The 288358-nt window shown below is 35.3% G+C and overlaps 1 non-coding gene across 1 annotated transcript; it reads left to right on the top strand.

Moving 5' to 3' along the window:
- The first annotated feature begins 129473 nt into the window (after positions 1 to 129473).
- On the top strand, positions 129474 to 129550 carry LOC138693542 (small nucleolar RNA SNORD55/SNORD39). The gene has a single exon (XR_011330371.1). It is a non-coding gene; the product is annotated as a small nucleolar RNA SNORD55/SNORD39 (small nucleolar RNA).
- Positions 129551 to 288358: the final 158808 nt, after the last annotated feature.

Below are 288358 nucleotides of genomic sequence, written 5' to 3'. Positions count from 1 at the left end.
AGTTTCAGAACATCCGTTCTGAATCTGAGTAAATTATGTTAAATTATGTTTGAACTGCCTATATTTAATAATACTGTACTTTACATTATTTATTTGTGGTTTAGGGCTATTGAATCACCGAAACTGCGCTGTTTCCGTAACTAGCATGTGGTAACAGGTATAAGAACTTATTTGTCAGTTCATATATCAAATAATAGTAATTTAAAATAAGAAGTGAAGAAACAAACTGCCAAAGCATCTCTAGTATCAGGATGAGTGAAAATTTTCATACGATGTAACGACAGTAGTAAGTGAAGTTCGTATCTACAAAACAGCAGTTCGACCAACGTTGGCATATGCATCAGAGACCAGGACAGATACAGAAAACTAAACGAAAAATATTAGTGAAAGGAAAAGTTTAAAGACTATTCAAGAAAATATATTATTATTTGCCAGATTAAACTATACAGAAATTAGAGCAAAGTAATATTTAAGATATTACTATTTTCGTTAGAGACAGAAGGAAATATTGGAAAACATCAGTAGAATGGAGGATAATCGATTAGTGAAAGAACTATAAAGAAAATAGGCCCTTAAATGATAAAAGAGGAAGAGAAAGACCATCTAAACAATGGGTGAAGAGTGGATATAGCCTACATTATCAGACGAAGTTTGAGCTGAGGAAAAAGCATAATGAACATTCTACAACAGAAAAAAGAAAAGAAGAGATAGTATAAAGGGGAGAGAGAAAGGACATACAGACGAACCAGCTCAAAAGGGAAATAATTCAAAATCCACAGTTTTGAGAAAACTGTAATTTTAACGGCATATGTATTACTGTGCTCCAACCACGAGAAAGTCTCTGCCGGATGAGACGAAGGGGAGTAATGTTGTGAATGAATGTTGATGTCATAAGATGTCATAAGGTCACACACGTAGGTACTCATATCTCTATTGGCTCGCTATCACAGCACAAACAATAACATTGATACAGACATGTTTATACTACCCTAGTTACAAAATTAGATCACTGTTAATATCCTAGTATTTTAATTTCTTCATACAGGAAATAACAAATGCAGGAGAGCGAATGGTTTTTATACAGACGTTATAACGATAATATTATATATCTACTTCGTCCAATAGATGACGCAATAGTAAGCACATTCCTTTCACTGTTGATCTCCTGGTTGGAGAACAGTATATGTCTTTCTCGTGTTAAATTTTACCGTACCTGGTTAACATGTTTCAGCCTGTTAACCAGGTACGGTAAAATTTAATACGAGAAAGACATATAATACCGTACATATTCCGTGTGATATAGTGTTAAAAGTTTTGTAATGAAGATGTATAGTGTAATTTTAAGTTTCATGTTGGTATGAAAAATGCAAGGATCATTGAAATTACTCCATATTTTGTTAATGATGTATCTTATATACTTTAAGTGCCAATTAGAATTATGTTAATTGGATTTTCCCTGCAATGTGAAACTTTAAACTGCAGTTATCTAAAAAAATTTGCATTTTGAGTTGTTTCTCTATTGATATATTCCTTCCTTCCTTCCTTCCTTCCTTCGATATATTTCTTCCAATGAAGGGAACTGAGTAGCAAACTTTACCAATTTAATGTGCGTAACATAATGTAAATATTTAACAAAAATTTGTAAATAGAGTTGATAAAAAGTCATAAATAGAATAACTAGTTCATACAATAACGTATAAATGACATCGTTAAATTTATAAATACAATTAAGCATTACAAAATGGAGAGTTAATATGATATAATATAATTATGTACCAGTAGTCTCATTACAAATAAGAACAACTTGGAAAGAATGTGTGACATAGCTAATTATGAAACTTAAGAATACAGACCAAACATAATTTTATTACCAAAAGATTTACCAGTGAATTTCTCTCCTCCGGAGCTTTGAGCCAATAAGTTTTCAATCCAATACCCAACGAGATTAGCAACTAACTACAACTCATTGATGACTACAATACAACTGGTACTTATTCAACAAGATCAACGAAAGAGAAGACTGTAAGAGGATATAAGGATTATGATTGGGGAACAATATCCAAGCCCCCTAAGATGAAGGATAAGACAAGGAATGGAATCGACGATATCTTAAGCGGAAAAAGCTAAAAATAAGATGTGTGTGGAACTCTGGGTGCAATAGTGTTTTGTGATTATAATATAGTACGACTAAATAAGATTATGTACCGGTACCACATTCCAAAATTTCTTCACATTAGTTTAGCGGCAGCTCTTACTAACTTTCAGTTTTTAGAAGAAATAGTGAATATCGCACAATACATAGATATTGGATAACATAACATGCATAAATTAAAGTGCTCATGAGATGTATACGATTACTAATTACATTACATTTTGTAATGTTTAATTGTATTTATAAATTTAGCGATGTCATTTATACTTTATTGTATGAACTAGTTATTTTATTTATGACTTTTTATCAAATCCATTTACAAATATTTTGTTAAATAGTTATATTATGTTAAGGTATTATGTTATATTTTACAGAAGCAGGTATAATAATACTCAGCAGTTTTAATCCCCACTAATTTAAAAGGATTGCCGCAGATGTTAATTACATGTTATACTACACCATATACCAGATTACATGATACGTAGTATGAAGCAGATTTACAACATGTAAATTTAAACTCTCTTTCGCTTAAGTTTATCGTGTGTTACACGACAACGTACAGCATCCACTATTATGTTGCTCAGCAGTTTCAATACAGGTAAATTTGTATTGGCTACTGTTTATGTTAACATGAGACCGTATATCAGCCACTATGATAATGCTCAGCAGTTTTAACGCATGTTAATTTGAACTGATTACTACCGACATTGATTACGTGTTATACTACCTACACAGATATTTAACATTTTAATACAGGGACATCATTTTATTTTTATTGCAGTTTTTATTGTACCTGAGTTTTTTAATGTACTTCGGTCCCACCGCTTCAACTAGTAAACTTCCACACGTCCTCCACACACAACCAAGGCCGCATATGCAGTTAAAGTCGTCTTACGGTCATAATAAACACTATTGAGTTAGTGAGTATAGCACGTTCCAGAAATATGTTCGTGTTTTCCAGTGACGAAAGAGCTTTCAATATGGAACCAAATTTTCGCACAGGTATTGTGGTCCGTTTGTCTACGTCGCATCCCGGTTTCCCCTACCCGCTTCTACTCGCCCCTCTGTAAAGGCTAGTGACTGGGCTGTCTTAGCTCTTTTCTGAAAACATTAATTTCTGTTAGGAATTGGACGTCTACGTAATATTACACAACTGTTTAAAATAACGTAAATAAAAGGATCTCGTTAAATAATTAACTGTCACGTGATTTCCCCCATTTCTATGACCCTGCGACATAACCACTTGGACAGACAGTAGATAGCATGTCTGAGTAATTTTATCTTTTCGGATCGGACAGAAGTGAAGATTGAATATGCAGTACGTAAGGTATTCTGTTATGGAGTAGGTACAGAATTATTTCAACATGAGTTAGGTACTAGTACGAAGAACGAATCTGGTAATTGGAATTAGGTACAATAGTTTATAGTGCGATAATATGCACAAAAGAACTGAAGCCTGTATCGAAATGAATGGTCACACATTTTCAAAAATGTGTTTAAATGTCCATATTATGATTATTTTTTACTTCAACTTCATTCTTTATATTGTACGCTAATGTGCTGTAGATAGTATATACACTGCATGGATGGCTCAGCCCCGTGAGTAAAAACACTTATTGTTAATATTGTACTGTGTTTTGATTAAACAAAAACCTAATGAAAATTATGAAACTCAAAATCGCGATATTTCCTAGTTTACGTAAATGGATGAACTACTTTTGTTCCCTTCTATACCTAGTAAAGTGATTTGTTTGTAATTTACGCCAGTGTCATCGAACTCCAGTCGTGGAAGGGGGTAGCAAACGGTGTTTCCGGTTCTCAACTGTTAATCCAAAGGAGGTTCGTAGATTTTAAAGACCTATAAAATCCATATCATTGCTTCGTCCAGAAGGAAAGTGAAGCTGTGGGTCACGTGTCGTCTAAAGAGCTCTCTCTCAAATAGAAGTATTCAGGCAAAATTAGTTGATCATTTCTAATAATATAGTGTACTACTGTACTAGCACTACAATAATATTGATATTCCTACAACATTTCTGACGGTGATGACGTTGACTTATATTCTATTCTGAACATCTGTGCAATTCAGTTTTACCTGTCTTAAAAAAAGTTTTTGTTACAGCTATGTATCAGCATTGATAATACATTCCATTTCCTGTTTGTGGTAGATTAAATTTGTCTACACTGTAATTTTATATATAATTGTAGCTCTAATTAATTTGTTCTTGTAATCATGACAGAGCAAACACATAACTGACTAACACAGCAATAACGATGTAAAATAGTGGTAAGCCCCAGTATGATATGAGAGGAGGGGAAAATAACGACGCTTTAAATTTCATTCTGAACAATGAATTTCACTTGATAGCAATTTTAGCAAGCTTATTGCTAATAACATTCCAAAGTTAGCATCAGATCTTTCAGCGTATTGGTGAAATGTAATCAAAAGTACCGATGTCGAGCTCTCCTACTAACACATGTAACGTTCTTTTTCACTTGCATAGTACAGATTTCTGTTTAGTTACACCGACACCAAAATTTTCAAAATCATAAAGTTCCGCTGCTTTAAAGTAGCTACAACTTTGGGTTAAAAAGTGAACTTCAGCGTAACCAGTGATGAATTAGTGTTGAATTCAGAGGGTGGGCCGGGATATGAGTAATTCTTCCTTTGCTGGAGCTCAATGTAACTTCTGTCTAGGGATTTCAGATGTATTCAAACTATTGTAATTTAATTTCAAACTATTTATGAAAAGAACTGTGTACATAAAGTCAAATATAAAAAAAATGTAACAGAAGTAATCCTATTCGTATTTCGCGGTTATTAAAATAAATGATATTATCTTAATCATTGATATAGAAACAACAAAACTACCTGACAAATTATTATTTTACAGACCTACAGGCAGAATAACAATAGGACAGCCAAGGAAAAAATAAATAGAAGACATTAGACAGATATTTCTGCGTAACTTTAGTGGACCAAATCGACCTATACCAAGTTGATAATGATTACGATGATGATGATGATGATGATGATGATGATGATGATGAAGATTATGATGGTGACCTTAATCGTTACCTCGTTAGGAGCTGCATGTACAATAGAACAAATTTTCCATTCCCTTAACTATAATTTGGGTTTTCTTACCCAGCTTTCCTCAACTTAATATTCGCTCCGGACTTGCTGCAAGTACTGTAGATAAGAATACAGTGTCTGTTGCTGATTCAACCAAATAATATAGACTGATGTTTCTTACAGTAATTAAAATTAAATTATTTAAGGAGGTTTTGTTAATAATTATTTGACGAAACATGTTTTGATGGAGATAAAATTTTATTGCAGTAATAGTTGACAGTGTTTACGAGCGAGCCCAGGTCCAAATCCCGTTGGGATAAGTTACCTGGTCGAAATTTTTTCCCATGTTTTCCACCAAGTAACTGAAGCTTAGTTGTTAGATAACTTTCGGCGTTGTCAGTCTCAGTTCGCCATCAATTAATTATTCACGTTTCATTGTCATCTTTACCAGAGCTCCGATTAAATTCACGGGGCAGTTACTATATTCGTACTAAAACACGACCTTTCGATGACAAAAATTTCATTCACATTATACGCTAACATTGAGTTTTTGAAAACAAATTAATGTCGAGAAGTGCTAAATTGAGATTTTATTATTCCAAAATAAGAGCTACAGTTACCTATGAGTGTGAAACATGGGTACTCAAGAATTTGTATAAAAAGCAAAATAAAATGACAAGGAAAATATTAATATTGTAAGATGTACTTACGAACCAATTAAAGATACGGATGATGCCTGAGGAATTTGTAGAAGTGACGAATTATACAAATTAATTAAAAGTAATAATATTATAAATTTTATTAAGCCTCAAAGACTTACATTGTTTGGAAATGTGCATAGAATGACAAACGAATGGTATGTTAAACAAATAATACTCTACAAAAACATCTCAACACTCAAACAAACAAACAAATACAACCACACAGGCGTATACAAACTCAAATGTAACACCTGCAACAACTTCTACATAGGACAGACAGGCAGATCATTTCAAACACATTACAAAGAACACATCACAGCCATAAAAAATTACAAAACACATCCACATATGTAGAACACGTCACAAATGCTAACCACACCTACAGAGACATTAACACATAGGCCTACATGGAAATTCTACACATCCAACCAAGAAGCCAGAAACTAAACACACTAGAACAATACGAAATATATAGAGACACAAAAATACATCCAAATGAAATTCTCAACACACAACTCAATTTCAGAACACACACACTCTTTGACTCCACATTACACTACACAAACACACCCCCACAGGAAACAAAACAAAAGGCGCCAAGACCAGCAACAACCAGTTCTGAAGAAGGCCCATAACAGGCCGAAACATGTTAACCAGGTACGATGGAATTTAACACGAGAAAGACATATAATACATATTCCGAAGTGATATAGTGTTAAAAGTTGTGTAATCAAGATGTATTAAAAAATGTATAAATGGAGACCAACTACAAGAACATAGGACAGACCGAGAAATATAAGTAAGCATGTTATTATAAAGGATTTAAAAGCAATCATAAATTCATCCAAGATAGAAAATACTGGAGGAAAGTTGTTGGGAATATCAAAACTTTGAATGCATGAAATTTTAACGTCTTAAAAGGGAGGAGGAGGAGGAGGAGGAGGAGGAGGAAGAAATATTCTCCACTTTTCATCACTATATCCGATAATTGTTACATTTTGAATGTGTGCAATTTTAGCTCCTAATGAAGAAGACATTTTCCTTCACTTTTCATCACTGCATTCAGTAATAATCGTTACATTTCTAATGTGGACGCATTAAAAGTATTTTCCTTTCCGTAACAAAGACGTAACCAGAGCAATGTGAGAAGTTTAATTTTGGTTTAATTTTTCTCTTAATGTAACTCGTGTCTAAGCACGCACAGCAAGCGCAGGTTCCAATTCTCCATTAAATTACAATGCAACGTGTGCTGCCCACCAAGAACGTTCTGTCTTGCAGTACAGTACAACATGTAAACTCGGTTCGTCACAAATGTCGCACCATCCGCTGTGTATCGTAGTGGAGTATGTCTACATGTTATACCAAGAGAGGGGGACATGGAAGTATACAGTGAAACACACACAGTGCCGTCGACGAACTCAAGTCACAACCTTGTCGATGTGTCATAAGCTGTCAATGAAACACATCGGTTATCGAACTCTTGTTTGAGCGTCTTTGCTATTATAGAGAGATATAGTATGGAATTTTTACCGCATACTGTGTACCGCAGATTAGTTATATAAAGTGATTTTAATAGACATCAACAAAAAATTATTACGATATCGAATTTGAGTGAAGTCTTACATTGTTACACAAATACAACATATGATTAATCTACCATATTTGAACATAAATTCAATATGGTAATATTAAATGAATAATACTAAATACAAATATTTACACACAGAATACGTCTTAATAAATTTTACAGAAGAAAGAGTTCGTCCAAAGGGCTGGATTCGGGAAGAGTACTTAAAACGCTCATTGCATTTCCGCGTTGAATAGCAATTTCTTCATGCCTAATTCAGCAGCAGATGCTGCGCGTCTGGAGGTATTCGGCAAGTGAGATGGAGCTAGAGTGTCAAAGCAAGTGGAGTCCCAAATTAAAGATTTTCCTCTAGACCATGGAATTAAGGTGAGACCATCGGGTCGTTTACCATCCGCGCGACTAATACCTGGTGGTTCCAAAAGAGACGGAATGCCACAAGAAGTCGGAGATCTTTTAATGTTATCATTGAGTGATGTATGTCTGGGAATGCGACCCTTACTCCTCGCACATCTGAGTGCATATAAAGTTATATAAAGTTGGTCTTCGAAGAGTATAATTTCTTCAAATCCCGATGGTGTTTTGAGCAGATCCTATAATAGAAAGTCCGTTTTCCTGCTGTCATTACGCACTTTTTTGGGGTTATTTGCGAGTTTATGTTCCTTATACCATTATCATGTAACTATTGTTTCACTAACCTGATATCACGATCTCAACTACTTCGAACAAGTACTATATTATCCAAGTGTTGTTTCTTCCACTAATATTTTACTTTAAAATCGATAAAAAATTAATCACAAATATCGTCAGAACTTAATTAAGGGAACCACGGAAATACTGGTTAGAATTTAATTTTGCCTACATTCCACCAGAGACACCTTCCACAAAGGTATGGTGTTGTACATTATAAGTAAATTCTAGAGTAAGTATTTAGTACAAATACTGGAGTTCTTGTTCTTGTTTCTATAGTTGTACTTTAACACTCCATGCAGTTTCATGATTGTGTTCCACAAATGTACTAGTATATGTAACTTGTAAATTGTCAAGTATTCTCTGCCAATGAAAGGAGACTAATACATACATGTACTAGTGCCATTTAAATCTATACTAATAATAAATATGTAGCCGAAATTTTTCGGGTAATTTTCGATTTTCCAAAAATAATTGATCCTAACATATATAATTAACTATCCTGAAACCGAAAATAGCTTTTTTGAAATTTTTGTTTGTATGTCTGTCTATCTGTGTGTATGTTTGTTACCTTTTCACGCGATAATGGCTGAACGGATTTCGATGAAAATTGGAATATAAATTAAGTTCGTTGTAACTTAGATTTTAGGCTATATGACATTCAAAATACATTATTTAAAAGGGGGGTTATAAGGGGGGCCTGAATTAAATAAATCGAAATATCTCGCTTATTATTGATTTTTGTGAAAAATATTACATAACAAAAGTTTCTTTAATAATTTGCGATACGTTTTATTCCTTGAAAAATGTTGATAGGACTGATATTTAATGAGATAAATGAGTTTTAAAATTAAAATAACTGCCATCTAAGGCCGTGTAATGAATTAAAAAACAAATGACTTCGTCTATAAGGGGCCTTGGACAGCAACAATCGAAAGCTATGAAAGATAGCCTACAGAGAATGTTTCTGTGTTTGTATGAAGTAATATCGGAAGCTAAATTAATCGATTTGTATAATTAATCATTATTTCACCATTGTAAAGTGTAGTTTCTCTAGATGGACATAATGCTATAATGTTATTATAGTAACTTCTGATATAATATAATATAATATAATATAATATAATATAATATAATATAATATAATATAATGTAATGTAATGTCAGAACCATAGTGGGCCAAGCGCCATTTACTGAATACGTAGAAAACAAGGGTTAAAATTAAGTTATTACCATAATTCAATGTAAACCTATAACAAGTAAAATAAAATATACACATTAAATCTAAATGATGTCAATCTTCATTAAACTATGGTTGCATGTAATAAAAATTAAGAAACATGTTAAAGGAATTGTCATTGCACCAAATGAGTGTCTCTGGACCAAAATGATCGCATTTTAATTATTTGGATGCAATTTAAATTAAGTAACATATTAAACGATATATCCTTCTATCAAACACGAATGTTCCTTGGATCAAATGTCCTATTTTAATTATGTAATTACTTTATATTTATTTCTGACTGGTGCAGAGGAGCGCACGGGTACGGCTAGTATATTTATATAATAATATTACCTAAGATATATTTTGTTAAATACATGGTATAGAATATCTTTTCTTCCTTCTACTTGCTTCAAAAGAAACAATAATTTCTTCTCTTTTGACACCATTTCAATTTATTTTGCAGTGTTTGGAATTTCGTAAGTATGCTGGGTGAAGATCGTTATTAGCGGCATCTGTTGACTAATATGCAGGGATCGCAGAAGAACATGATGATGATGATGATAATAATAATAATAATAATAATAATAATAATAATAATAATAGAAATAATAATACTCTTTCGTTTGCCGATGATCAAGTGATTTTCAGTAATTCAGAGGACGGTTTGCAAATAGCAACAAATAAGTTATTAAGAGTTATTAAAGATTATAATCTTAAAATATCCTTAACAAAAACTAAAGCAATGGGCTTTCTGAGGACTAGGCATCTAAGGACCAAAATAGTAACAGACGATAAAATAATTGAGCAGGTGAGTAGTTTTAATGGGTTGCAACGTATCCTATTGCGAAAATAACGATGTTAACAACAAAATAAATAAATTCCAGAGAATGTGCGGTACAATAAAAAGAACTTTATCCCGGAAAACACTAAAAGAAACCCAACTAAAATTCTATAAAGTAATGGCAGTCCCTGTTCTTATGTATGGCAGTGAAAGCTGGGCATTGACTAGATCAGAAAGAAGAAGTATAGAGGCTGCAGAGATGAGATTTCTGAGATCAGTGGCAGGATACACTCTATTGGACCAGAAAAGAAGCACAGACATAAGGACGGAACTGGGAATTTTCAACTTAAACGACAGATTAGCAAGATAAAAGAAAAACTGGAAAGAACATATATTAAGGATGAATGAAAACAGATTCCCTAAAAAAAAAAAAAAAAAATATTGAACTACAGACCGGAAGGAAGGAGGAATGTCGGAAGACCCCGCAGTAGATGGGAGGACACTTTCCAAGAGGAAGGAACAGGCCACCAGGCCTAAACCTTGAAGATGATGATGATGATGATAAAAATAATAATAATAAAGAAGTAATTTTTAATTACCAAAGAAGTAACCTAAAATGAATGACATTGAGGTGCTGGATGTGCTAGTTTATTCTGTTTCTTTGATGCTTCTCATCAATTGCAATATTTACTTCGCAGATGATACATCGAAGAATGATGCCATCAGTTTCGATAAATTGCATCTTGAATTCTTCTAAAAGTGCGTACAACTTATCCTTCTTAACCTTCGCCATGTTTCTGTTGTGGGGGAAAAAAAAAACGTATTTAATACGTTCTAGTTCGAACTGGTAAAACACTAACACGGCCAACAAGAGACTAAACAGATGATAGAATCTGTTAAATTAATGCTAGTACTAATTGAACATACAGTAGTTTAAACTAGGCTGCAGGCTGCGTGACGAGGGGCCTAGGTGGCCTAGACTGCAGACTGCGTGGTGAGGAGGCCTGAGTGGCTTGCACACGAACCCGGGTTGACTTGTTGCAGGAGGCAGGCTGTGTGATGAGTAGGCCTGAGTGACCTGCGTTTGGCCGATTCCCGACTGAAATTTGAGTCCGCCGGCTCTCGAGCGGGATCGCTGGCACGATTCACGTGCTCTCGTTTTTACACCACTCACGACTCACTGCACTGTTCACCAACTGTCCTCAGCTGATTCTCGTCTCCTTATAATATCGTCTCGATCATCCGGGGGAGCCATGTAGATATTCTCACCGAAAGTAAAGGGGAGCTACCAAATTGTTCTCCTCCAAACTCAGCGTCTTGACAAGCTGCGTAATTAGAGCAGACCGTCTGTCGCAACAATGCATGCTTCCAGATGTTCCTATTACGTTTGGCCGGCCGAAATCTGTTGATGGGCAGTCTTCTGCTGTATCAAGCTCGATTCTCAAAGAAGTATACATTACACATATAGAATCACCTCTCCCCATGCGACGGTATCGGGTTCGACTTTTACGGTCATGAAAAAGGAGATTTTACAACAGTTTTAATTTGATTTCACAGCTTCAGGTTTACTTTTAGGCCTATTCTATTTTGATATTTATTGGACTATTCTTGACTTCTGATTAAACGAGATTTTAAAAAAGCTGTTTAAGAAGAGGGAAAATATTTATTTTTCTGTCCAATCTTTCAAAAACGCAGGAGAAAGTGTTGAAGCATCACGAAGGGAGGAAAAGGTGGCGAAATGTAGTAATCTCATGAAAAGATGCAGAAAGGTGCAACACATTGTGTTTATTTCGCATCATTTCATGCCCCCAAATACATATCTTGACCTATATGAATGAAAACAGCTGCACTTTTGGAAAGGTGCTGCACCTTAAAATCTTTTCCTTAGTAATAACTATAGGCTACATTAGTCTAATTAATTCAATATATAAAATATCTACAAAAATTATAAATAAAAGATTAAGGATAATATCTTAATTATTATTGGAAGAAGAAGAAGAAGATGAAATTGGATTTCGTGTTGGAAAATCAACAATTGACAATCTGTTCATTATACAACAACTATTAGAGTTTAATTTTAAAATTCATGTTACTTTTATTGATTTTCAAAAATCATTCGGAAATATAGAAAGAAAGAAACTGTGGTCAATATGGAAGACTATGGTTACCCCAATTAAGAATAAGTAGAGGGAATTTTAAAAAAGAAAAATTGAGGATAAATGAAGGCGTCCTCAGACAAGGATGCTAAATGTGTTGTTTTTTTTCCACTATTTTTAATATTTATGTTAATTACTTTTTCCTAAAATGAAAACAATATTTTAATAGAGGAATAGAATTAAATCAACAAAGACAAATAAATAATATTTTATTGTGCACCGATGATTTAGTAATAATCAGGAAAACGAAGATGACTTACAAAGATCTTTACATCATTTGTGTCAAATATATAAACGGTACTGTTTTAAAATTTCCAAAGAAAAAGCAAAGATAATGGCTTTTTGAGGCAAAAATCAGATCAAATCAGATCCAAAAGAGTATTTGAAAATATGTCCTTGGAACAAGTATCTCATTTTAAATATTTGGCATGTGAAATACGTTTACACTCTGAAAGAGAGAGACTACATATAAAATTAGCAAAATTCCAAGCAATATATGGGACAATCCACAAAACGCTGAAAAATAAGACATGAGATGATACTAGAGTTTAATTTTACAAAGCAACGATTAAACCTATAGTAACGTACGGATCTGAGATATAGCTACAGGCAAGAAAAGTTAAAAATAAAATACAAGCATCAGAGATGAAGTTCTTAAGGAAAACAAAAGGATGCACTTAGTTAGACCACATAAATAACGATATAATAAGAGAAGAATTGAAAGTAAAGGCAATAGGCATAAAAATGAAAACATAACTCAATATAGATTTAAAGGCTGCAATATTTAGACAGGATGGATAACACAAGACTTCCAAAACAAGCCTACAATTACAATCCTTTGATTAAAAGACAAATAGGCAGACCATACAGAAGATGGAAGGATTACTGTGAAGTCGGAACAGACAATGATGTCAAAACCGTGGAGTGAAGTTGAAAAAGAAGATGATGACGATAATAATAATAATGATAATAATAATAATAATAATAATAATAATAATAATAATAGTTTCTCCATTAACGGATTTTTTAAGTATCGTTCAGAGAATTTAGACGATATGTAACTTATATAATTAGAACTTTCATCCTGCAGAGAGATTTCCGATTCACGGTTGGAAACCCAGTCGCCAGAAATCGTACCAAGGGGCAGTGTTCCCCCGCAGGGAGGTAAGCTCCCATGGGATTTATGTGCCAGAAGAAACGGTTGCTATGTTACATTATGCAACCACCTTACTAGAGATTGTTTTGTGTGTAGAGTCACTCTGCATTCCCAAGGGTGAAAGGTCAGCACGAAATCAGGGGTATACAATGAACAAAAGAGCTGAAGATTTTTCGTCTTACAAACAGACATTCAATATAGGATGATTTTAAAATGACTTATGGTAAACAATAGATCAGTCTGATCCTTGAAGAATAATTTTTATTTTAATTGTGTATTTAACTACGCTGTTAACTGCGTGGTTACCTAACATCTGTTATAATTGTGAAAAATTGTGATAAAGAAGTGAGCCAGAATATATTATAGTCCCGTCGCTCTAATTTTCGGCAGCCAATCGCGTTTCAGGTCGACTACATTTAAACGTGTGCGTCTTGTGAGTCGCTTATGAAGACGTTATTCATTTCTTAAGGCTCGATAAATACTTAATATAATCGCCCGCCATTTTGGCTCTTTCGCTGGCGTTCGCAGAAAGCACACGAAGACGTTTTTTGCCGCTCAATTATTTGCTGAATTACAGTGCATTTGATTTATTATCATAGGAGCTACGACATGATAATGTTTAACGGTGTGGCAAATAGATTCCTCGTATGGTAGCTCGGGAACGAAAGAACAAAATGGCGAACGATACTACCCTACCTAGACTTTATAGAGCCTTCACTTCCTAAGACGTAAGCAAAGAGGTGAAGTCACGCCGGAAATAACAGCGTCGCGACTATAGATCTGGGTTTATCTCATAGTTGCTTTAAAATAGGAAAAACTGGGAAAAAAATTTAACAACGTAATGGCCACAAAGCTGATTAAAACCCAGGCCCAGGCGAACCCTCTCTCTATCACGCAGTCATCTTAAGTTATGTTATTATTATTATTATTATTATTATTATTATTATTATTATTATTATTATTATCATCATCATTATCATCATCATCATCATCACCATCATTCCTTAATTTAACATTTAATTTTGTGACTATTTTAGTTGCTTCGCTTTCTAGGTCATGCGCTAAAGACTTCTGTCAAAGTATAATATGTTTTAGAACTGTGATCATAATTTTCATATTCTGAGAAATGTCCTTTCACGCACATGTCATACTTTGTCATTGTCACTACCGCTATTTACTTACTTACTTACAAGTGGCTTTTCATCAACCCAAAGGTTCATTGCCGCCCTCACATAAGCCCTCCATCGGCTCCTATCCTGTGCAAGATTAATCCAATCTCTATCATCATATCCCACCTCCCTCAAATCCATTTTAATATTATCCCCCCATCTACGTCTCGGCCTCCACAAGGTCTATTTGCCTCTAACTAACACTCCATATGCATGTCTGGATTCGCCCATACGTGCTACATGCACTGCCCATCTCAAACGTCTGGATTTAATGTTCCTAATTATGTCAGGTGAAGAATACAACGCGTGCAGTTCTGCGTTTTGCAGCTTTCTCCATTCCCCTGTAACTTCATCCCTCTTAACCCCAAATATTTTCCTAAGAACCTTATTCTCAAACACCCTTAATCTCCGTTCCTCTCTCAAAGTGAGAGTCCAAGTTTCACAACCACACAGAACAACCGGTAATATAACTGTTTTATAAATTCTAACTTTCAGATATTTTGACAGCCGACTAGATGACATAAGGTTCTCAACCGAATAATAAGAGGCATTTCCCATATTTATTCTGCGTTTAATTTCCTCCCGAGTGTCATTTATATTTGTTACTGTTGCTCCAAGATATTTTAATTTTTCCACCTCTTCGAAGGATAAATCTCCAATTTTTATATTTCCATTTCGTACAATATTCTAATCACGAGACATAATCATATACTTTGTCTTTTCGGGATTTACTTTAAAACCTATCGCTTTACCACTACCGCTATTGTGGAGAGTTAATTTTTAAAGAGGCTTTAATTTGTTACAATCCTGTATATTTATTCAGTTTTATTTTCTCATTATAGCCTATACTACCGAGTACAAAGCCAAAGATTTGTGATGCCGGAAAACGTGTTTCCGAATTTTTTTTACAAAGAACCAGTTCCTTATTTTTTGCATTCCTCATACAAATAAAATGATTATGGCTACATCTTTAACAATCACTCTGTAGCGGTTTGACAACCTAACATTCTAAATGTGCTAAGTGCCAAAAACAACTTTCTGTGATATTGATGAAAAACACAGTACGAAATGCATGTTGAGATATCTACAACACCGTCTTTTGGCGCACGAATGAGTCACCTACAGCTGAGCTACGATAAAGACAATTTAGTATGTTATTCTCACATGGATGATCGTGCCTTAGATTGAATAAAATGAAATTTGAAAAAATTCGCACTTAGCACACTTAGCATGTCAGGTCTTCATTTATCTATGCTGATAGCCATAATTATTTTGTTTAGCCTATATTCAAAATATACCAATAATTTTGTTGGTAATGCTAGCACTTGAAATAGGCATCTCCTTGCTTTAGCCCGCATTGAATTGGAAAAAAAGCATCAGATGGAAACTGGCCTATACGGACTCTGCTGTAAGTTGCACTGAGACACATTTTAATTAATCGAACTAGTGTCTTGGGAATACCAAATTCAATAAGAATATTATATAAAACTTCTCTCTTCACCGAGTCATATATATTTTTGAAATCTATGAATAACTGATGTATTGTACCCTTATACTCACATTTTATCTCCAATATCTGTCGAATATAAAAAATCTGATCAATAGTCGATCTATTACGCCTAAAACCGCACTGATGATCCCCAATAATTTCATCTACATATGGGGTTAATCTTCTCAAAAGAATATTGGGCAAAATTTTGTATGACGTCAACAAATTGATACTCCTCGAAAGTTACTACAGTTAGTCTTGTCCTCCTTAAAAATAGGTACAGTTATGGAATCCTTCAATGTTCTAGTACAATTTCCTTTTCCCAAATAGCAAGTACAAGTTTATAAATTTCGCCAGATAATGCACTTCCACTCTCTTGTATTATTTCTGCTAGAATTTGATCGATACCTGGAGACTTGTACTTTTTCAGATTTTCTATCGCAATAATAATAGACCCTAATAATAATAATAATAATAATAATAATAATAATAATAATAATAATAATAGTAATAATAATAATAATAATAGTTCATTTATTCATAGTTTTATGCCCAAGGGCAGGACTTTTAATGCAAATCCAGCATTCTCCATCTTTCTTAATTTCCGCCTTCCTCTTATGCTACGCATACGATCTATATATGAGCAGAAGTGGCGTGAGTCAAATATGGATAATGAGGGTTAAAGTGAAAATCTATAAAATAGAGCGCAAAGGAGCAATTAATATTCAATTTATTTAAACTATTAGTAGTCAATGGATAGCAAGAAGGACATATTAATTGCTACTTTGCCTATATCTTACAGAATTTTTACTTTAAACCTCATTACCCAATTTTGACTTACACCACTTTTCCTCTGAACGGCTCATATCTATAATAATAATAATAATAATAATAATAATAATATAGTTAATAATAATAATATAGTTAATAAAGTATTAAACAATATTTGGATATGAGATTGATACAGTTCCTTTCATGATATTCTAGTAACAGTTATTGCAGTGTTTTTGAACATGTACAACATCCTTCCGCTCATATATACACATATGGACTCGGCGAGAGCAAATCCGCCAACACTACGGCCGATTTGCATGTAGATTGAGAGCCGCGTCAATTGATTCGTTGTTAATGCGGGTTGCGTCCACAAGACTTCTTTATGCGAACTTTTGTCTAACAGTCAATAGCCATGATGTCACTCGCCCGACGTCACTACATTCCTATCAATTTAGAATAACAATTGTCTTTTAGAGTTAAGTACAGTGAAATATATGTTTTCTCTCTTGTGCTGTAAAGAGAAATAATTATACTAATATTTAAAAAGTCAATAACGATTATTTAAAGACTCTGTAACAATTGCAACGTCTAGCGTCAAAGGAGTTGGTGATGGCGAGATAGTATTTGATGAATGGATTCGGAGAATTTTCTATGGAATTATCTGTTATCCGCTTTACAATGAGGAAATTCTGAAAGAAACGAAATCAAATCACTAAAAGCACGATTCGAACCCATACACTAGCGTAACCTCGGAACACGAGCCCCGCTCGATGTCCTATGCTACGCCGGGTTGTGGGCACTTTTAGTCAATGAATAATTTATGTTAAGTAATTTTGAAGCAATTCCTTTCTCTAACACAGTGATAATTAGAAAGTTAATATTTGTAAATTGATTTCAGATAATCATGTGAAATTCTCACTGCTGATTATAAACAAACATAATATTCAGTTTACAGAGTTTTCAGTTAGTAACTTCCTACATCAATTCCTGACGTGGACTATGAAATAAATTTATCTTCCCTTCACAGGACTGAGTGTTTGTCCGTTGTTTTGTGGCTGCACTGTGATGTCTCTGCAGTTGTATAATTTGTGATTCAGTCAGCGCCTTACCCGCAGTGGCGTGTAAATGGGGAAAAAGGAGGAGGTTAAAACGACTAAGAAAGAAAGAAAAAATAATCCTGTTTTATTAAATAAAACTCACTTTGTCTACATTTATTGATAGCAAGGCCTAGTCCAAATCTACATATGAATTCCCGCAAAAAATATACAAATTGATAAACATACAATATATATATATATATATATATATATATATATATATATATATATATATATATAACACAGTTGTATGAACACTTTACAATGATGATAATTAAGATGGGTAAAATTCAGACATGTTTCGGAGGGTGCCCCTCCATCTTCAGTGACATTACCACGACGCTGGTACAGGTGTTCGACCGCGATGTATCCTTTAAGCCATGATACATCGCGGTCGAACACCTGTACCAGCGTCGTGGTAATGTCACAGAAGATGGAGGGGCACCCTCCGAAACATGTCTGAATTTTACCCATCTTAATTATCATCATTGTAAAGTGTTCATACAACTGTGTTTTATATAGGCTATTGTATGTTTATTATCTAATCCATGAACACTAATTTAATTGACCTTACATGTGTGAGTTAAATATACAAGTATTTTCAAAAAGTTGTCCGAAACTGTTCTTTACATAATTTCCCGAAAATAAATGCACTGCTTACTTCTGAGAAGTTCGTGGTGCTTCACAAATATTTGGAAAAATCTTGAAAGCGTGCTCATTCCCACAAACTTACAGTCACAAACAGCTGCGGTCATTATTACTGATTTTATGTTTGGTGTTCATAAAAATAAAAGATGTTGGTGCACATGATGCAGAGTAAAAACAGGTTCATCATGAATATGCCGAAAATATTAAAGTTAAATAATCGAGCTGGTTTTGGAATTGTCATAAGTAGACTTCTTGGAATTGCCACGATAATCGTAAGGTTTACTACGCACGCGGTATAGACTGTATGAGAAGGGGACGTGCGACGGATGGAGTATGCCTCTAATGTAAACACTGAGCATTATACTGCGGTTACAATAAAACCTGTATCCTGCATTCAAGAAATATACTTAATGAATGATCATTGAAGTAGGAAATGTCTAAACATGTAAATACACAATTATTTTATAGTGAGATATATTAACGCTTAAAATTTAATGTAATATACTCACATCATCCTTGAATATGTGCAGTGAAGAGTTACGTACATTTTGAGCGACTGCAAAGTGAACCTCCTCCGATGGTCACTCAAACAGTTTTTATATTGGGAAAATGTACGTTCAACATCACACGATGTAATAGGTGTATATTTGAAGAACGGAAAGTCACTACTTTTTAGTACAACAATTTCAGAAGTCTTGTCGTGACCTGATAGTACATCATTTATAATACGAAGTTGTAAATAGGCAGAATTTTTAGCAATAATGTTTCTCAACTTACATTTCACTTTTTCTGAAATTAGTGAATTGTTATTTTGGATAACGGTTTGTGATACTTTATACACTATATTAAGGGCTTCTGAGAGTTGTAGTTTGAACGATTCTAATAGGATGATGCTTTTGGACACGATTTTAAAATTATAATCAATGAACAGAATATATTCCAATAACTGTTCAGAAAACAATGATTTTACAGCTGCAACAGCGGAACTGTCTGTGCTATCCAATTCATCAATTACCTCCATTATTTTGCCGTAATATTCTGCATAATAATTAACAGCATTCAACCACGTTTTCCAACGAGTCAAGACTGGCTGCGGTGGTAAGGGTATTCCAGGGACAATTGTTTGGAACAGCAACACTGTCATTGTAGTATGTTTGATTGAATTCTTGTCTGCACTGAACAAATGTTAAGCTTTGACTATTCTAACCACAGTAATGCAAAAACAAGTGCTTACATAGGTATACATTAGCTGTAGCCGCTCTATCTATTGGTACCGGTCACATCTCTTAACATGAACTGCTTATACTACAAGACCGGGAGGTCGCTTAGCTCTTCTATACTACCGTGCATCGGCAACCTGATTGCATTATACGTGTGGCAATTCAACGAAGTCTAGTCATAAGAGTGACAACAGTCATTTTTAGTCTCAAATAGGCCTATTTAATTCCAATGGTAGGTCCACATATCTGCATAAAACATTAATCGCTAAATTATAGTACAAATAACACATCGATTAAGAGTGACTCACATTTTGTTAATATTGTAATTTTTACATTAGTATTAAGCACACATTTATACTCAGGGCCTTGGAGTAAAAACAGTAATTTATCCTAGACTTCGTTTTGGAGATGATTCACCGCGTTGAGAAAACATAAGTTTCTTACATTCCCGATTAATTTGTTTTTTTTTTAAGTCTGAATTTTGTATCTATATCTTTTGTGCTGAATTTTTGTTTTCTTGATAGCAATTGACCTTGAAATTAGTTAAATCTTTTGTCCAACTCTTACAGTCTTCATTCTGCATATCTTACAGGCATGGAGTACATTGTTAGTCCTCAATTATTGATAGTGTTTTTGGAACATTTCACATTTTGTTCAAAGTTTCACTAATTTTATTAAAAAGAAAAATTTAACAACTACTATAATCCTAAAATCCAGAGGATTAAGATCAGGTAATCGGTGAGGCCATGCTACTGGGCCTCCTCCACAATTCCATTGTTCGTTAAATTCTTGGGTTACAGCGTATTCCGAATCTCGCCGGACTGGTGGACATCAATGACGACACGCTGAAGCGGAATAAGAGCAAAACTGCTGGAACGGTTCAATGGCTATCATGGCGGCTGTACAAATTGTTATTGTGCTACGCTAGCAAGATTTTGCTAAATTTCCAAACTGTCATCCCGCTCAAAGAAAAGAGAACACAAACAATTTATTTCTTGAACCAGTAATAATATCTGGTCCGTTGACATGTTCGTTTATTAGCCATTAACATATTTTTTTACGTTGTGCTCATTACTAACAATACAGCAGAATACACCGTCATGACACAACGGTGCACGATGTCATTCGTCTGCTAATTCCCGCCCTATACAAGAACCAATCAGATTCACTGATGGCGGTTGATGTACACTGCCACCATCTCTGCAAGCTGATGGAACCGGTGCGACACCGGTGGAGCATCAGTGACGCCATCGCTGAAATTCGGAACACCGTGATCCCATCAGATTGCTCAGCGCTGAGATTCGGAATACGCCCTTAGCTATTGTCGCACAATGAGTAGAAAGTTGGTGGTACCCCGTAATACAAGAATCACATCCAAGTGCACTGTAGACGTAAACACAACCAGTAACGAAACGTTAGTGAGCTTAGCTTTCTCCACTGAATAATCTACACAAGTAAGAAGATGTTTTGGAAAATAGAATCTTAAATTTAGGACCCACATTCAGTAGAATGTTTACTTATATTGAGAAATTCTTCCCCTCATCAAAACATAGGAAACTTTGGCGATTGACGATAATAGACCAGAATACAAAAGTGACAACAGAGATTTGTTTCCGAATGTAATGTTCATGGGAACTATGTCTTTATCGTGCAATGTATTCAGGAACATACAACGTTCCGAAGCTGAGTATGTACTCCATTATCATGCAAGGTAAAGGAAGAGGAAAGGAGAATTTATCTGATGCATTCGTTACCAAGATTCTGACTTGGAACATTGCTCTTGCAAAGTCCCAATAGATAGGTTTATATTTTTTGCATTCCTTGATAATGGTTCTGATGCATAGTTCCAAAGCGCTTGATAATTACTAATCTATGATATGAATCAAGAATAAAAGAATGGGTATATTCAGAAACCCCACATGTCCAATTTTTTACGAAATTGAGTTAGCTGCAATTTTGTATTCTACACACAAAGACTCATCATTCTGAAGAGAGATACCACATCGTTCATCAAAACCTATGCTAGAATTCAGTTCAACTTCTTTCCAATATGAAGAGAAATCACACATGTGCTGGACTTCTGGGGTTTCTCAATATTTTAGATTCTTAGATTGGCAGCACATGCGTAATAAAAAGGAAACTGAAAAGGACAGATAGTGTTTATATTCTGAAGGAGCATGTACAGCTCATTATCCAATCTAGTTCAAAAAAATAACATTGAAGTTACATTTTCCAGAAGGAACTGAAATATTGGATTTTAAAGAATAGTGGTCTCACCATTTTCGCAAGAATACTCTGTCTCTGGAAAGTCAAGTGAGAGGAACCCAACGTTCCCAGAAACAACATCTTTCAATATCTGAATTCCATCAGTTTCATTACTCCAGTGAAAATCCCGGAGTTGTAAGAGCAAAAGTAAACATAGATTGAATAATGGAACATACTTTTGTATTATCAGAACTTTCATTGATTCCTCAGAGCCATAAAACCAGAACATAGAAGTTTGTCAATCAACAAGAAAAAGATGGATGATCTGAGAAAGTTTCACGGATTCCTTCCAGAAAACGAAGTTTTGAAGTTTACAGTTTGGCTTTACATGAAGATAATTGAATATTATATGATATTGATCAGTGAAGAATTTGCAATAACTACGCATTTGTTCTGAAAAAAGTGTAATTTTATTGTTCTATTCCAACGTTTAATGTTTGCGTACACATAAAAATGAAGGAATATTGTATTATATTGCGACCTGTGAAGGATTTCCAATCCTAAGTAAAAATTTGTTCCGAATAAACATTTAATTTCATTGTTCTGTTCTGAAGTTTACAGTATGACTACACATGAAAATATATTGATGATATGTGAAAGTCTTACAATAAGAAACCATTTGTTCTGAACAAAGATGTGATATTTTATTGCATTCTGATTATTATATATGTTCAAAATATTGAGAAAGAGCACATGTCCAACTGCTTTTATATATTTTTCTCGGAAAATAGATGTCGCATAGGGATGAAATGTACTGAAAATCTTAAGACTTATTGTACTTAACCACATTAGCATTGAGAATAATATTTTTAGCTTTGGTACAATCATTAATACAATATGGTATAATAAATTGGGGTGGAGTAGCATCATCTGTACTTAATCCATTAATTTTATTACACAGAAGATTAATTAAAATTTGTCTGGCCAAAAATATGGATTACCCAACAAATTTAATTTATACAGATGTTAATGTATTGCCTATTGAATAAATTTATAAATATAGTTTACTAACTTACTACCACAGAAATCAAATAAAACATAAATCTAATCGACATGAATATCGTACTTGAAGAAAAAAGTCTACTTTCCCATTAATTGTGCCTAAATGTCATACAAGTGCAGCTCTTAAACATGGTGCTAGCTTCGGCTCAAGACTTTATAATAAAATTACAGACCATTTTCCAAATCTGAAAATATTAAAATTGAAGCTTTTAAAAAAAAGAAATTTGTAAAATTATCCATGATATATAATATTAACAAATGTATTTTTTTTACCTTTTATTTCTGTCGACTATATTCATGTTTTTATTGAATATCACTGGCTTCTGTCTGATTATCAATTTATATTAAATGTGTATTTTTCTCTCTTTTTTTTCTCTTTATTTTTGCTCTTGTGCTATATTTATTGGTTTGAATTAAGTTACTTACTGTATTTAGTAAACTGTCCTTGTAAATTTTATGTTATATTATTGACTAAGACCACACCGTACACGAGCCTGGCTCTTACGGTAGTGGCTAGAAACATTTTGTTTTATAAATGTAATTTTTACTCCCTAGCTAGTTAAATAAATAAATAAATATTATTTTACGGGTTCAAAGTATTAAGTAAAAATAGCTGTGTGGTTTTTTTTGTCGTTCCTGAAAATTTTACTTTTATGGACAAGTGTGGTTTCTTAATATTTCCATTCAAATTTTAAAAAAATCTCTCATATCGATCACTTATTGGCTAGGTTTTCTTGTAAATTTATAGATATGAGTTCATACTCTCCTCCTGTAATGACATTGAAATAATTTTTATCTGAATTGCAAGTTTTTACACTTAATAGACTTTTTTTTTACGGAATTCTAGCGAACTTACGAGTAAATTCACTACCCACGACTCTCGTATCTATGTAGTAAGAAGGCTGAAACGCGTACAACAGACAAAGAGCTTAGCCTCGTGGAATCACATGAAGGACGGAGACTTGGATTTGAAAGCGAACCCTCATTCCTCTTGAAAAGTGGGAATGTCGACTTGGTGGGAGCGACGCACTCAGCTGATTCGTCATCGCTGATTGATGGACCCGGCATCCTACACGCGCCGCTCTCCGGCCAATTTCACGTGCCAATCGACTTCAGACGGAGCGTGGGGAAATCTTCCACGGTCGCCATCCAATTAAACTAAATTAACAGCGACAGGCAGTCCAGCTCTGGGCCGCCGCCTGGTTTTTCAACTATGATGGATTGCAGCTCATGCGCTCTTCTATGTGACAGAGGAGATAATTACATGGCTAATGTTTAAGTTTCATTTCCCTGAATAAAATATGGCACTGCGTTTAATTTATTTGCTTGTTTGCTTATTTGTTGTATGCTCTCTTCTATCTTGCAGTATCGAGGTTTGTAATACTTTCATGTGAACTACCCGACACGTGACGTATGGTCAGCACAGCTTCGGTTCTAATCCCCATTTTAGTTTGGTTAATAGGCTTTCTGCTCTACTCAGACTCTTCACCATTCGTGAAGGGGAAGATGCTACTGTCTGTCTTACTAACGTTCGACTAATTGACTTTGAACACAGTGAAAATTCTTATTATTGAAAATGTTTACCGGTAATCCATAGGCTATTTCGAAAATCTATACTAAGCGTTTGTATTTAATTTTTATTATTGTTTAAAATATTGTTATAGAAATTTTAATAACTTTGGAAGGTATATACATAAATATAGAACTAAAAATATGAATTCTCTGCGTTTGTCTGAACCTAAATGTGAAACCAATGCAGCTTTTTTTTTTATCATAGCATGAGTCAAGGTCTCAGATTATTAAACAAATTTTATTCCAATAATATTTCAACCACGAATCCTCTCCAAATTAATAAAAAATAAAAAAAATTGTATTGGATTTATAGTCTGGGTTTAAACATATTAAACACTATTTAATCTGTATTTGCTCTCAATTTTAATTTTATTTTTGTCTGTATTAGAATCCCCTCCTGAGCACGAGTTTTACTCATTCAGGAGTGGGCTAGTTTATCTTTCATTGTGTTTATTAATTTGTATTCATTTAAAACTTACTAGCAATAATAAATAAATAAATAAATAAAAATAAAATATCAACTCTCACATTAGAAAGCTACTGACAGCAGAAGATAAATGTTTCCTTAGTTGCTATTCTAAGCATACACAACGGGACAATCTGCACTGTGTCACTCCCCCCCCCCCGACTTCATAATACAAACTAACATACCTTAATTTAAGTAAGTTAATTATTAGTTGGAAATATTGTAAGAACGAGGCTTTCAGGGCTTCCCTTCACCCTCCCCCGGATCCCCTTTCCGACTTCTCCGAGTTTTTTTACAAAAATTTCGACACCAAAATATATTGAAACATGAAATTGTCAAACATCTGTGTCACTGTATTTTATATCCACTGATGTACTTTATTTAATATTTTATTTTCTTATGTGTACAACTTGGGTGGGGGGTGCAGGTATAAGAGGTAACAGCTACCGGTCTTTCTGACGGACTCAGGGCAAGTAGAAAGGGAAAGAAATGCCTTCGCATCCTCTCAACTTGTATGAAATGTCGTTTATATAAAAAAGACACAAGACATTGCAGTCACAACGGACAAACATCCATAGGTCTAACCTAAGCGTGATATGAACACCACTACAATGGCTGTCATTCAGTAACTTCATTACAAGTCGAGGGAAATTCCCATTTTTCGGGGATCTTTCACTATCTTTTCTGTAAAAGAAAAACAAAATACTTAACATATTCAATAAAATTAAATGCAAACAAAACGAAGACCATGGCTGTGGAAGAAAAACAAAGAAGATAAACATGCGAATACTAAATGAGGTAGTAGAACAAGTGGACAGCTTTAAATAGGCCTATTTCGGATGTACTGTAAGCAGCTGCTGCCAGAAAGTCAAAAGAAGGATAACAATGGCAAAGGAAGCCCTTAATAGAAAAAGAGCATCTTCTGCGGACCTCTGGAAAAAGAACTCTGGAAGAGACAGTCAAGTGCTTTGTGTGAAGTGTGACAATGTATGGGACAGGAACATGGACATTAAAACGAAACGAAGAGAAGCGACTAGAAGAATTTGTAAAGAATTATACGAGTTACTGTTATAAATAATAATAATTATTATTAGTATTATTATTATTGTGACAGCTGCGTCGGGATTCGAACGCATATCCGACAGGCAGACGAAACGTTGGTCGCTTAGGTGTGGCGGCGAGGGGAGCGCCTGGATGCTGAGAGGGTAGAGGGGCGGTGTACTACGGCGACGCGGCGAGGGGAGGTTTCGCGCGCATCTGCTGCTTGCCGAGAAGGGAAGGAAGCAAACTGCTACGTGCGGAGTGAAGGGAGGGACGGACCCTCCCGAACAGAATCATCCAGAAGTCCGTCGAGGTGGAAATAGCCAGAACTCGAACTTTCTCGTCTACGTCGCTGTGGGTATAATTACGCACGCGAGTGAACTTGGAACAGTCAGTCAGTAAGTCAGTGTTGTTAAAGTCAGTGGAGAGCAAGCCAGCCAGTCTTGGTAGCAATGAAGCCAGCTTCGAGACCGGAGTTCGACTTGAGTTGTGTCCGTAACTGTGAAGCAGGAAGACCTGAGTTCGAAGTTCAGTGGACTGTCTCTGAAGGTCTGGGGTTCGAGATACTGTGAACTCGAGTGACTGAGCTAGAAGAGCTTACTAGCCGAGGCAAACGAACTGAGAACTGACAGTTCTGATTTGTAAATAGTGCTTTGTGAACATTAGTTAAAATTAACAGTTCATTGTTGTTCTCAATAATCCAAGTAAATTGACATTGTCGTCTATGGAGTGCAGTAACGAATACTGTGTTACTGTGTGGAGAGCAAATCCCATTGTTGACGGGAGCAGAATTAAATTGTAGAAAGTGAAGAGTAATTGTTGAAATAATAAAATTACATTGTTGTTAAGTATAAAAGTTACACTACTACTACTACTACTTACAAATGGCTTTTAAAGAACCCGCAGGATCATTGTCGCCCTCACATAAGCCCGCCATCGGTCCTGTATGGATTCGTAACAAGCTGTTTTTTTTACAGTGGTGGATTGTTAGCTCTTCGTCCAATCTCCAAGCTGGAGGACCACCCCCTATCGGCTGTCCACTACTGCTTATTCAATATATTCGCAGCTACACTCCATATCTGGAGGCCGTCTCCTCTATCCGCTACCTGAGGACGCACCATGCCGTGGTGATAGGGACCCACAATACTACTACTACTACTACTACTACTGCTACTACCATTATTATTATTATTATTATTATTATTATTATTATTATTATTATTATTATTATTATTTGTTATCAGTAGAATGTTCCTTAAAAACTATACCGTGCTAATTTAATATGAAGTTTATGGGTTATTGCAGCAGGTTATAAAATAAATGTAGAAACAACCGAAGTTTGGGAGCTACGAATGCGTAACCTATTTGTTCCATGTGTTACGAACACATCGTGAAGAACTGGATCCAACTGAGAGGTTCTCCTTTTCTTGCATTTCCTGATCACCTGAACGTTGTATGTTTCTTGCATGTGTGATATGATGAGAAAACCAGAAAACCTTGCACCACATTGAAAATCATAAGCCTTGTTAAACTATACAAAGTCACAAATTTATTTTTACACATTAATCCATAATTATATGTTCTCTTAGTTTTAGGTTATTTTAATATTACTTGTGGTCAGTCTTATTGATCTTTATTTCTCAGAATAGATCCTAGTGATTCCTTCTCGGACACGTTGTAATAACAACATTGAAGTAAAGAGGTGATGTGTTCTTTTTCACTGAATCTATAAGTCACAATTGAAGTGTGATCCTTCACTACTCATTGGATCATACTTACGACGTAGTAACCGAATTTTACTGCTTTAGTCATGCCATCTGCTGACTTCTCAGCAAGTAGGCTATACCGGGTTTTTACATCCTAGAGTCTGAAGAGGTCCTCAAAATACTCCACCTGCCTCGTAACTCTGAACTTCTTCACGCAATAATATTAGTTATAGCCTTCACATCACCATGACAACGTGGTATGCGTATAGGCCTCCATATTCCTTACTGCGTGAGTGTGCGGTTTGATTTAAGGCGTCTAACAACCGCTGTTCGGTCATAACATGAATGTGATGTGAAGTATAGATACGTAGTATCTTCTGCAGACTCAGTATAGCTTTTTAAACCTAGATACTAGATATTTTGTATTTTATTTTTTAACTGTTACGGGCACAACTACAAATGTTTATTCGAATAGTTAACCTCGACCTCACTTTTAGCTTCGTGAGAAATATTTTATATTACCAACACGAGGTAAAAACCTACACGTGTGTACGAGAGTTGAATAAATTCCTGTGCAACATGCCAATAAGCCGAAATGTCGTGGACGACTGACGCGGGTTTCTATTTTAAGAGAGCGGTGTCGTATTTTCAGTACTGCTCGTCTCGGGATCGATTTCCGATTAGTCCCTATGTCTTTGATTTCGTATTCAGCGATATATCAGACCATTGTACGACCGCCTTCTTTAGAAATTAAATAGGATAGACGGGAACTAAAAATAGCTCGTGGTATTCTTACTTCATGTTCATTATTTAATATGAGTAGTGGTCAGCAAATTGAGGCCCGCGAGTACACCCGAAACAAGAGTAACAATTGGAAATAAAATTTATAGCAGTAGAACGTAAGACCAGAATGAAAAGAATAGGGAAGAATATAAAACAGGGAATAAAAGAAGAAAGAGGAACTACAAAGAATGTAACATGATGGAGAGAATTAAATTCAATACGAGAGAAGTTATGAAAAGAATGAATGAACGAAGTGCATTTATTGATACACAATTATACAAACTCATGTACACAAGATCCTTCGCACGAGCCCGTACGGCCATTCGTGCTATAACTATGCACAATTTTAAACTTCCAAGAAAACAAAAATAATACCACTAATAATAAAATAGTAAAACATTATTATTACTACTACCGTTATCATTAATTATCACAATTACAACTCATCTAACTACATACCAAATTTCACAAAAATAATAAAAATAAAATAAATGTAAGATATGAAAAAAAGAAAAACCACACACTGGAACATATATATATATATATATATATATATATATATATATATATATATTCACACTGCAATGGGTATACAGTATACAGGCAGTGGTAACTAATTACACTCAATAATGACAATAATACACTTATTAATTAAAAATATAATTAATAATAATAAAGGTAAAAAGGTAAAGGTATCCCCGTAACTTGCCATGAAGGCATTTGGGGGGCATGGAGGTAGACCCCATGCTTTCCATGACCTCGGCACTAGAATGAGGTGGTGTGGTCGGCACCACGCTCTGACCGCCTTTTACCCCCGGGAAGACCCGGTACTCAATTTTATAGGAGGCTGAGTGAACCTCGGGGCCGTTCTGAAAGTTTGGCAACGAGAAAAAATCCTGTCACCATCTGGGATCGAACCCCGGACCTTCCAGTCCGTAGCCAGCTGCTCTACCAACTGAGCTACCCGGCCGCCCATAATTAATAATAATACTAATAATTAATACTAACAATAATTAATAATAATAATATTAATAATAATAGTAATGATAATAACAATAACAGGGAGTATCCTAAATTAAATGAAGCACGATCACTTAAAATAACATTTAAAATAAATCTAATTTGTTTCTTAAACCTAAGTTCGAACTAAAACCCACGAGTGTGATATGTTCATATCTGCACAAGTACCTTTCAACATTACCCTCATTTCGCTGTCAACTCACTCACTGCACTGGAACTACGACACATTTCACTGATTCTATCCTGATTTCACTAACACTTCAAAAACATTTCACTGTTCAAATACTTTGCACTGCCACTATAAACAATAAAGCTTCACTGACAGGAACACGTTTCACTTACACAACACACTTCACTGACATAACATAATTCTTCACTGATACAACACTTCCATAACAAAATATCATTTACACCCTTTAAATACTGTGTATAATTACCGTCTATTTGTAAAGTCCTTAAGCCTATTTTTAAATACATTTTTGGTTGTTGGTAAAGCCTTTAGTAAGTCTGCAGGTAAAGCATTCCAGTCCCTGATAGGACGATTGAGAAAAGAAAACTTTCCAGTGTCCGTCCTGTCTTCTTTCCCTCAATTTATATGAGTGGTCGTTCCTTGAAGAGTAATTTGGCGGCTGTAACCCATTTTTTATTTCACTCCAGGCAGGCTCATTTCTGTATGTTTTGAACAGTGCGCATAATCGAATTCGCGTTCTCCTGTCCGTGAGTGTGTCCCATTTTAATGGTGAATATTTCCGACAACACTTGAGAGGCCGTTTTTGAATATTTTCGAGTGCCTAAATATGTTCTAATCTGTAAGGATCCCAACATGCAGCACCATATTCCATTACTGGACGTACTAGTCATTTATATGCAATCTCTTTGGATTTTATCAGAGCCTTTTCTTAGTACCCTCATCACAAAGTGTAACGCTCTCCATGCTTTTCCCGCTGTGTCTGTAACGTGTTCCCCCCAACCTAGATCGCTGCTAAATGTAATTCCGAGGTGTGTATATATATATATATATATATATATATATATATACATACACAATTAAATTCCTTATTAAAACTGCAATAAATAATCCAAACAATAAATATAAAGATAATACTTAAAAACATATACACGCAATAAAAAAACAAACAAATAGAAAAAAAAAACACACGATAAATACAAAAAGAACATTATCCCCTAATAACCTCATTCGCTCAGTGTTAATACTACTCATTACGACACTAATAAATAACTCTTCCTCTTATTTCCTCGGCCCCCTCCCCTCGGCCAGTTCCACCCTCAGCTGTACAACTTTTTACGATGAAAGAGTAATGGAACGGAGAAAAATTCTCTCCGGCGCCGGGATTTGAACCCGGCTTTTCAGCTCTACGTGCTGACGCTTCATCCACTAAGCCACACCGGATTCTGCATGGAAATATCATATGTACTTCAGTACATAATAATAATAATAATAATAATAATAATAATAATAATAATAATAATAATAATATATATATATATATGATATGCGTAAATCACTTCATGATTTAAGACGGCGCTTATTCTGTCGGATCCCGGCCAACTAGTCACTCATTACGAGTGCACCTCAGCACATGTGTGGACTTCGGTCCTAGGTTCATAGAGGAAACCCAAGAGTTGGAACTTAAAACTGAGACGATTCTTCCGACGCCGGGGTGGAATCCGGTGTGGCTTAGTGGATAAAGCGTCGGCACGTAGAGCTGAAAACCCGTGTTCAAATCCCGGCGCCGGAGAGAATTTTTCTCCGTTCCATTACTCTTTCATCGTATGATGACGCAGAATATCTGCATGGAAATATCATATGTACTTCAGTACATTATAATGATAATATATATGTACAACTTTTGCCATAAATTTTCCCACACTCTCACAGAATTTAGCGTTATTTAATAACAAAACAAACTGAAATCAAAGGCAAGGTACAGAAACGATATAAAATGAAAACAGAAAAAGGGCTAAGAAATGAAGAAAATGAAGGCTACAGGCCCAGAGAGTGAAGAAAACGGCAAGAGATAAAAATAATTAACAGATAGAAAAGGAAAATCAGAAAGTTAAGGAAGATATGAGAGAGAAATTTAGGAAAGAAAGCAAAATGTGACAGCGGAATTATGAAATCCCTTGAATTACATGCAACTTCTTTATTCTTTGTATGTAATTAAGTTTACAGGTTTTAGTCTTCTTTGTACCACAGTCTGTCACATACATTACAAATGTAACCAAATTTATTGTATTAAAATGTTTTGTTTTCTAGAGAAAATCAAAACTCAAGTGGGATTTAATTGACCTATTACACGATTAGAAGAAAGTATATAAAGATTAGAAGAAATAAAGTACTCTAATACAATAAGATATTAATTTACTTTTATTCTATTTCACTAATGTTAGCTTCATCAAAACGTTTGAACGGAGCCGCCGTTTTCAGTTGACTGTCTATACGGTAAACAAATGACGATCGAAAAGGATATTTTATAGTACCGTAAAGAATTTACAGTTTGAAATGTTGGTAAACAAAGAAACAAATGGTAGGGAGGTGATAAAACAGAAGGAAGTATATAAAGATTAGAAGAAATAAAGTACTCTAATACAATAAAATAGATAATAATTGACTTACTAAAATTCTATTTCACTAATATCACTTTCACCAAAACGTTTGAACGCAGCAGTCATTTTCAGTCAACTAGGCTATCTATGCGGGAAACAAATGACGATCGCAAATCATGTTTTGGAATTTGCAGTTTTAAATGTTGGCAAACAAAGAAACAAATGCTAGAGACCTGATAAAAACAAACAAATGCTAGGGAACCGATAAAAATAAACAAATGCTAGGGAAATGATAAAATTGTGCAGTAAGCATCCATGATGGTTGAAAGAAATTCTTTCGTGCCGTTTTATTGGTCAAAAATAGTATGACATAGTAAAAGTTTAATAGTCAAAATAATCAAATGCATTATATAAAATTATCGTTCTTTTTGCGTTTTTCTACATTCTCTAATATGTTCTTTTCCACTTCGACACGTTTTGATTTTACATATTTTACATTCTCATCAATTTTATTTTCATTATTACATTGTTTTATTCACTTAATAATAAGTACGCGTGTAGTACTCTACTTACGATTTTTTCACTTGCATAGCAAAGCAATAATAAATCTTGTAAAAGTTATCAATTTCAACTTTCAGTTGTAGATAGATAATGAACTGTTACCTATTTTATTATGTTGAGCATCCAATCAAAATAAATTAGGCACACCATTGAAATGCAATTTCTGGAGGGGGCACTACGACCCAGTACTGCGATGTTTCACGATCTACTGCTCTAACTCTCAACATAGACTCATTCTCATACCTACACCGACTGACTACACTAAGGTTCGCTGCGTACCCAGGTTTCGAGTAGGCAACCCCACCCCCTTCCATGCATCGTTAGCCGGCTCTCGGGGAATGTTACGGAATGGTGACAAAGTGGAGAAATGTTGAAGGAATTATGTAGATGCCCAACATGGGAGAAGCGAGTGAATCCAGAGAAAAACCCTAACTGTGGCCTTATCCGCCATAAGTGTCATATATTTTTCAATTAAAAATCCCAAGTTTGATTCGAATCCGGACTTCCTAAGTGACAGGCTGAAGTTGTGACCACTTAGCACCGAAGGTGTTTGGAAACACTATTCCTAATAAATTATTAGCTATTAAACTTTGATATAAAATATCAACATCAATTTCCTCAATATAAAGTACATTAATAAATATACTTTTTAATGTATTAATTAATTTATTTATTCATTCATTCATTCATTCATTCATTCACTCACTCACTCACTCACTTATTTATTTATTTACTTACTTATTTACTTATCTACTTATTTAGTTATTTATTTACTTCCTTACTTAGTTACTTACTTAATTACTTAGTTACTTACTTATTTATTTACTTACTTAGTTACTTATTTACTTATTTATTTATTTACTTACTTACTTACTTATTTACGTATTTATTTACTTATTTATTTATTTACTTACTTACTTTACTTACGTACTTACTTATTTATTTACTTATTTATTTATTTATTTATGTATTTATTTATTTAGTTATTTACTTATGTATTTATTTATTTATTTAGTTATTTATTTAGTTATTTATTTATTTATTTAGTTATTTCTTTACTTACTTACTTATTTACTTATTTACTTATTCACTTATTTATTTACTTATTTACTTATTTAGTTATTTATTTATTTATTTATTTATTTATTTATTTATTTACTTACTTCCTTATTTACTTACTTATTTACTTACTTAGTTAATTATTTACTTATTTATTTATTTATTTACTTAGTTACTTATTTACTTATTTATTTATTTATTTATTTACTTATTTATTTAATTATTTACTTATTTACTTACTTACTTTACTTACTTATTTACCTACTTACTTTACTTACTTAGTTACTTATTTATTTACTTACTTATTTATTTATTTATTTATTTATTTATTTATTTAATCTGACAGGATCAAAGCCATAAGGTCTTCTCTTCCATCCTATCATATAGCATACATAAATTCAAAAAATACAAACACTGACAAAAATATAGTAGTACAATACAATACAATACTTTTACGGAATATCATTGGCATAATGTAGTCTACTGTACATATAATTAGATTTCAATTTTCTGAAATTAAATTTTCTTTATAATAAGCATGATTATTTAGATTATTATCTCTTTGTTTCTGTTATCCATGTATAGTGAGAATAGCAAGTTAACATTTATTGAAACTGCTCATATTTGTAAATATTTTTTTTTTCTGCACGAATGCAGTGGGAGTGGAAGCGAATGAAAAATGATACAATGCAAGTTAATCAAATATTCTGTCGAATATGATACGGGTTATTCTATATAAATAATATATTTTTTATTATTCTGTTCGTGAAATGGAGTTAATAAATAGCTGCAAGGTTTCACATACACAATGGAGACCTCTTGTAGTATATTATTACCTGTGATAATACCGAACATAATTTTTGTAGCATTATAATACTCAGTACATTGAAAAGTATAAGCAAAATGTTGCTGTGTGAATGGAAATACACGTTTTAAATAATTTTCTGTGAATATGCATACGAAGAATTAGTAATTCAAACAAATTTTACTATTAATTATTGCACAGTTAATTTCCAGTCCATTCTCAGAGGTACTGTATGGAATCTCCGTTGCACGTGTTCTGTATGTATGCCTAGATGTTGATATCGATAACTTTGACAATAATGAAGCGCTCTCCAATAGTTTTGTGCCGTAGTGCGAAGGAAACGAATGTTTTCAGACTCAAAATTATGAAAACAGTCCGTGAGATACACAACAGTTGGTAGCGCGATGCGTCAAACGTCAGATGCAATCAGAGAGGGGAAGGAAAAATGATAAAGTTGGCAACGAGTGTTTGTTGCTGATTGTAATTTCCTGACTGTCACTGCGTGTCCTGCAGACGCTCCGCTCGTTGCCGTGCTGCGTCGTCAACTGGACGATAATTTGTTTCAGCCAACACTGCTGACTATTTTGAGTATTTGCTTACAATCGCGATAACGATTCTGCTGTGAACAAGCAGTTTTAATGAACGTGTGATGGAAATTTTATATGGAAGTTTAGATGCATCACAATACAAGGTAACAAAACTGATTTTAAGAAAATTGTGAAGAAATATTTATAAAAATTAATTCAAAGAAATTCCAAGTTTATTTATTTATTTATTTATTTATTTATTTATTTATTTATTTATTTATTTATTTATTTATTTGCATCCACTTTTATAAAAATTAGTATCAGTTTTAGTTATGATATATGATATGGTATGATATGATATGATATGATATGATATGATATGATATGATATGATATGATATGATATGATATATATGTGATGTGATATATGATATGATATATGATATGATGTGATATGATATGATATGATATGATATGATATGATATGATATGATATGATATGATATGATATGATATGATATGATATGATATTTATTTATCAGCCAACTTTACCATAATTCATAGTTATGGTGGGCCATCACATTTCTACTTTTCGATCTACCATCCCTTTAATACATACCATACTTTTATATTAATATATTCATTTGCCAAGTATTTCCTGATTACTTCTATTCTTTCGTTTTAAATGAATTGCTATCTATTCTTCCCTATCTATCCTATTCTATTCTCTCTTTCGTACCTAGACTGTCTCCTTTCCATTTATCGCTTATTCCCTTCCTTAATAATTTATATTATTTATTTATGTATTTATTTATTTATTTACTTATTTATTTATTTATTTATTTATTTATTTATTTCATTCTCTATTCCCAAATCTACCTGCTCTTAATCATTATTTTCCAGCTATTTTCTCCGAAATTATTTGTTTACATTTCCATTTTCTCTATTTTATAACACATCACTTACTATTTCCCTACTATTTTTCCAGCTATTTATTTACGTATTTAACTTTCTCTCTTAACTTCACTCTTAAATTTCCTCTTTTATTACCTCTTTCCATAAATTTATTTCTATAATACTCCTATAGTTATAGTACCCCTGATACTACTCCGAACCCACAACATTGAAAAATATGAAATATCTAATTTACTTACTTACACTTCCAAATTCTCTCTTTCACTTCACATTTGTTCAGATGTTCTTTCACTTTAATTTTCTTCTACTCATTATTTGTATGTCTATCTTACTATACACTCACACTATCTTCTTACACTTAACACTTTCTTCTCTGTTTCTATTCTATCACTTTTTCTACCCCTGACTTTCTTGCACTCACTCTTTAGCACTCTTCTTCCCTGCCAGTTCTATCCTCCTCACTATTCTGTCCTCCATTTCGCCATTTAATAACCTCTCAAAAGAGTTTTAGAAAAACGAATTAAGGTGGAGATACTAGAAATAATTTCAAGGAATTCAGATCCAATAGTAGGCATGATAGTGATTAGATAATTTAAAATGGCGGCTATTATGGAAATTTTATTGTTTTTATTTTTTTATTTTATTGGGTTATTTTATGACTCTTTATCAACATCTAGGTTATTTAGCGTCTGAATGATATGAAGGTGATAATGCCGCTGAAATGAGTCCGGGGTCCAACACCGAAAGTTACCCAGCATTTGCTCGTATTAGGTTGAGAGAAAACCCCGGAAAAAACCTCAACCAGATAACTTGCCCCGACCGGGCACCTGGGCCACCTGGTTTCGCGGCCAGACGCGCTGACCGTTACTCCACAGGTGTGGAAGAAATGTTGTTGTGCGGAGATCGGAAAATAATATGGAATAAATTATGAGGAGGGCTTTAGAAGGGATTGGAAAGATATTTTAATGAGGATTTTAACATATTTCAAAATACTGATATTTTAAAATGATCATTCATCCGATTGTGTTGGAAATTGTGCAGGAAATTTGAAGTCCTCAGAGACATTTTTCGAGATATTTTAAGGAAGTTATGATGGGTTTCTGCTAGCAATTGGCCGAAACACAATTTCTCGAACTCGGTACTTTGTTTAGTAGGTTATTTTACGACGCTTTGTCAACATATTAGGTTATTTAGCGTCTGAATGAGATAATAATGCCGGTGAGATAAGTCCGGGCTCCAGCACCGAAAGTTACCCAGCATTCGCTCATATTGGGTTGAGGAAAAACCCCGGAAAAAAACCTCAACCAGGTAACTTGCCCCGTCCGGGAATCGGGCCACAACTCGATACTACCAACATTATTTGTTTGAGAATAACTTTATTAGAGTTTTCTTTGCCCTCTCAGTTAGTCCCTTATTTGGAGTGACAGAAGTTCTGTAACAATAGCGGTTGCAATTTATTTTCGACTCCGGTTCATCTACGCTTAATAATACCCTAGATCATATAATTATGTAACAGATAGGTCGGCCTTATAGGCTTTGACGTTAACAACTTTTGTCAGGTTTACTACGCTGCCTTATAGTTTTTACATAAGGAGTCACGTCATAATTCCCATTTGAATTGCATTAGCGACTGTACTGCCATCTCGTGTTCGTTTACGGCGGACGGGTGGCGATCCTGGCGGTTGTTCTCTTCAAAGTGCTGCCGATTGTAACATAGCGATGAGTTATCTGTTACATATATGATCTAAGATAATACTTTACTAATATATTGGTCATGTTGCATAATAAAATTATTAAGGAGCAGAAAAATAGTTCCTTATCTTAAAAAAAGTTAATTTTGCTGTCATTATATTAATTTTAGTTAGACATCCGAGTTAATTCATATGTATTACACCTACGAAACGAATCCTGGTGGGCGGTGGCAATACTAAACCATTCTCATTCTTGGTAAATAAAAAATTTCAGTAGTCCTGGCCGTGAGGTTGGGAAATGCACCAGAAGCGGAACAGAAAAAGAACTTCTAAGGAAATTAACATATTTTTGTTTAGTCAACTGTCCGAAGGCAGGTCTGAATCTCACAAGTGATGTCAACAAGGCACCACATATGTAGCAACTAAGCCAGGAGATAATGTGGTAGGGTGGCCAGTTCCTTCCCCCCTCCCATTGTATACATCGCCGACTAGCTACATATTACACTAATCAGACTTCAGATGTATACAAACATATTCCAAATATTCTATACTTACGCTTACCTGTACCAATAATATAATACTCGTCTCTACTCAAACCATTGTTTTATACTATTTTGACGACGGGTGACGAAATGTATCGCGTGGAATTTTCGCCCTTGTGATATGAAGTCTGCAATGACTAAACATCCATGTGACGAAAAGTCTATGACCAAAAGTCCGTGGTACGTTTTGACTGTAAGTCCGGTAATCTTATAATGGACTATTATAGGTAAGAAAAAATGCTTTATATTAACAAGGGTATATTAGTGTTCAGTGTATAATTTGAAGCATAGGTAATTATTGTCAAATGGCTTTTTATTGTACGAATTAGAGCAAGTACCTGAGAATCATAAATGTAATAGGACCGCCAGTACCTAGTTTCATAGAGCTATGTTTATATTTTTATAACAATAAATAGCGTATTATATTATTAAAGCATTCGTAACAAGAATTAGTCACGTAAATGGAAAGAAAATATAATATAGGTTCTACCAAAGAATTGAAAATAGTTCATATTTTGCGTAAAAATATAAAGAGCAATGTCATTGCTAAACTTCGGATTTTATGTAAAAACCTATTTTAATCCTTAAAAGATAAGTTTATAATAACTTACAAATACACGTTTCATATAAATCTATGCCTAAAATTTGTATTTTAATAGCACCTAAAATACATATTTTGACGACAAAACCTATTTTGACGTATTAAGTATGTTTTAAAATTTGTATTTTAAATTCCAAATGTGTTCCTGATTCTTTGGAAATAAAGTACGGGATGAAATGGAGCAAGTTCTGCACAGAAATGTAGGACTAAAGGACCTGCGTACTGCTTCCCTAGTAGGGAAGAACACGGATTTACAATGCAACATTCCTGTCCAACTAGTCTCAAAATTGAAATATGTCCCTGTTACTTCAGTAGGCATGGAGCGTTCATTTTCAGCATACAGATTTGTGTTGAGTGATAGACGGCATTCCTTTATAATTGAAAATTTTGAAAAAAGTGTTAGTAATATATTGTGAAGCTAATTATGGACATTAACGGACAAGGCTTGGTAAAAATTGATTATATTTGACTTGTTTGTGTGCTGAATTTATGTCTAAAACTTATTTTTCACATTTAATTGTTTAATTTATGTATAACTAGTTAGATATTTGTTGTTCTTATACCTACTTTTAGTAGTAGTGGTGGTAACGATGTATAAGCATTTAAAATTATTAAATTCTAGAAGTGAATTCCTGATGATTTGGAATATGTTTTTAAAGAAAACATTTTTTGTTAGAGCCTATTTCCAATTCTTTAGAGACTATTTCCTACACTTTTAAGCCTATTTTAAGCACCTAAAATTACATTTTAACGACCTAAAAATCCGTACCCTAGTCGTTGAAAACCAGAAGCATCAAGATTGCGTCACAGCTAGTGCACATGCCATGTCCCGAATGAAAATTTTATATCAAACAATTTGTCGAACTCGTGACTATGGACACATCACGTAGTTGGAGGCACCCTGTGCAACGAGACCCAATCAATGCAACACTAATCGAGTTGGTACACAGTCAGGTTCGCTCGCGTGACCCCAGCACAAATCAGATACACGAGGCGCTGATGTTTCAGTGTAGTAGCCAGCTTTCTTATGTCTGACGCACATGCTTGTCACTCAGAAAGGGGTTTTGCTGTAGACTATTTTCAGTGCTGTAATATGTAGACAAGCTATGAGCTATAGACTTCGCGTGAGACGAAGAAGAAAGTGTCTATTTGTTGGCCTAAATTCAGTAAGAACAGCTTTATACTTTTATTTTGTGAGAAAAGGATTTCTCTTGTTTTGAATTCTGATATTATTTCATTCGAATAAATCGGTTTTGTTATTGGAACATCATTTTAAAGATGAATGGAAACTCAGCAATAAAAGTTGGCAACTGTTCTTATATCCAGAATTTTAGTTTATTAACAACTGAGCCAGATAGAATAAACGCCATTCATTACTTCTTTTTATTTATATCACAGAACACGCCAACATTTATTGATAGATGAGTTCTCGGTACTTTCCTTTATTTGCATTCTGCTGTACTGGAGTTGTTAGACACTATATGTAGAACTGTGATTTTATTTTCAGCCCTTGACATATAAATTTCTTATGTCATAAATTTGTTAGGCAAGTGATCGAAAAATGTTGCTATACTTACTGTTAGCTTTGTCTGCGCTGTATGCATAGGTTGTGCAGTACATTTTGAAGAGGACTAAATGAAATACCTAATGCCAATTTATTTATTATTTGTCATGTGTTTGTCTCTTATGTACGTATTTATTTTAAATTTCATTTTGTCTCTTACACTAGGTACTCAGTACAGGCACTACAGACAGATGGTCGCATTCAAAGCACTTTCTGTACTCCCTACGTCGCACAGTGTGCAATGACGCAGATCTAGCTGGACAAAATTAATAACTTCTCTGCATTCCAACGGATTGTTATGAAACTTTGTACAGACGTTATGAATAGCATATATTTTTATGTGCAACTCTGACTACGTTTGTGTACGAGGAACTATCTCTTTATAAATGGTGGTTTTAGATTAAATTATAGCTTGAATGCTATATAACATATTTTTATGAAACACTGTGCAGTAGTTACAGGTAGAATAGGTTTTTTGTGTATAAACTGTATTTGCGGTTCCATAAGAGGAAGTAACTTCTGATTACATCTGTATGCTACCTGTAGGCCTAATTGTTGTACATAGTTTCATAGAAAATAAAAATATATTATATAGGAGAGCAGTTATTAATTTCACTATAAAGGGACAGTTCCTCTTATAAAATATAATCACACTTTGTAGACAAAAATATATTCCACTTGTAACCTCTGTATAAAGTTTCATAAAAATCTCTTAGATAGGAGAGAAGTTATTAATTTCGTATAAATGCACCCGCTATAAAGGGATAGTTTTTCTTGTGCAAACGTAATCAGAGTTTGTACACAAAACATGTGTGCCACCTGTAAGGCATATACAAAGTTTCATAACAATCCGTTAGAATGGAGGGAAGTTATTAATTTTGTCCATCTAGTGACATGCGTTCTGATTCACTGTACGTTTATTAAGGTTAGATAATATGTGTCCAATGCATCTTTAATCTGATGTTCAATGTCATATGAATAACTCTGGGGGCCTAAAACACTCGCACAATGATTAAAATCTTCCTTATTCCATGATTCCTTTCTGCTGTTAAGCCAAACATGGTACAGTTACCATATGCCCAACCACTGAAAAAAAACATTAATTACTGATAAATGCGCAAGAATGCGCAAACTTCAAAACAAGGATCCAACACTCTAAATGATTCTGTATTAAATATTAAAAGAATTGTTGTAACCGGACGTGACCGACTATACTAAAACTCACATTATAGTTGGAGAACTTTAAAAAATATTTTTTCAATTGTAATATTTAAACCCTATTGTAAGAAGAAAAATAATTTAAAAACCTGTAATTGAAGTTACATTATTAAGAACGTACCTACCTGAAGAGATTCCATGTCTCACAACACAACAAATCACTCGCAATTGGCTCTTTTTCACCCACATAGTAAGCCTCCCTTTCTCCGTCTGAACAGGAGCGAGAAATGTTAGAAAGAAGTCATTGTTTATACCCTTCTAAATCTAACTTGCCGCTGATAAAACAGTAAAACCTATCCCTCAAAACATTCTCCAAATGTTAAAGAACATGAATTCATATTCACCTATGTCTAACTAAACAAGTCGAAATTTGATTTTTGTCCACCTAGATTGGGAAAATTGCACACTGCGTCGGGTAATTGTCCTCATTCTTGAGAGGAAGGGCGAACTCTAACGCTACGTTCATTTGAATGAACGATTACTCTGACTACAGGATAGGTACAATTTCACCTATACCAGATCATTGTGCTAAGGTTCACTGAGTACCCATATTTCATGCAGGCAACCCTACATGTCACTCGGCCAGGCCATTCCGCAATTCGCCATCCGGTGTTCGTAGAAGCACATCATCATTATTGCATTGGAATTTAGAGCAGTTGTAATGGCTATGTACAGCAGTGGCAAAAAAAAAACCGGACCGATCCTTGTAGCTGATTTCACAGCCTTGTTCACTCCAGAGCACGATAGACTGGTAACTAAGACTTTCGTGGTTCCAATCCTGCCTGGGGAGGTAACATTTTTTTGTTCCTTATTCAAATTTATTCTCAATACTTTTCGATTGCAGCGATATTTTACTACTTAATTAACTTATTATTCCCAGAACATAAATTTTACGAGCAATCGAAAAGTTTTTAGCACACAAAAATCCGTTTCCTATTTATTACTATTTATTTGATACTATTTATTCCTACTTTAGCGGTTTCCCACTATATTAATTAAATCAGTTGTCTCTTATTGTTAAATAATTTCCCTTAGGGTTTTTCAGTGACTCACAGTATTTCTTCCAAAATATAAATTTGACATATCTGGTTTTAGACTTGACTCATGATCATATTCTGTTCGTTTTCTGTGAGCACTAACTTGTCGTTATTAGCACCAACTCTATGAATGTGGCTTATAGTTATCGCTAATACCAAGAAGCGTAGATCACTTAATTGGTCAGAGTGTCCAGAGTGCATCGCAGGAAATGGGTTACATTAACTCTTAATGGATGATGACAATGGTGATGTTTTGGAATGTGATAGGAAAACCTGAGCTGTTTGTATTTCGGTCTTCTTCAACACAAGTTATAAATTCAGGATGGATTATACTCTGTTTTATCAGATATTAACCTCAAAGACACTGTTATCATTTCACTGGATCTATAATAATTTTGTTTCACTAGTTTCTGCTCTACGTTTTAGTGAGCTAAATAATAGTTGTTTAACCTTCCTTTGATTTCTATTATCGTATTAGTGTCGGTGCCAGCAGTAGTTGTCGTTGCTCGTTGTACCGTGAAATAGATGACGATGAATCTGCTGCAATCCCGCCTTGAAGTCGGATCTGCCAGCTCCTGTTTGAACCGCACACTGCATCACTCGATCTTTGTGACGTAACAATGCAACATGGCAGCGGCAGCGTCTCCGTTGTTTACGTCGATTGAGCTGTGTCTTCATAGAGATGTGGGTCACGTGATCTCCGGTTGTCATGGTGATCAGTAACTGTCTGATAGACCTGGAGTCGTGTAATGAGTGAATGCAATCGATACCTGTGCGGTCCCTCAACACGTGGTGAAGGGTGCCGACCCTCTCAAGCTCATCAAGTGTGTCACAGTCCCCCGGTCTCATACCCGGGAAAATTGACAAATTTATGCTAAAATCGTATTCAGTATAAATAGCTATTTGTTTGGAAACAAAGTTTGTCAAAGGGAAAGGTGATATTTTAACGGAATTTATAGGCCTACAGGTTTTTCTTTTATTTTTTAGGGTTTGAGAAGTAAACTTCGACACACATTGGTCGTGAGTATTGACGATCGACTATTTAAACATAGTTATTTATGGTACTTGTGAGGTAAGTGCATCTTTATTGCGCGAGTGGAAAGATTTAAACACGAGGCGTCAGCCGAGTAGGTCATGATGTAGGAGGCCATGATTAGTAAAGAATGGTATCTAAGGCGTTGGATAAATAACAAATTATAATTAATTATATAATTTTAATATATATATATTTTTTTTCATTTTAAACGTGTATTTTCGTATTTTTGAAGTTTCAGGGATTATTTAGAAGTGTTCACGGGACTAATGTGATTAAAGTAATTTCACATTTTACTTCTGTAAACTTAAGAGGAATATTAAAACTTAATTAATTATCGTGTCTGTTCAGCTCAGTTGCTTAACGCGTGTTGTTTTAAAATCCTATAAATCCAACTTCGCAGGTTCAAGTCTCCTCGCATCCCAAAAGATAAATTATTGCAAAATTTTAAAAAGATACATATTAGATATGGATGTAATGCACAAATTACGACGTAGTAGATAGAGAAAAGAGAAGGAGATTGAGTGTATGTATATTTAAGAAATGGTAATAAAGAAGTAGAGGTAATGACATCTAGTAACTAATATATTAACTTCTTGAGTAATAGTTGAATGGAAAAGTATACGTGTGTGCCCGGGTACAAGGAAAATGCTAATGAACTGTGAGATAAAGTTCAAACTGTGAGGGAAAGTCTTTATCTCACTAGTGAAATAAAGTAATGTTGAATAAAAGCCTACTTTACAAACGCAAAAGTATTTAGTAAAGGCACGTTTTTCGTTATGGTCATGGATAAAATATATTATTAGTTTTTAAAATTATATCAGGTTTGTCTACCCAACATTTGTCTCGTTTTCAATGGTTGGAATAGCCGAACAGTTGACGTTTTATATAGCATTCGTAATAATCTCTGTTAAAATTTCCGTATTTGCACATTTTTTCATTTCATTGTACATAGAAAATTAACGATGTTAGAAGTTCAAATACCAAGGAAAAAATTAACATCATATCAAAGAACGAATGCATAACCCTTAAATTGACAAAGCTTCATTTCTCACACTAGTTTATTAAACCTTGTCGGACCGTAAAGAAAACAACTATCGCAATATCCATATTTTATATGTTGTACAATATTATAGTATTGCGAAATTTTAATTTTCCTACCAATTTTTTTCTATTGTTCTATTAAAATTATAGCATATAGCCTATTAACCTGTTGTATCCTCTAGGATACTTTATCATACGTAGGAGAGACTGGAATAATGAAGTAGGCTAACAAAAATGTACAAACATTGTTGAGATTGTCGGAGATAATCCATCTAATGAAAAGAGGAACCCTGGAAGTTCTCACAAACGGTAGTACTACCTGCTATCTGCGTGAACATTTTGATAAGGTAAACAAGAAGAATGTACTGTTTTATACTGTGTACAGTTTCGAAACAAAAAAGAAAAACATGTGAGCACAATATATAGACGACACAGAGCGAGTCGAGCTTATGGGACCGGCACTCCTGCTCTATCCCGACACTTCAGTCAGACAAGGAGATCGCCAGCTGTTTTTAACAGTAGTTTGTAGTCCGTCAAGTGATATTCCGCGTATTATTTATTTAAGGAAATGGATAGAATCATACCTGAATTTCAGAGGAGTTGCTCAAAATGTCCTCCATTATTTTCTGTATACTCTCGGTGCAGCGATGCGCGAGAGTATACATTTTTGTATGCGTTATTCCAACGCAAGGCTTGATAAACTGGGATACAAATAAATAATACAATAATTTACATCAGATAGCACAGTGAGAATCTTTTGGTACGCAAGTCTACCGCTTACCTGCTTGAATCCATCTCAACCGTCGGCATGTCCCTCAGAGAAACTCATGGTGCTACGGCATTTCACCGGCTTTTCCTTACATTCCCCTCCATATTGTAACGGCGAGTGTCTTGAACCGTGGGCAGATCAGTCGTGAGTCACACTTCATTCATGGCAGTACAGTAGTGTGTTGTGTTTGTTGTGCAATGGTTGGATATTCTCTGTGTCAACGAACATACATTTTGAAGAAGTACATAAAACGCAAGAAATCGTGCGGCAAATTCACACGTAAATTTCCTAAAAGTCCGTAGTAAAGTAAGTTAGCGTATGCACCTAATCCTCACACACTAAAAGAAGACATTCGAACAGAAATCAGGTCTATTAGTCGAGAGGAACTGACGCGTGTAAATGATAGTTTCTTGAGAAGATGTAGGTCGTGCATCACACGAAATGGGTAAAACTTTTAGTACCTTCTGTGAGAAGATTGAGTACTGAATTAATTAATAGATGTATTTATTTAATGTTTAGTGCGCCATAACTTTATAGTAGGAAGGTATAGGAAGTGTTGTGGCTACGAGCATATTCCGAATCTCAGCGCTGAACAATCTGATGGCATCACGATGTTCAGAATTTCAGCGATGACGTCACTGATGCTCCACCGGTGTCGCACCGGTTCCATCAGCTTGCAGAGGTGGTGGCAGTATCCATCAGCTGCCATCAGTGAATCTGATTGGTTCTTGTATAGGGCGGGAATTAGCAGACGAATGACATCGTGCACTGTTGTGTTATGGCGGTGTGTTCTGCTGTATTTTTTGTAATGTGCACAACGTAAAAAAATATGTTAATGACTTATGAACGACTTACTACTACTGGTTCAAGAAATAATTGGTTTATGCTCTCTTTTCTTTGAGCGAGATGACAGTATGTAAATTGCGCAAAATCTTACTAGCGTAGCACAATAATAACTTGAACAGCCGCCATTATGACCATTGAACCTTCCAGCAGTTTTGCTCCTATTTCGCTGTAGCGTGACGTCATTGATGTCCACCGGTCCGGTGAGATTCAGAATACGCTGTACAGTGGACTCTCCTAAGTTCGACAGAAGAGAATTGAAAGTTCTGTTCAATAAGGGTAGTGGGTGTGGCAGGTGAAATGAATACAAATTCTTATTGGTTATCCATCAACGAATACAGTACTGTACTTGCATTTCCTGCCCGCCCCGAGACTTGTGTATGCGCTTCTAGTACCAAGTGGGTTTCGACAGTTCCGTCTCACAAACGGCACAATTCTCAAATAGAAAAAGAAGAGTTCATTAATTTAAAATCAGTGATTAAATATGGATACCCTAATCAATAAAATATTATATTTTCCTTCAACAAAAGTATCACTACAAGACACAGAACCATTTCCCATTCAAATGGCAAACACATTTCTTAGCGCCCGTATAAGGGCGTGTCTAATTCTCCTACGTAAGCAGTCGAACTATAGGATGTCGAACTTAAAGAGCTTCCACTGTGCTTGAGTTCACGGAACTACATGCGATGAGGTAGCACCGATAAGCCATCGACTTTCGAACCGACAGTTTTAAAAGATTCTCACTATGGATGCAGTTCACTACCTAACATCCAGTAGACGCGTAGCCTATACGTTGAAAGCAGTCGATTGAAGATCTCTAGTCCGCTTATTGAATGTATTTCTGCTAAGGATAAATTATAAAAAAAATAAACGATCTCTGTGTAAACAAGCACACAATCTGAATTTGTGAATGATTGTATAAGCAGTGGGAACGTTTGACTTTATTACGTAAAACTATTCGCAAACTTTCCAAAGGATAGAATTAACTGACATTATTTCTTGCTCTCTAAAAGTGTTCAAAGCCAGCTGTTCCTCTTCAGAATGCTTAACAAAGGAAATAATAGTAACATATCGACCTTATTAATCATTGCATGTATTAAGTTCCGCAACAAAGACAAGTCTATGTAAAGTCAGAAGATAAGTTGCATGTAAACATTTTAGCATTGATATTCAGCGAATATGATCAGGTTCTTTCTTCTGGTGCCACTAATCACTGGGGCGTGGGAATTGTAACAAAGGGTTTAAAAATTATTTGAAATCAATACTATGAAATTATTCAACATATCCAATACAGACATCCATACTAGGGATATCACTATAACTTGTTAACTAGAGTTCTGCAATATGAATCTTGAAGCTGTTTGGTTTGGTACACCACTGGTTCAAAAAGAGAAATTCTGCAATGAGTACTAGGGGCTTACTACTGTTACTACCACCACCACCACTACTGGGGGTGAGCGGTAGTTTCATGATTAAGGCATTGCGTTGCAAATTCAAAGATCGGTTCCCTGAGTGGTAAAGCTGGCAAGTGGCCTTTAGGCTATGAGCTCACATGAATGTTAAAATTAGTCCCAAGAGCTCTTTCAAGGATGCGATTATCATTGTGTACCTTTTAAATGATAATTTTCCCATTCTTCCTCGTTCATTTATTATTTAGTTTCCTGTGGTTTTCCTAAAGTGCTAAAACAAAATAAATTTCAATATAAGACTTAAAAGAAGTGGATCACGGATGTATATCTCTCCCCCACTTAAACTGAGGCATTTTCCAAATTAATTCCACTCCCTCAGTCTCAATTTTCCTTGCAAGGACGTATTCGTGTATCTTTTAAACGTTTGTCTTCTCATTTTCTCTTTATGTAGGCTTAATTTATGTATTTATTCATTTATTTGTTAATTTTAATTGATTGTTTATTTGATTATTTGTTAATTGATTTGCTCCTTTGTTTACTAATTTATTTATTTGCTTTGTTTTTCGTTCCTTTTTAATTAATTAACTAATTCATTTATTAATTCAATCATTCTACGCGGTCCGTCTAGCCCCATTATCTATCTTAATTTTGGATGAGTACATTTTCACTCTCGCAGTTCAGAATCCAGGACGGATTCTTGCACTTAGACTTGCTTTGGTCCATTGTGCATCCTACACTATGCGATGATTTCAATGTTCCACAAGTGGCTTACGTGGCTTTCATGAATTCGATGCTGATAGGTAGACCATCCTCGTCCCAGCCCTGAAAAAACCAGGCCCATCCCCAGACGGGTGGCCTTAAAAGCCTCAGGACCAGAGTCCCAAATCCTTCCTACATTAGCATAGGGAACCCGTACTACCCCCAAGATTTCACCCCTGCCTACTTTTAACTCTTTTAGGTGATAGATAAAATCAGGATAAGATAAAGTGTGTTGGGGGAATGATATAGGGAAACAGGAGTACCCCGATATAATTCTCTGCAATGTGTACTTTGACCACTAAAAATTCAGTCATTATCTCACCGGAGATCGAATTCGAGCCCCGCTAGATGAGCCACAGATCCAGCAACTGTGTACCCTGTTACGCAAGTCGAGGAAGACCAGTGAGCTCTATACTAAACTGGAGGCACTACCGCAATGCTCTTTCCTGTCTGAAAGCGTGACTATAGACGCCTTGTTGTGAGGGTATTGCTCTCTCTTTCCAACTAATGTGTTTCAATCAGTCTTTCGTGAGGTTCATGTTGCACATGCGCAGTAAGCAATAATATACTGTTATTGTGTACGATAACATTCACTGCAAAAGAGACAAGGACAACACTGTGTTAGAAAGAGATAGCAGTACGCTTAGGCTCATACGGCGTATTCCGAATCTCACCGGTCCGGTGGCATCGATGACGTCACGTTGCAACGAAAATAAGGAACAAAACTGCTGGAAGAATCGATGCTGTCATGGCGACTGTGTAAGTGGTTATCTGTGCTACGCTAGCAAAATTTTGCGAAATTTCCGTACTGCCATCTCGTTCAAAGAAAAGAGAGCATAAACAACTTATTTCTTGAACCGGTAGTAATAACTGGTCCGTTGACATGTTCGCTCATAAGCCATTAATATATTGTTTTCACGTTGTGCTCATTACAAACAATACAGAGAACTAAAGCAGAACACACCGCCATGACACAACAGTGCACGATGTCATTCGTCTGCTAATTCCCGCCCTATACAAGAACCAATCAGATTCACTGATGGAGACTGCCACCACCTCCACAAGTTGATGGCACCGGTGCGACACCGGTGGAGCATCAATGACGTCATCGGTGGAATTCGGAACACCGTGATGCCATCGGATTGCTCACCGGTGAGATTCGGAATACGCTCTTAGCATTCGCGTCACACTTTTAAAGCATTGAGTTGTGCCTCCAGTTTAGTATAGAGCAGTGATGTCAATTGATGCCCATAGGAGCAAGCGGGCTCTTTAGAGCCCAGGAGAGCCTGAGCGCTTTTCAGCGGAAAGGAAAGAGACAGACGAAAGAGGTAGTATATGCCGCGTGGTCGAGCTATATACAGGGATGGCCAGCACTGATTCAGTGGATAAGGGGAAGAGAATTAATTAAAACTGTATGCATGTTAATTTTTAGATTTGTCTGAGAAGTATAAGTGCATTATAAGAATGTAAGTTTTAATTTTAATGTTCATTTTTCACAAGTTTGCTTTTTTTATTCAAAAGAAATATTTTCTCAATTTTTTTTTACAGAAAAGTGAAATTTTCAGATATGTTTGTTAGTAGCCTTACAGGTACTAAAACAATGTTTTCGTAAATCTAATATACCATAAATACGTATTACTGAAGATATTGTATTACAAATTTTGTAAATATAGGCATGGAAAATGTTTGTAAGGAAATTAATTAACAAAGCAAATACTGTTACATCACAAACAAAAGATATGTGCCTATATGTTAGTAAAACGTCGGATCTATAGCTTCAGCAGATTTCGAGATAATTTAATATTCTGATAACAGAAAGTTGCACGCCCATATCACCTAAAAGCATAATTCGATAAGATATTATGTAATATTAGTTACAGTTAAAACATATACCTAGACAACTCTGCTGTGTACTGTAATATTGTTTTGATTACTTTTATAAGGCTAAAGATACCATCAATATCAATTTCAACTTATCATGTCATATTCAGTGTATTTCTTTGGGATAACTCTTTACGAATTATGTGTTTAATTCACTTAGTGCAGTGTAGTTGTAGTTATTATGGAATTTGTGTGAATAGTCCTTCTTTACTCTTTATTATGTTATTAACGTTTAAAACACAACTGCAATATTAGGCTAAGAAATAGGTGTTAGTACTTTTGTTTTACAGACAATATAGAAAATAACAAACAGAAAGAAGCCATATAAAAATAACGACATAAAATTTCACGTTCCGTTTGAAGTTTGTGCACCACTGTTTTCTTAATCGAACAGGCTGCTTATTCCTCCTAGCATACCTAGCGCTTAATTCCCGCGTACGACGTCAAGGTCAGAAAAATGCACTTGCTTTGACATCACTGGTATAGAGCTCACTGAGGAAGACTAATGGCGAGTTTTTCTATCTTACGCAGGTGTACTCTTTGCTTATCGACGGACGGATCTTTCTCAAGAGACTTGTTAATACGGGGAAGGTTACGATATGAGTCTAAGAACGTGTCCAATTGGCCTTTTAACATCTGGTGACCCTCAGAAAACTGTATGTTAATTAAAGAGTGTGATCACAAAATGCATTCAGTCCATTTTGTTTTATTCACCGGTCTACGGATTGAGCGAATTTTCAAGTGACATGCATATTAACACAAACTTTTATACAATTCTAGCGTTGTTTTGAAAGAAAATAAGCTTAAAATATAAAGATAGAGGTCTGAAAAGAATCATGTAGGATATATGTATAAATCATAAAAATGACCAAATGGACTGAGCGAGCTTCAATTTATTTCTATGATCTATTCAGGGGTTATATTTAAACTCGTCTCAGTCCTTTCTCCTATGATTGTACGTAGAATGAATTAACTATGTTATGGATACAGAATATTTTCTCCTTTTTCCTCCGCTGCACTTAACATACACTTGTATTATACCTCCTGTATACAATAGACTGTGCTTTGGAGCTTGTCTGATTTTCCTATATCACAAACATGTCTTTGGCATATAAAAGCGCTCGGAGGTAAGTATCTTGATGTAGCAGTAATCCATAGTATATTATGCTTACCCACTACCTGAGAGCAACGAAGATATTTTGTTTACTATTTATGTAGTTGGTCAACAAAATGTTAAGCGCTGATAGTCTGATAATCCGGTTTGTGTAGCCTACGTCATTTAACATATTTTTAGCAGCAGTTGCTCTCTCAGTCCACATATCGTCTAGAAGTTTTGTGATAATTTCTCTGTTCATGTCACCTTCAACTTCTTCCTTCGTCAGCTTGAAACATTTGTCTTGCTCCTTATCTGGTACAGATGAGCGGGTCTAAGAACGAACTTGCACAGCGAGATAATGCTGACGCTCTTACATGTCAAGAAACCGTTCGCTTCCTTTATTTCCTTTGTCTGTTTATATATGTACTTATTTCTTTCTTTTTAAATATTGTCATTTATTTTTGGTTTCGTTTCTCCCGTTTTCTTATTGTTTATTCTTTAACATTTCTGTCTGTTTATTTCTTTTCTTAATTTATTACTCTTTCTTCACTTTGTCATTTTCTTTCTTCTTTCCTTCCTTCCTCGTCTCTCAATTTGCTTATTCTTTGTTTTTGTCGCTTTCTTTTCTTTTTAATTTGCTGCGCTTTCTCACTTGCCTTCCCTTTGTGTCTTGGCACAGATATTCATGCTGTTCTTTTCTCTTTGTTCGCAGGTGAGTGCCAAGAATGAGTGCGGGCGTTGCTCTTAACTCCTGGTGAGAGATTCATAATTTACTATTCGCATATCTTGTGTGACTAGTCCTCTTATTTATATTCCACGCTTGGAATGCTTGACCGTTTTCAGTTCTACTGTCATATATTTATGCAGCCTTCTTCGCAAAGAAAGACAAGTTAAGTTAAATTAACAAGATTAGAAACAAAAATGTTTGTTTAATGTGAACGATTAACATGAAGTCCTAAATTATTCGTAGGAGGCGGATGTTCACATTAGGACGATGCCTATTAATATAGAAATCTTTTCTATGCTAGTATCAACGTAAAAAATAATTTCCTATATTGCATTTTTTGCATTTATTGACGTTTTTGAACTAATAGTTCATTTTTATATCTTTTCGGCATTTTTTGGTCATTTTTAATACTTTGAAGAACATTTAGATCATTTGGAATGCATTTTACTTCCTTCGTTACCGATAGGTTTGTTAAATCTTTTTTCTAAGCAAATAGATAAGTAGTATTATCTATTGAATAAGTGAATAACAGTGAATTATTTTTATAGTTTGGAACAAACTCTAAAGTTCATCCCTCATACCACTGAAAGCTTCACTTCACACAGCAGAAGTAATATCAAATGCTTGACAACAGCTTAGTTTGAGTGAGGGCTTTGATCACTACTGTTCTTTTGTTGTTACGAGTGTGTCTTTAGAATTTACGTTTGGAAGGGGGAAACTTTCATCGTGTACTGAACAGTATGTTGTGTACCCAACATAGTTCGGAAGGGATGTCTACTTTAATAGACAGTATTTTAACACAAAGATTGCAAGAATGCACGCTATGCCCACAATTTGTTTTATCATTCATACTCCCTCATCTGGGAGATCTGGTAACAAAAGTGAAGCGCGGGAGGAGGAGACGGAGAAAGAAGGCACTGACATGGACCACCCCTGATTGAAACACATTGTAAATCTCATTAAAATCTATAGTTTTCGCTTAAAACATTCATTTTGTTGCATGCCCTTTTTCTTTATCTTAGCGAAATTCCAGGAAGTTCCCTCCTCTCTCCGAGATTTCTAGGGGAGTCATTGAAACAAGGTGACTAATTTTTAAGAAACTGTGGTGTGAGTACTTTGAATTATATTTAAATGTCATTTTCTTTTATGTTTACGTAACTTTTCCATTAGTTTAAGGGCATTTTATGATCATTTTAAGTAGATTTTTAGGTCATCATCATCTGCTCCCTAATTATTACACTCTTCAAAGAAGTCTGAAAGTTGCAAAATTAATTAATTCTTTATCATTCTGGGCTATGTAAAAACAAGCCAGCGCATACTATCATATTCGTACCAATCATGTTGAGAAAGTTATTAACTATGCAGCCTTCATGTATGGAACAAAATCAGCATAATTAAAATACGATACTAATTACACTGATTGGGAGTTTCATTAGACTTCCAGATATTCTGGAACACTCCGCGTTCATGTTTAGTTGCGTTTGCACCGCATGAGAATGTCAGATTAATTTTGTTAGATCCGCTTTTACCGCATGAGACAATATGGCTCATTTTGTTTAGTTTGTTTATGGCGCTTGAGACAGTAAAGCTGATTCTGTTGGTTATATTTTTATCGCTTGAGACTATTTAGTTGCGATTGTACGGGATGAGATAATATGATTCTGTTTAGTTGCATTTGTGATGCATAAGATAATACTGATTCCATTTAATTGCGTTTGTACCGTATGCGACAATGAGGTTATTCTGTTTAGTTGCGTTCCTATTATTATTATTATTATTATTATTATTATTATTATTATTATTATTATTATTATTATTATTATGTTTTGTTTGTTTTTCTATTCATTGTAGGACCGAGATGACAATCTCATGACCTTTCACCTATGTGTAATAGTGTAACCATGGCTGTTCTTAAGGCTTTCTATACTCCCGTAAGACCAGAAGAAAGAAGGAACTTAAATACAAATATTGTGGGTGAACTTAATTACGTTGAAATATTAAATGTGTATTGAAAATTTCTCAGTATGAAACACTTATAATAGATCGTACGATCTCCTTAGGCTGAAGATTCTCTTCTTGTGTGGTGGAAGAGCACTGTTACGTGTAAGTGCAATTTTACTTTAGTGTACACTAATGTAGGTCGCTCTAGTCAAATTTTGGACTACTTGCATTACTGATGGAAGGTTTAAGTCCTCGTGTATCTGGACATTACTAACAGAGTAGTCACCACTGCATACATTGTCTCAGAAGGAATGTAAAATATTTCAGGATAATGTAGTTTGGGTTAATATACATCAATTTAACCCTTTACCGCATTCTGGGACAGATATGGCACATACCAGTTTTATATTCATATAATTTATAATATAAACATATAATATTTCAAACTGTATACTGGGACAGATATGGCACACGGTCAAGAATTGGATTTGACCATATGTGACATCAGTTGCGAAAGAAAGAGCTACTTAAGTTATTTGAATATTGAACCGGTGCGTGCAAGACTGTTCCATGTGGTAAGGGTTTAACTTGATATACCTATGTTCGAAATGTAACGGTTCGAAAGTTATTAATCGACGAACTTTTAAATAGAAAGAGGTATTATAGGCGTATTTCAATGTTTTAGAACTTTATGTGTGATACATTATTGAAAATGCTGTATCTCGTGTTGTTCCAATAAGTTTATTTCATAATTAAGTACAAACTAAGTAAGAAAATAAAATAATTACACAATAAAAATTACTAAGGTTTCCCTTCTTATGGATTCCATGACCTATAAGTTCATAACAGGTACCGATACCGGTTACCTTTCCGATCTCAATGAAACATTTTGTAGGTTGCCAGTTTCAGATAACATCCGGTAAACACGGGAAAACGCACAGCTAGATGGAACCCTTCGATTGGAAAATCGTGGTCTGTATTCCTCAAAAGCAGTCAATGCATTGCCTTAACAAAATCCATAAATAGAAAGCATGTCTGCATATTAACTATGCGAATACACGGATTAAAAATCAAATGAACGTGCACTCTGTTCTGTGTGTTAAGCTGGCGTTGCGATGCTCAGATGCTGCCAGTGCTAAAGATCAGGCGTAACACATCAAGTATAGTTTATAGAAGCGTAAGACATATCAGTATTTCTCTCCTTAATTACTCCCCAACCGTTAAACTTCAAACATATATGTATATATATATATATATATATAATATCAGGTTAAATCGATTAAGGTTAACCCAAACTACATTGTTCTGGGTATTTCACATTCCTCCCGAGACATTGTGTTCAATACGAGCCACCTTATTTTGTAGAATCTGAAGTTTCCTCATATTGGTTTTAGCGGAAAATCTCCAAGTTGGAATTGCATATAACAGATGTAGTCGTATAATCATTTTGTGCAGAGTAAATTTTTACTGGAGACTAAGAAAGTTGATTTTAACAGAGAATATACATAGTTGAACCATAGCTGCAGTTGCCTTGTCAGCGACATACATGTGGTGTCTCCATGTTAGCTTACAATAAAAAATAAGGCCTAATTATTTCACATTCCTGAATGTAAAATGTTATGATACAAGAATTGTGTACATTGCGTTGGTTTGCTTTGTGTGGAGAAGGTTATAGCACTAGAATTTTCAGAGTTGATAGTAATGCGTAACTTTTTAAAACATTTTTATATCACAGTAACGTATTTCTAAAGTTTACAAATTGCACAGTATACAGTAGATTCCTGTTTATTATTATATAGCATAGCAAGTTCTTATCATCTGCAAATAAGGCAAGAGAACAGAAAGGCAATTTGGGAATATCTTTTTGTATATAGGTTTTTATAATATGGGTCCAAGAACTGATTCTTTAGGTATTCCTGCTGTGATGTGTCTGGTAGTTGAGGAAAGAACAACTAGAAATGATCTGCTTACTAAGTAATTATGAAGAATTTTTAACATAAAACGTAAGGTATTGAGTTTTAATTGCGTTTGTTTCACATGAGATAATAATATGAGTTCTCTTTACTTTCATTTTATCGCATGAGACAAAATTATTATGTTTAGTTGCTTTTGCATCGCATGAGGCGATTATGATTGTTTAGTTGCGCTTGTATTGCGTAAGATAATACAGTAGAACCCCGATTATCCGTCACCCTATTAACCGATTGGAGGATTATCCGACTCTCTCTCTCTCTCTCTCGCTTTTCTTTTTTGCTACAGAAATATTATATTAGCACGTTATTTTTCCTAGAAAGAGTTATTACAAGACTTTATTTACCCTTACGTAATATGGTCTACTGCTTGAGTTGTCGTTCTGTATAACTTCCATATAAAATGTCTTCCAGGGCTATCAAAAAAATCGAGTTGTGCTAAGTATAAAAAGTGCAAATACTGTAACTTATAAGTTAGTGATTTGGGGAATGAGAAACTGTGGCTCATCTCTGAATACGAGATTGAAGTCATAACTGTGTACAGTTTAATAAAAATCAGGATAAAAGTGTATATATAAAATATTAAATCTACAATATGAGGCCTCCACTATTGTCTTCTTTCCACAGACAACAATTTCAAATACGTTTTCTTGATTAAAACCTTGTTGTTAACAACCAGACTTAAATCAGTGACCTTCACTACCTAGTGTATTGAAAACAAGACCATAGAGGAAATTACGAAAATATGAGCATTATTCACCAAATTTACGAAAATCTTTTATGCTAGGATTATCCGATTTGACATCTGATTTTTTCAATTAAACGTTCAGCCCACCCCCTTCATTACCACGGATAATGCTTATTCTGTTTAGTTGCGTTTGTATTGCATGAGATAATAAGACTGATTCCTTTGAGTTGAATTTTTATCTAATGCGACAGTAAGACTGATAGTGTTTAGTTGAGTTTTCACCGCATGCCAGAGTAAGCTTAATTCTATTTAGTGACGTTCGTATCTTATTAGTTACGACAAAGGAAAGTTCATTCTGTTTTAATTGCGTTTGTTTCACATGAGACAATATTTTGAATTCTCTTTAGTTGCATTGTACCGCATGAGACAAAATGATAATGTTTAGTTGCCTTCGCATTCTGTTTAGTTACGTTTGTATTGCGTAAGATATTAAGGCTGATTCTGTTTAGTTGCATTTGTATCTCTTGGGATAATATGATTCAGTTTATTTGCGTCTGTGTTGCATAACATGATAAGGCGAATTCTATTTACTTCCATTTTTACAGAATGCGACAATGAGACTGATATGCTTATTCTGTTTAATTGCGTTTGTATCATTTAGTTTTTTTTTCTACATCATAACAAAGTAAAGTGATTTTATTTAGTTGCATTAATTTGTACTACATGGAACAGTAAGTTTGACTTCTTCAGTTCCGTTTGTATTGTGTATTAAAATAAGTTTGTTTCTGTTCAATTGCGTGTGTACCATATGGGATAAGGCTGATTCTATTTAGTTGCCTTTGTACCACTTGCGATGAGGGTAATTCTGTTTAGTTGCTTTTGTACACATGAGAAAATAAGATTAATTCTACTTAGTTGCATTTGTATCACTACAAACAAGAGAGATAATTCTGTTTAGTTGCGTTTTTACGACGTGAGACAATCAAATTAATAATGTTGAGTTACGTTTGTACCAAATGAGACTGTATTCTAATTATGTTTAGTTTTGTTTGCACCACATGATATAATGAAACTAATCCTGTCTTTTTGCGTTTGTACGACGTGAGATAATAAGGCTAATTATGTTTAGTTTTGTTTGCACCACATGATATAATGAAACTAATCCTGTCTTTTTGCGTTTGTACGACGTGAGATAATAAGGCTAATTATGTTTAGTTTTACTTTGACTACGTCATAAAATAAGACTAATTGTTTAGTTGCGTGTACTAAGAGTAATTTTTGCATAGTTGTGTTTGTACTAAATGAGACATTATGGCTAATTATGTTTAGTTTCGTTTGTGCTACATGATACGGTGAGGCTAATTCTATTTAGTTGCGTTTACACAACGTGAGCTAATCAGGCTAATTATGTTTAGCTTTATTTTTACTACGTCAGACAACAAGGCTAATTGTTTAGTTGGGTTTGTACTGGGAAGCACAATAAGGCTGATTCTATATGGTTGTGCTTGTACCATGTGAGACAATGATGCTAATTCTGTTTAGTTGCGTAATTATCACGCAACAAAGACGCCAATTCTGTTAATTGTTTCTGTACCATACGAGACAATAAAGCTACTTCTGTTAATTACTTTTGTACCATATGAGATTCTCTTCATGTTCCATTTCGTACTTTGGTACCGACATATCCAATGCGTTGTAGAAGAATTTGACCAACACTAGATAGGCATGCATTGCGGTCTTCCCTGATAGTGTGGTCAGCACGGCACAGAGCTCCCTTGAGACAACACAGGACAGTCCTGTCGTAAGAAAACAAATGTCTTCCATTGCTTACTCCGGGAATCTAACGAGTGGCCGCTTGATTGGGAAGTGCATACGCTATACATAGAATCGTATGAGTTAATAAGGTTACTTCTGATTAATTCTTTTTGCACCAAATGACACAATAGGATTGATTATTTTATAACATTGTACTGTATTTCGACAAACTTTGTGTTATAGTGGAGGAAAGCCATGAGAATGCTTCCAATAATAATAATAATAATAATAATAATAATAATAATAATAATATGTATTTATTCTGGCGAAGCTAAGACCATCAGGCCTTCTCTTCCACTTAGTCAGAAACAAAGGAAGCTGATACAGTTTTACAAACTAATATGTAAAGAACACCAATAAAATAATTACATAGTCATAGAAGCACAAGTTGAGTAAAATAATGCAAACATACAAAATAATAATTACAAAATAATATAAGGCTAGAAGTTACATTCAATGAATATGCAAGCGGTAAGTGAACCAATATTACAAATTACAAGAATAACAAATTCAAATGTAAATTATAACAATAAACACTGAGGAAAATTACATATATATATATATATATATATATGCATACATGCACACAAAGGAGAACTGGTGACGTCTTTAAACAATTTACTTTTAAATTGCAATATCGTTCCTGTGGGAGCTGGGTAGGGAGTTCCAGAAACAAATTGCTGATATTGTGAAAGAGGAAGAATAGTGAGCTGTTTTATGGCAAGCCATTGACAATAAAGAGTCATGTTTACAGAACGAGTACCCAGGCTGTGATAAGAGAATAAGAAATTAAAACGCACCGAGAGAAAGTTAGGCGAAGAAGTATTGATGATGCGATATAGGAAAATTAGTGAATGGATATATCTTCGGTCCTGTAATCTTACCCATTAGAGCATTCCTTTTCCTGCAACCGTTGACGCTATACTTGTTTTCTCGGAACAAGTTTCAGCCTGCAGAAACTTCGCACGTAGTGGACAGCATTTATTAAGTGTCCAAGTGACGCGCAGTGAAAAATTAACAACCCTCTCAACACACAATTCGAAGTGAGACGCGTCCTCTCAGACTATGACAGATAACGCGTTCTTTGTAAGGAATTTCAGAAGATGTGATTTTGCGACTTGGTCGACGGCGACACGTACCAACTTAAGGATTTCAACTCCAATTTAATCCGCCCGCCTTGAATAGGGGTTGATTATACGTGTCGGGCCGGAGTCAACTTCGATTACACTAATTTAGACGAACGCGACGCCATTCACTCGGAGGGAGGCCCGGGCAAAAATCGACCGCAACACTGTCGTCAACTATTTCCCTGCATCAGCTTCCAACACCAGAACTTTCTCTATACTGTTACGTAGAGAAAATGTAGTCAGCTTCTCTCTGGGAGGATGTGAGTGGTCAGATCTACGATGCGGACATTTTTACACCAGATTCTCGTTTCATAGTAAGCCGTTAGCCGAATGGCTAGAGCAGTGGTCGGCAAATTGTCGGTCGCAATCTATGGGTAACTCGCATGTGTATCAGAGGTACTCTGCTATTTTCTCATAATTCACAACACCAACGTCATACACTGCTCATAATAATTAGGGGGACACTAGTAATTATGTGTTTAATTTATTGTCTTTGAAGTAGTCGCGCTGAAAATTGCACGGTATACAGGGTGGAAGTGAAATAACCTTGGAGATTCAAAGAGACGATAAGGGTACACGTCAGTGAATAGAAAACCTATATTACGTTTTGTGATTTAAATGCACGGTTAATTAGAAAATTAAGTTTGAAGTTTCAGCAGTCCAGCAACATCGTCGTTAAAACACTCTACTCGTATGCAGATGTAAGAGGTCAACGAATTCAGTGAATCTCCGTACGTAAGCTGCCAAGATGTTGCCACGTGTTCGCTTCGTTCAGTGGTTTGAATTTAGAGGTTCTTTCAATTAATTTACACGAAAACCGTGCACGCTATTGACATATGCCAGAGGAATAAAATGTTAATTTCCGTTATTAGATTTCCTATCGATATGGACAAAATCACGATCCTACTCTCAATAGTTAACGAATAAGTGATTGTTAAACATTTGGGGGGGGGGGGACATTTTTTTTTTCTGAAAAATCTATGAATATTCCACCAATATGATGATATAGTTTTTTTGTTACATGCAACATGAGCTATTCGCTCTGGAAATCTGCAAGGCTATTCCATTTCCACTCTGTAAATAAATTTAACCTTAGAATTTATGTACACATGAGCGCTTGAAAAAGTCTTGACCGAAATTCAGAGAAATAACTGAAATAACAAATATTGAGAAGATAATGAGAAACTTTCCATTGATCAGTTTTCTGACATTGCTATGGCAACAAATGGTGACTGTTGCCTTCGTTATCCGAGCTAATGACAAAATGAGGCATTTAAGTTACTTGAAAGTGTGTGTGCCACCAAGGGCTATCTTTGCGACAAGTAAGTAGAAAGTTTGGTGTTACTCCATCTATGATGTGCAAGCTTTGGAAAAGATACTGAGAGATAGGACAGTGTTGTAGGAGAGCTGCAAAGCGTAAACGTAAAACCAATCATCTATAAAACAGATTCATTGCTACTTCTGCTCTACGAGTCGTACAAGTACCAAAGAACATACTGAATGACCTCTACATGGTTTCTGGAGTCCATATTTCAGATCAAGAAACAGATTACGGGAACACAACATAAGATCAACGAGACCAGTTTGAAAACCACATTTGACAAAGCAACATAAGGTAGCAAGGCGTATGTTTGCTCTGTACCATTAAGTTTGAAATATCAACCAGTGACAGCATATGCTATTCTCTGACGACTCCTGGTTTTGTCGTACCCGTTGTAATGGTCATTTACGAACAAACAAGAGAAAGAAGTTCTGTAGCAGTTATTCAGAAAGTTGACAAATATTGTGGCGATTCTATAATGGTTTGGACGAGCATCATGTACAACAATCTTACATACCTTTTATTTTGTTCTTCAGCGTTTAAATGCTGTCCGGTATATTGAGAATATTCTAGAAACCCATGTAGGTAGTGCCTGCTGGTATAGTGGTCGTCCTGGATTCCTGCTTGTCCATGATAATGCTAGGGCACATATTGTGGCTGAGGCTAAGAACTTCCTGAGGATGAACGAAATTGAGGTTATGGACTGCCCGCAGCCATTTCTGATCTAAACCCAATTGAACACCTTTGGGTCTGTTGGACAGGAAAGTCAGAGAAGGAATTAGACAACCACAAATCCTGTATGAACTTGCAGATGCTCTAATGGAAGAATGGGAGAATATTCCCGAATATGAAGAATTCATTCGGATTATGCCAAAAAGATGCCAAGTTGTGAACAAAGGAGGCCATACACGATACTGTTTGATCTTCAGACTTGATAAATTATACCAAAAATCTGTTTATTTGGGTGAATTTTGTTGTAAATTTAATTATTGGCATTAAAATGCATTAATCATTTGTTTTTATTTATGTGGTGTTAAAAAGATTCTTAAATGCCATTTTTCTCAATTTTCTTATCTTTGGTCTTGTTAAGTACAAAATTATGTAAGACATTTAAACTGTTCCACTAATTGTTTTGAGCATTGCATTACTGCATCACGTCGTCTATGCAAGACGTCATCTTCATGAACTCCTACAAAGGGGTAGGACTCCTTTTATACGAGATAGAATGAACGCCACTACCCCTATGAAAGTGACGGAGAATAACAATCCTTTTACGCCTACGTTTATCGAATCCGGAGTGTCCTGGTCATTAACATGTAGAGGTCCATGAAATTTTATTGTGACCACGCTGTGAAACTGATCAGTTCCGAATAGACCGTGTATAAATTTATTGTAGGTTCTAATGTAGTAGCCAGAGAGTTGATTTAGTACTACTAAACCTATTTAGACCACGCCTAGGTTTACTAACTACGTTACAAAATTTACAAGAGCGATAATTAGACTTTCGTAATTGTTACATCGCCTATTTAGAGAGTTAGGCTTGCTTAAACCACAATAACTCTTAGAGTGGACGTCTAGCGTATGCTTCCCACACCATAGCTTCCTCTTGAATAGAAAGCCAAACTGGTAGTTATCACTGGCGTGTTATGCTTCCAACATGTCTCTATTCAAACAGCTAAAAGAGAACAGAAAAACTAAAATTCCGAAAAGAATGCAAAGGAGCAATTCTATTGTTGCCCGGGCGGAGAATAATTATACAGGTTGTGTTATAAATATGTTAACGGACCCTTGGGTCATTTAGTGGAACTGAAAAGAATTATCTTGTGTGGATATTCATAAACAGCACGAATTAGGTCCTCGGGACGGATTCTAAAAGCTTTGATTAATTTTTAAATTGTTCTGTTCTGCGTAGGTCTGCCAAAGTTTCGTTCTCCAATAGGTTTATAAGCATACAGAATGTTTCGTAACTTACGGGACTTCATCGGTGGACAGGAGAGAGAAAAACAATGCAAGAAGGTCATGTAAACATTTGCCCAATTTGATGTCGGTTCCAAGTTATAGTTATATTTGTACCTACGTCAGTAATGTGTAGCTACTTATCGTTCCAGGAAGTGCTCAAAATGTCGCCTAGAGTCCGAATGCAAGACTGCAGTCGTCCTAATGTAGACTGTATTATTCTTTTAAAAAATACCAGATGTTTGTCAGATAAGTTGACAGCCGTATTGAATGCGCTGACGAAGTATTTCAATGTTGGGAATGGATTGTATATAAACAATTGTTATTAAGTGGCCCCACAAATGTCTAATTGATTTAGGTGTGCATAACGCGAAGGCCAACTTTAATACACCTAGTAAACAAGTCGAAATGTAGCGCGTATGCACAGTTCATTTGACTTTAACTCAGCAACAAAGAGACATTAGACAAATGTGAAGGTCTTTATGATATTTTAAATTGTTTTGTCTCTCTTGTCCATCAATGAAGTAGGTTCCACAAGTGAGGAAACATTCTGTATATTTGTAATACCGGGACTGTCCGGCTATTACACATATATACACTTAGGTCTACTTGAACACTGCATAACTTTGAATGAACACGTGATAGCTAAGGGGAAGGAGGAAAATCATGCCTTACCCCTCCACCCTGATTGTGTGCTAAAGGGTTGAGGTGGAACTTAAACTGAGAGGATTTAATCCGACGTCGGGATGGGAATCCGGTGTGGCTTAGTGGATAGAGCGTCAGCACTTAGAGTTGAAAACTCGGGTTCAAATTCCGGTGCCGGAGAGAATTTTTCTCTGTTCCACTCATCCATCATCATATGATGACGCAGAATTTCTGCACGGAAATATCATATGTACTTTGGTAATAATACAGGTTTTACTAGTTTAAACTGGTTTTCACAGATTTCTGGTTTTAACGTTAACATATACATTTTTATTGCAAAACAAGAAAATTTCCAATATTCTTATCTGGAAAGGAAATATTTCTTATCTTTCTCTTAATAGAAGTGTGTACTTCACTCAAAAAGAGCGTAGCCTAATTATTTACAAAATTGGTGCACGAACTAGTCGCCGTTAGCTATTCTGCCGTCTGGTGTGTTGCGAGTGTTTAGAAATCAAACTACAGTAGTCGGCACAGAACGGACAGATATTTGTAGCCCATCCTTGAGGTGCCCGCTGCGAGCACGAGTGGTTCTCCAGGCAGCAGCTAATCCTTGTTTTACGACCGTCATAAAGAACGAAAAACCGCAAAGTCGATTCCAGACGCAGTCAACAAAATTCCAACCAACTCGTGTTCTGGTCTCTACGATTTTCTATTATTTCTCGGAGTTATTGTTCCCCGCTGCAGTCAATACGAGGCTTTTAAAACATGGCAGCGTCTTGTGGAAAAGAGAGAAAAATGATTTTTATGTCCTTGGTTTACTACACGGTTATTCTCTGTGTCGGTGAAGTGAAATACTGTGTTACTTTGTATCGGAGTGCAACTAGACGCCGTGCTTTGAATGAGACGTTATTTTCTAAGACCAACCAGTTCGTTTCTCGGCAAGGAATGCAGCAGCGACTTCAGTATGTGCAATTGTATGTTCCCCCCTTCGATGTTTTAATATCTGACTACTGTAGGAAGGATTGGGACAGTCTTCCGTATAGGCTTTGGCTAAAGCCCTCAGTTTAGCGTTGCATGGAAATCACGGTTATGAATTTCAATACAATTTCGGTCATGGATTTTACCCGTTGTTAACATGAATTAGAGCAGTGGCTCCCAACATTTTGAGTGCCGTGGATCCCTTAAAGTTATAATTTCGTTTTGGTGAACCCCTAAAATGTTTTGTTTAAATTAGGTTGGTAATCATTTTCTACACGCAAATCTTGCTTTCAGGTATAGTTCCCTGTGAAGTTCAATTGAATAATTTCAAGGAAGAAATTGTTCCGGGGCCGGGTATAGAACCGGGGACATTTGGCTGAGCGCGCCAACGCTCTACCGACTAAGTTATCCAGGAACTGTACCAGACACCGGCTCAATTTTTCCCTTTATATCCACATACCTTAAGTGGCCTTGACAGGCCGTCAAAGAACCAACATTGAGTGCACACAAACTCTGTGTGACTTGAATTATGATTTTCTGTTAACGAACGGTGGCGTATATTATGCAAATCTGGCTTTCAAATAGGCCTATAACTTCCTGTGAAGCTGATTTGAACAATTTTTCTCGTGAAATTGTTCTACTTCTTCCTTTTTAAGGGCACTTTACCTGTAGGATAGCGTACATTTTTAAGTAGTTCAACTTGTTGTACGCCAACATTGAAGGTATGTTTGACTGGACCATTGATAAATGGGTAGTATATATTAAAAGGATGGTGGATCGAAAAACAGAAATGTAAAGGTTCACCATAACTATGAATTGTAAATAAATAAATAAATACGAATATCAATATTAAACAAAATGAATATATAAAGCAATTGAATAATAATATAATAATAATAATAATAATAATAATATTAATAAGAGCAAAATATAGTTGTGTTCAGTTACATGTAATTCTAAGAATTAAAAAATTACAATTCAGTGTTAAAGAAGACAATTTGGATCGAAGGAATGATTAATATAATGAAGGAAAACTGATATATTACAAATAAATCTTCTACAAAAGTAATATTTGAAAAAACATCATATTCTACAGATGGAAAGCAGTTTTTCTGAAAATCGGCTTTTGAAAGTTGTCAATGTTTGACACCTCTTTACACTATGTACAATAAAATACGCTATTTTCACAATTTACAGTATCATAAAGAATGAAGGCTTACATTGATCAAACATTATTTACAATATTGTACACAATTTATAAAATAATTAGGCTATAGTATCATAAAATAAAATATATTTTTTTTAAAGTACACAAAACTGTACATAATCTTAATAGTTAAATAATGTTTGATCAATGTTTATTATGTGAATAATAAATGTAGCGTATTATAGTGTACATCGTGCAAATGATTTAAATTGTAAATTAGTGTATTTTTTAAAGTGCTCCACGTCTTATTGCGTCCCACTTTACGAAACAACAATCGCTTGAGCCATCAGTCAAGTATTTCGCTTGCTACATGCAAGTGCGTCGTCCAGTTAAGAACTCCAGTAATATTTAACCTTTTAGCCTCCTGGGAAGAAGTACGATCCCTACTAACAAGTAATAACTGTAGAAGTGTTCATGCAACAGTTACAAATTATTTTATAACACATTTATCACAGTGATAAAGAATAACATGTTAACGCTTAATTAAGTATAATTATATTATAAAGAAGGTGAAGAATTGACTTCATATGAAGGGAGGATAGACGATATTTCTTGCATTTTAATATCAATTGAACGAAAAGAGATTGTGTGATTATTGTTTGAATTTAATTTTTTCCATTGAGAGATATGATATGAAATCATATCGTGTTTTATTAAGTGAATAACAATTTGTACACTCTGGCCTTTTTGTTCTATTAAAAGACTAACTTGACGAGCAAGAAATAAACAATTCAGTATATGGAAAAATAATTTAAGAGCCAGGATGAGAATAAAAACATACATGCAGAAATAGGCCTATATGTAGGCTTATGTAAGAGCGCGGGAGAAATACACCAATTTGCGAGATTATAGACTGTTCCAAAAGAGAAATAGGCCTATTAAGATCGACAATTATGAATTAAAAATTCGTAATTATTCCTCTATCGGCGTAACTTCCATAACATCGATCGCTATAGAGATAGGCAACTTGTTCCACACCATCAAAGGAATGGTGTTTGATGTAGTATATTAATAAGTATATTACAGACACTATCCGCACAAGGAATCGACGCAAAATATATCCGCGTACTAAACAAAATATACAGCCAGAGTTCAGCAAAGGTTAAAACAGAAGAAGAGGGTGAACCATTTAGTCTGGAAAGGGGAGTTCGCTAGGGCGATTCAAAATCTCCTAAACATTTCAGTTGTGTAATGGAGGACATATTCTTTGAAATGAATTGGAACAAGAAGTATGGAATCAACTTAAACGGGAGCCGACTAGCACATCTGAAATTTGCCGACGACGTGGTTCTCTTCGCCATATCACCAGGAGACAGCTGTATGCACACAGCAAAACCGCAGGCATCTCAATAAAAAAACTCAAAACACAGTTAACTTCAAACGATCCAGAAACTCCAGTAGGCCTATCACTAGATGGAACAGTCCTCCCATCGTAAAGGACTATTATAATAAAATGTTTCAAGTCAATCTATAAGATTTATCTATTTTGTAAATGTTTATTTGCTATAACATTGTATATAAAATATTAACGTTTTCGCCTTTTCGGCATCATCAGGTATTGTTAAGTAACACGTAATCTAAACCTTAATCAAATTAAACATGTACATTGTAATATGCACGACAAATAAATTTTCATGACTTTATGTAGTATGTCTTATAAGTAAAAAGGTTTATGCAGGAAAAGATTTCCAGGAAATATAAATTTGGAAAGTCGATATGATTGCAGATACATATAACTCATGTTACAAAAAGACATATGAAATGATTAAAATGACAAGTATGTTATATTATATGTTGCATTACATTATTAAAAAAATACGAATATCAGCAATAATTAAATATTGGTGAAAAAGACTTGTTGAATTTGTTATTAATTACCGTGGAATTATAAGTAGAATGGTGATGTGATATCAATACATTATTAAAAGGACAATTTATAAAATCTATAATAGGTAATTAATAAAATAAACATTTGCAAAATAGATAAATCTTATAGATTGAACTTGAAACATTTTATTATATTAAATTACCGTATTTGCTCGCGTAATTTGCGCACTTTTTAACCTATTTTGGCTGTTAGAAAAATTAGAGTGCGTAAAATACGCGAATGTTTTTAATTAGACTCCTTGATCTGGGTTTTATTCAAGTATATAGTAAACTAATTAAGAATAAGTACTTTTCTCACCTAAGACTACTGGTAATCTTGACTTATAAATAGTTAAATTGGGTATATGACAATCATAATGAATGCAAAGTACACACCAGACATAGCATTCTCAATAGGTAGTCTTTAATTGAGCACATTGTACGAGTTTATAGGTCTATAGGTGGTTGATCGTTGGATTCTTCATGTTGTGGTGACAACTGCACGATATCTGTTAAACAGTAAAGCTTGTCACAGTCACTGCCCTTAGGGGTAATTTACAAGGACAAGCATCAGTGCCGAAGAACGTTATTTAGGGTTTCTTTGTGAAGCAGGTAGTTGAGTTGGTACTGGTCAATTAACAATACCGTGGAATGCAAATATTGGCAATGGAATTTATGGAAGGAATATTCATACTACACTAAAAAAATTGTACGTGAAATGTGTGCGGAAAATACACGGAGCAAAATTGAAGTTCAAAGTAATCCTTTAAAATTTAGGGTGCGTAAAATACGCGGTGGCGCAAAGTACGCGAGCAGATACGGTAGATTTATCTGAAGACAAAATGAATTGTAAAATAGTAAAGGACTATACTTACCTAGCGCTACAAATGTCCTTCAAGGACAGAATAGAGAACGAACTAAAAAGAAGAATGCCTCTAACTTGGAAATTATTCTTAGACAAAACACTAAGCAGGAGATTCAAATTTGAAGCACTGGTAATTTGTGTATCCCTGTATTACTCTATGGTCATTAAACCAGAAACCCAATCCAAAAATGTCAACGAAAGACACAACGCAAGATCCTAAGTATATCTCCAAGAGATAAAATATCGAATATTACGCTGCACGAATTATCGTCAACAACGGACATCACATAGCTAGCCATCAGAACAAAATGGAAATGAGGAGGCCAGACTGAGAGACGACAGATGGACTTATAAGGGACCCCGTGCAGGCAAACGGCTTCAGAGCAGGCCTAGGGGCAAATGGACGGACTTTTTCAAGGAGCGAGCAGGCCAAAAGTGGTCGCGAATAGCAAGAGGAAGAGATGAATGGGAAAACCTCGAAAGTCAACTGAGCAGTGTGGGAAAACAAAACAATACAATCACACATTACCATGAACTAAAAATTATTAGCAAAATGAAGTTCAATACATAGTTGATCAAATAAAACTTCTAACTCGGATTATCTCACCGAGTTAGGAAAGTTATAGCTTTCCTTCTATCAGGAGGCTTTGCCCTTCACGGGACACAGTAGGCTATCTTTATCATTATCTTCACAACTTTATAACTTACGCAGTTTATTGTCTGTAGCAATTTACTTACCTTGGTCTGTCAACTTTTTCTCGGAAGTCCAACTTTATCTTTATCTTCATTTAATGGTAGTCATACTGTAGTTTGTAGCAAAATAAATAGACATGTAGCACTTATTTTACATAAGAATTTTCAATTTTTGGAAACAAAATCTAAGAAAACAGGTCTCAGCATTAATATTTGGAAAGTGCAGACAAAAAGTACACCTGCTTAGAAGGAACTGTGTTCGTTTCAAATTTTAATTTCAAATTGATGTTGGTTTGTTAAGCTCAAGGACGCAAGCGGTAAGATCTTCACTTCACCACCGGCTAGAAATAAATCAGTTCGCTAATATATCCCCCAAGAAAGAAATCCACAGGTGACAAGACTGGAAACCTTGCAGGCCAGGAAAGGAGTGCTCCACTTCTGCTCCACCTTCTGCCAGATATTACGTCCAGTTGTTAAGCACCACTAGCAAAGTGAACAACAGTCTCATCCTATTGAAATCACATAACTTCACGTACTACCTGAAATGATACTTTGTCTAGCAATTCAGAGAGCACTTCTTTTAAGGATATCTAATAATTTTGTCTTGGTCACATTGGGCAGTAGTGTGTTAAAGAAATTGTCTATCTGTACAGCGATCAATGTTATGGAACTTATTCTTAGTGCAATAATATTATGCATTTCACCTCACAAGTTTAAAGCATTTTTTTCCTCACCTAATATGGCACGGTCACCCTCTTGGTCTGGTGCTTTACGACGCCGCGCTGGCTCAACCAAGAGGTTTCAGGTACAATTTCGATTATGGCAAGAGATTGGTTCTTTATTAGGAATGTTACTTGTTATGTATAGCCTGGGTGTTTGTGTTGTCCTTAAATAGGTATAAGCGTTAGGAGGGAACTGGCACACACTACCAAAAATCCGCTGTGAATATTCCCTTATACGATCACTAGGGGTCGTTCGCGACTCGATGGATTTAAATCCGTCCTATGGCACGCATCTTCCAATATGTAACGACATTCACAAGGACTTACGTATTTATTTATATTTTGTTTTATAATTTTGTTCTGTTCTGAAATATATTATACGTTCCTCGCGGTTTAAATTTTTGAGAAATATACTATAAAACAAGTAATAATGAAGCGCATTGCGCCTTAATTTTCTTAATAAAATCTTTAAGGAGCCTCTCTGTTCAAATTGCTTCGTCTATCCTATCCTAGGAGGGAATATTAAAAAATTAATCATATTTTAAAAAGTTCGTACTGGAAACTTATACTGTTTTATACTTGGAACAATTTCTTTAATATTATATTATTATTATTATTATTATTATTATTATTATTATTATTATTATTATTATTATTATTATGTCATAGTGCGTTGTCTATCCTACCCTAGGAGGGAATATCACAAAATTAATCCTATTTTAAGAACTTCGTACTGGAAACTTAAGTTACACTGTTTTATAGTTGAAACAATTTTTAATATATTATTATTATTATTATTATTATTATTATTATTATTATTATTATTATTATTATTATTATTATTATGCCCTTTTATCATTTATTGCACAACATACTTTCTTTCCTTAAATATGGAACTATGTGCGTAAATTATATTAGTCTACTAGGCCTACTTGGTTCTTAACGAAGCTGTATCAACTACTGAGTTATTTAGCGTCGATGAAATTGGTAATAACGAGATGGTATTTGGCGAGATGAGGCCGAGGATTCGCTATAGATTACCTGATATTCACCTTATGGTTGGGGAAAATCTCTGAAAAAAACCAACCGGGTAAAGCAGCCCAAGCAGAAATCGAACCCGCGCCCGAGCACAACTCCGGATCACGAGGCTAAAGCGCTACCACCTGATCTGCGCCGATGGCTTGGGTTCTTAAATGTACCCCGAAGAAAATTTATAAAAATTACGTATGAAATGTAGAAAGATTACAAAACTCCCTAAGTAAACGTAATTAAAAAAAACACATAAATATAGGCTAAGATAATGTGTATTTCATGAAGAATAACAAAGAGAAGTAAAGCGAGAAGGATGCTGATGATGACGACGATGACGAAAAAGGGGTGTTTCAGAAGAGTTACTCTTGAATCGCTTTCTGGTTTTCCTCCTTGACTGTTTAGCAATTTCCTGGCTACGCATTGAAAACAGGCGTGAAGCGAGCAGCCATTCGAAAGAATTATTCACTTTATATTGCGACCTGCGTCTCTTAACAGAATTATCATATAAATAGCAAGTTGCGAGTGTATAAATATCGTTTGGCTGGGTGCGCCGTGATTTCTCTCTCAAAATACAGATCACGAGGCAACGGAGAGAGCGAAAAAAAAGTTGCATATATACATTCAGCGGCTCATAACTCATTCCGGTCCATCCTTCAAGTTCTTATCTCTTGTAAATCTTTTCTTCCTCGAGTAGCGAACAAAACGAAAGAGAGAGACGTCGGATCGATGACTGTCTTGGGAAGCAGAGGACAGACAGCGGTTAACATCTCTCACGCTCCACGAAGTACAGAGAAAGTAAGAAAGTACGGTGATGGTTTCGAGATTTTGATAGGAACACATTCTCAACGTTTCTGACACTGACGACGTTGTTTTCCACACGTCATCTCTCTGACTTTTCGTTTACAAAGATTTCGTGCGCATTCGGTATTTACCGTGAGCATAGTGCACATGAAACGTAAAAAAGTTACTGTACAATATTTCAAAACATTTAAAACACTACAATCAAATATAATACGTTAAGCAACTTCCTCGAGAGATGCCTTAATATTAAAGTAGAAAATTGGCTGATGGTGTAATAAATAATTCTGTACGTGAATAGAGGTTTCATGTATCTGTGCACTAAAAAATAATATTTTGAGATGTTTTCAATCTTCCTGCCCGTCCACACCTGTGGAGTAACGGTTAGCGCGTCTGGCCGCGAAACCAGGTGGCCCGAGTTCGATTCCCTGTCGGGAGAAGTTATCTGGTTGAGGTTTTTTCCTGGGTTTTCCCTCAACCCAATATAAGCAAATGCTGGGTAACTTTCGGTGCTGGACCCCGGACTCATTTCACTGGCATTGTCACCTTAATCTCATTCAGACGCTAAATAACCTAAGATATTGGTAAAGCGTCGCAAAATGACCTACTGAAATAAAATTCTTCCTGCCTACATGTCTGTTCACCAGCCCGCTTTCCTTCCGTTACATACAAACCTTTCCCTTAAACCACGTATTACACGGATTTTATTTGTATTATGAGGCAGACAATATATTCATCAGGGATAGATAGATGCACATAAATTACAGAGTATATGAAATATGCCGGCCCAGAACAGTGAGTGTTAGAGGGTATTCCACAAGAAAATGAAATGCTGTTATGCGGAGATATTTCAGGAAATGCATACAGATCAAATAAGATAAATTATTGTAACGAGGAATCTGGTGGCTAGCATGTAATGCTAAGGATTCCCTATAACTTTTCCTAAATCCATATTCCTAACTCTCTTTATTCCTAACAGCCTTTTTACGATGTACAAACGGGCAACTAATGTAGACATTATAAACTCAGCATACATTGTTTTCACATAGGTTTCTATCATACTTCTTATCTCTATAGGCCTACCCTGCTCTGCTATACGCCTCGATTTTATGTTTGCTCTGTTCTGCTACTAGTTATTTAAATTAAGTGTTGTTAATTTTAGTTGGTTATAATTCGCCATTTACGAGTAATTAAAATTTCATTCATATTGTATTTTAAATACAGTTAGCTCGTAATTTCTATTTAATTCAAAATTATTTTGCATTGCTGTTTACTTAGCTTGTGATCTGTGATCTATTTTACAAATTCATTTATATTATATTAATTTTATTTAGCTTTCGATTTGCTGTTTACTTTAGAAATGTACTTTTATTGTTTTTCGTAAATTTTATTTAGACTGTTATTTGCTATTTAAAGCATTCAATTAAACTTTTGTTGTTAATTTTACTTAGTTTGAAATTTGCTATTAATTTGTGCCTATTGTATTTTGTTTGAAATAGTATATTATTATATAATATTGTTATTGTATTTCAGTCGGGGATTGTAGAAACAGCACATGTCACTATGTGCGGTGTGTTGACATGTGCTGTTTCTGCAATCCCCTATTCATTTATATTCCATTGTCCAAACACTTTACCTGTGTAATGGAAAATAAACTACTACTACTGCTGCTGCTGCTGCTGCGCAAACAGTGGTCAAGAAAAGCAAGGGACAGATCTCAGTGGAAATATTTAGGAATGTTACAGTGTATAGTGTTATTAGGTTACAATGACGACTATTGCTATATAGTATACATTAGTTTTAAAGGTATGCAGACCGACAAAGTGAAATCTCGCCTGGAATGGCTCACCAGGCGGGTAATAGCGAGCCACCCCTTTTATAGAAGGCCTTTGCCCTTCACGGGACATAATGGCTAAACTCATTCATTCGAATTCATTCACTGCTGCTGCTGCTACTACTACTACTACTGCTACTTCTACTACTACTACTACTACTGCTACTACTACTACTACTGCTACTACTACTACTTCTACTGCTACTGCTACCACTACTACTTCTACTGCTACTACTACTACTACTACTTCTGCTGCTGTTGCTACTACTACTGCTGCTACTATTGCTACTATTACTGCTACTTCTACTGCTACTACTACTACTACTACTACTTCTACTGCTGCTGCTACTACTACTACTACTACTACTACTTCTACTGCTACTGCTACTATTTCTCCTTCTACTGCTACTACTACTACTACTACTACTACTGCTACTACTACTACTACTACTACTTCTATTGCTACTACTACTACTTCTACTGCTGCTACTACTGCTACTACTACTACTTCTACTGCTACTACTGCTACTTCTACTGCTACTACTGCCCTACTACTGCTACTGCTACTACTACTACTGCTACTGCTACTACTACTACTACTACTACTACTACTACTACTACTACTACTACTACTACTAGTACTACTACACATGAAATATCCTAAATGTTTTTTCTAAATCCCACATTTCCTAAATGTCAAGTTTTCCTAAAACATAATTTTCATAGCAGTCTAAAGGAAATAAATACGAATAGTAGTGTAGTACAACAGAAATTTATTAAAACATAGAATTCAATCCAAATTGTTTCGACATCTAAATGTTGATATTGTAGTACAATGGTTCGCACATAATCAAGTTTCCTGTTGTCATCTTTATACAAGTATCTTTAATATTGTTCAGCGATGGAGCGCAGACGATTTTGCAGTCACCCACTTCCTCTTAAGTCTTATTCGAACAATCTAAATGCAAAGTCTGCTAGTATGACCTCTGCATCACCTTGCTCTTCAGTTCGTCTGTAGCGGAGTAAAGATTCGGGTGGTGTTTGCCTACAACTGTCTGAAAACGGTTGTGCCAGTCCTCACATTGTTCGTTCTATGTTAGTTTTGTAATGTTGCCTCGTACTGGTTCCACAGAGGAACAGGATATCGTGGTGCTACGGCTCGTCTATGACCTTTTGCTCTGATGCCATTAATGTATGTACGGTCAAAGTAATCATAAATGTCTAGCATTTCTTCCTGCACGTTATCTCGCATGTCTTCAAAGGTTTCAGGTACATGATCGGGCCGCACAAATGCTAAAGCAACCAACATACAGTATTACTCGCGACCTTCCATATTGTAGGTTTAAAGGAAGAATTAACATTAGGAATTAAAAAAATAGGAAAATGAATTTAGGGAAAATGAACGTCAGGAATTTTCAATTTTAAGAAAATAGTTTTAGGAAAACTTAACGGAAACGAATAATAAGAGGATAAGTCATCTTGCCTAATAGTCGCATTTTGGCTCAAGAGCCAGCGCGCTGCTCTTCCATCCAGAAAAAAGTTTGGATCCTTTAGTGGAATTTGGACAAAGCAGAAGTTGCTTAGGATTTTTCTCGGGATATTTCTGTTATCGTCTATCATTCGATAACCACTCTCTAGCCCTCCCTCACTTCATCTTTCACCTGTAATAGTAAAAATAGACTGGCATGAAGTCTTCGGGGGAGTATAGGTTTCCAATGCTTATACAGAGTGTTAAAAAAAAGTATCCAATATGTTAGAAGGTGCTAGTATGCATCAAAACAAGAAAATAATGTCTAATAAACAGGGTCCTACAACACATACTTTCTGAGATCTGAACACTTGTTCATGGGAGGTGCTCAATGTGACGTCCATTCATGGCAATTCTTTGAGGTAGAAACAAAGGTCCTTTCAAATTAAACTTTTGAGGTAGCAAATTCAATTCTTTAAGGTAGAAGCATAGGACCTAGCAAATTTAACTCTTGAGGTAACCGTTTAAATAGCCACCCGCATTGTTCAGGCCTTAGCGCGTTTTTCCTACTGATCTGGAGTTGCTCTCTTGCGTAAGTTCGATTTTTTTAAATTTAAATTTTATTGGGTTATTTTACGACGCTGTATCAACATCTAGGTTATTTAGCTTCTGAATGATATGAAAGTGATAATGCCGGTGAAATGAGTCCGGGGTCCAGCACCGAAAGTTACCCAGCATTTGCTCGTATTGGGTTGAGGGAAAACCCCGGAAAAAACCTCAAGCAGGTAACTTGCCCCGACCGGGATTCGAACCTGGTTTGGCGGCCAGACGCGCTGACCGTTACTCCACAGGTGTGGACCGTAAGTTCGATTCGAGCTTGGACTAATGACCTGGCTTTTTTCGAGTATTTCCCAATCTGTAAGACAAATGTTAGGTAATAACATGGTGAATCTCGGCCTCATATTATCATCAAATACTATTTCACTGTCACCAATTCCATCGACGTTAAATAATCTTGTAGTTAATGTAGTGTCGTTAAATAACCAACCGAAAAAAAAAACAAATTTAACCACTTAAGATAGCAAAATAGATCCTTACAAAAATAAACTCCTGAGATAATAAACTTAACTCAGTAGATAGTAGAATAGGCTAGGTCCTTACAATTCTTGAAGTACATAACAAATTTAACTCCATAGATAACGAAATAGATCGCTACAAATTAAACTTCTGCTACTCCATGAGGTAGAAATAGGCCTATAGATCCTCGTGAGTGTTCTATTTACATGCAGATATGCCCTAAATGTTTCTTCAGTCCATTGCATTGTGTAATCTTCCCTATGAGGCTACACGGAGTCCATACCGTACACATATTGCAGACCAAGAAATCTTGTGAGATCCTAGAGCGTTATAGTGGCCTAGTGATTACAAGCTTGCCACTTGACCGAAGTTTGCGATTTCATTCTCTGTCAAGAACAATTGAATTTAAGTGTGGTAAACAATCACTGATTGTGGTAAACAATAGTCTAGCAATGCTTCTTTAGGGGACTAATTGAAACAAAGATGTCCGTATACTGGGTTTACGGTGCGTAAAATAACCCTGTCCTACAATGAGAGAACTCAAGACAAAATATTGAGGCCATTTCTTGCTCACGTAAAATTCCTGAGGTAGTACAGTCGGAGTGCCACAAATGAGCGTGGATTTGTCCCTGGCTCCACCTGTAATCCATATATCCGTCACTAGTGGAGTCGCTAAGAATACTACCACAACATACCATCTCCAAGAGATTACTGACTGTGAAACAAGCGGGCCCGGGTTCAAATCCTGGTGAGACAAGTTACCTGGTTGAGGGATTTTCCGGGGTTCTACCTCATCCCAATAACAGGAAATGCTGGGTAACTTTCGGCGTTGGACCCTGGATTCATTTCGCTGGCATTATCACCTTCATCTCATTCAGATGCTAGGTAACCACAGTAGTTGATAGAGTGCCGTAAAACAACCGATTAAACATCTCCAAGATGTTGTCTATATGTATAAGGATGTTCTGCATAGCATGTAATCTGGAAAATGCCTAGAGTTGATAGGTGGTCAACTAATTTACATGTTTATTGCACTGAGCCTCACGGATTGAAACTTTTCCGAGGGCAATGGAAGGGAAGTAAAGCTCGGTGTCCAACGTCATAGATTTTTTGAAAGTAAAATAATTCAGTCTCTGAATGAGAAGGTACTAGGCAAAATGTACAGGTATTTCCTCGCTCACATCGAACTTCAGCTGTAACACAATGATCGGCATGAGTGTGCATGCATTTTCTCCATCCTTAATGAACAGTGCTATCATTTTACGAGCAACCTTCACATCAATCCGCCACCGGTCGACTTCCGTCTCTCCCGACCGCAGCGTGGGAAGCCAGTTCTACAAAACATCCCAGCTTCTGAGATTTGTACCGGAACGTGTGTGTGAGACTGTTGCTTGTGTATTAGGTAATCGATTGGAAAATGAAGTATACGGTTGAACAGTGAATTTATTTGATAGAACGCTACGTGAAAAAGGATAACAGCTATAGAAGATGTTCGGATATTTGCTCGCAAATATCGAACTCTAGCATTCCTACAAAATCTTACGTTTCGAAGTTGATGATTACGGTAGTAATGGAACACGCTCTCCGTCGTTGCAAGCAAGACACGCAGGAAAGTGTACGCCGGGGTTCCGCTATGATCTAGTTTCCTCTTAAAATGAAAGCACTGTATAACGTATAGATGAGCTTAACCCATACCATACTTAGAAGTTCATGTCGACGCCTAAAGTAAACTAGAGAAGATATGCGTATAAATCAAGAAACCCAGACTAAAATTCAGTTGATAGGTAACGAAATACTTGCGTCATTGGCAGGTTTTCTCCAGGTAACAGGGACTTCCCTTCCTTTGATAAAGTAACTGTTTAGTCAGTAAAATATATAACGAGGAAGTACTTGCGAATTGCAATACAGCGTTTGCGTCTCCCTGGATATCGCATCATCACAGCCCGCCAGTCAAAGCTATCCTATCTCTCAGTGAACCCATGCAGAAGCGACAAGATGGCGCCTGTGGTTAATGCCCCTTGAATGACTTTTGAACCGATGGAAAGGATTACTTGCATCACGTTTGAGTACGATAGTGCAGATAGAGCATAGTGCTACATAAAAATCCGACTATTTATTATTATAGCTACTTGCGTCTGATGAAGATGAGATTAAGTTTGTTCGTCGTTGGACACGTAGCATTTTGGGCTCAGCTTCGACGCTGCGTTTAATTCATGGCCATATGTTCGAATATATCTGAGACATGCACGTTTGTTTCTTGTAATATTGGTGATCTGTGTTGTCTTCGATTAAGACTTGGCGTCGTGAAAACTCAACGTCACGAGAGCGCAATTATGTATTTATCCTATGAAAATATCTCAAGTGTCTATTTAGGCCTAGTATCGATTTTAGAATAGGTCTATACAGTTCAAAACACTGATAGAGGGAATAGTTAGGATAGCTAAACTAGATGGATAAAATAGATGAATTTACTAAATCGACTATCGAATTGGGTGGATCGATGCATTGAATTTTATGGATGAATTAGGTGGCTCAGATAGATGGGTGGATTGGGTGAGTTTGATGACTCAATAGACGAACGGATGGATTAAAAAATTAGGTTTAAGCACACTTAAATGCATTGACCTGGGCCGGGATCGAACCTACAATCTCGAGCACAGAAGACCAGCACTCTACTGACTGTGCCACCCAGGTCGACTGGATGGATTAAATCGGCGAATTGGGTGCTATTCATAGACATTTCGCTAGCCCGCGCTACAAGCGTGCTAAACTAGCCCCAGCTATCGACTGGTTACTTGTACAGGATTTGTATAGGATTCATAGCATATATCGCTAACACTGGTTTATGAATACGAAAGACGTTAGTTCGCCGATCCCGAATCCACCGGAATCCCGCGCTAAGAATGTCTATGAATACGGCTCTTATTGATTAGATGGATGAATCGTAAAGTTTAGATGGGTGATTTGTGGAATAGGTTAATGGATTGTGTATGAGTTAGGTAAATGTATCGTGAATGACTTAGGTAGATAGATTGTGAATATATTACGTTAATGGATTTTAGGCTATATAGATCAGATGAACGAATAGTATAGAATAGATCGGCGGATCGTATAGGTTAGATGGATGAAATGTATACAGATAATTGAATGGATTGTTATGCATTAGGTGGATGGATTGTGTATGTATTCGGTGGATTCACTGTGTGTAGATGAGGTGGTGGATGGATTGTGTATGGATTAAGTGAATGGATGGTGCATAGATTAGGTAGATGGATGTATCACATAGATTTAATGGATAATGTATAGATTAGGTAGTTGAATTGTGTGTGGATTGGGTGATTGGATTCTGTGTGAAATAGGTGGATGGACTGTAAATGCATTGTGATGGATTAGGTGAATGAATTGAGTATGGGTTAAGTGAATTTATTTTGTACGGGTTAGGTTAATAGGTTGTGTATGGATTAGGTGAATGGATTTTATGTATTACATGGATGGGATGATGAATATATATATTAGATGGAAGTGTGGATATATGGATCGATTTATTTGGTGAGTGGTATTGATATATGTTCTTCATGATTGTATGTCTGTATCGATAGATTTGATGAATAGAATTAATGCATAGATGTGTGAATCGACAAGTTTGAATGGATGAGCAAATTAATTGGAGTACATGGATTTGACGGATGGATGGATGGATTTATTGTATAGGTGAGTGAGTGAGTGAGTGAGTGAGTGAGTGAGTGAGTGAGTGAGTGAGTGGATCAGTGAATGGTGAGAGTTGATCATCCGATAGATGAATGAATAAATGGGCCGATAGAAAGATAGCTGAATAGGTAGATCGATGGGTGGTGGATGAATCGATTGGTCGATGGGCGGGTGTATGGGTAGATGGTTGAATCGATAAATGTTGGAGGGAATGGAGAAGTGGATGCACAGATTATTGAATCTTTGAATAGATGGGTGAATGGATGGTAACTCGAATGGGTGAATGGTTAAGTGAACGGATTATTTATTCTACCGTATGAGTTGTCGGAATCAATTAGTTGAAGCAAATACGACGTTCACATCAAATGCAACTATGATCCACGGCCAGCGCGCTGTTCGAACTCTGGGGTATTATATCCGTCACATTTAATGGCGCACAAACAACACTGACACTCGATTTTAATGTAATCATGTGGTGTGAAATTGAACTGTAACCGCGGCTTTTAATAAAACAAACCACTAGACTGCTGACTCAAATTACATGCAAACATATAGTGGTAGTGATTATTATTGTAATTATTATAGATAATTATAAGCTATTCAGGCTTTATACCGATGAGTGTACAATGTTGTTTCAGTAATGTGTCTTAAAAATTATTTCGCTTTTATGGATTGAAGAGCTATCCGGAAAAAGGGTGTAACATCAGATTCTTGAAATATGTGATGTAAGTGGAAAAAGTAATTTTAAATCATGTATTTATAAGAATAAAATTATTGCAATCTAGGGCTAAATAAACTTGTATCCTTGTTTATTCAAATGGTTGTGATAGTAAATATAGATGTAATGAAATATACCGCTGAAATTATTTTTCTTTCTCTTGAAACATGAATTACAGTTTTGTTAGTTACAGCCTTATTCCGGGGAGATACTTAATTATAGAATTTTTGTATTTGTAAACTATCTTTTATATAATATACATTGACTACATGGGTCCAATGCCTTCCTCATGTAATAATGTAATAATGTTTTATTTTCGCTGGCAGAGTTAAGGCCATAAGGCCTTCTCTTCCACTCAATCAGCCTTAATCAATACAATACATATTTAAATTACAAATATTTACACTACACTTAAAAGGTTCTCCAGCAATATTCTTCAGTTAAGTTTTAACGACTAGTAGACTACATATTTATTCAAATTTAGATAAACCTATAAGGTAAAGTAGTAACTTAATTTATGAGCTAATTTAATTAAATTAATTATAATTAATTAGAGATTTTAGATAGCTAGTAAAATGATGAAAATTAATTTAAGATAAATTTACTAGAACTATGTTACAGGGAGAAACAAATATATTTATAAATCTAAAATATATTTCTATAATGAGAATATTAATGTAATTGCCATTAGAGGTTTTGTAAATCTATTTACAGAAATTAATGATAATAATAGGAATGGACAGATGTTAGTTTCATTATATGTAATAAATATTAATCAGCAATTAATTTGTTAAGTAAGAATTTATGTAATTTTTACCTAAATGAAGTTATTGTCCAACAACCCCTTACATCACTCGGTAGCGAGTTCCAATTTCTAGCAACTGAAACTGTATAAGATGAAGAATATCATGCACTCCACCAGATCGTTGACCTATCTATCTCTGTCTATATTTATTATTATTACTATTGTTGTTATTAGTAGAAGGACTAGTAATAGTAATAGTAGTAGTAGGAATAGTTTTTTCTCAACACAAAGGTAATCCAGGACAGAACATGGTCTGCAAAAACTTCCGTCAAAATCAACACTACGAGAATTGGCACGGAAGCTGTGAACGACAGGATCCCTTCCCGTGATCTCGACAAACATTGGCCACCGATGCGATGCAAGAGGGATGTGTGTGCTAGACTGGAACAGTCATCTACAAAATCCATGCGGCGACTGTCACTGGAGACAAGGATCCTCCTAATCAACATGTCGGAGGACAACAAAGAAAACAAAGCTTTCGCCATACGCAGTTACATCGGCACACCAGCTGCTGGAACCAGATAAGGAAGAAAGGACTCGATGCTGCTGTCCGTGGAGTCAGGAGGTGGTACACGATACGTCTGGAATACTCGAAATCACATGGTTTACAAATGAAGTGTCGTTCCGTTTTTTGTTTACGTAAACAACTTTAAAATTCCTGGACTTGAGCTATCAAAAGTATTCTTAAAGCACTCTCGTTTTTCACGAAAGACTGGAAATATGTGTTTCGCACATAGTGGAGATCCAGTCCCATTTTCATTATGCAAACATTGGATATCTCATTGATTATCAATGAAAAGAAGAATCATACTATAAAATTTAGTGATTAGTAGAATTGAATTAAATTTCTAAAGTAATCAATTTAAATATACTGTACTTCTAAACTCACTTGAGAAGTAAAACTACTTGATTTGTATTTTAAGACATTACCAACAAATGATTTTCGCATGCTATTATAGGAATCTGTTTTTCACGATACCAATTACACATATTCTAAAATTCCAATAGAATAAAACCAAAAAATTTCCACTGCATGTTTCCTTAAAAATGACTTGTAACAGTGAAATATTTAACATGAGTAAGTCATATAATATTAACATAGCTAACATCAGGGAGATGTTTGAGCAAACATTGCAACAATACATTTAATATATTAATAACAAAACCATATAGTCCTAGGTAAACAATATGTATATGAAATGTTCACATACTACTACATACTGAAGACTGCATATTTTTGGACGATTAATACTTCCCACTCCGCTCGGCTCGGCTTCGCTGTAGCAACAAAAGAATCTACCTGCAATCCCCCCCCCCCCGCACCGATGGCAAGAATACCTCAGGTCCTAGTGCTAAACTCGTAGGAGGAAGACAGTACAACACGATTAGAGCCTATGGCAGGGATACAGAACTGACAGAGAGAGGGATGGAAACATAGGAAACAGCATTGGTTCCCCTTCCACAATCTACGGGCGTTGAGTAACATCTTCGTGATTCGTCCACAACCGTGTGGCTGATCACAATAAATTGGTGCTCAAGAACAAAATGACGAAAGTATTTCCGACCACAAAATTGTAACACTGAACTTAACCAACAATTTCGGGTTAAATACATTACATATGTAATGGTATGTAAAGGAGACAATACGTTTAAATGTAAGAAAGGTGATTTGGAAATATTGTGTTGGTGCATACGTTCGTAGTGTTTTTCGTTGCTATGGTAGCTGTGTAACTATAGTACTATTAAACTAATGGAAGTACAGAAAAACGTTACGAACCTTTGCGTCAATCCAATACTTAAATGCACAATTTCTCATTTAAATTCAATTGGTTAATAGTACATTATGCAACGAGCCTATAATGAAGGTAATTAAGAAGCGAGTATGGATATTTATGAAACGAGCGCAAGCGAGTTTCATAATTTTCATACGAGCTTCTTAATTACCATTATAGGCGAGTTTCTTACGACTTTTTATGCTCGACCATATTTCTAACTTGATATTATTAATTTTCTTTGTATCTGACCTTGACCAATGTCCCGTATGTTGTGAGATGTTGGCAGACGCGAAAGTATTGATTTTTACCGAGGAACAGATGTTCACATTGACCTTGCTAGGCCATAAGAACCTACAGAGATAACATTGAAATTAAATTAGACATTGAAAAACGAGATGACAAATTGAATTTATTTGAATATTATTTACAATTAACGCTAATTATTATAGTAACAGAACATAACCTTCTGCGACAGTATTGGATTTCCAGCCTCCGTGACTTTTCGCTAATTCTCTTTCGATTGCATATCCGAGAATAATCGATACTTGCGGTTTTATAACGGTAGAAAGCTGACCTGTCATTGGCTGAACAGATGTAACCTGAGTCGTCATTGGCTGAAAGACCTGACCTTTAATGAGTAGATGTACTTTAATGAGGTCCATTAAAGGTCTGCTACCAGGTGTATAATTACTACATTTCGGCATGGTCGAGCATAAAATAAACTGATGATACTAAATTTTTAACAAAACCTATTGTTGTTGTAGTCTTAGCAAATTAAGGACACTTTAGTCATGATACTAATACTTAAGTACTATATTTCAAAATATATTGCTATAAACTCACAGATTAAATACCTTAGGCCTATCCTTTTTATTGATATTTAGGCCTGTATAATACAATTGTATCTAAAAATTAAAGAATTAAAGTACATAACGTAGTTCAAATGAAATTGACTATATTGAGCTTGTAATAAAAACTAAAACAAACCTAATTTCTCATGGGAATATAAAGGAAAATCATTCCTGTAATTAATTTAGCTTTAACTACAACTTGCGCCAGATCTTTGCATTCTTTTTTTGTTTACTAGTTTCGTTATATTGAGTTATGCTGTCTGAGGAGGAAAATCAGGTATGCATCTGTCAATTTAGAGCAATCGTGCTCTTATTGAAGTTCATTTTCGATAATGTTTGCCCACATAAATCTACATATTTAGGACCAAATATAGAACTCATACGCGCTTTGTGGTTGTTTTGAATACAAGTATTCATTTTTCCATTGCTCAAAAACAGGTATTTTCCGAACGACATTGTGTTGAATTCCACCACTAGACAATGAATACAAGCCCGCTCTACCTTATCATGTGAATGACCCGTGGTATTGAGAGAAGGGATGAGTGACGTAATCCGGTTTCTGACACATGCCACAACTTACTGACGCTCCCTGGTCTATGGCGATTATTAGGTTTTCTTTTTTCAATTTCCAAGAGTCTGTGACCATTAAGATCGTCCGACATTACAAGTCCGAGCAATTTTTACTCATGTTGAATTTAAAGATATTTTCACTGCTGAGATCCAGTGCTGAAGTATGTCTAATGCAGAAAGACATAGACGTAGCTCAGGCGATAGACGCGTTTGCTTGCAGAGCTGGATCTGCTCTCGAGCGGGGATTCGGCTGGTTGCTTGGTTGGGTTTCTCCCGAGATTTTTCCGAGCTTTAACGCGAATGTCAGGTAACTCATGGCGAATCCTCTGCCTCAACCTGCCAAGTGTTATCTCGCTATCATCAATTCCATTGATACCAAATAACCTAGTATTTGACATATGGTCATTAACTTAAAGTAGGCCTACTAAAAATACAGAAAAAGGCGTATTTTATCAGGATTTTTTCCCAAATTATTGGACGGATTTTGTACAGTCAATTTATTTCGTAATGAAGTAAATAAAATAGTTTATTATAAATTTTTACAAGATTTAATGGATCTGTATCTAAAATCCAAGACAGAAAATGCCAATATTGGTGTCCAGGATATTATCCCTTGTGATTTTTTTATTACAGAAACTGGAAAGTGAAGTTAATTCCAATATTATTGTACGACGAATAATTTTGCACAATATGCTGAAATGAAGAAAGAAAAATCAAATTAGCAGAAGAGATTTTTAAGAAGTATTGCTGGATATATTCTGTTAGGCAAGAAGATAAATGAAGATAACAGAACGAAATTCGACGTTTTCAACTTAATAGAAAAAAATACACCAATATAGAAATAATCGGGAAGAACACGTAGAACGAATGAAGGATTACCACATCCTAAAATAATTATTATTATTGATCTATAGAATGAATGGCTTAAGAAATGTTGATAGACCAAGAAAGAGATGGTTAGAACACTTCTAATTCATGACACCGGAACAGACCTAAAGGATGATGATGATGATGATGATGATGATGATGATTGATGATTATGATAATAATGATAAATGGAGTGATGTGATTTGTGTCGAAGGTAAAACGGTTTTCTAGGATAAATTATTGTTATATGCAAAATTATTTCTACTTTCCGTTACGATTTTAATTCAGTTTTTAAATTTTAGAGACATGTGACTGCAGAAGTGGTGGATAGACTTGAAAATAGGAAAATAGGAGCCCTGAGGCAAGAAAAGTTAAGGATTAAAAGAAAAAAAAGACTTCACAGTGAAGGAACAAAGCACAGTGTGCTGCACTGAGGAGGCAAATAATGGTTGTGTTGAATAAACGCTTTGTTAAAAGAACACGGTTCAATTTCGAACAAGACAGTACATTGGAAGAACACTTGAAGTTTGATTCAATCGGTTTTGGACTGAGAAAATTTATATATGAATTTTTTGATCTAAGGCAATCCCAAAGCTATAGAATAGACTTCGTAGGAGTACAAGAGGTTAGGTTAGATGGGAATGGCATATCACAAATAGGCGATTACTTATTGTATTATGGGGAAGGAAACGATAATCACCAATTAGGAATAGGATTCTTTGTACATAAAAGAATAAAATCAGCAGTAAAAAAGGTCGAATTTATCAGTGACAGGTTATCGTATTTAGTACTTAAGGGTAGATGGTGCGATATCGTAGTTATAAATGCTCACGCCCCTACAGAAGAGAAAGACGACCATATAAAGGATAGCTTCTATGAGGAACTGGAACACACTTTTAATCAGTTACCTAGATATCACATGAAAGTTTTATTGGGGGATTTCAATGCTAAAATAGGACGGGAGGATATTTTTAAACCAACAATTGGAAAAGAGAGCCTACACGTAAGTAGTAATGACAATGGAGTTAGGTTAGTCAACTTTGCCACATCAAAAATTCAATTGTCAAGAGTACAATATTCCCCCATAACGATATACATAAATATAAATTGAACGGGTTACATCAGCTCTTGTCTATGCGGATGACGTGAATATGTTAGGAAAAAATCCAAAAACAATTAGGAAAAACGCGGGAATTCTAGTTGAAGCAAGTAAAGCGATAGGGTTGGAAGTGAATCCCGAAAATACTAAATATATGATTATGTCTCGTGACCAGAATATTGTACGAAATGGAACTATAAAAATTGGAGATTTATTCTTCGAAGAGGTGGAAAAATTCAAATATCTTGGAGCAACAGTGACAAATATAAATGACACTCAGGACGAAATTAAACGCAGACTAAATATGGGAAATGCCTGTTATTATTCGGTTGAGGAGCTTTTGTCATCTAGTCTTCTGTCAAAAAGTCTGAAAGTTAGAATTTATAAAACAGTTATATTACCGGCTGTTCTGTATGGTTGTGAAGCTTGGACTCTCACTTTGAGAGAGGAACAGAGATTAAGGGTGTTTGAGAATAAGGTTCATAGAAAAATATTTGGGGCTAAGAGGGATGAAGTTACAGGAGAATGGAGAAAGTTGCACAACGCCGAGCTGCACGCATTGTATACTTCACCTGACATAATTAGGAACATTAAATCCAGACGTTTGAGATGGGCAGGGCATGTAGCACGTATGGGCGAATCCAGAAATGCATATAGAGTGTTAGTTGGGAGGCCGGAGGGAAAAAGACCTTTGGGGAGGCCGAGACTTAGATGGGAAGATAATATTAAAATGGATTTGAGGGAGGTGGGATATGATGGTAGAGCCTGGATTAATCTTGCTCAGGATAGGGACCAATGGCGGGCTTATGTGAGGGCGGCAATGAACCTCCGGGTTCCTTAAAAGCCAGTAAGTAAGTAAGTAAGGCAATCCCAATTAATGTGTAAAGTATAGTCTAGCTAATAAATGAGACTTTATAAATAAAATTGGGCTTTATGTATCCGTTTTGCCCTAAATGAAATCAGTTTCACATAATATATTTTAAGAAATGGCTAGTAACATTATTATCAGATTGAGGTCAGAAATATGCTGGTTCGACACTGAAACAGTAGTTTATCGACAAAATGAAACGCCTCGTAGACATGTGTCTGGTACAAGACGACTGTCACTTCATTATATCATGTGATATGACGGTAACTCTCCTGTAACTGGAATCAGTTTCCATTCATTCGCGAGGTTTGTGCGGCGACAGTTACATGTGCTGCTAATCATACAGTTAGTATCCTTCAGCGAAATGTTCTGATTGTTTCGATACATAGGCTACTATAAACGGCAGTGAGATCGGTCCTACATGGATCACTCGATATTACAATATCGACATTCCTCGTGGTTCTCACGAAGACTGGTGTCCTATGTACGCAAAAAATTGTTTCTAGATTACTGACATTTTTGATCGTCGATTCGATAGCTCTCGCATGTTTATATGACAATATATTTTCTTCTTCATGCTGACTTTGCTTCTTTTCATCTCAATCCTTTCTCTTTTATTCACTTATTATTATTATTATTATTATTATTATTATTATTATTATTATTATTATTATTATTATTAGCCTATATCTTATTTAATAATTATAATTTACCGTTAATGATTAGGGAAAATACGGGAATTTTACTTGAAGCAAGTAAAGAAATAGGTTTGGAAGTAAATCCCGAAAAGACAAAATATATGATTATGTCTCGTGACGAGAATATTGTACGAAATGGAAATATAAAAATTGGAAATCTATCCTTTGAAGAGGTGGAAAAATTCAAATACCTGGGAGCAACAGTAACAAATATAAATGATACTCGGGAGGAAATTACACACAGAATAAATATGGGAAATGTCTGTTATTATTCGGTTCAGAAGCTTTATCATTCAGTCTGTCAAAAAATCTGAAAGTAAGATTTTATAAAACAGTTATATTACCGGTTGTTGTTTATGGTTGTGAAACTTGGACTCTCACTTTGAGAGAGGAACATAGGTTAAGGGTGTTTGAGAATAAGGTGCTTAGGAAAATATTTGGGGCTAAGAGGTATGAAGTTTCAGGAAAATGGAGAAAGTTACACAACATAGAACTGCACGCATTGTATTCTTCACCTGACAAAATTAGGAACATTAAATCCAGAAGTCTGAGGTGCGCAGGGCATGTAGGACGTATGGGCGAATCCAGAAATGCATATAGAGTGTTAGTTGGGAGGCCGGAGGGAGAAAGACTTTTGGGGAGGCCGAGACGTAGATGGGAAGATAATATTAAAATGAATTTGAGGGAGGTGGGATATGATGATAGAGAATGGATTAATCTTGCTCAGGATAGGGACCAATGACGGGCTTATGTGAGGGCGGCAATGAACCTCCGGGTTCCTTAAATCCAGTAAGTAATTTACCGTTAATATAATTATAATTTCTCTTCACAAACCCGCTGTTTAACTTATTTGGCGTTCGTTCAGGTCTCTTTCTTATATAACTTGGTAACTTAGGCCTATATTTTTCCAGAATTCAGAATCATAATTTCTTACCTCTATTTAGCTAAGAAACTTGTACATATTGATTACTGTACATATGCGACAGTGATAACTTATTTTCCCTCTATAGTCTCGAAATTTTACTGGCCATTAAAATTATTGTACCGCCCGTTAACCAATAGGCTACAAGAAGCACAATTTCTCCACATTCCTTAGCAGGAAAAGTAGAAACTATATCATTGTAGTTTCTGATTAAGCAACAATGATAACTATTCTTAGTCTATAGTCCCGAAATTTTAAAACGGATGACATTGTGCCGCGCGTTAATCAGTAGTGCTGTTTACCTGGATACCTGCCTCAGTTTCCCACAATATTCATTGACCTCAAAAAAATCATAACAATTGATTGACAGCTAATATAGTATCATTCGCCTGCACTCAACGTTCCCTTGCAGGCAGGCAGTTTCATTGCACGTAACTCCAAACAGTTCTAGTAGTGACTCGAAAGGACTGTTTTGGTACGCCGACCTGCGCCAGACTGGGCTGCTTTCAGAGGCATGTTAAATATCAACCAAGTTTCATCCAAACCTGACAGGAAACATGCAGATATAGACAAACTACTGAAAACTTAATTTTTCGTTTAACACCACTGCGAACGTTCTATCGCTTCAGATTCTCGAGTTACACTTCAGCTCCGCGACCCGCCAATTTATGCCTGAACTTCCTCCTGTTGCGTATTGCTACATGACGTCACCCGCACCAACTCGAGGTCACGTTGGATACAGTTATCCTTCATTTGTCGATCGCTTTACTCCAATGGAATATGTCGTGTAGTTTAGAAATTACAGGCGCAATAAAACTAGCCTGAAAATGTGTTAGTCGACTTTCTGGGATGGTATCCTAGTATAGGATCGAACTTATAGACGTATTCACGTCAATAATAATAATAATAATAATAATAATAATAATAATAATAATAATAATAATAATAATAATAATATCACTCACTACGCCCCAATGTCAGGAAAACAAATGGCTACGTAACGTGATTGCTTCCTAATTAATAATGTTTAATATGATGCAAACAACGAAATCCTTTCTTGCTGGCCGTCACCTTGGCGACCATTACTGTCGGCATTTGTCACTGCCAGAACGAGACTAATTCCATGTCCGCAAGGACTGACTGACTGACTTGAACATGCGTTTAAAATGCATGTCATGAATGCTGAGTTGAAAGGTTTTCCAGGTTGAAATATGCATATTTATTATTTTGTACAACAGTTTGGTTTTAAATGAACTTGTACGTTATTCGACTTAATACAGTTACATGTACACTTAGTGTTGGTTCGGACCTCAGGGTCAAAAGTTCGATTCCGAACACACTCGGAAATATCTCACGTTCTATCCACTGTTGGTACCAGTTTGAGAGATCTGTTCTTTGTCGAGACATTTCATATCCTTGTAATGAATTGTCATTATGTGATGAAATATGAATTTGTAACCTTATTTTCTTATCTCATCATGTTACCTTTACTTTATTAATTTCGTCTCCATAATAATCATCATCATAATTTTCTCTTTCTCTTCTGTTTACAACATTATGGGTAAGTTTAATGATCTGTTTAGACTTTAGCCCCATCTCTTTCTAAGACTCTCTACGAGTATATCAAGTGAGCTAATTAGTTTATATTCTAGAACTGTTTGGCGTAACTTTTTCTTTAATTAAATTTTTGTTTTAGTACTATATACTTTAAATTGTATTGCAAATATTTGTAGAAAAATCTCGATTTTCTTCATTTGCTATTTGTCTAATTGTTTACAGTCTGTCCAAAAATAAATGTTTTCCTACTCGGGAATTTATGAAGTCGCCTCATCAATATTAATTATTTTAACGACATACCACAGGCTTAGGAATTCAAACTCGAGTATCCAACGTATTTTCCAAACATGTTAACTCTTTATTATGCAGCAGCAGCCCTCGCTGAGTTACATCTCAAAAATGGTAGTCTATTAGTGGAAAACGGGATCACTTTAAAATTCATAATTCATTCTTAATCTGTTATTTAACGACTCTGCGACAACTCAGCTATATAGAGTACCGTTTGTTCCAGAAATTTGTCACATTTTAATTGAAGGCGTCTTTTGAACGTGTACCTACTTCCAACTGCTACGTTTTTAAATGAACTGAGGCTGTTGAACAATCTGCAACTGCACGAGACTAACAACTCAATAGTTGCCAACGCTGCTCTGAGGAAGCTTTTTTTTACGGAGGATAGACTCGAAGGCTTACATGCAGCCTGAGGCTTATTGTGCTTACCAATCCTATTCTTGTGAATGATTGGGTAGCCGAAAGGCCGCGCTCTGGTACAAGTACATCACGCCGCACCGTCAACTTAAACCAGGCTATTGTATGGATGATGATGATGATGATGATGATGATGATGATGATGATGATAGCGGAATGTGTCCGAGGTCCAACGCCGAAAATTACCCATCAATTCTGCTTTAATTTGTTTAAGGGACAACACCGGAAAAACCCCAACCAGAATTTGAACCCGGGCCCGCTCGTTTCATAAACAGACGTGCTGACCGTTACTCCTCAGCGGTAGACTCTGGGGACGCTTGGTCATCGTCTATGGTACCAACCTCAGACTAGAACTGGTTTTTCCAGCTTTCTTTGATTAAAAAAGTATCAAGAGATACAAAAGTAAAAATGATCCAAACTTTTCAAAATGATGGTAACGTGAACATTTCAGAGAGAGTAGCTGTCGACCTGAATGGCGTCTTGGAAAAAAAATTTGAGCTATATTGTGTCAGTCTGAGACTTTTAGACATTAACTATACAACAGAATTCGGGATTTCCCTGACAAGAATACAATCGATTACAAATCCGAGACGAACAGCGAAACCAATTTCTTCCACAGGTTTTCAGAAATTATCGGAAGATATATCCAGACTTTGCGAAGGGAAGATTTGTTACATATAATAATTAATATACCACTCTGTCAACATTGTTATGTTCATCACGTGACAACGTAGCATGGATGTTAACAATTCTGATATGCATTGAACTGTATTGCATCTTGTTTAAAGTAAGGAAAACTTAATGTTTCTGACTTTGATAGAAACCACTAAATTGCTCTAAATATAATTTAAAAATTCCAAATTTTGTATGCATATTTGTTTCTATTAATATTGGGACAAAACAGGCTGGTGCTCCTATTGAAGATACAATTTTTATTTTCCCTTCATTTTAAATACCATCCTAATTGCCTAAATACACATTGCGTAATATAGCCTATAAGAGAGTGAGAGAGAGAGAGAGAGAGGGAGAGAAAAGAGCGCGAGCATGAATAGAGCATTAAAACAAAATTGTGCAAGTTAGCATGAACACAATATTAAAAAGAAATTATACAGATGTGTAAGAACACAGTATTAAAAATAAATTGTGGAAGTCAGCATGAACAGAACATTGAAAAGTAATTGTATAGGCTACATACGTCAATGCCAACATAGGCCTAACATTAAAAAGTACAGTAATTCTATCGTAAGTCATTATGAACACTACATTAAAATGAAATTGTACAAGTCCGCATGAACACAACATTAAAATGAAACTGTGCAAGTCAGCACGAACACGACATTGAAAAGTAACTGTATACACACATCAATGTATACACACATAGGCCTAGCATTAAAAAGTACAGTAATTCTATCGTAAGTCGGTATTACCGCAACATTGAAATGAAATTGTGCAAGTCAGCATGAACAGAACATTGAAAAGTAATTGTATACGTCAATGTCAACAAAGGCCTAACATTAAAAAATACAGTAATTCTATCGTAAATCAGTATGACCACAACATTAAAATGAAAATGTGCAAGTCAGCATGGACACGACATTGAAAGGTAATTGCATACGTCAATAAGAACACAACACTAAAAGTAACTTACAATAACTGTGCAAATTAATATGAACATAACATTAAATTGCCACCGGGCGTACTTCAAGCGCCGGCGCGTTTGTCTGCTGATCAGGGACTGCGCTCGGCACTGGGTTCTTTTCCCGCTTGGGCTGATTACCTAGTTGGGTTTTTCTGAGATTTTCCCCAATTATTGTAAGGCGAGTGTCAGATAATCACTTGGCTAATTCTCAGCGTCATCTCACCATATATCATCTCGCTATTACCTTTCCTACCGGTGTTAAATAACCTAGTACTTGATACAGCGTCATTTAAGAAAAGACTAAAAACATAAATATTTTTTTAAAATTAGCCTGCACAATACTGAAAATGAATTGTGAACATAAGTATGAACGTAATACCAAAAAGAAATGTTGCCAGTCAGTATGAACTCAAAGCACTTTGTAGTAGGCCTATGTGCTTCCTACAATCACGAGCATAGAAATGTTAACCTCACTTGTCTCAGATAAATACAAAGCGTATTAACATGGAGAGAGTTTTATTTGAATAAACCATCAAAGGTCGTGTTTGTTCTTATTTTTGTGAAGAGGATTCGCATTAAAATGCGGGATGGCGATCAATATCTTTTGTATGATCCGCATCCTTAATCCTGCTCTGAATTATTAAGACGATTTTTGCTCCTTGGCGCAGCGATGTTGATTCTCTTTTGTAGCGGCGCTCTCGAGCGTTTTCCCTCTGAAAGAAGTTTCGCTTTTAAACTTTGATGCGACTAATATTGAAAATGGCAGTCTCTTTACTATGTATTCATTTTTAATTTGTGTTTTAATGCGACTTCGTCGACGTAGAAACGTACGAAGCAAAGTTAATATTAGTACCTAGAGCATGTAGAAATGAGCAGAAATCAGACTCTCGGCTAAGTTTGAAATTCGTGACGTCATTACCTTACGCTAGGGAAACACAAGCTACGAAACTATTTTGGAATGAAAATATGTTCAGGTTTGACAACCTGTAGCCTTATTGTCGTTGGAATGCAACGTTTTCATAAAAGATGTAAAGAAAGTTTTTACTTCGCCTCTCAGGGTGCTATTCATAGACATTTCGCTAGCCCGCGCTACGAGCATGCTAAACTAGCCCCGGCTATCGACTGATTACTTGTACAGGATTCATATCATATATTGCTAACACTAGTTTATGAATACGAAAATCGTTAGCTCGCTGATCATCCACAGGAAGCCCGCGCTAAGAGTGTCTATGAATAAGGCCCTATGTCTTATTCTTTTAAAAGTTACACTTAGCACAGACCAAGTACTCCTAGTACAATTTATCTAAACCTTCCTCACTTCGCGATTCATCATTGAGTAATCGTATACTTCAATGCAATGCACTACATATATAACTTTAATAATAATTTATTATTTATTTATTTATTTGGAATATTAACGTGCAAAACAACAGCACAAAGCCAATTACAGTTTAGCACAAGATACAAACAAAACAACAAATGATGATGAGAATGAATGATAGAAATGGCAGTGAGATGAAATACAATGAATATAATAGTCTACATTAATCAATTGACCAAATGCAACAAAATAAATAGCACAAATAATAATTATTAAAATTAGTTCAGTGAGATAATTAAAATAATGTCAATTGAATAGAGTGAATTACAAATGAATTAATGAAATCATATAAATGAAGCCTGGAATAATATAAGTAATATTGTAAAGATATGAATTGGCAAGAATAGTATAATACATATCTTGACAATGACATAAATTAATAAAACTGACATAAAAAGTCAAAAGATATACTACACATTAAATGGATCCAAGTTCAATCCATGCAAATTAGCATATTTAATACATCTGCAGACCGGAGACAGAGATTTAGAATTCCTATTATAAAACATTTTATGAAATCTTAAACCCTTAGCAGGAATATGAAGATTGATATTGCTTATGAAAGATTCGCAATCAATATCACCCTTAATGACTTTACAAAAAAATAAATAATCAAGATCCTGACGTCTGGTAAACAAACTACCGCAATTAAAATATTTGCAATTAGTCTCATAGCTATAATCGGAATTTGGTAAAAATCTATAAGAACACAAGGAAATAAATTTTCTTTGAATATTCTCCAATTTAGCCGAGTCAGTGGAAGTAATGGAGTTCCATACAACAGATGCATATTCAACCTTGGATCTAACCAATGTATAGTATAAAATTAATAAACACATAGGAGTAGAAAAAGAATAAGTTATAGATCTGATTAGACTAAGCATTCTTAATGAATGGGTATAAATATATTGCACATGATCATGAAAATATAATTTTGAATCAAGTAAGACACCAAGATCTCTAATACAATCTTTCTTAGTAATTACTACATTACTAAGAGAATAATTAAAATTTTGGGAAGTAGTTTTCCGTGAGAAGGAAATAACAAAAGTTTTGGATTGATTAATTTTCATTCCATTTTCAACAGACCATTGTAAAATTGAATTAATGTCTTTTTGAAGAATTTGACAATCAGCGGAACTATTAATTTTACGAAAGATTTTGAGATCATCCGCAAATAAAAGGCAGCTAGAACTTATTCTTTTACTTATATCATTTATAAATAATAAAAATAGGAGAGGTCCCAATGTAGACCCTTGAGGAACTCCGCATACACTATTAAATGGAACCGAGAGAGAATTACCTAGTCGAACACAAGACTTCTATCTGTTAAATAATTTTCAAACCAATTAACATAGTTGGTGGAGAGACCAAAATTACTTAATTTATTTAATAAAATTTTGTGAGGAACAACATCAAATGCTTTGCTAAAATCAAAATAAATTGAGTCAATTTGACCTTGAGTTTCGACAACAGGCATAATGAGATCGAGATAGGAAACTAAATTTGTAGTAGTAGATTTCCCTCTAGTAAATCCATGTTGGGCTGAATTGATCTTATTTTTGACATAAAATGAAATGTGTTTGTGAATAATTTTTTCAAAAATTTTAGAAAAATTGTTTAGGATAGAAATGGGTCTATAATTAGTAACACTGTTTTTATTACCATTTTTAAAAACTGGAATAATGGATGCTTCCTTCCAAAGTGATGGGTAAATTCCTGTTTTTAAACTAAGATTGAATAAAAAAGTTAAAATGGGTATGAAAATATTAGAGCAACCCTTGATTATAAAATTAGGAATGCTATCTGTACCTTTAGATTTATTAGGCTTTAGCTTTTTAATGGCTTTAGTTACATCATCGGATGTAATTTTAGGCAGGGGCAAACAGTCAGTAATATTAGAATCATAAGTAATGAAATTAGAGTTACAATTTTGTTGAACAGATTTAAATTGACTAGAAAATTCATTTGCAATTTCTTTTTCATCTGTGATGTGAACGCCATTTATTATTAATTCTGTGGGATTGCTATTAGTTTTTCGAAACGTTTCTACATATTTCCAAAATTTATTTGGTTCATGCTTTAGGTTATCATCAATTGATTGTAACCATTTGAATTTATCGGATTTAATCGTGGCTTTGACTTGTTTTCTAAAATTAGAAAAAATTTGATAATGATGATCAGTTTTATATTTTTTGTAATTTTTATGAGAGATATTTCGATTTATTTAATTCAGTCCCCCTAATAACCCCCCTTTTAAATAAAGTATTTTGAATGCCATATAGCCTAAAATCTAAGTTACAACGAACTTGATTTATATTCCAATTTTCATATAAATCGGTTCAGCCATTATCGCATGAAAAGGTAACAAACATACAGACATACAAACAAAAATTTCAAAAATGCGATTTTCGGTTTCAGGGTGGTTAATTATATATGTTAGGACCAATTATTTTTGGAAAATCGAAAATTACCAGAAAAATTTCGGCTACAGATTTATTATTAGTATAGGTTTAAAATACTACTTATTGTCGTAGTATAGTACAGTAGTTCACAATTTTTTCCTTGCATCGTACAACAACGCAGCGTCCCAGGCCAACAATTTCACGGACTCATCACCCCGCAGGCTACACATAATGTCATAGTGGCTGCCATTAAGTGTCTGGCTGGAGTCGACAGTTCCGAAGTTATTAGGAAGAACACAGAACCGCACCGCACCGAGGCGAGGGCGTGGCACGTAAGTCAGTGGTGCTGGTCTGTTTATCTCGCGACACGAATCGGCTGAGCGGCTCAGCCGTGCCCCAACGCCCAAATGGCGGATCTAGTTGATATGCGACCGGCAAGCCCTTGTTCATGACCCCGTGCCACACCTCCGTAGAATGGGCTCCTCTCTGAATGAGAAAAATTTCCTGATGTAGCTAGATCCTTCTTCCTCGTCGCCATGGTTACGACTCGTTTGATTAAGTTAATATCTGAACCAGCCATGCGAATGAGCATCGTACTGGCGCAGATACGTAAGTTCCCATGAGCCTCTGCGGCTGCGAACAGAACACTTGAAGTATCCGCTACTCACTTGTTCTGCCTGCATTAATGTAGTACACCACTCGAATGTCACAACTCAACAATGGAAATGTCTGCAGACGTGGAATTTGTCTGTCCATGTTTATTCATGTATCTAATTTAATAGTGCTTTCAAAGTGCTGAAGATATGCGTCACGGAGTGATGGATGAATGAGATTGGCAGGAGGAATTTAGTACACCTGTTACTTTCATTTCTCCACTTATCCACTATCGTTATGCTGAGGCCACACACAGCGCTACGATATGTACGCCAACGCGACGTTTGCTTTGTACGCGATGTTCGCTATGTTCGCTATATACAATAGCCACACTGAAAACTATGTTTTTTTACGAAACTCTTCTGTCTACCGGTTTGTAGTTAACAGACAACAAACAATATTTCCAGCTCCATTAAAACATTTCATGCCATAGTTTCTATGTTAGTCAAAGAAGTCCACACCTGTGGAGTAACGGTCAGCGCGTCTGGCCGCGAAACCAGGTGGCCCGGGTTCGAATCCCGGTCGGGGCAATTTACCTGGTTGAGGTTTTTTCCGGGGTTTTCCCTCAACCCAATACGAGCAAATGCTGGGTAACTTTCGGTGCTGGACCCCGGACTCATTTCACTGGCATTATCACTTTCATATCATTCAGACGCTAAATAACCTAGATGTTGATACAGCGTCGTAAAATAACCCAATAAAATAAAATAGTCAAAGAATTCAAAATCAATTTTTTTTCAAGTCAGAAAAAAAATACTAACTTCGAAGTGATCTGTTCAAAATAGCCATTTACACCTTCAAAAGTTGGTCAGCGGTAAACTTTTTTTATTTTTTACTTTAGATGGGGTAAAAGCGAGGAAAATGTTGCGAATAAATGGAAATTACTTTTAAAAATTGTCGCACTCAAAATATTTGTTGGTTTCTGATTTACAGTGAATTAAACTAACGAGTGTGTTTGTTTGGAGGTCAATATTCTGCATTCAGAGTGGATTTTCATGTGAAATCTTCTAGCTAATTTCAAATATGTTCACAAAATATTTCCATTACTTAAAGGTTTATGAGTTAATCGTGAGTTTAGAAATTTGATTAAAATATTTACATTACATAAATAACATCCATACTGACTGAACACTACTATGACTTACTTTGAAATTCAGAAGAATGAAAAGAATATCATAGGCCTAGTGGTGTTTAAATTCATTATTATTATTATTATTATTATTATTATTATTATTATTTAAAAATAATGAAAATTAAAAATTAAAAAAAAAACATGCTGAAACTTTCCTTCTGGAGTGTCAAAATGGCTTTAGAAAAGGAAGATCATGTGTAGATCCATTATTTAGTATGAAACTATTGTTAGAAAAAAGAAGAGAATTTAATTTAGAAACCCATATAGCTTTTATTGATTTTGTGAAAGCTTTTGATAAAGTCCGAAGAGGCCTTTTATTCGACATATTACAAGAAAAAAATATTCCAAATTTGCTATTGCAAAATATAATAGAAATCTACACAGACAGCAAAATAAGTGTCAAAATAAATAACTGTATATCCGAAAGAAAATTAGTTAATAATGGAGTTCGACAAGGTTGTCCACTATCACCAACTTTATTTAATATTTATATAAATGAAATTATTTTAAAATGGAACCAAATCAACACATCAGGAATCAAAATAACCAGTGCTCTAACATTAAATACCTTACTCTATGCCGATGATCAAGTCATAATTTCCAATTCAGAGGATAATTTACAAAGAGGATTGTATACATTAAATAAAATATTAAAGGATTTTGGGATGGAAATTTCAGCACAAAAATCAAAAGTAATGGCATTTTTAGGACAAGATCCAGTCAGAAGTAAGATAATACACAATAACCAATGCCTCTAACAAGTGCAAAATTTCAATTATCTGGGTTGTGAAATATCTTATCAAAATGAAAAAGATGTGAACAAGAAAATTACCAAATTCTAGGAATAATAAACAATGCATTAAAAGCTAAATTAGTACAAAAATCTACAAGAATAAAAATATATAATACACTAGCATTACCCACCCTTTTATACGGAAGCGAGATTTGGTCATTAAAGAAAAAAGACATGAACAGAATCAAAGCAACGGAAATGAAATTTTTTAGGAGGACAGCAGGATATACTCTTTTAGACCGAAAAAGGAATGAAGAAATTTTAGAACAATTAGAAGTAGAGTCAGTAGAAGAAAAAATCAGCAGATACAAATTCAATTGGCTAGATCATGTAAGAAGAATGGAAAATTCAAGAATCCCAAAAATTATGATGCAGTATAAATCTAGAGGACATCGTCGACCAGGAAGACCTTTAAGAAGACTGCTAGATGGGGCCGAAACAGGTCTACAGAGGCCTAATTCGTGAAGGATGATGATGATGATGATGATTATTATTATTATTATTATTATTATTATTATTATTATTATTATTTATTTTATGGAATGAAGCTATCCTGTTACATTTTCTTGTTTACCACTCCAAAAGATCAAGATTTGACATTGTTAGCTCTGATTCGTTTTAAACATATTCCGACAAGTTTAACACTAAAATAAATTTAACTCCTGCATATTAATATTTTTCCCTATAAAAATCAATATTTCCGCAGATACTAAATTACGTAATTTTCGAAAGATCGCATGCACTATTTCCTTCGATCAAACTACTTATCTCCGCTTAAATTATTCATATTATTTAGTCTTGGGCTCAGATGAAAGATAAACATAGAGCATATTTACGTGTTGTGATGGAGATTTATATGTAATAAAGGTATAGAATATGATATAGGTAGGATTTTGTTCCACAGCCATGTATACTTCCTGACTTCTTTAATTAACACCTCATATTCACAATAATGAATGAATGAATGAAATGAATGAATGAATGAATGAATGAATGAATGAATGAATGAATGAAATAGCCTTTGGATTTCCCGTGAAGGGCTATGGCCTCCTAAAAGGGGAGCTCTTTAGAGATCATGCGGTGAGCTAATCCGCATGACGGTAGATTCTGTTCTATATAAGTTTTGTTCGTCGTTTGTGTGTGTACACTTGCACTCTCACTCGGTACTGGCAAACTGTAGCGATCTCCATTCTTCTCGGTTCTTGGCTGTTCTGGACCACAGGGGTCCAGCTAGGCTAATATGTACACTTATTCAAGTGAAAATACAGTACTTTAAAAACACAAGTTGTGAAATTGATTTTTGCAACCTGAATGCGAGTTCTGCACTTGATGTGAAAAAAACCTGTCTAATGATGTACCTACATACATTTAATGGTTGTCCAAAATAATTTTTCCATCTGTTTAGGATTGAATGAGAGTCTGCAAACAAGTGCCATTCTCATCTTTGATCACGTTTACCCCTGCTTGATATCCGTTCTTAGATTCCTTTTTTGCCCTTATATGAATCTCTAGTGTTTTTATTCTTACTATTTGTTTCTACTTCATTCAGTTATTAAGTACCATTTGGCAACTGACAAATTATGTGCATAAATTTCAGTTTTCGAGGCATGTTTTATCCATCCGTTTTGCCTGTCTTGAATTTCCGACCGGTTTTTTGCGGATGCTTGCGTTTACGAGACTCCTTTGCCTACACAGTGGTATACTTTTCGTATCGCTGTGCTTATTTGTTCTGAAGGTGGCCTATAAGAAATTTTAATGCAACATTTTTCCTGCTTCTTTTTTTTTCTGTTTGACATCGTTACCGAGCACTTGGTGACCTTCCGTGCCTAATAGAAAGACGTAGTTTTGCATCAAAACCAGTACAGGATGGAGCGCTCGAATATACCTAATTTCAATTGTATGTGACTGGTAAACGGTTGAAGATATAAACCTACAGTAACGTTTATATGAAAGGAAAACTCAAGTTTCGATATGCACATCACCTATCTCTACGTGAGCTCCAGCTGTCCTGTGACGATATCGAGGCGATGAACGATTTCTTACCAAGCACGTTGGAACATGTCTTCTGGAATGCTCTCAATAACCTCTATGCGCTCCCGAAGATGACGAAGGTCTCTGACTGCGGTGGCGTACACTTTATCTTTGACGTAGCCCCAAAGAAAGAAATCGTATTGGCGAATCCCACTCGTTTGGGTTTGTCATCCGGCTCCAGACGTTGCATTAACTGCGCTTTGTATGCGTACAGTTTGGGACGTTTGTGGACAATTCGTTGCGATGTCGATTTTGGTACTTGAAGTTCCCGCGAAGCTCTTCTTAATGACTTCCGCGGACTTCGCTCATACGCGGCTTGAACATTTGCTACAATTTCGTCGAATGTTCTACGACCACCACCATGCTTCTTTAATACCGATCCTGTAGCTAAAAATGTATCGTGCCACTTGTTAATGCTTCTAGCAGTTGGAGCATCATGGTTAAACACTCGCCGATACTCTTTGAACTCTAACAATTGATAACCTTGGATGTGGGGTATATTCTACCCAAGCCATTTTAAAATTCTTCGTTAATTCTGTTATCCGTCACCCAACACAGGAGCGCTACTGAGTACCTTCCTGCCAGTTGACTAATCATTATTAGGTGTAACGGTTGTGTTCCTGTTGGTAAGTAATCATAACCTAAACCGCTTTAATTTCAGGCTCGGGTAGATTATACCCCATGTCTCAGGTAAAGTTTCTTTTTCCACATTTATCTCATTGCTTCTCTAAAGGTAAACATGACATCGCATCGAAGTACTCTAAGCGGGCTGATGATCCTAAGTTCAGTGGTTGGACGCAGAATACTTTGGAAGCCGAAAAAAGTGACTTTAGTGACAATGACTGTGATACAGATCTAGATATAGATCCAGTGGAGACTGCAGAAATTATGTTTGTCACAACTGCCTAAATTCAATTTAAATATTTGCTACAAGTTTTGTAACAATGGAATTTATTTTTAGGTTAATTTGTGCATTATTGTTTACAGTTCAATGTTCTGATATTCAATTTTGTTAATGATTAGGTTATGTGCTTCCATTCTTTGTTTATTAACAGAGTGTAAAACTGTGTCGAGGAATTTCTCAAAATACAAATTTGTTGGCAGTAAAGCCTTCATTTCCATATATATATATATATATATATATATATATATATATACAGTGGCTCCCATAAATATTCAGTTTGTGGTTGATTTTACAGTATTTTGCTATTGTTGTTTTGTTCTGTGTTCAAGCGAACCTGCATTTCGTTGCAGATAGATCATTTAAATACTTCGTACATAACGTTAAAGAATTTACATCGAAAGTTTAATATTTACGATGTAATAACAAATAAACTCTAAGTAACGTCAAAGTTCACTCTCTTTAATATTCGGTTTTGATTTATTTGCTTTCAATCTAATGCACGTTTTCTGTTGACATCATTGTAGGGTTCAGTAAGGAACGCGCAATCATTCTGTCTACACGTTGTGCACAGCCCAGGCGATGTTGGATTAGTCTACAGGTCGTCAAATGGGTCGCAAAGGAAACAACACAACTTTTGTGATCTATCATGACGAAGGGGGCTAAAATACCCAAAAATAGCCAAAATATTAATGTGAGTAAGAGTACAGTTGGGGATATAGCGAGAAGATACAGAAACGAAGGCGAAATTGGGTCCATACCAAAAAAAAGGGCAGCCAAAAAATTAACTGAACGTGAAGAACGCTCCATCCTGAAGAATATAAAAGAAAATCCTCGACTAAGTGCAACGAAACTTGCAGCATGTGTTCATGAAGAGTTTAGCAAGCAAGTAGGTGCCGAAACAATTCGAAGAGTTTTGGGGAAAGAGGAGTTTAATGGATATTATGTAGGAGAAAACCTTACATAAATGAAATGAATAAAAGAGGCGGCTTCAGTTCGCAAGGGAACATGTCCATAAAGAGGAAGACTGCTGGGACGATGTGATATTTGCTGATGAAAAAAAATTTAACGTCTTCGGGTCGAATGGACAACAGTATGTGTGGCGTAAGGAAGATGAAGATCTCGAAAAAAAAGAATCTGTTGCCAACAGTGAAACACGGTTGGGGCAACGTCATGGTATGGAGTTGTATAGCTGCAGGTGGATTTGGTGAACTTGTTTTCATAGAAAAAGGATGGATCAGCATGTGTATTTGGACATTATGAGAAATAATTTAAAACGAAGTGCAGAGAGTCTATGGATTAAAGACAGTTTCATGTACATTCAGGACAATGACTCTAAACACACAGCTGAGAAAGTGCGTTTTATGGCTTCTATACAACTGTCCGAACCTCAGCACAAATCACCTAATTTAAATCTGATTGAGAATTTGTGAGAGGAACTTAATCGCAAGATCAGACAAACTCCTATCACTTCCAAGACAAACGGAGATTAACGGAAGAATGGAGGAAAATTAGTCCCCAATTTACTACGAAGTTATTCAGGAACATTCCAAGGCGTTGGAGGACTGTTTTGAGGCAAAAGGGGTATTCAACAAAATATTGAATTGAACAAACCGAATATTAATGAGGCACTATATTCTATCACAAATAATGTATTAATGTTTATAATTTTTATCTATGTAACAGAAGATTTTTCATTTTGTTGTCATTCTATGTAATTTAACGGAGAGTATACTTTTAAGTTTATTATAGTGCACATTTTTATTTTCATTAATTTCTTTGAAAATCATTAGGGTATTTATTTTAATCTTACATGCCAGTCAAACCGAATATTAATGGGAGCCACTGTATATGAAATATTATCTCATGTGCCTCCAAACTTAATTTCATTGCCATATGTCACATAGACTTGAAAATAGCGCCTGGGTTTTAGAACTGATAAAAAATACCCCACATCCAAGACAGTGTGACAAAAATAATTTGTCCCAGGTTGTGGGTTAAACTCCGCATACCACAACACAGTTTGCGCTTTCATCTGCCGTGTCGCTATTTTGACAATCGATGCAATCTACGAAAAGAAACCATGTCTGCGCACCATCTACCGACAGGATTCGAAACTTGTTGAGTTTTCCTTTCATATAAACGTTACCGTAAGATTCTATCTTCAACTGTTCACCAGTCACATAAAATTGAAGTTAAGTACATTCGAGCGGTCCATCCTGTACTTTCTCGGCTTTGTCCATCACAAATAGAAAATCAATCATCACCTAGATTTGAACTTAAGATCCGTGGTCGTGTTAAGCTACCTATCTGCCAACTGAGCTACCAGGTCGACAAACATACCGCGTAGTTGGAACAAGTGACATTCGAATATACACCTAAGTGCAGCATGGATCAGTAGGCTCCAGCTACGCATGTGAGCGAAAAGACAGTCTATCCCTTTTCATTGTGAGTCCAGTAATGAAAGTACAGTACACAAACCAAACAAGAAACGGAGAGTGAAGTAAGTCCACTGTAGGCTACAAATTAATTCAGGTGCACCTGACATTGCCATTTCTACTAAGCTTTCAATGTGTCACAAGCATGGACCAACATTTCTACTACTGCAAAGCTGGCAAAGGTAACAGGAAATTGCGTGTAATTTAAACTAATTTCCTTCTGTTTCGCAATCAACTAGTCACATTCAAACAACTGTCATAAATTCAAAAAGTATTGTAATCCGACATATCTCTTTAACTGTTCAACTTTATGGAAATTCTGAGATATGTACACTCCATTTATAAAATGTTAAATAAAACGAAAATATAAATAAATGTGTAGCCTTTACGCGCAGAAAATGTGAAACGCCTTCAGCTGTAAATGTAGTAGGATATTTTTAAATGTCCGTTGAATGAAAAACGATATAGGCCTGTTTGGGTTAAATTGTATATTCAATACTGTTCAGAATATTTAAAAATGAAACAGTATGTTGTTTTGTGATAGCTAAATAAGAAATCTACACTGCAATCGTTCCAAATATTTAATTATCACTTTTATTTTATTTAAGTTCTTCATATGGTAACTACGATTTAATTCCAAATCACTGACACTAGTTGGATCAGGCATTGCAGCCGTTGACTGTTCGTTAATAAGTTGGCGGCGTAGGAATATTAATTAAATCGTTGCTTTTTTAACAGTTGCAGAAAAGAGGTTACAAAGTACTTTTTCCCTTAGCATCCATTCTCTTGCTCTTTCCAATCAATATTTTTCGTTTTTGGCTCACTTTTCCAGCGGCACATTTATACACTTTCTTTCACGTCACGTTCTCGTTCCTACATTACCTATTTTTAACAAGAACCTTATCAACAATGTAATTTGACTCTGGTTTGGACTGTATAACGTCACAACACTACACAGAAGACACTCCACCCGACTGCAGCCCCACTCTCACTACTTTATGAATTAATTTATGTAAATTGGTAAAAAGCGCAAACATCAACTTTAACTACGCTGATAACTAGGGCTGAATAGATTATTGGTTATAGGCTACGCTGCATTGTACAGTTTCCCTAGAAAAGGATGAGACGATTGAATATTCCTAAGTCTCAGATGTAAGACACTGCGCATGATCGGAGACCAGAGCACTGATACACAAGATAACGAATATTGAGTTACTTAAATTCAGGCTATTTGGTTTGTTATGAGCATCGTTCCGAAATTCACTTCAAAAACTGCAAAAAATATGATATTACGTAAATAAAAGATAAATATATACATAAATCGTGTAGTTAAATCGACAATGGACCTTCACGACTAGATAGACACTCCACACAGAAAGGAAAGCTTTCATGTCGTTTCAATAGCTCAGACGCCAAGACTTCTGCGTCTCGTGTAGAAGAGTGCGAGTTCGATTCCTAGTCTATACAACGATTTTTTTTGTCTAAATAACTTTGAAATAGCTAAATAACGTTGAAATAGAGTTTTACAAATTCCTCAGATTGTGTTAATGATCACAGACAGTACAAAATTACAAGTTATAATATTGTAAACGTTAATCTAATGAATGCATTTATACATACACACATACAATGTAAATGCATATATATTAAAAGCTAACAATTAAAATGAATTATGTTAATAACCTAGAATTTATCTGTAGCAATGTGGTGTCATAACTTGGGATTTGTTTACTTAACGTAATTAGATTTAATTTGATTAGTTTCGCAACAATAATTGGACTTCCTGTTATATCCTGTTATTTAAATATTTAATTTAGGGTTGACTTATTAACTCTTACTGTGCAAGATGCCCATTATTTCAATAATTATATATCACGCTAAATAGTCATTGTCTACACTAAAGTATTATCGTCATCCCTCATTTCTCATCGTAATGGCGAACCGACGTGGCATGAGACAGCGAGTTATAGCTCTAGTTGAGGCTGGATATGGGGCTAGATCTGCTGGCCGTTTGGTCGGTGTTCCTGGAAGTACAGCCGCGAGGGGATTCATCGTTACAAAATTCAGGGGAGGTCGAAAATCGCCCTATTCCATGGGCGTCTGCGGATTTCTTCATTGGAAGAGGATGCTCTCTTATTCGAGACAGTTCGACTGGACCCTTTCGGACTGCTAACGAAATAAGAGCAGCATCTAATTTTCCCGGTTCTTCACAGACTGTGATCAGCAGGTTGAGGAACCGCGGTATTAGGAGCCGGAGGGCTGCGCAAATGGAAATACTGGGGGAAGCACATGCTGTCAACCATCTTGCCTTCGCTACCAATGCAGTGGATTTCGATTGGAGAAATGTATGATGGTATGCGGACAAGATTTTAAGTTAACGGGTCTCTTTTTGTTTTTTATGATTTTTGTTTCAGGAAGAATACTTTTAACTTCCAAGTAAGATTTACTTATTTTTCGACGAGGTTCAGCCCACTTGTAGACCAAAAAATTGGGCATAAATTATTCCATATTTTTCGACAAATTATACAGTCGAGGAACTCTGAACAAATTAATTACACCTCAATAAAAAAAAAAGAGTTTTACCTGGGATCGAACACGAAACGTTTCGTTTATACGGTGGAACCGACACGCTACTATATGAGCTACCGAGACAAGACAGTGACAGCAGCAGTCCAGAATGTAGATCCGATAGCAGGCATTTGCCATTCGGTACAGAGAAGCAATGATATTTTGTTACCCGAGCTATGTTGTGAAATCGTGGCTTTAAATGGCTGTCTTCTTCGTGATCCTTATTCTGATCCCTGTCCTTGTTGTGGTCCTTGTAACAATTCTTGTTCTATTTGTCATGTTACTTATCGTTATACGTCGATATCGAGTGAACCGCGCTGTAGAACTTTAACTTCCGACAACCAAGAATCGTCTCATTCTTTTTAAGGGTAACTGTACGTAGAGCTTTGTGTTTACAAATTGCTTCTGTGGACCCACGACTAGTTACGGTAGCGGCTTCTTGTACAGTCCATTCCGTATGAATGAACTCATAATAGAATTTACATTTACAGGATTACTTAAGTTTCAAATTAATTAACTCGGAACAAAATTTACTGAAAATTTCATTATCTTTTTTTGTTTTGTTTACAAGATTGTTTATTTCTTTAGTAGGTTATTTTACGACGCTTTATCAACATCTTTGCTTATTTAGCGTCTGAATGAGATGAAGGTGATAATGCCGAAGATTGTTTATTATTGCATGCAAAAATTACATTAACAAGGAATTAAGTCAAACACAATTTCCCCATATTCTGAAGCCAGTCCTCTTTATTATCTGTTCTTTGTTGGATTTTTGTTTCGGCATTCTGATACAACCTCATGTCACTGAAGCAGGTCTACCATTGAGGACTGTCGGATGTTCACTTTCTCTGCTCCTTACAGACAGTAGACATCCGACAACGCGCCGCATTTTGTAAACAATGTATATAGAAATTAGTTACTACGCTGATAACAGTACTTTTCTTCAGCCCTACTGATAACATGGCAACATACAAAATCACTTTGTAACAACTCGCAAAGCCTTCTTGAAACGTTCGTCACAGATTTTTGTTTCGCAGCGTTCGACTCGTACCAAGCCTGAAGAAGTTTCACTTCAATACGTGAGATTTTTGGACCCTTAAATGTGACGGACCACACGTTACGCAACGGGTGATCTATCGTCTTAGATTTTTAGCATCACTGAATTGTATCACAATAGCATCTGAATGTTGAGAGCATATATACAATAAATAAATAAATAAATAAATAAATAAATATATATATATATATATATATATATATATATATATATATATATATATAGCTAATGGAATATGCGACCAACAAATGTGTAATAAAAACACGTAATACATTTCTTTCATCATTATCATCGTCATCATCGGCGTCGTCGTCGTCATAGATAACAATTTGGTCTTACTATCGCTTTGAGGACATCCAATGCTTCTTTCGCAAATAGGCTTATATATCAGTTCAAGTTTAGATATTTGATTAGCATTTTATCCGGTCTAAATTTGGTAGAACTATTCCTTATGGCTATATTCGAGTAATGCTTCTTTTGAAAATTGGCTTATTTTGAGTTAGGTTTTTTGATTAGCATTTTATTCGGTATAAAATTGGTAGGCTTATCCCTTTTGCCTACATTCGGATTTTAAAAGGATTATGTTTTAATGTTGTTCGTTTCATAAGATTTAGAGATGAATGAAGTGAGTTGCCCGATTTGTTCTCAGACCTTGGTTTTTTCAGGGAAATCGCTATCGAAGAAGATTATCTTTAATGCTAGTTAAGAATTCCTCTAACAAATACGTTCAGTGAGTCCAAGCTAGATTGTGACTATTCATTTATCTATCTATCAGAGCTTCCTCAAATCAGAAGCTGCCACTAGACAAAACAAACAAAAGGAAATAGGGAACGAACAAGCAAACAATAAGCTAACAACGAAAATACTAATGGCGCATCTGTTTTTTCAGTCTAGTAGTAGTTAACAACATTCCTTCTCATAAACACATTTACTATGCTTGAGTGAACGAAACTTCTTGTCATTTTTATCACCACTTTCCGTAAATAGAAAAATAATACTTTGGAGTACCTCCGTTGGAAACTTCTGTTATGGAATCTTCTAATTTGGAAAGCTACCTGACTCCGTGCACTACAGGAACACACCTCAATGGGTTACTCACAAAGCGATCGCTTTGGTCATGCTTTATATGGACATAAAAAATACAGTAAAGAAGAAGAAAGAAACTTATTTTCACTTACACATGAAAATAGAAACTTAAATAAGAATTATTTTATATGTAAATATATACACACTTAGTATAAGGAGAGGATTTTAAGTGACACATTAAAATATAAGAGTAAATAATTACAGTGGTAACTTCTCTAAATAAAATAATTCTTTAAACATTAACGACAAAAATATTTTAAGTCATTTAAACTGATACCCCTTAATAATTCATTTACTGAGACAAAAAATTAAGTTGAAACTTGTGGGGAATCTACTGTGTGGTCTCTCCAACTTTTAAATACAAGGATGTACAGTGTTTGTACTCACCCGGCTGCATACTCACTTCTGTCTACCAGTTACTGAGTTCATCGCTCGGAAGTGGTTGCATCGCTTAGATAGGGGAGGGTACGTAAGACTAATAACGTAGTACACAGTACTTACAAACGTATAAAATGGCCTTTGATTGGCTAATATTTTTTACTCGTATTTATGAAAAACGAAGAAACTCCACTGTACTTTAAGCGATTCTTATTTGTACCTGCTTTATGTAAATATTTGTGAAAAGTTAAATACATATATAGATTGACAAATCGAACTGAAACCCTGACCGAGTTACTACGTGAGCGCTGGCTGTCTTGAGGAGGATCAAGTGAGAAAGCACGGGGGGAAGGGAGAGAGCACTATGCACTATGTACCTGCAGGTCCACTCACAGTTTGTCAAACCTGCTAACAAAAGCATTAAAAGGTTGACTAGTTGCCTGCAATGCTAGCATAATGGAACCTTCCTAGTCCACAGTCGAGGCAAAAATGAAGAATCCGTTATTGTGGTAATACTGGAGAGTGGTTCTTGTATTGGTCGCGATGCCCACACACACCCTCTCAGATATTTACGTGGTGATTGGCGACTGAATGACGAGGAGCGAGGGAGAGAGAAGTAAGAAAGAGAGAGATTCCAGAAGTTGGCGTGTTTTACGGGATTTCATTTGAAGTTGTCAAACTACAGCAGCTTACATTGTATTATTTATGAATGAACTCAAATACCTTAAATTTAAGGTTATAAAGAATGACTTTTGTGTAAAATCCAGGGACTGAAAAGTTGGTATTTTATTCTTTCATTTAAATATATTGTGAATAATAGTTTAGAAACTGAATTATGAAATAAAATATTATCGTTAAGGGATTTGAACTGTTGCAAAATGTATAAAATGTACAGTTCGCGCCAAAACAAACAGTAGGTACTGAAAGTGGATACTACGTTCTTATGTATCTAGTAGGATAAACTGCAGTTAAGTAAAGCGATTTAATAAACTAGAACATGAACATATCCTTTTAAAACAACATTCCATGTTTATTGACATCTATTTTTATACAACACATTTTCAAAATTCTTTCTGTTATTTTCTACATTACATTCATAACGTTGATGTAGATTCTCAAACATTTTTTGCTAGAGTTTGTTAAAGAAAGTCACTATCTTTTCCCGTAATTCTACACTTGTTAGACTCCTTTAACATACCCCTTACGCAGACATCGGGTGATGTACGGTCAAGTGAATGCGATGAATGAGGAAAATGCGTTCTACATTAAATTAAGCGTTCCCCAAAGTGTTACTGGAGTAAAACGAGTGTGTATATGGCCATGTGGCTGGCTGGTGAGAATGTTTCTTGCACATCCTGTGAAACATTTCAAGATAAATATGGCCATTTCCACGTACAAGTCAATATGAACTGAAATAATACTCAACAGTAAAGGTTTTTTTTTTTTTGTGAAGAATATAATTGCAACTAAGCGCAGCGCTGAGTATACAATATGTCTATATTCTGGCAAACAAATACTTGGATACCAGGCAAACATGTACATAGCTGAGCGATAATTTCTGTCCTGTTTGTTTTGGCGAATACTGTATAATGAGTAGAGGGCGGATGTTAATAAAAAAACATCCTCTTAGTTTTCACATTAGCACGATGCCTATTAATATACAAATCCCTTCTACATTAATATCTATGTAAAAAGTAAGTTAATTTCTTATACTGCATTTTTTTTTAAATTTTTTTTACGTTTTTGAACTAATAGGCCATTTTTATATTTTTCTCGGCATTTTTTGGTCATTTTTAATTCTTTGAAGAACTTTAAGATCATTCTAAAAACATTTTACTTTCTTCTTTACCGATAGGTTTGTTAAATCATTTTCTAACCAAATAGATCCGTAGTAATTGCCTACTGAATAAGTGAATAACAGTGAAGTTTGAGTTTTATAGTTCGGAACACACTCATTTCACTGAAGGTTTCACATCTCACACAACGGAAGTAATATAAAATGCTTGACAGCAGCTTAGTTTAAGTGAGGACTTTGACCGCTACTGTTCTTTTGTCGGTACGAGAGTGTCTTTAGAATTTATGTTTGGATGGGAGGAAACTCTCACCATGTCCTGGACAGGGCGTTGTATCCTCAACATGGTCCGGAAGGAATGTCTACTGTAGTAGACAGTATTTTTAACACAAAGATTGCAACAATGCACGCTGCACCCACAATTTGTTTTGTCATTCACACTCCCTCATCTGGAAGATCTGGTAACAAAAGTGAAGCGCGGAAGGAGGAAACGGAGAATGACGGCACTGGCATGGACCACCCCTGATTGAAACACATTGTAAACCCTCATTAAAATCTATAGTTTTCCCTTAAAACTTTAATTTTTTTTGCATTTTCTTTTCCTTTATCTTAGCCAAAGTCCAGGAAGTTGCTCCTCTCTCCGAGATTTGCAGGGGAGTCATTGAAACAAGGTGACTAATTTTTAAGACGTTGTGGTGCGAATGCAGTGAATAATATTTAAATGTCATTTTCTTTTAATTCCAAGTCATTTTTTCATTAGTTTAAGGACATTTTAATGATCATTTTAAGTATGTATGTATGTATGTATTTATTTACACTGCAAGTGGGCAAGCACCCGGTGGCAATGGTATACACAATAAAATTACAATACACAATACAATTATACAATACACAATACAATTATATACACAATACAATTTAACACAATAATTGCATATGTATAGGCCCTACATAAGTTTCAATAGTCTTTCACTTTACTCTCATTTCACTCACTGTAGTGGCACTATGACGCATTTCACTGACACTCTATAACACATTTCACTGATCGGAACTATTCACTTAACTGTAAAACCATAACTTCACTGACTCACCTCGCTTCACTGATACAACAGTTCAAATAAGACAGATAATTACACCCTTATGCATACTTATAAACAGAACTGCATTTAAGCTAAACATTTCTAGTCTAAGGCCTTCTTACACGCTATTTTTAAATAATTTACAATTCAAACTAAGGGAGTAACTCGTCAGGCTAAATAAATACATTTCACCTTAAAGAAATTAAATGTTAAATGTCATCTTAATTTTAATTTGCACGTTATACACAACTTTTTAAGTTATTCTTGAATCTCCTTAAGGAAGGACAACCGTCGAAGACCGCTGCAGGTAGGTCATTCTAATCATTTATAGTTCTGTTTAAAAATGAGAAGAGTAGATTTTGAGATCATCAACATCCGCCCCTAATAATGAGGAAGTATGTCTCTCTTTTGTGACAGATTTTTCATTCATATTCAGTTTTAATTTCTGCCAAATTTCGTCGTAACTTTTCAAGTCCAATAAGGCTTATACCTCGATTCATGGTAGACATTTAATCTTCTCTGCCTTCACTTTCTGTTGTTGGCCTTTTGTTACGGTCCAGCATTGAAAAAGATGCAAATTATCTTCAGCATAATCTAGAATTCTCTGGTGGTTGGCGAATAAAATTATATTAAGTACAGTGCTATTTGTTTTAAAGTAATATTTCACCTCCTTTTGTCATTATGCAATTTTTTTAGTTCGTTATTCCGTTCACTTTAAAACTCTGTAAATCTGTATACTTTCACTAAACCAATGTAATTTTTATTCTTAATATCAGCTCGTAACAGTGTACATTTAACGTGAGACATAACATGCATGGAAATAATGCAAATAATGCGGAGATATCAACAAATGTCTGTGGATTGTTGTCTGAAATTCCTGGAACATTTATGTTGAAATAAAAAAAAATCAAATGTATTTACGCGAGTTCCAGGACAACGAAATTAATTTTAGAGGTAATTTTCGAAAGAGGATTTTTTATCCTTTTTTTCATCAAGCCTGTGCACCTCATTAATATGGATGGGTCGGTGAAAATACCCACAAGGGATTTGCATAGTCAAGCGAACTCGGGTGTTGGCAGCTCTGCAGTCTTGGACGCAATCTGGTGATCACCACACGCACCCACTCACCCACACAACGACGCGCTCCTCGTTATCATAATAGACGTCCTGAAGAGATACGACACTAGTGAGTTATTCAAACTGGGGTACGCGACAAATGTCAACGTAAATTTGCGCTTTATTTTTCATTTCTTTCTGAAGGCAATTTACGAACTATTTTGACGCTATAACTTTTTAACATTTTTTTTACAGATATTAAGTTTGCATATTCTATTATTCTTTGTAGGATATAGACCTACATGCACTTTCTTAAGCGAATTTGTGAAAGAAAGCTCCCACAGTTGCGAAATCATGTCAGTGGTATAATTCAAGTTTTACGTCGAATGCATTTTGAATCATATCATCATCGACAACAACAAACAACAAACAACAGTACAAGGATTACATCTTTACGTTTAACTCTTCCTTAATAATTAGTATTTCCATCCAGAGTCTTTCTGCTATCCGTATATATTTAAGTACAGGTATTGGAAATATATTATTTTCAAATTTCTGGGACTGGTAGACCCATATGTTCTTCAATTTCCGCAACAAGTGTTACAGGTACGTAGCTGGGAATTTTATTCCGGCAATGTCCTAAATAAAGTTTAGGGGTCTTCCAAATATCCGCAATCTTTAAGTGTGTTATACTTAAATAAAATTGAACAATAAGGGCCGATTTCACCACCATGTTACTAATCCACAATTAACTAATTGTAATTTAACTTAAATACGGCAGATAAAATTTCATTCGTTTGCATTTCACCATACTAATACACATTTAAAATGAAATTAATTAATTTAATTCCCAATTAAGTCATCACGGTCTTCGGAACTATACTAAAATAGTAATTTCAAAGGTCATGTGCATTATTAATGTAAGCAGTGACCTTTAAAGTGAGTTCATTTGTTGTATTACAACAGTAAAATATCATCATAAACAGAGATAACCTGAAAACATATTACAATCTCGAAAACAAAAAAGACGTTTGGGAAGAATTTAGAAGAAGAAGAGGAAGAAGAAGAAGAAGAAGAAGAAGAAGAAGAAATGCTGAAAATAAAAATATATTTTTCTAGTAGAAATAGATTTCGATGCAAAAATGCTGATCCCATTGTCTTAGCAATATTGAAGACAAAACGAGATAATATATGAAAGTAGAAACACGGAAAAAATCATTTTCAGATATCAAATCCACCATTCTCTTCGCCATGAAGAAAATTATTGTCGTTAATGCAGGATTAATTACTTAAATGACCAAATATTGATCAATTAACTTAAATGTATTTAATGAGAGCTTAAAGGCCAATTTGTGTTGAAGAAATGCATTGTCCTTTTAAGTGTCAAATAAAAAGAATTTAAGTAACAATGGAAGTTAAATATAATATTATGTTTGATGAAATCGGCCCTAGGAGTAGTGATTAGGCTACGAGTACTACGTTCAAGAAGAGATGAATATTTTTTAACTTCATAGTTACCTCCCATACAAGTGACAGCAACAGTTTCATTCATTCATTCATTCATTCATTCATTCATTCATTCATTCATTCATTCATTCATTCATTCATTCATTCATTCATTCATTCATTCATTCATTCATTCATTCATTCATTCATTCATTCATTCATTCATTCATTTTATTCCATAGATCTTACATGAGCAATGAAGCTTTAAGATGTGGAACAAGTCAAAATTTTACAATATTACAATTACAATTTTTACAAATCAAAGGGGTTGATGCCAAGGACTCGCCATAGACCATCCGGCTTCAGTCCCACGGCTGTGGAAAACCTCGGAAGAAACCAAAGACCAAAGGGGGATCCAACCCAAACCCGAACAGAGCTCCGGATCAGCAGCCCAGCGAGTCTGCCGACTGAGCTACATCGATGGCTCTACTAAAAGTATACAATACATAGCCAATCAGATTATTAAATTTACAAACGCAAACGATCATTCATAAGTTGAGCTATATGTATGATACATAACAAGTAAGTTAATTAAATTTAAGGCATAAACAATTCAACCAGTTTTCGATAGTATTGCCTGATTCGTCATGTCAGGACATTGATCTAGGTTTTATATATTCATAATCAAATGTATCTCATCTGTAGCGGCCTTTTGACAGAGTTTGGAATCATTACTGTTGTTTTTATTAACTCAAACGAAATTTTTTCCCATGAAGACCATGATATAGAAAGCTACGCAATTTTACAATGTAGACAGCGAAAATGACACGCTGAATCTATGAGTTTATTTTACATTAACAGTTTTTATTCCTACTATTTTCCCTACAATTTCATTACCTTTGTCTTTCATGTCTAATGTAATTCAACTGCATTTCGCAGAGTTCATGACTGACCGTCTGCAAAATAAAAGTGCACCGATGAATCCAATTTAGTAATTTAGCTAATCCTCGACGTGTTAAAAATATAGTCTCTAATCTATTCCGATAAAAAAATGTATTAACCCTTTACCATCACTTCTCATATATCATAGTACCTATCGCGGCAGGCTTGTGATCTGTAAATTTATACTAATAAATAACGGACTCCATATGCTCGCGTGCTTAGCTGCAATTTAGACATATATTTTAAAATGGCAACAAATTTTAAAGGAAACAGTTAACTGTTAACAGCACAAGGCAGACGGACTGGTAGCTAAGACTCTGATTCAAAAGAATGTACTGGAAATATAAAAAGCAATTACTTAACATGGAGGCATGAGACAATATTCTCTTGACCATTGAAAATTTTTCGCTTTGGCTCTGCGCTAGATTTCAGTGAATGAACGAATTTTATGGCGTTTCAGATTAAATGTTGCTTGCGTCTACCATCCATCCGGCAATCATCGTACTATTCAAAGCAGTCTCTGTGGACACAATGGTTACATATATATTATATTATACTTACTGGTTTTTAAGGAACCCGGAGGTTCATCGCCGTCCTCACATAAGCCCGCCATCGGTCCCTATCCTGAGCAAGATTAATCCAGTCTCTATCATCATATCCCACTTCCCTCAAATCCATTTTACTATTATCTTCCCATCTACGTCTCGGCCTTCCGAAAGATCTTTTTCCCTCCGGCCTCCCAATCAACATTCTATATGCATTTCTGGATTCGCCAATACGTGCTACATGCCCTGCCCATCTTAAACGTCTGGATTTAATGTTCCTAATTATGTCAGGTGAAGAATAAAATGCGTGCAGTTCTTTATTGTGTAACTTTCTCCATTTTCCTGTAACTTCACCCCTCTTAGCCCCAAATATTTTCCTAAGCACGTTATTCTCAAACACCCTTAACCTATGTTCCTCTCTCAAAGTGAGAGTCCAAGTTTCACATCCATAAAGAACAACCGGTAATATAACTTTTTCTATAAATTCTAACTTTCAGATTTCTCGACAGCAGGGTGGATGATAAAAGCTTCTTAACCGAATGATAACACGCTTTTCCCCTATTTATCCTGTGTTTACAGTAATTTCCTCCGGAGTATCATGTGAATTTTTCTACCTCTTCAAAAGATAAATTTTCAGTTTTTATATTTCCATTTCGTACAATATTCTGGTCACGAGACATAACATATAGGCTATTATATTATATTATATTATATTATATTATATTATATTATATTATATTATATTATATTATATTATATTATATTCTTATCGAAGTTGTTCAACAGCAACCTCGTATGTCAAAATATTTAATTTTACAGAGAGCGAAAATACATATTAATATCTTGATAATTAGCAAATATCTGATATCAGAGGGAATTTAAATCTCTTCTTCTAAAGTTCGTATCCTTGTCTTGACATGAGATGTGCTTGCACAATATTCGAAAATACTTTTATTCTTTTTTTTTACTGCGAGGTTGCTGTGCAACATTATCTTTATATTAGTCAAATCTCCAGTAAAAATTTATTTCCTGTTGCCGCTCAGTAAAATCTGTCTCCTTTGTCCCCAAAATTTCTACGAGTTTAACTAATTTTAAGTTCAATAAATCAAATAAATTGAAAATTTTACAATAGCCGATATAATTTTGAAGGAATTGGATATGAATCATGATTTTTTGAATATCCATAACAGAGAAATACAGAGAAATTGGCAATAGGTCCACAGAATATAAAAGGTGCAAACGAAGTCTGAAAAGAATCGAATAAAACGTGTGTGTTGAAATGTTCAGATTTAAATTTAATTACTTAAGCTGATAGAATTGTAATTTTGTAATTTAAGATGCAGGTATTTCAATCCGAGTCTTCAGTATTTCATGAAAAAGTGTGATGTTCATTTGGTAAATAATAACCGTCATCAGCGGTAACTCTGCTACTATCACCACCACCTTCCGTGAAATGTTCTTATAACTTGTATGTTCCATTTACATATGTATTAATCACTCTACCTTACCAAACAACGGGTTTCTAGTCATGTTTTACGTAAGAACTACTTTACAACACAAGTATACAAACAAGGAACATAATTAATTAATTCTCAACGGACGGGTGATAAACCTGAACTCCTCGTGAGGAATGCGCTTTGAATTGCACTTGTAATTAAATACCTGAATATTGCTGTACTTCGCTGATTGTCATGAAGCTAACCGATACCTAGCGGGCTTCTCTATCATTTGGTTGGCTTCAGCAATCAGAGAACGAACAAATGCTCCAACTTCATGCAATCGTAATCCTGTTTGGATTTCAAGCGGAAGATAATTTTCATAGCACATAAACAATTCCCTATATTATGAGTTGTCTGATAAAACCACACAATTTATTTGGATAGAAGTAAATCTAGGCTATAATATGACAGTACGCATTATTGTTATATTCCTTTGATTTGTGTACCCTGGCAAATTAATGAGAAAAGTAGAAAATGCGTAGGAAATTTTGAGAAACTTTCCGACATACAGAATTTTTGTCAGGAGAATAAAGGCGTGTTCTTTTCGATCTGTTTGAGAGCCGATTTAAACCCCGAACTCTGCATCATTTCTCTTCCTGCCATTTGCCCTATTTCATCATCATCATTATTATTATAATATTCATCATCATCATCATCATCATGGACAATGCTGAAAGCGGTGAAATTTTCAGTAGTTTCGACGTTTAATCGTGGATACTTAAGACATGGTAAAAATTGAACTACCCGTCTTCAGGGACAAAGGATTACCTAGGTCCACACCTGTGGAGTAACGGTCAGCGCGTCTGGCCGAGAAACCAGGTGGCCCGGGTTCGATTCCCGGTCGGGGAAAGTTACCTGGTTGAGGTTTTTTCCGGGGTTTTCCCTCAACTCAATATGAGCAAATGCTGAGTAACTTTCGGTGTTGGACCCCGGACTCATTTCACCGGCATTATCACCATCTCATTCAGACGCTAAATAGGCTAACCTAGATGTTGATACAGCGTCGTAAAATAACCTACTAAAATAAATAAAAAAGGATTACCTATACATGCATAGTGTTCTGCCCAAGGGCAGGTCTTTCAATACAAACCCAGCATTCTCCAATATTTCCTATTGTCTGCCTTTCTCTTGTCTCGAATATGATTCATATACCGGTACCTTAATGTCGCCTGTCATTTGGTGTCTTTTTCTGCCCTCAACTGTTTTCCCGTTCACTATTTCTTACAATGCATCCTTCAGCAGGAAGTTTCTTCTCAGCCAGTGATCCAACCAATTTATATTTCTCTTCCTGATAAGTTTCAGAATAATTTTTTCTTCACCCACTCTTTCCAACACAGTTACGTTTCTTATTCTGTCTGTCTAAATCAATTCTTCTCCATATCCACATTTCAAATGCTTCTAGTCGCTTCTCTTCATTTCTTCGTAATGTCCATGTTTCTGCCTCATACAATGTCGTACTCCATGCAAAGCATTTCACTAGTCTCCGCAGAAGATGCTCCTTTTTCTATTAAAAGCTTCCTTTGCCATTGCTGTTCTCCTTTAGATTTCCTGGCAGCAGCTCATGTTACTGCTTGTACACCCCAAGTATTTGAAGCTGTCCACTTGCTCTACTGCCTCATTTACTATTCGTACGTTTATCTTCTTTAGTTCTCTTCCGACAACCATGGTCTTCGTCTTGTTTGCATTTGTATTCATCCCACAGTGCTCATAGCTGTCATTTAGCCCCTGTAGCATGCCCCTTAGCGTCTCCTTCTCTTGTACTAACAATGCCATATCATTGACAAATCTTACGCACTTTAATCTTATTCCCCCTACTATTACCCTTGCCATTTTCTGAAAACAGTTCTTCACTGTATCCTCCAAGTGGCTAGAACTAGCCAAGGTAAGCGAACTGTGAACTGAGAACTGACAGTCAACTTTTCAACATAAAAAATTTAAGTGTCAAAAGTACAACGTTCTCCTACAGGGAAATACATAAATATACTTGGAATTCTCCACATGGATTGACATAATTGTGCCTATCTTTAAGATGGAGGAAAAGACTAACTGTAGTAACTTTCGAAGAATATCACCTTTGTTGACGTCGTACAAAATTTTGTCCAATATTCTTTTGAGAAAATTAAATCCATATGTAGATGAAATTATTCGGGATCATCTGTGTGGTTTTAGGCGTAATAGATGAACTATTGATCAGATTTTTTGTATTCAACAGATATTGGAGAAAAATGGGGCTATAAGGGTATAGTACATTAGTTATTCATAGATTTAAAAAAAGGTATATCAGTCGGTTAAGAGAGAAGTTTCATATAATATTCTTATTGAATTTGGTATTCCCAAGAAACTAATTCGATTAATTAAAATGTGTCTCATGAAACGTACAGCAGAGTCCGTATAGACCAGTTTCTATCTGATGTTTTTCCAGTTCACTATGGGCTAAAGCAAGGAGATGCGCTATCACCTTTACTTTTTAACTTTGCTCTAGAATATGTGATTAGGAAAGTCCAGGGTAACAGAGGGGGTTTGGAATTAAACGAGTTACATCATCTGATTGTCTACGCGAAAGACGTGAATATATTAAGAAAATATTCACAAACTATTAAGAAAAACACGGGATTTTTTTTCAAGCAAGTAAAGAGATAGTTTGGAAGTAAATCCCGAAAATACAAAGCATATGACGAGAACATAGTATGAAATGGAAATATAAAATTTGGAAATTTATCATTTGAAAAGGTAGAAAAGTTCAAATATCTTGGAGGAACAATAACAAATACAAGTAACACTCGGGAGTAAATGAAACGCAGAATAAATATGGGAAATGCCTGTTAATATTCGATTGAGAAGCTTGTGTCATCCAGTCTGCTCTCAAAAAACATGAAAGTTAGAATTTATAAAACAGTTGAAGAGTCCACTGCAAAAAGGAGGAATGTCGAATGTATTGCATTTTGCAGGAAATGCAATTTAAACTTTGACATTTCCACTGTTTGTGTGGTATACCAATTCGTCACGATGTAGATCTGAAATTATCATCTTTCTTGCAGTGCAACAAAGTGTACTTTTGAGTGGAATACGGTACCCATTATTGTAGGGCGAATTATTAGGAATAAAAGTCACATTGTTGACAGGTGTGGTGGTTAAAATTACTTTACAAACTTGAAATTAAAGTTGCATTACTAAGAACGTACTTATCTGAACAGATTCCATGTCTCACAACACAACAAATCATTAACAATTGGTTACTTTTCACGCACTCTTTCTACGATTGAACAGGAGGGAGAAATGTTAGAAAGAACTCATTGTTCATACCCTTCTAAAAACAGTTTGCCGTTAATAAACCAGTAAAAGCTATCCCTCACAACATTCTCCGAATATTAAAGAACATGAATTCATATTCATCTAAACGTAGCTAAACAAGTCAAAATTTGATTTTTGTCCACCTAGAATGGAAAAGTTGCACACTGTGCGCCTTTGCAATCTACTCACATCGTTCAGTAGCATGAAATTAGTGCTTTTCAAATTAAATTTGCACCAAAACAGTCCACACTATTGAAATACGTTAGAGGGAAAAATAATTATTTATTAGATTTCCTAACGATATGGACAAAAATCACGATTCTACTCGCAATAGTTACCGATTAAGAGGATGTTAAACATTTGGGTGTGGAGGATTTTTATTTCTTAAAAAAAACTATGAACTTTCTACCAGGATGGTATTACATTTTCTGTTACATACAGCATGAGGTATTCGCTCTGAAAATCTGCAGGGTTATTTCACTTCCACTCTGTCTGATTTCTTATTCGATCTGTTCTTATGTGCCCAAAAATGTATCTCTAGAATCGCATCTTTAATATTTGTATCTATTATATTTTGTTACTGTGCCAGGATCCAGCACTCAACTCCGTAAAGAATTGTGGTGACTGCCATTCTACATAAAATCTTAGAGTTGTTTCAATGTTGGTTTTATTACAAAATGTTCTTCTAAAAGTTCCGCACAAATATTGATATTTTTTGTTATTTTTATAGTTATTTTTAAATCTGTTTCGACTTGTAATATATAACGAAGGATTTAAAATCTCTGACCTACCCTACAAGGGCGTCTGTTATTAATATTTTTTGCTAAAGTTTGGCATTTTCCTGTAAATTCTTACATCTTAGACATTTTTGTTGATATTTGAAGATTATATTCTTTTATTTTTAAAATAATAATTCATGAATTGATTACCTGAAGGTAACCTTCTGTCTGTGTAATTATAACTTATTAATCTGCATAAAGGGGGAGATTTATTTTCGGTAGTTGTTTATTATAGTTTATAAACAAGATTCTTTCCATTTTGAAATTATTCCGTAATATAAGACTCTAAATAATGTGGGGGTAATGGGCATCCTTGTTCGACCCCCTAGTTAACAGTTACTTTTCGCTTGTATATTCGTCCATTTCTATTTAAAATATTCGTTTCCATGTATAACCTTTTAAATGCACTTAAAAGGTGTTTTGAGATTCCTTTTTTCTCAATGGTTTTTTCATAATTTAACTTCGTCGAATGCCTCAGTATTATCTATGTAGGTTATAAATGTGGGTTTATTGTGTTACGCTTCAACAATACAATTTATAAATGAAATATTTTGGAGTAATAAAAGTTTGTTTTGTGTGCAACCGGAAAAAAAATATATATATTATTTTCTTATTTAATTGCATAGCTAATTATGTGTCATATAATCGTTGCAAAAAGTGAACTGTAAACGGTAGTATCTTTTCCAACATAAGAGAAGTTGAACTGTTGAAAATTTCATTAAGAATTTACTGACAGGAGTCTGATGTATTTGTCATCTTTGTGACCCTCATTTTTATCGGTATTTTCTTATTATGCCAAGACTAAAGATCAAATATCAGTATTGTGATGCTGAAGTATGTCAACTTTAAAATTTCCACAGATATACATGTCTCCAGAATAACTGATACAAAAAGGAGTTTTGGGTATGCTGTAGGTCTGTCTGTCTGTCTATCTAAAACGATTTATCCTTAACTATTGAAGGAAATTTGTTTACGTTCAGTATCAGCGAGTCAATTTTCACGGCTATGATTTACATAAAATTAATGTTTTATTTTAAAAAATACTGTTTTTATTGTAAACAGTAGCATATTATTTCTAATGAAATCCAAAAATTCAAGCACTATTACACGATAAACAAATTTCATTCATTCATAGTTCTGCTCAAGTTCAGGTCTTTCACTCCAAATCCAGCATTCCCCAGTCTTTCCTATTTTCTGCCTTCCTCTTTGTCCCCTCATATGATCCACATATCTTAATGTCTTCTATCATCTGATACCTTCTTCTGCCCCGAACTCTTCTCCCGTTCACCATTCCTTCCAGTGCATCCTTCAGAAGACAGTTTCTTCTCAACCAGTGACCTTCCTTTTCCTCTTTCTGATCAGTTTCAACATCATTCTTTCTTTACCCACTCTTTTCAAACAGCTTCCTTTCTTATTCTGTCTGTTCATCTCATACATTTCATCCTTCGCCATATCCACATTTCAAATGCTTCTAGTCGTGTCACTTCACTTCGTCGTAATTTCCATATTTCTGCCCCATACAATGCTACACTCCACACAAGGAACTTCACTAGTCTCTTCCTTAGTTCTTTCTCCAGAGGTCAGCAGAAGATGCTCTTTTTCCTATTAAAAGGTTTCTTTGCCATTGCTATTTTCCTTTTGACTTCTTGGCAGCAGCTCATGTTACTGCTTAGAGTACATCCCAAGTATTTGAAATTGTCCATTTGCTGAACTGCCTCATTTAGAATTCGAAGTTTATCTTCTTTACCTTTCTTCCTATGACCATGGTATTCGTCTTAATAACCGAATTAAATAAAGTAACTTCACATTTTCTCTCACTAGTGACTTAAATGCAATTTTATATACGCGTACGATACGACTGTCTTTATTTTAGTAGGTTATTTTATTACGATTTATCGACATCATAGGTTATACAGCGTCTGAATGAGATAAAGGTGATAATACCAGTAAAATGAGTCCGGGGTCCAGCACCGAAAGTTACTCAGCATTTGCTCTTAATGGGTTGAGGGACAACCCCGGAAGAAACTTCAACCAGGTAACTTGCCTCAACCGGGAATCGAACCCAGGCCACCTGGTTTCGCGGCTAGACGCGCTAACCGTTACTCCATAAGTGTGGACGATACGGCTCTTAGACTGTTAAATATTCTTGGTATGGCTGATTGCTTCTTCGTTGAAAGAAATATTTAATCATAACAATAAGTTAAACTCTGAAGTCATGTAGGCCTACTTTGAGTTTCAAGGAAGGCCCATCGTATCCATAAAGCCATTATTTATGTGTGAGAAATTCTAAGAAATTATATATTTCTCAACCTCTCCTCTTAAAGGAGGTAGCAGTTATATAATCTGTCAATTTACAGATAGCGCTATTGACTGTATTGTCAAGTGGACCAAGTTTCAGGAAGATAACAATACTCTTTCAATAGGATAGGCGTATAAAGGAAGATAACAAAAGAGCACCACAATCGGAAATACTGCATTTTGTCCATAGCGTTTGGGAAGGAGCTGTCTTCAGATAAAAGAATGTAAACATCTTGCCATTTTACGAATTACAGAAGTTATGGAATTTAAGTGTTCGGAGAGAATACGTGGCGTAACAACATTCCGTGGCGCGACAACCCACGAAGGGCCAACGTCGACTAGCCGACTGCTGGCCTCTCGTCCACCTCACGTCCACATGTCTCATGACTTCATGAGACATGAACCATCATTCAAGGAGTACGGGAGTAACGTGCTGTCAGCAAGATGATCCCCCCTCCCCCAGTCAATACACCTGGTTTTCCTGTTAGGATACTGAAAGGCGCTCCGAGGTTCGAGTCCCGGTAAAGCCGGAGAGTTTTCATTTCAGAAATTCATAGTACACTTGTGAGGGACAAAATTGTAGTCGGGGTCTTTCTCAGCGCTCTCCCGTTTCTCCATTTATAAACATTAACACAATTTTGGCCGATCACCATTTCATTTTTACTCTTCTAATATTTCTATGGTAAAGAGAAGCAACTAGAAGCATTTTAAATGTGGATATGGAGAAGAATGGAGCATATGAAATGGACACACAGAATAAAAAGTGAAGTTGTGTTGGAAAGAGTGGGCGAAGAAAGAATAATGCTTAACCCAATCACGAAGAGAAAAAGGAATTGGTTGAGTCACTGACTGAAAAGAAACTGCCTATTGAAGGATGCACGGGAAGGAATGGTGAACGGGAGAAAAGTTCGGGACAGAAGAAGATATCAAATGATAGACGACATTAAGATATATAAAAATTAATAAAAATAAAAATCTAATAAAACAAATTGATATATATATAATAACCTAAGATAAATAAATTATATCATTGACACCACAAATCAACATTTTACTACATTAAACTACTTAAGTATACTTATATTCAAAATGCAACAACATCACTATTCAAAATTAACATATTTAATGGAAATCAATGCAAAAATAAAAGTAAATATTCACGAGAATATGCGGCGATTAAGAGAAAGGCAGAAAATAGGAAAGATTGGAGAATGCTAGGATTACACTGAAAGACCTGCCTTTGAGCAGAACGCTATGTAGCCTACAATATTTCTACGATTAATAGTTGATTATTTCGGAGAGGGCATAAAACCTGGATATGTCTGCTTGAAACCTTATCACAGAGGAGTGGTGTGATTAAAAAGCGCTTAGCGGAAGGTACAAAAAAAAAAGCTTAACAGTTAACCTACAGCCTCAGAATAATATAATTTTAGTATTGGCCAGTAATTTTATTAGTCTGAAATATTTAAATTTGTTAATAGTAAACGTATATCATATCATTACACTGTATGAACAGTTGTTGAATGAGATTTTACGAGTCTGTGCGTGTATTCGAAAGTGTGTGTCTATTAAAGTTTAACAATGATCGAGAAAACGAGACTAACAGCTCTCGCAAATCCGAAAACCCCCACGACAATGTTGTATCACAGTCTACTATATACAGTCACGAAGCTTCAGTCTTGAGGATGCTAGAAACAATAGACTGTGACGGTACTATTTTGCATTGCCTGCAATGAGGCGATATTAGCGATCCTAGTGGTGAGCAACTATCTGTTTGCATATTTACTACGTATTGAGCTTCGCGACTGTATATACTACACTGTGGTTGTATTACGTCGCGTCCTTTAAGTGAAGACTGCTTGTGAGTGCTTCGAGACGCCGAGACTCGATATTGATCATCTCCCGAAGTCCCGAAGTCAGCAGTTGTTTATACGTGACTGAACTTTTATCTACTTTGGCAACTGTTATATATGTAGCCTATAAACAATCAAGTAGCCTATTTTAAACATCATCTCTACTTTTCAGTATAAAATAATCCGTTTCCCAGTCTTTATTTAATTACTAGGCCCTTATTAAAAGGCTAGGAATTTTCTTTTCATATGTTTAAGATCAAGTGTGCAATCTGAAGTAAAAAGATATTAATGTCATGTTTTATGTTTCTTAGAAATGCAAATTTATTTGAGAATTGCTTTTTTTATTTATATAACCATAGGTAATGTCATGTAATAGAACCTGCCTTTCTGTCTCATTTAAACATTTATAATGTTATTTATTTCAATGATGTACGTTATTCAAAGTTACGAAATCTTTCCACGCCGACCAAATGCTATTTCGTGAATGATGAGCGAGATTCGAAGCGAACGAGAATGACGATCCGAGTCTAAGAAAGACAAATGCAACGAACACAGCGAGCGAGAGCGGCAGTTAGTTTTGTTCATCTGTAGTGCCTATGTGTTCTTGTCGAGACAGATAAAGATTGTAAATTATGATATAAGAAAGAGAATATGTAACTTAGGATTGTCACTGATAACACGAGAAACTAAATTCTTTCGGAATGTACCAAATCTATAATGAGAAACTACATGTCGTTTTCATGGCACCGTTTATTTATTCTCTCTTCTTTCGCCTCTGTCTTCTCCTTCGATTTATATTGGGGGCGAGCCTTGGAAATCTATTGTGATACATTCGTTGGGTGTGTTACATGCATCCAAGTGTGTATTCTTCAATTTTGACTTCTGTTGAATATATTTTTATCCCTTTCTTTAAGAATTCATTGGTAATTTTATCCGGTAGAGGACACCCATATACATGGCGAAGAATATTACATTTTGGCCCCTTGTAGAGTCTATGCATTTCTCAGAATGAATGTTTCAGAGATGAAAATAAAACGACTAACACAGTAATGTGTTGTCGACCCATAATAGAAATTCTAAAATCTAATATATAACATAGAAAATTTAGAGTCAACCTATCGGACACAGAGGTAGTGTGGACCGAAAATATTGCATGAAATTGTGAAGTGCCGGTAAGAAGAGATTTTACTAATAAGTATTTCTATAGCCACAAGCGTGGTCTACAATAAGCATGGAACAGTTAATCTCTGACGCTGACGTGGATTGAAAACCACTTGAAACGGTCGAGTTTTCTCTGATGTTTTCTCTAACTATAAGTATTGTTTAGTTCTGTCGCAGACCTTCGCTCCCATATCGTCAAAGTGTCATCTAGCCATCAGGAATTCTATAGAACTAGATAATTCTCATTTGATGCAGCATCATTAAATAACCTATTAAGATATTCCTGGTCGTAATTTATTTTCTTAAGATTATTGTTAAATAACACATTTGAGTACAAAACACATTTATATTTGTTTAGTAATGGCGGTACTTGACGGCTCGTCATTATCCATATCAAACCAATAAATGTTATGAAAATCAATTGACCAACAGAGTCGTTGCGCAGGGTATGCCATAAGAGACCGGTCTAACATTTATATAGTCTCAAAAAATAAGATCTGTTTTAATTTACCAGTTTTGTTGGTCATTTAGACGTATGTAATTTTAAATGTATTTACCTAAATATTTGTTCCATTATTGCTATTAATTCTATAATTTTTTAGTTTTATTTACACAATATCACTACTTAAAATTTAGAGTAACATATCAATGGATAAGAAGTGATACTTCATAGCATTTAAATGTAGGCATGGAGTCTGTGAAATGGACAGAGGAAATAAGAAATGAAACTGTGCTAGAAATTGTGGGTAAAGAAAGAATAATGTTGAAATTGATGAGGAAGAGAAAAAGGAATTGGCTAGCTCACTGGCTAAGGAAAAGCTGCTTACTGAAGGATGCACTGGAAGTAATGATGAACGGGAGGAAAGTTCAGGGGCAGAGGGAGGCATCAGATGTAATGTATGTATGTATGTATGCATGTATGTATTTTTTTATTTTAGTAGGTTATTTTTACGACGCTTTATCAACAGTTCAGGTTATTTAGCGTCTGAATGAGATGAAGGTTGTAATGCCGGTGAAATGAGTCTGGGGTCCAACACCGAAAGTTACCCAGCATTTGCTCATATTAGGTTGAGGGAAAACCCCGGAAAAAAACCTCAACCAGGTAACTTGCCCCGACCGGGAATCGAACCCGGGCCACCTGGTTTTGCGGCCGGACACGCTAACCGTTACTCCACAGGTGTGGACTGTATGTATGTATGTTTTTTTGAGCAGCATGTTCCATTACAAATGAGAAATAATACTACATGCCTAGGTTTACCTTCAAGTTCATTATCGATTTACATTATATACTATTATGTTGCTATTCTAGGTTAAGTATGGATCAGTGTAGTTCATCTATGATGTGTAACTGTCAAGGTAATATTGTGACTTCTTAGTCTAACTTATTTTCCTAATCCTAACCTATGAGGTACTAGAATCTGTTTATATATTCTAGCATTTAAATATTTACACTATTTACATATTTACTGTCTTTTTGATGAGACTATTTTCAAATAAATTATATCCTCTAATATTCAAGCTTATTTACAGAATATAAGTAAGCTATTTTCTGCCCTTATTACTTAATTCTGACTTTTAACCTCTTTAGCTTCCCAAATAAAATCCTCTTATACTAGCCAGGCTATTGTAGTTGTTCAAAGTCTATACTATTTGCATAGGCCTAGACAAGATTGCGATATATGTATCATATACGGAGATTAAGAGGAAGACGAAAAATGGGTAAGACTGAAGAATGCTGTGTTCGCGGTGAAGAATCTATCCTTGGGCTGAAAATTCTGAATAAATGAATATATGTCCTGGAAATCTTAAATCATAATCATTTGAGTGTCGAAAAGTTATATTATCCGCAGGTTGTTACAAGCTTAGTAAGCCAATAGAAATTGCTCATGTTGCTAATTTACTGTGCTGCAGAACTACCTCTTTATCCACGTTTTCAAGTTTCGACTGTACATTGGTTCGCCAGCCTTACTTCAAGTAGTACTCAGGGTGGTGCACGTCCCGCACGGCCCGATTGTTTCTGATAATTTATTACTGTTAGGCATTAGTTTTTCAGTGATGTGTGCAGAAATCCATGCACACAACCCCACAAACTTTCTACAGCTACTCACACAAATTTAATTAGAATCGGTGGCTTCCAAACTGTCGACTCCCTTTGAACGTGACCGCTGCTACGGTGCCTTTGTAACCAACTGGATGCTGTACCACACAGTTTGATTCATTCTCTAGTCCACCATTTCCTTTAGTATTGACCCTTTCCTATGACTGTCAGACAGGCTCCTTTTTCAAATAGTTATCAGGACGTTGGATTTTTTAAATTCCTTTAGCAGCTAATCTCGAATCCTATGCGCGACATTAGCAGAGGAACTTGCATGTTTATTCCTCACGTCCCCATAGGATTTATAGTGGTTAACAGGCTGTTGTACCCGAGATTCATGGATTCAAACCCGGCGGCCGAGGGAGTTGAAATTTAAAGCACAATACAATATATTAAAAGTATTTATTTCAGTCACTGACTTCACAGCATATGTTTAAGGTGTTAAACCTTTGCATTACATGTTTAAAAGACGTATGAACGTTTTCGTTCGACTACGCCAACATCATCAGATACGACGTACATTTCAGCAATATCAATAATCTCTACAAATACTAAACATATTAAGTGGCATGCAAAATAAAACATACTAAAAACCAACATGGTTATGATACGCATTGACATTCTTGTATGACTCCCCTTATTGTCAATTAATTAAAAATACACGTGTAAGTTGCAAAATATATAGGTATCATGTTACTTCATTATTCCATGTGTGAAGACTTGGAAACATATATATTTTGCAACTTACACGTGTATTTTAATTAATTAACAATAAGGCAGTCATACAAGAATATCAGTGCGTATCATAACCATGTTGGGTTTTAGTAGTCTATGTTTTATTTTGCATGTCACTTAATATGTTTCGTATTTGTAAAGATTATTGATATTGCTGAAATGTACGTCGTATCTGATGATGTTGGCGTAGTCCAACGATAACGTTCATACGTCTTTTAAACATGTAATGCAAAGGTTTAACACCTTAAACATGTGCTATGAAGTCAGTGACTGAAATAAATACTTTTAATATACAATACAGACTTCTGTGAAAACTATAAAAATGAATTGCAAAACAATACAATATTCTTAGAATGGCTCCCTCTGACAAGCAAACATCTTGATGGAGGCAGATAAAAAAGTTATCATGTTAATAATGTCAAAAGAAGTGATTATACAAATTTTTGCCACTCGACCGCAATTACGAGGCCGTCCAGAAAGTTATTTTCCCTCTGGCCGTTTACAGTAAAAAAGCGCAATTGTATGGAAAGATTTATTGAAACAGATAGCGCAACAATTGCGTTATTTATCAACACATCCCCCACTGGAACTGAGACATTTTTCATACTATGGGATAAATTTTTGCATCCTTGTGTCGTAGACGTCAGCCCACCTAGGACCGGAACCAGCGTTTGACAGCCATCTACATTTCCTTGTTGATTCCATGATATGATAAATGTCTCAATTCCGGTGGGGAATATGTTAAAAACAGCTCAACAATTGCAGTGTCTGTTCCAGTAAATTTTTCCAATGAAATTATGTTTTCTTTCTGTTAACGGCTCCTGGCATACTTATTTTTTTACGGCCTTCATAATTGCGGTCGATTGGCCAAAATTTGTATAAACACTTCTTTTGACTTTAGTAACATGGTGAAAGAAAATAAAAACGACTTTTACCTGCCCCCATCAGAGTGTTTGCTTGTGAGATGGCGTGAAGTTGCTGCTATATGATAATGAACTACACAGATGTACAGGATGATTCAGGATGAATAATAAATATTTTAGGGATTGATAGTATGGATTATTATTAATAATAAAGTCTATAAAGATAAGTTCAATTTTCAATGGGTGTTATGTAAAGGGTGCGTCAGAAAGAACGGATGGATTTCAAACTATCGATATGCAACGAGGAGAGAGATATAGTGAGGGGGACCACGACTGTTGGGTCAGCCATAGAATGCAGTTTCAGTTGAGAACATGGTGTTGGTCTGGTGTACAACGTGCTTTCATCGTAGAGACATTTTTGAAAAATGAAGAGTCTGTGATCGCCACTCAGGACTCATTTCGACATCGGATGTCACGCTAGGATTCCAACTCGGAATACAATTTTGCGGTGGGTGGCTTCATTTCGTATCACAGGTTCAACATTAAAGAAGAAATCACCTGGACGAAATTCTATTGCACTGAGATTGTCCGAGGCTACGGTAAGATCTCGCGCCCTGCGACTTCTTTCTTTGGGACCATTTGAAGGCGTAAGTTTGTAAACATCGATCACATACACTGGACGAACTGAAGACAGCGATTTGTGAATAAATCGTGGCAATTGCACCAGCTATGACTGTGAAAGTGATGGCGAACATCAGAAAACGCCTCGATGCCTGTATTGAAAGCCAAGGACATCATATGGATAATGTTGTTTTACATAAATAAACTGCATGTATTGGTGAATATGTTGATAACAATAAATTTTTGATTTCATGAATCTTTACAATTTTCTTGCCATGTGAAATCCATCCGTTCTTTCTGACGCACCCTGTATAACAAACCTTACATATGATATGAAGAAACGGCAAATGACTATACATAATTGACTATACGTATAAAGCAGTGGCCGGCATTCCGTGGCTCTCAAGTCAGCCTCTTAATACATATGCAGGGCACAGAAGTAAAGCATGATCTTACACCCCTTAGCCATCACTTGTTCACTCAACGTTAAGCACTATGGGTACCCTCCCCTCCTACATTATCCTTTGCTGTGTATTGCAGGCTGCATTTTATATGACGTTATCTTTGATGACCACTGCTATAAAGTAATCGTACGTGTCGTTCTCTTGAGATCGTCTAAGAGCAGCACTGTTCATAACGTCTGTAGAGAAACAGTTGTTTCTTGTTCCCTTGGCTATAAGGATGGGCATGTTTTTCCAGCGTGACGGAGCTACTGTAAATTTAGCGTCAGGTATACATTCCACGAATGATGGATCGGTCGCGGTGGTCACGTGCATTGGATACCAAGATCCCCAAACTTTATTCCTGTCGATTTTTTGTCTGTGAGGGGAGTGGTTGAAATATGTACACCTAAATGTTACGGCAGATTGTATTTACTTTTTTCTAAATACTGTAGTCTATAGACGTTACAGCCATTGGCGTAGCTCAGTCGGCTAAGGCACTTGCCTGCCGATCCGGAGTTGCGTTCGGGCACAGGTTCGATTCCCGCTTGGGCTGATTACTGTTTGATTTTTTCAGAGGTTTTCCCCAACCATTAGGCAAATGTCAGGTAATCTATGGCGAATCCTCGGCCTCACCTCGCTATCACCAATCCCATCGACGTTAAATAACCTCGTAGTTGATACAGCGTCGTAAAATAACAAAGTTAAAAAAAAGTAGACGTTACATGAAATCATAGGGATTTCGAAATCCACGTAATACTTTTCGGAATGCAGAACCACCTAGATTTCAGAAGCAAGACATGCAGTTTCTCCGTTCTAATCTACTGTTGTGTGTTGATCATGAATTGATTCAGTACAACAAGAGTACTTGAATGCATGTAAATCTATGCATACATAGCGTTCAATCTTGCCTGAAAAGTATGAACGCGTGTTCATTGGCATGTTTTAAAATGTTAAGCTCACAGTTTTATTATATTCATTTGCGTGCATACAGAGTTGGATTTTAGAGCATGAACTTCAGAGCTGCAGTAATAATTAATTCCTAAATTATTCACTTTTATTCAGCTATGCAGAGTCACTCTATCCCTTGTTGTGTGCATATACACACAGAACATAGCCAGTCATCCCCAGATAATGGAATTAACTAGAATCGTTAGTACACAAACGCACAGAACGTTGCATCCGCGTCAAACATATTTTTATGCATTTCATGCGAATGACATTGCTTTAGAAAGCACAATTTAGATAAACAAAGAAGTAGGGACACATAAAATGTAAATAACACCACTTCGTTAACATTGTAATATAAACGCATTTTACGAAAGGTTGCATACACAACTTTACACTAGCGCTCTATGGAGGGAAAGAGAGAAAATCCATTGCTAATGCAGTCATAAACATTTTATTAAATGACCAAGCTCTACCGCTAACGAAATTAAAATTCTGCCCGTACAAAGAGTTAAAAATTGCCAACATTATACGAACACAATCCGGGACATGAATACATGCCATGCTAATTCTATTGCACGTCGTAATGGTTTCATTGAGGATGAACCCGACGCGAACAGGATGGCCCATTGCACATATCATCGAGGGATATGACATTTGCGAAATGACAAAGACACATTCGTTTAACAAGATATAAGAATATCTAGGTAGGACTTTAACTTATTTTATTATTATTCAATATTAACGTAAGCTTATTAGTATACGTATCTCGGTTCGCCTTCAGTCTTGTGAGAACTTTGAACTCAGACTTCACATTCACTTAATGGGACTTATTATGTGATTGGGATGACTTACAAAGGCCACAAACGGAAATGTTCTAAGAAAGACAGTAATATTACTTTATTTCCAAAGTTATTAGATATATGCATACGATTTTTTACTTGTAACGTCTATGTTGGACCTACAGTCATAGAAAAAAATGGAAAGATTTGGTGGAACGAAAATTACACTGACATCATTCGACTTCCGTCGCCATGGAAATTTTTACGTCAGATCCGATAAATTAAACAATGCGAATGAGTCCATTCCTGTACATAAGAGCAGCCCGCCAAAATACATAACGTGATTGGAAGAGTTCATTAAAATTCATAAGGAGAGGTTTGCAATATATTAAAAAATAGAGTGTTATGCAGTTCTGCTTTGACATGGACGCGAAAGAGACGAATATATACATATGTAAGTACAGAAAGTTAATACAAGGTCGGCATTATACATTTACAGATGGGTAAATAACAATATTATTTACAGAATATTTTCATGTGGCTATACAAAATGTACAAGTTAATTTCTAAATCTCTGTGACTCAAAAACAGTTCTTTACTTGTCCTCTTAATAGTAAATTGAGTTTTAATGCGCAGTATTATTATTATTATTATTATTATTATTATTATTATTATTATTATTATTATTATTATTATTATTATTGGATTAACTATTAGTCCTACCCTTATTTTACTTTTTTTTTCGTTCATTAGACATATCTTAGAGCAAATTATATTTACTTGTCCTAATTCCATTACCCTAATTCCTGTAGGCCCATAGATGTTACACGAAATAGAGAAATTCCTCAAATCCTCTTGAACACTTTTAATTTTAAATTCATCTCCAAAACGTTATAAATGTGTATGAATGGACGGGTAAAAATTGTTCTACAGTAGATCATTTATGTTCTGTTGTCCCCTATAAATACAGTACCCATGAGGTGAAAGGGACACATCCTACAGGTTGCTGTTTTGCCCGTGAGTTACCGCAGAAATAACTTAGGCAAGTTATTAACCACCATCAGGTCACACAGACCGTCACGGTACACTCGTTGGACGCCATTTAGGCGGTCAACACCCGATCCTACTAACGAGTGAGTGTTATCGCAAGATGTTCTCACCTATAACACAGGGAACATACTTGTTGTATTCTACCATTGGGCGTATCCGTCTAGGACCGGTGCATGGTCGTGAACATTTTACATAGAAGTAGCACTGTTCTCCAACCAGGAGATCAACCGTGATAGGAATGTGCTTACTATTGCGTCATCTATTGGAGCTAAGTAGATAGATAATATTGCCGTTATAACGTCAGTTTAAAAACCATGCGCTCTCCTGCATATGTTATTTCCTGTATGGAGGGATTAAAAGACTGGGGTGCTATTCAATAGACATTTCGCAGCACGCGCTACGAGCGTACTAAGCTAGCCCCGGCTATCCACTGGTTACTAGTTCAGAATTCAAATCATATCCTATCGCTAACACTGGTTTATGAATACGAAAAACGCTGATCATCCACCGGAAGCCCGCGCTAAAAATGTCTATGAATACGGCCCCAGGTGATTAACAGTGATCTAATTTTGTGACTAGTGTAGTATAAATATGTGTGTATCAGTGTTATCGTTTGTGCTTTGAGAGTTAGCCAATAGAGATACGAGTACCCACGTGTGTGACCTCATGATATCTTATGACATCAACATTCATTCACAGCATTACCCCGTTGCGTCTCATTCCCCTGAGACTTTCTCGTGGTTGGAGTACAGTAGTTTGGCTGATGATAACTATCCGGCATCATCATCGAAGCTCTTATCCCTTAACTGAAATCTTGTTTTCATATTAATTCCAATGAAGCGAAGAGGATTAAATGGAGATTGTAGGATGAAATTTGCCTTTTTTTATCCTGAGGTGCTCACATCAAGTCCATGAAGTTGTGTTGTTGCAGCTGTGTATCACTTTTTTTTTTTTTTTTTTTTGTTCGTAGTATAATGTGGTCTGTAGTGAGTCCTATACATGTCGGGGTATTTGGTGAGGCTGGTTCTGTGTTGCATTTTGTACATAATGGCTTAATGGAAATATCTTCTGAGATGGTATTATCTTCCTATGCTTTGTGTGTCCACTGTTTAACCTTGCTATTGCAGTTTGTGATTCTCGGCTAAATTGACAGTAGGTGGCTATCCCCGGTTGTTGTTCTTTATACCATTCATGTCATGTTAGCTGTTTTCAGATTTCATTTACTTCTTTTTTGCATTTGGAGAATACTTCAGAGTAGGTGAGTGTGCCTTGGTTATTTTTCTTATTTCACAGCTTCCTTTAGCTATGGCATCTACCCGTTCATTTCCTGGTATTCCGATGTGTGTTGGCATCAGTTGTACGCAGTTCTGGTGGAATAAATGTCCTCAGCATTTCGACGTAGCGTTCACTATTCACTGTCACAGTGTTCCCGTTCTCCTCAAAGAAATACGGGCCTATGAATCTTGTTAAAGTTCACTGTCATTCAAATTTTAATGCATTTGTTTTCTTAAACACGCTGCCTAATTTTCGATAAAATCTCTGAATCACCCTATGCGTTTACGCATTTATCAAACATAGTAGAACATAACTAATTGGAGGAAATCACATACACATAGTCTGTTGGTTATGTACGATGTGAGTTGAGTTCCGGTTGAAAACTTTGTAAATAAACGTACCTCGATGGAGTTGAATCCGCACTGAGACAACTGAAATGAAATCAAACAGCAGAAAAAACGAGGAGTGATAGCTTCCATCTGTCAGTCCAATATTTGGTTCAATACGGATGATCCTCTGTCAGAGGGATGTTTGCCATTTCCAATTGAAGAGCATGGGTCCATTATGACCATCAAGGTAATCTACATCAGATTTTGATTAGTCATTATCTGCTATGTCAACGAGTGCACGCATACAGTGTTGCCAAATCTATTGTCATCATGATTGTAGCATAAATTTTGTTGCTTAGTCTGTTGAGTGACGGCTTCTCACTACGGCGCTGGAGGTTGATCCTCGGTAGAATTTGTGAACCTGGCGTGAGAAAAGCGTCTTTAGAACTGGTTTATTCCGAATGATATGGTTTCTCTAACATTATATCTTCATACAATAAAATCTGTTCTGTTCTACTTATAAATAGTTAATAATTGCTTTGCGGCAACATGCAATATGGATAACAGAATAATTTGTATGGTCTGAAAAATTACTGTGTGTTTATTTTCTAATTTTGTACTGACTATTACACTTTTACTACGTCATACTACTGTTGACCAATAAAACGGTACGAAAGGACGTCTTTCAACTAATCATGGCTGCTTATCGCACAATTTTATCGCGTCCCTAGCATTTGTTTAATTTTATCGCTTCCCTAGCATTTGTTTATTTTTATCACTACCCTAGCATTTGTTTCTTTGTTTGCCAACATTTCAAACTGCACTGGTCCGAACGTCAAAAAAACAGAAAATTACAAACCACGCCAGACGATGCACAGCAGTTTCAAGTATGACTCGCAATGGCATTCAGGAACAAGAATTAATAAAGATCACTAGTCATAGCTATGCATCTTCCCTGAATTCCTATTTAAAATAAATGAAGAGCACCACTCGGAAATCCTGAATAAGTTGAGGAATACACCATTTACATCAACGAGTTCCACTTCTTTTACGCTCAGATCCAATATAAAATCAACTGAACCACCAACCACTAAAACATTCAAATTTGAAAATTGTACTTTCAATAATTGTTTCTTTTAAAATTATTCATGTTTATTTTTTATTTCATCATCGTTAATTAAAACTTTTCTTGTTTATTTCATCATCCCTAATTAAAACTTTTCTAACACTTGTTTATATAGCTTCTGCTATATGATATTATGGATAGTCACGTATCAGAGATTGTTTAATACTAAGATTTATTGAAAATCATCTGTCAAGTGACGTTGATTACTGGGATTGGGATAACTGAAGTGGAATGCAACGGTTTTAATAAAAATGAAACTGAATCAACAAAGCCTTCTTGACTAGTAACCGTCCACAGAGTTCAATGAAGATTCCATAGTTGGCACAACTGATAACAAGAAAATAGCTAATCATAATACACTACTGCCATCTACTAGCGTAATATTTGTAATGTTGAGATGGTACAAATTTGAAGACAGTTTTGTATTTTCGTAAGTCAATTAATATTTTATTGTATTGGAGTACTTCGTTGCTTCTATCTTTATATACTTTCTTCTAATCGTGTAATAGTCAATTAAATCCCACTCGAGTTTAGATTTTCTCTAGATAAATCAAAACCTCTAGTGAGATTACTGTTGATAAAAACGTCAGAACTGTTAACAATTTGTTGCTTCGCAACATAATTCAAAATCAAAAGAAAGGTGGCAAAAAGAATAATATTGGGATGGCGGACTGGAAACGGGCTCGAGGATGCAAAATGGTAAACTATGGGTATAATAATAATAATAATAATAATAATAATAATAATAATAATAATAATAATAATAATAATAATAATATCATCACTGTGAAGTATTGTGAACAATTTAGAGTTGTGATTGGATGAAATCTCTTCAGAAGACGAGAACTTTCTGAAAGGTACCGATTACGAAAACCAGTTACACTAAACTCCAACAGGAGTTCATGGTGGAATTAGAAAGCAAATTGGTATGTCAGTGTTTCTATATCGGAGAGAAAAAACACAAATGATCAGTGTTAAATAATAACAGTTAACGAATCGATATACATATGAAAAATAAAAAAAAAAAAAAAAAAACGAAACCCCCGGAGCTGATTCTCTTCTATTTAAAAATAACTTCAAACTGGAAAGTTTCCAATTTGAATTAAAAATAAATGAATTTCCATCAATATAGGCTAATATAGAAAGTAAACATTAATTATTACTTTGCATGAAAGGCCTTGAGCAAATGTAGATATTACAGTTTCGAACCCTACAGTGATTTTATAACATGGATATCATCCATATAGATCTATATCTATCGCTTTTCAACCCCTAATCATGTTTTTTTTTTCTCTTATTCAAAGCTACACTAACTAGCTTGACTTGTATTGGTTTTTATTTTGTGCCGTCTTTCAGTTTATTTTCAAGGCTCAATTATTTATGTCAGCTGGACATTCTCAAATTGCAGCGCACAAAATATCCTCTGTCATTGTTATATTCTTCTTCTTTAATAATTGTTGGACTTTCCGAGAAAGACTCAGGGAGAGGGGGGACTTACAGTCCTAGTTATAAGACCGCCGATATGATTTTAAACCTCAATGATGTCAAAGTTGTAGGGCCGTTGGACAAAACAAACACTGTGAGGATTTTTTCAGGATTTCACTTTTTTTCCCTTTTCATTCCAACAACACTATCCACAAATCCTCGTTCATTATTACATCCGTCTACAAAAATTGGGCACCACTTGTGTTGCGTGGCACCGAATCCATCGTCATTCGTAATGGGTGTTACTCATTGACTGCCCTAAAACTAGTAAGGTGGCAGTAGTGGTGTATTATATCGATGACTAAGATGTGATCTTTCGTATCTACAGAAATTATCATTTAGTTTAACTACATTATTATTATTATTATTATTATTATTATTATTATTATTATATTAACTACATTATTATTATTATTTTTTTAATTTATTTATTTTATGTCGCTTTAACTTAGGAAGTCATATCGCGACTATACGTACATAAACAATTCTTACAGTTTACATATAGTGTACTGTATTACAATAATAATTTAGATACATTTGTAAATGTTGATAGCTTTCAGAAATTTAATTAAGTTTGAACTGAATGATGGGTTGTTTAGAACTGTTGATAAGTTTTTTTGGTATATGGAATTGATCTCGATGAAGGTGATATAGTGGACATTCAGAAATTAAATGCCGCACAGAGATCCTACTGTGGCAATTGGTGCATGTTGGAGGAGGAGTTCTGTCTAGAAGATAAGAATGTGTAATTTTGGTGTGGCCAACTCGCAATCTGGTGATTATTATTTGATCTTGACGTTTAAAATTCTGTAGTGGATATTTCATTCTGGAATGCTGTACTATTTCGTGAAGTTTGCTGGATGATGACTCTGTCCATGATGTTTGCCAGTGGTTGTGCAGTTTTCTGGTTATGTATTTAATGGCGTCTCTATGAGGAATAGATGTGAAAAAATGCAATGGCAGTCGTGTAGCTTCTTTTGCTGCTGCATCTACAGTTTCATTTCCAGGAATGCCCTGATGAGAAGGGATCCATATTAGAGTTATTTTTCGTCCTTGTTTCATCAAGTCAGTGAGGAGCTGATGTATTTATTGAATTAGTGCGTTGGTAGAGAATATATCTTGAAGAACTTGTAAACTTCATTGAGAATCAGTGTGAAGAAGATAAGATTTATCAGTCTCTGTTTCCAGAATATATTCTAAAGCTTTTTTGATGGCGTATAACTCACATGTGAAAACTGAATAAAGAAATGGCAAGGTGTACAACATCGTGTGATCAGGGTAAACTACAGCACATCCACATCCTTGGTTAGTCTGCGATCCATCTGTGTATATGTGACGGTAATTACGGTACTGATCCCATTGTTCTCTGCAAAATTGTTGATACGTAATATTGTTCGTTTCGGTTTTAATATATGTTAGCTCCAGATTTATTTCAGGTAACATGATTCTCCAAGGTGGATGAGCAGTGTTTTTATTTCTTTGAGAAATGGAAGGGATTGGGATATTCATTTCGTTAAAGTATTGTTTCAGTCTAGAAGAAAAGGGTGCTGAATGTATTTGTTTTTATCATGATGTTTAGAGAATATATATGAGTTCATGTTAGGTCTAGATGAAGCTGCGATTTTAGAGCATAGGAAATGCGCTGTTGTTTTCTTCGAATATCAAGAGGCAGTTCATCTGCTTCTATTTGTAAACTGGCTATTGGACTTGTTCGGAATGCACCCAAAGCGATCCGAAGTGCTGAGTTTTGTATTACATTAAGTTTTTGTAAAGAGGATGATTTTGCTGAGTTGTATACGATACAGCCATAATCGAGTTTAGAACGAATGAGGATTCTGTAAGTGCACATTAAGACTTTATAGTCTGCGCCCCAGTTTCTCGCAGCAAGTGTTTTCAAAAAACTAATTCGTCGCAGGCAATCTTCTTTAAGAGCAGCTAAGTGAGGGGCCCATGTCAGCTTTCTGTCAAATATAATTCCTAAGAATTTTATCGTGTTTACTATTGGTAATTTATTATTATTCAGATATAATTCAGGCTGGGCATGTGGTGTATTTCGTTTTGAAAATAATATGCATTCACTTTTATTAGCTGAGAATTTAAAACCGGTTTCTTTGGCCCAATTTTCTATTCCTTTCACTGATGATTGGCTAATGTCTTGCGTTGTTGTCAAGTTTTTTCCTGTGCAAAAGATAGTGAGATCATCTGCAAATAGACAAGTTTTTGGTGGTAAACTTACATGAGATGTAATATTATTAATGGCTACTAGAAAAAGTGTGACACTAATAACTGAACCTTGAGGCACACCGTTGTTTATTATTACTTTCTTTGATAATGTACCGTTAACTGTGACGTGTAATGTACGATTTTGTAGAAAATTATGGATAAACCTAGTCATGTTTCCAGTGATTTGGTTTTTTATTAGCACTTTCACAACGTATTGGCGCCAAACCATATCATAGGCTTTATGAATATCTAAATTAACTGCAAGAAGATGTTGCTTATTAAGAAAGGCGTTCAATATTTCGGATTCCAATGTAATTAAGGAGTCAATTGTCGAGTGAAATTGTCGGAAACCATTCTGTGATGTTGTGAAAAAGTTTCGTTGTTCTAGAGTCCATCGTAGACGTTTATTATCTTCTCCAGCAACTTACACATTGTACACGTCAAAGCAATAGGGCGGTAATTTTCTGGTGCACTTCGGTTTTTATCAGGCTTGAGAATAGGTATTATAATAGCATTTCGCCATTGATCAGGGAACACTTGTTTGGACCAAATGTAATTATACACTTCATAAAGATATAAAACACCATCCGGTGGGAGTTGTTTTAGAAATTCATATGGAATATTGTCTGGTCCGGGGCTGTTATTCTTAGAGTGGCTCAAGGCGTCTTGTACTTCTCGTAGAGTAAGTATATCATTAAAGCTCTGGTCTGTATTGCAGTTCATTTCATTTGGGTCGATTTCAGGGGCATTGTTTTTAATGTGTAAGAAATCTTGTTCATAGTTGCAGTCACTGGATATTTTGGAAAAAGTATCTGCTAAGGTATTGGCTATGTCTTGTGGATTAGTTACTAAGACATTACTAATGGGCTGGCAGATAGCATTAATGTAAGTGTTCCTGTTGATACCTCTGATTTTCCTCAAGCGGTCCCATATTATATGTTGAGGTGTCTGATGAGATATAGATGAACGATAAGATAACCTGGATGCTTTTTTGCTTTCTTTGATTGTCTTCCTCGCTATAGCTCGAAGTTTTTGGAAATTGATCTTATTTTCTACTGTTGGTTTCCGTTTGTATTTGTTTGCAAGATTCATTCCACCAAGGTACAGATTTTCTGTGGGATGATATTAATGTTTTAGTAACACTTTTTCCTGCAGATTTGAGTATCAGTGCGCTAAAATCATCTTATTATTTTGTTAATAGATGAAGTGTGGAAGTCACATGGAGGAAGAAGAGTACTTATTTTTCCATTAATTGCAGTTCTGAAGTCAGACCAATTAACGTCCTTGAGGTTCCATTTAATTATAGGGAGATCACAGCTTAAGTGTGATGTAATTTCGAGCAAAATTGGAAAATGATCACTTCCAAAAAGAGTATCATGAACAGACCACAAAAGTAGAGGAGCAGTATCTGGAGTACAAAAAGAGAGGTCTATACTGCTGGAAGTTCCGTGAGCAGTACTGTAATATGTAGGTTTCAGTGTATTTAGTAATATTACATCTTCGGATTCTAGCAGAGATTCTATGATTTTTCCCCTTGAATTCGTATTAGAGCATCCCCAAAGAGTACTATGAGCGTTAAAATCGCCGAGTAATATAAAAGGTCTTGGTAATTGATTGATTAAATCCTTCAGATTGTGTAAATCAAAAGGTTGACTGTTAGGCAGATATATGTTACATATACATATTTCGATACATAATAAAACAATTACTGCTACTGCTTCAAAGTTGGAAATAAGTGGCACTTCTTTACTTGTTACATTGTTGTTAACATACGTAGCCACTCCTCCGCTAGCATGTTGGTATATATTGCGATTTTTATTGTATGAAGAATACTGTTTGATATTTGCGACATAATTATTACTAAAATTAGTTTCCTGCAAACACATGACACCAGGTTGATGTAATGTAGTTAACTTTTGTAGATACTCATACTGGGTCCAAAACCCATTAATATTCCACTGGAGCAATGAAACGGGAATGATTCTAAGGATGGATTGGCGTTTGAATATTGTCTACGGCATCAGTTTCCCCATTGTTGTCACTTTCCATACTTATTATGGCACGCAGACAGTTTTCGATCCTCGTAGTTCTATTTTTAATGCCCTTATCCTGATAGTGTGCGTAAAGTTTCTGGAGCATTTCAATTAGACCCTCAGTGTCATTTGTATAAGACAAAGCAACTTTCAGGATATCAGTAACTCCTACTGTATTTTCATACAAACTTTTGAGCTGTGTGTAGTTTAGAATAAACTCACTCGGTGTCGCTTCTAATATGTGTTTTACTGGATGTAGTTGTTCATCCAATGTAGGTGGCTTCACCTTTTTCGACTTTTTCCTGGGTGGATTTAGTTTGGAATGATTTTTAGGGTTAGATGTAGTTTCCCCATCAGTATTGTAGGGAGAGACTTCAGACAAAGAATCTATATGTGCAGTGGGATTACTAGATGAAGATTCACTTGGTGGAATCGGTCTTTTACATCGTATCAGTGCTTCAGTGGGAGGTGTAGACGAAATACTGGGAGCATTGGTATTTGTGTCCATGGTCTCGTGTACATTAGTGATAAACTGCAAATCACTGTTTTCGTCATCATTTCTCAAACTTTTGTGTTCTGAAAATTCATCTACTGCAGTATTTACATCTGTGTTTTGTGGCTCACTTAAGTTAAACTTTACTACTTCACTTAGCAATCTGGGAGTGTTACGGGGTTGCAATCTTAGTGATACAGTTCGTTGAGGACAATCTTGTTTCATATGAGTTGTGTCTCCGCAAACAAAACATGCCTGAGGTTGTCCGGGATACGTGATGTTAGCTGTGTAGGAAGCTACCTGTATTGTTGCTGGAATATTTTTTTGGATATTCATTCGTACTGCTTTTACTCCATTGTAAACCGGAAGCAAGTATTGTGTACTCCAAGTTTCATTTCGAATGTCTTGTATGGTAGCGTATTTGTTCAGAGCAGTCTGTAAAACTGACCTGGGAATTTCTGGGGGGCGATTGAAAACTCGAACTGTAACACTAGCTGAGTCTGGTGGTCCTATATTAACGTGAGTTATTTCTCCTGATTCATATTGAAATTCTATTTCTCCCTGGTACTTATCTAGTAATCTATTATACAATGTGGCTGTAGTTACCTTCAGATAAACTGCTCTCTCTCTGTTATGCAGTTGTAGTGTGTCCACTTGATCTGTGTTGATTACCATTTTCTTTACGATCCACTGATGAATTTCCTGTTCTGATGGTCTAGTAGCAGATTGTGCAAATTGAATCTTGATCGTGTTTTTCCTGTTGTAATTTTCTATTTGTTGGTTTCTGTTTATAGTATCCATGTTGTTTTCAATGTACAACAATGAAGAAGATTATAAATAAAGAATTTTAGATAGTATTAGACAAATTAGTCAATAATAATTATCTGAATCAAAATTTATAAACTTATAGATGTTAAATATAATTTAAGTTTACTGAAATTGTGATTAAAAACAAACTTAAACGCTAAAAATCGAAGAATTTTTATACACACAAACCTATGTATATCACGGTCTTGTGTTTTATCTATTATTATTATTATTATTATTATTATTATTATTATTATTATTATTATTATTATTATTATTATTATTTATTATTATGTTCTCAAAATTGGACATTTAACTAGGCAGGAACATATATAAAAAATTAGTGTAGTTTCAAAGTAATTAATTTTTAAACAGTTATTTGATTCACCTGCGAATTTACAGATACGAGGTAGGCCTATCACTTCTTAGCCATCGAATATTATTGACAGTGTTCGAGTACATAATTATTATCAAAGGAATATAGGCCTGTGGTCGTCTCTATTTCTCAATCTATCTACCAGACACTTTTATCCTTGAGGAACATTAAACGATACAGTATATAAAAGTAAACCAAATGCTCTTGAGGAACTGCAAAATAAGATCGGAAAAAACAACGCGCCGTCTTCATTTCTCAAAGGAAACTGCAGCAAGTAATGCGTTATTTCTTAATCATGTTTGGAATATATACTACGTTCTCATGGAGTGTTCAAATCGATTTGACTACGTTTACCGTTTTGAATACTATCCCACCGATCCATGTTTGCATGCAATTTTCGATACGTATTGCAAACGATTTGAATACGGAAGCTGAAGTTTCGAAAGTAGATATCTTAGTTAACATGTCATCGACATATTAGCATGTTGGTCACCTTGTAGACCTTAGTTAAAAAAATATATTGCTTTTTTTTAATGAGGCGCATGAAAACTTGATATTCTGGCTGCTAATGAAGAATGGTAGTAATGACTTTTATGAAATTACAAAATATTGTGTAGGCCTATTAGGTATAACACGACTTTTCAACATACATAATTGCGCTCGCTCTTCGTAAGAGAAATTACATTTCGAACAAATGACATCGTGTACGCGCTTAGCGTATTGAGATCGTTTTGAATACGATTCGCGTTTTCATGCTTATTGAATACGATCCGATCCTACTTTTTTAGGTGTATCGACCTTGAGACTCAGATCGTTTTGAATCGTTTTCATGAAAATTTCAATACGGTAAACGTATTCAAATCGATTGGAATACTCCATGCAAACATAGTAATAAAGAGACGAGTAAATTTATGATTTGTCGAATTACCAATGCAGCTATTTCTTCTAATTAGCGTATAGGAGCGCTCCCGTTGATAGCAGAGTTCCCGCTTTCTGAACGGAAGATAAATTGTCTAATCAGCAAACTTTGTCATAGTTTTTCCATTTACAGTACATCCAGGAGACATCCAACGAGATAACATTGTAGGCCTATGCCACAATTCATAAAAAGATAATACTGAGGGCAAAAGAGAAGTGAACCCGAGACAGATGTCTTGGCTACTCATTGTAGCCTACTCAAACAGCAGTGTAGGTTTTACATGCAGAGATCTATTACGGATAGAAGAATCTCGTGATGTTTTAGTAAACATGATGTCCCGACATGAATTAATGATTGTGGCAGTAGAAGAAGAAGAAATATTTCAATCAATGTGATAATTTAAGTAATATGTAATTTTCAAATTTAAGGAACCTTACTCAAGTCGTTGAGACATATGTATAGAGTTCCTCGATAACAAATTATTGAATATAAGAGTTGATCCAACAATCACCTATCTTGTTGCATAATTCATTTAACACACAACGACTTTGCTTCTAGCAAATAGAACTTCACAGGCATTACAGATATTATTATTTTGATCGATCAGTTTGTTTTTGAGTACATATTTGTACCAAAATTTATTAATTGCATGTAAATTGAAGTCATGATTGGATCCAAGCAAGCAGGATTATGCTCATTGTCTCAACTCTTACTTTCAATATTATTATCATCCAGGGATTCTATATATAGGTTGGTAGAAATATATTTACAAATATATGAACAATTACGGGACACATACTTTTGAAATCTTCATTCGTAGTGAAGTCCGATGAAATTCCTCTATCAGGCTCCTAGATTCTCCGTTACCCTCTATGTTGGAGTAACAACTATGTTAGTGTTCAACGTCTGAAAGATTCTACAAAGCGTTCAGCTCAGCTTTCAGCCAGGAACATGCGCATCAGACATGCTTGCGTTAATGGAACGATGACAGATATATGCCGCGTGATATTACGTTCAAGGCCAAAACAAACACGTGTTTAATTAGCTTTCAAGTCCGTGATTTTCAATTTTAAATCTGATAAGTTAAAGTGAAAGTTCAAGTGTACGAATGAAGTGTATGTTCATTAAATGTTACGCCATTTCGGTACGGTAGTTCATTGATATGTTCCTCTGAAAGTTTCTCACTACAACACTTTTTTTATGTACGCATTTAGACACAATATAAAATGAGAAACTGCAAGAATTGTGGAAATAAACCTTTTGCGTATGAAGAACAATTTAATGAAAAGATGGCGGAAGCTTGTGAATGTAAAGCAGTGCCATTTTGCACAGGTCCTGTAACAGAGGTTAGTGTTTATTATGCAATAAAAATATAATTGTGTACATGCTATTAATAATCAAAGTTATATGAGGTTACAGACTGATAAGGACATAACCTATTTCGGCCATATAAGCATATCTGATGCCCGCGTTCCCAGCCGGGAGCCGAGCTGAAGTCTGTATTTTTTTACTATTGCCACCAGGTTGTCTTTCGATATATCTGGTCTTCTATCCTGGCAGTGGTTTACGTATAACTCACTTCTGGGGCGCCTGGAAGGCAGGGTTACGTTACCTCCACGATATTATGATTTGATCATTATATATGATTATATGAGGTCTTAAATCTAAACTTAAATTCCAGACCATGGACGAACACAACCGAGAATTGAACCCGGATCTCGTGAACTGTAGTCAGAAGCTCTGTCCACTAGACCATGAGGCCGGTCACTGAATTCTCTCATGTTATGCTCTTCTTAAACATTGACTAAATATAAAACTTTTTCTTTAATTAGATGTGAAAATAGACACAAAGTAGTATACAATAAGACTCTTTCTTCAAAATACTTCTTAAAATAAAATCACTCGTTGCACTTAAACTTTACACTGTACTGTGCACTTGGATCAGAGAGTCTCGCTTGCTTGAATATTGCCCCAATATTCTGGAAATATTTCTCCCAAAGCTAGACAGAGACGTGAAACAGTTTAGTAAATATGTATTCATTGAAAATTTGCAATATAATGCAATAAATGCAATACTCAATAAAATAGCGACGATGTATCACTGTCAAATTATCATATGGATTAATTCATTAACTTTCCTCTCGATGGAGGACATGCAGTATGCACAACATTACAAAACAAAATATATTGTATAAATGTCAGCTGAATACAAATGACAACAATGAGCAGTCCCTCGTCTGTTTATGGGAGGAACAATTCTGTCATCACTTTACAAGTTGCTTACTGGAGTACAAAATTAAATAAATCGTTGATTTACACGCGTGACGTCAGGGAAGTAAAGTTTCCATGCTTTCACAGTCTGGGTGCTGTGAAATAGTTGGCTCAACGCTTTGTTCGCTTTTCGCGTAGTGTGCTAAGTGGGCAAACAATTGTAGAAAAAAATATTGAGGTGCGGATAAAAATTAACAGACATCCCAGACAAGATAAACTTTTCGCTATTTCCACAGCCCGGTGCCATTAATCAGCTGTAAACTGAAATTGTCCTACGATATGACATCATTTTACATGCATTCTTTAAGGACTGTGGTATCTATTAAGAACTCATGTCGAGGACTTTCCTCAAATAGTTCACATTATCATGTGTCTACAGTCCACAGGAAAATAAGTAATATTTCCTGTTCATACTAATTGTGTTGTTCAGAATTTAAAGCTTGAACAAAAAAATATATCGAAAAAGGTGATAGTGGACTCTTAGCACCTCTATAACTGAGTGGAATGTTTAAGTGGTTGGTGGTTGTGTGATTTCAAATAATATAGGTAACAGCTTGATGAAAGTCAGTTACATAATCATAAGACAAACAGAACTGAAACTTTTAATGAATGTTGTAACCCTGTCCCGCTTAGAGGGATCGAGAAATAAGTGATAATTTCAAGTGTAAATAATTATTTATTAACATAACTTTTTACATAACTTGATGTAAAAACTCTGAGTGTTTCGGAGAATGCTCAATGCATCTCGATGTGTGAGCCTTGAGTTTCTCTGCAGACATCTAAACGGTATTCAACCTCCCGCCAATTGTTCTGTGGCATTTGAAATAAATAAATAAATAAATAAATAAATAAATAAATAAATAAATAAATTTGTGGAGTCACTAGCGCAGCTGCATTTGTGATGCGTTGTCTCAGCTCTTTCAAAGTGTTAGCTCTGCCTCTTTGGTACACAGCATCCTTCACAAAGCCCCAGAAAAAAGAGTCTGAGGGAGTTAAATTGGGTGATCGGGGTGACCACCTACCGGGGAATTTTTCATCCAAGAACTCACACACCCGGTGACGATAATGGGGTAGGGCACCAACCTGCTGGAAAAACCGATGCTGGGAGAAGTTGATAAACAAAAGTTTTGCAACATGTCCAGATACACATTTCCTGTGATTGTAGCCTCTACAAAGAAGAATGGTCCAATGACGGAGTTCCTCGTCAGTTCACACCCAGCATTCACTTTGGACGTGACTCTCTCATATTAACGTATAACATGTGGATTGTCTGAACTCCATCTGGTGAAGAAGCTGGATTTTGTAAGCATACAAATGTAGACGCTTATGCATGATCCTGTAAATTTTTTATCTAGGGACTTGAAGCTCGGCACTAGATCTTCGTATCGACTTCTGTGGACTTCTAGTGAATGCCGTTCACACACATTCGACTGTTTCCTCAGTTACACACCGTTTTGCATGCTTACCAGTCTGCGGTAGCAAAGATCCTGTTTCTGAGAGTGTAGTGTCATACTTGAGAATTGTTTTATGCCCAGGTGGATCTCCATTCCATGTACGACAAACACGGCGTTGTACTCGCGTAACAGATTATTCTTCTGCTAGCTATAGCACGCACTGAACGTTCTGTAGTGGTGTCCACATGTTTACCATAGCGTGTTCTCTTACAAAATGACACCAGGTTTGTGAAACCTTAAGACCGTCAAATCGAATTTTGATGAAGTAAAATATACCAATTTATGAAATCCTAAGCGATGAGTTAAATATGACGTGTCGCAACTTTTACGAGCATAGTTTCTTTAATTACCATTACATACTGTTCGAAAATTATTTAATTTTCATAAATGAGAATGAGTACACAAACTGAAGAACAAATAATGTTAGAAAGCTAAAATTTGTTGTAGACGTTCAGAAATCAAGTACGTTAAAATCAGACTATTATCATAATATTGATATAAGAATTTAAAGTATTTTACATAAATTATGATTTAAGTCAATTAAAAATATTTTCAACATAACTAATCACATTAACTCTAATATTTTACATTGTATTGTCAGCTACTCTGTGTCGCAAGGTAAATCCAGTATGTTTCATTTCATTTAGTGTTCTGCCCAAGGGCAGGTCTTTCACTGCAAACCCAGCTTAATAAATAATAAAATATTTATCTTATAAAGAACTACCACTAAAATCAAACTTCTTACTTTATTCGATTTTGAGAAGTGTGCACTGATATCATAGGCCTATACACAATTTTGAAAATATTTTTTTCACATTTCGTAGTTTGTAATAGTGAGCAAGCGGAAAAAACTTTGGTCATAAAGTTATAACCTATATTTTAATATACAGGATGTCCCATTTATCTTGTGTACCAATTGTAACTTTTTTTGTTTGGATAGGTAATGAAATTTTTGTTTTTGAACTTTATGTTAGAACGAGGGGGCTAAGATGAGTGTGGAGATTTGGTCCATGTAACTACATTATTGTACAAGATACACGTGACGTCATCAATTTTTCAAATAGCTCTACATACTTTAATAATGTTACATTCATTACACACATTAAGACGAGTTCAAAAATTTATCACAATGTCACCTTCCTAATCAACAACAACAACAAAACGAAACAAAAACGCACTCCCAATGTGATAATGTTATGCTTTGAGAGTCACAGAAGAAGTTCCAAATGGTGACCATTCACATTAACGCACATTCGAAGGCCTTCCCCGAAAGACTGTATGATTGCCCGGCATGTTGCTGGCTGAATGGACACACAAGCCTGTCGAATGCGTTGCTGCATGTCTTCTGGTGTTGTCACATTGTTCTGGTGCACACTGTCCTTTACAGTTCCTCATAGGAAGAAATCGAGTGGCGACAGATCCGGAGAACGTGCAGGCCACTGTACGTGGATTGTGGCGTCGACAAATGTTGTGGTTTGTTTACATGTTAAGACGGCAAACACATAACACACGACGTGTACGGACGTAAGTCGTCTTTCATTTTGTGTAAGTTAATGCACAAGGTGAATGGGGCACCACAACAAACGGCATTCATGTTGCATTTTGTTGTTGTTATTGATTGGGAAGGTGACATTATGATACATTTTTGAACTCGTCTTAATGTGTGTAATCAATACAACATGATTAAAGTATGTAGTGCTACTTGAAAAATTTATGACGTCACGTATGTCTTGTACCATAATGTAGTTACAAGCAACAAATCTCTACCCTCATGTTAGCTCCTCGTTCTAACATAACTCTCAAAAACAAAAATTCCAATACCTATCCAAACAAAACAATTATAATAGGTTCACAAGATGGGACACTCTGTATTAGTAAATGATCCATTATAACGCAATAAATTCACATAAAATTATGACTGCAACTTTTTGTAGAGAGTGTATAATGAATTAATTATTGTTCTCTGCGTTAACAGAATTCTGTGACTTCTCATACTATCTGCAAACAGATAGATGACCCTATGATTGGAAGATAAACGCTTAAAGAGGACATTTTATTACTGTATTTGAATAAGTACACCGAATAATCCATGCCATTACCTTACAGTAGCTATAAGTTACATTAAATACTGAATTCAGGTCTGTTCCTCCCTTATGCAGTACCTGTTACGTTACGTACTACATTTTCGGCTTTTCCCCTTCAAAATTATCAAAGATTCTTGAACGGAATAGCGAAAAACGGAGTGAGACACATGGCCAACCGTCTTGCAGCTCACATAGATTCTTCTACACAGCCCCAAATCTCCCAGCGCTGTTGCGTGCCATTTCATTTATATTCCACCATTTTCTTTCTCCTTCATCCATTTCTTTACTGCAAAAAAATGACAAAGTACAAAATAATAATAATAATAATGATAATAATAATAATAATAATAATAATAATAATAATAATAATAATAATAATAATAATAATAATGTTTATGTTTATATAGAAGCCTTGTTGTCAATTTCTTCATCTCAAGTTGGGCTTCATGATGACAATCATTTATAAATTTACTATAATAACATCATGATTATTTGACTGCGTTACATCCGGGTTATTACTCTATGCCATTATTATTAATAGCATTTTATTTCATGATTCTTTCAGCTGGAGAGTTTAGTGTATGTCGTAATAGAATATGAGACACAAATGACCACCAAACTTTGTCTTGAGGTTCAGGGACATAATTTTTTTTTCATGTGCTCTACATCCAAGAAACGAAGCTCTCAGTTTTATTTCTTACCAATGAAATTCATGCTTAAGATGCTAAGAGACTTCAAAATATATCGAAATCGGTCGAACTAGAACCCTCTAATGTCGAATCTAAAAGCTAGTATGGTAAACTCAAGCCCATCTAGAATGATAGCAGATTGTGTACATTGTATGGAAAAGAAAGCTTTACATTTGTAAGTATCTGTGTAATGTATTTTTAGACCCAAGATGAAAAGAAATTTCATAGGGATTTGTAGAAGGAAAACAGGAATTAAAATAAACAACATGGTATGCAAATACTTTATCAGCTGTGAATAGTATTCCGATACAAACGGAAGATTGGTAGGTCGTTTAGTTCAGTGAACAAAATCGTAACTCCAATTAGATGTACTCCTTTGAGTGGAAATGTTGCGGACGTAATAACTTATTCATAAACGTTGTTAAAACCCATGTTATCTCATTCTGATCCGATGTTATATGTGAATTCTTAGCTGTCATCTGGTAGATGTTTAGTAGCACGACACCTGTCCATGTAAAAGAAAAATAAAAGCAGAATCTCATCTCGGCGAATCCACGTGGAAAATCCTGAAAATATAACTGAGTGACGGTTTTTAATATTACCTAACTAAAGCCCTAAGGAACAGGAAAGGAGAGTAACATGAAACAAGAGAAGAGTCATCCCCTGTGGCTTGTGGTTTTCACACTATCAGTTGGTACCAAAGCCGATGGCAATGGATTTCAAAGGAGATAAACTATGTAGCATGGATTCTCTGGGAGAGAAATAAAACTGTGTTGAGAAATTAAATTATGGTTTATTTAACGACGCTTGCAACTGCAGAGGTTATATCAGCGTCGTCGGTGTGCCGGGATTTTGTCCCGCAGTCCTTTTACATGCCAGTAAAACTACTGACATGACCTGACACTTAAATGCCATCGATCTTTGCCGGGATCGAACCCGCAACCTCGAGCATAGAACTATACAGAGATTGTGGGAACATTATTTACCTATGTTTAACGCTAGAGAATAATATGAGATGCTATTTTGAATAAAATTATCTGTGCAATACATTTTATACGACGAATGGTTTTGCTCATATTTACATTTATGAAACATCCATATTTCATCCTCGAGCATAGAACTATACAGAGATTGTGGGAACATTATTGACCTATGTTTAACGCTAGAGAATAATATGAGATGCTATTTTGAATAAAATTATCTGTGCAATACATTTTATACGACGAATGGTTTTGCTCATATTTACATTTATGAAACATCCATATTTCAAGTTCAGACGTATACTCGAATACTTTCATCACAGGAATCTCATACTAATTCTCTGTCACACTTCTCTGCTGTCATTATTTACACCAGACTCATCGGCATCCTCTAGTTGTAAACAGTTTGTAGATTATTCGATTTCAAACAATTATTCTCTTTACTTGATTATTACACGTCAAATGAAATAGTACTTATTGGAATTTTCATAAAGGAGTTTACCCTAAATTAATTAGTTGATACAATATTCAAGAACTGCTGTAGAGCACAGTTTTTAGTTTGGATATGTCTTCATGGAATTGTACAATGCAAGCATCAATCTGACAATTACAGTATACACACAAACATTTCATAGCCGGAAACGAGACGTCAAAGAGTTGCATTAGCTCTAATGGTTGGAAACCACGCCGTTGAAATACATTGAGTCCGTAGGCATAGCAACACATGAAGAGTAAGTAACAAATGAAGAGTAAGAGTAGGTCCATACCGAAAGTTTCCGTTAACCCAGTTTACTAACTTTTACGAAACGTTGTGTTCATAAATATTTTCGATATTATTAAAAATCAAGTGCTCATTATTTTTTTTGCCATGTTACTGATCAAATTTCCTTAAAAATTTCCGAATTAAACTGTTTATTAACTTTTGTGAAGATTTAAACCTTTCCAGCTATACATGTGCAATAACAAACAATATTTAATTTATGTCGATAATTATTGAATATTATTATTACTGTTATCGATGATATCTAGAATAATTCGGTTCGAGCAAAAGCTAGTTAAATTTCGGCACCGGACCCTGGCACGTTTCACCGTCTTTATTACATCTTCATCTCCATCCATCCTGCCATCTTCCATAACCATATACGGGGTGAACAGAATCCGACCTAAAAGGTATCCGGTCCTCACAATAGGATTCTTCATTATAATCGCCAAGAAGTAAGCAGAGGTGCAAACGCCTACACGTCAATATGAGCAAGGTTATTAAAAAGAATGCGTAATATTTTCTGCGGTATTCTATTTTCGTCTGTTCGGAGTACTAGATAATGTTTTCTTCTTCTTTATTCTGACATTGAATTTATGTTTGTTACATTTAGTTAATTTTGTATTTTCTCACTGAGATCGTGGTCTAACGGTGAATAACCAGCAAGCCATATCATAAGTATAATTTCTCCTGATTCAATTCGTTTGATTTATTGAGCTATTAGGACTAAAACACACTCATCACAAGCATGACAGCAGTTATATACATTATAATTAAAAATATGTTTAAATATATGCTAATTTATTTCAATGAATCAAGTTAAAATTTAAATGGGACTAATGTAATAAAAGTTGCAAAAAATTTCTCACTCATAAATGCAGCTAGTAATTCAAATTATTGGAGAAATTGTTTTTTTGAGTAGTCCTTAACTGACGTACTGTAAATTGTTGGGGAGTCTCTGCTTGACTGACATAGGGAATAAGATTTAAGGCTGGTTCACAATAAACCGGGAATGAAAACGACAACGAGATCGAGAACGGAAATAATGTTAAAATAAATGTACTTAAATGGGAGCATTCACAATTAACTATAGCTAACAATTAACTATTGTGAATGCTCCTATTTAAATACATTTATTTTAACATTATTTCCGTTTTCGTTCTCGTTGCCGTTTCCGTTCCCGGTTTATTGTGAACCAGCCTTTACTATTTATCATAAAATACTGTATACAAGTGAAAAATTTCTCGACCATTTTGTACAAGTGTAACCTAATACATATGCCTAAAAAGATTAGTAATGTTAATCCCATTAGAAGCGAATGCATAGGGACGTTTTGCAATTGGTTTTTCTCTTTTCAGAATAAATTAATTCCCAGTCGTCATGAACATTTAAACCTTTCCCAAAGGAAACAGTTGTGTCTGAAAAATGCTCCATTTTCATTTTTGTTCCTTTTTGCACATGGCAATTAAAATTAAATATTACGTAAAACAAAATTCTAAATTCTAAAAATGGCACACATATATCTTTTATAGTCGCTCGTCGTTATCTGTAGTCGTTATTGCACTGATATTATTTTAAAATACATCATTTTAATTAAATCGTTCTACACGAAATATTATGTCGTTTAGAGTTTCCCGGGTCGAAACATGTTTCCTCCTCAAACTACATTTGTCTTGCACATTTCCATTCTCTCTACAGATTTTCTAATATTATTATGCACTGTAGGACGATTAAGAACTTCAAACCTGGACAATTCTTTGAAAACCTTCTCTACCTTATGGGGCAGAGTTAGCGAGTACATGAAACACGTAAATACTTGTTGCTGCATAGCAAATCGAGAAACATACACTCCAGTCATACAATTACCACAAAACATTTCTAGTCTCTAGTGACTGCCAGATAGAACAGTAAATTTAACCAGTACATACAGCGTGGGATGCATAAGGGAATTTTGGAGAATCTAGAGATTTTAATGAAATAATTTGGGGCACTTTGAAGTTCTTAGATTTTGACTGCACATACAGAAATATTAAAATTAGCAGTCGGCATTAAACGTACTGTAAGAGTATGAAAAATTACTTTGAATATTGCATCAAAAATTACCGAAAAGACACATCTCAAAGTCGAATAAAGTAAGAAGTTTGATTTTAGTGGTAGTTCTTTATAAGATGAAAATTTTATCATTTATTAAGCTGGGTTTGCAGTGAAAGACCTACCCTTGGACAGAACACTAAATCAAATGAAACATACTGGATTTGCCTTGCGACGCAGATTAGCTGACAATAAAATTTAAAATAATAGAGTTAATGTAATGAAGTAACAAATAATTATTGTATTTGCCCACATTTAACACCTTCCACACAAGTCAAATATTTAGGAATTATTATAGACCAACATTTACGTTGAGATAAACAAATTGATTTCATGCGTTTAAGTATAAGTAAGACAATTTATAAATTCATAATACTTCGAAATTTTATTACTAAGGAGGCATTGAGAATAATATTTTTAGCTTTGGTGCAATCATTAATTCAATATGGTATAATAAATTGGGGTGGAGTAGCATCATCTGTACTTAATCCATTAATTTTATTACACAGAAGATATATAAAAATTTGTCTAACCAAAAATATGGATTACCCAACAAATTTAATGTATACAGATTTTAATGTATTGCCTATTGAAGAAATTTATGAATATAGTTTACTAACTTACTACCACAGAAATCAAATAAAACATAAATCTAATCGACATGAATATCGTACTCGAAGATAAAAGTTTACTTGCCCATTAATTGAGCCTAAATGTCATACAAGTGCAGCTCTTAAACATGGTGCTAGTTTCGGCCCAAGATTTTATAATAAAATAAACCCTTTTCCAAATTTGAAACATTTTAAAATTGAAGATATTAAAAAAGAAATTTGTAAAATTATCCATGATATATAATATTAACAAATGTGTGTATTTTTTTACCTTTTATTTCTGTCGACTATATTCATGTTTTTATTGAATATCAGTGGCTACTGTCGGATTGTCAATTTATATTAAATGTGCATTTTTCTCTCTTTTTCTCTTCCTTCTTTTTTTTTTTTTTGCTGTTGTGCTATATTTATTGGTTTGAATTAAGTTATTTACTGTATTTAGTAAACTGTCTTTGTAAATTTTATGTTATATTATTGACTAAGACCACACGGTACACGAGCCTGGCTCTTACGGTAGTGGCTCGAACCATTTTTGTTTTATAAATGTAATTTGTACTCACTAGCTAGCTAGTTAAATAAATAAAATGTGATTAGTTATGTTGAGAATTTTTTTAATTGACTTAAATCATAATTTATGTAAAAATACTTTAAATTCTTATATCAATATTATGGTAATAGTCTGCTTATAACGTACTTGATTTCTGAAAGTCTACAGAAAATTTTAGCTTTCTAACATAATTTGTTCTTCAATTTGTGTACTCATTCAGATTAATGTAAATTAAATAATTTTCAAACAGTATGTAATGGTAATTAAAGAAACTATGCTGGTAAAAGTTGTGACTCACATCATATTTAACTCTTCGCTTAGGATTTCATAAATTGGTATATTTTACTTCATCAAAATGAGATTTTACGGTCTTAAGGTTTCACAAATAATTAATTAACAGAGTTCTTTATGTGAATGAACCTCAAAGTATTGTAAAGTGTTATCAGTAAAATAAATTAGTTCGAAAGCTTTCGTCATATTCATGAACTCCTCCTTGGTTTTGTGTGACTGATTACAGAGTGCAATTTCTGAAATACCTTGAAGCACGAGTAATTTAAACTGTAAAGTTTTCTGAAAGAATCTAAAAAATCATTAACAACTATCTCCAACCTTTAATTACAGCATTGCTAGATTAAAATGTAGGGAAAACAAATTTTAAGTCAACCCTTACACCTCTTTTATTCTTGCCAGCATTGTTCCGTCTCCATCATTAAAAGGACACACAAGGCATTCTGAAACAAATTCTCCATTCAAGTCTTGTTTGAAAGTCTCTCAAGAATGACTGTTTTAATGGGATGAACTGTTTTTCTCTTCAATTCCATGAAACACAGAAATATACCTTGGTATGAATAATTATTATCCACGAAGTATCGAGAATACTTCAGTGTTACTGTTTTGCTCACTGCTGTGTACTTGTCTATTAAGATACTTAATTTTCTCCTTCATACAACAGTGTGCTTCAAAACTCATAACTCTAATGCTTTGGGGCATACAGTATACCTATACTGCTTTTCACGCGATTCAGTTCATTGTATATTTTATTTACATTCCATAGTATTCGTACATCGTTTCACAGCTAGAACATGGAACATGTCAAACGAAGATAAATCTTAATAGTATTCATTCATTGATTTAGTGATCTGCCCAAGGGCAGGTCTTTCACTGCAAACCCGGCATTCTCCAGTCTTTCCTATTTTCTGCCTTCCTCTTCGTTTCCTTATATGATCCATATATCTTAACGTCGTCTATGATCTCATATCGTATTCTACCCCGAACTCTTCTCCCGTTCACCATTCCTTCCAGTGCATCCTCCAGTAGGCAGTTTCTTCTCAGCCAGTGACTCAACTAATTCCTTTTCCTCTTCCTGATCAGTTTCAGCATCATTCTTCCTTTACCCACTCTTTCCAACACAGCTTCATTTCTTATTCTGCCTGTGCACTTCACACGTTCCATTCTTCTCCATATCCATATTTTAAATGCTAAATAATATTATAAAGCCTTAATTATAGTCACAGTCTAGTTGAAATATATACAGAAGAATCTTAAGTATATTGAATAAATTAAAACAGTCTATGCTTATCTAGTATTACATTTATAGCATTAACGTTTTCAGTACGTGTGTACCATTTTCAAATGCGAATGCCTGTTACATTTAAATAGGTCTACATAACTGTGGAATTGGAACATTCATGAACATTATGGATGTTGTTGATAAAACTACTTAAAACACAACTTAATGAGTAAAATATATATGTATTTTATATTTTACTCATTAAGTTGTGTTTTAAGTAGTATGTATTTTATATTTTACTCATTAAGTTGTGTTTTAAGTAGTTTTATCAACAACATCCATAATGTTCATGAATGTTCCAATTCCACAGTTATGTAGACCTATTTAAATGTAACAGGCATTCGCATTTGAAAGTGGCACACACGTACTGAAAACGTTAATTCCATAAATGTAATACTAGATAAGCACAGACTGTTTTAATTTATTCAATATACTTAAGATTATAACTTGCTTAACGGAAACCCCATACACAATGAAATTATATACAGAAGAGTTTTACAATAAAGTCTACTAGTACAACACAAAATTTTAGTATCAGTACTTAATACAACACAGATATATTCATGAAGCATTGTTGAATGTCATGAATTCACCTACAGAATGGAAGGCGTGAGAAATTAGGTACTTTTTTAATAATAATAGGGAGGCTATTAAACATATTTACTCTTATATAACGCACTCCTATTTGATAGCACGATAGACTTGCCCATGGAGTATGAAAGTCATTTTTGACGCGTATTTATGCTATGAACTGTTGCATTACTTACAAAGCTTTCACGATTACATACGAGTAAGATTTTACTGAAAAAGTATACTGATAAGCCATGGGCATTATTTGTAGTTTTTTGAAAATGGTCCTACACGATTCCCTGTATTTGACACCCAATATTATTCTAATTACTCTTTTTTGTAGTATGAATATACTGTTACTATCTGTGGAATTTCTCCACAATATTATTCCAAATCTCATTAACGAGTGGAAGTATGCGAAGTATATTGCTTTTAAGGTGTTGATATTTCTCTTTCATAGATGTATTAGCAAGACATGCTGAATTTAGTTTAGAGGTAATTTCTTTAATATTATTTTTCCAATTTAACACATTATTCATTTGGAAGCCAAGAAATTCGGTTGTTATTTTTATTAGGGACCTATTGTTAATTATTGTGCTAGAAATTTGCGAGGTTAAATTCGGACAGGATTATGTTAGTTTTGTTACAATTCAATACTGATGTATTGGCTGAGAACCAATCTCACATTTTGAGGAGAATTGTCTCTGTTGAACATTGGAATATGTCGGAGTTATTGGCTGTAATTACTATACTTTTGACATCTACAAATAATATGGGATGACCTACATCTTTTATTAGGAGAGCAAGATCATTAATGAACACTATAAAAAGTGGGGGAACTAATATTGATCCTTGAGGAATTCCATTATTAATAGTTCCCCATGATCAACTAAGGAACAAGTCCGACTACGAAATCTGATAGAAAAACATGCTGAATTACGTATCATCATCTCCGTGGCTACAATGTTTCGTCTGGGCGTATGTAATATTTTAACTACCACCAATAACAGCGACTAAGTCGTAACATTACAACTAGACAACGTTCCACAAGAGTGAATGGCTCATGTTGTTCTGGGCGGCTAAAAGGCCGCGACTAGTCGCATGAAAAGAAGTATAGTACAGGAAAAGTATGAAGAATTCCCTATTGTTAAGCCACTCAGTGACTTAATATCTAACAAGGGTTGCATGTCAGTATAGGGCCAATGACTAGAGAAAGGATTTTTATGTCTCTACTAAAAGTTAAAAATGATAGCGAGTATACATATGTGAACGGATGTGATATAGGTTAGAACCGTCTATGACCTTATTCACAACACACTGAAATGTAACAAAGAAGGGATGGGTCACAAAGGCTGAAGAATGAATCTAGTGAAGTATGCTTGTTAACTTGTAAATAATGGTTTAGACCGTTATATTAAACATGTATTAGGAAATGGAGAACCACCCACCACAATCACCCCCCGCTACTCAATTATATAGTGAATGGCGCTAAATTCTTCAATTACACAGTGATCACAAAGTTCGCGTCACTCACTCTTATTGGCCACTATAAAATATAGAGGCTTATTTATATAAGAGTGAGGTATTGCTTGCTCGTTAATAAATTGAGCTAGTTGGAACATTGACTTTAATAAAGAAATAGGACTCTAGAAATGTGCATAGCAATATTGTAAGTTGCTCTGAACATGCGACTACAGTAGTAGGCCTAATTTTAAATTAATTTTTCTGCATTTCTACGATTTTACGTTGTAACGCAGGTAGAATGGCTGTATTAAGTAGTTGAATTTGTAAAGGAGTAGAAGAATAAATATCTTTATGGAAGAGTATGAATACAATGTGAAGATTAGGGATATAAGTTTCTGTAGGAATATGTGCTTAAAAGGAAATGGAAAAAAAACAATGCTGTAGTTTTCCTTTGTTACGACTCTGCCTGAAGCGATATATGAATCTCTTAATGTATCATCCTAGATTACTTTTTATACATCTTGATTACACAACTTTTAACACTATATCTCTCGGAATATAAAGTTTGTATAATATGCTTTCAGTTGTTAATTGTTTAACTAGATTACCTTGTTGACTAGTTTCGGCCTGTGGGCTATCCTTAGAAGGCGCGAAAACCACCCAGTTCTGAGGATAGCCACAGGCTGAAACTAGTCGACAAGGTAACCTAGTTATTAGTCGACAAAGGCCAGTGGAGTCCTGCAGCCCGGAGCCGTGGCGCTACTGCTCCTGCGTTCGTAATACCGCATCGCGATAGTTCACATTACACCCGCGGCTCCACTCGCCTTGGTTGAGTAATAATCAATTAACACGTGAAAACATAATATGTAAACTTTATGTTCAGATTATATTTTCTTAAGCTTTGTTGGTCAACTTTTTATGTCATTCTTAAAAAAAAATAATTTTATCCTGAAATCCTTGAAAAAATGCGATATTCTTAATGTTTAATGGGAACTATAATATCATTCGCTCTGTTATCTTATTTTATTATATGTCATGTAACGTTTCATGCTCTATGCAGTCTGCAATTCTTACAACTATATGTATCCTCACGTGCACAGTATCCCACCTTTAAATTTTACTGTGTCTGCTTATGACTCCGCCTCTCCTCACTTCCTATGAACCTCAACAAAAAGGGACATTTGAGAAATCAAGTCTTTAACAATATTTGTAAGAATAAAATATGTGATTCTGCTTAACTTCTATGCACTTAGTTCTTCGCCAAATGACCTTCTGTATTCGGCCATTGAATCTTTCCAGTTTTTATGCAGTCACTCTTGTACCGCATCAGTAATCTCATCTTAATGCAACTTATCGCCTCTCAGTTGCTTAAGCTGACTAAATTAGTTGGCTCTAAGTTGAGTTTGTAAAGTGGATGATCCTGTATGTGAAAACTTACGTAATGTATATTTTGTTCCTGTCAGACATTTTCAAGAAGCCGAATCACAGATTTTGGTTTCCCTCGACTCCCATACTTTTCTTTTATTCAGTTTCTGCAGTTATCGTTATGTACCATATCATTTGTGAAATTACCTATAATTGAATATTACACACCCCCAAAAAATAATAAGTATTAACTTTCCTCGAGAAGGCTGAATCTTGAACTTCTTTCTCGTTGATAGTGAACTAAACTCAGCCTCTTAGTTTCATGATTCATAGCAACACACCCATGTATCATCAGTAGGATTATGATTCTTAGATAAATACATATTTTATTTGCATTGTAATAGAAACTCGTAATTGTATTTTAAGTTTCGGACAATGTCACCTGAGCATATATTTTAAATTTTACTTATCATAAAAACACATATTTTGAATTTTTGAATTTAAATTAATATTTTCGAATATTCACATAAAATCACATAAAAATTAAGTTCTCATCAAATAATTTTCGACAAAGCCCCATTTCAGAATAATCATCACTCGAATGTTTAGTGCAGTTGCTAGACGTGAAAGCTGACAACTCTTTCTCGAAATTGCCTATCTGTGTATCTGTGGAACTGCAATCTGCTCTTACCACAAGCGATAAGAGCTGTCATCACTAAAAAATTATACGTAACTAAAACACACAAACATTGATATGTCATTTAGGAGTAGATCGTACGTTAACATAACAATGATTCAGGAAGCAATTATAATTTCATAAACATCAGCTGCCTCTTTTTTCGTTTCAAATCATAAACGTAGCCCTAGAGCAGGAAGTGGATGTTGTTTCTCAATGGCCAGGGCGCTCTTTTTCCCAGTACGAGGCAATGTTCCGCGATAATCGTCAGTCATTCGCGAAGGAGAACTTGAGGATGAATCTCACGGAGTACTGTAATTCTTCAGCAGTTGGAGAAACAGCATAATTTATACTGGTGAGTACTGCATATTGTTTATATTCACATAAAATAATTGAAACATAATTAATTAATTTCCCGAATTTTAGCACATAAAAAATAAATATTTTCCCGATTTCTAGCACATAAAAGATCGTAGTCCTTATCACCAGTGATAGCCAAACGCGGTCGAAACAAAATTTCCAAACGGTCCAAATACTAGTTTCACTTAAACATTACTCCTTTTTACTTGCTCTTAGCATGCAGGTTCATTACTGCGTTCTGTCGTTTCTCACTTGCGAAGTCAAGAAGGTTTACCGATTTCTACGCCTGCAATATATCGATGGCCCAGAACCAGACTGTTCCAAGTCCATTTTAATATTTTTTTTCAGGAGAGTTATTTTAAGCTCTGCCATTCAAAGCTTCATGAAACAATTTGGAATTAGCTTCGCAACAACCTCATGGAGAGAAATATTTATATATTTTTTTCGATTCATGTATGTAGAGAAGAACTGGAACACAAAGAAACACAGATTTATTTCTTATAAAAAGATGGCTTTAGAACAGTCTGGTTCTCAGCCATCGATATGTACAGATCGATTATTTAGTTCTGACAGCTCGACAACGCGAAAGAGGGGAAGTAATAGGAGTAGTGGGGAGAACTCCGGAGTGGAGATAAAGGCGCGCGGTCACTAAAGAAATGCAGTTTAGCATAATTGTACTAGAAACATACCACTCTACCGCACCCATGACATGCGATCGCTCTGAAGGCAAGCGTCTGACTAACCCAAACATTCCTTGGCGTAACTAAGTTGACTCGCTTGACCCAAGCGCACATTGCCGACGATGTCTGGACTAAATAATCGTACTATAGGTAATGTAATATAATGTATATATGTATGTATGTATGCAATGTAGTTTCGTGTAAAATAGATTTAAAATCATGCAATCTGTTCAGACTTGGTGTATGCATATGTTTATGCATATTTCAAGTCCTGCTGTATGTCAACAATCCGCGATGCCGCGATTTCGCCGAGGTGCACCCAAGTTTTTTATTTCAGTTTTCGCTGACCGCAACGCGTGTTTCGTCATGCCCGCCCCACACAGTGTGTGTGTCACACAAAAGTAATTTATACTGGGACCTGTCATATCGGCAAAGAAAAACATATACGTCAGTGTCAGGCTTCGATAACAGTGACGTGCGAGCCGACAGTGACAAATCACGTATAAATTTGTTATAAAACGTTGGGTCATGGTTAGTAAACAGACATGCAATTTGTTTGTACTGGAATCCCATGACAACTCGTAACAAGTTTCTTATAGCCTGATTGAAAACTCTGCCTTCTTTTGTTATTGTCATGACTGCGTTACCTGGGGAACGAGAACTATTAATTAAGTCCATTGTGTAGTGACAGCTTTATTACTGGCTCGAGGCAGACAGAACTTAAAAATAAACTATGACGCCATTTCAAAGATGGCTGCTCTACTTTATGAATGGGAAAATTCTCACGGATCCCTAAGCAGAGTGAGAATGACTATTCTAGGAACATATCCCAGCTATTTCGAAGGCTGAACGTGCCATAGGACTCTTCTCTCTCACTTCACCGAATTTTGACAAAGTTAGTATCCGTTGACCGAGAAAGGACACTGGTCTGCCATTTTCGAACATCACGTTGACGTAACCAGACCAGTAACGTCGGTTCGTTGTTACTTCACGCAAAGAGGCTTCAATGTTCATTCATGTTTCTTAACAGAAACTAAACAATTAATACTGACGTGTAGCCAATGAAACGGAATTGCTTACGCTTTCTGTGTGTATACTGTAATTTTACCTATAATTTCACCTTGTCTTTGTAAATCTCATTCACTCTTAACTGACTTTGGATGAACAGAAAAGCATCAAGTAACTGAGGACTTTGAGCTATCTCTCCTCCGACAAAGGATAAATTTTACTTTCGTTACGTAACACAAATTGAAGTAAGTACGGTACTAAAACGAATCACCACAAAAACTGAAGAATTATATAATACAAGCATTAAATTACTGCAGTAAATTCTCGAGATAATACTGCCGACAGTGGTAAAGTAGTTTAATCTTTCTTTACGTTAGACTCAGAATAAAGAATTCGGCTTATTTTTTAAATTTATTACTATTAAACCAGCTTTTGTTCCAGAACTCTACAACTCTACGTACTCTTAAAACTAAATTAGGTAAATATTCCTCCGTTTCCTAATTTTTACCTATATAGTTTTCTTTTCCTTTTGATTTATTTCTTTTCTCATCCATTCTATTTCTTTCTGGCCACTCCTATTCATTTTTCGTTCCCTCTTTTCTAACTTCCCTTTTCGTTTTATGCAGGGTATTAAGAAAAAAGTATTCATTATTTTAGGAGATGCTAGTATGCATCAAAACAAGGAAAAAATGTCTAATAAACATGTGTCCTACAACACATACTTTCGGAGATCTGAATACTTGTCCGTAGGAGATGCTCGATGTAACGTCACATTGAGGACCTCCTATGAACAAGTGTTCAGTTCTCAGAAAATATGTGTTATAGGACGCATGTTTATTAGACTTTTTTTTCTTGTTTTGATGCATACTATCACCTCCTAAAATATTGGATACTTTTTTAACACCCTGTATATTATATCATTCCTAATTGTTGCTTAATATTCCTCTTTATTTTAATTGCGCTTTGTTTTGCTTCCGTTACAAATCACTTTAATTCAATATTCGATACCGGTTTTTAAAACATGTTACAATAATAGTGAAATTGTGTGGTGTGTATGCGTGCGTGCGTGTGTGTGTATGTGTGTGCACAAAAGAAAACGTTAAGATTACATAGGTGGAAGGTTCGCTTTTCTAAGTTATATACCCATGGCATGTAGGCAAGAAAATAAATACTCTGAAAATCTAAGAGGAATTCAAAAGTTCAAGGAAAACAGAACTGGTTTAAGAATGTTAGGTATGCAGGTATAAACGAAGGCTTACTCTTTACTCGAAATTGTTAAATATACAAATTCCCTATCATTCTTAATCTTCACTATTTGTCTCCCTCTTTATTTCGATTCTTCTTCTTGCCCCTAAGTCTGTCCCTCAATTCGATTCCAGCAACCAACCAACCAAGCAACATGCTGAAAATTCCCTCACTTTAACGAATTATCACAGAGCTCCTTCTTTAAAATGCGACATTTGTTTGTAAAAGAAACAGCGTTGACAGAACCATATAAAATCCCTAATACGTATATCAAAACACGTAACATGTATATTGTCAAATCTCATTTTATGCCACCATAAATCCTCTCGTATGTAATGGATCATATCTCATAGTGTCATATAATACTATAGTATCTCCAGCATGTCGCATGATGTGTAGATGTTCAGACATAATACTACATACAACACATAGGCTATCTAGGTATATTGTAAAATATCGCATAATATATCATACCATATAACGTATAATTACATCATACCATTTATCGTGCCATATATCATAATATACCATGTATCATATAGGCTACCATATACCGTATCAAGCTATATCATATACGTAATATGTATCATATCATATCTCATGTCATGTCAATCATATCGTATCATATCATATCATATATCATATCATATCATATATCATATCATATATCATATCATATCATATCATATCATATCATATATGTCATGTCATATCATGTCCTGTCATATTCATTCATTCATTCATAGATTCTGCTCAAGAGCAGGTCTTTCACGGCAAACCCATCATTCTCCAGTTTTTCCTATTTTTTGCCTTCCTCTTTGTCTCCGCATATGTTCCATATATCTTAATGTTGTCTATCATCTATTTCTGCCACGAACTCTTCTCCCGTTCATCATTTCTTCCAGTGCATCCTTCAGTAGGCAGTTTCTTCTCAACCATTAACCCAGCCAATTCCTTTTTCTCTTTCTGATCAGTTTCAGTGTCATTCTTTCTTCATCCACTCTTTCCAACACAGCTTCGTTTCTTACTCTGTCCATTTTACACGTTCCATCCTTCTCCATATCCTCATGTCATATATCATATCATATATCGTGTCGTATCATACCATAATATCATATATCATATCATAACATATCATAATATCATATATCATATCATATCATATCATATGATATATTTCATATCATATCATATATTGTATCAACTTCGACTAATTTATTAAGGGTGGTATAGATGAAAAAAATAAGCAATCTTCATATAGAAACCCATAATCGGAAATGTTTCGTTAGGTAAGGTCACATATAGTGCTACATGTCATATCATATTTATAAATCACACGACATAATTTCATATCACAATATAAAGTTTCAGATGATTATGTTCCATATTTTGGGAAGTGATGGGAGATATCAAACGCAGAAATGAACTTGACGGCACTTACTATGACATTACATACTTACTTACAAGTGGCCGCGCTCACATAAGCCCACCATCGCATCGGTCCCTATCCTGAGCAAGATTAATCCAGTCTTTACCATTATATCCCACCTCTCTCAAATCCATTTTTATATTATCCTCCCATGTACGTCTCGGCCTCCCCAAATGTCTTTTTTCTTCCGGCCTCCTATATAACACTACATATGCATTTCTGGATTCGCCCATACGTGCTACAAGCCCTGCCCATCTCAAACGTCGGGATTTAATATTTCTAATTGTGTCAGGTGAAGAATACAATGCGTGCAGTTCTACGTTGTGTAACTTTCGCCATTCTCCTGTAACTTCGTAGCTCTTAGCACCAAATACTTTCTTAAGCACCTTATTCTCTAACACCCAAGCCTCTGTTTTTCTTTCAAAGTGAGAATCCAAGTTACACAACCATACAGAATAACTGGTAATGTAACTATTTAATAAATTCTAACTTCTTGATAATCGGAAACATACTAATATAATAGACATTGGAACCTTCAGGGTGTCAGTCTGTAATTATGACTATGATTTTACATGTCCTTAAAAATATCGCACTAGAATTAAAGTTAGTCTACTAGTGAATTAGTAGTCATATTTCCGTTCTACTTCTCTCTCCAACCCTCGAAGTTTTCCTTTAGAGTTTAGAGTCTTATACAAAGCTTTATTTACGAAATACCAGTGAACAATGTGGAGAAAATTAAACGAGGCTCTTAACAACTTAATGAAAACATTGAAAAGGAATCAATCATTATTTTAATGAGTTCGACAATAATTGAAGATCCAACAAGACAATATATACAACGAGGTGAATGGATGTCATATTGAGAACCTCATTCAAACTATACAATAATGTTATAAATTGTGATGAATAGTTGTGTGGAAACATTATTAAAACACAAATTGAAACTAAAATATTAAATAAAGGTTGTAATTTTAATGAAACTGAACGTCTACTTCCATTTCAGCATGCTAAGAAACAAGATTGTTGCTCAAAAATCATTAGTGAAGCGTCGCTCTTTTAAGAGCGTTTATCAGTGTCCGGATCGCCACTCGGAATTCACTCATTGGAAACACTTCGTTTACTTAAACACCTGATATCACTTCCGAGTTTGTAGCAACCTCATCGGAAGCGCTCTTTGAAAGAACTTGTTTATTTTTACACCTCTAAAACTTCCTGGAGTTTGTAGAAACCTCACCGGAACAATCTTTATAGGCTATAACTTAATTTGTTTTCTGTAACATACAAGTTACCCACAACTTGAACCAAAAGATGAGAATATGATATATATTTTCGAAAGTTATACGTTTGTTTACTATTTGACAAAGACACTTTCATGTATAAATAAATATAACTAAAACGCCTTCTATTTATCATTATCAAAAATGTACAATCGCTGATGGTTGTAGTAAGCGAATGTTTGTGTGAGTAGGCAGATGTCCCTCATCTGTTATTGGTCTAGTAATTTTTGTAACATTATTTCGACTTCTAGTGCATTCTACAGCAGCAAATAAACAAGATCCAGTAACATTCTCTTTGTTTCCTATGCTTCGTGACATTTTATGCATTTGGGTTTCATAAGGAATGTCTCCTTTCAAGCTGTTTTGTATAATTTTAGTTTATACACTGCGATCTCTTGTAGTCATTATGAATTGTAAGGTTTCGCTGAAGAGGTTCCCTGTTTCTTTCTTTTTTTTTTCATAGAGCACTAGAAACTTTTGTCATTACAGGAGTCTTCTATGCATTTTAGATGTGCGGTCTCCCATGCATATTGAATAGGTTTATTAGCAGGCTATGGATAGCACGTGAAAACTTTAAGTAGGTAAAAATGGTGCCAATATGTCTAATTATACCCGGGAAAAGAATAGCCGTTACTATGCCACTAAATATTTTAAAGAAATCTGATTTCCGGGAAAAACCTATAATAATTCAAATGTTAAAATGCTTCAAACTTCACATTTTAAGCAGCTTCACACACAGTAAACGAGATGAACTTGTAAAATCCTACGCAATTCGTGAAAATGATACAATACTGTATAATAATGGTAATAATAATAATAATAATAATAATAATAATAATAATAATAATAATAATAATAATAGGCCTAATGCAATTCTTTTAAACTTATAAATTCCCTACGAGGTCTATAATTAGACTTAGATAACTTTATTCAGGCAATTTTTGGCCAAGTTATGACAACAAATAATACAGATAAGTCTTATCAGGTACGAATGCAGAGTTCACCTCATCACAAGTAGTAATAACGTAAAAACTGTATGTACAAACTATACACAGAAACGAAAACCTGAATAATGAACTAGTAGGCTCTGTGATACTGGTAAGTACAAAGTTAGACCCACATAAAGAAACCAATGTTACAAAGTTACATAGTGTTCATATGTTTATGTAATTCTAAAATATAACTGTGGATAAACAAAGAAACATGCTATCTACATTGTGTTGACGTATCAAATAGTCTGGAATGAAATAAGCCAGATGATTATCTAGTTCTTTTTACGAGGTAAATTACGATAAAACGAAAGAATATTAAAGTATATGTTACAGATAAAAACGTGTTTCAGTGTATAATTCTGAATGTACATAGAGAGTTACATGACATTAACACTGATAGTCATTGTCCAGTAATGATCGAAAAATCACAGTTAAGCTTTGAGCGCTAAGCATTTCAAACTTTCAATCGCTTCTCCTGCAAAATGTATTCCAAATGACATCCATCATTCTTGCAGTGGACTCTTCATATCAAAGTGCATGCATACATACATACATACATACATACATACATACATACATACATACATACATACATACATACATACATACATACAAGGGCGCAAATAGCCACAGCAGCTGACGCGCCCTTTTTAAAACCTACTACTACTACTACTACTACTACTACTACTACTACTACTACCTACATACATGCGTAATACATACATACATACATACAAGGGCGCAAATAGCCACAGCAGCTGACGCGCCCTTTTTAAAACCTACTACTACTACTACTGCTACTACTACTACTACTACTACTACTACTACTACTACTACTACTACTACCTACATACATGCGTACATACATACATACATACATACATACATACATACATACATACATACATACATACGACAAATCAAAGAACCATCCTCATAAAAGAGATATCACAAAATGGAGGAACCTGGCCAGTCACTAATCAGCAATTAACATCCAGGCACCTACGAGCATTTCGGAAATATATTCAATCCGTGAACATCTAGAACAAACTATCACACCATCACTAAATAACTCAGCACATAATAACTCTCAAAAAAAAAAAAAAAAAAAAAAACGGAGCAATAAAATAATAAGTATTCCAAAAACAATTGTATGCTATAAATAGCGTCACAAACGCATGTATTTATTATATGATCCCAATTGTAAATATCAAATTGTACATTTTGTAATGGTTGCATGTAATGTTACTACTGTAACGGGGCATGCAGATGTATTCTCAATAAAATAAAATAAAATACATACATACATACATGCTAGAATAGCGAATTTTTTGTGACTGGTTGTAGATGTTCATACCTTTGATTATTATCTATCTGTTTCGGAGCAGAATTATAGCACAGTTACAGTCACGAAGCTCAATACGTAGTAAATATGCATTCATAGATAGTTGCTAATCACTAGGATCGCTACTATCGCCTCATTAGAAACAATGCGAAATAGTACCTGCACAGTCCATTGTTCCTAGTAGCCTCATAAACTCAAGCTTCGTGACTGTATATACTAGACTGTGATTATAGTGTGAATGAAAGCACTGCGCATCCCTGATCTTTATTATAAATCATTCAGCCTCTGTTTGTTACGTTTTTTCAGTGCAAGTCTTTCTAGAAGATTTTATTTATGAGTTCATGAGAAATCGTCTTTTATATTCTTAGTGTACGAACGTTATATCCGTTATTTGGGAGGTGGGGATTGCTCTAACTATAATGCTTGTATGCTGCTAAGTTGGTTTTGTTGTAGTTATTATTTTGTTGTATGTGCCAAGTTGTGCGACTGCAGGTGCAGCTGCAGCTATTCTACTGGGTGCACGTGCATGTTGACGGGGATGCATGTCGATTGCGCGTGAAACAAGCGGCTCATCCAGCTAATTCACTGCGCGCACGGGGAGTGGAGGAATCAGCCGTATTATGCCCAGTGCTGGAGCAAATATATTCACACCCTTGCAGATATCGTTTTTGTTCAACGCCCATGTTTCCATTCTACACAACGGTTTCTTCTTCTTATATAATAACCTTCCATAACATCAGGTCGAAATATTCAATTCAATAAATTTTGTTACGGGTAAATATAAGAGAAGTGATCTAAAATCATAGCTGACAATACAAACTGTAAGACATAAGGAACAGTTTAAAAACAGTAATGTATACGGTTCTATTTTGTCAATAGTAGTTGAATTTCCTTTTTATTAATCACTATTGATGACAAATCAGGTTCGTCACTTCTTACACTTCCTATAGATCACGGTTTTACTAGATAATTAATTTTACGATTAACTCTGCTACGAGCATCCCGAAGAGGATTGGTGTCTCACTTTTATGTGGGCTGGAATAAAAGTTCACATCGAGATGATAAGGAGGCTGGAATAAATAGAAGCATCCACAATAATTTACATAAGATTTAATGTATGTAAGGTACTGTATTGTACTGCATTTATTTACATTCCATGGTATTCGTACATTGCTTCACAACTAGAATATGGAACATGTCAAATGGAAAAAATCTTAATAGTACTATAAAGTCTTAATTATAATCACAGTCTAGTTGAAATATATAGTGAAACCTCTCCTTACGGACACCCCCAAGATACGGACACTCCTCATATACGGACATATTTTATGTCTCAACTGAAAAAATATAGAAATAATGATGAATTTAACTCTCGTTTACGGACACTTTCAGACACGGATATGCACAACTGTTTCACGGTCCTAAAGCTTGCTTTACTTCCTGACTGCAGACAGAACTTGGTTTTCAAGACCTAATGTGTATAAAAAATGTAAAATTTAGTTTTGAGAACAGTACAGAAATTCTTTAATATGAAAGAAGACTTGCTATTCATAGACATTTCGCAGCACGCGCTACGAGCGTACTAAGCTAGCAACGGCTATCCACTGGTTACTAGTACAGAATTCAAATCATATCCTATCGCTAACACTGGTTTACGAATACGAAAAACGCTGATCATCCACCGGAAGCCCGCGCTAAAAATGTCTATGAATACGGCCCTAAGGGTCTCGTAGGCTACCACTAGACTAGCCGGAAGTGGGTGGATAAACAAAATCGTAAAATTAACCTGTCTGATGGATCCAAGGTTTCCGCGATCGTGAAATTGTATTCGACACATGATAGGGTTAGTAGGATTATTCTCACTTCAATCAGTTGTGTTTCGAGAGACATGGCACCTGAACGTAAAGGTAAAGTTGCAAACTGTAAATTATAATACTGCATAACTGTAGACCTTGAGTAAAATTGCATGGCACAGTACTTTATTTTCCCTTTTCGGTCTTATCTACTGTAGTTCAAAGTTGCAAAGAATTTACTGTATAGTACAGTACACTGTATTTAGAATTAAACTACAGTAATACATTTCATTTAAAGCGTGAAGGGACACATAATGCATATTATAAATTTACTGTTAGATTGGGGAGCCTCCCTCTCAATAAAGGACACCTCCCAGATGCGGACAGATTGTTACGTCCCTTCGATGTCTGTAAATGAGAGGTTTCACTGTATATAGAAAAGTTTTACAATATATTGTACATGTCCCATTCATCCAAAATATTCCCAAAGCTCTCACAACCTTTAGTTTAGACCACTAAGAACACTCATGACAAGATGTTTAAAAATGATTGTTTTTTATTTTTGTCAAATTTTTCAAATTCATATGTTGTTTATATTGTTAAAAATTGCACATATGAACTTTTCAACGTTTTTCTTACAAAATTTTCCCATTAGTCTCAGTGACAACTGAAGTTACCATGAATTTTTAGCATCTTCTGATGCTCATAAAATTTTAAGTTTTTTTTTTCCTTTGTCTGAGTGATATATAGCCTAGAATCTAGGCCCTAGATCGATATAAAATATGTGAGTAAAAGTAGAAAATTAAGAAATAATAATTCTGAGCACTAATGGAAATAATAATAAAAACGAACATATATAATTCTGTATAAAAGTATGTAATAAATATAGGAACTAAACAATAGCAGATTCGTGTGTCAGTTTTCTATTCGTATGATGTTATGATGTATCAAAAGTACAAAATAAAATCAGCACTCTCACTGAACTTTTCCGTCACGTGGCGACATCGCATGCTGGCACCCTGACATAAAACTTGATGTTTTGTCACGTTTGTCTTTCGGCCCGTTATTCTTCCCTGTCACCCTTGTCAGCTGTTTCCTCCACGTCCTGCCTGCTCCACAAATGTTCCATGTAGTTGTATCCGACAAGGAAATAAGCCCTCCGTTTGAACGCATCACGGGTCAGCGCGGCATACACGTTGTCAGTATGTTGAATGGCTCGCACTGGCCACCCATTCCTAGAGACAGCAGTGGCGGGTCTCGAGCGGAAATCTTGCGTCACGTTAACTACACAAATAGGGAGTCCAGTACTTCTAATGTGCTCGCTTGGATAAGACGGGACGAAATAAGTATTATTACAACTGTTATTATTAATAGGGCTCGTAATTTGATGACCTAAAAATCACATAAAATTTAGGTATAAAATTACCTTGAATTTATGAAAGTATGACATTAAAACTGAAGAAAATGATGATTTTAATTGCACGATACAAAAAATAATAGTATAGGCCTACTTCTGTGGAAAATACATTGTCACCAAACTCAGTCACAAACTCAGTCGCTAAAAATCTTTGTCTACTTTGTTTCACTTTCGGCATTTTTACTCTTTACTTGTGTGATACAATATGCTGCCTGCGAATGTAGTATTTGTTCTGTTGCTTTGAATGGGAGGAAGCACATGGTCAGGAGTCTACATTGATGCAACCATAAGGAAAATTCTTGTAAGACGCAGTTACATTGCGTAAGCAAGCTGCAGTAGGCTCTCGGATATACGACTATCCTGTAAAAAAAAATCTGTTCATGAGCAGAAAATGGCAAAAATGCAACAAATAGAATATTTCCTAAAAAAACTACCAATAGACAATGAAAGACCCAAACGAATGCAAAATGAAGTAGGTATCTTAGTTCGTGTTGAAGTGAAACGAGTTTGTATTGCTCCTGCACTGTCTGTGTTGTCTCAGAGAAAACACATTTTACGAAGGCGGATCCAAAAGTAACCGGAACCGAACTATTGCGCGCGCATGCTTTATAGTTACGAGTTGTGCTGTTAGGTGGTCTTAGTTTGGGGTTCCCGCGACCATTAGTGATGGGCGAAATTGTTCTTTTCCCGGAACAGTTCCGACGGTTCCGGTTCCGAAAAAATACTATGTTCCAAATAACAGTTCCGAAATAACAGTCACCAGTGGTGATGAGTCGGAGTCGTTGAGTCGTTCAAACGAACGGTACAGTACCCTCCCTCTTCACCATAGACAAATAACACCATGCAGCTCACACTGGAGCACTCATAGGCATGACATAGTACACATTCTTATCTATAGATGGCACTGCAATGCACATTCGAATCGATTTTGGAAAATTGCTGTGCATGCGGACAGAACTCAAAAGCTTAATGTTAGTAATTACACAGCTGTTGACTACAAGGACAGAATACAACACTTTGTTTTCGTACATAAAGTTATAAAGACATGGTAGCCAACTAAAAAAAAATAACATAACATTTAAAACATATGGTATGTAATTTCTGTTCTCTCTATTACATAATAAAAAAAACAAATCATTAATTTTTATTTTTACTTGTCTTAATGCACAGTTATAATAATAATAATAATAATAATAATAATAATAATAATAAATATTACAATTTCATAAATAAAAAAGATATATATTGGCAGTACTGAAACCTGGAAACCCCGCAGTGGGTTAGTAAAATGTTGGAATCGCATCTTTACCAAAGTGTAATTTAAACTTCGCATTAAATCTCGCTCTCCAAATCAGTACTTATATGGGTAGTTTCCAACAAATAATGCTACAACATTTTTGTCGTTCTTTGATAACAGAGAAGATAGCACAAAAACTTGTGCTTGTCAGACTTAACCTCAACAAACGACATACAGACATTGTAACTAAACCACTCATTACCATTTACGACTTTAACCTTTGTATAGAATCAGCTGATCAATGAATTAATAATAGTATGCGTACTTTATGACTTTGTAGAATGTTTATAAAACAGAATTAGTCAACTAATGGTGAAATAAACCATAAAGCGGGAATCAATATTACAGATTATTGAATACTTACTATAACATTACAGATGATTGGCCAGTCTTACAAATGTTGATATTAAAGTTCGCGCCACCGCAAGGATTTCAATGTCCATGCGCCCCCTTCCAACCACGTGAGAGTTTCAAGTACAGTGTAACTGCAGCTGTCGTTGGTTCATCGGAACAAGCTCCGACGTTCCGACTGTTATCTCGGAGTCGGAACATACCTTGTGCAACGCGGTACTGCGAGGCCGCAACAGCTGGGCAAGTGAGCAGCTCGGAGTCGGAACACTGTTATTTCGGAACAGGAGGTTCCGACCTACTGTTCATTTTTGCAACAGTTCCGAGGGAGTCGGAACATACCTTGTGCCACGCGGTACTGCGAGCCCGCAACAGTTGGCAAGTGAGCAGCTCGGAGTCGGAACACTGTTATTTCGGAACAGGAGGTTCCGACCTACTGTTCATTTTTGCAACAGTTCCGAGACCGGAACAGTTCCAAAATAACTGTTGTGTTATTTTTTACCCATCTCTAGCGACCATTAGTGAGCCGGCGTCAGTCTGAGTTAAGTGGTTTGTTTGTGGTGTTGTGTTGGAGATTAGTGAGATGGCCGACCACAAGGAACATAGTGTGTGTGAAATTTTGTTTTCTGTTAGTGAAAACTGCAGCGGAGATCGTTGGGATGGTTCGACAAGCCTTTAATGATGATGTTTTGGGGAAATCACAGGTTTTCTCGTTTCAAATCTGGTAACACATCAACTGAAGACATGCCACGCCCCGGGCGTCCTTCGACAGGAAGAAATGACGAAAACATTGTCAAAATCAAATCAGTCATTGCCAAGATCGTCGAAAGTCCTTCGACGAAGATTCTGAGCAAACGAACCTGTCATGGAGCACGATCCAGCGAATTTTAACCGAAGACTTGCACATAAGACGGGTGTCTGCAAAATTTGTTCCTCGCTTGCTCACAGATGACCAAAGAGAAAACCGCGTGAGAGTTTGCCGGGACTTGATGAGTGAAGTGCAGAATGATTCAAATTTTCTTAAAAAAATTGTGACTGGGGATGAGTCTTGGTGTTACGGGTACGATCCAGAATCAAAGCAAGCATCGAGCCAGTGGAAAACTCCAAATTCACCACGACCCAAGAAAGCACGTCAAGTGCGATCCAGTGTCAAAATAATGTTGATTTGTATTTTTGATGTGAATGGCATTGTCTACAAAGAGTTCATTCCGCCAGGACACAGAGTGAACCAACATTTCTATTTGGATGTAGTACGAAGATTACGAGAGAGTGTGCAACGAAAACGGCCCGAACTGTGTAGAAATGGGAACTGGTTGCTTCACCACGACAATGCTCCAGCCCACACAGCTCTGACAATCTGACAGTTTTTGACAAACAACACCATAGTGCTTGTGCCTCATCCACCCTACTCACCCGATCTGGCTCCGTCGGACTTTTTTTTTGTTTCCACGGATGACGAAACGTCTGAAAGGAAAGCGATTCAGCGATGTGGATGACGTCAAAGAAAACACGCTAACGGCTTTGAACAGTATCCTGCCTCAAGAGTTTCAGCACTGTTTTCAGCAGTGGAAAAAGCGTTGGGACAAGTGCATTAATGCACATGGACAATACTTTGAAGGGGACTAAAGTACTGTGAATGTAGAGTTCAATAAAAATGCAAAACAAAAAAAAACACCTCCGGTTATTTTTGGGTCCCCCCTCGTAAATATATTATTAAACTTCAATTTCGACATTGTAATTCTTTAGTAACATTATATCAAGAGATCCCTTTACAGATGACCACTGAAGATAGGACCGCACATTATGAAACGTGTATCGTTCAAACATGATTTTCAATGTGTATTTTAATATTGTAATAATTCTATTGTATTTGTATGTTAAATTGTTTAATCAAATGATTCTTATATCTTTTTGTAGACCCATGACAGATTCCTCTTCCGAAGAAAACCAAGCTATGAATTTTTATCATTGTTAAAAATCTGTTGCCCTCGGTCGGGTTTCAACACGCAAAACTTGCATTTAAGGACAAGTATCGTTATTACTATTTTATATTATAAATGCAGTCCTTGACTGTAACGTACAGCATTCAAGACACTTTTTATGTAATAAAGTTTTTCTTCGTCTATCGCATGTTTATTGGTCGAAGCATATTACAAACGTTACAGATGGAAAGATTTTTTAAGAACACAGTTTTGTATCCAGGTTTAATCTGCAGAAGTTTTAGCAACATTATTACATAAAATAAAACGATACCTACGCTTTTTACTGTTGTGTCGTACTGTATGCGTGCCGTCGAACTTCATGGATTCGTTCGTAGTGCATGCATGCACAGATATCATCATTAAAGGTCTGTTGCTTAGACTTTATAGTGCATTGTACTTGGAAAAATATATAAAAATAGATTACATTTTTAATTAATTCAAATAAAAAATTGTTTCTATTTTTATAGTGACATATACATTGCATGACATTGCGACTAAGTCACCAGGCAGGTAATATAATTTTGATTTGTGATTGTATATGTAAAGAACGTGAAGAAAATATATCGTATTATATAAGAGCGCTGAATCTTTTTAATATAGCTCATTTCTTGGTTTTATTTCGAACTTAGGTTTAAGATACAAATTATATTTACTTTAAATGTTGTTTTAAATGATCGTGCTTCTTGTTAATATTATTATACTATTGTTATTATTATTAATTATTATTAATTGCCATTATTGAGTGTCATTAGTTACCATTGCCATTGCCACTGCCACTGCATACATACATACATACATACATACATACATACATACATACATACATACATACATACGGTCAGCGTGTCTGGCCTTTTTTTCCGGGGTTTTCCCTCAACCCAATACGAGCAAATGCTGGGTAACTTTCGGTGCTGGATCCCGGACTCATTTCACCGGCATTATCACCTTCATTTCATTCAGACGCTAAATAACCTAGATGTTGATACAGCGTCATAAAATAACCCAATAAAATAAAAATAAATACAGTAATTAATTAATTCATTCATTCTTATTCAGGTCAAAGCATGAAAATCTGCAAGATTTTTATATGTTAGATTTTATCCCAAGCGCCTACCATTCCTTTTACTGGGTATCTGTATTATTTTCTTACCACTAAACGACAACTTGTCTGTTGGCCGATGCACCCCCACTTGCCGGTTACGGAGAAAATGTGTTATCAGTGATTCAACAATTCACAAAATATTAATGTAATTTATTACTTATAAACAATCTAAACTTCATATGGTCGCCCGCGTTAAACAAAGAAATGTTGAAACTGTCTGCCTTCTTGTTCTAAATATTTGATAACCGCTGAAGAAATAACGCATCAATTATTGCAATTCCTTTTGAGAAATGGAGGCATTTTTTTCGGATGCTATTTTCAGTTTCTATTAGGATATGCATTATGTTTGTACACATAGCTTTTGAAGTTTCTCAGAGATAAAAGTCATGGGGGGTTAAATCAGGCTATAAAGAGTCCATACCTTCCTACTGATTAACCTGTCCTCGAACACTGTATGAATTTAGTTCATAGAATAGTTGGCTATGTGTGCTGTCGCAGAATCGTGTTGGAAATGGCAAAAGCATGCTTCGTCACACTGTTAACTCACCAAGAAAAAAAAAAGGACGCAAAATAACGTCCAGTAACCCTTCGGCATTAACAGTATCTTAAGAAAAAGGAGAGTATTATGTTCTTACGACTCATTTTACACCATAATTATATTTTCAAATGATTAAGGGACTCTTAAAAAGGTGACAGGCTTTTTTTGTCTCGGTATTTACATAGCTATGTAGGTTACTTCGCGCGAAGACGAATGGTTAGCTTCTCTAACTTCCACCGTGGAAAACCGGATTCGATTCTCTTCTGGGTTACGAAATTTTTGGTGAGCTAAGCGGGCGCTAAGGATTTTTCTCGGATGTCTCCTGTTTCCCCTTTCCATTGTCATCGTCATTCTAACCATACTCCATAATCAACCTCATTCTGCGAGGTCCAGAACAAATAAAAACATATCTGAAACTTGTACGAATTTGTATTTAATACTCCCTCCGTTCCAAAATATGGTGTAGTAACAAACAAAACAAGTTTGATTATTGCACATGTGCGCACGAAATGTTTCGCGGTGTCGTATTTTGTTCATTAGTGAAGGGACTATCAGACAATGCAGTTGTGAATGTTTCTAATCTTCTGTAGTGCTTCAAACTGTAATATTTACATAGTTCATTATGAACAGAAATCAAATGGGCACCTGCTGTGGTGTTCTTGTTGCAGAAAATGTAACAACAACCCGGTCAATTTTGAATAGAACATCTAAGGCTCAACAGTCGTACAAAAAAGGGTTATAATTTATTGTAGTTTTTATATTAATTTGTCTCTCTCAAAACGTTTCTTTTTTCTTTTATTAATTTGACTTCACACTGAATGAAATGTACCTCATGCTACGGGACTGCGCAAGGATGTTAGTTGAAATTTCATTTGGATTGATTGCCTTCTTGGTTCTTTCCTCCGAAATTTTTCAGAACATTAAGACGAATGTCAGTTAACCTCATAACGAATTCTTGGACATATCTCGTGAAAATACTATCTATGATCAATTCCAATAACCTCGCAGTTGTTACAGCGTCAATAAGTTAACGATTAAAAATAATCAAGTTAATTGAGGGATTGGGTGCAAGAAAGGCACATCTCTAAGATGCAAGTTTTGAGAAAATTTATATTGAATATTCAAACCGTAATAATTTTATTGAATCATCTTTGATAATAACGAGGTTTATGCCATGCTGAATTTAGTTTTCTTTAGTAACAACCATAAAAGTGTTTTATAACTCAAGTAATAAATAAATGCGGAAAAGAGTAACATGAAAAACTGTGTAAGTGCTATTCTTGCAGAGAAAACTTTAAGACCAAGGGCTGTGAAAAAAATGCAAACAAAATAATAATTTTAGCTTTCAATAGCCTACATTATACCAAATTAAAGTATAGAATTCTTGCAACAATTTGTGGCCACATGAAACAAAATAAATACAAGTACTCTAGCCGTGAATGAGTGAGAAAAAATGACGTGTATGTTACTGTAGGTGCTAGTATGTTCAAGTGTTGCAAGATGTTCATCTTGATATTCACTGTCTGAATAAATCTCATTTTGACATTTTGATCATCGTCATTTGGAGCACTTGAAATTAATTCTTCATTAGATCTTTCAAGTCGTCAAGATCGCCATTTTTTATAGACGGCTCTTGAAGTTCTTCAAAGTTAAGAAGTTCCTGCTTATGGGCTTGTCAATACTTGAAGGGTTCAAAGAAAACTGTGTATGGTTTTGCTTAGACATTATCCCGAAACAAGAATAATGTATCCGAACATAATTTTGTTTCCGAAACATACTAATTTTGCTTCTTGGATGAGCTCTGAATAATGTGTTCAGACCTGTATCCAGTCTTTGATGAGAGGTGAGTTTTTTCGAACTTCAAATAGATTTTTTCGACAGCTAGAGAAAATTCACGCTTTTAATTTCGGCTACTCCTGATCTCTGTGATCAAAGTATTGAACTAAAACTTGGTGATCATATGCATTACAGATCAGAACACAAAGTTTTACTCAAAAAGGGCATTTCTTCTAAAGTGCCCTTCTTGCATCCATCCCATCAATTGCTGTTTTCCTTACAACACTGTAAATACGTAGATCGAACACTATCAGTACATCTTGGTTAGAACCTATCGTCTCTACTACGTTTGAATTTACAATGCATCACGTGGTTTGTGTTCGAATTTGAACTCTCCATCACTACTGTAGTAACGTACAATACCTTGCATTCATGTCGTAAAGCATATTTGACAGCTCCTATGCTTTAATAATTCGATCTTCGCTTTTACCGAAGGTGAATAATCTCCGACCGAGAGAGTTAAACGTTCTGGAAATCACAGAGAAAAGAAAAATCCCCTGCCAAGCTCTGGATCGAACCCGCGTCAAGCGCATGAAACACACATCAGTGCAAGTGGGTACAACGTTATGTGTTGATTTATTCACCAGTACAAAGATAGGGACGCGCAGTGAAAGCTGAAGAATTGATTGCACTTATCTGAGATCTCTTTATCTGGATACTGTTCTGTGTTCTACATCGAAAATGTTGTTATCTGACGTTAAAGATTTACAAGACAAAATACATTTCACTTAGTGCTAATAAAAGGGTAGTCAAAAACTCCATCTAACGCAATCTACAAGCCCGAAAGTACTAAATTAGCTACGTGGCGTGCGTACTAATCATAAAAACTTAGACACGAATCTTGCGGCAAAGAAATGCTGCCACAGCCTGTTTGCTGTATCGCCCGTTTTACATTATTGATACCTACGTTTCTTACAGACGAAGGAAGACTAATTTCACACTGATAGAAATTCTTTCTCTCGAGTCTAAAGTTATTGCGTTCTATTTTTAGTTGGTTATTTAAGGTATGTATTAACGTTTGAAATGGCGTTTTTATGACTAAAATTTTCTTTGTAATAATGTTAGCTGTAAAATCCTAGTACAGAGCATTGTACGCATAAACAGCAATAACTCAGTGAAAGAAATTTCAAAATTGAGTAATTTTTAGAAAATATATGGTATTTTGAAGAAATATTATAATTTTTAATTAATTATTTTTTTTAAGGAATCAAAAAGTGACATTGAAGTTTCTGATATATGGTTATGTTAGTCTACTTTCATACTTTGTCTGATAAATATCTTAAAAAGGTTGGTTAAAAAATGTAGATTTTCCTCCAAAACGTTAATACATACCTTAACGACTTTGTATCAACTACTAGGTTATTTAGCGTGGATTAAATTGGTGATAGCGAGATGATATTTGGCGAGATGAGGCCGAGGATTGGCCATAGATTACCTGGCATGTGCCTTTTGGTTAGGGAAAACCTTGGAAAAACCCTTAACCAGGTAAATAGCCCAAGCGGAAATGCAATCCCCGCGGTCGCCACGCCCGAACACAACTCCGGATCAGCAGACAAGCTCCTCAGCCGACTGAGTTATGCCGGTAGCCTATTGCTAGCAGGGCCGGCAAGGAGTATTCCTCGCTTTGATTGCTGGTAAAATTCATGTTCTGGGAATAATAAGTTAATTAAGTAGTAAAATATCGCTGCAATCGAAAAGTATTGGAAATAAATTTGAATAAGGAACAAAAAAAGTTTCCTTCCCAGGCAGGATTCGAACCACGAAAGTCTTAGTTACCAGTCTATCGTGCTCTGGAGTGAACAAGGGTCTGAAATCAGCTACAAGGGTCGGTCCGGTTTTTTATGCCACTACTGTACATGTTGTCAGTGACCCTTTACCTGGTTACAATACTGTCTGTCCGAGTGGTTATGTCGCATTCCGGTTTCCCCCAACAGTTTCTGCTGGTCCCTCTGTAAAGGCTAGTGGCTAAGTTCTTTCCTGAAAATATTTGTTGTACGGAATTGGAAATCTAAAATCATACAATTGTTTAAAATAATGTAAAGAAAAGGGTCCCGTTAAATAAGTAACTGTCACGTGATTTTCTCCCTTTTGACAACCCTACGACTTAATCACTCGATCGGACAGTAGTCTGTCTTCGAAACTATTAAGGCCGTTCAGGGTTTATAATATAATTGCAAAATATTTGAGTGACAAACTCCTGGGGAACTTGTGGGATTCGAATGTTGTCAGCTATGTTCCTTCTAGTGAAGATTTGTACGTAGAAAGCCTGTAATACGAAACCTGTGGAAGAGTATTTTCATGTTTATTGCTGCATATCGTGTGCAGGAGATAAGAGAATTGCGTCCCTAGAGCAGTGACCTAGCGGTGGCGAACAGACCTGACCCAGAATGCACAAACGCAACATGACGTTATCTACACACGCAAAGCTATCACAGTGGCGCATAAGGCTTAAAATGCAACTGTCTGGGGTTGACTCCAGGAATAGGAAGTGAACAATTACATTTGAGCACAGCTAATTTATTTTTGTGATTACATTTTTGTACTTCTTTACACGTACACTTCCGAAAAAAAAATGACCGATATCTCTAGATTTAAAATGTCCTTTAAACGGTACAGCGCTCACAATTTTACGGTAGTAGATGGACTTAAATCTGATCTTCCCACCGCCTTCCAAAACTAAATCTGGAAAAATGGTTCGAGCCAACTATTAGGTATTTTCTGAATGTATTATTCTTGATATAGACAGGCTATACTTAGGCCTACTTACTTAATGGTTTTAAGGAACTCCGAGGTTAATTGCCACCCTCACATAAGCCCGCCATTAGTCCCTATCCTGAGCAAGATTAATCCAGTCCCTATCATCATACCCCAGCTCCCTCAAATCCATTTTAATATTAACTTCCCATTCACGTCTCGGCCTCCCCAAAGGTCTTTTTCCTTCCGGCCACCCAACTAACACTCTATATGCATTTCTGGATTCGCCCATACGTGCTACATGCTCTGCCAATCTCAAAGTTTGAATTTAATGTTCCTAATTATGTCAGGTGAAGAATACAATGCGTGCAGTTCTGTGTTGTGTAACTTTCTCATTTCTCCTGTAACTTCATTTCTCTTAGCCCCAAATATTCTCCAAAGCACCTTATTCTCAAACAACTTTAACCTCTGTTTCTCTCTGAAAGTGAGAGTCCAAGTTTCACAATCGTAAAGAACAACCGGTAATATAACTATTTTATAAATTCAAACTTTCAGATTTTTTCGACAGCAGACTGGATGATAAAAGCTTCTCAACCAAATAATAACAGGTATTTCCCATATTTATTCTGTGTTTAATTTCCTCCCGAGTATAATTTATATTTGTTACTGTTGCTCCCACGTATTTGAATTATTCCACCTTTTCAAAGGATAAATTTCCAGTTTTTATATTTCCATTTCGTACAATATTCTCTTCACGAGACATAATCATATACTTTTTCTTTTCGGGATTTACTTCCAAACCTATCTCTTTCCTTGATTCGAGTAAAATTCCCGTATTTTCCCTAATCGTTTGTGGATTTTCTCACAACATATTCACGTCATTCGCATAGACAAGCAGCTGATGTAACCCGTTCAATTCCAAATCCTCTCTATTATCCTGGACTTTCCTGATAACATACTCTAGAGCAAAGTTAAAAAGTAAAGGGATAGTGCATCTCCTTGCTTTAGCCCACAGTGAAATGGAAACGCATCTGACAGAAACTGACGTATACGGACTCTGCTGTACGTTTCACTGAGACACATTTTAATTAATCGAACTAGTTTCTTGGGAGATATAGATATAACGAGAAGAAAATAACTTGTTCCATGTTTTCCCAAATGAGTGTTTTGTCATAGACACAAGTGAGTAAACATGTTGCTCTCATCCATGCATTAATAATTAAATGAATCCTATACATTCAAAATTCCCTATATTCACTTACACAAATTGAAGGAGTTTGACATTAACTGGTTCCAAATAGAGGAAATTTTCAACCTAACAGTAATTTTCGACAAACTTTTTGCTCTAAATGTAATGGTTTGTTTTAAAATTCAAACTATATAAATCATTAGAATTCAATTTTAGCAAGCAATATGTAGGCATAACTCAATTATGAATAAAAGGGTCTTTAGGGGGTTTTGAATCTAGAGGATTCAAATAATCTATAGGGATGTTAAGAAATTTAATTTAAAAAAATGAAGTATTGTATATAGTTCTTAAAATCTGTGTTTGTGGCTTAATTCTAGCGCACTGATCTTACATCCAGATGGCCCGAGTTTGATTCTCGGCTTGTTGTATAGCATTTGTAGTGGAGAAACAGATGTTACAGAGAACCTTCCTCGAGGTACTTCCGCATTTCCTGACGTATATAAAATAACAGAAGGAAATCTATTCCATTGATTCAGTTATTGGAAATACAAATATATGTCAATTTATAAGCAATATAAGCGTTTATATTTTGAGCAGTAATTAGTTACAGTATTTTATTATTTTATATTACAGTACATTTTTATTTTATGTAGCTTACCAAATACGAAATAACTTTAGTGATATTATAATGAGTGGGGATGTCCAGTAAGTAGACGCCTATACAGAATGTATCAAAATTAATAGCGAAAACTGAAACGGTTGAAAGTACACAATAACGGAAACAAAAAAATTTCCAGTAAACATAGGTCAGCAAACGAACCGTTGCGAATATTTGATTACAAGCCTCCACTGACTTCATTATGAAATATCGTCCGAGTTAATACAGATTTATTTGACATATATAATTTTCGTTTCATTTCCTATCTAATTTGGCTCAAATTTCACTCATGGCTTTTCTTAACAAGGAATACAATACTACTTCAGCACGTTACATATTACAATAAATTTACTGCACACTCTTATCTATTAAAGGAGGTGCTCCACCTTTCTGCATTGTTCAGTTTTGAAAAACAAGAGCACATCGCGGACCGCTTCTTGTGAGCAACGAATAAAGCATATTTATGATGTTTACAACGAATTAAGTCAGTGACGGCTTGTAACCACATTTTCGCAATTATCTCGCAATCGGCTCGTTTGCGGACGCGTTTACTGGAACTATTTGCTTCTATTATCGTATACTTTCAACTGTTTCAGTTTTCGCTATTAATTTTGATATACCCTGTATATTCAATAGTGTTTTCTAAACTCCGAAGTTCACACCTGTGGAGTAACGGGTAGCGCGTCTGGCCGCGAAACCAGGTGGCTCGGGTTCGAATCACGGTCGGGGCAAGATACCTGGTTGAGGTTTTTTTCCGGGGTTTTCCTTCAAGTCAATATGAGCAAATGCTGGGTAACTATCGGTGTTAGACCCCGGATTCGTTTCACCAGCATTATCACCTTCACTTCATCCAGACGCTAAATAGCTTGAGATGTTGATACAGCGTCGTAAAACAACCTACTAAAAATAAAAAAGAACTCCGAACGCTCTATAATCAGGTCAACAAACATCGCAGCATAGGTGAATGTATCCAACCCGGTTTGAGCCTTCGAGAAAGTCTGTTAATCCATATAAGTCCTTAAAAGGACGCTTTTGATCAGCACGATTTAATTTTGGATTCAGCGATCTCCCTTATTTGTCAGTCTTATTCGACAAGATTAGGATCAGATTAATTCAACTAGGCTACATAGTCGAGTCCTTTCGACACCTCTTTTCATGCTTACGCATGACTTGCCAGAGTTATTTCCATATCCCGTGTTCCATGTTTACATTTCTTTTCGTGATATGTTTTATATTAACCAGAATACAACTACTCAATATTATAAAATATTCTGCCCAGGCTATATTTAACTAAATTGAACTCTTTGACAGTAATTTGTATTTATTTAACTTGTTATTTTTCAGTAGCTTTGTTTATAAGGGACTTTTTATGATGTATGGGATCAATGACAGGGTGACTGGTTCAGTCAATTGATTGAAGAACCGTAATTATAGTATTGTAATGAAATAAATGTTAATTAAGTGTAATTAAATATGATTTTGTTGAAATTTTGTGTGTCACATTGACGTCACAAATTGACGTAAAACATCATTATTCTATAAAGCAGATATTCAGATACATTCGATGATAAATTGATGGCATAAATATTTTTAAATTATCGCATTATTTACATTAATTCGATGATTGCAATAGCTGTTTTCTTTATAATATAAGAGTATCATCATCAGCGTTACATCTATTGAACCAAACTTTAGTGACCATTTGGTCGCAATTTAAAGTGTAAAAAGAGATCGTTCATGATGAAATTAGTGGGAATGAAAACTTTGGAAGTATCAACTAAGCAATAACGAGCTAGTCTTATTCTTCTTATAATTATTGTCACAATCTTCTGATAAATATTTTGTCTCAAAGAGTATTGAAATACGCTATATTAAACGGTTGTAATGAAGCTTGAAAGAAAGGACATAATGGCAAAATCATAATGTGGTTAGGTTTTAATTCTCAGGCGCATCTAAAAGGCATACAGTTTCTCATAAAATTTGGATCGGTGCCTACTCAGTATCGTGATGAATTTGGGAAGTTAGAGTGCGTAGTAAAATGCGTTTCAGAAATGCAGCTATAACGGCTGAGGGGATTAATTTCCTTACCACACGCTACTCCCGTTTAACTATGTTTATTCCTGGTATAGGAGCTAATTCTGAAAATCGGAAAAACGATTAGGGAAAACTCGGACATTTTACTTGAAGAAAATAAAGAGATAGATATGGAAGTAGGGGAGAGTCGGGTAGTATCGGACATCGGGTAATATCGGACAGTGAGTTTCTTTCATCTACCACACGATGATAGTACCTGATTGACATGGTTACGTTTCTGTGATGTCGCATAGAGAAACGTAACCATGTCATTCAGGTACTACCATATGGTGGTAGATGAAAGAAACGCACTGTCCGATACTACCCGACTCTCCCCTAAATCCCGAAAAGACAAAGTATATGATAACGTCTCGTGATCAGAATATTGTACGAAATGGAAATACAAAAATTGGAAATTTATCCTTTGAAGAGATGGAAAAAATTCAGATATCTTGGAGCAACAGTAACAGATATAAATGATACTCAGGAAGAAGTAAAGCGCAGAATAAATATGGGAAATGCCTGTTATTATTCGGTTGGGAAGCTTTTGTCATCTAGTCTACTGTCAAAAGTCTGAAAGTTAGAATTTATAAAACAGTTATATTACCGGTTGTTCTGTATGGCTGTGAAATTTGGACTCTTACTTTGAGAGAGGAACCGAGATTAAGGATGTTTGAGAATAAGGTTATTAGGAAAATATTAAGGGCTAAGAGGGATGAAGTTATAGAAGAATGGAGAGAGTTACACAACGCAGAACTGCAAGCATTGTATTGTGCACCTGACATAATTAGGAACATTAAATCCAGACGTTTGGCATGTAACACGTATGGGCGAATGCAGAAAAAGTGTTAGTTGGGAGGCCTCTCGTCTCACCCCACCCCATCCCATCCCTCCCCAACCCACCCACCCCACCCCACGTCACTCCGCCCCCTTCACCTAAGCATTGTAACGGTCGTGCAACCGTCTCCAAGCGCAGAGAGTGGTCTCGATATCTATACTTAAATGCAGACATTTAGCCTTCAACTTGGGTCAATTTTTTCCTCCTGAAAGTGAGTATAAGTGAAATGCAAAGTGTTTATAATGAAATTTGTAATATTGATGGAAACTAGAGAATGTTGGGAAAACTCACATTTTCTCATTTTGTCCATTACAGGTGTCATCGGTCAGCGCCGGGGATTGAATCCGAAGTTGGTGAAGCTGAAATTTAGCATTGCCGAAGCGGTATTAAAATAGTAGATAAATAATGTTGGAGTGAGATTCTCAGGAAGTACAAAAGGAACACTTCCGTATATTTCTTGGTATCACAAAATTTACCAGAAATAGAGCCGTGTAAAACATCTATGTTACAATGAGTCGATAATCTACTTTCAGACTTTGTGCAAACTGTCAAATCGTGACAAAGTGTCTTTAAAATTCACGAGATAAGTTTGCGTTCTTGTTAATTCACATCACGGGAGTCCAGCCTTGTCTACGTATAGCGTTACTACAAATAATCCAGAAATTGTTCCAGAATGAAACTCGTGACACAGAAGTGAAAATTGCTACTTCGGTAGGGCAAATCGAGAATGGTGGCGAAATATGGCTCATAGCCGGATAACGACACAATGTTGACAGCGAAATATAAAGAGAAAATGAGGTACAAAGAAAATTACTGTGAGCTCCCTGAGGGAGTTATGCTGTCAGCTTTCGAATTTGATCATGAGAGTCCAAGATTAGTGAATTTGGAGGTATTTTTAATAATACATATTATTTAACGCCATATATTTTGGGTCCGTATCACCACGGCTTGGCGCGTCCTCAGATTGCGGAAAGAGGAGACGGCCTCCAGATATGGAGGGTAGCTGCGAATATATTGAATAAGCAGTCGTGGGCAGTCGATAAGGGGTGGTCCTCCAACTTGGGGGTTGGGCGAAGGACTGACAACCCATCACCTTAAAAAAACAGCTTGTTACGAATCCATACAATAAGCCTCGGAATGGGACTGATTCTCTAGCACGAACACAGCAAAGGAATAAGGTTATAGAGAGTGGATTAATCTTGCATAGGGATAGGAACCGATGGCGGGCTTATGTGAGGGCGACAATGAACCTGCGGGTTCCTAAAAACTATTTGTAAGTAAGTATTATTTAACGACTGTGTACCAGTTTTATGTATTGTGGGTCCCTATCACCACGGCATGGCGCGTCCTCAGGTTGCGGATAGAGGAGACGGCCTCCAGATATGGAGGGTAGCTGCGAATATATTGAATAAGCAGTCGTGGACAGCCGATAAGGGGTGGTCCTCCAGCTTGGGGGTTGGGCGAAGGGCTAACAACCCATCACCGTAAAAAACAGCTTGTTACGTATCCCTATAATAAGCCTCGGAATAGGACTGATTCTCTGGCACGACTAAAGCAAAGGAATAAGGATTTGAGATTTGGCACTTGGAACGTAACTAGTCTTTATAGAACAGGAGGGGTAACATTAGTAGCAAAAGAACTAGCTAGATATAGAATAGACTTCGTAGGAGTACAAGAGGTTAGGTTAGATCGGAATGGCATATCACAAATAGCAGATTACTTGTTGTATTATGGGGAAGGAAACAATAATCACCAATTAGGAACAGGATTCTTTGTTCTTAAAAGAATAAAATCAGCAGTAAAAAAGGTCGAAGTGACAGGTTATCATATTTAGTACTTAAGGGTAGATGGTGCGACATCATAGTTATAAATGCTCACGCCCCTACAGAAGAGAAAGACGACCATATAAAGAATAGCTTCTATGAGGAATTGGAACATACTTTTGATCAGTTCCCTAGATATCACATGAAAATTTTATTGGGGGATTTCAATGCTAAAGTAGGACGGGAGGATATGTTTAGACCAACTATTGGAAAAGAGAGCCTACACGCAATTAGTAGTGACAATGGAGTTAGATTAGTCAACTTTGCCACATCGAAAAATTTAATTGTCAAAAGTACAACATTCCCCCATAAGGATATACATAAATATACTTGGACTTCTCCAGATGGATTGACACACAACCAAATCGATCACATCTTGATAGATAAACGGAGACATACTAGTATAGTAGATATTCGAACTTTCAGGGGTGCAGACTGTAATTCTGACCATTATTTGGTGATTGGAGAATTAAGAGAAAGATTATCAGTAGCCAAGCGAGTAGAGCAACAAGTTAATATTACTAAATTCAATATTTTGAAATTAAAGGACGAGGAAGCTAAGCAAAATTATCAGGTCGAAATTTCGAATAGGTTTGCCACTTTAGAAAGTTCCGAAGAAGTTGAGAAAGAATTAGATGTTAATAGCGTGTGGGAAAATATCAGAGATAGTACCAAAATTGCAGCTGAGCAGAGGATAGGTTATTATGAAACTAAGAAAAAGAAACCGTGGTTTGATGAAGATTGTTGCATGGTAGTAGAAAGAAGGAAACAGGCAAAATTGAAATTCTTACAGGATCCAGTTGAGGAGAAGAGAGATAATTATTTCAATGAAAGACGGGAAGCAAGTCGTACACTTAGGAATAAAAAGAGAGGTTACTTGAAGGAAAAACTGAATGAGGTAGAAACAAATAGTAAGAATAAAAACATTCGAGATTTATATAAGGGTATAAAGGAATTTAAGAACGGATATCAGCCAAGGGTAAACGTGATCAAGGATGAGAATGGTGACTTGCTTGCAGACTCTCCATCAATCCTAAACAGATGGAAAAACTATTTTGCGCAACTACTAAATGTACATAGGCCAAATAGAAATGATCGGGACGAAATTGAAATACAAACTGCTGAGCCATTTATACCCGAACCCACGCTTTCAGAAGTCGAAATTGCGATAGAAAATCTGAAAAAGTACAAGTCTCCAGGTATCGATCAAATTCCAGCAGAATTAATACAAGAGGGTGGGAGTGCATTATATTGCGAAATTTATAAACTTGTACTTGCTATTTGGGAAAAGGAAATTGTACCTGAACAATGGAAGGAGTCCATAATTGTACCTATTTTTAAAAAGGGGGACAAAACCAACTGTGGTAACTTTCGAGGAATATCACTTTTGTTGACGTCGTACAAAATTTTGTCCAATATTCTTTTGAGAAGATTAACTCCGTACGTAGATGAAATTATTGGGGATCATCAGTGCGGTTTTCGGCGTAATAGATCGACTATTGATCAGATTTTTTGTATTCGACAGATAATGGAGAAAAAATGGGAGTATAAGGGTACAGTACATCAGTTATTCATAGATTTCAAAAAGGCTTATGACTCGGTTAAGAGGGAAGTATTATATGATATTCTTATTGAATTTGGTATTCCCAAGAAACTAGTTCAATTAATTAAAATGTGTCTCAGTGAAACATACAGCAGAGTCCGTATAGGTCAGTTTCTATCTGATGCTTTTCCAATTCACTGCGGGCTAAAGCAGGGAGATGCATTATCACCTTTACTATTTAACTTCGCTCTAGAATATGCCATTAGGAAAATTCAGGATAACAGGCAGGGTTTGGAATTGAACGGGTTACATCAGCTTCTTGTCTATGCGGATGACGTGAATATGTTAGGAGAAAATACACAAACGATTAGGGAAAACACGGAAATTTTACTTGAAGCAAGTAGAGCGATCGGTTTGGAAGTAAATCCCGAAAAGACAAAGTATATGATTATGTCTCGTGACCAGAATATTGTACGAAATGGAAATATAAAAATTGGAGATTTATCCTTCGAAGAGGTGAAAAATTCAAATATCTTGGAGCAACAGTAACAAATATAAATGACACTCGGGAGGAAATTAAACGCAGAATAAATAAGGGAAATGCGTGTTATTATTCGGTTGAGAAGCTCTTATCATCCAGTCTGCTGTCCAAAAATCTGAAAGTTAGAATTTATAAAACAATTATATTACCGGTTCTTCTGTATGGTTGTGAAACTTGGACTCTCACTCTGAGAGAGGAACATAGGTTCAGGATGTTTGAGAATAAGGTGCTAAGGAAAATATTTGGGGCTAAGCGGGATGAAGTTACAGGAGAATGGAGAAAGTTACACAACACAGAACTGCACGCATTGTATTCTTCACCTGGCATAATTAGGAACATAAAATCGAGACGTTTGAGATGGGCAGGGCATGTAGCACGTATGGGCGAATCCAGAAATGCATATAGAGTGTTAGTTGGGAGACCGGAGGGAAAAAGACCTTTAGGGAGGCCGAGACGTAGATGGGAGGATAATATTAAAATGGATTTGAGGGAGGTGGGGTATGATGATAGAGACTGGATTAATCTTGCACAGGATAGGGACCGCTGGCGGGCTTATGTGAGGGCGGCAATGAACCTTCGGGTTCGTTAAAAGCCATTTGTAAGTAAGTAAGTACCAATTTTATTGCAAGATTATCTAGCTTGGGATATTTCAGGAGTTAGGTGCAATAACAACATTAATGTAAAAACTGTTTTTGAAGAAAATTAGATAGAATATATAAAAGTATTAGAAACAAAATCTTGTAATAATTAACTTTATGTTAAGTGATTATATGCTATTAAAAATTAATGTTTTTATGATAATTAGATATTGCAGTATAAACAAAGGGATTGCATATTGTTTTATAATTCTCACTTACACTGTTATTGCATAGAAGTACATTCTACTGAAGTTGTTTGTACTTTTTTATTTATCTTTTTTTGAAAAAGTACAATGCAGTATGAAACAAAATAATTTGAAAACATTAATTCAATCATCTATCACTCTTCAGTTTGATATTCAGAACCATATCCTTCACCAGAAAAGTTACATTTAAGATTTCATTTTTGAGGAAAATGAGGTAAAATATTTAAGTGTTAAGAAACAAAATATTTATATTTGGTAACAATTAATTTCATATTAACAGGTTGTATATTTTAATATAAACAAATATACCAGTATTGATATTATTTTAGAATTCTCATTAACATTGTCATTGTGTACAAGTATAATTAACTGAAAATGGCGTCACTTTGCAATTCACTACAACAACATCATTGGGGATAAAAATATTACAGACGTCTCATGTCATATAGGGGAGAGATAAAAAACTGATACTTCGGGACATACTAATAGGGACTTGAAATTTTTGGGATCATCTTCTAAGCAATAACAGCGTTAATCGGCTAAAGCTCCTATCGCACCTAGCTCCTCAATTAGTGATAACAACATGCCATTTTGGTAAGATAAGGCCAACAAGATTCTCCATGCATTATCTGCCTCGGGAAAATAACGGAAAGAATACAATAAGGTAGTATGTCCAAGCAGGATTGTATTTCACCTTCTTGCGCAATTTGTTTGTTCAGTGAAGGTTGTTTACGGAAAGCTATTTACTATATCATTTACTGTGCGGTAAAAACGATTAAAAGAGAAGATTAAAAGGAATGTTCTTATCTACTTGACTTCTCCAACCTTTTGTGCAATACAACGTAATTTAAATAATGTGTATATATTAATGGCGTTAATAAATTATTGGAAAAACTTAATAGGAACAAGGTAGCAAGCGGACCCAGAAAGAAAGTTCAACATCGATGTGCAAATAATTCATAGGTATCGAGCCAGTAGTGACGTGATCTTGAACGTCGATGTAGCCTTGGACACGTAACTGAATCTTTTACTTCGCTTTCAACCGTTTTTACTTTCTCACAATCGATAATGTGGAAAGTGTTGCGGCACGGAGGTGTAGGAATGTGACAAAGACATAGCACCTTTACGCCAACTAATCAAATACGAGACTTGAAGAACTTCCAGGCGCTAATACTAATATAAACCAGAGATGGACGTTTATGTGCATTTGTACCACGTACTTTCAGTGCTTTCAGTTGTATGCATCGTTCTGAAGATTGTGTATCCTCTATTAGAAACTCTTCAGTTGCTTGTCGCATACAAACACCGATTGCAGCCGTAGCGTCGTGATCTAAGGCGTCATGCCTTGGTCTAGCGTTATGGAATAAGAGTTGGTTCGAGTCTTCCTAGGGGAACAAAATTTTCTTATGAAATTTCGACCAATGTATGTGACCGTTGTCCGTCGAGGATCGTGATGAATTTAGTAACGTAATGAAGTATGATTTCGAAAGTCAATTATAATGGCTTGTGGAATCATGCAGTCGGTTGGTAAGCCTTACCCCTTCAAGCTTTGTCGCGCAATGGAGTTTATTTTTGTTGGTCTGATAATTTCATTGAAATATTCAGATCCTAATAAAGCAGCCTTTCTGTCTAAAAATTGATATTAATGCAGGTACTTTCTCTCATTAACTGTTTCATGTATTCTTTATATTTCCTTAATGCATGTGGAAGTTTTGTGATGAAGAAAAAAATTGATTTCCAGATTTTAATGAAAATATACAAAATATTTCTGGTCGTGCCGTCTTCCTGCGTACAGCGACTCCTCTAAAACTACTCTTATTTGACAGATTTTGTTCTTATTCAGTACCTACCAGTAAAGGAGCACATGAAGTATGACAACTTTTAGTTAGAAAATAAAAAGTCGTTATTTCAAATGAAAGCCCAGTCGAAATGAAATCCTTTATTGTGTTCAATAGCTTGGGAAATGAAATGGTATATATGAGTATTGAGTCGAGAGAAGAATTATTGCTTTTTTAGAGAAATTACTATAGGTACAAAATTATTTCTCCTTTTCGTTGCAATATCAACCTTACATTTTTACTTCACCCATCCAGATGACCACACAGTTAGGGAAGGATCCAACCTTCTTCAGAGAATAACGATGACTACTCTTAAAGTCAGTCTCTCTCTCTCTCTCTCTCTCGTTATGAGTCAGTGAATTTCTTCGAAAACTCTTTGTCTTGAAAAACTTTCGTAATTAATGACGTTGCTAAATTTGAAAAGAAAGGATTTGCTTTATATATTATTAATAACATACATATACCTAAAACGTACAAGTTGTAATTTAGTTAAAACATCTTTCTCTTTGGTATTGGCCCTGATCCCATAATATCAGATTGGTCATTCCATATTATTAAATGGCAACATATATAAAAGAGAAGTCGGCCTGGTTTGGCGCAGTTGGTAGGTCTATAGCGCTGCCTTCTATGCCCGACGTTGCGGATTCGATCCCGGGCCAGGTCGATGGCATTTAAGTGTGCTTAACATAACATTTAAAATTTATAAAAGAGAACAACTAACAGGATCGTCACTGTCAACAATGAATTTTTTTGGTGACAACCGCTAGATGGAAGTACTGTTGCAAGCTATTATTCCCATGCAATTCCATCAGGGTTATAATCTGACTTCTTTTGTAGTCGCTGAATGGCAGCATAGTGAAATTGTTAACGTGGTTCTCTTGAAAGTCCAATAGGCTGATCAATCTGTTATATGTGATCAGAGATATTGGAAAGAATGATATTTTTATGCATTCCTCAAAAATACATTTTATATTGCAAAACTCTTGAGAAAACTATGTCATTTCCTGAAATTCATTTCCCCCCCGTTTTTTTTTTTTGTTAATTTTCTAGCCAGTACACACATTGTTCAGGTTTCAGTATGAAAATTAAATTGTATCACGTAGAAAATAAGAAGATTAGAAACTTAGACTTATTATATACAGACATATCTCTGAAACTATAAAGAATACTTCGAAAATCTAAGATAGGAAACAGTAATCAAACTGTGTAAAGTTATTGCACTAAAGATATTTTTCCGTAACTGTAAAACGTGGGCGACTATATCAGTTCACCAAAAAAAAAAAAAAAAAAAAAAAAAAAAAACAAAACAAACGACTGAGCAAAAATAAACACACTATGTTTCGTTGCTGGATGCACATTACTTCATCATAAAACAAAGTAGAATATTATTACAGGAATGAGATATTGAGAGTATCTGGAACACAGACTATATAAACAGAACTGAATGCACCGAGATTAAGTTTCTGATGATGAGTATAAATAGCTTGGTCATAAAGGAAACGAAGATAAAATATGAGATAGGAATTAAATATTGAAGTATCTAGGACACAATTAAGTGTAGTCGGCCAGTCTTATGCAGCTTGTAAATATATTATAAAAGAGTAATATTCACATTCAATTAAGTATTTCAAAATTATTTATTTCACATTTTGCTATTTACTCTATTCAAATCACTATTCTAGAATATAGAATGAGATTTATATTTTTTATTTACTAAAGGCGTTAAATTTTCGGAAATATATTTAATCTGTTAAATATTTTTAAGAAATGTTTTACACATAGTTGATTAAATTTACTAGCATACAATTGGAATAACATGATAAACGAATTGTGAAAATTGAAACTCCCTTTTCATGTAGTTCCAGAGATGATTGGTAAAATATACTGTATAAGATAATATATTACGATACAAGGTTGGAAAGTGCTCTTTACAAAATCGAGGCAAAGCTTGGAAAACGGGCAGCGAGTTTTTCAATTTCCAGGATTTTGTAATGCACTACACACAAGTATTTTTCACAAATCAAAATTAAAGACGAATATATGTAACAAATAACTTACAACTGAAGCATTACAGTGACGTCGGAACAGATAATGATGTCTAAACCATATAGTGAAGATGATGAATGAATAACTTATAGGTAGGCTATTTCTGTTTTGCAGTTATTTTGTAAGACACCACCTGCAAATTGATAATTTCCTTAATATTACGCGAATCCACAAACGATTAAGGAAATCATGGAAATTTTACTTGAAGCAAGTAAAGCGATGGGTTTGGAAGTAAATCCCGAAAGTACAAAGTATATGATTATGTTTCGTAACCAAAATATTGTACGAAATGGAAACATAAAAATTGGAGATTTATCCTTCGAAGAGGTGGAAAACATTCAAATATCTTGGACCACAGTAACAGATATAAATAACACTCAGGAGGGAATTAAACGCAGAATAAATTTGGGAAATGCCTGTTATTATTCTGTTGAAAAGTTTTTGTCGTCTAGTCTGCTCTCAAAAAATCTTAAATTTAGAATTTATAAAATAATTATATTACCGGTTGCTCTGTATGGTTGAGAAACTTGGACTCTTATTTTGAGAGAGGAATTGAGATTGAGTATTTGAGAATAAGGTTCTTAGGAAAATATTTAGGACTAAGAGGGATAAAGTTACAGGAGAATGGAGAAAGTTACACAACACAGAACTGCACGCATTGTATTCTTCACTTGACATAATTAGGAACATTAAATCCACACGGCGCGGTCTTACTGCTGTCGTGTTTCGCTTAGTATTCTGCATCTCTCTCCTTATTATGTTAAAGCTAATTGATTACGCCCTCTTTTCGGCCTTTCATCTTCAAACTCCTTCAAACCTTCAGTGAAACAATGACGTCTGGAATGAGACAAGTGTCCAACTAGCTTGGAGTTCACATCATTTCTTTTCCACAGTCCCAGTGACCACCTTGAAGAACGCGCGTTCGTTTACATTATAGTTCTACCTGGTCGCTATTGATTCCTGAATATTTTAAATCCCCCACTGAAACTGGTTGCAAAAGTAACAAATGTAATGGAAATTCTCTAAATTTGAAAAGCGCAGGTATGGTATCATGCTTCACTAGAGCTTATAAATTTCAAACAACTGAATTTTAATGCACCAATACTAAAACTTCACAATTGAAATATGTAACTCATACTGCTCCTGCCGTTGAACACAATTGATAAATAGCGCACACGTGAATTACGATGGATAATGTTGAAAATTGCCCCGGTATCTCTAAGTGGCAAAATTATTATTTGAGTTGCTGGACATTATTAGCACGGCACAGCGTCAGTTCTCATACAAGGGAAATTATCTGCATAGGTACATGCACACACTACTATTTTAATTAAAACAATACCGTAATTGGTCAAGTGTGCGCGTTGATATATAAATATTCAGAGAATCAGTGCAAAATAGCTCTTCAATTTATTTCCGGAACATCACAACAGTTGATCACAGTCCATTATTAGGTACTCCAACACAATGCAATGACGTCACTTTTGCGTTAATATTTAACTTGACACTATTAGGAATAATGTAAGGTAATGAAATTTACATTAAAACGCTGAGCTGTAATCCATCACTACTTGTGTCTAGATGAAATGGTCTCGGAAATGTTCCCTATTAGAGGAAATAAATGTATTATCTAGTTCGCTTGTCTTGTGGTTACAGGTACAGAAGTAACTTAGCTATATTTCGTCTGAGCAGACCTGATTATTTTTAATTAGAGATTGAGAAACTTTTTCTTTGAATATCAGCTATTTTAACCGTTGCCTAACTTCTATAAAGAGAAAGCATGTGTCACACAAAAATAATTCATTCATGTATTGGATCTACGGACTTGCTAAAACTCCTTAAACTATTGTAGTATCCACCTCATCTTCTCATCTTTTAGTCAGGTAGTAATCAATTTTAACAAGGAAACAGTCTTAAATATTCAGAATGCAATATTAACTTTAAGTAACATTCAGAAATTGAAACAAAATATAAATTCTGTCCGGCTACATACTAACTTACTGCATAGAAAGTATAACGAGAATTTTACAAAATAATTAAACACCGTAAATGTTAGTGGAACCATTATGTTTATACAGAGTGGAAGTAAAATAACCCTGCACACTGAATAGAAAACCTCTATTACATTTTGTGGTTAAATTCACGGCTAATTAGAAAATTGAGTTGAAAATTTCAGAAGTCTGACAACACCTCCACTAACACACTGCTCTCTCTTATCATAATACAAATGTAAGAAGTCAACGAACTAGGGTCTGTCTATCTGATCTCCCTTTCTGGCTACAATGTTGCACGCTGGTCGCATCGGTCAGTGGCTTCAAATTAATGGTTTCTAAATTTAATTTACACGAAAACATTTCACGCTATTGAAATACGCCAGAGGGATAAATGTTTCTTTATTAAATCTTCTATCGATATGGACAAAAATCACGATCTTACTCGCAATAATTACTGAATAAGAGGTTATTAAACACTTGGGGGGGGGGGAAACGTCTTTTGAGAAAAGTATGGACTTTCCAACAATATGGTGTTACACTTTTTTGTTACATACAACATCAGTTATTCTGAAAATCTGCATGGTTATTTCACGGCCACCCTGTATATGATACATTGGAAAGAACTTGTTGAACGTATGGAATAGTAAAGAGCTGTAATTAAAAATGCACTGAATAAGTGGACGAAGAAGACTGGACCGGTCTAATAGAATATGGCGAGAATAGTTCTGAAAAATGGGAGCGGACAAGAAAGTCCGAACTATCTGATTGATGATATAAATACTTTTAAATATTTCTATTGTAATATCTGAATATTAGGGAAGTAAATCCGAGAGGAAAAATGATTTAATTTCTATAGTAGTGGCTCCACCTGTATTTCTATATGGCGGTGAAACTTGTATATTCAAAAAAGATATGTAAAGGATAAAGAACACTAGAAAGTGAAATGAAATTCTGATCTACGTTGAAGACTAGACAGTAACGGATGAGGAGGAAATTGAAGATTCAAAAAAGGAATTTAAAATGGAAAATTTAATTGAAAGAAGAAACACTTAAACTAATTAATGGAGAGCGTACAGTTAAAAGCCGAAAAACATAGGTTATCACAGAAACTGTTTTACAGTATTAGCCTCAGGAAAGAAGACCCCAGAACAGATGGCGAGATCAATTTTGAAACACCGAACAGACCATGAGGTATAAGAGCTGTTCATGATGATGATAATGATGACGACAGTTATGAATCAGGGTTTGATAACATTTTTCTTTCGTATTTTTATATTTTTTGTGGAGATTAATTTTACTTGACATTTTCTTTATTTCTTCATTAGTAAATTTTGACACCATGAGGTATCTCATATAAACGTAACAAATGCATATCTCAGACTTCATACCTGCTTATACCGTTTATACGTAACATCATATTTTCTCTTTTCTAGAATCCATTTGGAATAGAAATTGTTCTGTAAATTTTTTATATGTCAAGTCTGTTTATTTCTTAATTTAATTTTATTGATGTCGCACATGTCGCTAAATATTCTAATTTATCATATACTTCTGTCCTATTATTGCAGAAGATTTGAAAGTCTATAAACCTAGACAACATTCCCTATTTATACAAGTGATATTACTTCTTAAAACTGATCGTCCAGAATTCATCCTATATTTACTGCAGTATGACTTTTGTAATCCTTCCTGTGAAAATTACTAGCGTATTTTAAGAGTAAATCGGGAATCACTTCGGATATTTCAGAGACGTGCTATTCGCGAAGCAACTTGGACTCTTACAAATGCGGTTGGGAACCACTTCGGGCAAACCGGTTTTTCCGGTTTTGGGAATGAATACGTTTTTACAATCTCGAGTGGTTACTCTGGGAAACAAAGTCAAGTTTGTCTCAATGCTTTCTTTACTTTACTTTTCCAGTCATCTTGATCCTTTGTGCTTAATGAACCGTTACTACCAAAGTAGACTTTTAAAGTCGTTTGCCATTATCTCATCTGTCGCCCTACAATCCTTCGGCCGGTTCATGGAGTCCCAAACTATTGTTCTGTGTGTTCATCTGTTATAGTCCATTCTCAACGAAATGGTCTGCCCATCTCCATTTAATATAATTAGCTGTCTTTGCGGCATCTTCGACAGCTGTCATTTCCTAAGCTCTTGTTGCGATTCTGTCTTTCACACTGACGCCTGGAATTTGCTCTCCATTTTCCTCTGGCACGTCTCTGACATTCTTCTTTCCTCCCTTGTTAAAACCCCAGCCTGAACTCCGTACTGAAAAATGACGAGGATGAAGCTATTCACTACCTTTCTTTCCAACTTCATGCTGAATGCCATATCTGTGAGAATAAATTTAAGTCTCCAACATTTTGGACGTGTTGCTGAACAGCGTCTTTGTGCTTCTTTTTGGGTAGAGTTGCCGAATGACATTATTTGGCCAAGATAAATATATTCCTTGACATGCTGAAGGATTTCGTTGTTGATTATGATATTTTTGTTAGTCACTAGTTTCGTTTTATTGGGATTTAATGTTAGTTCTAGTTCTTTGCTGTGCTTGAAATGTGTGCATCACTTAAAATATAAAATAATATAATTCTTTCAGGTATAAAATTAGGCCATTTGCGCAGCTCAGCTGGTCTTCTAATACGAGACTGTGCTCGGTCGTGGGTTCGATTTTCGCTTCGTCTAATTACGTTGTTGGATTTCTTTCAAGGGGAATGCCAGCAACCCATAGCGAATCTTTGGTCTCATTTCGCCTAAATACCATTATTAATTACACAGACTCTAGACAACTTGGAGTTAATACAATAGCGTTAAATAAATCAAACAATTTCAATAAATAATCTCAGTATTTCCTGTCTTCGTGTGCCTCAACCCGCAACCCGCTGATGTTGAAACGTACTGTAACTGTATAGCAAGTGCAGCTTCTCTTACGTGTCAGGTGTCTGCTTGAGTAATTCCTCACTTGCAGCATGGAAATCCACGATGCAACTCCTTACGCTCGTGTTGCGGCTTTCAGATCGATAGGTCCTCACGATACAATTGTAGCGGGGCGTTGTACTGGAATAATTGCTTTGTGGAGAGCGCGATCGTGTTCAAATCACTGCAGCGGTGCATTTAGTTTTCCTACACCGAATACACATTTGCAGCTGTATCCGATTTCTGATTTCTTGTCCACGTAACAAGCTGGCACGACTGAGCACTATCATCGGGATACAATTATTATTATCTGGATGTGGAACGCTCCTGAGTACTGAATAGAATGAAGACATGATAAATGGAGAAATTTAAAATGCAATAGCCTATATAACACTGATAAATGTTATACGCATAAGAAATATTAATCCTTCGTAAACAAATGCATGCTGCGAGATCCTTTCGTAATTCGAAAGTAGTTCAATTTTAATAATAATAATAGTAATAATAATAATAATAATAATAATAATAATAATAAAAGTTTTATTTTCCCAGTAAGACTTAAGGCCATTAGGCCTTCTCTTCCACTCAACCAAGATCAAATCACATACAGAAAAATACATACCGGTATACAAATGAAGGGTACACGGGAAAAACGATCAAGGTCCACCAAAAATAGAAATTGAGTTAATAATGCTATCTTATAGTGGAAAGGAAGTACTATCGTGTGGTCTAGCTAGTAATAAGAAATAATCGCTCTTGACATTCCACTACGTTAATTTCTATTAAATACACACATAACAAAGAATTCAGTGCTTAAACTTTAAAATTCGTTTTTCTCGAAACTTTCTAAAATGGACCTTGATCGTTATTCCTGTGTACCCTTCAAATATTAACTTAAAAATAATAATAAACATAATAAAGTAAAAAAAGAGAGATTGAATACATATAGGCTACACAATCAGTATTAACTTTAAAATAATAATAATAATAAAAATATAAAAAAGAGACTGAATACATAATCACAAACAGGAAAGTACATTCTAGTATACAAGTATTAACTTAAAAAAAAGAAGAATTAATACAGATGAATATAATCTCTCAACTAAAGGAATAGTACAATTAGTATGATCAGCACAGCACGTGTTACATTGAGACAATGACAATTACCTAGATATTAATGTTAATGAAAAAGTAAAGTAATGACTGTGTAAAATAATAATAATAATAATAATAATAATAATAATAATAATAATCATCATCATCATAGTAATAAATCAAATTTATACCACAAAAAACTAATTCTGTGCATTTAAAATATTTATAAACAACATAATTTTAAACAACTGAGGACTAAGACTACCCCTGATTTCCAGCGGCAGCGAATTCCATGAGCGGGCCATGGCTATTGAGAAAGAACTTGAGTACAGAGATGTCTGATGAGCACTTATACTCCTCCCATGTAATAATGCAAAGAATATAATTTTTGCGTGCGAATAAAAGATAGAAGTACGGCATTGAAGAGCAAATTGCCAGTTATATAAAAATTCAGTAGCCTGTAAAGCAGCAATGAGCATTCGTGTGCATTTGCATCGCGTGCAGTCAGTGCTTTTTCATTCGCGTTCAGTGTCCTGAAGATTGCCTAACCTCTAGGGGCTCTTGACTTTCTTGTCTCATTGACAAATATCGATAGCGCTCCTCAAGAAGAGAACTAAAATACATAATCAATTTTGTGTTTAAGCAGGTCTTTTGTGAGTCATTTACATTATAGCTAGCATGTATGTTGCTAAACGACACTCAGAAGCTCAATTGAATTATTTGTAGGAAAGGGATTATTTATTTTCGGAGGGACGCAGTGTTTAGTTCGTCGAAATAGTAATATACGCTACAAGAGCGGTATGTTGACGTTTGCATGGTCGAGGAAAAGATTGAAAAAGCGAAACATATTTGAGCTTTTTTAATTTCCGAGAACATGAAAACAAACATACCGCTCGTGTATCGTACATTATTTTGTGCGAAGATCGTTTATTATATACCTGACAGACGAATTTATAATTAGTTGCAATGAAATCTCCATGTTGGTTTCTGTTTAATGACGCCAACTTCGGAAAACCAAAATATCTTTTTTTCAACATTGTTGCTGTAAAATGTTTTCTGTGTTTACTATACTCCAGCAGGCCGTGATATACGTCTGTCTTTTTTCCCCCCAGTCTATAAATGCGAACTTAAAACAAACGGTAAGGTTATGTAATGATTTATTTTTCATTTTAATATTTTAACAATATTATTTATATAACATATTACAGTAATAACATCAGCATCTGGAATCTCGTTGATTTTTTTTCACGGCTTCCTTAATGTTACTTGTATCAGGAATGCAATAAGTTTCGTGGAGTAGTAGACTTTACTTAATTTTTGCAAATATTTAAAAACAATAATTAACATTGCAATTTAGGTGAAATTGCAGTGGTAAGTTTCCAATTTATAATTATTACTATGTTAAACGTCTCTAAAAATAATATGTTAAAAGCCTAAAGCAGTAATATGAATGTCGCGCTTAAGCGGTAAGAAGAGGGAAATTGTTATGTGTGTTACGTTGGGAATATTGAATGTGGTATTTCACACTTACCGCGTATTGGTTCTGTGCGGAAAACAAGCAAATACGCACGATCTCACACAAAATTATTAACACTAAGCCTATTATAAAATTCCATTTGGAGCGCCAATATAAAACATACAATATTAGTCAGTATGGAAAATAGAGTTTCGCAACAGTTTGGGGTATTAACTGGCAGCATGAACTTGCCCTGTATGTGAAAGGTGCATCGTTTTACAAAGTACAAGCGCCTGAATGAATATACAACACAGAATTTAATTTTTTTAACTGATTTACCTACAGGTCGGGAGAGGCTCTCCGGTGCAAGTCACTTTCTTACTAGAAGTCACTGATTTCTATGGTTATCGTGCTTGAACAGTGTGGCGTAAGTAGGAATATTTTTTGCAGGGTGTAATATATAAATTCATATAAACAAAATGTCAGTGGAAAATAAATCTCGGGTAAACTAAAAATTAAAGGAAATATTTTATGCAAGTGACTTTTGAACAGATTTTTTTTCCAACTAGTGGATAGGCTTATTGTCACAAATAAATGTGTTGGTTATGTACAGATACGGATATAAAATTTCGATAAACTCTTGATGAGGCTTACAGCGCGAGGTACATACACACTACTTTCCATCGCATCATTTCAAATACCTTCTGGATTGCGACAGAAATCGAAGAAACATTTATATTTCAATTGCTGACAAAACGAAGCCGTGTGGACTACCGCTTGGGAGAACTGGGTGTGCGCAGTGCGTTGAAAGCGAAACTTGTTCAATAAGGGAGCTCCAAATTTTATTTTCGTATCTGTACGGTGTCAACAATATTTTTCTGTGCTGTATTATAAAAGTTATTCCACTTTTTCGCTTGAAACAATTATTATTTTGTTGTGTCAAAGCCAGATGTTGGGTCATAACAGAAGAAGTTAGACAAGATCCTGAAAGATTGTGCACTCCTCTATGCTCTTGATTTAAGACTTTTTGAAGTTGTAAGGGAAAGGTTTTATTAATTTAATTAATGAGTTGCTCAAATTAGGGCCATCTATGGAGTGGTAGTTGCTGAAGACGTATTACCATGAACATAATTTTGCTTCATATGCACGAGTTTGCTAACGAAGTTAAAAGTGAATTTTTGCCTCCAGTAAAAGAAAGAAATTAAAAAAAAAAACAATGCGCCTTAACAATACAAAGAAACAGGTATAATTACGAATATGTTACAGTAGGCCATTATTTTTGTTGATTATTTATTATTTTTGTTATTATTATTATTATTATTATTATTATTATTATTATTATTATTATTATTATTACAGTAGAGCTTCGATTATCCGAAACAATTGGGGACGGGAGTGTTCGGATAACTGATTTTTCGGATAACCAATCATTTACGAAACAAAATGTACCGGTGTTATAGGAGCAAAGAAACACTGATATTAAACACAAAACTGTACGTATATAGTGTATATATATTTTGTATCACACGTCTTACAAATAACACAGAGAACTGACTAGCCTAGTTTGACAAGTTCAAAATGGCAATTGAAATAGGCCTAAAAAAGTCAATTTTTTAATCTTTTTTTTTTTTTTTTTTTTTTTGCTTCAGAGCTGATACTCCCTTTTTTTTTTTTTTCTTTTTTTTTTTCCGCTGAATCTCGCAAACAGCGCTAACGAAACTTCTACATGGTGCGCGCGCAAATTTGAATTTGCCGACTGGAACGCTTTCAGTTAACCGTTGTTTCGATTGATCTGTATTCGGATAATCGATCCTCTACTGTATTATTGTTAGATATTATTATTATTATTATTATTATTATTATTATTATTATTATTATTATTATTATTATTATTATTATTATTATTCATCTTTGATAGGAAGGAAACAATTTTTTCATTGAATTTATATTATTGAGTAAATCAGATTGTTTACTCACTTCACGTGCTCTCGTAACAAGCTAAAGTGAATTCTTTTCCAACTCTATCCCTTCTACATTGAGCTACGAGCGGGTAGCTAACTCACGTCCAAATAAGTGGAGTGCGACTCCCACTCGTTAATGTTTCACCGAGTACTGGCGAGCGTGATTATTGGCTATTTATGGAGTTCTCTAACGAAGATGTCGTCGAAACTTTCGGCTCGAAGCATGCGCAATGAGGCATTCTTTGACTCAGAGCAGGGCTGGACACCAAGAGCAAATTCTACTCCCTCACGGGGAGCCATATGATTTCTCTTCAAACCCTTTTTCTTCGCCGAACACCGCGTAGCGTTGATGTTTAGAGTTTGGATTCGCTCCCGGTGCCCAGCCCTGACTTATAAAATACTCGAGTCGCTCAACTGTTATGTCCGTCATTGTACATTATGATGCAAAACTGAACAGCGATGAATCAAGTCGCTAGAATTGGTGTGATTTGTAGTAATTTGTTGTGATAAGTGTATATACAACAAGCAGCATACAGTTCAGTTGTTGCATCATACGGCTACGATTTGTTTCGGTTAGTGGCAATATTTCTACAAGAAAGGTGGCTTATTACGTGAGAATAAATCGGAAATGGTAGTCGAAAGTTTTTAGTCTCCAAATTGAAGTATGGGTATTAGTATTGTAGAAAATTCGTATACGGGAGAAGGATAGATGAAATTATTGTTCAGAATATGAAATACACTTTCCTTGCAGAATAATATATTGGTATCGCTTTTATATTTGTTGTGTATCAAAGTGAAGGTGTGTAGGAAATTATTTTGAGATAGCTAAATATTTTAAGTAAACTTTGAAGAAAGCCTTGAAAATTTGAAACAGGTGATAAAAGTAAAAACGGGAATATAATGAGATACTTGAGACCGGTAAAAGATTATATGTAATTGGACAAAACTGACAGTACGAAAAAACCCAATCGAACACAAAATAAGTGGTACCCGGAACAAATTAACATAATACATTAAAAATATAGAAGTTTTTACTAAAAATAGAGAAATTATAGACAAATAAAATAAATTATGAACATTTAAAGATGGGTGAAATTATTGTTGAGAATATGAAATAGACTTTCCTTGCAGAATAATATCTTGTTATCGCTTTTATATTTATTGTTATCAAAGTGAAGATGTGTAAGGAAATATTTTGAGATAGCCAAATATTTTAAGTAAACTTTGAAGAAATCCTTGAGAATTGAAACGGGTGATAAAAGTAAAAGCGATATAATGATATAATGAAATACTTCAGATCGGTAAAAGAGTATAGGCAATTGGATAAAACTGATAGTACGAAAAAACCCAATCGAACATAAAATAAGTGGTAACAGGAACAAATTATGATATTACATTAAAAATATAGAAGTTGTGACTAAAAATAGAAAAATTATAGGCAAATAAAATAAATTATGAACTTTTAAAGACACTAGGTAAAGATTCTCAGTTGTTCTGTATGCTATACTTACCTCAAAATACATTGAAAATTTCTCCGGAACTATAGTAGATAGGCAAACAAAATTTTCACGAACTATAGAAAAAACTCTGCTGAGTTGGGTGGTAATCACAATAATAAATTAACTATGATTATTGTCTGCTGAAACAAAATAACCCTAGTTACTTATTATGGCTATCGATCAACTCAGCAGATGAAAATTTTGTTTGTCTGTTATAGGTCTGGAGAAAATTCAGTTTCTTTTGAGGTACGGTATAGCATCCGGAACAGGTGACCATCTCTATCATGTCCTTAACATTACACCCAATGAAGGAATGTAGCCTTAAAATATGAATACATCTAACAACAGAATATAAAAAAATGTTATCCTTACAGACCTAAGGACTGAAATGTCCAAGAAATGCGCGTACATTGTAAAATAACAAATGAACGAGGTCAAACATGATGTATACTAATTTATTAAATGGAAAATGATAAGAAGAAAAATAAGAAGAAATATATCATAAGGTCGGTCTGAGTGGTACAGTTGGTATAGCGTTGGCCTTCTGTGCCCGAGGTTGCGGGTTCGATCCCGGTCCACGTCAATGCCATTTAAATGTGCTTAAATGCGACAGGCTCATGTCACTAGATTTAGTGGCATGTAAAAGAACTCCTTCGGAACAAAATTCCGGCACACCGGCGACACTGATATAACCTCGACAGTTGCGAGCGTCGTTAAATAAACCATAATTTAAATTTAAATTTTTATATCGTAGGAGATGCATTACCTACTAACATTACATAACAATCAGTTATCCCTTCTTTCTCTGATTGCAGTTGTGTGATTTAAAAGCGCCACTTTTTAAAGAGAGAAAACGAGAATGAAACGCAAAATTTTATGGAGTTCCAAGCTATAAATTTATTAGCCGTTTGAATGTGTTACGCTTTCATTTCTCAAGTTTCGCTTACACTGCAAAATATTAAGCTTAACAATCAAACTTCAATGTAAAAAATCTGTTATTACTAGACTATCTTAAGTTGTGCGGCAGTTCTTTAGAAATACACTTAATTACATGTAAATTAGCACTGTAATGTAATATCCGGGACAAGATCTTTTCTCTTGATGCTTTCACTTTCTCTGGGTGTGTCCGTCGTAAAGGGACATTTTGTATGCAAACGCTTACAATATTCATGGACTCAAATTGTTGGTTTAATACCCCTTAAACGATACACATTTTACAGCAAATTACGTATTGATATGCATACATTCTCCTTGTACAATGTTATCTACGAAATTTCTAATTATATTTCATGCTTCTAATTTGTAGTGTTCCCTCGAAGCATAAAATGAACGTCTGCAATTCGTAATCTCCCCGTCTTGAATTATAATGCGGCTGTAAAATATCTTGGATCGACAAAGAACGACATTAAAACACAGGGAGGCTTCAGAAATAAAGCGGAACCACGAATCACATCATGCCATGTACGTGATGCATGATAACTCGGTAATTAACCAAAATTCTTATAATCCGGTGTTAAAATTCGTCGTGTACTGGCTAAGCCTGAGTTTTGTCAACTTAAGCAAAAACTACGAACCCATCCGGTAACTACTACAGTGCTACAAAGCAGGCTTATCTTTCAAGACCTTGATTTAAAATCACGGAACTGACTGTAATGGTACTGATGTTGTAAGAAATCGAAGAATGCAATTTGTTTTTTAATCTCTAGTTTCCCGCAACATTAAAACATAGAGGTCCCGCGCCGTGGCGTCGTGGTCTAAGGCATCCTGTCTAGGATCCGCGTTACGGAATGTGCGCTGGTTCGAGTCCTCGTGAAGGAAGAAATTTTCTCATGAAATTTCGGCCAGTGTATGGGACCGGTGCCCACTCAGCATCGTGATGCTCTTGGGAAGCTACGATAGGTAGCGAAAATCCGGTTTCGCAAACCAACTATAACGTTTGGGGGGATCATCGTGCTAACCACACGATACCTTCATTCTGGTTGGATGATCGTCCACCTCTGCTTCGGCATGTGGACGTGAGACCAGCAGCCGGCTGGTCGGTCTTGGCCCTTCATGGGCTGTAGCGCCATGGATTTACTTTACTTTTACTATTAAAACATAGAGAGACTGTACCTGGATACGTCCACAACGTAAAATACGCCTGGTCACATGGTTACTTGCAAGTGAAATAACAGTTTACATAAACATTTCATATATTTTTATACAAACATTGATCTATACTAGGAGAAATATAGCTACAAACTGGTATATCTCATAAGGTCGGCCTGGGTAGCGTATTCGGTATAGCGCTGGCCTTCTGTGCTCGAGGTTGCGGGCTCGATCCTGGCCCAGGTCGATGGCATTTAAGTGTGCTTAAATAAGACACGTACATGTCAATAGATTTACTTGCATGTAAAATAACTCCTGCGTGACAAAATTCCGGCCCACCGGCGACGCTGATATAACCTCGGGAGTTGCGAGCGCCGTTAAATAAACCATAATTTAATAATTTATCTCTTACAACTTACAAATGGTTTTTAAGGAATCCGGAGGTTCATTGCCGCCGTCACATAAGCCGCCATCGGTCCCTATCCTGTGCAAGATTAATACAATCTCTATCATCATATCCCACCTCCCTCAAATCTATTTTAATATTATCCTTCCATCTACATCTCGGCCTCCCCAAAGGTCTTTTTCCCTCCGGCCTCCCAACTCTCTAAGCGCATTTCTGGATTCGTCCATACGTGCTACATGCCCTGCCCATCTCAAACGTCTGGATTTAATGTTCCTAATTATGTCAGATGAAATAATTTATCTCGTAAATGTTAAATCCAAACACGAGCAGTGTCATGTTAGAATGTATTTAGTAATCAATTGGTCTGCTTTAGCAATTAATCCGCTTCTTTGCAGCTCTTCCGCCACATCAGTGTTCACTTCGTTCCTCCGAGTGGTTCCTCATTTTGTTCGGAGTTACACCTTCTTCCTTACGGTACCCGAATCTTATAGGATTTTTAGGCATTTTATTTGTAAATATTTCGAAATTTTGCAATGAATTCAAAATTGTCCTTGTTTCCAAATTTGTATTATGTTACAGTTGCTCGTTCACTATTTTTGCATCTTTCTTCTGTAGATCAGTGTGTACCGATTCCTCTGAGTGGTGAAACATATGTGTAGCTTCTCCGATTGCTGAGTTACGACTAATGCAATGGCGTGAAACATGGTAATTTTGACTTCTCGTTCTACCGCATTCCTCTCTTATCTCTCACGCGTGATCCCTAAAAGTCAGCCATCAGTGCCATCACTTCATGCATATTTCCTCGCCCTACTGCGTTACAACACTGCCGCTGACTTTCACACACCGAGCTACAAGTGATTTAAATCTCACTCTTTTTCTTCACACCCGATCGCCTCTACACCAGGTGACAACAAAGACATATTCTACGTCAAAATTAATTCTACCAAAACACTCTATTTGCATCCTACCCTTTAATTCATTTCATGTCGTAAAATAAATATGATTTCAAATTAAAGTGTACATGATTCGATGAGGCCGAGAGATGAGCAGCCAGTTACTGCTTCTGTGAACAGCCTTTAAAACTGTACCGCGTGTAGGACGTGGACACTCGATGGAGGTAGGGGAGAAGTGGGTACAGTAGGACAGGGAGAACAGTGAGACATATTTTATTAGATGGTAAATTTTGATGTTGAGATGTTGGTAAAAGTGGAGTTATATGTTGCATGAGTAAAGTAACAGTATTTTCATACTCGATTTGATTCTAGTTATAAAGTTGAGTGATGAAAAAATAATTCGTAATTTTTCACGCTAGAAGTAAAATTTTGGCTTGTGTTTAATGAAGATTATATTGGTTATACAAATGAGATATAAATATGAATGTTTTGTTACCTAATACTGTGGTATTTGACGTTTTGTTTTAGCAAAGTTTCGTCTTTCTTGTTTTAATTTTGAAGTGATGGCTTCATTTTTAAATGAACTATGCGTAAAGGGAGACATGCCATTGAAGGGTACACTGAGACGTCTCACTGTTCCCATGTACCAATGATTTTGAAAAAACAAACTGTAATTATATTACATTTACCAGTAAGTAACATTAAAAATTAACATACTAGTAACCAATTTAGGAACTGTAGCTTAAAATAATGGATACATTACGTTTTAATGGTTTCATAAATAAAACATTATTCACAAAATTTAAGAAAATGTTAAAAAATAATAAATAATTACATTAAATTCTTATAATTATAAGCTTTGTTGTCACCAAAAATCATTTAATTTTTTCGCAAAAGTTTGAAATGTCATGGAAAATTCACTTTTCCAAATGTTCCAGATGTTTCAATGGTTTCGAAGTCAGACATCAAAATGATTCTAAATAAGCCTACAGAACATGGCAAGGTAAAGAGACAGCAAGGCTTCCTTTCTTTTGAAATAAATGTAAATCATTTCAATGTCCGTTAATAGACACTGTGGTGTCTCACTGTACCCTCCTGAATGGGAACAGTGAGACATTTGCATTTTTTTTACAAACGCGTATTGTATATTATGTCCTTTATCCATTAACATTTTTGTTTATGTATAAATGTCTATTTCTATTGCACTTGATTTTAAAAATACTTTAATTATCACTTGCATACATATGTCTTAATATTTTGTGTCTCACTGTACCCACTACTCCTCTACATTGTGGCGAATCGGTTCAGTACTCCCGATGCTAAATGAAGGACGTTTTATATTATGTAATCATGAAACATAATATTATGCGGTCGTACTCGGTATTGTAGTGTTTGTCATTCTTCGAATTAGATAAGATTTTCGGGTTTTTTTACTCGATTATTTAACGACGCTGTATGACTTACTAGGTTATATAACGTCAATTGAATTGTTGTTGGCGAGATATTATTAGGCGAGGTGAAGTTGCGGTTTCGCCACGGAATCCTTAAAATTCTCCTGACACAGGGATCGTTGTTTAGGAGTTCCTCTACCTCAGTATTCTTCAGATTGATATTGGAAAACTTTTTTAGATTCATATTGGAATTCTTTCTTCGGTAAATGAGTTGATTTCATTCTCTGTAGGTGATTTAGCCAATTTTTTTTAAGTACCTGGATATCTTCGATTACGAGTATATGTTAAACTTTTAATAATTTCTCGCTATTCTTTGTACTCATATTTCTCTGTTTATCCATCCTTGAAGCTATAAGTGGACGTGGAAATGCTTGTAGTTTGGTTTTGTACTTTGAATTAAAGATCCAGTGTTCACTGCTATATTTCAGAGTTACTTTACTGTTACGTTATGCAATTGTATACCATTGTAATTTTGTTTATTGACATCCTTTTTCCAAAATATACTTTAATAATTTCACTTATTTTGTTGTATTTCCGTAATTAAACTAGATCTACATAACTTTTATGTCGGGGATTAAGTGATCAAAGTAAATAATACAGTAAAACCTTGCTGAAACGTGCCCTCTATAAAAAGGAAACCTGCATAACCAAAAATAAATTTGTGAAACGGAATGATTTCCTATGTAAAATAATACTTTAAAACGGAAAACTGCCTAACGCGAAAACGGAATCATTTTTGGGCAACTTCTAGGTAAAAAAAAAACCTGACAAAAACGGATAATTTTAAGCATAACTGTTGCTAAATTATTTCAAACCATTTTTAATTTTGCGATAATACTGTACGAAGAATGACATAAATATTTGTGTGACTATACATGCAATGATCTGGAAGGCGTTCGCTATTCTTTGTCAGGCGTTGGGGGTGAAGCTTCTCTAACCATGTCACTATTCTGTGCTATTGAGCGTATTCCGAATCTCACCGGTGAGAAATCCGATGGCGTCACGGTGTTCCGAATTCCACCGATGACGTCATTGATGCTCCACCGGTGTCGCACCGGTGCCATCAGCTTGCAGAGGTGGTGGCAGTCTCCATCAGCCGTCATCAGTGAATCTGATTGGTTCTTGTATAGGGCGGGAATTAACAGACGAATGACATCGTGCACTGTTGTGTCATGGCGGTGTGTTCTGGTTTGGTTCTGCTGTATTGTTCGTAATGAGCACAACGTAAAAACAATATGTTAATGGCTTATGAGCGAACATGTCAACGGACCAGTTATTACTACTGGTTCAAGAAATAAGTTGTTTATGATCTCTTTTCTTTGAACGAGATGGCAGTACGGAAATTTCACAAAATTTTGCTAGCGTAGAACAGATAACCACTTATACAGTCGCCATGACAGCCATCGATCCTTCCAGCAGCTTTGTTCCTATACCGCTGCAGCGTGACGTCATTGTTGTCCACCGGTCCAGTGAGATTCGGAATACGCTGATTGTCAAGGACCGGGCAGGTTACTGACCTATACCGTTACTTCTTCCAACCCTCTTGCATTTTCTTCCATTTATTCTCAGTTTCATGCTAACAAGCCAAGTCAGTAATAAAGGACAGTGCGAGTAGAATAAAACTGTGAATAATTGTAGTGTTGTGTCAATTTAGTTTCACATTTCCGTTTATTTATTCTGAGTTTTATGTTAATATGCCAATACAGTGTTAAATAACAATGTGAATAAAGTAAAACTGTGCGATTTAATAAAAAGAAAGCCTAGATGACCAATTCTATCATGGAAGAGTGGCTTCATAATTTTAACTGAGCAATGAAACGTCAAGGTCGCGAGGTCATACTGTTTTTAGACAATGCTACCTGCCATCCAAGGATGGATTTGTCTAACATGAATTTAATCTATTTTCCACCAAACACAACTTCAGTTACACAACCGATGGACCAGGGCGCAATTTACACTCTGAATTGATGCAGGACGCGAAGGAAATCCTACAACGTTCCCTTCAAAAAAAAAAAAAAAGTCGTGGCAATGCACTTTAAAAGAAATGTGGAGCCCAAGAAACTGGGGCGCAGAGAGAGAGAGAGACAGAGAGGCTGCAATTACGTAAGTTAATACTTATGAAAATAAAATTCACTTTGCATTTACTGTAGTAACTTTAATTTCAAATTATTTCTTCCTAAAGTGAGCATATTGTAGTAGTCTATTCTTAGTTTTGCCAAAACTCAACTCTTTGTAAAACGAAAACCTGTGAAAATGGAAAAAAATATTCTGGAACAATTGCGTTTCGTTTTAGGGAGGTTTTACTGTAATATTCCCTTCCAGTTCTACTTTGACCATTTTGGATATTTTTTTACATATTCTGATAACTTACATTTATTTTTCGAAGAGACATTTTCATACTGTAATTTTTAGCGATATTGTTTAACTGAAATGCTTCCTTCTATAATTCATATTCTGATGGAGAGAAAATGACCAAGTCATCTGCATATAACATTTTGAAGTGTGATGTTGCTTGAAATTTTGGTCCCTTACTGAATAAGTTGGTTGTAGTGTTTTTAATTCTGTTAATATAATTATGTATATGTTAAGCAGTACTTCTAATAGATCATAAGATAACAGGCAACGAAAACAGAGAGAATTATTGATGCGGGGGTTATGTTCTTTGAAATAATAGGTATCTCGACAAAGAATTTAATTACCACCGCAAAAACAAAAGCTTTATCAGACCAGTACTTATTTGTACTTTAGAAACAAGTTGTGGCATTGTAAGAATTAAACAAATAATTGAAACACCAGAAGTGAAATCTTCACGTAAATTGTTTTCAACATAAAACAGGATATAATGAGTAGCGAAGACATACGACGTAAGTACCCCATTCAGTCCTACAACTTAGTAGGCAGTTAACAAAACCTGCAGTTCTCCTTGACAGTATCGCCACACTGCTGTAACAACAAGCGTGCTATCTTGGAAATAGAAGTGACAGCATTGCAGCAGCCGATATGACAAAACAGAAATACGACACTTCTGATAGTACATTTAATGTGCATCATTATGTTAGATTTGTTTTGTACATATTTAGATAATGTTACTTTACTTTTTCATATGTAAGCATATCTAACTGTAAGATCAGAAATCGTCTTATACAACTTGCTAAATATTCATGACTAACATTTCATTATGAAATTATTACAAACACCGCAAACATTTTATATTCAAAAGAACTGTTAATTCTGTGAAACGACCAGTCGAGCTCACGACTCTTGTATACAGGATGGATGGTAACTTCTGCATCAGAATTTAAGAAGTGATTCTACTGTACATGTTTAATATAATAAAACTTTTAATAAAATACAATAAAATTGAAGAAAATATATAACAGTTGTATGAGCAATTTTATGAACACTTACAACATTGACCAAAAACGTGTATTTCATCATCAGGCTTCTGTCCTGGGCACAGAAACGCATTAAGTTCAGAACGCACGGATGATAGTGTTCTGTTGGTCAAGTGGACTGGGAGATGGAGCGCGCCGTCTCAACATGAAACAGTTCGTCACAGTACGGCACAAAATATATTTCACTCTGTACAGATGCAGTGTATACATTACATTCCTAGTGTAGACAATAAATGTCTACCATTAAAGTATTAACTTGAGTTGTAACCTTCAATCAGGTGTCCCTACGCCGAAGCCTGTTACACGTAAGGCAGCCAAACAGCAATACACACAACGGTAATGCACATTACGGACCCACCTGTGCTGTTGCAGTCACCCCACACGGGTCATGACGTCATGTATACTCCATGTACTCCAAACTTCTTACTAGTTACTCTGTGTCCCTAGGCCGAAGCCTGTTCATCATTATAACAAAACTTTTATTACACTTTTTCTTAGATGAAGCACCGTTAAGCAGAAAAAAATAGTCTTTGCTCAATGTTTGCAGCGCTCTATTGCGGTAATGGCCCGAAAGAAATGATTGATTGCTATACAAGTAGATAGGTAAGAATAATCTGATCAGTTAATGTCTTGAATATTTTTTTGCAAATTAAACTGTTTAGCCATGAATTTAAATTGAATAATAGTGAAAATCGTCGAAATAAATCTTGCAACGCAGCGCACGTCACGTTTTACTGAGTACAGCAGAGGGGGAGGGTAAGGTAAGGAGTGCAGGCCGCGCTTGCTTAGAGTTATTGCAGCAACCGTGATGTTGCCAAATGCTTCAAAGAAACATAACAGTTTCCTCTAAAACAGTGAATGTTATGCAAAAAAAAAATGTTTACATTTTCAAATCTTTCCTCATGAACTACTACCAGTCTCATTCAAGCGTGGAATGAGACCTCTGCCACTGGTTGAATAGCAATTATACATCTTTCCTGGCATTATTTACATCTCCTGTCAGACATTATGTAACGCATTATTGGTTCTCTCTGCCTGGTTTTCGACGTTAGTATGGACTATGAAATTTAGAGACAGTGAAAAAATATGAATCGAAATACTAGAGAAAAGAACCAGGTCAACGATTACTAGAAAAATACCGCTCTTCAGCAGTACGATTAACTGAATCATTCTGGACACAATTGTCCAGAATTATTAAAAATATATGCAAATATTTCAAATAAGGGGATGAGAATGTGATAATAATTGCAAGTCTTGCAACAGAAATACTGTGACTTACAGTATAAAATAAATAGAATTATATATTTGAATTTATGAAAATATTCAAACGCCATGAAAAGAAAATGTTGTAAGAATGAAAAGGATAACAAATTTTTCAAAATATATCGATTTTTTAAAGAACTGGTTTGTGGAATATTTGAAAATTATTGAGATAATCCGTGAAAAGGAACTAAAACACAGAATATGAGTTTTCTTATAAATGTACCTTTGAGAGAACTTTTAATACCATTAGGCTTTACCTACGACAGTAGGAAACGTCATTAAATTTTAATGGAATCCATAGACATCCAAACATGGCGAACATTTTATTCACCTGAAGTGAAATACTGTAGATAGTAGAATTATAAAGACGTTTATATTTATCAAACGTCGTACGATAAATATGATGGAATATTTAAGCACTGGAAAGATGTTTCAGATATTTATAAAGGTAAATTTTCATCTGAAAGGAGCGAACAATTCTGATTATTCATGCCTCGGGAAAAAATGGCTTTATATCGGGATCACAGTTCTTTATCCATCGGAAAGTGGCTAATGCCCCAGCAGCAGATTATATAGCAACGTGACTGGGAAAGAGTTTTAAGACTAATTTAGACGATTTTTAACTTACTGAGTAATTTTCCCTAAGTATAATGAAGAATGCTCCCCGCCAGTTTCGTCTAAGTTCACTATCAACTTTATCAATAAGTGAAACATATACAGGCTTGTTTCCGATATCTAATAACGAATTTGAATGACATCATGTGCGTCAGGAATCACACCGACAGCTGAATCGCTGCGAGAGGTGACAGACCAGTAGTGAGTGATTTCATAATCAGAGTGCAAGGTATATCACAGTAGCAATGCCCAAGAAAATCGAGCCTTTTTGGGAGGGGTACATAACAACTATTTCTGATGCCAAGTACAGTTACGTGAAAATCATAGGAGCCTGCAAAATACGTGGTTTCCTTATTTCCCAGAAAGGTATCTTGTGTGTATCTAATAAGACTGACAAAGCTCGGATGGGATTAATTCCAGAGTAGACAAAGGAAGCAAATCCACCCCCGTCACAAGTCACCGCACCCCACGAGATGATACAAATTAATTTCATTCGACTTTTACCAATCTTATTAAGTACACATAAGATGCCTTTCTTTGAAATAACAAAACCTCGTTTATTGCAGGCTTCTTTTACTTTTACTTAGCTGTACTTGGCATTGGAAAGGGTCGTAATGTACTCTTCCCAATAAGGCTCGATTTTCTTGAGAATTTCTGCTGTGAGTCGCCGTGCACTCTGACTATAAAATCACTCACTATTGGTCTGTCATCAAGCTCCACAGTTCAGCTATCGTGTGCGTCCTGACGCACATGTCATTAAAATTCGCTATCGGAGATCGGAAACAACTCTGTATACTTAAATACTTAAAAAGAAAACAGTATTGAACTTCTGAAAAGAGAATAGTATTGAATTCCTGAATGGACTCAAAATTGCAGATCCTTCGTCATATTCCAACGAACAGAAATAAGGTGAAAACATACATATTAGATAAATGAGCTCATTTTTTTCAACTATCTCCATAGGATTGTTATGTGAACCCCACAGAGCAAGACTGGCCAGATATACAAGAAAATTCCATCCTGAAACGTTTCTAGGAAGAAAAGGTTAGTAAGTTTCGTTTTTAATAGGAAGTACAATCAAGAACATAGCCAGAAATACTGTAGACACTGGTCAAACTATATATTATAGTAAGATATGTTGAAAACATCACAGGACTATACCACAACTAGGAGACTGCGAACTTCTTTAATTTAAGTTAATGAAATATTACACTCAAATGACTAATTCAGGTATGAGATTTACGTTTACTTTTACTTTGAATTTATAATATGGAAACGCTGTCTTGTTGCATTTCATCGTAGCTGCTTTGCTAACCGTAGTTTCCTGCAACTGTACCACCTACCTACGCAATCCTCTCAAACATTTCCACGAGTATTGTAATATCAGTGCTAACTTGTACATGCACGTCGATGAATGTTTTTTCCTGAAAACAATACGAGTGGGATAATTAGCAAGCGCTTACGTAACAATGACCACTACCGAATAAATTCCACTCGAAACAACGGGAAAGTTTGTTAATTGTACTCTAAGACTCTTACAGTAGAAAACGACATTCTCAAATACGGGCCAATAGTAATGAAGCTGCGTAGATCGTTTCCTGGAAACCATGCAATTACACAAATGAAACTGAAATAAATACATATATTTCAGAAGAAAGCTTCAAACCGAATTGGAGAAAAGATTCTGATGCAATGAAGAAACGTTAAAGTAATTAGTGGAGTTCTTAATAAGAAAAGGCGGTAGTGGAAGATCTTTTGCTTTTTTTTACCAAGTCATTTTATATAGATCTATTTCAGTTTATCAGAAGTCAATATTATTTAGCTGAAATCAGAACCAGCTGCTTGTACACAAAGCTTAGAAATGTTGCAGGAATTACTGAGTTTTGATATGGCTTCAATGCAGATCAGTGCTATAGTTGGAAATAAATTTTAGGAGGTACTATTGAAATCTCCTTGGTCAGACTAGACTCTGTATGGATTCGTACTGCACTTTTGTTCCAAGGTTAATTTTCGTCATACAGCCACCTGTGCAGATCTCCTTCCAGATCGCAGCCACAATTGCATATAAGGCAAGAAATTAAACGCTGACATTGGTGGCCCAACACATTTTAGGAACAAAAGCCTAAGAACTATTTTATTGGAAGAGTATTCCTTTTCTTAGTGCAGATATCGTTCATTACAGTAGGACCTAATGCTCATTCACATTCTTAGTTGAAAATGGAATATAATCTATAATATGTAACTGGACTCAAGATTCAAGAACGCACGGAAAGTAACGATATTTGCCTCCTCTCTGGCAAACTGTTAGCATTACGTCTGAGCGACTTTTAAAATTAGTGAATAAGTGCAGCACAATTTTTGAGGCGCCACATCATAAATTTAGTGTTATGCGAAGACATCTACGCACGTTTTGAAATTAGTGAATCAGTGCAGTGTAGCAGACTTCTTGAAGCGCCATTTCATAAAGTTAGTGTTAAATACTTATAGAAATACCACTGCAGTATGAAAGCTTGAAACTAACAAATCACAACTACTCCTGAAGTAGTAAAATATAATAAAATAAGTATATATAAATTTCAATCATAAGACACATCTGTTTTGCAAATGTTTATTTGCTATATGAATATGGAATATATTAACGTTTTCGCCTTATTGGGCATCATCAGATATAATAAAGTATGTAATCTGAACCTTGATCAGATTGAGCAAATAACAAATGAGCAATGTATTATACATGGTGTTGGATCTTCGTGAGCTTTATGTATAAAAGTATAAATAAAATGAAGGATAATTAATTTCAATGTGATGCAAACTTTTAAAATTGAAATTGAAATTGATCGTGTATACATATAACTCATGTTACAGTATGAATACAAATTAATCAATTAGAATTATACGATTTATCAATGATGTTAAAAGATTATGAATAAAATAAATAAAATGAATATATTAGCTTAAAAATTAATTAAAATTCACATTGTTCGAAGAATGTCTTAAGGTACTATATAAAATATTGATGTTGTGTTGTGACTGATGGATCTTATATTGTCGATTGGTTGTAATTATACATGTAGAATTTCAATCGTGTACTGAAAAACAAAGGTGAGGAGAATCAAAGTTGTAAATCGTAATAGTTATACTTGATATAAGCATTAATTAATAGTCGAAATAGAGATGATGTGAAGTTATTTATTTTAGAGATGGATGTAATAAATTGTTACAAGATTACTTACGTATACGTTCGCTTGTGAACTGAATGTTATCTGACATTGATACAATAATAATTACTCAATAATTCTTATATTTTTCCCTCGTTCTTAAAACTGTTTAAACAGATTGAGATAAAATAGCAAAATTAGCATTTTCTTATTTTTACAGAAATCATCTTCACATATACAGTCCCTGATAAACTTTGGTTACGCACAGCAATCATCAATGATAATTATCTGTATGTTATTAAAATCAGATGAATATTTTAGATCTAAATGATCAATAATAACCACTATTTGTGTCAATGTCAGATAACATTCAGTTCACAAGCGAACGTATACGTAAGTAATCTTATAACAATTTATTACATCCATCTCTAAAATAAATAACTTCACATCCTCTCTATTTCGACTATTAATTAATGCTTATATCAAGTATAACTATTACGATTTACAAATTTGATTCTCCCCACCTTTGTTTTTCAGTACACGATTGAAATTCTACATGTATAATTACAACCAATCGACAACATAAGATCCATCAGTCACAACACAACATCAATATTTTATATAGTACCTTAAGACATTCTTCGAACAATGTGAATTTTAATTAATTTTTAAGCTAATATATTCATTTTATTTATTTTATTCATAATCTTTTAACATCATTGATAAATTGTATAATTCTAATTGATTAATTTGTATTCATACTGTAACATGAGTTATATGTATACACGATCAATTACAATTTCAATTTTAAAAGTTTGCATCACATTGAAATTAATTAGCCTTCATTTTATTTATACTTTTATACATAAAGCTCACGAAGATCCAACACCATGTATAACACATTGCTCATTTGTTATTTGCTCAATTTGATCAAGGTTCAGATTACATATTTTATTATATCTGATGATGCCCAATAAGGCGAAAACGTTAATATATTCCATATTCATATAGCAAATAAACATTTGCAAAACAGATGTGTCTTATGCCAGAAATTTATATATACTTATTTTATTATATTATTAGGCATATCTGAAAATATAAAAATGAATTGTAAATTACTCCTGAAGTGCCAGACCATGGTTTTCGATAAAGCAATGAATGGACAAGCGTTTAAGCAAATAATATAAGATGTCAGCAGCTACTTTTATGCCTTACTTACTTACGGCTTTTAAGGAACCTGCAGGTTCATTGCCGCCCTCACATAAGCCCATCATCGGTCCCTATCCTGTGCAAGATTAATCCAGTCTCTATCATCATATATCACTGCCCTCAAATCCATTTTAATATTATCTTCCCATCTACGTCTCCGCCTCACCAAAGGTCTTCTTCCCTCCGGCTTCCCAACTAACACTCTATATGCATTTTCTGGATTCGCCCATACGTGCCACATGCCCTGCCCATCTCAAACCTCTGGATTTAATGTTCCTAATTATGTCAGATGAAGAATACAATGCGTGCAGTTCTGCGTTGTGTAACTTTCTCCATTCTTCTGTAACTTCATCCCTCTTAGCCCCAAATATTTTCCTAAGCACCTTATTCTCAAACACCCTTAACCTATGTTCCTCTCTCAAAGTGAGAGTCCAAGTTTCACAACCATAAATCACAACTGGTAATATAATTGTTTTATAAATTCTAACTTTCAGATTTTTTGACAGAAGACTGGATAATAAAAGCTTCTCAACCGAATAATAACAGGCATTTCCCATATTTATTCTGTGTTTAATTTCTCCCGAGTATCATATATAATTGTTACTGTTGCTCGCAGGTATTTGAATTTTTCCCCTCTTCAAAGGATAAATTTCAAATTTTTATATTTCCATTTCGTACAATATTCTGGTCACGAGACATAATCATATACATTGTCTTCTCGGGATTTACTTCAAAACCTATCGCTTTACTTGCTTCAAGTAAAATTCCCGTATTTTCCCTAATCGTTTGTGGATTTTCTCCTAACATATTCACCTCATCCGCATAGACAAGCAGCTGATGTAACCCTTTCAATTCCAAATCCGCTCTGTTATCCTGGACTTTCCTAATGGCATACTCTAGAGCAAAGTTAAAAAGTAAAGGTGATAGTGCATCTCCTTGCTTTAGCCCACAGTGAATTGGAAACGCATCTGACAGAAACTGACCTATACGAACTCTGCTGGACGTTTCAGTAAGACACATTTTAATTAATCGAACTAGTTTCTTGGGAATACCTTACATACAATAAACTAACAAATGAAATGGTACGGTTCACATCAAACGACTTATTTTTTTCTTTAAGGAAATGAAGTTCTAGCTGAAATAGGGCATGGTTGTTCTGTTTATTATTCAAACTACTTTCAGCAGAATATGATTAAATTCGAACGACGTACAAGTACAGTTGTAACTCAACTGCTGTAAGAATTTTGATGAGCCAGGCTTAGCGTGCACTTCGTTGCAATTGTTTCATAAAACATGCTCCGTCCGGCCATGAAGTAAGGACCCGCCCCTATAAAGGGTCAGCTCCCCTGCGGGCCATCATCCCTCGCTGACGGCACCGTAAAGAAAGCGTATCAACAGCACGCAGCGCATCACGGCCTCTCCCAGCGCTGCTAAATCGAGTTACGTTGTCTGACCTGCACTTTTGAGCAACTTTGTCCGTCTCTGAAACAGTGGTTCGCTTCTTGACGACAGAATTCAATATTTTCCAGCTGTTTAAGGCTAATAATAATTTGCATCCCCGGCATTGTCCCAACTGATACCTGCGAAGGATATGATCAGAAGACGATGGTTTTCTCAGAGTTCTAACTTTATTTTTTTTCAACCGACCCTTCTCATTTAATCCCATCTTGTCCTGTGGTTTACCTCTTACCTTAATGGCTGCCAACAAAGTGTGATAGCTGGAAATCGTTCTTCCTCTTGGCAGGCCGTGAGGTCAGGGATCCCACAGGGATCAGTTCTTGGAACTTTACTATTTACAATTTATATCAACGACATATCAGATTCTCTAAAGTACTGCCGACACCATCTCTATGCAGACGACCTTCAAATATACATAAAGTTCCACACTGACGAAATAAATGCTGCAATAACTAAAATTAATGACGATCTGGACTCAATCTGGACATGGACACGGAAATTCCGACTTAAACTAAATCCCGAAAAATCACAGTCAATCATTGTGGGCCATTCACGTTTGTTAAGCACTATTACCATAACCAAATTTGTCCCCGATTAAAATATACGGCACCGAAATTCCGTTCAGTGAATCAGTAAAGAATCTAGGTATTTATATGGGTAAAAGTTTAAATTGGAACATTCAAGTTGCAGAAACCTGCAAAAAAAGTATTCTCATTAATCCACTCCTTTAGGTGTTTGAAGAATTTTCTACCCTTTTCGATAAAAAAAAAATGTTAGTGATGCCCTACTTCGATTACTGTGATATTCTGCTTACTGACCTAAGCGTTACTTCGGCGCAGAGATTACAACGTGTTCATAATCTGTGCGTCCGTTTCGTCTGCAATATTCGCCGGGCTGATCACGTAACACCATCCCTCGAAATGTTGTCCTGGCTCCGTCTAGAAGATCGTAGGAAAATCCACTGTCTTTCCCTTCTCTTTCACATATTGCATTTCTCCACTCCTGTCTATCTTGCGTCTCGTTTTCAAAATTTATCCACCCATCATAACCTAGACACACGATCACAACACTCCCCAATATTATCCAGTCCCTCCCACCGAACATCCTCATATTCATCTTCTTTCACTGTGTCTGTTCCTCGGCTTTGGAATTCCCTACCGAGTAATGTCTGGGACTGTCAGACATCAAACCAATTTAAGAATAGGCTAACGAAATATTTTTCAAACAATTCTTGTTAACAATAATAGCTGTTTCAGGTTTCTCAATGTTTAATGGTTATATATATTACAGATAAATATCTAAATTATCTCATTATTATTATTATTATTATTATTATTATTATTATTATTATTATTATTATTATTATTGTAACTATTTCTTACCAATGTTTATTATTGTCACACTAACATTACTTATCCATCTTTCATTATTTACTTTCATGCTGTTTTATGGTCTAGATATTAATGTAATAACTATGTAAGCAATTGTATTCAATTAGAATTAGAGTCTGGCTGGGCGGAAGAGAAGGACTACTGGCCTTAGCTCTGCCGGATTAAATAAATAATAATAATAATAATAATAATAATTATTATTATTATTATTATTATTATTATTATTATTATTATTCTCCATTTTCTTATTGCCAGAAAAATCTGTTTTCACGAGAATGTGCACGACTTTCGGTAATGCCGGTTGAAGAGGGGCAACCAGAATACTGCTTGCAGGGTTACGAAATTCATAGCATCTACAAATCGTTGCTGTATAATCTACCTTAAAGTACATTATGATTAAAGAGACAAACAACCCAAATTGATGAATGAAGTACGAAGATAATCAACTGCTTCATGTTATGACGTAGTATGTTTATTGATATGACGTCAATAATAGTGATTCATTGGTAATGTACACACACTATATATCGTGGAATAGGAAGATACGACTCCATACTTTACATCATCTTTCATCAGTAATTTGTAATGTACAACACCATACCTTTGTGGAATAGACTCCTGGTTAGGGCAAGTTACGGGTTGAGGTTTTTCCGGGGTTTTCCATTAACCCTTTCAAAGGAAATGCCGGATAACTTTCGGCGCTGAACCCTGGACTCATTTCGTTAACATTGTTATCTTCATTTCACTCGGACGCTAGATAACCATAACAGTTGACAAAGCGTCGTAAAATAGCGAATAAAAATAGATAATGTAGTAATTTATACAGCGTTGTTAAAAACAACACGGAGAGAAGTTACGTAACAAAATGTGCATTTAGGTTATAGGCCCTACTAACAAATAAGCCTATTTAAATTAATTTGGTTCATAAGGCTGAAAGCGACGCAGCACTAGCTACTACATCGCAAATATACGTACATTCCTTAAAGAAAAAAAATACACTTAAGGGTAGACAGATGTTTCTGAAACTGAAATTGAGTTGACTACAGTGCAGTACGCAACCTTTATTATTTACCCTCCTTCACGTCTGCAAACTTTTAGCGGTTTCTCCTTGTTGCAAAGTCTGCACTTGAAAACAAGGAAGGAATTCCTATGACGGAAATAGAGAACTAGCACAAGTAACATTCCACAGATTCTGCTGTCGAAATATTAAACTTGTGCGAACCTTTAGCCAATATTTTACGATACTGTAGTGATACTAGTTTTCCTCCATCGATGTGTGTTAATCTGCAGTCGAGGATCACGTTACAGCGTTGGAGAATTCCCCGATAATACGATGTGCAATGTTTAATTTCGTAAGGTAAGTGAGTCAGTGAGACTTTGATGTAGTTCGGTCACTGATGATTCGTTGGATTCGAAATTCATATTTAATAGGAATATATTCTAACAAAATGTACAAATTTTGCAACGATAACTTTAACAGCAAAGTAAATGCTCACATCACCTTATTAGCCCAATGTTTATGGGAAATTAATTGTAATTTGCATTATGCTATTTAAAGATCTCGTATTTTATCTTTGCCTTTGTGCAACGTCACATTTACGAGGGAGAGGTGAGGCGAGGCGGTGGGAGGAAAGTTGTAATGTCTTTCAATATGCTAACGCCCACGTTGCAAGATAAGCCACTTGAAATTTAACGACCACTGACCGGCAGAGACATAATCCGAGATCTGTACTTATTTTATTCTCCCATAATACTTTGTAGCAGGTTCCTAGCTCTTGTACTCAGCCCTCACCATATTGTCAATGGACAGAAGTGTTCAAGTTCTAAACAAGTTCTCAACATATGAACTGAATTTTTAGGTGAGAGTTGGGTAGTATCGGACATCTGGTAATATCGGACAGTGAGTTTCTTTCATCTACCACCAGATGATAGTACCTGAATGACATGGTTACGTTTCTGTGATGTCGCATACAGAAACGTAACAATGTCATTCAGGTACTACCATCTGGTGGTAGATGAAAAAAACGCACTGTCCGATATTACCCGATGTCCGATGCTACCCAGCTCTCCTCTAAATTTTAAACAGTGAACTTGAAACTGAAGACATGGACTATTCTGTTGCGAGATCTACGTCTTAATATAATAACAGTCTTATTTCTTCCGAGAAACCGTGCTCTTCCGTTATGAATTTCATAAGTCCAAAGATATATATATATATATATATATATATATATATATATATATATATATATATAAACAATATAAAACAATGATGGATCCCTTTACTTAAAATGGCTTTTAAAGAACACGGAGGTTCATTGCCGCCCTCATGTAAGCCCACCATCGGTCCCTATTCTGAGCAATATTAATCCAGTCTCTACTATTACATCCTACCTCCCACAAATCCATTTTTATATTATCATCCCATCTAAGTCTCGGCCACCCCAAAGATCTTTTTCCATCCGGCTTGCCAACTAACAATCTATATGCATTTATGGATTAGCCCATACATACTACATGCCCTGCCCATCTCAAACGTCTGAGATTTAATATTCCTAATTATGTTTGGTGAAGGATACAGTGCATCAGTTCTACACTTGTACAACTTTCTCCATTCTCCTGTAAGTTAATCCCTCTTCACCCCAAATATTTTTTCTAAGCACCTTATTCTCGAACACCCTTAATCTTTGTTCCTCTCTCAAAGTGAGAGTCCAAGGCCTTACAGAACAACCGGTAATATAACTGTTTTATAAATTCTTTCAGATTTTTTGAGATTAGACTGGATGACAAACGCTATTCAGCCGTATAATAACAGGCATTTCCCATATTTATTCTGAGTTTAATTTTCTCCCGAGTGTCTTTTATATTTTTTTACTGTTGTTCCAAGATATTTTAATTTTTCCACCTGTTCGATGGATAAATTTTCAATTTTTGTATTTCCATTTCGTACTATGTTCTTGTTACGAGACATAATCATATACTTTGTCCTTTCTGGATTTACTTCCAAACCATGTCGCCAGATAGAATGTCGCTAATACAATTTCATCGACGGTACATAATCCACTGCTATGGAGTAACGGTTAGCATGACCATGAAAGCCACCGCCGTAGCTCTGTCGGCTAAGGCGCTTGCCTGTCAATCCCGAGTTGCGTTCTGGCGCGGGTTCGATTCCCGCTTGGGCTGATTACCTGGTTGGGTATTTTTCGATGTTTTCCCCAGCCGCAAGGCAAATGTCAGGTAATCTATGGCGGATCCGAGCGGTCATAGTTGCTGACGTGCCTTTCTTAAACCCCACTATCATCATCATCTCTTAAAGACTTGCCCTGTTGATGGTGATGTATGATCACCTCACGTACAGCTATAGAGCTCTGCCCTTTTTGACAGCTCATAGCAGTCTTATACAAGCAGTTCTCTCTCGCGGTGAAGCACGTCTACACGGGAGCAAACCTTGAGCACGAGTGAGGGATTAACATTGTGTGTTCTGTATTTATTTCCTTTATGAGTGTAGTGTACGAGTTTTACTTTGATCCTAGATTTCTGCGAAGACAAATACTTTATTTAGTTTACTTTTAATGTGCTGTTCTATGAAGGTAGTGTTTTTAATATATAATCTTTAATACTAAAGGCATAAAAAGTGCAGATTTCAATTCAGTGAATCAACATATTCATTCTTCATCGCATTTAATACTACACTCTATGAGTTTCACTTTGATCCACTCTACATAAGTGGTCTACACAGAAAAACTTTTACTCCGTTCCCTTCTACACACACGTACAGGAAAATAGAGAGTAAATTTATTGACTTTAATTGTCTGTTATTACATAATAATTATTTGTAATTACACACGTACAGTAGTGGAAAAAAAAAACCGGACCGAACCTTGTAGCTGATTTCAGAGCCTTGTTAACTCCAGAGCACGATAAACTGGTAACTAAGACTTTCGTGGTTCGAATCCTGCCGGGGAGAGAAACATTTTTTTGTTGTTATTCAAATTTATTCCCAATACTTTTCGATTGCAGGTAAAATTCATGTTCTGGGAATAATGAGTTAATTAAGTAATAAAATATCGCTACAATCGAAAAGTATTGGGAATAAATTTGAATAAGGAACAAAAAAAAAAGTTTCCTTCCCAGGCAGGATTCAAACCACGAAAGTCTTAGTTACCAGTCTATCATGCTCTGTAGTGAACAAGGCTCTGAAATCAGCTACAAGGGTCGGTCCGGTTCTTTTTGCCACTACTGTAGGTACATATTTATACTCTCTGATTATTAAATTGTAATGCACCTATATTTCAATGTATATTTCAGTGTTTGTTTTACTGGCATGACCGGAATCCATTTATTACCCATTTGATAATTCATTTTTAAACTGGGAATATTGAATACAATCCAGTTTCTGTTTGTCGATTTCGAGAGCAGATAATGCTTTGCAACACAATAACAGATAGCAATGTTATAATATGCCTAATGTAGGAATTTCGATATAGGTAAACCAGTGTTTAGGTTTCTATCCGTTAAAAGTGTACAACACGGATAATATTCAATATAATAGCTGGTACAGACAACAGTAGAACAGTGTAATTTATGCAGTACTTTTGTGAATTTTAATAGTAAACGTATGTTTCCAGCAATGTATATAGAACATTTTCAATATGTATTTGAGTACTTGAGAGCTTCAATTTTATTTCAGTGTAAGTAATTTGAACCCCGTGTTGAATAGCGAACACTCGACAGTCATTACGCGTCACAATTATCAAGAGCTAATATTACTGGGGCTGAATTACTGGATTGCGCCGATCACCTCTATGGGTGCCATATCACGTTACTAGTTTACATTGACGGCTTCGAATTCCCCGAAATAATGATTCACTGTTTGGGCCTACGGCGCAAGAAGCGTGACGCGTTTTAAGTTCTTTTAGTTCTGTGGTTTCAAGGCAAAATGTGATATGTCAACTTATGACAAAAAAATATATTTTGTGATATGATGTGCATCCTGATGATATCTTTATTGCCGCCTAAGATGGCATTCATATCTCTATTATTTTTCTCTCCAACCCGTTGTTATGAAACATGATTACTGTAATTTTATACGGTCGATCAAACTTTAAATGCTCGCTCCTGAAAAACTACAAGAAGTGACATATTACATTTTGCCGTGAAGTCACAGATTATTCTTGTAACAAAATGATTGAAAGATAAATACATGATTGACATCCTTCTTATTCTTTACGAAATCACATCTTACCGTTTGTAGAGACAGAGTTTGTAGAGCGACATGATGCCGCCACTGCTTGCCTTCAGTACGTGAATGAAAAACACAGCAATGTACAGAAAACTCCTCGTACCCGTTTGAATGTTTGTGAATACACGATGTACTCACGACACCCGCTTTGGTCACCGCTGCTGTACACGCATTTTGTACATACGGAGCGAATGACTAGTCTCAAAGAAGATTTCTTCTACGAAATATTTTCAAAATGGCTCTCATGAGCGTGCTTTTTATTTCTCCCAATTCTACAGATTGTGAGTATTCGTGAAGACGTGAAGCACTTACGAATGCTTCAGCTATAGGCTAATTGAAGTGGTAATTTGCTTCAGTTCCCATATCTAAGATGTGAGCGTGAGCACTTTTCGCTTTTAAATACTTCCAGGATTTTATGTAGCCGAGTTTATAAAGATTCTTACAGCAAAATGGGTTTTCGTCCCCCTCTATTCATCAGCTTCTCGTCTATTATATTCAGGTTCTTTTTATGACATCCAATCCACTTGATGTAGTCTTTAGCAACCCCTATTTATGCTGATGGAATCCATAGCCCATTTCTTATTTTCTCCGCTCTCTGTCTTCCTTTTATTATGTCCGCAGAATAGTAAACTTTTAATCTAGAGACGATATTAAACTTTGTCCATTATTTCGTCTGCTTTTGTTCCAATCCAACGACCGCGTATAAATCTATACAATAGCTAATCATCTGTAGGCCTACTACAAAATGTAGTTGAGGCAATTTTCAATACCATACATAAATAAGATGATGACAGCCATGGTACACGCAACAGTTAGTGCACAGATTCAAGGTTGAGTGAAAACCGCAACTGTTTTACAATTCCTCGCAATCCATGTATACTGTATTTGTCTTTTTCAACGACCGACTTGTGTTGGGTGAAAACTCAGCATCGCATATACTACACAAACAAAAGTCTCACAGAATGTTTGTTTATTATCGGGTAAAAAATGATTCACAGTTTAAAGAATATGAAATCCGCGATAGCTATGGCGTAAAATATAAATATTTAAATAATTATATTATAAATATTAAATCTAATATCTGTGGAACTTAACATTTGAAGTATTTTCGATCTCGTGAGAGGTCGGAATCTTGCACAGGGATAGTATAGTATAGTACATGGGTGTCCAAACGCCTATAGAACCAGGAGTTATTGTACGTCAAGCATGCTCTGCTAAGGCCAATAACTTTCCATAGACAATAGGAAAAACGACCTTAAAGAATATGCGCTGTGGGTTACTTACGCCAGGGGTTACCTCGTACGAGTTACAATTGGACATCTGTGGTATAGTAGCCTCACTCATAGCTTTTCTAATTGCTTAGAAAAGCAATGCCGTCCTTACCGTTCGGTCTTGGTTTAGGTTTTTGCCGGCTTCCTTTCCCAAACCAGCAATCAGCTTTTCGACTCTTCATCTCCAAAGGTAGCCCCACAAACAGTTGTATGTATATTAATATCAAAGCTTGCCGGCTGGTAAAGTTATGGCCGAGGCACAATAATTCAAGGACAATTTCTCTTTTCTGGGGTATTTTTCCATCATTTCCATAGAAATTCGAGGACATTTATTAACTTATGAATATATAAAACAATTTATAACATTGCCAGGATATTATGTTTGACACAGGAAACGATTAAATTAAGTTACAAACCTAAGATATAATTTTTAATAGTTTACACATTTCTGATCAACACACTCTTTAGGCCTATAGCTACTTGTGTTCTAATGTTAATGACACTAACATTAATGTGACCATTAACTATCAGTATAGCCTACATTCTTATTACAAATTAAAAATAATTGATATATTAATTCGAAAATTATTACCAGTTACTGGCAATAAATTCGCAACATTCTCGAAGACAGTATGGTGAAACATCTTGCTAGATCAGGAAGCCTGTAAGTTCCTTTCTGTACGAACAATCAGTCCGTATGTTAGGTTGTAATTATCGTCAATTAATTTAACGTTATTTCAGTTGCATTGATAGGCTATACAAACTCTTCACAATACTCGTAATTTAATTGTGCTGGGAACAAACTTAAATCCAAATGTTAACTTTGAATCTCCCGTATTTATTTGGCAAGAGAGTTTCGATTTGCCACAAAAATATGTCACTTTCGATTTAATCGTTCCAAATAAGTAACTAATTTAATCGCCATTACACAGATTCAGTGCTTGGACATGGAATATAAATAAGATATAATAATAAAATGGTACATTATTACCGGTTGTTCTGTATGGTTGTGAAACTTGGACTCTCACTTTGAGAGAGGAACAGAGATCAAGGGTGTTTGAGAATAAAGTTCTTAGGAAGATATTTGGTGCTAAGAGGTATGAAGTTACAGGAGAATGGAGAAAGTTACACAACCCAGAACTGCACACATTGAATTCTTCACCAGACATAATTAGGAACATTTAATCCAGACGTTTGAGATGGACAGGGCATGTATGGGCGAATCCAGAAATGCATATAGAGTGTTAGTTGGGAGACCGGAGGGAAATAGACCTTTGAGGAGGCCGAGACATAGATGGGAGGAAAATATTAAAATGGATTTGAGGGAGGTAGGGTATAAAGATAGAGAGTGGATTAATCTTGGTCAGGATGGGGACCGATGGCGGGCTTAAGTGAGGGCGGCAGAGAACCTTCGGGTTCCTTAAAAGCCATTTGTAAGTACGTAAGTACATTAATATAATAATTGATATAAAATAATGTACCCGCAACCGTCCATACTGAATACATTATCATTCTACCACTTCTTTGCTGTGCCATAAGGCAGAAAACCATATAGTTGTTCAAAGTGAACTACATGCAGCAGCATAATGATGGATGAATTTAATCTCATGAGAGAATGTAAATGGAGTACCGGTAATGTTATGTAAATAATCTATACAGGAATATTACGATGGATAAGATGTGATACTATTACCTTATCTGCAAAAATGGTCATTTCGGTTAACTACATTATTTTTATATTCACAAAATTAGATAGTTACCAATATTCTGTTCTCAAAAAGAAAAATTTGCAAAGCAATATAAAATGTTTGTCTGTTTTGAGAAAATTTAAATTTTAAAGCAGTTTTTTTAGTCACCTGCAAATTTAAAGATTCGAAGTATCACTTCTTAGCCATCAAGTTGACTGTCACTGGTACTGCAAAATTATTCTTGATAAGGAACCAGTAAAAGGACGAAATACTGTGGCTAGAACAGAAATTGCTTCATCCTACCAGGAAAATCGCTGCTCAGGAAGAAGTAGATAGCTTTGGGCACTTTTGTTATGAAATCCTTAATAATATCCATTCAGAATTTCTACGCCACATGAGAGCGGAAATCGACTCAGATATAGCTTTTTCCTATATTTTTCTAAGAAGGAAAACGCTGTTAAGAAGAATCCTGTTCAAATAAAAATTGGACTTCAGATACAGGACATAAAATTTTTAATCTTTAATTAGATATGTAAGGTGGCCACAACATCCCAGCTGCTAAATAACCAGTGATTCTGAAGATAATGTTATCTATACTGCTGCGGGATTATTGCCTTCTTGAAAAGGATCATTGTTGATGCTGAAACTGTTAGGTCAATTATGTTATCACTTGTTCACTGTTAGTGCGACATTTAAATGACTGGGATGCTGTTAACACCTCACGTACTTTGTACTGTTATATTTTCTCAAGAGTTATTTTCACAAGCGGGTGCTTTTTTTGCAAGAAGTGTGATTTTATTCAGACCTTCATAATGTCCAATGAATAGCAAACAAAGATGAGAATACTTCTGAATGAAGTAGGCCTAATATCAAATAATGACCTAATTCCTTGTGAAGAATCACATCACAGTGAAGCAGTGAACCGTGAATTTAGTGATCATGCGACTGAAAATGAACAATCAGACGATGATGGTAGTGGTGAAAATAATGGAAAGATTAGAAATGAAATGAAGAGTCCACTGCAAGAATGATGGATGTCATTTGGAATACATTTTGCAGGAGAAGCGATTGAAAGTTTGAAATTCTTAGCGCTCAAAGCTTAACTGTGATTTTCCGATCATTACTGCACAATGACTATCAGTGTTAATGTCATGTAACTCTCCATGTAAATTCTATATGTCTTAAGCTATGCATTGACAGTCTTGGTTCGTTTTCGACAAGACTGTGACATCCATCATTTTTGCAGTGGACTCTTCAAATATCAAATGATTACATGTGGGAAATCAGATCACAGTGAAACAGAGAATTGTGAAGTTAGTGATCATGTGACTCAAAGTAAATAATCTGACTGTGGTGGTGATGAAGGTGCTGCTGGTGTTGGTTGTGAAAATAACAGTGGCTTAGTTTTAAAAAATCTTGATGAAAATAACTATTAAATTTATAGGTTTTAAAAAGTGTTAAAAAGTGATTTTTTTTTTCATTGAATTTTCTTATTGAACCCAAGATCTTCCTCTAATGAAATTAATAATATTTGCCCCACAGTGCTTTAAGTAACGACTGTGGTTTTGTTCAAGACATTTGAAGCATTCTCATGTCCCTAATAACTATGTTGAAATTGGATGCTCTGACACCCCACATACTTTTACCTATCTACCTAATTAAAGGTTAATCAAGAATGGCGGTGTTATTTATTTATAGTTTCGCTCCATCTGTAAATGTATGGAAATAAGAATATGAGGATTTTAGAAATATTTTATGTCCTATTCTTTTGTAACTTTATTTAAGTTTTCTTTTCCATTATTGACATTGTCTTTCTTTTCGGATTTGGTCAGACAGCGATTTTTATACTGTTTCTCTATTCAATTTGCTGCTTATATCTTTTGGTTCAAAACATCTTTTGTAAAGGCATTATAACTACCACTAGGCTACTACTGCTGCTTCTACTGATACTACTATTGGTACCAGTGCTGTCATGATAATTATTTTCTCGGCAATATGCCCCACACCTTCTTTTCCTCCCTTGAAATATATTTTACTCTCCTCTCTCTATCTCTCTGACTGTAATTTAATGATTTTTTTTAATATTAAAAAGGGGAAGTAAAGAAATTGTTTCACTTTACATTTTAATTGTACAACAAGTTTGATTTAAAGAATACAACATATAGCACCACCGTAGATGCACACTTGTCTCCATGAATCTTGGAGTGTGTATTTGCAGCACTTCTTGTTTTTTAACCATTATTTTATATGATTGTGGATTACAGTGCTACAGAGGTGGACAATTTTTGTCTATGAACATCAAGCAGAATACATTAGGAACAGCAAGAGATGATCTAAGATCTGTACAGATCTCCGCGTACAAAACGTAGGCACCCATATGCTGTATGGCTCCATACAGATATTTTCTTTTCCCCATACGATTAATTAAAAGAATTGTAGGTTGCCATATGATGTATGGCCCCGTATGGCCTTCATGACAGCACTGACTGGTACTGCTATTGCTTCTACTGATACACTCATGCTAGTGCTATCATTACAACTACTGCTTCCACTCCTACTAGTGTGACTGCTGTCGCTATTACTGCTACTACTAGTGCTACCATTACTGTTACAACTACAGCTACTGCAACTACTATCACTAATAGTACTGCTGCTACTACTACTGCTGCTGCTGCTGCTTCTGCTGCTACTACTGCTACTACTACTACTGCTGCTGCTGCTGCTTTTAAAATGAAGTTAAACCCACGTTCCACCGAAGTACTCATTCCTCGCAATCTCATATCAGCAAAATATCTTCTTTCATTCTGTTCTAGGATTTAAAATCCTTCCGAAAGTAGTGCCTAGAGGTTCTAATTTCCCTTTACATCCCGATGTCCATAAAATTGGAACACCAGTGAAATTTATTGCAGAGGAAAGTATAAACTTCTCAGCTGACTGGCTATTTGAGGTGAAAAGTCACTTTGAGAAAATATAAAAATATACATAAATAAACACCAATATTTATTTTTCTGTCGGATGTAAATAAAATTAGAAGACAAAATGTAGATTATAAAGTGGTGAGAGATCTCTATATATACACACGTAGCTCCAAAATTTCTAGGTTACATATTAACTTATCCTCGGAGATGGAAGTTAAGGGGGAATTCATCTGCTGCATTCGTTAACAAGTGCTGTTCTGGACAAATCCTATAGCTCCATAATAGAGACGTCTAACATTTCGAATCTATGTATTTACTATGTTATCGAGAACGACTAGGAAAGAGGTACTGGTACCTATCTTTTAGATTCGTTACTAGGAGCTGTTCTCCAGGTTTAGTGGAAACGTTTTTAAAATGTAGTTCTTGATGTCTTTACCATTCCTGTTTATGGAATTCATTCCATCGGCAGGAATTAACTCCGAAACGTTGGATGTTTCTATTATAGAGCATATTTCCACGAATGGTAAAAAATGCACCGTGTTCCATTGTTCTTTCTTCGCAATACTTTACCCTGTAATTACTGTATTAATGCTACAACGCAATAAGTGCCAGTAGACAGGTAATTTCTTCAAGTAGTGTTTCATATCTTAAAAGTTCTTGACATGCGAACTTCTGAACACACGGCATATATCTACGCGATATTTCAATTCCCCCCACGCTCTGCGTATCGTGTCACCATCTATCGGACGTCAAAGAACCTTCAGATTATTGAATAAAGGAGAAATGTAAACATTGTCCTTTACTTATCTTCATAGGAAAAATCATAGGGGGTTAGGTCAGGTGAGTACGGAGACCACCTTATCAAGCTTTGGTCTTCGGCAGTGGATCGGTCAACCCAATGTTAAGGGAAGTGCTGGTTGCAGTATTCACGCACATGGTAGCGGAAGAGAAGTGGTGCACAATCTTGCTGAAAAATGAACTCGTCTTCGTCTCCCTGTAGTTACAACAGAGTAATGAGCTGCGAAGTTCATGAGACAAAAAACCCTCTGAGGTTTGATAGCGTAATTTTCCAACAATAAAATTTTAAAACAATAGCCAGCACATGCATATGGTATCCGTACAATTAATAAGGTAAGAGATATTATTGTGTTGTACCGAAGTATCCGTATGATATTTCCGTGCAGGAATCCTGCATTACCTCTTCACCCATCCTTCATCATAACAGATATTACCTGTCTATTGAAACTAATTGCGTTCCTACAGCTTTCATACTCCCTATGATAAAGGATATTAAAATCGGAGCAATCATTTTGAATGTAGTTCGTAATGAACTCAAAAATTGTTTTCATTTTATTGCTTTTCCCAAGAGTGGAGTCGTAGCATAACTTTTAGTCAGGGAATATTTCTGTATCATGACACAGTACAAAAACCTAAAAATCTCACACCTCGTTGAACAGCATGGAAGTATTAATTTCTGTGCATTAATTAGAATACAAAATTCGTCTACATTATGGCTTCAGCTCTTTGATGTGAGATAAACTAGCTGCGGACATCGCAAAGTTACTCGAGTGAACCGTTACTCTATTAATTATTATAGGCCTTTCAGTAGAATCCATGCTACATTTATGAAAAAATATATATGGTAAAGAACCGAGACCATTTAGGAACGAATCCGCGCCCTTGTGGGTCCAGCCAAATAGAAATGTAGCTCCACAACAGGCGTACCTTCATAAGCGCACAAATGTGTTGATGTGCAACAGTGCATGCGGGTCAGAGCTCCCATCTCCACATATTGGTGCACATCTGTCACGAATACGGGCTCTTTCCACATAAAACCTTTTATGGAAATTGCCTCCATCTGAAAGATGACTCCTTCTATTCCTGCAATAAATGGGCTTCATATGAAACTCCGCAGTGACAAATATTAACATTACGACTTGGTTATATTGCCATCCTTTATGTATCGATAAGCAGGACGTCCGTGGGGGGAGGCTCTGTGGCAGATCGAGGGGCATCCCCTTTCCGAGAACTTTTCGTTTCCTCCAAGTCGTCATCACTGGTCTAGGATTTCCGATCCTCGCTAACAAGTTCGAAGTTAACGGGTTAAAATCCGGGCGAAGAGTAGTGATGTTTCAGTAACAACGAAAACCCTAAATATGGATTTTTTAGAATAAAATAAAAAATGCGAGATTAGAATTTCACGTAAATCGAATGTGAAAACTTCAAATAAGGTAAGTCTCCCTAAGTTCGCCACCTTAAGCAAGCTCATTTTTATATTGGTGATGAAGTCTTATTTCGAAAGTATAAAAAATTGTGTTGCAATATTCATACCAAGCAATATTCGTAAAGAATAATGTACTTCTTTCCATACAAAAACAAAAGAGACAGGGGGACACAACTGGTAAAGTTAGGACGCGTATGTTCTCTGAGTTCGCCACTTGCGAGCCTGCTGTAAATTGAAATAATATATTTATATAATCAGATTACAGATGTAATATATTTTATGCCATCCTAGCATTATAAACAGATTGTTACTATATCCAGTATCGTGCGTAATCGGCTTATTATGGTACGCGTGCTAATAATAGCAATGACGTATTCGCTATGACGTAATACCGGAACGCTTGGGTTGGGATGTATGCAACTCGTCTGACTATCTTGCTTACCGCTTCTACGCGCCACGTAACATGAAATGAAATGCAGGACAGAAGGTAGCATATAATTTATTTCCAATCTTTAACAATTTTGTATCACTTTTTAATATCACATGAAACAGTTCTGTGGTTCAGAGAATCTATATTAACAAAATAAAGAAACATTTGTAACAAATAACTTGATACCTAAGGTAGGCTATAACTAGAGTTTGTAATACCTGCAATGTCATCCATTTCTCTTTATTCAATGCCAATGCCAGGCGCAACTAATCGATGCGATCAATACGAACATATCGACACTTATCTCAGCTATGGATGCCGAATTATTTCATAATTTATTTCCTACAATTTATAATACTAAGATGCCATAAATATTGTATCCAACTCATGGATAATCTTATTATGACACTCGTGAAAATTGTCGCACTTACTATCGTTCGTGCGACTAACATTTAGGCCTACTCATGCCATAATCATGAAGATTTCCAATTTTATTTTTTTATCTTATTTATATTCCATGTTCAAGCTCTGTGTCTGTGTAATGACAATTAAACTCACTTAAAAAGTGTTAACGATTTAGTAAATATTCCTACACCATCAAAAATCAAAGAGCAATAAACTAACGCAATGCCTGTTCCAATTGGTGTCCGTGGTTTAGAATTTATCGTATTTCAACATGTTCAAATTTTAAATAAATGCAATGGTCAAAACACATGTTAAAAGAAATTAGTATGTAAACAATAAATTTGGTTTTGTGTGTTTAATTCTTATTTCTTACTTCAGTTATCGTAAATAAATTCTTCCATGTTTAAATTCTGAAGAATATTGACTAAATAAGCGTCAAATTTAAACTTAATACAATTTGTCTTTACTCATTGTATGAAGCTTTAACTTTCGGTGCTGGACCCCGGACTCATTTCACCGGCATTATCACCTTCATCCCATTCAGACGCTAAATAACCTAAGCTGTTGATAAAGCGTCGTAAAATAACCTAGTAAAATAAAGAAATGAAGCTTTAAAAAATATTGCTCCAGTTTCTTTTTTTTTTTTTAATCATAAGTGATCTTCGAACACAATATTATCCTCTCTTGAATAAGAAAGAACCTTAGCGAATACTAATTATCTCTGCTTCGAGAAGGGAAATGCATCCCGACATCACCAACTCGTGGTTTGGAAATCATTGTAATTGTATAGAAGAACGTGTGTCCTAACAATTATTTGTATCAGTAGCTGTGTTTAAGTATGTCGTATTTTCTTCATAATATTTACCGTGCACTAAACTCAAGAGAAGTTTCGACTTGCTGTCGTGGAAGGTCCTCTTGTAGGTGTAAGTCGACTTCCCACTCGTTCTCATTACCCCATTACTAATTCCGCTGTGTCACAGTCACTCGTTGTGACGGATGCCCGATTGCTGCATATTCACATGTGTAATGAAGACGCTACTGGGCGGATTACAGTTTGAGTACTGGCACTTGCTCATTACTGAAGGCTGACAACTCATTAGTCTTGTTGCTATGGCGACGCTTCTATAGCAGGTTGCGTAACTACTGACACTACAATAGTCTGAATAAAATTTAATTATATATGATGCATTTTCCCATCAAAACTACGAAAGGTCGTGATATTTAAGACGACACTGACGCCCACCGTTACATTTTAAATGTTACATGTACAGTAAAGAAAGCGCAGGCACCATAATGTCTTGATTGAGATGTTTAATGGAAAACAAGCGTAACCCGTTGCAAGAATTAGAAATTATTGAGTTTAGATTTATGAAATATTCTAATAATACTTCGGCGATTAACACTGCTGTGATTTTAATGCACTAGAAGCGATAGAAAAAAATTAAAGTACTATAGCTTCTACCCGTGGCAGAATTGAAACTTCTTCAGCTGTAAATATCTAACAATCTTTTTAAAAAAGTTCGTACAGTGAGTGGAGATAAATTGTATTAGGGTTAAATTTTACGCTTATTTAGTCAATATTCTTCACAATTTAAACATGGAAAACTTATTTATAACTGAAATAACACATAAGAATTAAGCACACAAAATCAAATTTATTGTTCACATACCTATTGCTTTAAACATGTATTACGACCATTGAATTTATTTAACACTAGCCGTACCCGTGCGCTCCGCTGCACTTGTTAGACATAAATATAAAGTAATTACATAATTAAAATAGGACATTTGCTCCAGGGAACATTCGTGTTTAATAGAAAGATAAATCGTTTAATATATTAGTTAATTGAAATTGTATTTAAATAATCAAAATGCGATAATTTTCGTCCAGAGACCACTAATTTGGTGCAGTGATAATTCCTTTAACATGTTATTACATTATTATTAATTATTATTACATGCAACTAATTAAAATATGATAATTTTATTCAGAGAACATCAGTTTTTGATGCAAGGATAATTCGTTTAACTTTTTTCTAAATTAGTCTTGAATGCATCTTTTAATAAATCACTCCGAATTAATAGAATGGATTGTGTACGAAGATAATTTTTATGTTAACCTTACTGTGCATCTTTTTTTTTGTTAAGTTTATTTTATTCATGCCTTAACATTCTGTGGTCGTGTCGCGTGTTTAGAATGTGTAAGTATATCAGTAGGGCGTTTTTACTCTTGTTGAGTTCCTGTTTCTATTGTGTGTTGTAGATAGCTTATGTTCATGTAACTGATTATAGACTTTGATTAATGTGTTTGGTATTGGTAATTGAGGCGGTGATGAATCATGGCATGTATCTTTCTAATCCAGCATTTGCCTTTATGACTAAGGGAAATCATGAAAACCCCAGTCAGATTGGTCGGCCACGGGGTTTGAACCCGGAATCTCCCGAATGCGTCTCTCAAACGCTACCGTCTGAACCAACTCGCTCGGTTGTATATCATTGTTTATAGAAATAAAAAATGAGGTACTCTACATAAGTATTATTTTAGAAACACAGGAAACGAATATGGGTAAATTATGAGCGCAGGAACGCCATTTCATGACACCTTTTAAAATTACTCAGCTCCAGTGAGCTCTATGGTGAAATGCTTATTTATTATGGGCTGTATTTTTGGTCCAGTAAAAATACTCATCTTTACGACAAAACTCTTAATTATTATATTCTGTAAACAAAAAGAAATTTAAGTGTATAAAATTAGAGTATTTTATGTGGACCAAATAAAATTCCAACAATCAAATTATACAATATTTCGACAGAATATCAAGTTTTCTGTGAATAAGAATATATTTTTATCTTACCTGTCCTCGATTCACTCAGAAGATACTGTAATAACATTATAGCATTATGTCTATCTAGAGAAACTACACTTTCCAATGGTGAAATAATAATTATAGGCCTACAAGTCGGTTAATTAGCTTCCGAGATTACTTCATACAAACACAGAAACATTCTCTGTATATTAATAGCTTCCGTTTGTTGTTGTCGTCCAAGGCCCCTTATAGACAAAGTCATTTGTTTTTATTTCATTACAGCCCGTTAGGTGGCAATAATAAACGCATTGTTATTTTAAAACTCATTTGTCACTTTAAATATCAGTCCTATCAAACTTTCGCATAGAATAAAACTAATCGGAACTCATTTTTAAAGAAACTTTCGTTAGGTAATATTTTTCATGAAAATTAATAACAAGCGAGATATTTCGATTTATTTAATTCAAGCCCTCTTATAACCACCCTTTTAAATAAAGTATTTTGAATGCCATATAGCCTAAAATCCAAGTTACAACGAACTTAATTTATATTCCAATTTTCATATAAATCGGTTCAGCCATTATCGCATGAAAAGGTGACGAACATCAAGACAGACAGACATACAAACAAAAATGTCAAAAAACCGATTTTCGGTTTCACGATGGTTAATTATACATGTTAACACCAATTATTTTAGGAAAAGTGAAAATTACCAGAAAATTTCGGTTACAGATTTATTATTAGTATGGATTTGCTCATGTTGAAATACGATTAATTTCTAAATCACTGACACTAGTTGGATCAGGCATTACATTCGTTTATTGTTCCTTGATTGTTGATGGTGTAGGAATAGTTACTAAATCGTTGAAACTTTTTAAAGTAAGTATGTAAGTTTAATTGTTATTACACAGATGCAATGCTTGGACATGGAATATGAATCAAATACAATAATAAAATTATACAATAATATACTAGAAACAATTGAAAAATAGTAATTAGCTACAACAAAATACAATAGAGTCTCGATTACCCGGAGTATACGGGCCGAGGGCAATTCGGATAAGCAAAAATCCGAATAATACGGGGGGTGAGAGAGCTATGTGGTTTTTGATCCTGTAATCTTAAAGGGACGAAGGTCGAACCCAGTAATGTAGAAAGACGTTACTCACATGCACATAAGAAACGAATTTTTATTCATGATACAGTGCAGTATGTAATTGACTTAAAAAACTTTGTTACTGTTCAGTACTGTATATATGTACACACTGCAATTTAAAAGGAAAAAAGCGATCCGGATAACACGGAAGACCAGATAATCGGGACTCTACTATAGAATAGATATTTATGAGCAGACTTGAAATGACATAAAGCAGATAAATAATGTATAAGGACTGAGCATGATGCTTAATTTGTAAGAGTAATAGTAATTTTCAGTATAAATGGATGTTTAAATAAATATTTATTTTATTTATTTATTTAAATACTAGTAAATTTCAAATGAGTGCAAGTTAATATGATATGATATGATATGATATGATATGATATGATATGATATGATATGATATGATATGATATGATATATGTAATGTAATATAAACTAGTCTACTCCTGAATGAGTAAGATATCTCAGAAGAGGACATTATTTTATAAAATTACAAGTTAAGTAAAATTAACAACAACTGTAAATATGGATGTCTAAAATATTGTAGATAGTAAATCACAATCTGACTAAAATTAACAATAAAAATTCGAAAGAATTTGTTAAATAAATAGCAAATTACAATCTAATTAAATTTAAAAACTGAAGTAGAAAATGTGTGTTTAAAATACTAGTAAATGACAAATTACAAGGTAACTAAAATTAACTTTGTATCTGAATTGTAGAACAGAGGTTAGAAAATGTCCTTTACTTTACCTCATTCTCGCACTCGTTCTAACCTGCTCTTCTACGTTTTTGGCTCAATTTTTGGCGATTCATTTGCGCTCTTATTTTCACGCCACACTTTTAGTCGCTCACCCTCTGAATGCGGCAAATTTTCTGGCAAGAAGCTTCTTAACAATGCAATTTCTCTAACTGGTTTTGTATGTATAATATCACAACACTACAGTTCAGTTTGTTAAAATAATTTTTTGTCCACTTATTTACACTTTAGTTGCAATATTTACAGGTCTTTAAGAAATAATCTGGGATAACTTCTCATTGTTCTTCCTTTCTAACCTGACAGCCTCCTCTTTGAACAGGTGTAAGCATTCTTTCATTCTGTGGAGGAAATTTATCAGCTAGTAGTGCAGGAACCCTTAAGCAAACCATACTTTTACAAAACTGTTTTGGTTTGCTGATGGGGGTAGTACCAATAATGTTTGGAACTAACCATTTAGTTGCGAATCCGGCCGTATTTTTACTAGTAAACTTTTTGTTCCTCCTTATATGGTTTTTAAAGAACCACAGTTTGTGACTCGATGTTCCAGTATGTCTAACCACCCACCAAATATCACATTTCAAAGTAGAGCAGTAAGAGCAATCTCCATATTATTCACTTCAGAATATTATACATAAAGTTTAATACAAGATCATTAAAATGTGTATAATCATCAATGTCCTCCTTTATTAAATATGTATTAATATTATTTTGCAGGAAATTTATTTCCTTACACAAATTGCTAATTCTTTTCACATTGTTAAGCAATTTTCACTATTTTGAAAGCAATGCTTGTCATATTCTGAGCATTCTTTTTTAATTATAAAGGAGATAAAGCACTCGAATATGCATGAAGATAATATAATAGTCCAACACTTTTCCTTGCTGTATTCACTTACTCAGTCTTTCTTCGTTTTAAGCACATCATAGTGGTACCTTTGACATTATATATGCGACGCCTGTATCTCTGCATCCAGCGTCGTAGTTGTGTCAGAGAAGTTGCCTCCCATTCAAGGCACATTTGGATCTGTGTATTGTACAGTACACACATGAACGACGGCAATCATGGTTATTTGTGAAGGGTGATCTCTTACTTATCTTCGTAATATAAATCTTGTAGCCACCGACCTGGGCTGGAGACTAACGAACGGGACTCGTGTTCCGAAGTTCCATTCGAGCTTTGATGATTCGAATCGCACTTGGTCCAATTATTACATGTGGTTGGGTTTTTTACCCCAAGTTTTTCTGAAGCTGTAAGACGAATTTCAGGTAATCGCCTAGAGAATTTTCCTAATCGTATATTCAATAGTCTACATACTATCTTGTTAACTGCTTCAACAACTCTAGATATAGTGTAACGAAATAATATATTAAAATAAAATTGTTCGACAGTAAAAGTGTTTTTGGCTTTTAAGACTAAAAATAATGTTACTGCAACTCGCTTTCCCGACAGTTCCTTTCCACCATTGCTCCATTTATGCTACCCAACTTCGAATAGCTTCTATAATTTAAATACTGCTTTTACATATATTGAGAAAGCTGTGATGCAATTTCAGACTATATCTCCCTCTACACAGATTGTTGTTACACAATTCTCTTCAAACTTTGTTATGAAGCAACTCTCGGGCACCATATGGACCGCTCGAGTGTTGTGTAATTAAGTGCGGCAATCCACCGGACCCGAGTTCGATTCTCAAGGCTTAATGTTCAGATTACGTATCTGCCGTATGGTGTGAGAGTTTTATTTCAAGTAACTAGTTAGTCATTTAACTGGCCTTTTCAACTGTTATCTTTAATTAGTCAGAATGGTGAAATGTCAAACGACGTCTGATGTTTTATTCTGTTGGACTGCGAATCAAAATTCTCTCAGACGATACTTCCGATCCTTTTTATTGATCCTGACTTGGATGACATTTACTCTACATTAGGTACAAAGTGTAATTCTATAATTAAGATATAAATTAAATACTGGTGCTTAACTACACCAATAATTTTCATATTCGAATATAAACAGAGAGAGTCGCGGTTGTGGCGATGCGCCGAAAGCCGGAAGCTCTTGGGTTCGATTTCATATGAGGTCATGGATTTTCTCCATTGATGTAATTCTTCCGGCTGCATTATGGACTTGGAGTTTACTCAGTCTCTGACAGAGTGACTACCAGGAATATTTCTTTCTCGCTTTTGAGGCAAAGATGGCAAAGACGGAGGATTGACATCCCTACTCCTACTAATACTGATTGTCCAGGAAATGTAGCAGCCTTAATTTTCTTTTATCTTGTCGGCATCCATGCAATATTCACTATGTAGCTGTAGTTTCTACCAGACATTATTAACGCCCTATCTGGAGTTAAAACCGTGTTGAAAGGCAATAGCGTTTCCCATAGAGCTTACAGCTGGAGTTTAGCATTTCAGTTATTTTTACCACAGAAAACCGTCGTCTAAAGATAACCACAATGGAATAGTGCTTAATGTTTACTAATATTGCGTATTTATAAGGGTGAACCTTAAGTAATGATATTAATTTCAGTGGTTATTCTTTCAGATATTTAAAACAAAAAAGTCTAATACAGTTTTCATCGTTTTTGCTTCCTTTTCGAGATAAAAATGGTTTTTTTATTAAATATTTTATAGCGTCTTTCAGAAAGCCATTGATTTAATTCCCAATATGTTCAGTCAGTGAGCGTATTCCAAATCTCAGCTCTGAGAAATCTGATGGCATCACGGTGTTCCGAATTTCAACGATGACGCCACTGATGCTCTACCGGTGTCGCACCGGTTCCACCAGCTTGCAGAGGTGGTGGCAGTCTCAATGTTGTGTCATGGTGGTGTGTTCTGCTTTGGTTCTGCTGTATTGTTTGTAATGAGCACAACGTAATAACAATGTTTTAATGGCTTATGAACGAACATGTCAACGGACCAGTTATTACTATTGGTTCAAGAAATAAATTCTTTACGCTCTCTTTTCTTTGAACGAGATGGCAGTACGGAAATTTCGCAAAACCTTGCTCGCGTAGCACAGAGAACTTGTACAGCCGTCATAATAGCCATCGAACCTTCCAGCAGTTTTGTTCCTATTTCGCTGCAGCGTGACGTCATTGTTGTCCACCGATCCGGTGAGATTCGGAATACGCTGAATGTAAGAGAGCAGTGTATTATGATAATAAATGATTAAATTAAATTTAGGTTTGTCCCTTAAATGTGAAGAAATTTTATCCGAATAAATGTAACATTTTAAAATTCCTTTTTAGAACGAAACGTTAAACATCTTGATTACACAACTTTTAACACTGTATCACTTTGAAAAACGTATTATGTGTCTTTCACGTGTTAAATTTTATGTTACCTTGTTAACATGTTTCGGCCTGCTATTGACCATCATCAGAACTGGTTGTTGTTGGTCTTGGCGCCTTTTGTTTTGTTTCCTGTGGGGGTGTGTTTGTGCAGTGTAATGTTGAGTCAAAGTGTGTGTGTTCTGAAATTAAGTTGTGTGATGAGAATTTCATTTGGATGTGTTTTTGTGTCTTTGACTCCACATTACATTACAAAAACACGCCTCCACAGGAAACAAAACAAAAAGCGCCAAGACCAACAACCAGTTCTGATGATGGCAAATAGCAGGCCGAAACATGTTAAAAAGGTAGCATAAGATCTAACACGTGAAAGACACATAATACGTTTTCCAAAACGAAACGTTACATTTGTTCATATCAACTTTCTGCACATTTAAAGGACAAAACTAAAATTCTTTCATTCGCTTATTATCACATAAACAGCTGTTTTAAATCCACTGAGCATATTGGGAATTAAGTCTATGGCTATGAAATGTTTCATATGAAACAATTTTTATCTCGAAAAGGAAGCAAAAATGAGCAAATTATATTAAATTTTCTCGTTTGAAATATCTCAAAGAATAACCCCCTGAAATTAATGACTTTACTTATGGTTCACTCTGTATTTTAAATTCTGAAAACATTCATTTTGGCCTTGTAAAAGAAATTTGCCTAAATATCAGATATCTATTCATGATTCTTAAATATATCTGTATAGGCCTATTAAAAACAATAACAATACTTACTTATTTACTTACTTACATACTTACTTACTGGCTTTTAAGGAACCCGGAGTTTCATTGCCGCCCTCACATAAGCCTGCCATCGGTCCCTATCCTGAGCAAGATTAACCCAGTCTCTATCATCATATCCCACTTCCCTCAAATCCATTTTAATATTATCTTCCCATCTACGTCTCGGCCTCCACAAAGGTCTTTTTCCCTCCGGCCTCCCAGCTAACACCCTATATGCATATCTGGATTCGCTCATACGTGCTACATGCACTGCCCATCTCAAACGTCTGCATTTAATGTTCCTTATTATGTCAGGTGAAGAATACAATGCGTGCAGTTCTGTGTTGTGTAACTTTCTCCATTCACCTGTAACTTCCTGCCTCTTAGTTCCTAAGAACCTTATTCTCAAACACCCTTAACCTCTGTTCCTCTCTCAAAGTATGAGTCCATTTTCACAACCATAAAGAACAACCGGTGTTTTATAAATTCTAATTTTGAGATTTTTTGACAGCAGACTGGATGATAAAAGCTTCTCAACCGAATAATAACAGGCATTTCCCATATTTATTCTGTGTTTAATTCCCTCCCGAGTATCATTTATAATTGTTACTGTTGCTCCCATGTATTTATTTTTCCACCTCTTCAACAGATAAATTTCCTATTTTTATATTTCCATTTCGTACAATTTATAATAATAATAATAATAATAATAATAATAATAATAATAATAATAATAATAATAATAATCGATATGGGTTCGACTTTGGATCGCATGAAGCCTACATGGAGATTTTAGAGGATGAACCAGCGGTTCTAAGTTCTCTCCACCGCTCCTTCTTAATCAGCATTTCATCTCATACACGCTGAAGTTGAAGCTGGTCGTTAAATAAGGATTACCACTATCTCGCCACCATTCTGCTGCTACTTCTGAAACAAGATGAAACCGCGGATGGATGGTTCGTGGGCCGGCCCACGTGTTTGTTATGGGCAGCATCTCGATCCGATCCGACCGGTGGGCGAAATTATACGATAAGGACCGCCGGAAAGAGCCATAACATGAATCACGCGAATAAAAATGTCCCCCACACACTTCGGAAGGAAAGGGGTTGGGGCAGAGGTTACGACGCATAGGGTCACGATGGAAATATATTGCATAATTTTCGGGGCTGTCGTCCTTGCAGTCCCGACCCCCTTGAAGGATGGGTCTCCGAGATGGCCCATGCTGTTCTGTTCTCATACATTTAAATATTGAATCTGGGGAAACTCGTTTTGATTTACGACTTTGCCGTAGCCGTTTCCTTGGTTACACATTATCGCGGGCTGCGCTCAAGAGTCAAAACAAGGAACATTTCTTTGCCCCGGAATGAGATTCTTGACGCATCGTTCTTGGATGTATGCACCGCTGAGTTTCTCATTTTCTTGCATTTAATACATTTTTGTGCAGTTACGAGGATCTAATTTTGGTTCTATCCACACTTCCTTCCTATGACTCTCATATTCCTTACAATGAAATCAATACAGTACCTAAAAAAAAAAAAAAAAATCATCTTTCTCATTTTAAATAATGTTCATTTTAGTGATAGTTCTTTATGGCGTATTATATATTATATTATATTATATTATATTATATTATATTATATTATATTATATTATATTGCACTACACTACACTACACTACACTACACTACACTACACTACACTTCACTACACTACACTATACTACATTATCTTTCTAAAGAATACGGAACAAAAATTGACTTAAAAAATTGTTCATAAATCGTTAAGAAAACCTTCAACAAGACCTTATCTGATGTACCTGAGTAATATAGTTGGTTGCATAAAAGTGTGTTTAGTCTCTTTACAAACGATAGGGTGTCGTGTATAGTTCCTAGGGTAGCTCAGTCTGTAGAGCATTCGTCGCTACACAAAGGGTCCCGGGATCGATACACGGCCCCGGAACAATTTTTCCTTTAAATTATTCAAACCTGCTTTACAGGGAGCTACTATCTGAAATCCAGATTTGCATGATACCTAAAATGATTCCGCAAGTCGTATTTTTCGTATTTCATTAAGAAAGTTTTAAGAAGACTTTTTCTGAAGTAAACTGAATTAAATTACTTAGTTGTATTAAACATGTGTTTAGTGTTTTAATCCTTTTACAATTTAGATTCAGTCTGATTAAATAGCATTTTACGTTCTTTTTAAACACAAGTTTTAAATTGTGATGATCCGTGAAGGAATTACAGTATAGGTTAATATATAGCCTACTATATGTCTGTATTGGATAAATTGATTTAAACAAATTTTGTATTTCTGTAACACTTGTAACTTGAGCTATTTTTAAGTCTAATGGTTGGTCTGGAAAAATTACAAAATTTTACCTCATTGCAGAAATTGACATTGTAGCCTAGATGTAACTTAAATTAATGAATGTCCTATAGATGTGTGTCATAATACGCCTTCAAATCTCTCAAGTATATTAACCAAGAGCTAATTTGTAACATGTCCCGCGCCGTAGCGTCGCGGTCTAAGGCATCTCGCCTAGGACTCACGTTACAGAATGCGCGCTGGTTCGAGTCCTCATGGGGGAAGAAATTTCCTCATGAAATTTCGGCCAGTGTGTGGGACCGGTGCCCACCCAGCATCGTAATGCACTTGGGGAGCTACGATAGGTAGCGAAAATCCGGTTTCGCAAACCAGCTATAACGACTGGGGGGATCATCGAGCTAACCACACGATACCTCCATTCAGGTTGGATGATCGCCCACCTCTGCTTCGGCATGTGGACGTGAGGTCAGCAGCCGGCTGGTTGGTCTTGGCCCTTCAAAGGGCTGTAGCGCCATGGATTTACTGTATTTTGTGACAGTGTGCAATAGTAAAGAAAACTTCTTGCACCTAAAAGTTATGTGTCATACCTTAAAATATTCTCGAATTATGCAACATAAAGGTAAAGGTATCCCCGTAATATGCCATGAAGGCGTTTGGGGGCATGGAGGTAGAGCCCCATGCTTTCCATGACCTCGGTACTAGAATGAGGTGATGTGGTCGGCACCACGCTCTGACCACCTTTTACCCCCAGGAAAGACCCGGTACTCAATTTTATAGGAGGCTGAGTGAACCTCGGGGCCGTTCTGAAAGTTTGGCAACGAGAAAAAATCCTGTCACCACCTGGGATCGAACCCCGGACCTTCCATATGCTGTAAAAATTGCATCAAATTATTACTGCATTTCTTTGTACATTTTCAGTTTAAATATCATATATAGTGATTTTCCCGTGCGTTGAAGAACAAGTTCCTTTAAGATAATATCTATGCAAGTTTTAGTTAAATAGGCCAGTTTAAATTCACAATAGAAAACTCTAAATTTTGTTCCCTATGGCCGTGTAATAGATAATTGCCTGTAATTCATGGTCAATCAGTACGATTTTGACTCCATTTTAATTGTAACTTAAAGAAATAGTAATCAAGTGAAGCATTGCGTAGATTTATGTTAAATATATTTCTTCTTTTCTTTACAACATTCGAATAAAATTATGAGGTAAGAAAACGGAGTCGCAGTTTATGGGAAGAAAATTCCAACAAGTAGGAATAACAAAAATATTCACTTTGTGCGTTTATCGTACTCGTTCAATATTTTCTTGTAATTCCTACCAAACATCATTGCGGATATTGGCACGTACATAAAACATAAATGAAAATTAACCCTATCTCTCTACAAAAAGTTGGATTACCCTACTCACTTCGTAACGCACGTATCTTCTGTCATCAGTGTGATGTACGCCTTCAAGTTCTGTTATACTGTGAACGTACAAAATGAATATGCTCACTCAATAAAACACCAACTCTGTAGGCTAAAAAGTTCCTGGTAATGTGATTCTGAAATAAGAATCTTAGTGGTAAATAGTGTGGCATATACTCTGAGTTGTGTTAGTACTGTCAACACATATACGTAAACACATGCCAATTAAAATTTGGCATGATATTGACGTTTGTATTAAACTGCTGTGTTTAAAATTATAAACGAATTTCAAAGCGTGAAGCGTTTCCATCTGGTAACACAAATATTGAAGTTTGTTCGACTAGTATTTCAACCTAGCTACAAATTTGTATGAAAACCAACAAGACTGCTTACGCATCCAATCGTACTACAGAAATGAACCGAAATTCATTGTGTAAGTTTCAGAAAAATGAAAATGTTGAAGTTTAATACGATTTTGAATACATCATCATCGTCATCGTCACCATCATCATTAGACTTCGTGGAATTGCCACGAGAATCGTAAGGTTTACTACGCACGCGGTATAGACTGTATGAGAAGGGGTCGTGCAACGGATGGAGTATGCCTCTGATGTAAACACTGAGCAGTATACTGCGGTTACAATAAAACCTGTATCCTGCATTCAAGAAATTTAATGAATGATAATTGAAGTAAGAAATGTCTAAACATGTATATACACAATTATTTTGTAGTGAGATATATTAACTCTTAAAATTTAATGTATTATACTCACATCATCCTTGAATATGTGCTTTGCAGTGAAGAGTTACGTACATTTTGAGCGACTGCAAAGTGAACCTCCTCCGATGGTCACTCAAACAGTTTTTATATTGGGAAAATTTACGTTCAACATCACACGATGTAATAGGTGCATATTTGAAGAACGGGAAGTCACTACTTTTTAGTACACCAACTTCAGACGTCTTGCCGTGACCTGATAGTACATCATTTATAATACGAAGTTGCGAATAGGCAGAATTTTTAGCAATAACGTTTCTCAACTTACATTTTACTTTTTCTGAAATTAGTGAATTGTTATTTTGGACAACGGTTTGTGATACTTTATCCACTATATTAAGGGCTTCTGAGAGTTGTAGTTTAGACGATTCTAACGATGCTTTTGGACACGATTTTAATATTAGAATCAATGAACAGAATATCTTCCAATAGCTGTTCAGAACGCAATGATTTTACTGCTGCAACAGCGGAACTGTCTGTGCTGTCCAATGCATCAATTACCTCCTTTATTTTGCCGTAATATTCTGCATAATAATTAACAGCATCCAACGGGTCAAAACTGGCTGCGGGGGTAAGGGTATTCCAGGGGCAATTACTACCGTAGATCGGCAACCTGATTGCATGCTGCGTATGGCAATTCAACGAAGTCTAATCATCATCGTTGCGCCTTTACATATTTTGGTCATTCTACCTTTTCTTCGGTCTTCCATATCTCTTCCTCTGCTTTCATATCTTTCGGAGCTCTTGTGCCTGAAATCTATTCTATTAGACCAGTGATGTCAAAGAGTGCGCAAGCGTGCCTCATGGCCCGTATGCGCTGTTCAGAGCACGTACGGCACGGAGATACAAGTCACTGATGAACTCCAGGGTTGTATTGAGGAAAATGTCGTTCAGTAAGTTTTAAGCTGACTAGATTCTTGACTTCTTATGAGTGAAAGAGGCGATAATGTTCTTTGTCTGTTCTATATGGAAAACATTTAGTTACAAAGAGAAGCAATGTGAAACACCTGAAATTATTAATTGATGTACATAATGATAAGTTATATTGAAATTTTGTTGTTTTACTGACATTAAATAGTAATAAATATATGTTTAGATATACTCAAGAGATTCTTCCGCACTGCATTGCATTTAAGTTTACAGAATAAAGTACAAAAACAGTATGATACTAATAGCGTAGACTCGTTACTGATTCTGTCTACAAATTGTCAAGATATGTCATTCATAGGTTTTCAGTTTGACAATGATCCTTACCATTGTAATGTCCTTTAGTTAAGTCGAGAAAAAGTTCTCTCCAGGTTCTTTGAATTACGTGAACAGAGCCAAGTTGGAAGTTCGCTTTTCCGGGTAATATATCAGGGTACGAATATTTGCGGAGTAAATTATTTTTATATTTGGCATAAGCACGTATGTGAGCAATTTTCCTCACGAACCTCACAAAACCAAGACTAATATGAAGATTATCAGGTGATAATAAGCGTGTTATGCTACGTCATGCTGCAGGAAACATAATTTCGCCGGACATAAGAACATTGGTGTCGGTAAAAACAAGAAAAACACATCTGTATTAGGCGAGAAGTCAGGATTTTAATTTGTTTCTAGAAATGTGCTGTTCATATAATAAGTACATGATTAAGCATGTAACAGTTACATAACAATTAATTAGATAGGCATCATTATCTAAAACCTCTAAGATAAAGAAAATATAGTTCTATTATGTTTATGATTTCTTGCAGGCCTATTATTCATTTTTCCGTATGAACAATGTCCTGAACTTCTTTCACTTCTGTCTTGGTAAGTTTAAAAAACAGAAAACAGTGTTTTTATACTAATTGGATTATTATATAATTATATAAAAATTAATTATATTATAGCTATTATCTGAAACTATACATGTTAAAGAGAAGCTATGTTTATTATTTATTGTAGCCTACTATTTTATAATTCATTGCATTTATTGGAGAGATACACTCTACAAAACATGTTCTGATTTCTTGTTGTCTTCTATGAATGTAACACGTTATCTATTATTTAAAAACAGTTTAATTCATCTTGCAGTGATAGGCCAATAGAGTTCACTTTGCTCACCCCTTCTTATTCACAGCTGCTCCGTGCAGAATTGATCCATCGCAACTAGTGAGCGCTTGATCGCACGCAGAACCGTCTACGCGCTCTTGACCTTGACATCGCTGTTTTAGTCCCTATTGAGGGGAGGGAAACGGCCTTGGGACTACCTTCGCATATATGTCGCATAGGGTGGGCCCATTGTGCTACTCGGAATGGAATGATGTGCATGTCCTAAAGCCCACCCTGAGCTACAAATTTCTCTTCGTGGCGCCCCCAAACTCCCCCACATCCTACAGAATCCTTTTACCTTTTCACGTTGTAACCAAAAACCCAAGATAATGATGATGATGATGTTGATAGTAAGAATAATAACTAATAATAATAATATATTAATAATAATAGTAATAATAATAATAATAATAGCTTACTGCACTGTAGACGAAAAGTGTTACTGTTATTTATTTTATTTTTTATGATAAGGGACCTCTATTGTATTCCGCTTTTGGTCATTGGAAGCGCCTACTGCTACTAATCCAGTGGGTCATGATTTTATTTCCAAATTCTACTCATTGATCGTATTTTCCTCGCAACGTCGCTAATTTTTGCTTTAAATCAGCTGCAATGTCGTAACGCGAATCTGTTCTTGTGTAATTGTTTTGTATTACGACACAATAGGTGCTAAATGTTAACAGAACACTCGTTTATTTTCACACGATGTCATTTCCGTGAACATATTTGAAATTGAAGTGCTTTTACGTTGTACTATATGCATACGTCTATTTTTTTTAATACTATAGCGTTTCACAGTCTCGTATTTCAACAGTTACAGACATTTTGGAAAAGTAGGACGTTACGTATTAGTGGTTTTGTTACAGTACTGTGGCTGGTAGCTTCTCGTTTGTGAAGTTTGCTGCAAAATTTCTGTGGCTTAACCCATCAGAATGAAGAATATCAATTCTTTCCTCTTTCGATAATGCCATCACGAAAATCAAGAAATTTGTTATAGCAAAGTTTCAAATAATCACAACAATGCATTCAAACTGTCACGGGTTAACCAAACAGTAAAACAGGAAAATTTAATTATCAGAATTGCATAAAAATACCTTTTCCAAAGTCTCCTTAGTACTGTACCATATTACAAAATATCTGTAGATGCAGTAACTAATGTTTGTGTCATTATAACAGTTATGAAAACGATTAGAGATATCTCAAAACAGATTGCACTATTGTTTCTCTTTTTCAGAAAATTTCACATGATTTTCAGTACTTGCATGACCACCTTTCCATTTAAAATTTCAAAGTTGCATCCAAAAATGGCGGCTTTTGAGATAGCTGAGGGCTAGAATCGAATGTGTCACTGGAGTGCATTTGGTCTTACAAATACTGGTAACACCTATAGTAATCGAAAATCAAACATGTGGAACATATTTATATGGTTCCATACTTTTGATTCACTCTGTACTTCAAACATTTCTGTAGGTTACGAAAATTAAAGACTTCGAATAAATTGTGAAGGGAAACTTTGGTAACATAAAAAATAAATAACAAAAAGTGTACGAGAACATAATTCAGATTATGTCGAATTTCACTGGAAACTTCTTAGCATAATGGAAATTCTTAGCTATAAAAAATTAATATGTAAGTATTCCGTTTATAACATCCTTTACAATCTTATGGAAGTATTGACACATATCTAACATTAATTCCCTACCCATATGTAGTAGTAATATAGAGCGTTCAATTTAAAAGAGGGCAGCATAGTATGTTGGAAATGATATCCTTCCGTTTCAATGTATTTGTCCACAGCAATTTGATTGCTGTTTGGTCACTAGTTGTGACATACATATGTAGGGAGAATATAATAATTACGTTACTACTATAAACAAAATACAGAAAGAAGAAATGACCACCCTGTTTTACTAAGTTTCAGATACAACGCATTGCGCTTGTGAAGTAAACAAGAGCACCTGTATACAGAGTGAACCGTTAGTAATGTCGTTAATTTCGGGGAGTTATTCTTTGAGATATTTTAAACAAAATAGTTTAATACAATTTTACTCGATTTTGTTTCCTTTTCGAGATAAAAATTATTTTATATGAAACATTTCTTAGCGTATTTTGGGAAAGCTATTGATCTATTTTAAGAGAGCACTATATTATGATAATAAATTATTGAAAGATAAAACTAAAATTATTTCAATCGTTTATTATCATAATACACTCCTCTCTTAAGTTGACTCAGCATATTGAAAATTAACTCAATAGCTTTACCAAAATACGCTTTCAAATTTTTCATATAAAATATTTTTTCTCCTCGAAAAGGAAGCAGAAATAATCAAAATTTTATTAAACCTTCTTGTTTGAAGTATCTCAAGGAATGACCCCCTTGAAATTATTTTTTTTTTCACATTCAGCAATTTATTGATAAAGTACCAAAACAAATATGTTTTCTGCTTTTCCATATTTAGTGTAAATTCAAATAATAATGCACAAGTATTGTGCACAATCTTGCGAAACTTGTCTACATACAGGAAGATTGCAAGGAAAAAGTAATGGGTCGAGTCTTGATATCATCTTAGTACACATGGTAGCACTCGAGGTATGGACATGATTTCCATTGTTCCGGTCATATCCACAGGGACCATCATCGACCTCACTATTCGAAATGAAACTCATGTCGACCAGCCCAATAATGCCAAGTTGGTAAAAACCACTATACAGGGTGTTATAAAAGCATTCAATATTTTAGGGGGTGATAGTATGCATCAAAACAATAAAATAATGTCTACTAAACATGGGTCCTACGACATATACTTTCTGAGATCTGAATATTTGTTCATAGGAGGTGCTCAACGTGACCTCCATTTATGGAATGCATTTTTCTGCCCTACAATACAGCAGACTACCAGATAATCATACCGTAGTTGACATCCCTGGCATGGAATACTGATACGTCGAAAGAAATATTGAAAACAAAAGTCTGGTTGCGGATATGAGAGGGCTTGAGTAGAGCTGGTGTTGTGAATTTTGGTAATCAGCATGTGTGGGCAGATGAAAATCACCATGCAGTTGAAGAAACAATGCATCAGCAGCGATTCTCGATCAACTTATGGGCAGGCGTTCTTGGTGATAGATTAATAGGTCCGTACGTGCTATCGGAGAGATTAAATAGGGATCGTTATCAGGACTTTCTTATTAACGTATTAAAACAAATTTCAAAGAGTGTATAATTCCTTACGCCGAAGAGTGGAGGAATGCATTGCCATGAATGGACGTCACATTGAGCACCTCTTATGAACAAGTGTTCAGATCTCAGAAAGTATGTGTTGTAGGACCCATGTTTATTAGACATTATTTTCTTGTTTTGGTGCATAATAGCACTTCATAAAATGTTGGAAAAAATTTTTAAAACACTGGACATGCACCAATTAATCATTACTGTAAACAAATATACAATCTTTTCGACATCAAAATAATGGGACTAATGATTGGTGCTAAAGTTTTGTTCCAGTACTCTTCGTGTAGTTTTGTCGCCAATTTAATTTCATTACAACTATAGAAACGGAAATTCTTAAGAGCTCAATATCAATTTTTAAAAATCATTTCTATAACATATCTTACCCTTTACTTATAGTATAACTTTTACAACTTACTTATATTATCATGTTTTAAATTCTATTAATATCATTTCTTTTGTATGCTTTTAATTTTTGGCAGTACTTCATTGAGGGAAGCTGGAAGAAGTCTTTCTTTTATTTATCATAATTATGTTACGTACTCTTCAATGTGCGATCATGTTTTAAATTGAAAACATGTTATATTCTGTAACATATGTGTTATAGGTCTACATATCTTTTTTCTAGGTTGTTTTGTGTTCATTTGAGATATTTTTATTCATCAATTTGTACTGATTTTTACGTAATTAAAATCCTGGGCCTAAATATCACTCTTAAGTCCCTGCGTATTGCGTGTAGAAGCAAAATCTGGAACTAGTTTGTTGTTAGTAAAGTAGCAAGATGTACAATCCCTTTGTTGAACGAATGGGCAACAATACTGAAATATTAAGGACCTTGCTCCTCCCTGGGGTCTTCGCATTTCTTGGATGGCGGTTCTCCAAGGCTCTAGAATGATGGGCTCAAGTCTGCAAATATATTTGTCGGCTTGCGACCTGGAGGGCTTGCCTTTGTCTTGGCGGATTTGAATAATGCAATGTACTGACCGGTCCGGTCCGACCCGACGTCGCAGTGCGGCGGCATACTGTGTGGGCGGAGGGGGGAGGAAGTTTGTGGAACACGCTTCTCAAAATTGCCGCCAGGCTAGCTCTCAGACTACTTTGCCTATTTGCAACACAGACTTTGTCTTCTTCTCAAGGATTGGTAATTCAGCATCTCGATATGACTTGTGAAAAGTTCTACTTCTAGTTCTCAACTGGTTATGTTCCTTTTCAGCAATTCCAAAGTGACAGCATTCCTAAGGCAACATCTTTTAGGCCATCTGTAGCCTCTGCAGATAGCAAGTAAGACTGTTGCTCCAAGATAGTACTCGGGCGTGGTTTGAATCTAGGTGTTAGTATTTTTTTTAGGTTTCTCGAACTGTGTGGCGAATATCATATAATCCCATGGTCAGTTATATCTTTTAATAATTTTCGATAGGCTCTCTGTTTATAATTCAGAATTTTTTCCTCGTCTACACCATAGCTGCGTGGTCTAAGGCATCGATGCGGAAAGAGCGCTGGTTCGAAGTCTCATTGGAAAGATATTTCCTTATTAAAATTCAGGTAGCACATAGGACCAGTGCCAGTTCAGGATCGTGATATATTTGGAAAGCTACAGTAAGGACCATTTTCGCAGTACTAGTTTAAACTATCTTTTAATTTACTATCGGTCTTACTAATAAAAACTCTATATACAGACGTTTAACTGTCTTATACTTATACAAAGAGTAGTTCGTTTATAAGTCGTGTAAATTCCTTACTAATAATCACTACATACGTCGTGTATAACAGTATAACTGTTACAAAGCTACGTCATAGTTTCATTACTTCATTACGAAAGGTAATAGAATATCTGAGGTCCTCTATTGCATCCGGTAGAGCGCTCTAGTGTGCCGTGTTAAGTATCGATAGTACAACTGGCTCTGATCGATTACCACGCTATATTTTGGTCAAAGAGTACAAGCTACAGCAATAATTTTCTACTTATTCTGTGCTCTTTGGTGTGTTCTTCTGTGGTTACAAGGCATCCATCATCATAAAATGACAGTCGATACGAACAGCTGTTAGAGGGGCGGCCATTTTTTCCCTATATACAACGCTTAAACAAGGGGTTTCATGTATATAACTACTGCCAAGCAATTCCCATTGTATAGTTGCAGACTGTTTATACATCCATCGCTTATGCATGGTTTATTAGTAACGTTTTCTGTCTCAACGCTGCATAAGTCTAGTATAAAAACTATACACGGTTTATTAGTAAGACCGTATAAGTTTAAACTGTAGTTGAAACAAAAAAAGAAGTATTCGAAAGTTCAATATAACTGCAATTCTTGGTTTAAACACTAGTTTACTTAAACCACCAAGTTTGATAGCTAAAACTATGCGAGAGTGTTAACCTTCTTACTATAACCTAAAAGTAAACTGTTTATTGGAGAAAAATATTGCTAGTACATTGGACTCTCTTAAGTTCGAAAAAAAAAAAGATTTGAAAGTTCAGTCTAATAAGGGTAGTGGGTGTGGCAGGTGAAATGAATAGAAATTATTATTGGTTAACCATCAACGAATACACTACTGTAGCCTACTTTCATTTTTTGCTCGCCCCGAGACTTGTGTATGCGCTTCTAGTATCACAGTGGGTTTCGACAGTTCCGTCTCACAAACGTCACAGTTCTCAAATAGAAAAAGAAGAGTTCATTAATTTAAATTCAGTGATCAATATGGATGTCCTAATCAATAAAATATTCTGTTTTCCTTTAATAAAAGTATCACTGCAAGACACGGAACCAATTCTCATTCAAATGGCAAACTAATTTTTTTGTCCCCGTATAGGGGCGTGTCTAATTCTCCTACGTAAGCAGTCGAACTTAAGATCTTCCACTGTACAGTAAAACCACAGTCTAGTATATACAGTCACAAAGCTTGAGTTGTTGAGGGTACTAGGAACAAGAGACTATGCCGGTACTATTTCTCATTGTCTGTAATGAGGCGATAGTAGCGATCCTAGTAGTTAGCAACTATCTATGGATGCATATTCCCTACGTATTGAGCTTCGTGACTGTATATACTAGACTGTGGTAAAACCTTGGATTACGAGTAACTTGGTTTGTGAATGTTTTACAAAACGAGCGAACAATGAGGAAACATTTTTGTTTGGTAAACGAGCGATGTCTTGGAATACGAGCAGCACAATTTGTACCTAACTTGCTTTGCTTTCAGTAGGAAGTAGTACAAATGTTTATTCAAATTCATCATTCTGATAAGGTTGTAGCAGTGCGTGCGATAAATCTGTTTAACGACAACGCAATGTCACATTTCCACAAAATCCTCAAAACGAGGCAAAAACAGGTGTCGTTGGATAGGTTCTTAGTTAAAGCAAAAGATTCCAGTCAGTCAAGCAGTCAGAAGTGATTCCGTTAATGATAGTGAAAATATTTTCTTTAAGTGTTCAAGAAGTTTACTAAGCAGTAAAACAGGTTAAAGACACTAAAAAACAATACAGTAAAATAATTTGTGTTACACTGTTGAATTTTACCTAAATCATACTGTATTATTATGATAAGAGTTTGTGAAACGAATTAATCTGAGTTTGCATTGTTTTTAATGGAGAAAGTCGCTCTGATGTGCGAATGTTTTCGATTAAGAGCACTTTTTCGAAACGAATTAATCCAAGGTTTTACTGTAATTATACAATGATGGAGGAATTGACGGAAATTTTTAATGAAATTGAAGATGAAGATATAAGAATTTTACCCAGAGCAGAAACTTTCAGGCCAAGAGTAATTCATTTTCAAGAATGGAATGAAAGTGAGTTTTGCTAATAGGTTTAGATTCAATAAGGATACTGCAGATATGGTGCTCTTTCACTTTACAGCTTTAAGGTATTATGCAGCAGGAAATTTTTAAATAAATGTTGGGGACCATTACGGCATATATCAAAGTATTGTAAGTAAAGTGAAACATGAATTTTCTAAAGCAATAGCAGGATTATCACAAAGGTATAATAAAATGTCATCTACAAGAGAAGAGTTGAACATTGTGAAGCATGGTTTTAACAAAAAGTAAGATTTCCTCTGTGTATGGGAGCAGTTGACTGTATAATGTCCTTTCCCTTACCAATTTTAAAATTGATTTGCTTTCCTTTCCCTGAAATAGTTAGCCCTTTTGCTTGTTTTTCCATTTTAATTGGAAGAGAAGGCTGGTAGGATGGAAGAGAAGGCCTTATGGCCTTAATCCTGACAGATTAAATTATTATTATTATTATTATTATTATTATTATTATTATTATTATTATTATTATTATTATTATTATTATTATAGCTAGGAGGTATGAAATTAAACTACTTGATTTCAGCTTTTTGTTTTTTTATTGTTACATTGCCGTAATAATATGGATATAATTAACATTATTCAATCTGTATGATGTTAAATAAAATATTGATCTTAAATACAAAATAAGATCATATAAATAATTTATTAACAACAATTAACATAGACTAAATAATTTCAGTCATCAACAATTAATCTACAACACAGGATTACTAACTGATTGATGTAAACTCTGTTGATCAAGGCTTAAGTTTAAATAATAGTTTAAACTAATCTACCTTCAAGGAGTGTTGAAAATGATTTGAAAAATGATTTAAGCCACTGATTAATTTGCAAGAAGTTTAAATTAAACGCAGTTTAAACTACTATTGAGAATATGGCCCATAGTATCGTAATCTGTCCCCTTAAGCCAACTACAACGATTGGAGGATCATCGTGCTGACCACAAATTACCCACCTTACTCACTTCTGCTGAGGCCATTAGTCGGGTGGTAGACCTTGTCCTTCATGGACTGTCGCGCCACGGATTTAATCTTAGTTTATATTATTCTAATTCAACATCTCGATATGTTTTGAGAAATTTTCTACATCAAGTTATTTTCAAGACAGTTTAATTTATTTTAAGCAATTAAGAAGCTGGGTGTAATAAGAGCGTTACGTTACCCTATTAACGCTGTTATTGCATGGAGAGCTGTTCTTAAATTTTATACATTATAAAATCTGTAATTTTATTATTTTTATATTATATAATGCTTTAACATAAGACTAATTATTACCATATTTAAAGTTTTTGTTTTTAATAGTTTTAAAATTCCAGTCAAATATTTTTAAAGCAATGTTTTACATTAACGCTGTTGTTGAACACAGCTTCTCAATAATTGTAAAGTTATGGCATTCCTATGAAAACAGCCTGTAGTTCACTGGCGTGGTCTAGGGGAACTTATCCTTATGGCGAACCTCGGAATGAACTCTCCAAAATACAACCTTGCTATGAAAAATTCCAACAACTCTATATAGAGTGTTTCGTAATAAGGGGTACATTTTTCACTGGCGGACAGGGCACAAAAATCAAAGCAAAAGGTTCATTTAAACATTTGTTTCTTTTAATGTCGCTTCCAATTTGTAATCATATTTATACTTCAGTAATGTAGGGTTGCTTATCGTTTCATGAGGTGTTCAAAATGGTCATATTCATGCAAGCGTACAGACGTCATGTCGTTGACTGCAGAATTACATGAAAGATACTATATGTTTGTCGGGTAAATTGGTAACCGTATTGGATACATTGAAGAAGTACTTCAGTGTTTTGATTTGGTTGTAAATAAATAGCTTTGAAATGGACCTATAAATACAAGTTCAATTAATTTATGTCTGGAGAACGCGCAGGCAGCAAGAACACATGGTACAAATGTATAGACTATATTATGAACTTTTCTTGGTTTGTTTGTCTCCTATCCACCGATGAAATGGGTCCCAAATGTAAAGAGTAAGCTTGTAATTGTAGATAAACTAAGATAAGTTGATATGTACAAGTCTTGGCAATTATATTTTGAAGACTATTTAACTATGTCGTATCAGCTGCGCGGTTGTTTGTGATTGGTCGGAGTCGTAAGAGTGGGGTGATATTTTGGTGAGACGAGTTTGAGATTCGCCAAGGGATTACTTCACATTTATCTATCAGCTAAATATTTATATTTAACTTCGTTTTCCAATGCCTCCCACGTATCACTTCAAATAGACATTCGGTAAGAAAATATTATAAGATTTCTTAGTCAGATGGATTGATTGGAACCAGAGCAATAAAATAGATAAATAAAAAATGAAAAAGTGTTTGAATAATGTTGAAATAGACCACATTTTTTAAGTTCTTTGTAACATGAAAAGTGATATCAGAATTTCTCAGATAGTTTGAAAACGGTTTTGTCGAGAGATATTTGCTTAAAATATATTGAAAACTCGTCAATCAAGAGTCTGCATATTTTTTAATATATTACAATATGAATTAACTCTGCGAGTGAGAATATCTTCACACAACATTGAAGATTTTAACAACGTGAAAAGTGTATTTTGTTTGTAATCTTATATCGACCACTACATCTAGGCTATATGAAGAATGTTTTTGTCAGCGCAGCCTGATTGGTTTTCCCCATAACGCTGAAAGGCAATTACCTTAGTGTGGTATACTCGAGACAAGTTGACAAGAAGCCGCGACCCCGTTGAAAGCTGGCATGTTCGCAGCACTCAAGTATAAATAGTACGAGTGTGCCTACCCTTTGCCTACTTCGTCAGCACAAGGTATGACACAGCGTCAACCTTTGACTTTCTCAGTCTAGCATCACGGCCAATACATCCCGCAGAAATCTGTAAAAATATTAGGATTACTTTTCAGTCGGTGAAATATCCTGTTCTTTGGGATATTGACGTCTTTATTAAAGTTTAAAATACAACAATAACTTATGAGAAGTCTTCAAAATCGGCATTTGAAAGAAAATAAATTATGCTGAGTGTTAACGAACAAAGTCGTAATAATATTTTCACACAGTACAAAATGGTCTTAGACAAGCAAATTGATATACAGAACCCATGTCTGTGATTTCTGATGTCCATGTTATGGTACGAAATTTCTGAAGGAAATGCATGCTTTTGACTTACACAGCTAGAAATTATACAAAACAATATGGAAGTTGTTTTCAGTTACATCCGTCACTAATAATACGGTATACTTCCATTAAGAGAGTTATACAGAGTGCGTTAAAAACACCTGACGGTTTCTAAAATGCAATAAAAATCATATCCGCTGAATGTCGCTGCCGTAGTGGCTGTCCTTGTGTTGTGTATGTTTTGGAGTTCAGTTGAGATGGAACGTTGATCTACTGAACACCACATTGCTGCGGTAAAACTTGTTCATCAAAACAGAGTCCTTTACTGCTACGTAGCGTGGGTTTCGACTGGAGTTTGATACACGTCATGCAATACCTTGGTATTGTAGGTAAGTTAATCATGTCCGATGAAGCACGCTTCCACCTCTGTGGATATGTCAACAAGCAGAATTACCGATACTGGGGTCCCAACAATCCTCAGGAATTGCATGATCGCCCACTGCACAGTGAAAATGGACAGTCTGGTGCGGAATTTGTTCGGATGGCATCATTGGCCCTTATTTCTTCGAGGATAAGGAAGGAACAACAGTTACTAAACTCCGAGCGTTACATGAAATGCTGGAAACTCTTCTTCCGAATTTCGTCCGTGGTCATCGTGAGTGGTGGTTCCAGCAAGATGGAGCAACAGCTCACACAGCATGTCGCCGAGTTGACCGTCTGGGACTACGACGCACTGCTTTCAGAACTCATTCTACATTTGCAGGTGTACCAACCGAATGAGGACTTCTCAGTGGCTTGGTATCCTTTATTAACCCCTCTGTATGCCATTTTAAGGTATTGTGACTAGGCGCATGATGTGTATTAAACTGAAGTCGAAACCCACGCTGCTTAGCAGTAACGGACTCTGTTTTGATAAACAACTCTACCACAGCAATGCGGTGTTCAGTAGACCAAAGTTCCATCTCAACTAAACTCCAAAACGTACAAAACACAAGGACACCCATTACAGCAGCGACATTCAGCGGGTATAATTTGTATTACATTGCAGAAACCGTCAGGTGTTTTTTAATCCGATGCGCTTCTATAACATTTTATTCAGACAGTAGACATGGCATTACAGTTGGAAGAAAGAGTAGTATGTATGTTGTATGAGTTTAGTAACTGGCTTTTTAATTGCTTCTGTGAAAGTTCATGAATACAATAATTAAATACATATATCTTGATTACACAACTTTTAACACTATATACAATATATATAGTGCTTACTTTCACGTGTTAATTTGAACTAAGTTTATAAATGCCTAGGTGACTAGTTTCGGTTTGGAGCCATCTTCAGAACTGCTGTGGTCCTTTCGTCTTCTGGCGTCTTCACCCCCCCAGTGGGGGAATACCGTCATTTTAACGAAAATAATCAATTTGTAAATTGGAATTCATATAATGTACATTTTATATAATTTTAATAACATGGTTCAATGAATTAACGTAGTATAATAGGATAATATGTTTTAATTTTAATACTCTAATGATCCACAATTAAATTAGATTACCAGCAATATGTTCAATATAACAGTTATAACATGGACCTGATGATGCTTTTTATAAACAAAAACGTTTGTATGTACAGTAATATACAGTGACATTTTATTTTTACTGACATTTTTAATATTAATCTGGCTATACCTTTCTATTAACGATTGAAACAGGAAACACCGTTTGCTACCCCTTCCACGACTGGAATTCGATGCTACTGGCGTAAAATACAAATAACTTTACTAGGTATAGGAGGGAAGAAAAGTAGTTCATCCATTTATGTAAACTAGGAAATATCGCAATTTTGAGTTTGATCATTTTCATTAGGTTTTTGTTTAATCAAAATACAGTACTGTATTACCACTTAGTGTTTTTACTCACGAACTGAGCTATCCATTCGGACGTATTAATTATGCAATGTGTATTGTACTGTTACAGCACATTAGCGTACAGTATAGAGAATGAAGTTAAATTGAAAAATAATCATAATAAAATGGTGGCCGTTCATTTCGATACAGGCTTCAGTTCTTTTGTGCATATTATCACACTATAGACTATTGTACGTAATTCCAATTACCAGTTTCGTCCTTCGTACGAGTAACTTATGTTGAAGTAATTCTGTACCTACTCTATAAAAGAGTACCTTACGTACTATAAATGCAATCTTCACTTCTGCCCGATCCGAAAAGATAAAATTACTCAGAAATTCTATCTACTGTCCAAGTTGTTGTGTCGCAGGGTCGTAGAAAGGGGTGTGAATCACGTGACAGTTAATTACTTAACGATGCCCTTTCTACTATACTTTACAGAGGGGGAACAGCAGCAGGTGGGGGAAACCGGGATGCGACGTAGGCAAACGGACTACAGTACCTGTGCGAAAATATGATTCAATATTGAAAGCTCTTTCGTCACTGGAAAACGCGAACATATTTCTGGAACGTACTATACTCCTAACTCAGTACTACTTACGCGCCCTCGGCTCTGTGTCGTGAACGGTTGGAAGTTTACTAGTAGAAGGGGTGGGAGTGAAGTACATTCAAAAACTCAGATACAATAAAAATTGAAGTAAAAATAAAATGATGTCCCTGTATAATAAGGTGCAATAATAAAGTATTCACCTATATAATACAGTAGTATGTATTGAAATATTTAGTAAGAAATTTATTACAACAGTACTTCTCTGAACAACAAACTGGCTTTGAAAAATTAACTCGACTAGCCACAACACGCTTGTGATCTTCTCCTACTGCAGTGATGTCAACGAGAGCGCAAGCGTGCCTCGCTGTTCGTATGTGCTGTTCAGAATGCGTAGGACACGCAGGTACAAGTCACTGGTGAACACAAGGTTGTACATTACACATTGACGAAGATGTAGTTCAGTAAGTTTCAGGCTGACTGGAAACTTGACTTCTTATGTAAGTGAAAGATGAGGTGATGCTCTTTGTTTGGTATGTGGAAATTATTTAGTTACAAAGAGAAACAGTGTAAAAGGCCTGAAATTATCGGTCGATCTACGGAGTAATGTATCTCCAAAACTGATGGTGCTCTGACGAATGTGATGTGCTACTGAGTGGCCATGTCAGTAATCAAAATGCTTGTTTTTTTCGGTTGGAAAAACCCGGATATATATATATATATATATATATATATATATATATATACATATATATATATATATAAAGGGACCATTACATTTGAACAAAGTGACAGTGTGGACCGCTGTGCCTGCCCACGGCACCATTGGTCCAAACGTAATTCAGGTTGCACCTGGGAACAGAACTAACGTTACATCAGAAGTGTACAAGGAGAAATAGATTGAACGTTTTCAGGAGTTTTGTACAATTTTCTGCGTTGAACAATTTTGATATGCACAAATAAGTATTTCGATAAGATGGGACGAACTTCCATCCTACTCCAACAGCTGTTTTTCTCTCGGCTCATTTCTAGACATTCATATTTTCCATATCCTTCACGAAGTCCTTATTTGTCGCCGTGTAAAGAGTTTCTGTGGGGGATACTGAAAGAACAGTGCTTTATACCCATTCCTCATATTCTGGACGAACTTCATTCAAACATCTAAACAGTTCTACACAGTTTAACAGTCAAATTGCGTGATGCTATGATCACTAGGATGATAAACCGTATGAAACAAGTCTTACAGAATGGTGGAAGATCTGTAGAGCACATAGGCCTAGTTGTATGATATACCTTTCGTTGTGTACAGCTCATGCATTATGTTCAGACACTCCCCCACTCTTACTACAGAGCTGCGCATGAGATCGGATGAGTCTACTTACGAATTATAGGGGAATGAGTTAGCCTTTGCCTTGAATTCGGTAGACACACGCCCGACATTCCCTTCTACTCCTACCCCCCTGCACAGAAATGTTGTTCCCCTACTGCGCATCGCGAGTGTCTTGAAAAAATGCATGAGCTGTACAAAATGTCACTATAGTACTTCGGTTACCATTTTTTGGGCCAACCTTTACAAACTTATTTGTAAAGAATGTGGTCTATTTATTAAAATAACCATACATTTTAGCCAAAATCGAAGAAGACTCCGATAGATTGGACAGGTCATCAAACACCAAAAGATAGGAAAATTTGGCAGTGTTTTGAAGAAATACCAAGATGGAAAATGCCACTAGGGCTTCCTCGGATGGGTTTTAAAAATAACTTTCAAAGAGACATTACATTTTAAATGTAAATAATTCGAAAGATATTTGTATTTATATGGTCGGTTGGCATCATGTTTTACATAGTTTACAAATCATAAAAATGTTGGATTATTTAGAAGCGATATAGCTTGGACTTTTTCCATTACTGGTGAAGTATATGTACAATAGCTCACAACGTTTCGAAGGTTCTTCTACCTTCGTCTTCAGATGAATAAAAGGACAAGGAAGTGACGAATGTGATATGGACATTTCGGTCATAACGGGTCTCTGAGAGCAGATAGTATGACGAGAGATGATTGTAATGCGTTTGAATACAGATCCAGCAATTAGTTTCAAACGTTGGGAGCATAACATCCTCTGCGCAGTTGGAACATTTAAAAGCTATAGGCTACTTCAAGTTTTATTAATAGAAAGGCAGTGAAGCAAAGAGATTCTGAGTTTCACAGACAAATTACTACTCTTTAAAGCTTTTCTCAATGTCATGGACATCGCTCAATCTTAAAAGCTACTTGAGAGAACAGACTCGGCCTAATGGCTTTGGAGAAGGTTTTGTAGTTATTTCATTATAAGGTATTAAATATTCCTCCCCCACTCAGCTCTTACTTAAAAAACTTAGAACGATATTTCATAAGAGGGAATGAAGTTCGATACCGGAATATCATTTTAGGAATTTTTGTTGTACAAAGAACTTTGTAATCAGTATTGTCAAACTATTTTCCATAAATCCCACTAGATTGTGCTTTAAATTCCATGATTTCGGTTCTAAAATATATTTCTTTCTGAGACAGGCGATTAAAAGTTTTTAGTTCGTAAATGTATTATTTTTAAGTTCTTATGAGCGAGTATAGTAATAATTTTAGATCCACATAATCGTAGGATAGTGATAACCCACTTATAATAATAATAATAATAATAATAATAATAATAATAATAATAATAATAATAATGATAATGATGAAACTAGTGCTGCTGCTGCTTCTACTCTTACTCCTACTGTTACTACTACTACTACTACTACTAATAATAATGAAACTGGATTTCAGTATTAAACGTAAAATATATTGAAAAAAAAAAATATTTTTCCACCTGGAGTGACAATAAAGTTAATGAACTTAAATTTAAAATCGCAAAGGTAGAAAACGTTATTTCTTTTCATTTCTTTCACTAGGCTATTTAGGATTCTGACCAATATACTCTCAAAATAAATATAAAGAAAATCAATTAATTCTAACTCTATATGAAGAAGCTCTTTCTTCTGCGTATGTGTATACATTTTCGGTCGCCTGTAAACTCTCAACCCTTCTTTTACTTCTTTTCCTCTCTCACTCCTTTAACGTACGGCGGCCGAGCGTTGTAAGCAATCTGTTCCGCTCGCGAGTTTGCTCAGCGAGTACAAATCGTGTACAGTCCTGTTTTACGCTGTTTAGACCTATAAAGATTCATCGGAGACCAAACGTTAATTACAGTGGAAGCTCTTAAGTTCGACATTCCTATAGTTCGACTGCTTACGTAGCAGAATTAGACACGCCCCTATACGAGCACTAAGATATGAGTTTGCCATTTGAATGGGAGTTGGTTCTGTGTCTTGTAGTGATACTTTTGTTAAAGGAAAACAGAACATTCTATCGATTAGGACATCCATATTTAATCACTGATTTTAAATTAATGAACTATCCGTTTTCTACTTGAGAATTTTACCGTTTGTGAGACGGAACTGTCGAAACCCACTGTGGTACTAGAAGAGCAAACACAAGTCTCGGGGCGGGCAGGAAATGCAAGTACAATACTGTATTCGTTGTTGGATAACCAATAAGAATTTGCATTCATTTCACCTGCCACACCCACTACTGTTATTGGGCTGAACTTTCAATTCTGTTCAGTCGAACTTAGGAGAGTCCACTGTATATCAAAATATTCTTATGGACACCCACTCACATTCACCAAAAAATCTGCAATCATTTCGGAGACGCCCGGTATTTGGTCTTCAGATGTAACATACGAACTTTGTTAAGGACGTATTTATAAATATTTTGTGAAAGACGCTAATCAAATGTAGATCTTATGCCATTTTTAAAACTATTAAAACTGTTTTTGTGCTTTACACTTCATATTTCCACCTTTTTTGTATTCAATCTTTCTTTAGAGTAGCTTGCTATTTCAAAAGGAGTTTCGACCTTATATTACAGGAAGAGAAACGGAGAAAAATGGAATTAAGGATAATTAATAAGACATTTACCGTATTTGTTGTAGGTTACATCCAGAGATAAGATTTGGGGAGTGATATAAGAAGGAAATTAAATATAAATTTCACCCGAAGACATAAAGACAAGGTTATCAAAATAAATCATGAACAATGTCTAACCTATATCACCTAACGAAATGTTTATGTTAACGAAATGTTTATTTATGATGAAAGACTATTTTAGCTGTTTATACTCCTCTTTTAGCTTTTCTCATTTAAATTTATATAAGCCGCATAATTGGGGCTGCTTAGTCGGTGTGAGACATTTCATCGACAGACCTAAAGCTCTCATACATATATCACCACCTGTGAGACTGTGAGATCGTTCATACTCTCTGTAGTTCTTTTCTTTCCCACTTGCCCGATTGTTCCCTTCAATCTCTAGCATTCCAAAAGAAGAGGAAGACAACTGTTTTAATGCCTCTCCTTTGATCTCAGAACGGATAACTTACAAAATGCAATCCTTCAAAGGAACAATTTTTGGTCGCTTATAATTTATGTTATAAACAATGTAACTGTCAAGTAATAATAATAATAATAATAATAATAATAATAATAATAATAATAATATATTTATTTATACTGGCAGAGTTAAGGCCACAGGCCTTCTCTTACACTCTACCAGGTGACAAAGTATACAAGGAGTGAAAATGTAATAAAAAGTTAAAGAACAGGATACTAAAATATTAAAAAAAAATAATACCATAACAAAATCGACACTAAACAATATGAAAATAATACCATAATAGAAAAAAAGTAAAATACAGATCTAAAGATTGGAATATAATAAAAGCAACTCAGTTTGTACAGATAGTTAACAGGGAAAAACATAAGGAAGGATACAATAAATGGAATGTAATAAAATAATAAAAAACACCAAAAAAGGAAGAAAAAGAAACATATATTTTTACAAAACTATCGCAGAGAAAAGGACTTATAAGTGAGAGGAATCTGAATTGAAAAAGTGCAACTTTAGTTTATTTTTGAAATTAGATAATGTCCGACAGTCTCTGACATGTTGTGGTAGAGAGTTCCAGAGATGAGCTGCAGAGACGGTGAAAAATGAAGAGTAGGAGGATGTTCTGTGTTTAGGAATGGAGAGTGTGATATGGTGTTGTGAGCTAGTATCTATTTCGTGATATGAGGACAAATGTTGAAAACGAGAAGCTAAGCAGGTAGGGTTAGAGTTCTGAAGAATATTGAAGAGTAACGTGAGAAAGTGAATAGTTCTTCGCTCTTTGAGACGGACCCAGGACAGCATATTTAGTGCAGGTGAGATGCGGTCAAATCTACGGACGTTTCAAATAAATCGAACACATGCATTATGTACAGTAGTTTTTTTGTTCCTTATTCAATTTTATTTCCAATACTTTTCGATTACTGGTAAAATTCATGTTCTGGGATTAATAAGTTAATTAGGTAGTAAAATATCGCTACAATGAAAAATATTGGGAATAGGCTAAATTTGAATAAGGAACAAAAGAAAAGTTTCCTTCCCAGGCAAGATTCGAACCATAAAAGTCATAGTTACCAGTCTATCGTGCTCTGGAGTAAACAAGGCTCTGAAATCAGCTACAAGGGTCGATCCGGTTTTTTTTGCCACTACTGTACACGCTGTAGTCTGGCTGTCTGTCAGTCTCATGTTAAGGTCAGTGTAGATTGTGTCACAATAATCAAAATGAGGTATGAAGAAGCGACTGTGCTAAATTCTTCTTGAGAGCCAACGGAAGGACATTTCGGATTATTTTTGATGTGTGAATTTACATAAAAATGATTTTACATGTGTGTGATTTGAGTATTCCAACTTAAGTTTTTGTCCATATAAATTCCTAGATTTTCTACTCTATCACTGTAAGGGATAATAGTTTCATTCATTTTAACAGGAGATAAGTATGAATATAAGTTAATTGGATTGATAAAATTGTTGTCAGGACAGTCTGAACTTACGAAAATGAAATTTAACTGTGAATAATTATATTAACTGCACATGACATTTTGTGGTTATCTTTCCAGAATATCGTATTTTCTCAAACATGACCATTTACTACGACTTAAATACTAAAAAAGTGAGGATGGTCTTATTCGCAACGCTGAAACAGATACGGAAACAGAGAATTCAATGAGTAATAAAGTACAAGACGCTTGAATATTTTCAAGATGAGTAGTTCAACATTTCATTATATGCAATTGAATATCCCCAGCGTAATAGTGATACAGAATAGCGAGTGGAAATCATGATTCGGATCTGAGCTCTGCAGTGGTTTCAAATCCTCTTGGGTAATTATTGTTCAGTTTTTTGGTTTGTTTTGTTGTTTTTTCCAACTGTAACAGATAGTATGCTAAATTACCCCGCAGCTCATACAACGCCATTAAATAAACAATGAAAATAGAAAACTGAATATCCCTGTCCTTCACAATCAACAAAAGATCATTAAGTGATTTTCCACTGTAATTTTTAATGTTGAGTGACATTAGTATAACGTAATTCAGCATATTGCTATCACCTTTCAAATTTAAACTGGAAAAGAGCTGTAGTTGTCAGTTTTCACATCACAGTGAAAACACACGTCAAAATAATTATTCTAATTTACCGATTTGATTCGGAAATGGCTGCATCATTATTTTAAGCCTTGGTTTTTCTGAACCAACGCATGCGTCGTTCCAGAAAAACCAAGACTTAACAGTAAAGCGACCTATTCCTATTTCTGTCCTTTGCACGAGAGTTGAAGGATGTAATGTGCGGAAAAAATTGTTTGTTTCACTTTTATATTATTGGCTAAGACCACACCGTACACGAGCCTGGCTCTTACAGTAGTGGCTAGAAACATTTTTGTTTAATCATTTTAATTCGTACTCGCTAGCTGGCTAGTTATATAAATAAGTAATCATTATATTTTGAAAATTTCGAGTATAATTTTCCTATTTACGGAAATCTGTATTTAAAGATTACAGTATATGTTGTATGCATGTATGTATGTATGTATGTATGTATGTATATATATATATATATATATATATATATATATATATATATATATATATATATAATTCTAAGCATATTCCTTTCCCCATATTTGCAGTAATGTCATTTTTATAGTGCTAATAATCTCTGCATAAATTTATCAAAACATAACAAGAGAAGTATATAAATAACATAATAAGAATTAAGTAATAATTTAAAAAATGAGAATATTATACTAAATGGACAGAATTTCTCCCAATGCGGATTAAAAAAATTGAAAAGTAGAAAAAGTAGAACTAAATTTATAAGTACTAGGCTAATTAATTTCCCTTAGGCAGTCGTTTTCTCTTGACAAACAGTTTAATTTGTTCACTTTTTCTGTAGGTATTACTAAATTAATGTATTTAATGTACATACTCGTAATTCTTTGGTAAATTGAGGTCGTAGTAGATACTATTCGTGAACCAAATATTTTCAATAGTTAATTAGAAATTATTGTAAATAGACATATGTTATTGTCGAAACATTTTCCGGTACCAGGCAGGAATGCTGAAGACATCAAATTTCTGTGCCCAATCTCGAAATAGATTTTCGCAGCATCAGCATAGTTTCTCTGTGCTTATAGCAAAATAAGAAAAAAACAAATGAGATCCACAACCCAAACGTTAATGTAATGCACGAACTCGACGTTGGTGTAGTAAATGAACGCGGTTGCTTCAACCTCGGTGAACTACGACAGCAGATCGCAGGAATGTCGAAGGGAAGTTGCTGGACCACGCACAGCATTGTCTGGTGATCGCACTCATTGTTAACCCGATCCGGAGACTAATTATAGACGGTCACTCTATTACAGTGCACAATGGACAACCGACAACACATTACAACAATACACACAATTGTGAAAATATGTGATGCGGTACATGAGGCTATTTCATAGTGTAAACAACTGCAGAAGCAGTCGGATGATGTTGCCCCAAATTAGTTTGAGAATTTAAGCCTTTCCACCATATCACAGATACAAAATTTCCAACGTTTTGGAGGTGTAATAATATTGGCACCTTCATCGAGGAGTCAAGAAAAGGGGAACTTTTCTAGCCTGAAGAGCTGAAACGTTAGATTTTTCTGAATCAGTAACACAGTGTAAAGATAAAAGTTTCCTACAAATTTCTATGCGATGGACGTCTGAAAGTATAGTTCAACTTGTGTTAAATTGTTTTCATTAGGAACTCACTCTGATTGCATTATTTTGATTATGTGGTGCATCATTCACAGATGATAGTAATTCCTCCATATTGATTATCACTTACACAAGTTTTTCTTACTTTTCTAGGTAAGGCAACCGTAAGAGAACCTTCTCCCCTGCGGGCCATCAAACAAGGTAATCATTAAGACTTTTGAACCTTATACCTAACTGAAATGTTCGTGAAAGTAATTATTTGTTTTATAAGTTGTTTCTGGACATGAAACAGAAAAAGATCTCCAAAAAGAAAACTGTCACAGTTTCAGATGATGTGCGGTACTGTCCACAGAATTTTGAAACAGAAAACAAGAAAAGAAGCTTACAACAATTTTTGAAAATACTTTCCTAAAAAAAACCGAAAAATGCAAAAAAAAAATTAGATCGTATAAAATATTATTATGAAGTTCGTCCACATCTGTGGAGCAACGATTAGCGCGTCTGGCCGCGAAACCAGGTGGCCCGCGTTCGATTTCCGGTCGGGACAAGTTACCTGGTTGAAGTTTTTTCCGGAGTTTTCCCTCAATCCAATATGAGCAAATGCTGAGTAGCTTTCGGTGCTGGACCCCGGACTCATTTCACCGGCATTATCACTTTAATCTCATTCAGATACTAAATAACCTAAGATGTTTAAAAGGCGTCGTAAAATAACTTACTAAAACTAAAAAAAAAGATAAATTCAACATTATTGCACGAACCTTAACAGCATGTAGACAGGATGTATCAAACAAAATTGCCTGAATTGACACGTGAGTGTAGACAGTCAAGATCTTGAGATGTAGAAGATGACGAAAAAGATGGAAAGATTCCCTGTGAATTCGGAACAAGCTAGCCTAACCTGAAAGTAGTGGTTGGTTTGCTGTTAACTATTACAGTAAAGACACCTGTGAAAGCATTTTAAATTACTTTTCCATCGCTATCTACTGTAGTGAAAGAAATCTGTAACAGTAAGTAAAAGGAATGTTCTAGTTTTGTAAGTTTTTCTTTTCTGTTGCAGTGACTAATATTCTGTACTTCTGAACGGAGCATGAAAAATCATCTCGTTGGCCATAAATGACTCGAGGATCGAAGTTCCGTCATTTTAAAAACAAATGTTAACGAACACCTGGACGCTGTAGATATTTTCCAACACACAACTCCACCTGATGTTGAACACGGCATTAAATTTGATAAACCCTACTTCTGTAAATAAAGTGACGTAAACCTAAGCATTTGCTGACGTCGAGAATTTCACGCAGGGGGGCACTCAGCTTTAATTTTACAACAGGCATTATTTACCTTTCATAAAATTATACCATCGGCTTTTTGGATTTTTTTTTTGTTCCGGACGTACATTGAATGAACGGGCGCTGGCTTAATCAATACGCAGACTCGCCGTCTCCGGTTATAACACAGAGGTTAAAGTTAATGTCTCAAATTACATATAATCAGAGTTGGGCTTAAGCCTGTCAAGAGTTTTTCTGTGAAACGTAGTGTTACCCTTCGCATTAGGTGGAGATAGTGTAAGTAGGCCTACTTCATTATCCGCTTAACTTTTTATATTAGTGGTGGTCAAAATGTTCAAGTCTGGATAGTCTCACTCTTATTTTCACGTTTTAATGAATTGAGGAAATAATTCTCCTATGTTGATGGCAAGCAAAGCCGATTGGCTAGAAAGAGACTTCATGTCTCTGATCCAGTTCAGCTGAAATTCCAGGCAAAGACGATTTTTGGGGCTGTTTTGCGGGTTCCACATGTTTCTTCTGCTGGTATTGTATCATCATTATCTTAGAGTAGTTTGTTCCATACTGCACCAATAACAACATTTATGATGGTGATCAGAGGCACAGATTCTGTATGTTGTTCCTAGAACGGGACTCACCGCTCAGCGTGCAAAATCGAAGTATTCCCCTTTGGAAGTAACTATCCGCTAACTAGGTAAAAAGCGGTATCCAAATAAAATACTGTATACGAGTACACCTCGAGACTCGCATTAGGGGAGGTACTCGATTCAAATTCCCTGGCTGACCTACCTTACTGTGGTTTTTCTGCGACTATTACACTTTTACTATGTCATATTACTTTTTACCAATAAAACGGTACGAAAGGACGTCTTTCAACCAGTCATAGCTGCTTATCGCACAATTTTATCGCGTCCCTAGCATTTGCTTAATTTTATCGCTTCCCTAGCATTTGTTTTTTTATCACTATCCTAGCATTTGTTTCTTTTTTTGCCAACACTTCAAACTCCACTTGTCTGGACGTCAAAAAACAGAAAATTAGAAACCACTCCAGTTGATGCACAGCAGTTTCAAATGTGACTCGCATTGGCATTCAAGAACAAGAATTAATAAAGATCACTGGTCATAGCTATGGATCTTCCCTGAAACCCTATTTACAAATAAATGAAGAGCACCATTCGGAAATCCTGAATAAGTTGAGGAATAAACCATGTACATCAACGAGTTCCACTCCTTTTACGCACACGTCCAATATAATATCAAATGAACCACCAACCACTAAAACATTGAAATTTAAAAATTATATTTGCAATAATAATTTTTCCTTTTAAAATTATTCATGTTTATTTTTTATTTCATCGTCGTTAATTAAAACTTTTCTTGTTTATTTCATCATCCCTAATTAAAACTTTTGTAACACTTGTTTATATTGTTTAGGTTATGTTATAGCTTCTGCTATATAATATTATGGATAGTCACGTATCAGAGATTGTTTAATATTAAGATTTATTTAAAATCATCAGTCAAGTGACGTTGATTACTGGGATCCGGATAATTGAAGGGGAATGCAACTGTTTTAATAAAAATGAAACTGAATCAACAAAGCCTTCTTGACTAGTAACCGCCCACAGAGTTCAATGAAGATTCCATAGTTGGCACAACTGATAACAAGAAAACAGCTATGGTAATCATAACACACTACTGCCATCTAGCGTAATATTTGTAATGTTGAGATGGTACAATAATACATATGAAGACAGTTGTATTTTCGTAAGTCAATTAATATTTTATTGTATTGGAGTATTTCGTTACTTATAATATTTATATACTTTCTTCTAATCGTGAAATAGTCAATTAAATCCCATTCGAGTTTTGATTTTCTCTAGATAAATCAAAACCTCTAGTAAGATTGCTGTTGATAATCCATAGTTACTTAGACAAATGCCGGGTTGGAGTTTTCATTGCTACGGTCTGTTTCTCTGCCTCTTCCCTGTAGAAAAAACAATTTATACTGTATTTCATATGATATCATTCATTTTCATCACCTCATTCCATAGGTATTCAGGTCTTGTCTTCGCGTATTTTCGTCCGCTTGAAGGAGAGGCGTCCTCCATGAAACCGTCTCTGGGTTCCAAGCCTTTCACAATATCTCTGCCAGGATTCATTCCTTAAGAGGACTTCCGAGGGCATTTCGACACCTTAGAAGGGCTGTCGGAATGGATCCTGTGCTGCTTGTTCATCTTGGCGGTATGAGCTAATGGCGGGAGGAGATGTAGGGGGTCCATTGGGTACTCTTCAAAGGATAAATTTCCAATTTTTATGTTTCCATTTCGTACAATATTCTGGTCACGAGACATCTTCATATACTTTGTCTTTTCGGGATTTACTTCCAAACCTAGCTCTTGTATAATTTATTTGTATAAAGACTGTTAAATTATGGACATCACTCGTTGTTTTCATTTTGTATTGAAATGAATAATGACATTTATATTAACTTTCAAGGTTCATTACTTAAATGCTACAAATTTATGTTTCCGTAGGTGTTGATAGGAGAAAAGTTTTGGAAAATCTAAAGCGGGCTAGGTGCAAAGAAATCTCAAAGAAACTACCGTCAGAAAATCTAGCGTAACGCATTATAAATACAATGACTTTATTACATTCCTTTTTTAAAATTACAGTGCCGCCACTGATGGACTTTCCACACGCAAAGAATGTCAACATCTCTACGGAGAAGTTGAGTGGAGTGAGGCTGACGTTATATTTGCCCTACTTACGGGTTCTACAGTCCTGAATAAGGAGATATAACTGAAATAGATTCGTAGGAGTCACGTAATTCACGTTCTTCTTATTTTCAAGAAAACTGAATTAGGCAGTCCGTTCCATAGTCTTCGTATTTACGGTTGAACATAGTTCATTGTTAGCCGCTATTGTATTACAGTAACATACACGTGTATAAGATTTATGTATTGATTTGTAACCAGCAGGATCATAAGAGAATTGAACATGTGGTATGCGCTTCACCTGTCGCTGTGTCCATACACTCAGAGCTTTTGTTAACAGAATCAGTCGGAGTCACATTTGTTCCAGGGCTGATACAGTCGTCCCACGTCCGTAGCTTGTTTGCACTAACTTCGTGATTATCGACGACACAATAAAGAATTCCCGGACATGTGTTACGGTTCGTACGAGAGCATTTTATCTACAACTGCGACCTGTTTTTTGTATAAAAGAGTTTGTTCGATTTTCCGCTCTTTTGAATTAGCGCGATTTAACATTGGATTACAGCAGTTGGAATTTTTAAAGGTATGTATGGTTCGTTTCAAAATATTATTTTTTTTTTGTCATGTTTTGTTCGTCGTCATGGAAATATAAAAATTCCGCGTGTCTGTGTACAGTGTGAACGTCAAATAAAGTCATGTCTAATTTTCTTTTGAACTCTGTTTTTTTTTTTTTGTTTGTGTCATCGCAGTTTCAGTTTTCTATTTTTCATACTACACATATGACTTCTAGGTGAACTCATTTCCATCTAAACATATCCGGCCTAATGTTATAATTATATTTTCATTTAAATTAAAACATAATTATTTTGTCCCATTTAAATTAATTTCATAATTACTTCCTCTTTGTTAAAAAGTTCAACTTTTTTTGTAACGTCAGTAACAGAAAAAAGAGTAATGCTGTGGACCTAACGGAATGCTACCGTAATGTGATATTTGCGTTTATAAAAGCAGAAATCATTGTTCAAGTCAAAAGACAAACAGGGGCTTATTCCTTTTGACCAGAAATTTTGAAAGGACTATTAAAGGGAGTTAAAAATGCGTAGGCCTACTTGTGACTCATTGTTGTCATCCTCAATGGCCTAATCGACATCATGCTAGCCTTTGGATTCGAGGCTCGCGAATTCAAACCCGGAAGATGCCGACAGACAATAAAGGACGGTAAATCCACAGCATGGAAGGTAAGTGAAGTTGGGAAGCTCATGTCGGTAGATTCACTGTACATAACGGATGATGTTGCTATGTTCCTAAGCAATATTTGTCGGTGATTTTTCGTCTACTTTGATTTTTTGGTGCTGAAGAACCTCTGCAATTGAAAGTGTCGTTAAATAAAATAATACTACTACAACCACTAATACTACTATAACTACAACTGCTGCTACTACTACTAACTACTTACTTCTACTATAGAGCTTTCGTCATAAAACAGGTTTCTCTCAAATAAATGCCTTTTGGCTTTCACTGTTACATATCGAACACAACCGCCGAGAAAATAGTTCGTATTTTTCGTTTGGATTGAACGTGGAAATTTTTTGTATTGTATAGTAAGGATAGAAAACATAGGATGAAGAAATTTCAATATTATTATACAGCTGATTTTCATTCAGTTCAGTTCAATCTAATTCGTATCAAAGCAGTTTAAATTAGAACAGAAAATCGTCATTTATGGTAAGATCACATATAACAGATTGCTCCGCCTTGTAGGCTTTGAAGGCAACAACTTTCATAAATTCCACTATGCTGCCATCTAGCGACTGCATAAGAAGTCACGTTATAACGCTCATTTGAATTGCATGAAGCAACTGTACTTGTAGCGATCGTTGCCAATGGACAGTGTCGATGTTGGTGGTTGTTCTCTTCCACATGTTACCGTTCTTAACATGGGGATGGCCAATCTGTTTTATATATAGGGATATTAGGAAGAAATCAGACAAAAAGTGCCACGTTACATTTCTACGCAAATATTCTAGCGTTCATTAACCATCTATTTCAACAGTCTAGAATTTAATTTAAAAAGTGACAAACTGGCCCATTTTTTAATAAAAAAGGAGGCACATATATCTCGATGACATTACTGGTATGCTACAGCTAGAGTAGTCTTCCACGAAATCTTTAAGAGAGTTAGCCCAGTCCGTAGGTGTATCAGTTTGGAAAGTGACGAAATAATAATTGAAGCGTCGGCTGGAACAACGTTATAAGTTACATTTGGTAAAATTTACAGGAGCTGCAAAAATGTACAACGTTGTTCTTATGAGGGTAGCAAACTTTTGAGTGGACAAATTTCACGTACTGCATTGATGTACAGTTGCAAGCCAAGGAGTATAGCAAAGTAACTTGACATACAACATTATTACACGGAAACACGCCGAATGATTTTTTTTTTTTTCGTTGTTGGCAACTCTATAGCATCTATTAGATGCTTTATGGTTGTGCTAACAGATAGAGTTACTTGTCAACAGGTGTTCAGGTTACTGCCCAGCGACAGTCCTGACGTATTTTTATATTGTGATGATTGGTTAATTTATATTAACCCGGTACACTCACAATCACACTCACATCCATACAAATTTCCAGACTCTAGACATCCAGGGAATTCCTCTTCTTCAACAAAAATTCACCGAGAGCCTAGCCCGCCGGGAATCGAGCCCGGGACCTCCTGATCTGGAAGCCAGCATGCTGACCAACAGAGCACGGAGGCAGTTAAATGAAAATTTTGTAACTCACAACGTTGTTCCAGCCGACGCTTTGTTAAAACCAAAGCCTCCTTATAGCCTACGACAATAGTCGTTCATAAATTGAACCATGTACGTAGGGTTCAATTCTTTTGATAGAGACGAAATCCAGGGCGTCTAAAGATCTTTTAAAAATATGTAATGTGTGCAATTAAGAGCATAGTGGACAGTTTCGGTACATATTGTAAGGTAAGCCAACAAATTAGGCCTACATCTCAAATGTAATATATAGAGACGAGAATTTCATGCACTATAAAATCCCAAAATATGCATGCATTCATGCACTATAAAACTATGAAAAACGCACGATCAAGCGTAAAATATATTAAAATATGCACTTTTATTTTTGTTCCAAATTTCGTATTTCACTTCACTTTTTTTTGCACAGTTAACAACTAACAACATTTCTAAATTGGTTTCTGTGAGGTTCCTGCGCTTGTCAGTCAATATGTTTTTGTAGGCAGAGAATGACCTCTCTACATTGCAAACAGTTCTGGGTACCTAGAAACTTGAATGAACCTTTTTCTGTTATTTAGTTCTTTTTTTTTTCTTTTCCTTTTCTGAAACTAAAATTAGGGTTATAAAAATCGATAAATGAGGTGTCCACTCAAAACCATTAAAACATGCATTTAAACTGAATATAATATATATTATATGCATTATTAAGCTAAAAGTTGCTTAAATATGCATGTTTTTATCCCCAAAAAGGCCAAAACATGCAAATATGCACGAAAAAAGTACACATTTGGAACTGAAAATTAATGAAATGGATAAGTACTAAATTTAACCTATGTCCCATGTTCCTATAAAAACATGAATTTGCGTAGAATTCTCGTCTCTAGTAATGTATAATCAGCAAGACTTGATCGCCGAAAGCTGATGCTCTCAATCACCGCTAAAAGGGCCGTTACTTGCCGATGTCATTTTTCGAATAGCGCCGTACTAAACGAAATCTGTTTCAGGCGTACACCCATTACCGCCACCAACACCACAACAACAACAACCACCACCACCACTACCACCACCACCACCACCACCACCACTACTACTACTACTACTACTACTACTGCTACTGCTACTACAACGAAATAATTCCTGACCTAATCACGTGTAAAACATGTACTCTGAAAATTGAGTGAAGACAAGTTGAACATTCTTAAACGCGAGGTTGTGAATAATATTTGTTGAATAATCCAAACTCAGATCAGTATGATGGAAGCTACCCTGGGTATAATAAATGTAAAGGTAAAGTTATCCTTACTATAGTCATGCCGACCCGCAGGTTAGCAAGGGTTAACGCTCCTACCTTTCCTAGACAATAGGCTTTAGTAGCCGTAGGAATATCAAATCTACGTGCTTGCTGCCTTTACCTTCAGTACACATTACTAGACTTTTATTATAAATAGAAATAGGTCCGCGTGATGTTCAAAATTAGATGAAACGAGAGATGAGGAAATTAGAACCAAGATGAATAATCAAAATGCTATAATTAGCGAAATCCATAATAAACAGTTAAAGTGGTATAGCCATGTTCATAGATAGAGAAGGACAGACTACCGTTACAGATATTGGAATGGGTGCCTACAAGAAGGGAGAAGAGGGAAAGACTACAGGTTACATGATTGGAGGAAGAAATGCAACAGCAAGGATTAGAACAGACGAGCTCAAAACGATAAGCTGGGGAGATTCAAATAAATGCATCCCGCAATACACAGGTAACTTTCGTGTAGGATGGGAGGCGATGGCAAGAAAGAACTGAAGCAGCGGCGGATTGTAGTGCTTTGCTGATGAGAGTTAATGTATCTTAGTTACTAAGAGGCCATAATCAGAACGAGGTTATACTTTGAAACATTTCATTGCATTAGTGTTAAAATATATTAAAAAAGCTAATGCTTGTTCGAAAATAAAACTTATTTAATGTCGTGAACTAAGTTACAAAGCTCTATGAAATCAATAACTATATGGCATAGATACTTTTAAACTACTATTTACAAAAACAAAAATGATTCATTTTTACATTCAAACATTTTAAATACCTGTATGCAAATAATATAATCCAAATTTACTCTTTAGTATAAACCTATAAATTTTTTAACTAAACCAAACAAACAAATTAATTATGTTTATAAACCGTTCACTAACTTGTAAACTCATTAACATAATTAATATAATTATAGCCATGTGGTAAAATTAGCCTAACAAAAAATAGTGTCTGAAAATGAAAATGTTTAACCGCCCCAAAGTGTCATTTTAATTTTGAGTTTATTCTTTTTACTGAAAATTTGTATCTTTTTCGTTATGTTTTCTTCACTTTCTTTCGCGCAGCTTCAGTGACTAGAAATTCTGTATTCAAAATCAGGTGTGTTTTGTCGGTTACAGCAATACGCAGTTGTGCAAGAAATAATGTGGAACTTACCTTCTAATTGTGAATATATATATATATATATATATATATATATATATAATGATCGGCCGTGTAATGTCGCCTTATATTAGTTTTATACATTCCACATATAACTTTAGAACAAATGAAGGGTTCAGAACCATAGTAGGCCAAGCGCCATTTACTAAAACCGTAGAAAACAAGGGTTAAAATGAAGTTATCACCATAATTCAATAGAAACATATAGCAAATAATATAAAATATACACATTCAAACTAAATATGTCAATCTTCATTAAACTGTGGTATACACTTAACTTTAACCCTTGCTTTCTCCGTTTTTAATAAATGGCGCTTGGCTCACTATGGCTCTGAACCCTTCAAATAAGGCATTTGATCTTGCCTTCATGCTCGCGACAAAAGAATGTTCCTTGCCACTCAGAAATAAATTTCGTTTCTCTGGACATTGCTAACAACAGTAAGCTAAATGCCGCAACTGTCTCAAGTAGTCTACTTACCCTCCGCTGCGCGGAGGGGGTGGAAGGAGGTACATTCTACGTTATTATTACGCACTATACCCCTTTCTCCTCTTTCCAGGGGTTGGAGTTAATACTCCACTTTTGAACGCCTTCTGGATTAGGAGGAGGAGACTGGGAAATTACTGAAGAATGGAGAAGAAATATTTGAGCACAAGAAGATGGTTGAGCATTGTAAACCTCTTTATAATTCATTTCTGACTTAAACCCCATGGCCATTTTGCGACCAGAAGAATTAGATTAATGGGGAAAATCCATAAACCCATCGGGAATGGAATCAATGATTTCCTGCGCAGCGCAACACCCTTCTTCGAAACATTAACGCACAGCACTAAAACTAAATAATAAAGTAAGACGACTGAAAGTCCCTGCGATGGCTACGTCACAAGTAGGTGGTCTGTTTTCGAGTGACATTTAGACGGACAAGATCACATCATCAAGTCCAAGCTACGTCACATCATTTCAGAGCATTCCCCGATTGCTGGCTGGCGATGCGCAGAGGTGTCTGATGTAGAGACGTGCGGTGTTGCCTGCTTGAAAACCTGGATGCTCAACGAACCTTAACGTACTCAGCTGATGTGGTTTAAGACATCATGTCTTGGATTGTGAATACGGAAGGAGTGCTTGTTCTACTCGCCATGGGGGAAGAAATTTTCTCATGAAATTTCGACCATTGTATGGATCCGATGAATTTGAAGAGCTACAATGAGTAGCAAAAACCAGTTTCGTAAGCCAGCTATAACGACCGTGGGATAGCGTTGAGTAGTTCATGACCAAACTGATTCTTCTCAAAGACTACTTCACTTGAACGATAAAGAATTATTTCGTCACTTAAGAGCTGGTCGTTCAGAAAGGAGTTGGTGACTCATGACTTTTGAATGAACTTACTTCCTACATCAAAGGCTCACTAGTAGTCAATCGTATGTCATAATTTATCATGTGATATCATGTGACAGTTGTCTTGCGTAGAAGTAGCTTTTACAGTAGTATTATATTGTATTTGATTGCCAACATTTACATCCATGTAATGTGGACCTCATAATTTTTGTATCCGGTGCCACAATTACGTTCATTACAGATATACCTTATATAGACGCTCTTTATATTGATCAATTATTTCATCTTTAAAAATCCTAACAGCTTGATTTAGATCATTCGGCAATTCTCACCTTTAAACACTTAACAACTTGATTTAGAACACCCTAAATTGCCACTTTTACTACTTTGTTCTTAATTTTCAGTATACTTATATCGAACACATACTGTTTCTGATAATACTTGTTACTAAAACATACCACACCATTTTCCAATAAGTTCGCTATTATGTCTGTTTGTTGTATACAATTCCTTTTTCAGATCTCACTAATTTTCTACATGTTATAATTACTATCCTAGCTAGCCTCTTCCGCCAGACTCCTCACCTATTTTCAATTATCTCTCGTTCTACTTAACTTCCTATTACACTTCTCTAATTCATTCAGAATTGACACTTTTATCACTCTGTTCTTGATTTTCAGTTCACTTAGACTATATCGAACACACACTGTTTCTAATAATACTTGACACTAAAACTTATTACACCATTGTCCAATATGCTCGTTATTATGTCTGTTTCATGTGTACCTTTCATTTTCCGATCTCACTAATTTCCTACATATTATACTACGCCATCCTAGCTAGCTTCCTCCCCCATACTTTTACAGTAGTATGCACAAGCATAGTAAAAACTGACTTACTGAAAATGCATGCGTAGACTGTTCCGCTTTCCTTTGTCGTCTCTCATCCATTGTTTATTACGAAATCTACCTAAGGCTGGTACGAGTATTACACTATCGAAGTTCCTTGACAAAGAATATGATAAAATATTTAAAAAGAAGTAGCCTATGTG

The sequence above is a fragment of the Periplaneta americana genome, chromosome 17 (genome assembly GCF_040183065.1).
Source record: "Periplaneta americana isolate PAMFEO1 chromosome 17, P.americana_PAMFEO1_priV1, whole genome shotgun sequence".
Classification (NCBI taxonomy): domain Eukaryota; kingdom Metazoa; phylum Arthropoda; class Insecta; order Blattodea; family Blattidae; genus Periplaneta; species Periplaneta americana.
This window is presented reverse-complemented; position numbering and strand designations above follow the sequence as displayed.